Genomic DNA, 288358 nt, shown 5'->3' with positions numbered 1-288358 from the left:
GCGCGCAGATCCCCCCATGATCCTCCTGTGCACTGCAGCACATCTCCCGCGCTGACAGGCACTGTGCAGGGCTACGGCAAGATGGCTACCGAAGCCCTGTACTGGAGACACAAATAGTCTCCAGTACAGGGCTTCGGCGGCCATCTTGCCGTAGCCCTGCTCTGCCTGCCAGAGACTATGCAGGCTGCTGGAGCGGGGCTGCGGGGAATGAACTGGCGCAGCGTCTATTAGACGCTGCGGCCAGTTGAGCACCTTGCTGAGGGGTCCAGAGCAGCGCTCCCCCCGCGCACAGTGAGCGGGCCCCAGAGCAGCCCCGGGCCCCCCTGCGGCTGAGGGGGTCGCATCCCCGGTAGGTACGCCGGTGTTGCCTACATTACTGTCACTTACAGTAGGTAGTAGAAATTTGACAGAACTAAAAGGTTTTGGACCAGCCCATCTCCACATGGAGGGTTCTCAGGGTTTTCTTTATTTTCAGAAGCACTTAGTGAATGGAAATTGCTCTGTCCAACTGCTAAATAAAAGTGTCCCCCATGAATCCCCCATGAAGAGGTGGACTAGCCCAAAGGCTGTTGGTTCTGATTTCTACTACCTACAGTAAGTGACAGCAACGTAGGAGAAAAGTAAATTATGGCCCATTTTACACAGTAAGAAACGTACTTTTTATTTGTAAATGTTTGCATGTATTTTAAATGTTAATTTTTTTTGTGATAGTGGTCCTTTAACACGGGAGGACCAGCTTGACCTGCAGAATAGTACTGAACACCATTTTTCTACTCTGTGATTCCATAATCACTTCACAAAAAGTGCTGCTATCTTGCCTAGGGTCTCTTTCATCTTAATTAATTTCTAGATATAATGTAGGGGAGATTGATTAGTACCAATAAACAACAATTGTCTGCTGTGAACAGGGCAGTTTCCAAGTAACATTGCACCAAGGGTGAGAGTGTAAAAATTGAGCCACCTTTCCCCTCCACCCCAGTGGACTCGCGAACCCTTACTCTTTAGGGACACAGGTCACAAGAAGATCACACATCCACAGGTCACAAGTAGATCAACCTACTTACTAGTGACCAGGTGCTCATCCAGGAGAAAGCAGGGACCAGCAAAACACACTGGAGATGAGAGCCCGGAAAGCCGACTGCTCCATGGGCGCCGCTCACTGACAGCCTGCAGTACCGCTACAGGACATCAGGTGTCATCACGCGGTGGTGACGTGATGATGACTTGACATTGGATGCAGGCAGCCCAGGAGGAGTCAAGGAAGGTGATCGAACTGGTAATCTTTTTCTTCCATTTGTCTGCACCGTGCGTCACCAGCTCCCTAGCAGTTATGTACTTCTGCCAAGGCAGTTGCCCTCACCAAGAAACGGCCCTGTCTGTGAACACATACTATTATACGACTTGTGAGCATGGTTCACATCAGCATTGTTACCACAAATCCATCTCATCAGCGTTCAATTATCCTACCACATGTGTACAATTCCATGCACTGTAGAAGACATGTACAAATGTAATGTCTATGTTATGTAGAGCTAATAACAGCAAAGTGTGTGGCTTGGCAGACTGTGAGGTGCAACATTCTTTATGATATATTCAGTGCACTCAGACCACAGATGCGCTGCTCCGTGTTTAATTATTTTTCTAAACTAGTCAGTCTAAACAATTTTCATTCATTAGATGTCTAGCTTCAAAAATTAACAGAAACTTCATGTTGTTTGTGACACTTATTCTTAGAGTAAAACATTTTCATTAAAAATTGCTAAAAATATGTATCAGTGCTCCACATGGGCCCGTAATTTAATGTTATGAAAAACATCATCTTATTTTGCCAACAAGTATAAATATCCAAAAATGGGGGATGTTAAAATGACAAGCCTGGGATATGTAATCTCTGTGTGGAATGGGGAGTGCCTGGAGGCTTCACATCTTGCTACAGGAGTTACGGTGGCCACTAATGATCCAATCTGTTACACCCAATGTTACCATTTATATGTAATATAAGGGACTGCCTAAAGCAGTGATGGCTAACCTTGGCACTTTACACTTTAAGAAACACCACAGCTGTGAAACAGCCCTCATCCAAGTCTGCAACGATCTGCTCATGGCAAGGAACAGAGGGGAATACTCCATCCTAATCCTGTTGGATCTCTCAGCGGCTTTTGATACAGTTGACCATGAAATCCTGCTTAACAGACTGCAGGAGTACTGTGGCATCAGTGGATCAGTCCTCCAGTGGTTCAGATCATTCCTGACTGACAGAACACAGAGAGTATCCCTAGGACCTATCATGTCCAAACCTGCACCTCTACAATTCGGAGTGCCACAAGGATCAATCCTATCCCCTCTGCTGTTTGTCTGCTACATGTTGCCACTCGGTACACTTATCCAACGACATGGCCTGACGTACCACTGCTACGCCGATGACACACAGCTATACCTGTCCTTCAAACCTGGTGGAACAGACCCTACTCTAAAAATAAACTCTTGCTTAGCTGAGCTACAGGCATGGATGAATGATAACTGGTTGAAACTGAATGCTGACAAAACTGAGGTCCTTTTTGTCCAAAGCCAGGGCTCTCCATTAAAACAGCTCTATCCTAAAGCAACACCAATCAGGATTGGGAATTCAGACATACACAGCTCCAACCTTGTGCGCAGCCTTGGCGTACTAATCGATGGGGAATTGAGTTTCAGAAACCAAATTTCATCTGTAGTTAAATCTTCCTACTTTCATCTGAAGAACATTGCAAAGATTAAACATCTGATTCGCCCAGAGGATCTTCCAACCCTAGTTCACGCCTTCATCACATCACGGCTGGACTACTGCAATGCCCTTTATGCTGGCCTCCCCAAAAAGGACCTGCGTCGCCTGCAATTAGTGCAGAATGCTGCTGCCAGATTGCTAACAAACCGGCCTCGCCACTGTCACATTACACCGATCCTTCGCTCACTGCACTGGCTACCAGTAGAATGGAGAATACTCTTCAAGATTGGACTGCTGACATTCAAATCCCTGCAGAATCTGGGCCCTGGATACATGAAGGACTTGCTGAAGCTGCACCACACCTCTCACAACCTCAGATCAGCAAGTTCTATAAACTTGGTCACTCCCAGAGTGCACCTCAAAAAATCTGGAGATAGAGCCTTCTGTTATGCTGCCCCTACTCTTTGGAACTCCCTGCCACACCCAGTAAAGACAGCACCCTCCCTGTAGCTATTCAAATCCAGACTGAAAAGCCACCTGTTTAGCCTGGCATTTCCGGACTTATAAAATTCTTCCTCTGTACCACGATGGTCTGAGCCATGCTTATGCGCTTTGAGTCCTACGGGAGAAAAGCGCTTTACAAATGTTATTTGTTGTTGTTGGCACTACAGCTGTGACAAAACTACAAATCCCATCATGGCTCTGCCTCCCCGAGTTATGCTTAGAGCTGTCAGAGTATTGCAATGCCACTTGTAGTTCCAACACAGCTGGAGTGCCAAGGTTAGCCATTACTGACCTAAAGTATCCATTCAATATATTCACTCAATGTACCCTCCTTATACTACATAGCAGGGATAATCACCGACCTTAATCACAAGTAATCAAGAGTGATTACTCGTAATTTAAATGAGGTTTAATTACAGCAGGTGAGCGTCGGGGAATGAAAGGGTGATTTACCCATAAATCAGCCCATCCTCCCTGTGTTTCCAAATAGGTCCATGCTTCCTGTTATTCGTGTTCCAAGCCTCACTGCCATCAGTTCCTCCTTCAAGCCGGAAGGAGGAAGTGACGGCAGTGAGGCTTGGAACACGAATAACAGGGCGCATGGACCTATTTGGAGCACAGGGAGGACGTGCTGATTTATGGGTAAATCACCCTTTCATTCCCCAACACACACCTGCTGTAATTAAACTAGGGATGCTCATTCGGATTCCGCGGAAATGCAATTTCCGAAATTCCGATCGGAAATTGCATTACCGCATCGGAATGCGGAAATCGGTAATGCAAGTGCGTTAGGCGGATTTCCGCAGGAAATTCGTGGAAATTTCAGCCGGAAATCGTGGAAATTCCGCCCGACTTTAACATTGATTTTCTCAAAAACTATAACGTCTTTTTGAAAACTTTTTTTGCATCTTGTTAACAAGATTCAGTTTAATAACCCCTGAAAATTTGGTGTTTCTAGGACTTAAGGGGGCTTTGCTATTAACCGCTAAAGTCGGCGGATTTTTACTGTAATGTAAAATACAGAAAATCTGCTTCTGCCTATTTTCTGCATTTACATTACAGGAAAAATCTGCCGATTTTAACGGTTAATAGCAAAGCCCCCGTATGTCCTAGAAACACCAAATTTTCAGGGTTTATTAAACAGAATGTTCTGAACAAGATGCAAAAAAAGTTTTCAAAAAGACCTTATAGTTTTTGAGAAAATCAATGTTAAAGTCGGACGGAATTTCCACGATTTCCGGCGGAAATTCCGCATTGGAATGCCGAAATTGGTAGCGGAAAGCGGAATCGGTATTTGGCAATGGCGGAATGCGGAATTACCATGGAATCGGAAATTGCCATTTCCGAACATCCCTAAATTAAACCTCATTTGAATCACAAGTAATCACTCTTAAATACTTGTGATTAAGGTCAGTGATCATCCCTGCTACATAGATTTGGTAAAATTGGATGAAAAAGATTGGATCATTAGTGGCCACATTCAGGCCCCTTTCACACGGGCAGCTGACAGGCGGTTAATTCACAGACTGTCATCTGCTCTTCTGCAGCGGCTGAGCACTTAACAGGAGATAGAACTGCTCGGCATGTGCAGCTCAGCCCCGCATTTGTTAAGGTGGCCATACATCTACCAATTTTGTGGCCTAATTGACCATCTGATTTGATAATTTTATAGAATCGGGTGAAAATCGGTTGCACCAAAAATGTACGATCGACATCGAAATCAGTCAAATGTATCGATCAAGCACGCTGGCCTGAAATTGGTTGAATGCATCGATCGAGCAAGCTGGAAAATCTCAGTCCGAAGTGTTCGATTGTTTGCTTGGCGGAAGGAATCACCTGTCTATCACCCATCTATCACCTGTCTATCACCCCTTGTCACCACCACCCATCAGCGCAGACCCTAAACTGTCCCTTGGGGGCACCTGATCACCCACCCAGACCCTCAGATTGCCCTCAGACCCCCCCTCCTGATAACCTCCCCAGTGCATTGTTTACATCTATTCTCCCCTGTAATCCCTCACTGATCTCCTATCGTCACCCCCTGTGTCTGCCACCCACCAGATCAGGACCCAGTCTGCCCCGTGCGGGCACCTAATCAACCCCCCACACCCTTAGATCGCCTTCAGACCCCCCCCCAATCACCTTCCCAGTGCATTGTATTTGATTGTGCTGCAATTGTATTTGATTGTGCTGACATTCAATTTCATTGTGCTGACATTCAATTTGATTGTGCTGTAATTGTATTTGATTGTCCCGTGATTGGCTTTGATTGTCCCGTGATTGCCCTGTGATTGCCCTTTGATTGGCCTGTGATCGGCTTTGATTGTCCCGTGATCGGCTTTGATTGTCCCGTGATCGGCTTTGATTGTCCCGTGATCGGCTTTGATTGTCCCGTGATCGGCTTTGATTGTCCTGTGATCGGCTTTGATTGTGCCGTGATTGGTTTGATTGCCCTGTGATTGGCCTGTGATTGGCCTGTGATTTGCTTTGATTGGCCTGTGATCGGCTTTGATTGTGTCGTGATTGGTTTGATTGCCCTGTGATTGACTTTGATTGTCCCGGGAATTGAGTGCCCTGTGATTGGCCTGCGATTGCCCTGTGATTGCCTTTGATTGTCCTGTGATTGTTTCTGATTGCCTCCGATTCCCCACTCGCCACCACCCCCCTGTCACTATCCAAGTGATCTAAAAACAGTAAAAACTGTCACTTTTTTAGTATCACTAGTGTTAGCAGTTAGGCCAGTTAGCTAGGCCCCTTTGTAAGTGTCAGTTAATGCTCAGCCCACTGCACCACAGTCTCTAACTAGCGTCATCACTGTCGCTAATCAACATTAGTACTACATAGTATCTGTAAGTGATCATTACTGATCGCAGTCAGATCTATTAGGGTCACTAGGATCCACAAAAAAACGCAGTGTTTGCCCGATCAGGCCTGATCGTTCGCCTGCACTTGCGTTCAGCCCACCCCACCGCAGTGACAGAATTTTTTTTTCTGATCACTGCAAAAAACACTGTACAATAGCTGTGGCACTGTAAACATCAGTTTTGATTTTTTTATCAAAACTCAGTGACCACAGCTTTCTACCTCTCAAATACTCCCTTTTGCTAGGTAGGTGCTCTTTTTTTCTAGGTAGTCTCAGAGGAATACCCACTAAATTTAGCAGCCCACCATGGCAAGAAAGGGGTATTCCGATGATGAGGTTCTCAGGTACATGGCCCAGTCGGATGAGGACGATTGGGACGCCTCATTCGACGAATCTTCCGGGTCAGAGTTTGAACCTGAATTGAGCAGTGGCTCACTGACCGATAGTGATAACGAGGTTGAGGTCCCGGCTAAAGCCAGGCGTACCACACCCCATGTTGGACCGCAGGTGGCGCAGGATCGGCCTCAAGGGCAGCAGAGTGGTGTTCGTGCTGGTCTGAGATTTCATGGTGGGGCATACACCAGCAGCGCAACATCTCCTGGACCTAGCACCAGTACTTCCGTAGACCCTGGTGAAGTGGCGAGCACCAGCATGGAAGTTGAAACTGGTTCGGTGGCACGTGCAGTAAGATCCCAGTCGCAGCCACCAAGAAGACGGGCCCGTACTACCCCTAGTTTACCAGAGGTGCTGGCAAACCCAAATTGGCAATCCCCTGATTCCACCGCACCCGTACTTCCCCCTTTCACCGCCCAGTCTGGAGTCCAGATGGAGCCAATAATCTAGGATCGGCCCTAGACTTTTTCTATCTGTTCTTCACCCAGGATCTCTTAGACTTAATTGTGGCAGAGACCAACCGTAAGGCCACACAATATATATCACAGCCAATCCGGAAAAGTTCCTTGCCCAGCCTTTTCGGTGGAAACCAGTCCAAGTTTCCGAAATGAAAATTTTTTTGGGCCTTCTCCTTCACACGGGACTAGTAAAGCAGAATGTGTTGCGGTCTTATTGGTCTACGGACCGAGCATATGATGTTCCCCTGTACTCTGCTGCCATGTCCAGGACACGATTTGAGAACATCCTGCGCTTCCTGCACTTCAATAACAACGAAACCTGTCATCGAAGTGACCACCCTGCTTTTGACCGGCTCCACAAAATTCGACCCCTTATAGACCACCTGTCATCCAGATTTGCAGATGCTTATACCCCTGACCAGGACATCTGCGTAGACGAGTCCCTCATACGCTTTACCGGGCGCCTTCGCATCAAACAGTACATCCCAAGCAAGCGCGCCCGGTATGGGGTAAAACTGTATAAGCTCTGTGAAAGGGCCACAGGCTATACATCTTATTTTAGGGTCTATGAGGGAAAAGACTCAAAATTGGAGCCGGTCGGATGCCCTGACTACCTGGGGAGCAGTGGAAAGGTTGTGTGGGACTTGGTGTCACCCTTGTTCCAGAAAGGGTACCATCTTTTTGTGGACAATTATTACACAAGTGTGGCCCTCTTTCAGCACTTAAAAATAGAAAAAAATCCGATGCTGTGGCACCGTGTGGCCTAGTCGCCGGGGCTTCCCCCAACGGCTCATTACCACCAGACTTGAACGGGGGCAGAGGGCCGCCTTGTGTGCTGACGACCTGCTCGCAGTGAAATGAAAGTACAAGAGGGAGGTTTACTTCCTGTCCACCATTCACGCAGACACGACAGTTGAAATTCAACGGCGAACTGAGGTCATTGAAAAACCCCTTGTCGTCCATGAGTATAATACTAACATGGGAGGGGTGGACTTCAATGACCAGAGGTTAGCGCCCTATTTAGTTGCCCGAAAAACAAGACGCTGGTATAAAAAAGTGTCTTTTTACCTCATTCAATTGGCAATTTACAACAGCTTTGTTCTCTACAGTAAGGCTGGGAGAACTGGATCGTTTATTCAATTTAATAAACAGATCGTGATGGAACTCCTGTATCCAGGAGGTGCCGTGGCCCAACCCCAAGATGCAACTAGCCGGCTGCATGGAAGGCATTACGCCTATCCAATTCCGAGAACCCCAGGTCACCGAATCCGAAGAAAACGTTGTTGTGTCTGCAGCAGGGCTGGAATAAGGCGTGACACCACTGTTTATTGTCCCACCTGTCCTGACCAGCCTGGCCTATGCCTAGGGGAGTGTTTTGAGAGGTACCACGAGCAGGTACACTATTAGAGTGTAGGGAACTCCACACACAGTGGTAGGCACACAAGGGTCTCTCAGTGCTATTTCACACTGCTGCGATGCGTTAGGGCAAAATGCCTAGCAAAAGTCACACTTTGCGGTCCCCCCCCTACGCCGGAAGTGCTTGACTCAACGCTAGTGCATGCCTACGTTACTGCGTGGCTTCTGTGGCAATATCGATCGGCCTGGAAGTCATGTTAATCTATGGCGACGCAGTTCATTACTAGGCCGAATGCTACTCCGGATATGTCAATATGCAGTGTGAAACCAAACATCGGGTTTCCAGAGACCCTAATACACAGGGCTGCCAGAAACCTCTCCTTTCACTTGGGACAAATTGCGTAATGTACTTCGCCACAACTCTGTGCGATTTGCACTTCGCACATTGTTCCATGGGGGAGGAGAGGTTTGTCCTCGGGAGGTAAGTTAAAAAAAAACAAAAAAAAAAACAACTGGTAAGCAAAGTAGTTAATGTTTGGTTTGCAATGTTAAGGTTTTTATTAAAAAAGTTCAAAGTTTATTAATGTTAATGAAGCAATTGCTTTGCTGCTTGCTTGTTTTTCGTTTTTTTTTGTATTTTTTTTCTCTTTTTCCATCCAATAACCTTCCAGGTGGACCGAGCGAACGACTAACCAGCTGCAGCACTGATGGTGCATCCTGACAGAACATTGCGCGTCTGTCAGCTTACACACAAGTCGGTGCATGCAGCGCTGCAGGACGAGATTTCTCCTCCGCAGTCAAAAAGATACGTTTGCCGAGGCATATGGGCCGAGGAGTGGTGTTGGGGTTTCATATGCTTTGGCAAGCACTTTGTATCAAAAAAGAACTCTGGCAATGATTTGTTCATCCTCATCGATCGGTGTGAATTGATAAATCAGGTTTGCCAGGGCATACGAGCTGGTGGGTTTGGATTTTTGGGGCGGCAGCTCCTATGTCCTGGCAGACGCCTTCCCCTCTTTATTTTTTTCAAATTTTTTTGGCAGATATTTTTTCATCCACATTGATTGATTGATTGTTTGACGTTCATTTTTCCTTTCAGCCCAGAGTGCATTACCCTTATGCCCAATATAAGGAGTATAGCAGAAACTCCTAATACTGGCCATACATGTAATGATTGCAGAGACCCTAAAATGCCAGGACAGACCCCACGAATGATGCCATTTTGGAAAGAGGACACCCCAAAGTATTCCGTTAGGTGCATGGTGAGTTCATAGAATATTTTATTTTTTGTCACAAGTTAGCAGAAATTGTGGATTGTTTTTTTTTTCACAAAATGTCATTTTCCGCTAACTTGTGACAAAAAAATAAAAATTTTTTATGAACTCACCATGGCCCTCATGGAATGCCTTAGCGTGTATTCTTTCCAAAATTGGGTCATTTGTGGGCTTTGTTAACTGTCCTGGCAAGTGTGTGGGGGGGGGGTGCTAAATTGTAAGTACCTCTGTAAAGCCTGAAGGTGCTCATTGGACTTTGGGCCCCTTAGCGCAGTTAGGGTGCAAAAAAGTGCCACACATGTGGTATCGCCGCACTCGGGAGAAGTAGTTTAATGTGTTTTGGGGTGTATTTTTACACATACCCATGCTGGGTGGGAGAAATATCTCTGTAAATGACAATCTTTTGATTTTTTAACACACAATTGTCCATTTACAGAGATATTTCTCCCACCCAGCATGAGTATGTGTAAAAATACACCCCAAAACATATTAAACTACTTCTCCTGAGTACGGCGATACCACATGTGTGGCACTTTTTTGCACCCTAACTGCGCTAAGGGGCCCAAAGTCCAATGAGTACCTTTAGGATTTCACAGGTCATTTTGCGACATTTGGTTTCAAGACTACTCCTCACGGTTTAGGGCCCCTAAAATGCCCGACAGTATAGGAACCCCACAAATGACCCCATTTTAGAAAGAAGACACCCCAAGGTATTCCGTTAGTAGTATGGTGAGTTCATAGAAGATTTTATTTTTTGTCACAAGTTGGCGGAAATTGATTTTTATTGGTTTTTTTCACAAAGTGTCATTTTCCGCTAACTTGTGACAAAAAATAAAATCTTCTATGAACTCACCGTACTTCCAACGGAATACCTTGGGGTGTCTTCTTTCTAAAATGGGGTCATTTGTGGGGTTCCTATACTGTCCGGGCATTTTAGGGGCCCTAAACCGTGAGGAGTAGTCTTGAAACCAAATGTCGCAAAATGACCTGTGAAATCCTAAAGGTACTCATTGGACTTTGGGACCCTTAGCGCAGTTAGGGTGCAAAAAAGTGCCACACATGTGGTATCGCCGTACTCAGGAGAAGTAGTTTAATGTGTTTTGGGGTGTATTTTTACACATACCCATGCTGGGTGGGAGAAATATCTCTGTAAATGGACAATTGTGTGTAAAAAAAATCAAAAGATTGTCATTTACAGAGATATTTCTCCCACCCAGCATGGGTATGTGTAAAAATACACCCCAAAACACATTAAACTACTTCTCCCGAGTGCGGCGATACCACATGTGTGGCACTTTTTTGCACCCTAACTGCGCTAAGGGGCCCAAAGTCCAATGAATACCTTTAGGATTTCAAGGGTCATTTTGAGACATTTGTTTTCAAGACTACTCCTCACGGTTTAGGGCCCCTAAAATGCCCGGACAGTATAGGAACCCCACAAATGACCCCTGTGGAGATATATTGAGGTGCTGATGATATTAAGGATAACAGGAACATATTTCCTTCATTTTTTGACTGTAACATATGGGATTGTCTGTTAGCCAGTCTTCCTGGAATTCCGTATAAAGTGTAAATTACCTATCATTGTCTGCTTCTAATGAGGAAACCCTTAATTAGACAGTTGCTGTGAAGCCTATACAGGTGGTCAGACCATGTTGTCTGAATAATGCCTCAGATGTGTATTGGGCTTGGGAGTAATTGGTCACCTGGCCAGAGTAAACTGAAGTCTGTCTAATGTAATTCTGTATGTAGATGTCCATTACCTCTGCCCCATTGTCCAGCAGGGGAAACTGTGTCTACTGCTAATTACCTGCCAATTGAGGAAGAATAGGCTGGTCGGCATGGCTTTTGAGTCTGGTGTCAGCCATTGGGACAAGGCAAGCCTGCTAGAATCTTGGGGGCAGGGGGAAGCTGACACCTGAATGTTTGAAATGTATTTGACAGCCTACTGGAAATTATTGAAGAGGTGAAGTCCTTTTGATACCATTTCTACCTGTGGAAATTGAATTATTGGTGGAGTTGAAAAGCCTCATTTAACAATCTCTTGATGTAAAGACATTGTAACCTGGGGAAATTGGGCTAAGGAAGTCTTTTGTTGGGTGTGTGGACTATAGTGGATGTTGGATCTCTGGAAATCCAGTTATGACTGAGGATGTAATTAAATCCAGCTTCCCCCCCGTCCACACAGGCTTACAGCCTCGAGGCGAATATTTCATTATAAAAACCAGGGGACAGCTACCTCAAAGGAGTTCTCTTCTGACGGTAGTGGCAGCCGGTCTCCTGGCCCAAGCTAGTGAACTCCTGGTCTAGCCAGACTGTGTCCGTCCACACCAAAGTCCACGATTCTTCTATCGGGATCCCTTTATTTTGGTAAGCAAAATCGCTTTGTGTGTTATCTTTGTAACTTTATCTTGTAACTATTTTTACTTTGTTTTTTGTAATTTTTCTGTATATATTAAGTTTGCACTGTTCTATGTTTTTCTAGAATATTAAATTATTATTTAATAAGTTTGACTTCTGCCGTACTAAACTAACCCTCATAGCCTAGAAGAGACTAAAGTGTAACCGTGTATAAGTTCATGCCTAATTGTACGCTTGAGCAACACTACCGTAGGAAATTGTAATTGCATTGGGTGTGGGGGCGTTTGTCATACGTTGGCCTAAGCGCGCAGCTGACCCAACGTACGAACAACGCCAGTGCGAGTAGCTAACAGTATCGTTCGGAACGACTGTTAGTGGGTCTTTGCTTCACGACAGTGTAAGATTGCAACTGTGTGTGTGTGTGGGTGCGTGGCGTTCCCGTATTTGGCCTAAGCGCAAAGCTGACCCAGATACGAAAACGCGGAGTGCGCGCTGAGGACTCGACAGCAGAGTGGAAGTGTCTAGCGCACAGCTAGTGGTGGCAGTGAGAAGTGTTTGAGGGGTTCCAGCCTTGTTTGTAGCTTAAATAAGGCTGTTCCCCGCTTAATCTGGTCAAACCCGCAGTCGGGAACCGTATACGCAGGCGTGCCGCGGGCCGGTTCCTGACATAATTGGCTGGCAGCGGTGGGATCGTTTAGTACATTAGTACGCAGTTTAGCCCGCTATTCTGAGTACTAAAGGCTGGAAGCTTGCTAGAAGCAACTAGCCTACAGAAGTCTACTCAGTGCAGAATCTATATACGTTTTTTTTTTTTGTTCAAAGATACACACTTGGTGTTTTGCTTTCCCTTCCCCCCCCCCTTTTTTTTCTTTTCTTTTATTTTTTGCAACACGATGGCTCAGAAAGCATCCAGCTATGCAAGGCAAAACAAGGAGATACTACTCAACCTGTGTGAGCACAAAGGCATCGAGACGGTGAGCGGCCAGACTAAGGAGCAGTTAGTTCGTGCGCTCGAGGAGCATGATGCGGCAGAGCAAGCCCGTGCTTCAACGTCAGCGGATGCAGCTCACGACACGCCAGAGGAGGAATCGCTCCCGCCACAGAATGCGAGGGGAGACGATGTCCGGGATGATCCACCGAACACGGAGATGACATCTCTGGAAGCTGATCTACAGCTACTGAACTCGGCTGATCCTGAACTGCGCCTAAAGCTGATCCTACTGCACCGACAGGCAGAGAAGGAACAAGTGGCACAGCGACACCAGCTGGAGCTGGCTAAACTTCAGCAGCAGAACCGGTCTGCTGGACCCGCAGAACGCGAAGGTGAGCGAGTCCACAGAATCCCCCTGGATAAGTTCCCCGCTATGGACAAGGACTCTGACATAGACACTTTCCTACAGGGGTTTGAAAGGACTTGTCGGCAGTATGGGGTGCCCCGTGAGCAGTGGGCAAGATATCTCTGTAAATGACAATCTTTTGATTTTTTAACACACAATTGTCCATTTACAGAGATATTTCTCCCACCCAGCATGAGTATGTGTAAAAATACACCCCAAAACATATTAAACTACTTCTCCTGAGTACGGCGATACCACATGTGTGGCACTTTTTTGCACCCTAACTGCGCTAAGGGGCCCAAAGTCCAATGAGTACCTTTAGGATTTCACAGGTCATTTTGCGACATTTGGTTTCAAGACTACTCCTCACGGTTTAGGGCCCCTAAAATGCCCGACAGTATAGGAACCCCACAAATGACCCCATTTTAGAAAGAAGACACCCCAAGGTATTCCGTTAGTAGTATGGTGAGTTCATAGAAGATTTTATTTTTTGTCACAAGTTGGCGGAAATTGATTTTTATTGGTTTTTTTCACAAAGTGTCATTTTCCGCTAACTTGTGACAAAAAATAAAATCTTCTATGAACTCACCGTACTTCCAACGGAATACCTTGGGGTGTCTTCTTTCTAAAATGGGGTCATTTGTGGGGTTCCTATACTGTCCGGGCATTTTAGGGGCCCTAAACCGTGAGGAGTAGTCTTGAAACCAAATGTCGCAAAATGACCTGTGAAATCCTAAAGGTACTCATTGGACTTTGGGACCCTTAGCGCAGTTAGGGTGCAAAAAAGTGCCACACATGTGGTATCGCCGTACTCAGGAGAAGTAGTTTAATGTGTTTTGGGGTGTATTTTTACACATACCCATGCTGGGTGGGAGAAATATCTCTGTAAATGGACAATTGTGTGTAAAAAAAATCAAAAGATTGTCATTTACAGAGATATTTCTCCCACCCAGCATGGGTATGTGTAAAAATACACCCCAAAACACATTAAACTACTTCTCCCGAGTGCGGCGATACCACATGTGTGGCAATTTTTTGCACCCTAACTGCGCTAAGGGGCCCAAAGTCCAATGAATACCTTTAGGATTTCAAGGGTCATTTTGAGACATTTGTTTTCAGGACTACTCCTCACGGTTTAGGGCCCCTAAAATGCCCGGACAGTATAGGAACCCCACAAATGACCCCATTTTAGAAAGAAGACACCCCAAGGTATTCTGTTAGGAGTACAGTGAGTTCATAGAAGATTTTATTTTTTGTCACAAGTTGGCGAAAATTGATTTTTATTGGATTTTTCACAAAGTGTCATTTTCCGCTAACTTGTGACAAAAAATAAAATCTTCTATGAACTCACCGTACTCCTAACGGAATACCTTGGGGTGTCTTCTTTCTAAAATGGGGTCATTTGTGGGGTTCCTTTACTGTCCGGGCATTTTAGGGGCCCTAAACCGTGAGGAGGAGTCTTGAAACGAAATTTCTCAAAATGACCTGTGAAATCCTAAAGGTACTCATTGGACTTTGGGCCCCTTAGCGCCATTAGGGTGCAAAAAAGTGCCACACATGTGGTATCGCCGTACTCAGGAGAAGTAGTTTAATGTGTTTTGGGGTGTATTTTTACACATACCCATGCTGGGTGGGAGAAATATCTCTGTAAATGGACAATTGTGTGTAAAAAAATCAAAAGATTGTCATTTACAGAGATATTTCTCCCACCCAGCATGGGTATGTGTAAAAATACACCCCAAAACACATTAAACTACTTCTCCCGAGTGTGGCGATACCACATGTGTGGCACTTTTTTGCACCCTAACTGCGCTAAGGGGCCCAAAGTCCAATGAATACCTTTAGGATTTCAAGGGTCATTTTGAGACATTTGTTTTCAAGACTACTCCTCACGGTTTAGGGCCCCTAAAATGCCCGGACAGTATAGGAACCCCACAAATGACCCCATTTTAGAAAGAAGACACCCCAAGGTATTCCGTTAGGAGTACGGCGAGTTCATAGAAGATTTTATTTTTTGTTACAAGTTGGCGAAAATTGATTTTTATTGGATTTTTCACAAAGTGTCATTTTCCGCCAACTTGTGACAAAAAATAAAATCTTCTATGAACTCACCGTACTCCTAACGGAATACCTTGGGGTGTCTTCTTTTTTTTAAATGGGGTCATTTGTGGGGTTCCTATACTGTCCTGGCATTTTAGGGGCCCTAAACCGTGAGGAGTAGTCTTGAAAACAAATGTCTCAAAATGACCCTTGAAATCCTAAAGGTATTCATTGGACTTTGGGCCCCTTAGCGCAGTTAGGGTGCAAAAAAGTGCCACACATGTGGTATCGCCGTACTCAGGAGAAGTAGTATAATGTTTTTTGGGGTGTATTTGTACACATACCCATGCTGGGTTGGAGAAATCTCTCTGTAAATGGACAATTGTGTGTAAAAAAAATCAAAAGATTGTCATTTACAGAGATATTTCTCCCACCCAGCATGGGTATGTGTAAAAATACACCCCAAAACACATTATACTACTTCTCCTGAGTACGGCAATACCACATGTGTGACCCCTTTTTGCAGCCTAGGTGCGCTAAGGGGCCCAACGTCCAATGAGCACCTTTAGGCTTTACAGGGGTGCTTACAATTTTAAACCCCCCAAAATGCCAGGACAGTAAATACACCCCACAAATGACCCCATTTTGGAAAGTAGACACTTCAAGGTATTCAGAGAGGGCTATGGTGAGTCCGTGGCTGATTTCTTTTTTTTTTTTGTCACAAGTTAGCAGAAATGGATATTTTTTTTTTTTCACAAAGTGTCATTTTCCGCTAACTTGTGACAAAAAATAAAATCTTCTATGAACTCACCATGCCTCTCAGTGAATACTTTGGGATGTCTTCTTTCCAAAATGGGATCATTTGGGGGGTATTTATACTATCCTGGAATTTTAGCACCTCATGAAACATGACAGGTGCTCAGAGAAAGCAGAGATGCTTGAAAATGGGAAAATTCACTTTTGGCACCATAGTTTGTAAACGCTATAACTTTTACCCAATCCAATAAATATACACTGAATGTTTGTTTTTTTTATCAAAGACATGTAGCAGAATAACTTTCGCGCTCAAATGTATAGGAAATTTTACTTTATTTGAAAAATGTCAGCACAGAAAGTTAAAAAAGTCATTTTTTTGACAAAATTCATGTCTTTTTTGATGAATATAATAAAAAGTAAAACTTGCAGCAGCAATCAAATAGCACCAAAAGAAAGCTGTATTAGTGACAAGAAAAGGAGGTAAAATTCATTTAGGTGTTAGGTTGTATGAGCGAGCAATAAACCGTGAAAGATGCAGTGGACTGAATGGAGAAAAAGGCTCTGGTCCTTAAGGGGCGAAAAGACTGTGGTCCTTAAGTGGTTAACTTTATCTTAATAGTATTCTTTCTACACAATAAATTGCTTATTTTCAAAAAACAATTACCACTTAAAATACTATATTGCTTTATTCTTTTTTTCCATAGGAACTGACAAGACCTTCTGCATGCACATGCAGCATTTGGTCACCTCCTCCTGGCATCTGTGCCCTGCATGCTGACATCCTGTCATGTTATGAGGGGCTTCAGGGTGACAGCATAAAGCATGCGGCTCAAGGAGAGGAAGAGGAGACCAAATGCAGTGTGGACCTGCCACCTGGTATATATGTTAAGGCCAAAACCCAAAGTCTGGCCACTTCGGGTTCTGGACGGTCAAAACTAGTGGCTGTGCCCCTGTGGCCAATGTTAGAAATAAAAAGATTCCCGGCCATATAAATGCATTTGTTGGCTGTCTCGCTGCCGCGAAATGTCTCCAAGGGGGGTAATTTAGTTGATTAATTTAGTTAATTCCTCTGGCGGCAATGTGATAGATGAAGCCGCCTCTTCGGCTCTGGCTTCTCCCCCTGTCCCTCTCCTATACAACTTTGGCAGCCAGGGACACTTGTGTCCCCCAGACTCGTTCATAGTGGCAGGGAATCCTGCCATTTGTTCATCTGCAGAGCGGGTGCTATGAGAAGCGATGTCTGCTGCCTTCCCGCTCTGCTTCCCTGCCGCTATGAATGAGTCTGGGGGACACCTTATCTATTTACTGTATTTTTTCTTTCCCAAAACTGTGGTTGCGCCTTATATACAGACTATACGATAGATGCTGTGCAGAGCGAACACTGGCAATCCAGCGCAGGAGACTTGGGCGCAGCCGGCGCCACCATAGACCGTAATAGGAATTACGGCTATAGTGACATACAGTGAGTAACTTTGGTGCTGTCAGAAGACGGAGCTGAAGTTACTTTTAAAACGCTGTAATTCGTCCGCCAGCAATACCTGGAAGCTGAATTACATCATTCCCCACCATCCACGGCGACCTAGAGGGGGAATAGTAATTAATGTCGCCGGGAACTTGTGCAGCAGCAGGTTAAGCCATATACCGGCTGTATCCTGCGTCCCAAGTCTCCCGGAGGCGAATCCTCTTGTACACGTGCAGAGTGGCCAGGAAGCAGTTACAGCATCCAGCTCCTTTCCCATGTCGCTCTGGTCAGTCTTCTCTAAGGATTCCTCGTCTCCTCCGGCTACTTCTGATATAGCTGTACACAGCCGCCACCTGCCGCTGTACAGCTCCGGGTCCTCCGTTCCACCTGGCCTCGTACTTCCACATTGGTGCAGCTACTGTGACACCAGAGGCATACGTGCGCCAGGGTCACATCAAGTGTGTCCCCAGCTGTTAGCACAGTGTAGCTTAGTTGTGAGGGCAGCAGGGGGTTAGTGTATTGTAGTGCATAGTCTACTCTAGTGTAGTGTAATGCAGTGTAGTGTGTAGTCTAGTTTAATGCAGTGTAGTGCAGCATGGTGTAGTGCAGCGTAGCAGTAGGGGCAGCAGGGATTAGAATAGTGTAGCTGGTCTAGAGTGACCAGATTTTTCTGGGTTCAACCTGGGATGGGGGGGACGGGGGGCAAAAGAGGCTGGGGGGCGTTGGGGGCATATGCGGCGTGGCCATGACATTGTGTGGGCTGAGCTAACGTAATGATGTATCAGCGAAGCATAAGAAAGCAGTGTTTCCGCCATGATGTGGTGAAACGAGGATTCGCATCACGGGTGTGCAGAAACTGTGTGATGCTATTTATTAGTATACTGTAACCCCAAAGCAGCAAATATAGCCAACTATGACCGTTAAATAATAAATGCAGCAACAGTTTCCTCAGACACCAGAAACTAAACGCAATGTGGGCAACATTTCACCAGAAAATAAACGCAATGTGGGCAACATTTTAGCAGTAAATAAATGCAATGTGGGCACCATTTCACCAGAAAATAAACGCAATGTGGGCAATATTTTAGCAGTAAATAAACGCAATGTGGGCAACATTTCACCAGAAAATAAATGCAATGTAGGCAACATTTTAGCAGTAAATAAACGCAATGTGAGCAACATTTCACCAGAAAATAAATGCAATGTGGGCAACATTTTAGCAGTAAATAAACGCAATGTGGGCAGCATAACACCTGCAAAAAAATAATTTACTCACCTGACAGAAGTCCCTTCACGCAGCCGGCCTCTGGTGTGTGCAGCTCCCCCGAGATCTTCCTCCTGGATATCTCCCATGCTGATGGAAAAGCAGAGCCACGGGAAGATGGTGCCCAAAGCCCTGTACTGGAGACACAAATAGTCTCCAGTACAGGGCTTCGGACGCCATCTTCCCGTAGCCCTGCTCGCCTGCCAAACACTATGCAGGCTGGAGCGGGGCTGCGGGCTGCGTACTGGCGCGGCGTCTAACAGACGCCGCTGCCAGTTGCAATTACGGTGGCCAGAGACCCGAGGCCAGATTGGGGACTCTGGTCACCGGACTCTGATTTAAGCGGGGCGTTTCCTGGGACGCAATGCATCCTGAGAAGGCAGGAAGCATCCCGGGTAAAGCAAGACGTCTGGTCAACGTAAGCTGGTCAGTGTAGCTGAGACAGACTAGCTTAGAGACAGCCAAGGTCCATAAGACGCCTCCGAACTATAGATGCACCTAGGTTTAGCATTTATCTTTTTTTCCCTGATTTTTTTTTTACCTCTAAACATAGGTGCGTCTTATATTCCAGAACATCTTATATTCTTAAACATACGGTATATATATATACGAAACGTAATGTACCCCTTTCCCCCTGTCCTTTCTCTGGCTCACCCACACTTCACCCACCATATTCCTACCAACCCTTTGCCACCCCTCCACCACTACCACATGCTATTCCTCCTCCTGCTTCTCCAGCTGGTCCCAGTACTTTCTCCCTCCATCCTCAACCCACCCATCCCTAGACCACCACTGGTCCCCAAACTCCCAGCCACCCCCCTTCCAGCCCCTCCACACTCCTCTTGCATCCGCAGACCACACCATAATAATCTCATTCCCATCCATACAACCCCCAGGCACTCTCTCCCTCTGTTCTGTGGTCTATGGAATGCCAGATCTGTCCGCAACAAGCTCACATCCATCCATGAGCTCTTCCTCTCACCTTCCTCGCCCTCACAGAGACATGGCTCACCCCCTCTGACTGTACCGCAGCCGCTGCTCTCTCCTATGGGGGACTACATCTCAGTCACACCCCCAGACCTGACAACAGGTCTGGAGGAGGAGTGGGTCTGCTTCTCTCCGCACCCTGCACCTTCCGGGTCCTATCACCGCCCCCTTCCCTGCACTTCTCATCCTTTGAGGCCCATGTAATCCGCCTGTACCAACCTCTCCCAGCCATCATTGCGGTCCTATATCACCCCCCATCTGCTCCAACTTCACTCTTCCTGGACAACCTGGCCTCCTGGCTCCCCCACATCCTGTCATCTGACCTCCCCACCATCATACTCGGGGATTTCAACGTACCTATCAATGAGCCTATCTCCACTGCTGCCAAGCAGCTACTCTCCCTCACCAAATCCCTTGGTCTGTCTCAGCATACAAATTCCGCCACCCACCGCGCTGGTCATACTCTTGACCTCATATTCTCAAAGTCCACCTCCCTCAGCAACCTGGACATCGCACCTTTCCCTATCTCTGACCATCACCTCCTCACCTTCACCATCTCCCCACCAACAACTTTTCTCCCCACCCCTCAGCCTGGTCGATGGCAGAGAGACCTCCGTAATCTCAGCCCAAATGTCCTAGCAAGTCCCCTTCTCTCCCTCTCCTCCCACCTACTTACCCTAACATGCCCCAATAAAGCGGCTGCACAATATAACCTTGCCCTCTCATCTGCTTTAGATCAAGCTGCCCCCTCAATCTTCCGCCCTAACAAGCCCCCCAACCCTGGCACAACACCCACACACGTAACCTCAGGAAAGAAACTCGAGCAGCCGAACGGAAATGGAGGAAATCACATCTCAATTCTGACTTCCTAGATTAAAAGGCCAAACTGTTACACTTCCACACGGCCCTCTCTGAGGCTAAACAAAGGTACTTTGCTGCACTGATTGGAACCCAAGCTTCCAACCCTCGACAGCTTTTTGCTACCTTCAATTCCCTCCTCAACCCCACTCCTCCCCCTCCCAGCTCCTCCCTCTCAGCCAATGACTTTGCCAACCACTTCACCACTAAAATTGCAACAATACGCAATGAAATTTCCCTCCTCCATCCCTCCCTTCCCAATGCCTCTCAGGTCGTCCCCTTGCCTTCCCTCCCAGCTGCTCCCCTGTCTCATCCACCGCTCGCCTCTTTTGCTCCTGCCACCATTGATGAAGTCAGCCTGCTGCTAGTGGCTTCCCCCCCACATCCTCTCCCTGTGATCCGGTACCCGCGAATACTCTTCGTCCCCACTTCCCTGACCTGGCCCCAGTCCTCACCTCCTTGTTCAATCTCTCCCTTTCCACAGGCATCTTCCCCAAAGCATTCAAACAGGCCACTGTACTTCCCCTGCTGAAAAAACCCTCACTCGACCCATCCCTACCCTCAAACTACCGCCCAATCTCCCTCCTTCCCTATGCTTCTAAACTCCTCGAACGCCTAGTCCACCAGCGCATTACCCAATACATCAACACCAATACCCTACTTGACCCCCTACAGTCTGGATTCCGACCTGCACACTCAACTGAAACAGCCCTCGCCAAGGTGGTCAACGACCTTACCCTTGCCAGGGCCAAAGGCAGTTATTCCATCCTGCTCCTCCTTGACCTCTCTGCAGCATTTGACACTGTTGACCACTCCCTCCTCCTCCAATCCCTACAGTCCATGCGCATCCATGGCCTTGCCTTGGCCTGGATCTCCTCCTACCTATCCAATCGCTTCTTCACCACTTCCTTCAATGGTTCCTCCTCAACCCCTGCCCCCCTCTCAGTTGGGGTCCCCCAGGGCTCTGTTCTAGGCCCCGTTCTTTTCTCCATATACACTTCCTCAATTGGCAAGCTTATCTCCTCCCTGGGCTTCAATTACCACCTTTATGCAGATGACACTCAGATTTACCTCCATACCCCCGATCTCTCAGCCACCACCATAAACAAGGTCTCCTCGTGTCTCTCAGCAATTTCCTCCTGGATGTCAGCTAGGTTCCTAAAGCTTAACCTAGACAAAACTGAGCTCCTGATCTTTCCACCCCATGCTGCTGCACCCCTCCCAGATTTCCACCTCACAATCGACAACACAACCATTCTCCCTACCTCCCAGGCCCGCTGTCTGGGTGTCACCTTGGACTCTGACCTCTCCTTCATCCCACACATCCAAAACATCACCAGAGCCTGCAATTTCCACCTCCGTAATATCTCCAAGATCCGCCCCTTCTTAACCCCGGACACGACCAAACTGCTCATCCATGCCCTCATCATCTCCCGCCTTGATTACTGTAACTCCCTCCTTTCTGGCCTCCCCCTGAAACGCACTGCCCCCCTTCAATCAGTGATGAACGCGGCTGCAAGACTCATCCATTCTTCGCACCGCTCTGCATCCACATCTCCCCTTTGTGAATCCCTGCACTGGCTCCCTATCTGTTTCAGGATAAGTTTCAAGATTCTATGCCTGGCGTATAAATCTGTGCACAAAACCTGCCCTACCTACATCTCGGAGCTTGTTCACAAGTATACACCAGGTCGCCCCCTCCGTTCCTCCAACGACCTTCGCCTCACCACCCCACGCATTTCACACTCCCATGCCCGCCTGCAGGATTTCTCAAGAGCTGCCCCCACCCTCTGGAATGCCCTTCCACCACCCATCAGACTTGCTCCCTCTTTCAACATATTCAAGCAAGCCCTCAAAACCCACCTCTTTATGATGGCCTACCCACCTCCTACCACACAGTAACTCTCTAAGGAATATTTAACAGCCCCCCTTAGTGTTTCCACCCCTCCCTTTAGATTGTAAGCCTCTGGCAGGGTCCTCCACTCCCTAGTGTAATCTACAGGATCATGTGCTACTGTCCTATGACAGCCTGTACTTGTATTACTGGGCCTACCTAACCAGCCCATATTGCATGATCATGTATTTTGTACAATTTGTATGTATAACTTTGTTCTATGTGTATAACCCTATGTATGTCATCCATGTATCATTGTATATATTTATTGTCCAGCGCTGCGTAATATGTTGGCGCTTTATAAATACAATTAATAATATATATATATATATATATATATATATATATATATATATATATATATATATATATATATATATATATATATATATGTTGTGAAAAGAAGGACCACTGAAGAAGAAAGGGAGAGAAACAGAATTTGGCTGCAAAGCAAAGCAGGATCTGCTTTTCCAAAACTGGAGCAGTCAGAATCTATAGACTGAAAGGGGAAGACGGCTAGACTAATCTGGACCCAAAAGAGGAAGGGTTTCTTACTGAAATCCATCCGGCAGATTAGCTAAGCATTAATGTAACGGCAAGTTCCAGTTTCTCTCCAATGACACAGACTAGACAGTAAGCAAAAATCCAGATTCTAAGTTAGTATTTCATCCGGAGAACAAAACCCATAAAATTATTTTCAAATGGTTGGCACAGGTTGTAAGATTTAATGCTGCAGCTTTATGCCAGGAACTATGACATTCTAAGGTCCCTGTACAAGTGACAATCTTCCTTCTTGAATGCAGCGGAAAATTGGCACACCATATTTGCATTAGGGAGGAGAAGTTGGTTTGCATAAAATCAGTTTTACAGCAGAAAATTGCTATTTTGCTTAATTCAACTGCCTTCTCATTAATTTACTAAGAAAAATATGTACCTAGACTCCTTACCGAAAAGTAGGTGTAATGATCTGCTCAGCTGCCTGTGCAGGCAGGCAGCTTTTTGACCATTGTTTAGGTTTGCATGCTGCAGGACTCTGGAAAGGAGAGCTTCTGTCAGTTTTGCAGCTTGTGCTTGCTGAGGAATTTGCATACGTTGTCATGCAAATTACCTGGCCACATTCATTGGAGGCGTGTACTATAAGTACTATGTGTTTCCCACAATGCTTGGCTGGTCATAAGGATTCCTTCCTGTGAAACACTCCTGGAGGAGTGTCAGCCTTACTCTCTGAAGATCAGCTTAGAGTAATTCCTGAAAAACTGCACTAGGCAGGTTTCCTTAGTGCAGTTAGGATTGCTTATCTGTTTTGTTTGTTCTGTTGCGATTGTCCTGTCCCAGCGGTGGTCGACAGGAAATCGTTGTGATCTCTGTTCTTGGAGTATAGCTGGTGCAGCGGTTGCTACCAGCCATCTCTTCTGATCTGTCTCACTTGGATCGCACTAGCATCTTGCGCTAGTGCTGTGGATCCTTCTGTTCTGTCTCCTTGGATCGCGCTAGCCACTTTCCGCTAGTGCTGTGGATCCTTCTGTTCTGCCTTCCTGGATCGCACTAGCATCCTGCGCTAGTGCTGTGGATCCTTCTGTTCTGCTACTCTGTCTGCCTGGATCGCACTCGCCTAGCGCTAGTGCTGTGGATCCTTCTGTTCTGCTACTCTGTACCTGGATCACACTAGCGTCCTGCGCTAGTACTGTGGATTCTTCTGTTCTGTCTTCCTGGATCGCGCTAGCCACTTTCGCTAGTGCTGTGGATCCTATCTCTCGCTTGTCCCTGTTTTCGTGTGTCTGTCTTGTCTGCTACGAACGCTTGCTGGAGGCTTGGTGAGGTAACCGTTAAGCAAGCGCTCGCGTCCTCTGTTACATGTTTGTCTGTCGATGGTTAGTTAGGCGTGCTTGTCTCTATTGTGCTTATCACGTGGAGACCGCGCATGAACGCGTGCACTGTTGCGAATGAGTGCGGTGTTCGCGTTCAGTTAGCGTTTGTTATTTTCCGTATCTCCTCATTGTATGATTTGCTGTGCCTTTGCTATCCTCGTATTCTGTTCTGATCTGCCTTGTGTCACTTTTGGCAATCGCCTTTCTTGCGGTTGCGTTTCTGTTTCGTATCTGCTGTTGTGTGTGCGCTGTCGCGGGGTGGCGACTAGATTGGCGCACACACATACAACCTGTCCCTTTGCTCGTTCTCATTCGCAATCGCTTCTCTTGCGATTGCGTTCTGCGCTTCATACAATTCCTGTCTGGCATTTGTGGAGGTACAGAGGATTGGTTCCTCTGCACTCCTCAGTGCCATCTGCCGACAGGAATTTCCCTCTACGGGTGCGTAGCACCTTTTGCTGGGTTCCTGCAATTATACGCTTGTGGAGGATTTCCGCCGTATCAGCGCACGCGTTGTGCGCTGATCACGGAGAAAGTTCCACAATCGTTACAGTAGGTAAGAAAAATGTCATATCTAACTTGTTAACTTTGGACTACTTTTTGTGAGTATTTTTTGCTTGTTAGGGCGTGTAAAGGTAATTTATCCTATATAATAAAACCCCTGTGCCCCTCGTGTGCCTTCTGTCTCTGTGTAGCGTTGTCCGTGCTTTTTTCTACTGCGCATGTGCGCAGCACGGACCCAGCCTCACAGAGACAGGATGACGGGGACGGGGCCAAGGAGCCGAGCGGGTGGCTTGTGAGCGGGCGGCCGGGTGTGCGGCGTATGAGCAGGCGGCCGGGTGTGCGGCGCGCGCCTGCCGCACATCCGGCCACCCGCTCACCCGCCGCACATCTGGTCGCCTGCTCACATGCGCCTAAATATACTAGGTCTACTAGTATAGTATGAATACATCTCGCGTGAGAGGAGCAGTTGAAAAAGACACGGGCAAAAATGGGCGCAATTGTTATTTATCGCAATATAGAAAGCCATTATGCTAGTTAGAGGGCGGCTGCAATTGAATTGAAATTAATTGTATTATTGTTAGTGGGAATCGGGGGTCTTAGGGTTAGGCACCACCAGGAGTGGGTTATGTGTGAGAGTAGGGAAAGGTTAGGTTATAGGTTCAACATTATCTGTAAATTTACTGATAATGTAATACCGCGATCAAATCGTTATTTATAATTTTTGTTATTTAACGTTGCCCTTAAATTGTTATTTACCGATATTGCTAGTAATATCGTTATTTAACGTCGCGCCTAAATTAGCTTGCGACATTTTCAAATGTATGCCCTGTGAGAACTTACAGGAGACAAGTTTTAAGATTTAAGGCCTAATATATTTATTGGCCACAACAGAGGAAATCAAAGCCTGTGATTGGAGCTTAGAGAAGAAGAGTGGGCGCATTTGTGGAGTGTTAACAGGGGTTTAAACTGCGTTTCTAAAACCAGATACCCACTATTGTACACCCCATCATTTGGACACATCAGCTGGTCTTTGTGAAAAAAAACCGTTATTATACCCTTGGTGAATGATACCAATTAGCAGCCAAATGATTGCTGCTCCTGCCCCTTTATCTTCTCCATCCTTGCACTGAGGGAGGAGTAGCATGAGGTTGATGACAATGTAATAAAAGTACTGATTTACCTGATGTTGGTGGCCTCTCCTTTAGCTACCCACTAAGCTGATTAATCCCAGAAGTCTCTGTTGCAATTTATTTACATAAGGAAGAATGTGCTTAGCACATCTTGTTCTACCCTGTGCTTCCTGAATTAAACACTTTTGATTAGGCGATTCTTGCCTTTTTATAGAAAAAGTCTATAACTTCATACTATTTGTTCTAGCTTACAGCCCTCTTCAGGGGTTGTTAGATTTTTTAATGTTCTCACTTGCATATATAGAATATCAAGAGTTTTCTGAGAGCGACCACAATTGTACCTCCAAAGGCCAAGTTGGAAAGGTGGTTCTCCACTTTCACATATTGTGGTCACTCTGAACTGCGGGAGTTGCTGGACCTTGTCTGGCAGTTGTGGTCACATGACCACTATTTTAACCTGCTCTAAAAGAGTAGAGGTGTTTTTTACTGTACTGGACTGCATCTGGAAGGTTACATTTTTCCTGGAATTAGACTTTCATGGCCAACTTTGAGCTTTTCCCTCTCTAACATGCAGAATGTTACCAGTTATTAGTGCCCATATGTATACTACATACATTTTTTCCTCTGATGTACACTGCGTCCTGGACACAAAACACAGAGATGCCCAAACAGTCATGAAAACAGTACCAGGCTCCAAAGCAATCCTCCCCGCCTTCCTAGGTTCCCATGTTGTATTCATCTGACCTTGCTCAGAACAGACAGCACCTACGTATAGCTGGCATTGAGGAAATGTCACGGTTTTTCCATTGGCACCATGCCAACTTATAGTTTGTGTTCCCCTTTCCCAATGAATTATCATAGACATTGTTTTCTGTTAGCTGTGATGTGTGTTGGCCGGGAGACACAAAGCTTTATCTGGTGTGTTTTTGAGCTAGTTCTATTATGTCTTGCTGTTTTGCCAGCGTTCCTACCAAGGCTCTTAGCAAGGTTGCAGGACTGAGAAACAGCTTTGTGAATAGATGTCTCAGGAAGTGGAATGTCAGGAATGTCTGGGGTAAATGGAGGACTGGCACATGGCAGTAAAGTTTCAGTTACTGGGCCCCTTTCTCAGCTTTTGTGAAACTGAAACATCATCTCTCCTTCCTTGAAGTGCTGCAAGCATATATGTGAACTGATCTTTTAATGGTCACAGTTATTAACAATAGGGAAACCTAACTTGTCTAGGCGACATGCGTGATGACCTTGCGTGTCAGAATTTAACACAATATCCTTTGAGAGAGAGCTTGTTTAGCTTCTGCTCTAATGTGCGTAGCGTACTAGGGCAAATAAGCATGTGGGTATGTTAGTAACGTCCATTCAGCCTTCATTGTGTTACAGATGATAGCAATCACTGACAGAACAATCAGTGTTCACTCAATGCGTCCAACAGCTCACAGGCTCTACATGTTGGGCATACATGATGTTCCGCGAGTGCAGGAGTCAGGCAAATGTAGCAGGGTGTATGAAACTGACATGACTATAAAAGAAACATCTGGTCATGAGCAAGCCAAAATGCAAATGGCTGAAAAGAGAAAAAAAAACTAAATAGCAGCGAAGAAGCGAGAGGTAATTATCGGAGTTCAGGACAGAGAACAAACTTGTCTTTCAGTTTCCTGCATGCGTTTTCTGCACACTATGGGCCTGATTCACAAAGCGGTGCAAAGTGTTTGCACGCCTGTGAAAAGCCCTTTATCACACCTAAACTCTGTTTAGGCGTGATAAACTGAAACTCGCGCGCAATCGCGCGGCACACGGTGCAGTGCGCGCGATGCACCCATTAAACCCTATGGGCGCTGCGCGCGATAAAGAGCACAAAGCGGTGCTAACTCAGCGGTGCAAAGGTTATCACGCCTAAAGTCTTTTAGGCGTGATAACTGAGTTATCACCGCTTTGTGAATCAGGCCCTATGTGTGTTCATATGCAGAAAAACACACATTTTTTTCACAGTAGCTAAAAAAAGAGGAAGAATGTAACATGGGGTCAGATTGCGCTATACCCTACAAAATCATATATAAAGCATGTGTATGTGACAATACTTTGTATGGTTCTGATCCAGCTCTGAAACATGCCTGAAAAAGAAACTTAAAGTTTCGAAAGTTTGCAAAGAAAGCTTGTACAGTTAGTCATTAAAGGTATCGCCTAAACGACTTTTGTTGTTATGCCTTTGGTTTCACAGCAGCTAATGTAATTGATAGAGAAAACTGACAAAATGTTCAGAATTATGCTGCAGGGGATCAGGAAGAAAAAAAAGAAAAGAAAAAAAAAAAAGGATTAGCCACAGTACATTAACCTTTATGGTAAAAATTTACTTACTGAATTTTTAATTTGGTTTCACTTTAGCAGGGAGCACTGAAAAGGTTAATCCTCAGTGTTTACCGTATGGGGAGAGCTTCCTTGGCAGAGCTCTCCTGCAGTCTATTCACAGTTACTGCTAAGAACTAATTAGACACTTTGATTTGGCTAAACAAACACTAAACAAACACAGAGATGTGAATTCCTTCAGCAACCGTATGTGGAATATAGACTTTTCTTTTCTAATATGACCCTACTGTTGTACTAATGCTCGGCTTACAACTACCGGTACTTTCTAACAGGTGTGTAAATCAGATATTCTGAATCCAATGGCCGCATGATTGATCCATGCTGAGAAACTCTGAAGATCAGCATGAAAGCCAGCAGTGTTTAAAAAATAAAGAAGAATGTCCATATTCTTCTTACTTCTGGTTTTCATTATGAAACAAACACAGATCAGTTATCCTTCTACTGTCCGGTATTACAACCTTCTGCTCCACACATATTCTCTGCACTATTCAGAGCATTGGAGATCCATCTGCCATCTTTGAATTCTACTTCTGAAGCTTCTGAAACTTACTAATTGATGAATATAGCCTGGAGCACTCCTTAGCATCTGCCACCCACCATCTATTCCACATTCAGCTACAGCTCAACCACAGCATGCCCTGCAGCACATGCTACATATAAGGCTTATGTTATGAGGACCTGTCCATTTGGAATGCTCTTTTTACTTCTACTGTAGGAAGTTTAGATTATTTTTAAAGTTCACACAAACCCCAGTCCACAGATTTATTGAATAAGGTAGATAGCCACTTGCCGAGATTCAAAGCAATCAATCATAACATTTAATTGCAAGGAATGGAAGAGAGTTCAAATTACTGGTTTCTACTGGTTATTGCACTTTTTAAATAACCTGAAGTCACCTGTGCGCACATGATAGCCTCAAATTTAGCTGAACATGAATTACTGTATCCCCTCTTAGGCCCCTTTTCCACAAGGTGCTGAAGGCGATAAATTCACTGCCTGTCATCTGCTCTCCTGCACAGGCCAGGTGCATGGTAGGGCTTGTCATGGGCATTCAAAAGGGGGCCTCCCTATGGACATGCATCTGAGAGTGGGTTTGCTTAAATGCAACATGTTGAATTTTTTGCCACCAGATAACATCACCGCTTGTTACATGACAAGGCAAATAATATTTATTTTGCACTTTTCTCCTGGTATACTCAAAGCACTTGAGCTTTAGCCACTAGGGTGCACTCAGCAGTAGCATTGTTAGAAAGTCTAGCCCAAGGACTCCTTACTGAATAGGTGCTGGCTCCTGCAAAGCGCTGTCTGTCAATGTGAATATACACCTGATCCCTAAGAGTAAATACAAATATAAATGTTACAGCGCTTTTTAGTTAAAGCCAGTCATACATTATTTGTGATTTTCTTGTCCCCAGCCTGTAAGTGTCGCTATTAAATTATCTTCACTGTACCGAAGCTCTATTAGCCCTTGTGTTGTTGATATAATGAAAATAATGTACTCCTCTACCATGCCAGTGTGCAATGAATGTGTTATCCCTATAAGATATCAGGATCCGCACCGTCTAAAATAAGGTAATTTATTAAGACTCTTTAAAGAGTGTGTGCCTGTACCATCTGAAGAAAGAGCTATACTCAGAAACGCCGTGCGTCATGGTGACCCGGCTCACACTTTTTAACGCCTGTTGTGGATTTTAAAGAGTCTTAATAAATTACCTTATTTTAGACGGTGCGGATCCTGACATCTTATCTGATACAATACTCTGTGCACTCCAGGGTTGATCGCTGCACGTCAAGTTCCACTGGTGCTGTCACAATTGAAGTTTCTATGCGTTATCCCTATAGGCAAAATAATCAGGGCTAGTGTGCGTGAGGTGGCCCAGTGGGACCAGGTGGGGCACCTGTCCTGCAGGACCATCCTCTATAATAAACCCCTGTGTCCCTGCATAGCGCTGTCTCTGTGTAGCTGGGTCCGTGCTTTTTGCTACTGCGCATGTGCGCAGCATGGACCCAGCCTCACAGAGACAGGAGGACGGGGCCAGGGAACCAGGCGGGCATGTGAGCTGGCGGCCGGATATGTGCATGTGCGCGTGTGCACTAACATGCGGCGGCGAGAAACACAGACCCTACAGCCCGTTTTTAAACAGGCTTGAGTCTGCTAGTAATAATATAAAGGATAACCTGGACTGCTGTTCTCACTGTGAGGATACCCTCTATGGCCCTGTAGATTCTGTGCAGGCCACCCGTACAAGACAGAGGATGCCAGTACACACATCATATTGTTGTCCTAAATGATCCACGTCCCATTATCTACTGCCAGCAAGTGCCGTGTTTGATGCAATTGCAGCTAAGCAAAGGGGATGGCTGCCTGGTAGTGGCAGCAGATATCCAGACCTATAATTAAAGTGCTTATTACTTTCATTTCTACAAACATGGATGATTTAGCAATTTCACATTATCTTCTTCCTTTACACGCTTGTTCTATTGAGAAAAAAAAAAAAAAAAAAAACTAGCAGGTGCAACTTGTTCTGGTGTAAAAACGATTCTCTATCTGAGGTTTCCAACTGGGTCACCTCAAGCACACTAGCTCCACATATTCCATGCAGCCAGCAGAAAGGAGGGTTGTGTATGAATTGTGAGGCTTGAGCAGCTATAATTATTTTTATAGCACCAACATTTTTCATAGCATAGATACATGAGCAATTCAACATGCTATATACCCGTATATACTCGCATAGAAGCCGTGGTACCTACTTTTCCCCCAGAAACCAGGAAAAAGCGATTAACTCGTGTATAAGCCCCCTACCCAGTATAGCCCCCTCCACAGAAGCCAGATGTGCCCCCAGTACAAGTCAGTTCCCCTCCCCATAGCCAGATGTGCCCCCAAGGATGATACAGCTGTGTCTCAAGATGCCACTAGATGGTGTCATAGATATGAGATGCAGCGATTGCCACACAGGAAGACTTCCCAATCATTGCACCGCTGAAAGGTTGCTGGCATGCTCTGCTCCATATGCTGGTGGACACAGGCAGTCTTGAGCAGCGCACTGTGCACACCATGTTACAGGGGATGGGGGGGGGGGGGCATGGAGACAGCAGGGAGACAGATGGCAAGAGCAGGATTACTAGTGCATGATCTTTACGCTCCAATACCAGTAACAAAACCTGCTCCACTATCCGCTTTGTTCCACTGACTCGCATATAAGCCGAGGAGGTAACTTTTCAACACATTTTTTGTGCCGAAAAATTAGGCTTGTATGTGAGTAAATATAGTAATCAGGAAAACCAGTGATACAAGTACAAATTGATACAATTGATGTGTAGTATGAAAAACCTCACTAATACTGGTACATGTTCATGTGGTAAAGTGCAACAGAAACAGGGAACACAAGGGGCAGGTGCGAGCTTACAATCTAAAGGGTAGTGGGGTTGCAGGGTTGCTTGTGGTGCGGTATTAGTCATGGAGAGAATCCGAAGACATAACAACAAAAGTTGTTTAGTGGATACCTTATCTTGTACAGTTAAGGTGGCCACACACTATACAATTAAAAGATCCAATTTTTCACTAATTCAATAATTTTGATCGCTTGTCCCAAAAAAATTGATAGCTCTTCTTTGTTTTCAATGGATAAATTAGAACGAATTTTCTGTTTTTTTCTGATTGTTGGAGATTGGACATGTTGGAAATTTCAGACCAACTTTATCAAGAATTATGTGGTGTGTCTGATGGATTGTCAATTACTTAATGTACAGTTCCAATCAATTTTTTCTGAGCTTTCAATTATTTTATTCATGATTGATGAAAAATTGAACATAGGTGTTTGGTACATTGGTCAGATTTTTTAATTGTTACAATCAGTCAGAAAAATTGATTGCTATTCTTGAATTGAACAGATATTTAAAAATGTGTATATTGTGTGTCCATCTTTAGTCATTAAAGGTATCACCTAAACAACTTTTGTTGTTACGTCTTCAGACTGGGGGAGTAGACAAAGGGGTTAAATAAATATATAGAATGAAGAGCTTATTGAGGAGAAGTAAAGCAGAAAAAACGAGAGCCCAAAATAGTGCAATATGTACTGGATAATTAGATAAAGTGAAAGGTAAGTATTATACTTACAAACGTGGGTTACCGCAAAGGCAACCACTGTATAGGCAGGTGGGGAGATTAGACCTTTCCCCACTCAGGATTAAGACGTCGCTCTCTGTAGATAGAAGGAAAAGGGGTATTCACCCTTCCACCAAGGGTGGATGATTTGATCTGTAGAAATGTACAGAGGCGCCAATAGGGTAAAAGAGACTAAAATTGTTATAACGTTCAGTAGGCGGTGGTGGACCAGCTACTTGAAACATGCTTGTCAATTCTGGAAACAATAATTTATTCACAATACTCCTATAGATAACTGGCAACGCGTTTCACGGGCACAATCCCGCTTCATCAGGGAATACACAAATGGAGCAATAAACTGAAAATGACAGAGATAAAAAAGCACAACCAGACTGCTGTGTATGGTGATACTATCAAATAATGTGTATCAAAAGAGTTTGATAAAAATGGAGCAATTTTGGTACATGTAGAGGTATCAGATCTGCAGTACAGAGTCTATGATGGATATAACAAGTTGGTAAATAAAGCGCAGTGTGGGGTCTATACAGTAATTACTATGAATATGAGATTCAGAGTTCACTTAAAATATAGGGTGTATGGTAACAGTGTGGTCAGTGTCCATACAAGTGTTTTGAGGGGTGTGGGTAAATAGTGTACAGGAGAAACGTCCAGGAGGGACAAACAGATGCTTATTACTTATTGCTTATTTCCATGAAAGACCTGTTTTATAGTGTATAATAAATTATTATTATTATTATAAATTATTATTATTATACACTATAAAACAGGTCTTTCATGGAAATTGACGCACTAATAGATGAAACCTACTCATGCACTGTGCCTACCTGATTAGAATGACAACACAGTGCTTTAATCCCACTACAACCCTTATACCCCCGGATAGCGCCCTCAACCCCAATGGCCGCCACCATACATGTAAGGGCATGCCTACGCAGTGGGTGAGAGGCTCTATGCTTCCTACACCATGCGCGCATCACGCGTCCCGTGCACATGCGCACACAAACCCCCGGCACCACATCACTACATCCCCGCCCCTTGCCAGATCCCTATACCGCCCACCAGTCCAGCTCCTTCCCCGCCCACGGCACTTATACGATGTATAACACAGGAGAGCCTCACACGTGGGAGAATACTGACAGGGCGCACTCCCACCCTCCGATATTTTTCCTTTTTGGATTGCCATCTCACCGCCCCTACTCCCCTCCCCAGCCCCCAATCATTCAATTAATCAATTTACTATCCCCCAGCAACGTATTTAAACGCACCTAACCCATGAGCCAGCACAGAGGTGCCAAACTGAAATTGGACTCCTTGCTGGTAAGTGACATATCTATTTTCTAGTTATTCTGAATCTCTGGTCGATACTTTGGTCTCACTCCCTAAAAACCCCCTCTTACCATGTAATAAGCATCTGTTTGTCCCTCCTGGACGTTTCTCCTGTACACTATTTACCCACACCCCTCAAAACACTTGTATGGACACTGACCACACTGCTACCATACACCCTATATTTTAAGTGAACTCTGTATCCACCACCGCCTACTGAACGTTTTAACAATTTTAGTCTCTTTTACCCTATTGGCGCCTCTGTACATTTCTACAGATTATTGAGGAGAAGCTTTCTGCTATTGTGTCTCTCAGAAGATCCCACAGCCCTTCAGTATATTGTCCTGTGTTTAGTGTTATTTTTAATGGCAACATTTTTCCATGCTATACTTTGCCTGTTGATTTAGACATCTGCAAGACTTGTATGGCATCCAGTAGAAAACGGGTGTAATCTAATCTAGTACCATGGATGGCTCTTTGCCATGTACTCCATCACTTACGACAAAGCTGACATTATGTCACATGTAAAGGTCGATCTCTGTTACCAGTGCAGTGCTACGGAGAGCCTGGTAGGGCACTGATAAAGTCTCATCTGTCACAAGATCAAAAGGGGGAAGAAAATCACTTCATGCAAGCGTCTAAACTTCAAAAGAAAAATGCTCCTTTTGAAATCAAGTCATTATTTCCAACAGGTTTTTTTCTGTGAAGCATACATATCCGGTAACCATATTCTTTGCCTATCCAGCCATTTCAGTTTTATGTGCATTTGCGTGCGTTGTTGCTCCACCTCAAAAGTATTTTTGTTGCCTATATTGGTCTATAAGTCACGTAATAAAATTGTATATTTTATTATTTTTTTTTTATGGTCCAGGAACCATGCGCGCTCCCGCGGCCGATCGCGCGTGTGCATGCACGCTCCCGGCCCACGGTTCGTTAGCCAGGCAATCAGTGAATCAGGCTATGGTGCTCAAACACTGATTCCTCTCCCCCGCTGAAAAAGCGACAGCTTCTCTCGGAAGCTGTGCCTTTTCTGGCTGTTACCTCCCCCATGTGTCTCTCTAAATGTATGTTACGCTTAGAGTGACGTCATGTAAACAAACTCATGGCCGCCATCTTGTGGCCAAAAAGTAATACTACAACTAAAAGTAAAAAAAAAAAAATCAACACACATTTACATTATAAACCTATTGTTTACATCCCACCCTCCCAAAACTACCCAAACAAAATGTTTAATATATAAAAAAAAAACATTACAATAAAAAAAACATGTAAATATTTACCTAAGGGTCTAAACTTTTTAAATGTAAAGATGAAATATTTCTATATATTTTTTTATTTTAAACTTGTAAATAGTGATAGATGCAAAACGGAAAAAATGCACCTTTATTTCCAAATAAAATATTGTCGCCATACATTGTGATAGGGACATAATTTTAACGGTGTAATAACCGGGACACATGGGCAAATACAATACGTGAGTTTTAATTATGGAGGCATGTGATATTTTTAAAACTATAATGGCTGAAAATTGAGAAATAATGCATTTTTTCAGTTTTTTTCTTATTCTTCCTGTTAAAATGCATTTACAGTGAAGTGGCTCTTAGCAAAATGTACCCCCCAAAGAAAGCCTAATTGGTGGCGGAAAAAACAAGATATAGATCAGTTCATTGTGATAAGTAGTGAAAGTTATAGGCTAATGAATGGGAGGTGAACATTTCTCAAGTGAAAACGACGGAACGCGAATGGGTTAAGAACACCCCTTGCCTGTGAATACTTGTCACCTGCTGCCTGTCACTATTCATTACTGGCTTCCTGTCACTACTCATCACCTATTGCCTGTACCCTATTCATCACCTACTTCCCGTCACTACTCCCTACCTACTCCCGCTATCCATCATGTACTTCCTGTCACTACTCCCTACCTACCCTACCTATTCCCTGTCACTATTCATAGCCTATATCCTGTCACTACTCCCCACCTGTCACTATCCATCACGTACTTCCTGTCACTACTCCCTACCTACTCCCTCTCACTATTCATAGCCTATATCCTGTCACTACTCCCCATCTGTCACTATCCATCACGTACTTCCTGTCACTACTTCCCAGCTACCACTTGTTACCATTTGACAACTACTGCCTGTCACTCGAATCTAACTGTCAGTATCTTCCTACCACTAAAATCTAACTTTCACTATCTGCCTGTCACCAAAAATTACTTATCACTATTTACTTGTCACTAAAAATACCCATCATTAACTGCCTGTCACTGCAATATACTGTCACTACATGCAGTAGAATCTAAATACCACTATTTAAATCTTTACAAAAGTGACAGAGGCAGCAACCAGTGGTGCTCAGCAGAGCTCGAATATTCGAGTAGTTCGAATATTCGAGCTCTTTTTCAGCTATTCGAGCTCGGTATTCGAGCTCCGAATAGCTGGAGCTATTCGAATGGGCTATCCGAGTACACTCGAATAGCCCATTCACTATTCGAGCTATTCGAGCCACCCGGCGCTATTCGAGCTCGGTACCGAGCTCGAATAGCGTCATAGCCCAGATTGATGTCCTTAGAGCCAATCAGAGGGCTCCCAGGCCCTCTGACGGCAGCCAATCACAGAGGGGGACCCTGGCCAGCCCCTACCCTATAAATAGCGGCCGCCATGTTAGGTTTTTCCATGCTTGCCTGAGACTTGTACAGAGAGAGAGTTGCTCCTTTGTGCTTTGGCTTAGCAAGTGCTCTATTGTGGTCATTTACCTAGCGTTTTTGCTCACCTACACCTGCCATATACACCTATATTGTTGTTAGTTAGATAGACATTGTATTTTAGTTAGTAGCTTGTGTGTTACATTAGAGAACTGCAGGCAGCTGCTGCAAGCTTACAGGTTTAGGCCTCAGGGGGGCCTTGCCTCTGTGGGCAGCTGTCCTCTGTTTATTTCTCTCATATTCTATACCAGTATTTCTGCTGTCCTTTACTAATAGTATTGTAGTTATACTGTACTAGGAGTAGGACACTCACTGACTGTCACTGTTTATAGGCTACTAGCTAGCTCCTGCGTGTGTGCACTCACTCACTGTCTGTGTGTACACACACTCTATTTCCTTCTCATTACTGTTTGATTATTGTTAGTTGTACTTACTTACTACTTACTCTTACTGTACCCGTAGGGACACTCACTGTCACTGTTCATATAGGCTACTACTACCTCCTGCGTGTGCGCACTCACTGTCTGAGTGTACACACACAACACACACTCTATTTCCTTCTGATCGCTGATTGATTATTGTAATTAGTTAGTTCTACTTACTGTTACTACTTGTACTTACTCACTCTTACTGTACTAGGAGTCTAGGACACTGAGTCACTGTGTTCATAGGCTACTAGCTCCTGCCTGCGTGCACTCACTGTCTGAGTGTACACACACCCACACTCCATTTCCTTCTGATCGCTGATTGATTATTGTAATTAGTTAGTTCTACTTACTGGTGTTACTACTTACTCTTACTGTACTAGGAGTCTAGGACACTCAGTCACTGTGTTCATAGGCTACTAGCTCCTGCCTGCGTGCACTCACTGTCTGAGTGTTCACACACCCACACTCCATTTCCTTCTGATCGCTGATTGATTATTGTAATTAGTTAGTTCTTCTTACTGTTACTACTTACTCTTACTGTACTAGGAGTCTAGGACACTCAGTCACTGTGTTCATAGGCTACTAGCTCCTGCGTGCGTGCACTCACTGTCTGAGTGTACACACACCCACACTCCATTTCCTTCTGATCGCTGATTGATTATTGTAATTAGTTAGTTCTACTTACTGTTATTACTTACTCTTACTGTACTAGGAGTCTAGGACACTCAGTCACTGTGTTCATAGGCTACTAGCTGCTGCGTGCGTGCACTCACTGTCTGAGTGTACACACACCCACACTCCATTTCCTTCTGATCGCTAATTGATTATTGTAATTAGTTAGTTCTTCTTACTGTTATTACTTACTCTTACTGTACTAGGAGTCTAGGACACTCAGTCACTGTGTTCATAGGCTACTAGCTCCTGCGTGCGTGCACTCACTGTCTGAGTGTACACACACCCACACTCCATTTCCTTCTGATCGCTAATTGATTATTGTAATTAGTTAGTTCTTCTTACTGTTACTACTTACTCTTACTGTACTAGGAGTCTAGGACACTCAGTCACTGTGTTCATAGGCTACTAGCTCCTGCGTGCGTGCACTCACTGTCTGAGTGTACACACACCCACACTCCATTTCCTTCTGATCGCTGATTGATTATTGTAATTATTTAGTTCTACTTACTGTTATTACTTACTCTTACTGTACTAGGAGTCTAGGACACTCAGTCACTGTGTTCATAGGCTACTAGCTCCTGCGTGCGTGCACTCACTGTCTGAGTGTACACACACCCACACTCCATTTCCTTCTGATCGCTGATTGATTATTGTAATTAGTTAGTTCTACTTACTGTTATTACTTACTCTTACTGTACTAGGAGTCTAGGACACTCAGTCACTGTGTTCATAGGCTACTAGCTCCTGCGTGCGTGCACTCAGTGTCTGAGTGTACACACACCCACACTCCATTTCCTTCTGATCGCTGATTGATTATTGTAATTAGTTAGTTCTTCTTACTGTTACTACTTACTCTTACTGTACTAGGAGTCTAGGACACTCAGTCACTGTGTTCATAGGCTACTAGCTGCTGCGTGCGTGCACTCACTGTCTGAGTGTACACACACCCACACTCCATTTCCTTCTGATCGCTGATTGATTATTGTAATTAGTTAGTTCTACTTACTGTTATAACTTACTCTTACTGTACTAGGAGTCTAGGACACTCAGTCACTGTGTTCATAGGCTACTAGCTCCTGCGTGCGTGCACTCACTGTCTGAGTGTACACACACCCACACTCCATTTCCTTCTGATCGCTGATTGATTATTGTAATTAGTTAGTTCTACTTACTGTTATTACTTACTCTTACTGTACTAGGAGTCTAGGACACTCAGTCACTGTGTTCATAGGCTACTAGCTCCTGCGTGCGTGCACTCAGTGTCTGAGTGTACACACACCCACACTCCATTTCCTTCTGATCGCTGATTGATTATTGTAATTAGTTAGTTCTACTTACTGTTATTACTTACTCTTACTGTACTAGGAGTCTAGGACACTCAGTCACTGTGTTCATAGGCTACTAGCTCCTGCGTGCGTGCACTCAGTGTCTGAGTGTACACACACCCACACTCCATTTCCTTCTGATCGCTGATTGATTATTGTAATTATTTAGTTCTACTTACTGTTATTACTTACTCTTACTGTACTAGGAGTCTAGGACACTCAGTCACTGTGTTCATAGGCTACTAGCTCCTGCGTGCGTGCACTCACTGTCTGAGTGTACACACACCCACACTCCATTTCCTTCTGATCGCTGATTGATTATTGTAATTAGTTAGTTCTACTTACTGTTATTACTTACTCTTACTGTACTAGGAGTCTAGGACACTCAGTCACTGTGTTCATAGGCTACTAGCTCCTGCGTGCGTGCACTCAGTGTCTGAGTGTACACACACCCACACTCCATTTCCTTCTGATCGCTGATTGATTATTGTAATTAGTTAGTTCTTCTTACTGTTACTACTTACTCTTACTGTACTAGGAGTCTAGGACACTCAGTCACTGTGTTCATAGGCTACTAGCTGCTGCGTGCGTGCACTCACTGTCTGAGTGTACACACACCCACACTCCATTTCCTTCTGATCGCTGATTGATTATTGTAATTAGTTAGTTCTACTTACTGTTATTACTTACTCTTACTGTACTAGGAGTCTAGGACACTCAGTCACTGTGTTCATGGGCTACTAGCTCCTGCGTGCGTGCACTCACTGTCTGAGTGTACACACACCCACACTCCATTTCCTTCTGATCGCTGATTGATTATTGTAATTAGTTAGTTCTTCTTACTGCTACTACTTATTCTTACTGTACTAGGAGTCTAGGACACTCAGTCACTGTGTTCATAGGCTACTAGCTCCTGCCTGCGTGCACTCACTGTCTGAGTGTACACACACTAAATTTACTTGTGATTACTACTGATTATTGTAACTGCTAGTTGTACTTCCTGACTGTTACTACTTACTTACTGTACTAGGGGACACTCACTCAGTCACCTCACCAACCAACCCACTCCATTAAAGTACCCCACTTTTCACCCGCCCTTTTAAAAAACTTTTGTCTATACGCCCAAAACATTGAAGATGTCTGGAAGTGGCAGCCAGCGCGGTTTGGGCAAGGGGAAGGGCAGCAAGGGAATCAGGAGGAGAGGGAGCAGCATTGTGGCAAGCCGCGGCCGCGGGCGCGCCACCATGCACAGTTCCGCAGCAGCAGCAGCAGCGTCAGTGGCTAACATTCCTCCCATAGCCACTGGCCGTGGACGCCTTGGGCGCCGCCCAGCAGGAGCATCTGCAACTCACGCTGCAGAGACACAGCAGCAGCAGCGTGTAGCACCTGCTCCGATTTTCCTCCAGCCGGGTCGGAAACGTCCCATTGAGGAAAAGGATGCAGACACTGTGGTGCAACTCATGACGGAGGATGAGCAGCCCGCCATCAGCTCTGCATCCGAGGCCTCCACCCTCACCACCACCACCACCACCACCCCTGTTCGCAGCAGCCGCCCAGCAGGGTCTGGGGAGGAGGCCAGTTCACCGTCAGTCGCCGACCTCTCATTCAGCACTCTTTTGACCCCAGGCATGATGAGTCAATTGTCTGCTGTTGTTGGCGATTTTGAGGAGGAGATGCTGATGGGCACTTTGGGGGATGAGGGATTGGACAGCAAGACTGTGGCGACAGTCAAGCAGCCCATCCATGCATCAGGAGAGGAGTTTGGGGGGTCATCATCCCAGCAGGACATGTTTGAGGAGGGGGAGGATGATGTTGATGACCCGGTGACAGACAGAGACTGGGTGCCACCACCTCCAGGGGATGTCGTCCTCAGCAGCTCGGAGGAGGAGGAGGATGCGCTTGTGGGCCTTGCAAGGAGGCGCATCATTGCAAGCATTGGCAGCGACCCACAGCCTGCTGGTGTCTCAGGCTCAGCAGCAGCAGCAGCAGCATCAGCCAGTACCACCACCAGCCGCACCCAAGCCCCCCCCCCCAACCACCACAGGGAGACAGGCAGCAGCGCTTCCATGCCGTAGGGGGATGTTTCTGTCACCAATCTGGCGCTTTTTCACCATGCCCACTGTGTACAGCAAGTACGCCACTTGCAACCACTGTCAGCGGAAGTTGAGCAGAGGTGCAGACCCCTTAAAGTTCAGCACCAGCTCGCTGATCAACCACCTTGCGGCTAAACATTTCCACCAGCATGAGGAGTTCCAGAGGCTGAAGGCATCTGGTGCTGGCAGTGGCACCACACCCATCACTGCACAGCCTTCAGCAGCAGCAACAGCAGCCACCCGCCCTCCTGCTCCTCCAGCAGCACCAGCAGGAGTGCGGAAACGCACTGCTCCTCCCCCCTCTGCAACTCCTGCCGCCGACACTGAGGCCTGTTCTGGCAGCCAGTCCTCAGTGGCCTCCTCCGCTGTGTCTGGTGATTCCCGTGTCAGCAAAAGGCCACGCCAGAGCCTTTTGAGCGAGTCCTTCCAGGGGGTGGTTAGGGCTCTGCCTCCCAGCAGCCGTCGCGTGCGGCAGCTGAACGGCTTGCTGGCACGGGCCATGTGCTCCCAACTCCTGCCGTACACGCTCGTGCAGGAGGGGAGCGACATGCGGGCGCTGCTTGCTTGTGCAGCCCCAGACTGGCAGCTCCCCAGCAGACACTTTTTCTCCCGCAAGGCCATTCCAGCACTGCACCGCTTTGTGATGGCCAATGTGGAGCGAGGGCTGGAGCACGCGGTTGGTGAAAGGGTCCACGTCACCATGGACTCCTGGAGCAGCCGCTTCGGGACAGGCCGCTACCTGTCCTTCACTGTCCACTGGGTCAGCTTGGTGGAAGGGGGTGAGGATGGGAGAGCAGCAGCGGGCACAGCAGCAGCAGCAGCAGCAACACAGTGGGTGGTGCCACCCCGCAGGGTCAGGGGAACTGCAGCGGGTTCCTCCGATCCTCTGCCATCCTCCGCCACACCTGGCCAAACCCCCCGCCTCAGCAGCAGCGTGAAGGCCCGCCACTGCCAAGCGCTGCTGCACTTGGTCAGCCTTGGCAAGACCAAGCTGACGGCAGCCCACGTGTTGGCCAAACTCCAGGAGCAGGAGAGGATTTGGCTGACCCCCAGAGGCCTCAGAGTCGGAGAGGTGGTGTCCGACAATGGGGCCAATCTGGTTGCTGCCATAGACAGGGGAAACCTGACCCACATCCCCTGTCTTGCCCACGTGCTGAACCTGGTGGTGCAGAAGTTCCTGCGCACCTACCAGGGGATGGGCGAACTGCTGGAAACGGCAAGGAATGTTGTGCGTCACTTCCGGCGCTCGGCTGCAGCCTGTGCGAGCCTGGAAGACGTGCAAAAGGAGCTGGATCTGCCACGCCATCGGCTGATCATTGACGTTCCGACTCGCTGGAACTCCACCCTGGCGATGTTGGAGCGTCTGGTTGAACAGAGGCACGCTGTCAACCAGTACCTTGCCCTGGCCACTGTTTCCGCAGCTCGGAGAAGGGACAAGACCAGCAACATCCCGTCCATCGTCCCCGATGATGACTGGAGGCACATGCAGCAGGTGTGCTTTGTGCTGGCTCCCTTCCTGCAGGCCACAAACATGGTGAGCAGGGACCATGCTATGGTCTGCGAGTGGGTGCCCCTGGTTTCTCTGCTGAACAGGGCCCTCGATGGTTTGCTGGAACAGGGAGCGGCAGCCTTGGACCAGCAGGAGCGGCAACCAGCTGCGCAGTCCACCTCTGAGGGGGAGGAGGAGGAGGACTTGGTGGAGGTCCCTGACCTGGCTGCTGATGAGGGGGATCAGCACAGCGCAGCTGAGTTGGTGCGGGGGTGGAGAGAGGATGAGGCGGCAGAGGAGGAGGATGAGGACAGCACTGACGTCGATGTGCCAGCAGACGTGGCCCGCCTCTTCCCAATGGCAGCGCACATGCTGGCGTGCCTGCGCAGGGACCCCAGGGTGATCCAGATGAAGCAGAGGGAGGACATCTGGATCAGCATGATGTTGGACCCACGCCTCAAGGGGAAGTTGAGCCAGTTCCTGCCGCCTGCAGGAGGAGACCCAGCGCAACAAATAAGGAGCTTGCAGCAGGCCCTTGTTGAGCGCTTGGAGGAAGCCTTCCCCCAGCCTTCCACCCCCACTGTCCAGCAGCCAGCACAGAGGCAGCAGCAGGTGCCTGCATCCAGCAGCAGCAAGCGCCCCACAGACCTGCTGTCTCTCAGCCACGAGCTCTACAGGACTGTAGAGGCTCCGGCAGCAGTGACTAGAGAGGAGATGCATGCAGCAGCATCCTCCTCCGGTCACAGCCAGCGCCTGACCCGCATGGTGGCTGACTACATGGGGTCGTACAGCGGGCTTGACAGCGATGCCCCTGTTGATCCCATGGAGTATTGGGTCAAGCGCATGGAGATCTGGAGCGAGCTAGCGCAGTACGCCCTGGAAGTGCTGTCCTGCCCCCCTTCCAGCGTGCTGTCCGAGCGCTGCTTCAGTGCAGCTGGTGGCGTGGTCACCGAGAAACGCTCACGTCTGTCTCACAAGTCTGTGGACAGACTGACGTTTCTCAAGATGAACCAGGCGTGGGTGGAAGGCGAGTTCCTGGCCCCTGTTGTCGGCGAGAGGGGGACATGAACTGGCTGCCGGAACCATCGTTAATGTGCCTTACCACCCTTTACCACCTCCTGGCTCCTGCTCACTAAGCCAGCCTGGTTCACTTTGACTATTACGTCGCCTGCAGCCACACATTTTACACCTACAGTGGGCTGCTGTGTACTGCCCTTCTGCTGTCTGTCTGTGTTTCCCACTGCCAGGGTACACAGAATGACCTTCTTCTGCTGCCACTCTGCCACCAGCTATTACGTCAAACAATAGCTATATTGGTTGCAAAACCGAAACCAAACAAACCATTAAAAAAAAAAAAGGTTTAATTTTTCTGAGGTGCCCGGGTTGAAAACTGTGTTGTTCCAGTTGTGTATTGGACACAATGTGGGCTGCACGACCGCTGTCTGGGACCTCCTGTTGTGTTTATTTACGGCCCTGGTATCACCGCTAGGTACCAGGGCTATTATGTCACGCTGCCTACCTGCTGCCACACTCACACTGCTCCTCCATACCTCCTCCTGCTGCTGCTGCTGTCTGTCTGTGTTTCCCACTGCCAGGGTACACAGATGATTTACCTTCTGCTGCCACTCTGCCACCAGCTATTACGTCAAACAATAGCTGCTCGCCTACTCCTCCATTCCTCCTCCTGCTGCTGCTGTCTGTCTGTGTTTCCCACTGCCAGGGTACACAGAATTACCTTCTTCTGCTGCCACTCTGCCACCAGCTATTACGTCCAAAAATAGCTAAATTGGTTGTAAAACCAAAAACCAAAAAACCATAAAAAAAAAAAAAAGGTTTAATTTTTCTGAGGTGCCCGGGTTGAAAACTGTGTTGTCCCAGTTGTGTATTGGACACAATGTGGGCTGCACGACCGCTGTCTGGGACCTCCTGTTGTGTTTATTTACGGCCCTGGTATCACCGCTAGGTACCAGGGCTATTATGTCACGCTGCCTACCTGCTGCCACACTCACACTACTCCTCCATTCCTCCTGCTGCTGCTGTCTGTCTGTGTTTCCCACTGCCAGGGTACACAGAATTACCTTCTGCTGCCACACTGCCACCAGCTATTACGTCAAACAATAGCTGCTCACATAATTACTCTCCTCCATTCCTCCTCCTGCTGCTGCTGCTGTCTGTCTGTGTTTCCCACCGCCAGGGTACACAGATTTACCTTCTGCTGCCACTCTGCCACCAGCTATTACGTCAAAAAATAGCTATATATCTGTGTAATTGGTTGTAAAACCAAAACTACAAAACCATTACAAAAAAAGGTTTAATTTTTCTGAGGTGCCCGGGTTGAAAACTGTGTTGTCCCAGTTGTGTATTGGACACAATGTGGGCTGCACGACCGCTGTCTGGGACCTCCTGTTGTGTTTATTTACAGCCATGGTATCACCGCTAGGTACCAGGGCTATTATGTCACGCTGCCTGCCTCATTGACTGCATGCTGCCACACACTCATCCTCCTCCTCCTGCTGCTAAATTTACCTCCTGCTGTCTGTGTGTTTCCACTGCCAGGGAGCACATACAATGGCGCTTCCAACATGCGTGCGCCACCAGCTATTTGTTGTTACGCTCAAAAATAGCTGCATTTCTTTAAAAAAAAAAAAATGAAAAGAGAAATAAGTGAAGAAGAAGACGATATAGAAGAAGATGAAGATGAAGAAGATGAAGAAGATGAAGAAGAAGAAGATGAAGAAGATGAAGAAGAAGATGAAGAAGATGAAGAAGAAGATGAAGATGAAGATGAAGAAGATGAAGAAGATGAAGAAGAAGATGAAGAAGATGAAGAAGAAGAAGAAGAAGAAGAAGATGAAGAAGAAGATGAAGAAGATGAAGAAGAAGATGAAGAAGAAGATGAAGAAGAAGATGAAGAAGAAGATGAAGAAGAAGATGAAGAAGAAGAAGAAGAAGAAGAAGAAGAAGATGAAGAAGAAGATGAAGAAGAAGATGAAGAAGATGAAGAAGATGAAGAAGATGAAGAAGATGAAGAAGATGAAGAAGAAGATGATGAAGATGAAGAAGAAGAAGAAGAAGAAGAAGAAGAAGAAGAAGAAGAAGATGAAGATGAAGAAGATTAAGAAGATGAAGAAGAAGATGAAGAAGATGAAGATGAAGAAGATGAAGAAGAAGATGAAGAAGATGAAGATGAAGAAGATGAAGAAGAAGATGAAGAAGATGAAGATGAAGAAGATGAAGAAGAAGAAGAAGAAGATGAAGAAGAAGAAGAAGATATAGAAGAAGAAGAAGAAGATATAGAAGATAAAGAAGAAGAAGAAGAAGAAGTATATACAGTACTGAACAAAATTCTGGACACAACTTCTCTTTTCACCTTTTTTTTTTTTAAAGGAACATCCCCACATAATCACTTGCTGTTGTCACTTGGAAAAAAATATGTTTCTTGCATCATTAACCCTCAAAACAAGTGTTGGGAAGCTATTTAAGGCCAATTCGAATAGTCAGCTCGAATAATGAGCTCGAATACCGACTCGAATAGTGAGCTCGAAGTCCGAGGTCGAATCGAATAGTAAAATTTATTCGACTCGAATATTCGACTGACCTCGAATAATTTACTATTCGAATTCGACCAAACTCGAATTTTAAAAAGGGGTATTTGAGCACCACTGCCAGCAACAAATGCCTCTGGCCTATCAAGCGGCTTCCCACTACTAGGGCAAGTATCTAACGTTCTTTTATTGTAACTTGCTTCAAGATTTTATTTTAATTACTGTAAACACATTAAGGTGCACAATTTCTACCACTACCCCCCCCCCCCCATACCCCCACCTACCCAATTTCCAGGCAGTCTTTTCTAAGACCATTTATCAGCGTGGCTTCCTCTCTTCCTGTCCACTGGCATTCCTTCAGTCATCATGGGGACTTCAACATCCCTATCAACACTAACACGTCCTGTGCCTCCAAGTTCAGAGCCCTCTTGGCCAGGACTCTCTTCCTCTTGTCTCAGATGACCTGTGCTGTACAACAGAACCTGTATTCTGTTGCACAGCGGCCCAGATGCTGGCACCAGGGCCGGCTTTAAGTTTCACAGCGCCCTGAGCGAAACCTGATCTTGGTGCCCCCCCCCTTCATCCTCTTCGCGCTCGGGCACACACACGCTCGCCCGCCCATATACAATTCACCCTTTCTCCTGGGTCATCTCCTAGGAGATTCATCTATTTAAAATAGCTTTTCAGCATTTTACAAATTAAAAAGTACCTAAAATTTGGTGAAAAAGTGCTATCAAAATTATTGTGAGTATTTTCTTGCATGCTGGTGGTTTAAAAAAAAAAAAAAAGTAGGTAGCATAGAGAAAAGAGAATGATTCCCCACTGTTGCTTCCCAACTGAGTGATGGGCAGTCTCTCACTGCACCTCCAGCCTTTAGACCAGGCAATCACTGTCCTGCTCATCCTCCTGACCTAAACTCTTGATGTGTGGCTGCAACACCTTCTGCAGCCTAGCTGTCACTACTCTCACTAGAGTCTCTAGAGGGTGGAGTGTACACACACAGTGATGTCATGTCAGCAAGAGGCAGCAGCAGGTTCCTGGAGTCTTCCCTCCCCCCATCACCCCCAGCGGCCCCAGGGGGCAGAGCTACCACTCGTAGCAGCCATAGACTGACCTGAAGCACCGGTACAAATGCGGCCAGGGCGACAGGCCAGACTAGAAGTCAACATGCGCCCCTGGAAGCTGGCGCCCTAAGCGACCGCTCTGGTCAAAGGCCGACTATGGCTGGCACTACATAAATTATTATTCATAATAATAATAAAGTTATGAAGAATGAACATGTACTGCATGAATCCTCACAGAAATTCCAAGCAGTTTTACTGACTCCACTATCTAAGGACTTACCACAGCTCTGATCCTTTTTGGATTTCTAAATTACTACATTGCGCAAAAAGTGGATTAGCATGTCATCACCAAGCCGCCTCCGAATGGCCTCCAATCAGAGGTGTGCTGAGCCCCTCCAGAAACTGCAAACGCACCTTGAACCCAAACAGAAGCTCTGAATATACACAAAAAGCAAAGCTGTTAAGTGGGAGAAGCTGACCAAAAATGAATTAAATTAGTACATGGCAAGGAAATGAACAGCGCAACTTAAAAACAGATAAGTGCCTACCTGCAAGAGAGTGCAAGCCCCACTTGTGGGCTAAAATACACACCTAGCATACACATGACCTGTCTACCACTGAAGGAGGTTGGTTTCCTGTAACAACTTGCATGCAACTTGTTAAGTACTCGTCCCTCCCACTGCGGAGAAGTCATCCTTGTGGGAGGGGACCTAACACTAAGTAAATCCTAACCTATGCATAGCCTAGGTGCGGGCAATCAAGTAAAATTGAAAATTGCGCAAAAGGTGGATCAGCGCATCACCAGGCCACCTCCGAATGGCCTCCATTTAGAGGTGCACTGAGCCCCCCCAGAAACTGCAAACACACCTTGTGTGTATTTTATACCACAAATGGGGATTGCACTCTCTTGCAGGTAGGCACTTATCTGTTTTTAAGTAGTGCTGTTCATTTCCTTGCCATGTACTAATTTAATTCATTTTTGGTCAGCTGCTCCCACTTAACAGCCATGCTTTTGGTGTATATGCAGAGCTTCTGTTTGGGTTCAAGGTGCGTTTGCAGTCTCTGGGGGGGCTCAGTGCACCTCTGATTGGAGGCCATTCGGAGGCGGCCTGGTGATGCGCTGATCCACCTTTTGCGCAATTTTAAATTTTACTTGGTACCCAGGCTATGCATTTGCATAGTTTAGGATTTAGTTAGTGTTAGGTCCCCTGACATCAAGGATGACTTCTTCGCAGTGGGAGGGACGAGTACTTAACAAGTTGCATGCAAGCTGTTACAGGAAACCAACATCCTTCAGTGGTAGACACGTCATGTGTATGCTAGGTGTGTATTTTATCCCACAAGTGGGGCTTGCACTCTCTTGCAGGTAGGCGTAAAGTCCTGGGGCTCTGTTTTGGCTGCACGCGCATCTCCTGCTTGGGGGGCAGAGCTCTGCCCCGCCTTCAGTCTCAGAGCAGCTATTGACGCTCGTGAGACTGTCAGATGGCGTGATCGCCGTCTATTTACATACACAGTGCTGCGATCGGCAGCAGCGCCGTACTGGGGACAGCCATGTGACACGGCTGTCCCCCTGGGGGACAAGAGAGCGATCGGCTCTCACAGGCAGAAGCCTATGACAGCTGATCGCCATAATTGGCTGGCTGTGGGGAGGGAGGGGGGTGAGGGAGGGGAGATAGTTAAAGAAACAGGGTTTTTTAAAATAAAAACAACAATAATATTTATTAAAAAATAAACATGGGGGGAGCGATCAGACCCCACCAACAGAGAGCTCTGTTGATGGGGAGAAAAGGAGGGGGGAATCACTTGTGTGCGGTGTTGTGCGGCCCTGCAGCTTAGCCTTAAAGCTGCAGTGGCCTATTTTACTAAAAATGGCCTGGTCACTAGGGGGGTTTAGCCCTGCGGTCCTCAAGAGGTTAAGTAGCGCTGTTCATTTCCTTGCCATGTCTAAATTACTACAGTTGTTTTGTGCCATATTTTTCCATTATGCTACATCATTTGAACCACTTACTGCAAAAGGAATAACATGATAGTGGATTAAACAATGTGATGAGACATTTCAGAATGCAAAGAGACTGGTCACATCAGAGGACTTATTTATGCATTCTAATTCTTTAAAAATCCAATAAAATGGATCATTGTATAGCCTGGAAACAGTTACTCTACACAAATGTTTCTTTGAGGTCCATGGAAAAGAGCAATGGGTCCTTGCAACACAAACTGACCTATTATAACTCAGTTAATGATAAAATCAGATGTACACAAGCAATGGCCCCAGCCTTAGAACTCAAATGGACTTACTAGAACCAGATTTACAGGAAGTTGTCATACAACTAGTTGTCGAGAGGTTAAAATATGTGAAGGAGGGGAATTAACAGGATACTGCAGCAAATCAATGTTGGTCAGCCTTTGTTGACTAGGGACTATACTATAGAGACCATAACAAATGGATACCAGCAATCATGACTATTGAAAGAGACCTTTCTGGTGAAGGTTTCAGCACATTGACCAGCTGGAACAGTGCAGAGGTAGAGAAAAAGAACCTGTAACAAGGCCACTGTCAGACTTCCATCATCTACACTTGTGGGGCCATATGCAATTAACTTTTTCACCTGAGGTTTCTCCTAGGAGATAATTTTTCATCTTCGAATTAAAATACCTTTCCAGCACATTTCAACTAAAAAAGTATAAAAAAGTAAATGAAAAAGGACTATCAAATTATTTTGATCATTTTCTTGCTTTCCGATGGCTTAAAATGCATTTTATTGACAACTTTAAAAATATCACCCAGGAGAAAACTCAGGTGAAAAGGTGAATTGCATATGGCCCGAGGTGTCTCAACTTGCACTAGCCAAAACAGATGCACTTGAAAAGGTGACATTGAGGATGCAGCTAAAGAAAACAGGACATTCAGTCAAGAATTTTTGAAAAATGGTGTAAATGATTAACTGGCAAGTATTATTACACAAGATGAATTTAATGTAATGAGATGCTACACACAGTGAAAGCACAGAGACCCTTCCCCGATAGATTTTATTTGAAATTATGTAACCCTCCCCATAGGAGTGGCTTAGAAGTGGGGTTTAAGGTTCAGTTTGCCTTTAGCTCCGGTGACCACCTTTTCTGCTTAACCCGTTATTTACATTATGCTGTGTTTGTCAACTTGGGAAGCAGAAAGGGTGATCATCTGAACTAAAGCGAAACTGAACCAAATACCCCATTACTAAGCCACTCCCACAGGAGGGCTGCAATTACATTCTTGATATGCCTCTTTTTCTTTTCCCCAATGGAAAGTTATGCTAGCCACTATAATATATATTCTTAACTGTAATTTCTTGATAGGATGTCAGTTTTTCAGCTTCCATTGCCAAGAAAGTTTTGCTACATAGGATTGCATGATCACTGTCTTTTCATTGAGGAACCTTCAGAAAGCATGAACATTGTATTTCATTTCAGAAAGGTATTGTAACGTTTGCGGAATCGTTTTCGTGGTCAGCGCACTGACACAGCGAAAACCCTCCACAAGCGTATAATTAGGTGAACCCAGGCTAGGTGCAATGCACCAGCAGAGGGCAATTCCCACCGGCAGATGGCGCTGTGGAGTGCATACGAGCACAGCCTCTGCACGGCCACAAATGCCAGATGGGAATTGTACAGATCTAAAACAATGCGGGGCTGAACAGCCCTTAAAGAGAAGAGCACAGAGATAGACTTAATGTGTGTTCCCCAAACTAGTCGCTACCCGGCGACGGTGAACACACATTCGCAGAAACAAAGTATGAACGCGATCGTGAGAGAGGCGATCGCCAGAAGTGACACAAGACTGATCAGAACAGAACACACGAGTAGCAAAGGCACAGCAAACGACAATGAGAAAATAATGAAAATAACAAACGCTAGCTAAACGCGAACACCGCACTCATTTGCAACAGCGAACCCGTTTACTGCGCGGTCTCCGCACAAAAAGCGCAACAGAGACACGCACGCCAACCTGACTAGCCAATGACAGACAAACACGAAAAGAGAGAACGTGAACGCTTGCTAAACGGTTACCTCACCGAGCCTACAGCAAGCATTTGTAGCAGACAAGACAGACAAACGGAAAACAGGAATATGAGAGGAAAGATACACTGCTCTTTCCGCCAGAGCGAGTGTGATCCGGGTTCAGGACCAAGATAGGGAAGATCCACTGCTCTTCCCGCCAGAGCGAGTGCGATCCGGGTTCAGGAACAGGATAGGAAAGATCCACTGCTCTTTCCGCCAGAGCGAGTGCGATCCGGGTACAGGGACAAGAAAGCAGATCAGAAGCATGCACAGCCGCTACCGCTAGGGGCCAGTGTGATCTAAACACGACAGACAGATGAGGTGGCCGGTAGCAACCGCTGCTCCAGCGTACACTCCAAGAACATAGACCAGAAGGATCCACAGCCGCTACCGCTAGAGGCTAGTGCGAGCCAAATAAGACAGATGAACAGAAGGGGCTACTGGTAGCAACCGCTGCTCTGGTTAGCACCCCAGACAGACAGAACGATTTCCTGACAACCACCGTTGGCGACAGGACAATCGCAACAGAGACAGACAAAACAGATAGCAACCTAACTGCACTAGGGAAGCTGCCTAATGCAGTCCCAAGAATTACTCTAAGATAACTTTAACAAGCAATAGCACAGCTGACACTCTAGAAGTGTTTCAACAAACCATGAAGGATGACCAGCAAAGGACTCTGGGAAAACATGGCTTTTATACTGCCAGCCTTCAAAAGAGGCAGTTAGGTGATTTGCATAACAAATGTCTGCAAATTCCTCAGCAGCAGAGCAGGTCAGAAACTTGCAAAGGAAAGACAGGTCTCTCTTCCAGAGACCTGCAGCCCACAGACTAGAGGAATGGTCAAACAGCTGTCTGCCTGTGCAGCCAGCTGAGCGGATCATTACAGGTATCCTTCTGCAATACTGTGCTGAGTAGGGATTGGCTTACTGACATGTTTAACTTAATTGCTTACCTTCTGGTTGATTTGAGATCCAGACCATCTTGTACTACTGTACTACTGTGTATTATTTTGTATAGTAAGTATATATTAAGTCCTCCAGGCAGAATTCTGAAGTCAGACAAATATGTAAGATGAAAAGTCATTTTACCCATTGTCAGTTGCAGGTGCTTCACTCTGAGAAAGAAGATTCCGTAAGGCATGAAAGTGAAGTCCGTCTCAGATAATGGCCTTCAACCACTATATACAGTGCTCTATGATCCACTGCTGACTGACTCAGCTTACTATCCATTATAACAAAAAAGTATTCTTGTTTGATGTAAGCCAATGCGCAAAAATATTTGCTGGTACAGAAAAAACATGAACAAATCATAGAGCTATACTGATTTATGACTGTGGAGTTTTCCTTGAAGAAAATTATTTGGAATTCTACAAGGGAAAACTACCTTTAGCACACATAGCAATTGATTTACAACACTTACCCTAGAGCATTCATTATTTCATCTTCCTTTTCTCCAAATATAAGGAAAGGTAATTCATGAAATAGGGAGATGAGGGTTGATGGGATAAACTGAGAAAGAGAGAGATATTTCATGGGATATTTGCATGTCCTCCCTGTGTCTGCGCGGGTTTCCGCCTACATCCCAAAAACAGAGATACGTTAATTGTCTTCCCCCAAATTGGCCTTAGACTATGATACTTACTCTACACGATACATAGACATAGGACTATGGCAGGGATTAGATTGTGAGCCCCCTCTGAGGGACAGTTAAGTGACAAGGCTAAATACTCTGTACAGTGCTGCGGAAGATGTCGGCGCTATATAAATGCTAAATAATAATAATAATAAAAAAATGGGATAAAACAGATATAGCCCTTATTCAATTCACTTTTTCTCCAGGGTGATATATACTTATCCACTGAAGATTATGATGGGCAGGGGATGCTTTCCAGCACCCATTCAAGGCATACACTATTGCTGTAACAGAATTTCCACACTGAAATCAGCTATGTGACCGCAACCTTAGGGTATATCTGTAAGTATCCAATTTCCCACTGTGTTAAGCCTAATATGTGTGATCAGGATCTGATTCCTCAGGCAACACTGCAGGGCTGAGGCTGTACAGACGCGTTGCTAGCCTGGTTGCTAGCCTGCAGGATACCGATGTGTTTTGCTACTAAGCAGGGGGCGGAGGACTGACAGTGTGGTGTAGGAGTGAGGTCACGCAGTGGGTGGAGTAAGTGGGGAGGAAAATGCTTTCCACTGTTGCCGAGGGGGTCCATGGTTGCCGTACACACACTGGATTTTCAGCAGAGGTGGTTGTGATCACCCCCCTCAGCCAAGTTTAATCTGTTGTGTGTAAGGGGTTTTAGCACTTTATTGCCGTTATGCAGGTAGTATGTATGTGCTTTGAATAGCAGTAATCATTTGCACTTTGTTCCTCTGTCCTGCTTATACTTTTCTGTCACTGCTGTTGTCTTTGGTAGTCCATATCAATTGTTATGTATAATAAAACTACAACACACAGACGATTGTTGAACATCAATGAAGAAGCATTTATTAATGTGCATAACATTGTAGCAAAGTGAAAACAGTGAGATCAGAGAAAAGCAACACACATCACAGCACAGCAGTCATATGGCACTTGGCATCACTAACATAACATCAATATTAGCGCTACATCACAGGCAGATCGCCGATTTGTGACAGTCCGGCTTTTCATAAAGCTAACCTGTGTCCCATAACCCATAGAGACCAATCAGCAATCATTTCACTGGTATAACCACTGAGATCACATGCACTGCAATAAGTTTATGTATGATGTGATTACTGCTACAGATTCCTTATTAAAGTCCAACTACATGAAAAAAATAACCTCTTGTAAGCTTTTATCGTTGTCCTGAGTCCCCATCTGTCAAGGCCACCGCTAAAAAAAGATGTTTCTAATGGAAGTTGATGCTGAAGCACAATAATTGCCTTTTTACAGTATCAAAAATTAAAATAAAAACATAATTCCTGGAGTAGAATTGTAAATAAGCCTGTACATAGGCAACTATTGCTGCCAAATGCTTCCCGTTCCAATGAAAAACAGCAGAAGGGGGAAAGCGAAGACTTGGTATGAAATAGGATTTTGTATTAAATACCTTTAAAACTGAATTTATTCACACGGTTTTTGAAAGAAACCATAGCCCATTAATATACAATAGAATGAGTACAAATGGGGGCCCATAATTACCTCTAAATAAGCCAACCCTGAATCATAACAAAAAGCTGCAAAGTCAGAAGCCGACAAAACAGTTTATGGCTAAAGCAAAGCACAAAAGGAAGCTGATGCTGAAAAAGTTCAATAATTGCTGCCCTTAGACCTTCAGTAATAATATACAAGGCAGACGGAGTAAGGCAACAAAATAACTTTCCTTTCTGGTATAGTGTATACAGCAGCTCCTGTTGGCCGGCACATACAGAAATAATGACCGTACGCTGCACGCTGCCCAACCATGGACACTTACATACAGCTTCTACTACTTTGTCTATCATTACACAAAGTCTAAGGCAATTATTACTGAACCTCTTTGGCATTAGCTTGCATTTGTGTTTTGCTTCGTCCATAAACGGTTAGGTTGGATTTTGCTTTTGCCAAGCTTATGTGATTTATGCTACTTATATATGGCTGCAGTTATTTTATTATTATTTAGAGATGTCTTATTTGATAGCATTTATGGACCCTGCTTGTATTCACTTTATTGTACATGTTTGGCATGTGGTTCTTTCACAAACTGTGTAACCGAGTTCATTTTTAGAATTAGTCAATATAAATCCTTCTTGGTCTTTGGTTTCCCTTTCTGCGGTTTTCATTAGAATGGGAAACAGAGAGTTTTATAGGATTACCGAGTTGTGCTTACACAGGTATTCGTAATCAAGTCTAATTTTGGATATTGTAAAGCATCTATAATAGGCTGGTATTATGATGAGGATGAAAACATCTAAAACTTGTAGTTCATTTGAAAGGAAAAAATTAACTTAGGACCCTTGTTATTCATTTTTTACAGTGACTTCCAAGCACTTGTAAAAAAAAAAAAAAAATAGTGTAGAACTTCCTGAGCACCAAGCTTTATTCTGCATGTGTCCATAAGATTTTCCAAGTATTCAGAACCTTACATTGGCTTAAACCCACAAAGTCAAAGTTCTGCAGTGCTGCCCACTTTGACTGTAAAGGAAGTCTCTATTTTGGCAAAACATATATAGTGCATGGATATGGGTTTTTTTTTGTTTTTTTTAATGTTTTTGGTATATGTAGATCCTCTGCAGTGAAATTCCAGTGATGCTTTCTGGACAGTGGACCTTAGACCTCCTTCTCTACTCTCCTTATGCCACATCCATTCAGCTAATTGGACGTCTGGGAATTCTGAAGGAGTAGATTAGGTAGCCTATGTTACTGACCATATCTGCTTACTTCCACTAGAAGAGATGTCAATCACTGTGCAAAATGGTGGCATCCCACAGGGCTATGGTGTGCACAGCTCACTTCCATGCTTTTTTCTCTGTTTGGCGACACCTACTGAATCATTTAAGATGCCATGTTTTATAGGTGTCATCATGGAGTAGGCTTCAGGTCTCAAACAGCTGGGACCACAGAGGTAGAGAGCAGGAGTTACAGTAATGAGAAGATCATGAAAAACAGGTAAAAGTAGTCCACGCTACCATATGTTTATACTTCTGTGTATACCGGTATTCTCCTGCTTTTTACTTGGCTTTAACTAACAGGCCTCTATCAAGAAATATGACATAGTAAGCATTCTTCCTGCCTTACATTTTATAGATACATTTCTAAGCAAGATTAGGTTAGTTGCTGATCTCCGCATAGGGTCTCGCATACCATAGATAAAGTTCACGTTCTTGTTTTCTATGCTAAATGATCATCATGTTGGCAAAAGAAACATGTAACTGAAGTCTTCTATGTATTATATATTTGTATTTTTAGATCTATACACAACAGATAAAATCAGAAGATCATAATGCATGTTTTTTGTGTAATAAGGCAGAAGTACAAAGTGCATCCAATTGGAATTTATCTCTTACTCATCCGATTACAGAAAACTGCATTCTCGTTCTTGTGGTTTACCACGTTAAACACACAGTGCCTGGCTTATTAAGGTTCTCCTGAGCTTGCAATCACTGGAAAGCAAAACTGATCCTGCAAGACTGGCTTGTATTGATTGTAATCTTCTATTACGTGACAAAAGTTGGCAACCAACACCAAGAATAATGTAGTATATCAAACATGGATGGTGAGAATATAGTTGTGGCAATGATGGATGAGGCAGATGGGGAGAATGAACAGGATACAGATGAAAGAGTCCCCCTATCAAATTTGTGGAATTTCATGGACAAACAGCCATAAAAAAACTTGAGACCTTTGACTGGGTGAACCAGTAGAAACTTTTATGCTACTGGGGGTACCCAATCTGATAAAATCATGAAAACCAAAGAACATTAGGAGACTATAAAGTTGCCTTCAGGAATGACACATTTTGAGTGTCAAGGCAAATGCATACAGTATAAGTAGACACAGGTCAACATGCCTCATGGTCTAAATCCAGTTCTACAGTGAACTCTGTCAGCTGTGATGTGCACCAAAGACATCTTATTACTGCGTCATAGCTGGCATGGCACTGACCTGAGAAAGTGTTTTTTTTACACCATGAAACGTGTTGACACAACTCTGCTTCATTGAGTTTTCTTGTAGCCAATCGGCTGTGTTATTCCTGTGAGAAGGTTTGTACTTTCACTCCATTTTATGATTTTACTTATTTTATCATACTGGTCACCTAAAGTAGGATAAAAGTTTCTAATAACAAATGCAGATCATTTTTGATTTATTAATACAATTCCTATTGTGGGTTTAGGCGTGTCACCACAATCACTAACCTTCATGCCACATTTCCTGTGGTTTCCTATCCCCAAGCAATATGATGGCTGCAAACTCTTGCAAATTCATAGCAGACAATTTATAACAAATCCAAAGCAAGTCCTCAGGATCATTAATGTGAAGATTCCTTGTTTGGGGGTAACACCTACTCTCTCTCTTAGTTCTTTATTTATTTTCTTTTATAATCTTCTGCCCTGGAGAACAGCACTAAATCAGGCCCATGGTCATGTACATTCCACTGCCTCATTAATAATCCTATTTGTGTGCAAAGACTGTAAACTGTGTCCTATGTAAACGTCACCCTTTATGAAACCTCCCTTCAGTATTAGTTTGTCTCCCCCATTATTTTGTAAACTAGCTTTTCTCTATGTACTGTAAGTAAACTTTCTAACTCTCAATCACGCACCCAGTCACTTACCTCCACTGAGGTTCTCCATGGAGTGTCTCCTTTTACAGAATACTGACAATGAAAAATAAAAAAACAGCCCAGCCTAAGATGAGCTGATATATACAGTATATCTTGTACGAGTGACAGGGTAGCTTTAAAGTACTGGTGCTCATGGCAACCTTTAGTATTAAGACTAGTGGTGGTGTCTTTGAAATTCAGGATATTGAATTTGGAAACACTTATTCTCCCACCCACCACACTTCATCACCCAAACAAGTGGAAAGGCTCATGGGGACTTCACTGTGATGCTTCCTCCCAGGAGCATAACTACAGGGGAGCACAGAGCTGTAAGTGGGATCCAACTACTACTTCACTCCCTCCAATAAAGGGGTCCATCCTTCAGATCAGGCTACACTTGTTACGGGTGGAAAGATTATAATGTCCACACTCTTATGGCCCTTGCAAGATGGGCCCTCAGTCTGTGAGGGTCACCAAGGGTAGGCAAGAGAAAGGATGTGAACATTGGGGGGCCCCAAAGTTTTGCTAGGAGGCCCCTTTTTGGTAATTAAGCCCCTGCTTCCTCCTTCCGGTTTGGAACTCCCTGTGACCTGGTCCACTTGCTCGGGTGCTAAAATGGGTACGAGATGAATCGGCGCTGGGAGACTTGGGTGCAGGTGTATGGCTGATCCTGTTGCTGCACAAGTCCCGGCCGTGTTAATTACTATTCCCCCTCCAGGCCGCTATGGATGGTGGGGAATGATGTAATTCGGCTTCCAGCTATTGCTGGAGCCGAATTACAGTGTTTTAATGTAACTTCAGCTCCGTCTTCTGACGGCGTCAAAGTTGCACTTTATGCGCTGCTATAGCCGTAATACCTATCATGGCCTACGGTGGAGCCGGCTACGCTCAAGTCTCCTGCACTGGATTCTTAGTGTTTGGCTGAAGTGTGGTCTTTGGGATAATTCAGGTTTCTGGATTCAATATCTCAAATTCCAACTCCAACGCAAATTAAGACAAGTTTAGGATAATTATTTAGAAAAATAACTATTTTTAGCTATATGAAGATTTCCTATATGTTTATTCTGACTTCTTTTCCGCCAGTTTCAAAGCATTAAGTGATCAAAACAGACCGCAGGGGCACACACACTTCTAAATACAGATCAGCACCAGATATATTTAAAAGACTAAAACTTCAGTTTAAAGCTGATAGGTGACTGAAATCCGAGCGTTGAGGTGTCCAGGCTGTTTTTTATCCACTGATGAGCTGGAGGCAGCCTCCTCTGGATTCCATACTGTGTGCAGGTATCTTGGCGTGTATGGTGTGTGCATGTCTGTGAGAGTGTGAATGTGCCGCTGTGCAGGACAGCTAGCTACTCAGACATTGGAGAAGGCATGAGTCTTGCAGAGGGGCTTGTCCTTCTTGGAGTAAAAGGTCTTGCCTTCCAGATTACACTGGCAGATCTAAACAAGAGACACGAGAGTCAGTACCATCCAAAGCTGTAAAACTACAAGGGTTCACTTCATCCATGTTAATAGAAAATGGACCACAATGAGTTTTATCCATAGCAGAAATGTGAGATGGCTCAGTTTCAAGCATAATAACCACCATCTAGTTCACAAAGTTAATACAATTACCGTATATCCTCAACTACAAATCTAGAAATGTTGGTCTGACTTGTTAAAGTAAACCATAGGGGGTGACTTAAAGAGAATCTGTACTCTAAAATTCTTACAATAAAAAGCATAACATTCTATTCATTATGTTCTCTCGGGCCCCTCTGTACTTCTTCTGCCACTCCCTGCTGCAATCCTGGCTTGTAATTGCCAGTTTTAGGCAGTGTTTACAAACAAAAGACATAGCATGTGATAGGCTGAGAGGAGCTCACACAGAGTCTGCAGAAGGCCTGGAGCGGTGTGTATAGCTCCTATCCTATCACAAGCAGAGCTGCACATTCCAGCCTGAGTGCCTGAGCCCGACAAAGCCGTCAGAGGAAAGAGGATTAGATTATATAACAGAGATAATACAGACACTGTGCAACTAGGAAAGGCTGCAGTAAGACAGACCACATTAGAACAGGTATAGGAACTTACAGGATAGAAGAAATAAGGCTGAACATTTTGTTACAGAGTCTCTTTAAATGTCAGACTTTTGGTGCTGTAAAATGCAGGTTCTACTGTGACAATTTGTACTACTAAACCCTTTCCATTCCACAGTACCGTCTCCCATTATTGAGTCTTCCCGTCAGTGCTGCTAATGCACGAAGCATCTGACAGCGTCAGTGCAGAAAGAGCAGCCTAGCAGGAACCTCCATGTGCAGCTGTATAGCGGTCTGGTCAAACAGTATTGTTACAGTCCATACGGTAGTAGAAGAAAAGATGGAGCACCAGCTCTTGCAATTAGGATTTATTAGCGTTCACATAGGCATTACAGGTATACCAGTAGTGAGGGTAGGAGTACCGGCCTGACAGCCGTTTCGCGGCTACTGCCGCTTTCTCAAAGGCACAAGAAGGTATTCCTTCTTGTGCCTTTGAGAAAGCGGCAGTAGCCGCGAAACGGCTGTCAGGCCGGTACTCCTACCCTCACTACTGGTATACCTGTAATGCCTATGTGAACGCTAATAAATCCTAATTGCAAGAGCTGGTGCTCCATCTTTTCTTCTACTACCGTATGGACATTTATCTGAATTGTGAGCACGGCTACTAACTGGGAGCGACCACATTGTGTCTTCTGTCAGCCAGCAACTGGTGCCAACCGCATTTATCTCTCTTACTTGTAGTATTGTTACAGTAGTTTTAGTGTTCATAAAGTTTTGCTACATATTCAAAGTGCCACTACTAAAAGCGCCAAAACTGCAGGGTAAATGCAGAGGATGCTTTAATCTAGAGGTGCACCACTACATGCCAGAGCTGTGTTCAGAGTTCTGTGCACCTTGTTACTACCTGTGTGTCTCTGCATTTACCCTCCACGTTCAATAGCTTTTTTGAAAACTATGTATAATAAGGATAACGTTTTACTAATGCTGATGGAGCATATTTTGTCTGACTCGCACCTGTGCACTCCTTCCCCCTTTTTACACATGCAGAGTTATGAGGCACTGTTCTGCCTCTTACTGGCTGTGTTATTGGCTACACTTGGGGCAACATCATAAATGGCAGTGTTCATCTCAATGAGTTTACCATCGATTGCATGAACATCGCAGTCTATAGAAAGTCCAGCAGCGATTGCATTTGGCGGTTCCATACACCCTATAGGGCTCCAAATGCTACGACGGAATAGCATTGCGGACCGATGTAAACGTTTTTCTGCACGGTAGCAGAAAGCATTTAGCATCAGCTACATGCACCACCGGTAGTCACCCATCTGAACCGGGCCTTAGGGCAGTTGGATTGTGCCACTAGTGTTTACTGTGTGCTTCATAAAAGCATAAAGGAAATGTTGGGAATCCCAGATGGACTATTCCAAATCCTGAATGTAATAGGTTCAGAGTTGTCAGATTAATAATACCTACTGTGACAGTTACATATGAAAGAAGACATTTACCCATCCTTTTACAAATCTGCATCTTCCATGTATGTGTACATACGTATTTTACAATAGGTCATCATCACACCAGCCCTTAGCAGAGAAAAAGCACACCCCAAATCAGAGCACACAATCTCCCTTCCTCCTCACTTTGCTGTGACAAATTATTGATATTTTATGCTTAAATAGATAGCTGGGAGCCCCTTACGCTTCTTATTAATGTATCAAGAACCTTGCATTAAATGATTACATAATAAGGGTTTCCTGTATGCCTTCATGGAGCAATGTGGTGTGCAGGATCATGGCGAGGGAATCTGTAGAGAACATCCATTTGCCGTGGATCAGCATGATCGGTTCTGAATTCTGCTTTCGGTAAACTCATTTTGTCAACTTTTTTGACAACTCATTTTGTCAAATTACATTAGTTAGATCAACCTATGTCAAGTGCATTAGAATGTGAAAACTGATCAACAAGCGTGCATCATTATAATGAAGCAGCCAGATCTCTGACCAACTGGCTAACATGATCTGCCAGCAGCCATCATACAAATATGACCTGCCTGCAGCCATCATACAAGCTATGTAGAAGCCAGTGGATGAGAATCCTTTCTTCTGTACCTTTCTATGCTTTATTTTGACACATACAAAGAGAAATAACCACTCCTTCAAGCCTATGAGCATTTCAGTGCATGCTTTTAACCCTTCTCTTTTCATAACTAGGGTATTACAGGTGACAGCCATTACTTCTGAGCTTAGTAGGAGGTTTTAGATCATGGGTGTGTTTGTCATCAGCTACCCTCCCTCACAGGGGCATCATCTATGTGAAATCTCACACAAGCTGAGACCACCTCCCCTGTGACATCAGCAGCAGCAGCCTGTGTTTTGTTTTTTTTATCTCCTCCACCAGTCTGCCAGATTCTGTCCCGGCAATATGAAAGGAAAGGTTCCTCCAATAAATTAAAATATTTTATATTGGTCATCATGCAGCTGAAAAAAGGCTGCTATTTATTATTATAAGTTAGAAAATAGATTTTATTTCTGAAATCTTGTATTTTTAATTTGGGTCTGCTTTAAGTACCCATTGTTACACATTTATTTGTTAGGTGTACATTGTTTGAAAACATTCCTTTAATAAAGTAAAAATACATATTCAGGCTCATTTATGCATCATTTAACATATATTAAATCCAAAAACTCATAGTACTTAATTAACAAAGAAAAGTTCAAGTACTCCCTAAACCCAGCCCAAGTACCCCCAGTGGCACACGTACCACCTTTTGAGAACCTAGGTGCTAGAAGATGGGATTTGTGAACAGTCTCTAAATACAAATTAAAAAACCAAGAGCCCAAACACAGAGGTGCATGGCATTTACAAGATATGTTCTAGTTTCTCCCCCTATTTGCATGAAGAAGCAGGATTGCACTTGCGAAACGCGTTGCATCATGGAGTAGATGAATAAAGCTAATTGTTGATTAAAATCAACAAAATCTTCTTTGGTGGAGGCAAGTCCATCACTACATCCCTTTTTTTAAACTGTTTTTAGCAACCTTATCCTTTTGTTGGTGCCTCTTTACAAATATCTAGTGTTACAGTATGTAAACACAGTACTGTTACCATGGTTGCCAAAGTCGCATCCGGACTTACTAGCAACTTTAGAAATTCCAAGCTGGTTGCAAATAAGAATGGACAGATTTTTTTTTTTGAACATTAGATTACAAATTAATTTGTACAGCATGGACATATTTTAGTTTTTCTTAAAAACCATAGTGGAATTATGCTGTAGTAACATCTGCTTAAACCTTGATTAATTAGTAGTTCTGTGTTCTCAGTTTAAAATAAGTTTGACTGTCACACAGAGTTAGTAGCAGAAATACAGCTAAGCAGTGCTCACCGCACACACAAAGCAGGTGTCATGCCAGCTGAATCCAAGAGCTTCCAAGAAACGATCACCGGCGTCAATCTTGAAATCACAGCCGCGGCACTTAGTGCCAAACATCTTCTCATAATCTGTAGGAGAACACACCTGTTAGCACCTCTGAAACAATGCCAGGACAGATTTGTGTACGTTAGCTCTGCTCTACTCAAACATCAATTGCTGATACAAATTCCTCTAGTTTATACTCAGCAGTTTCTCAATGCCAAGTCATCTTGACATAGGATATTGGTTAAAATATAGATCAATAATATTTTCTCCTCTTCTCAGCCTGTCATGGTCATGTCAACCCAAACTATAAAAACACCTAACTTGAAGCACTTTCTTCTAAAAGTAGCCCCCTGCTTCATGGACCTTACCCCAACTTTCCACTCACTCTAAACATATTACCTTTAGAAGCTCATTAGCACTGACCATTGGCCTGTCTCTGACCTTAGAGGGTACCCGAAGTGACATGTGGCATGGTGAAATTGTCAACATAAAATTCCAATTCTACTTAGAACTTGCCTGTGTTAATTTTTTTTAAAGGTGCACTATGGCAAAACATTTAAAAAATTAAAATACTGTACGTGCAAACAAACAAATAAGTAGTATGTTTTTTCCAGAGTAAAATAAGCCACAAATTACATTTCTCCTTTGTTGCTGTCACTTACAGTAGGTAGTAGAAATCTGACAGAAGCGACAGGTTTTGGACTAGTCCATCTCTTCATGGGGGGGATTCTCAGGGTTTTATTTATTTTCAAAAGCACTTAGTGAATGGCAGCTGCTCTATCCAACTGCCAAAAAACTGTGTAGGGAGCAGGGAAGCTGGCCAGCATCATTGTTTAAATCCTTTTTAGGGAATATCTTTATAAAGAATAAAAGCCTTGCTGAGAATCCCCCCTATGAAGAGATGGACTAGTCCAAAAGCTGTCGCTTCTGTCAGATTTCTACTACCTACTGTAAGTGACAGCAATATAGGAGAAATGTAATTTATGGCTCATTTTACTCTGGAAAAAATGTACTTCTTATTTGTCTATGTTTGCAGATATTTAAAATTTTACATTTTTTTGCTATAGTGTCCCTTTAATTATCATTTCAGTGTTTTATGTGTGCAGTCAGAGCAGTCCAACTGTTACTACTTAAGTTCTAATGAAAACTGCTCAAGGCCATAAAATCTTTGTGTGGCTGTGCAACACTTTAAAAACAGCAGGACATGTATGATGTAAAGTTCAAAAGGTTGTTATTTCTCTGTGTGGGAGCTGATTGAACAGAAGAAATTTAAGTGCAATGTTAAATATGGTTTAAACGTCAAACATTTTCAGCTGTTTAATTCAAAATAAGAATATGGAACTCCAGGAAAGATCTATTTAGGATTGGTCCAAAAGATACAATTGGTTATCTCATAAGTTTATTTTCAGGTCATTTTTGCTTTAACCTTTAAACTGATCCAGAACACTTAACTATCATTCAGATGGACAATCAAAATAAAGGATTCCCCAGTGAGACACGGCCTTGTACCCAGCTGCTTTCCCCTTACCTTTTTCACAATATGGCTGTCCGTCCTCCATGTAAAAAGCCCGATTACGAATAGGGGTCTTGCAGAAGGCACACGTGAAACACTGAACATGCCATGTCATTTTCAAAGCATGCATGATCTCCTGAAAACAAAACAAGGATGTCAGTGCCTTGTATGGCAAATTGCTGAGAGTGACATGAACAGGAAGATTAAAGTAAGATGTATGCTTGGTGCGTCCTGTCACACATCAAACATGCAGTAAAATATGGGAACATTTCCAAGGAAAAAGAGTAATCAAAGTTTATACCTTCTACCATATCATTACATAAATCCTCAATGTTCAGAATAGAACAATGCAAATCACTGTCACTTCTCTGCCAGTCATAAAGAGCCGCACAGTAAACTGTAGGAATTAAGTGTTTGTCAAGCAGCGATAATGGAAAATCCTGGCAGCCAACATAATGGCTAAATTAAAGTACATAGCCATATATATTACATTCTTTTATTTAGCCATTTCTATGGCTTCTAAGATTGGTCATTATCTGTAATTCACAGCCAAGGCTTTCCTAGTGATATGTATATGTTGATCAGCCATAACCCTCAGCTTAATATTGTGTAGCTCCCTCACAGTGCTGTCATCAGCGCAGTAAATGTGAGGTGCGGCCTCCATGGATCAGGTTTGTAATTCATTAGACCAAGCCACCTTCTATTATTACTCCACTGTCCAGTTCTAATGATTATAAGGCATGTCCTTTGCAGGTGCTCTCAAAGACACTCAGACCACTCACACTGGTCTTTGGTTACACAGCTCTCGTACCCAGCAAGTTGGGAGTGCACTATGTGTTCTCTCACATCCAGCATTGCATCTTTAAGTTATTAGTGCTAGAGTAGCTCTTACGTGATTGGACCAGACAGGCTAGCCTTTACTTCCCACCCGCATCAGTGGGCCTTGGGCGCCCAACACCGAGTTCACTGGTTTCCCTTCCTTTGACCAGTTTTAGTAGGTACAAACCACTGCAAACCTGGACACCCCACAAGACCGACCATTTTTGACCTAAGGTCCATACACACGCTCAACAAAAATCGCCACAAACAACCAGCGTCACAGAAACAATTATACCGGCGACAAAGATAATTGACAAGTCTTTACAACTATGTTGTCTGCACATTGAAATTGCAAATTACCAAGTGACATTAAGTGACATTATGCGCAACATGCGCACATTCTGTAGAAATAGGTTGTTTAAATCTGGGTTCCCCAACCCTGTCCTTAACCACTTCAGCCTACAGCTTCGAAAATCTTATGCATCCGAGCAATGTTCACCTCCCATTCATTCGCTAATAACTTTATCGCTACTTATCAAAATTAATTGATCTATATCTCATTTTTTCCGCCACTAATTAGGCTTTCTTTGGGTAGTACATTTTGCTAAGAATTATTTTTTTTAAAATCCATCTTAACAGGAAAATTAAGATAGAAATGGAAAAAAATCATTATTTCTCAGTTTTTGGCCATTATAGTTTAAAATTAATACATGCTACAGTAATTAAAACCCATGTACTTTATGTGCCCATTTGTCCCGCTTATTACACCATTTAAATTACGTCCCTATCACAATTTATGGCACCGATATTTTATTTAGAAATAAAGGTGCATTTTTTCAATTTGCGTCCATCACTATTTACAAGCTTATAATTTTAAAAAAATTAATAAGATACTCTCTTGACATGTATATTTAAAAAGTTCAGACCCTTAACTATTTATGTAGTTTTTTTTTTTTTTAAATTGTAATTTTTTTAAAAAAAATGTTTTAATACAAAATGTATTTGGGTAATTTTAGTTTGTGAGGTAAATAGCTATTTTTAGATGTAATATAATGTATTTTTTTATTTAATAAAGGTATGTGGGTGCAGTTTACTATTTGGCCACAAGATGGCCACATTCAAAAAATTCCTGGATGCGAACGATCACGCATCCAGGAAGTATAAAGAGGCTGGGGAGACTCTGTATGGGCAGAAATACCGCGCTCTCTGATGAGAAAGCGTTGGTATTTCTGCCGGGGAGTTAGATCGGTGAATGGGAATTATATTCCCATTCACTGATCGGGAGGCAGCGGGAGCGCGCGCGGGTGCGCGCCCGATTGCGTGCACCACACGGCTGCAGCATCAGTGCCTATCTGGACGGATATATCCGTCCAGATATGGCGAAGTGGTTAAAGTGAACCTTAAGTGTCCCAAAAAAAATGAGTTTTACTCACCTGGGGCTTACCTCAGCCCCCTGCAGCTGATCGGTGCCCACGACGAGTCGCTCTGATGCTCCGGGTCCCGCTGGCGGCCACTTCCGGTTTCGCCGTCAGGACCCGTCAGGCTGGGGAACGCGGCTGATACTACGCGTTCCCAGCCAAAATAGCACCCCTATGCGGCCATATGTCCGCATACGGGTGCCTATGCGGACATATGGCCGCATAGGGGTGCTATTTTGGCTGGGAACGCGTAGTATCAGCCGCGTTCCCCAGCCTGACGGGTCCTGACGGCGAAACCGGAAGTGGCCGCCAGCGGGACCCGGAGCATCAGAGCGACTCGTCGTGGGCACCGATCAGCTGCAGGGGGCTGAGGTAAGCCCCAGGAGAGTAAAACTCATTTTTTTTGGGACACTTAAGGTTCACTTTAAGGCCCACCAACAGTGTATGTTTTGCAGGAAGACACAAGCATTCACAGGTGAGGTAATTAGTGCTTTAGCAGTGCTCACATTCTAAAATCAATTAATTGTCTCTCCATCTCCAAAATTGGCCTTAGACCATGATAGGGACACTAGACTAGGACTAATGGTAGGGATAAGATTGTGAGCTGAGAGATAGTTAGTGACATGACTGTGGTCTACATTTTAGAATAATAGCAACTTGCCTGCTGTGCAAGAGTTTGAATAACTGGTATTAAAGTGAACCCAAACTGGTTTTGGGTTCAGAAAGGACTGCCTTTCCTCCCCATGATATACAGTATAATTTTATTACCCTTAGCTTCCCTAGTGAATGTTTTGCCTGCCCCAGTTCAATTCAGCTTGAATGACAAGACGACATTGATGGGCAAACATCTTTTTTTCACCAAAAGTAATGATTAAACTTTTTACCAACTAATAAGATCTGAAACAGAACATATCCAAAGCAACAGGTTCTTCCATCGACAAGTGTATTGCTTTGCTTGTTCCCAAACTCTGTGATTAAACTTTGAAAATGTTCTCAATGTAAGCGGTAACACATTGTGACAGTGACATATCACAGACTTCAGAACCAATTAAGGATAATGTCACTTGGTTGCTAGCTGGGCCATGACTGACAGAGCAAGGCAATGCTGCTGAATGTGTGTGTGTTCTTGGTAGATCTTGGACTGCAAGATATAATGAGAGCAGTTTCACGCTGATTAACAATAGCGCAGTGTTTCTTCCTAGCAGAAAGAACGGTTTGCTAAGGCTTGGGAGAGGGACTCTGATGTTGGAAATAGTGGAATTTATTACAAGAATAACTTTTTCCCTCACCCCTGTAATCTTCTTTTTGCACTTGGCACAATTTGGGGCGAACCGAACATCATAGCAGCGTGGGCAAAATATGGACCCCTTCTCTTCAAAGAACCCGCCTTCCTCAACCACTTTGTGGCACTGCGAGCAGGTAAACTCCTCAGGATGGTAGTAGCGACCAAGTGCGAGTAAGTATCTCCCTCTGTAGAAACATGAAATAACAGGTACATAGTTAGAATACATGTATAACTTTATAAGGCCAGTTGAATCATCTTCAGTTGTGATGAGTCTATATTTTATTTTGCTGCTGCTATGCAATGTTATTTTAAGGGACACATCCATTATTCCTCCCCTGTCTACTCCCTCTAAGGTAAAAACTCTACCAAATGCATAACCTCAACTTAGCTACGCTCTGTAGGTCCACTTCGGCAGCAGGGGCTCCTTCTCTAGCACAGAGCAGATAAGCTAACCCTAGGATCCTCCTTCCACTGCCGGAAGAAATCACCTCTTCGTGGCCAACACTGCAGCTATATGTCCTCCCTGCTCAGTGGTTAATAAAACATTTAAAGGGGATTTGTAGTAAAAATAAACAATAAAATTGTTTACCATATTTTTTAAAATATTAATTCATAGATTATTTAGTCAGTGTTTCCCATTGCAAAATCTTTCCTTTCCCTGATTTACATTCTGAAATTTATCACTGGTGGTGACATCTTTATTTCTGCCAGGTGATCTGTACAGAATGTTTATTTACTGAGAGTTCTGTGCACAGAAGGAGATATTGCTTGCTTGGCAGTTGGTAAAAGCATCATTTCCCACAATGCAACGAGGTTCACAAACAGCAAACTGCCCAACTGACTGGTGCTGTAAGCTTTATGTCTATTCTGGTTACAGCGATTTTATCTTAGAGGCAAGAAAAGTGGGCTTGCATACTGTTGAGAATTGAACATATACTAACCTAATAACTTTGTTGCACTGCGAGCAGATAGGAGTTTTTTCCCCAGAGGGAGCAGGCTGTGCTGCCTGCAGAATTGAACTGCGGTTCTGGACTGGGGTAAGTGTTGCTGGTTGACTGTGCTTGGTCATTACTGTGGTGGTTTTATCCGGGGCATAGCGTTCAGCAAAGGAAGCATCTGTGGTCCAAGGAGGACGGACTGCAGGCCCAGTAGAAGGTGGTGGTGGTGGTGGGGGTGGAAAGTCCATAACATCTAAAACAGACAAAGATGATGCTGAGTATTAAAACAAATTTCCTAAAGATCATGCTCCTGTCTATCCCTATGAACTGAACTTTTCATCCCCTACATCTGTAAAGTCCTCACAGGTCAGCAGCTGTACCAAGCATACAGTTATTTGTCTGTGAGGTAGTCTGAATTCTTCCTGTTTCTATAGAGTAACTTTACAGGTTATGCAGATTTTCAGGCTTAGCTCTGCATTCCTAAAGCATGACTGACTGATTTCCTCAGTTATTACAGAAATAAAGCTACTTATACGCAATAATCAACCAGGAGATAATGCCGTCATGTTTGGTAGCCCCCTTCCCCTGTCTTTATGAAGACCCCATCTTCTCTGTTCCTGTGTCACATATTGTATTACCCACAGTAAGGCTTCGCACCTCAATCCATAAATGTGGATACATCTCCTAGCCAGGAGATCTGCAACTGTGCTTATGCACACATTAACACTTTTTTTATTAACTCTAGGCTGCTCTGGAGTTTCTAACTATCTATATATGAAAAAAGTTTTTTAAAAATAAAATAGAAGACCTGCTATGCACAGATCCTCAGCTACCATTAGCTGTAAGCTCCCCCCTCCACCACAGGCAGTCTCAAATCACGGATCACGCCTCCCTATTAGAGACTGAATCTTTGTACACATGCTGGATTAAAGACGGCCAAGATAATGACCAAATGTGCCAAAACCCTAGCATGTGTACAGCAGTCCCCAGTCCCCCTTAGCGTACCGGGGGACCATAGGGATGGTAAATGAGATACAAATAATTTTGAGTTGATGGACCAATTGAATTTTAACTCAGCAAGATTTGATTGGTTCATTTTCAAGATGCATACATTTGCATACAAATTTTTGTTAATGCTGCTGCATCAACTCAAAATGATTTGCATCTCTTTGACCATCACTTTTTGGCAACACTTCCATAAAGCCACGGCCCTGCACTGTCCCTTGAACCATCGAGTCTCAATCCCTCTCTGGCGACATTCCCCATCCATGTAGGAGGACTGTTATGCTAGGCTAGGCGATGTGGCCTCAGCTAACAGACCAATTGTGCTCCCTTTGCATGAACATGTGACTACAGTGGGAGTGGTTTGGACTGACTGGGAGCACAAAGGTAATCTGTGGGTACGAAGGAGGAGATGAGGAGCTCGATGAGGAGCTCTGCCTCTGAGTTGGTGAAGTGTTTACCTCTTTAATTCTGCAAAAACTACAGTTTTTATAAACCTTTTTCATGCAGACTTAATTTGGTTTTCAATATTTTTTATTGGAATTTCAAATTTTTAACAAATATGCCATTGACATATCATGTATAAAAAACAGAGATACACTTTATACATAATAAAATTTGCAGACTTAATTTGAATGTTCTAGTAAATGCATCTAAGAACAGTTTCTGAACCAGAGCTGTGAATGCCAAATATTTATTGCCACTGCGCTGTAGATCTATTTGAAGTAGAAGATCAGGAAGGAGACTTATTTGACTGGCAGTCTTGCTCAGCCGGCTACACAGTGTAGCTAATCAGATGGCTCCATTCACTCTGTATTCAAACACAATGGTAGCTAATATTAGTTGGTTCACGACAATAAAGCAGCAGAATGGAGTGAGACTGTGCTGGCATACTGAGAACCCTGATCATGCATTATATTCCTGCAGCAATTAAGAGTATGTTAATTGTGCGTCTAAGAACTTTGTTTGGGTGCTGCAGAAATTTCCCAGCATGCATTGTAAGTTCCCAGCTGGACGGTCTGGGCAAGTGTGGTTCCGTATCATAATTCCCTACCACTAATGTAGTGATACTACCACATGGCACAGATCACACCTGTCTTCTAATGCACTTTTCTGCTTTTAATCTGGGGTTAATGCAAGCTGTAACATTCAGAGAATATTTCAGTTACTTTTGTAAGGTCTGGTAACACAATTATAGAATTATTACCATGCTGTATTATAATAGCACATTGTTATCCACAAGCTGAGCAGTTTATACAGATGGAAATTGACACCTAATAGCATGATATCTATATGCATTTAAAAAAAAATGACTCAAATATGGGCCTGTACAGAAGCAACTGCAGCACAGGAGACGTCAACAGTGATGAGATAAACCTCACAGATTTATAACAGATGCCATGGAAATGCACAGTCGCCAGTATGAGGGGCCCCTAAAGAGATGTAAATGAGATCCCTTACCCTAAAATTGGACATGTCAGCACTGGCTAAAGGCTCATACACACATCAGACTATAGTCTTTGGGAAATGAAAGATCACAGACCAATCTTACCACCCTTCATGTAGTATGAGAGCCATACTCTACACAGTCTTTTCTATGTAACTGAACTCCACATCAGAAAAAAATCTTTGCAAGATGCTGCACACACAGATGCTGTACAGACACAAAAGATCAGTATCTGCAAAAGATCTGTTCCTGCCAAAAATCCATTCCTGCAAATTGCATTCATAGTCTATGAGATCTGCAGATCATCATACAGACATGATTTAACTGACATTCATCTGCAGATCAAGCAATCATCTGCAGATCTGAAAATCCATCCTGGTGGATCTGATCTGCAGATGAATGTCAGTTAAATCATGTGTGTATGATGATCTGCAGATCTCATAGACTATCATTGCAATTTGCAGGAATGGATTTTTGGCAGGAACAGATCTTTTGCAGATACTGATCTTTTGTGTCTGTACAGATCCGTGTGTGCAGCATCTTGTGTGCAGCATCTTGCAAAGATTTCTGTCTGATGGGGAGTTCAGCTCCATAGAATAGACTGTGTAGAGTGTGGCTCCCATACTACATGAAGGGTGGTAAGATTGGTCTGTGATCTTTCATTTTCAAAAGACTATAGTCTGATGTGTGTATGTGGCCTAAGTGAGGCCTCGCCGCCAGAGTTTGGGCCAGTGGAGTCTGAGGCAGCAGACTTAAATATAGATCTTGCTGTTAAAAGTGCTATACTAATAATTTCTCCTAACGTGGCAGCACTCACACAGTTACTGCCACATAGAACTGTTGTAATGAGAAGAAAGTAACAAAGCAAAAAAAATATAAAAACACTAACCAACTACCAATAGAAATTAAATTAAGGAAAAGGAAGTGGGATTGGATAGAGCGAGGAATCTATAGAATGAAGAGCCCTAGAATGGAATCCGCAGAGATCAAGAAGAAGGGGACAGCCTTGAAAAACATGGAGAAGATCAGTGGAATAAAAAAAATTAGAAAGATGGGAAAAACCTGGAATGAGCTCAAAAGAACAACCCATAGATCTGAATGGAGATACTTTACAGATGCCCTACGCTCCACTGGGAGTAAAAGGAATGGTGTGTGGGTGTGTGTGCGTGTATAATCTATGTATTTTTATTGATTGTTGAGGTTAGTGTTCCCCTTTACGTTCAGGCATGAAAGTGTTAAAGTTGTGAGGTACTCCGGCAAGGCTCTGGTGGTTGTCAAGCAGAGCTTAGATGGGGCCTCATCGGATTGGTTAATCTCTCACCTATGGTGTGTGAGCAGATCTTATAAATGTTTTGCTATTTGAAGCTATTTGACCAGGAGCAGTGAGCTGCCCAACCGCCTCCTTGTCATGGTCACCAATATTGTTTAGGGGTAATGCTACCCACTAATGTGGAAATGCTTAGCTCATCTTCATTTTAAAATTTGTTTGGTTATTTTAATTGTTTTGGTTGATTTTATTACTGCCGTGGGCTGGCTAGCCAGGCAGTTTAACATGCTATCTGTTTATTATTTATTCATTCATTCAATTACAATTATTGAAACCCTGAATAATAATGGCCCCATGGCCATTTTAATCAGCCAAAACCTGGTATGGTCTGGTGTATTCTAGTCAAGTTATTGCTAGTTGTCATAAGTAGCATATTATGTCACATGCAGTCCCATCAGCAGTGCAGCAAAATTTGGGAGAATTTTATGTATGTAGAGGGGAGTCTCCATGCAATCTGGTTGGTAGCTGAGGAACATTTTAATAATCTGTACAATGTATTAACCTCTTGACGACCAGCTAACGCCGATTGGCGTAAACTGGTTGTCTGTGGGTTTCCATGGAAACGGCCGTTCGAGCGGCCGTTCCATGTCAGTTCACAGAGGATGTCTCCATGAACTGCCTGCGAGCCTCCGATTGCGGCTCGCAGGCGAAATGTAAACACGCGGGTAAGAAATCCCCGGTGTTTACACTGCACGGCGCTGCAGTTGCAAAGGACTGAATGAACGCACTTAAAGGAGATCGGCGATCTGATAGGCCGGGGATCGCCGCCGTCTGATAGGCTGAAGCCCATCAGAGGCGGTACAGGATGTATCGCCGTCCTGTACCGCCTACAGAGCCAGGGAGAGGGAGGGAAGGAGAGGGAGGGGGGAATAGTGCTGCGGTGGGGGGCTTTGAGGAGCCCCCCCCCCCCGCAAGGCACAGCAGAGCGGCGGCGATCAGACCCCCCCCAGCAGGACATCCCCCTAGTGGGGGAAAAAAGAGGGGGAAGTCTGATCGCCCTGCCTGCAATACGATCTGTGCTGGGGGCTGAAGAGCCCACCCAGCACAGATCAATAGGAAACCACTTGGTCGGCAAGTGGTTAATAGCTGGACCTGTCTGGTGGTTGAACCACCTGCTAAAGGGAGCATGCAAGAACTGCCTGAAGTGTCTAATCTGTGTGAGCCACCAGCTGAAGTGAACTCTCTTCTGGCTAGTTTGTTGGGATTTATACTTTTTTGAACCTGCAGTGAAACAGCCAGGCAAGCAAGTTTGACAGATGGCTTGTGGCAAAAATGAGGTGCTTTGCTACGCTAAATATTTTATGGACTGTGGGATTCCCTAAAGGTGGCCACACACCATACATTTTTTTATATATTTATTTGCAATTCAAGAATTACAATCATTTTTTTCTGACGCACTGTGACATTTGAAAAGCCTACCGCATGTGGTAATTTTTCTCCAATTATGAAAAAAAAAAATGATTGAAAACTATGAGAAAATTGCTTGGGTCTATACATCAAGAAATCGACAATTAACCCTACACCAATTTTCATGAAAATTGATCAGAAAACTCCACTCCCCATTGACATATAAAGCTTTTGGTTTTTCTGTACTACCAATTGTTTTTATGGAATTGCCATAAAATCAGATCACTTTATTGTATAGTGTGTGGCCACCTTTAGGAGGAAACCCGTCGTTGTTGCATACACCAAAAAAAAAAAAAAAAGCTGGAACTATCAAGGCTATTTGTAGAGAACTACCATCATGTTGGAGGCCAACTACACAATGTTTCTGAGTAAAGACAGGGTTCCCATTTAAAGTGTACTCAGTGCGTTCATTCAGTCTGCAGACCTCAGTACATATATAGACATCTCATATTGTTAAACACATATGCAGCATAAACAGAGCTTTTGTATTTCATGATTATGCATGTTTTATATTATTCATCTATAATTTAGCCAATAAATGGTATCATCCTGATTCAAAACTCCTTGCTTTTACTGATGGCTGACACAGTGCAACACTCTACTGCTTCTTCATATATTCTGATGAGATACTAATGGGGAAACTCGGGGCAAAACTGATGACATTTTTTTTAATCTATCCTTCTATTCCTATAAATGCGCCCCCCCCCCCCCCTTTTGTTTTCTTTTTTTTTTTTAGAATCCTGCAGTTTTATTTTGTGTGCATTAGCTAAGAAAATAATGTTTAATATTGTATTGTCTCATATGCTGACACAGTCTTTCAGTCTACTATAAGCTAAAATATATAAACGACTGACCTTTTTTGATCATTTCCCTGCTCTCAGAAGCTGTTCTCAGCAAGGAAATGGTTTTAGCACTGTAATTCCTTATCAGTGACTGCTACTATATCCTGCCTGGAGATGTCACTTGTATACCTAAATATTAACTGTTTCAGGCAGAAAAGGGAACACTGCCTAGTTATCTGTATGATTAGCACTGTACATACACAGGTTTATCATGTTAAATAAGCATTTCTTCCATTTTGTGGTTTAAATATAACTTAGTAGTCAGGTGGTGATGCAGTCTTCTATCAGGTCCTCTGCCACTATATATATAGGGCAGGCCTGAACAAAATATGGTAGTGTGTACTGGAACCATTCTGAAGAAGGAGTATATCCGAAACGCCGTGTGTCAATGGTGACCCGGCACACAATTTTTTCAATTTTGTAATGTTTTAAAGAGCTTTAATAAATACCCATTTTAGACGGTGCGGATCCTGACTATTGATACGGACTATCCCTGTGACTCCAGGGTTGATCACGGCACGTCATTATTTCCATTGGTGCAGATGCTATCACAGTGTAGTCAGGTGGTATAAATACTGTATAAACCAGGCTTTCAGTATTGTGTGAGGACTTTTTTCAAACATCTTCTTTATACAATAACATGGAAGATACGGAGGGATTTTGGTTGAGATGTGAGTGGATAGCCTCCCAGTGCTGCAGCGAGAATGGGCAGATGCAGAATTTTCCATTGTTGCTTTACACAGCAAATGATGGCGTGAGGAGAAATGTCTATAAATGGTAAATAACATGTGTGGGTGGGTCTGCAGGGGATGAAACTTAATAAATGTGTTTAGAGGATGGAGACAAAATTAATGTGTATTTTAGAGGCAATGTAGCGATCTGTCATGAATAAAAGGCTATATAACTGGGATTAGAAGACTGTAAAATGAACCCATCCCAGCTGTAGAGCAAACCAAGGCCAGAGTTTATCATGCACAATAATAACTACAAACTGGCTGAAAGCTGCTTTACACCGAGTAGCTTCCCAGTAACACATACCAATTACAATAGAAATACCCACTATAATGTTCTCTGCTTATTTCCCTTAAAGAGGAACTCCAGTGAAAATAATGTAGTAAAAAAGTGCTTAATTTTTTACCATAATTATGTATAAATGATTTAGTCAGTGTTTGCCCATTGTTAAATCTTTCCTCTCCCAGATTCACATTCTGACATTTATTACATGGCGACATTGCTACTGTGGGCAGGTTATGTAGCTGCCCCTAGCGGTTTTGGCTGTTACAGACAGCTGTAAACAGCTAATTCCTGTCTGTGAACATTGTTACACTGTGGCAGTTTGCCCAGAGTACCGCGGTACTCAGAGCTTCTTGTGGGAGGGGTTTCAGCAAAAAATCAGTCATACAGCGCCCCCTGGTGGTCTGTTTGTGAAAATCATATTTCTCATGTAAAAGGGGGTATCAGCTACTGATTGGGATAAAGTTCAATTCTAGGTTGGAGTTTCTCTTTAACCTGACCTCTCTGCCTGATAAAGCAAACCTAAGTTGAGAGGAATATTGATGGTAACATTACTGAATCCGATTTAAAAATGCTGCTTACCTGGCTCTTGAAATTTTTAAGTCTCTCAACCAAACTGTGTATGTAAAATGAGAAGAAGCAACTCCACTGGTGACATGCTTGTGCCAGGTGCCTGACTGGAGCTACACTTACAGGCTAAAAGAAATAAAGAGGGCAACCTGCACAATCCTCATCAGGTGGCCCTTGCCATTGAGAGACCATCAGAACTGGGTGCTGCAATCTGGAACTTCTGCAGTATTTGCCAAGGTGTGTGGTACAGTAAACATGGCAATTGGCTAAAATCATTCTAATGTCTTATTTCATTTTTTTGTGTGAAAACAATGTTTTACACTTTTTGAAACTAAATGTATTACATTGTGCAGGAGAAGGAAGAAATAATTTTTAAGGCTCCTGTCCAAGCACTAAAGAGGAACTTGTGAAAATATTGCAATGAATACAATTTCTTTTTTTTTTGTAGAAAACATTTATAAATTATTTAGTCAGTGTTTACCCATTGTAAAATATTTCCTCTCCTGTCAGGTGCAGCTCTGCAGAATGTTTCTGAGAATTCTTAAGCCAGCAAAAATAAAGCCTGGGCTCGGGATTTATTATTATAGACTTAGGTCGGCTTATATCACAACAGAAAGTAAAAGAGTAGCAGTGCATTCACTCTGGGACAAACATGTGTAGGTGTACGTATTTATTTAGAACTTTACAGTTTTTTGCCATGTGCCCTTTTAAGTTCTAGCTGGAAGTAGTGAGGAGGAAAAGGTTGCTGCAATTGTTAAGATTGCAGTAGTTAGATACATTTGGAAGAGGCAAGTCAAGTTCTCTGTTCCGACTTATATTTCCGCTAAGAGAAAATAATTGTGGCAATGATCCTTTTCACAAAATTCTTATCAAAATAGCACCGCATGATGCAAAGTCGATTTTGACATTTTCACAAACTCATCCGCAGTACACAGTAAAAAGAAAAGGTTATTGCCAAATTACTGCTCATGGTCTTTTATGAGCTTAGATAAGAACATCCTTAAAGAGAATCTGTATTGTTAAAATCGCACAAAAGTAAACATACCAGTGCGTTAAGGGACATCTCCTATTACCCTCTGTCACAATTTCGCCGCTCCCCGCCGCATTAAAAGTGGTTAAAAACAGTTTTAAAAAGTTTGTTTATAAACAAACAAAATGGCCACCAAAACAGGAAGTAGGTTGATGTACAGTATGTCCACACATAGAAAATACATCCATACACAAGCAGGCTGTATACAGCATTCCTTTTGAATCTCAAGAGATCATTTGTGTGTTTCTTTCCCCCCTGAGGGGGGAGTGCATAGCAGAACCACAACACTGAAGAACTTGGCAGACACAGGCTGACAAGTCTGACAAGGGAAAGATACATTGATTTATTACCGAGATGGTGATAGTAAAACGTGCTGCAGTAAGCCAGAACACATTAGAATAGCTTTTGGAACTTGTAGGATGATAAAAACAGGATGCAATTTTTGTTACGGAGTCTCTTTAAGTAACATCGTGAAGACTAGAGACTTGCCTGGCTAGATTTACCTGCATCTACTATCTGCAAGCCAGTCCTGGGTTATATTGACAGCTCTATGGAAAGTTCATTATTCATGCACATTAGCAGGTAGCGGTCACATTACCAGAGAAGGTGCAACATAATGTTAGGCCTTTTTCACATTACAAATCGCTAGCGCAATCACAAGCACTGAGCGATTTGTTGAGCGACTCTAAAAGCTCTTTTCCCTGTGCTTTGCTTTGCTTTTGCTGACCGATTAATTTTGACACTTCCTGACGTCAGTCAGGAAGTGAACTCTTGTACCCAGAAATGAATGTACTTATTCATTAACGCGCTCAAGAAATCGCTATTCAAAGCGCTTTTTCAAGCACTTTGCAATTTCCTTATACTTTCTATTGAACACAAACGCTGAGAAAAAATGGTACAGGAGGCGCGTTTGCAATTCAAAAGAAAGGAGGAGCACTCATATATGAACACTCCCATAAGAAATCATTGCACAAGTGCTTTTAGAGCAATTTACAAAATCGCCAGCGCTTAAAAAAAACAAACGCAAACGCTCATAGTGTGAACAAGCCCTAAGAGAGAGTGGACCATATGCAATTCACTTTTTCACCAGAGCTTTCTCCTAGGAGATAATTTTTCAACGTCTTTTTAAAATAGATTTTCAGCATTTTTTAATTGAAAAAGTACTTAAAAGGTACGGTAAGTGAAAAAGTATTTTTAACCACTTCGTCCACAGGTCAGTAGATATACGTCCTCTGGGACTTCATCTAAGCCACAGGTCAGTAGATATACGTCTTGTAGCACCTAGGTTCTCAACATGCGGTACGCGTACCCCAGGGGGTACTTCTGATGGGTCCAGGGGGTACTCGGGCTTGATATACTTAACCAAAAATAACAAATTTAGAGATTTAGAAAATTATAATTCTTATTTAAATAACATTAAATTAGTATTTTAGCTAATTAAAAGCAGTAATAAATGCTTGCACATTGTTTAGAACCAATTATCATGTACTACGATTAAATATATATATGTCAAGGGGTACTTGTGATCATGTTTACTATGCTAGGGGGTACTCGATGAGTACAGGGTTTTAAAAGGGGTACACACTTATAAAATGTTGAGAAACACTGTTGTAGCAGAAGCAGTGCTGTGCAGGATTGGGCTTGCTCCTGTGCATATTTCTGGCACCATCTGATGCAGGACTAATTGGTGAATGGGAATATAAGTTTCCTGAGCTAATGAGATTGATTTTTACTATTAAAGGTACTTTATTTTCTCATTTCATAGTGAAAAACACACTTTGTAGCACTATTTCAGAATCAAATATCTTCACCATAAATTGTGACCGGAACATAATCGAAGTTTTGTGATAAGCAGTAAGAATAGCCAAACAAAATGTGTGTTTTTTATCGACAGTAGCACTTTTTATTTTTAAACTGGAATTGGTAAAACTGAGAAATACATGTTTTTTCTATTTTTTCTTTGTTTTCCCATTAAAATTCATAGAAAACAAAATTGTTTGAGGGAAAAAATGGCATACAATGAAAGCCTAGTTTGTCTTGAAAAAAACAATATATATTTCATTTCTGTGTCATAAGTAGGGATAAAGTTATTTCTGATTAAATAGGGACATAGCTAAACTGTCAAAACTGCTCTGGTCAATAAGTTGAAAACAAGGTCTGGATGCGAAGTGGTTAAAAAAAATTTTATAAAAAAAATTCTTTTGAGTATTTTTTTGCTTGCTAGTGGCTTAAAAGAAATGTTATTGACAAGTTTAAAAATATCACGTAGGAGAAAACTCAAGGAGAAAAAGATAATTGCATATGGGGCTGTATGTTATAGAGATGGTCATTTAACAGACTGAAGCCATCTTCCAAGATTGCTAGACTTCAGCTTACATGAGTCGTCTATCCCATCACAGGAGGCTGAGTGACAGATTATAACATACTTAACACATGGCTAGCTTCACCATGGCCAGTAAGTAGAATAATCCCAAACTGGCCTGCGGGGTACATTATAATAGATGATTGCAGAAGAAATTATGCAAGATACTAAGGTAAGAAGGTGAAGCTGAATGACAATATAAATATATATTTTAAAAAATAGATTTATAGACATTTTGCAAAAGTTTACAACCATCATAACATTTTGGCTACCAGCATGACTAGCTAGGATTATTAATGCTACACAGTGGACTTTCCAAAAGTGTTGACATTTGTAACATTTTCGGAATGACAGTATTTTAAAATACAGTTATGAATAAGTTCTGTGTGGCAGGCTCTCTCAACCAGGGGTTTCCTGGAATCTCAGGGTTCCTTGAGGACCCTGTAGGGGTTCCCAGGCATTTTTCCATCCACTGAGGGGGAGGCCTCAGGAGAGGTTGTTGGCTCAGCTGGTGGGGTGAACGAGGAATGGTCTGGTGTTATTAATGGAGCAGATATGCAGACATCAAACCAACAAACATTGATTCAGGTAATACCTTTAACCATTTATGCCTCCAGGACGTAGTACCTACGTCCAGGAGGCCACGTGCACGTCCGCGCGCTCCCGCGCGTGCACGCGCACTCCCAGCCGCGGATTCGGTAGCCCAGGAATCAATGTATCGGGCTATGGTGCCGATCACTGATTCCTCTCCCCCGCTGAAAAAGTGACAGCTTCTCTCGGAAGCTACGCTTTTTCTGAAGCTCTGTCCCTCTAAGCGTACATTGTACGCTTAGAGTGACGTCATGTAAACAAACTCAAGATTGCCATCTTGTGGCCAAAAAGTAAAACTACAAGTAAAAGTAAACAAACATTACAATACACAAATATTTCCCCCAATAAAACACTATTTATATCCCACCCTCCCAAAAATGCTTACATAAAATGTTTAATAAAAAAAAAAACATTACTATAAAAAAAAAACAAAAAAAACACATAAATATTTACCTAAGGGTCTAAACTTTTTAAATATCTATGTAAAGATGAAATATTTCTCTCTCTTTTTTTTTTTATAAGCTTGTAAACAGTGATGGATGCAAAACGGAAAAAATGCTCTTTTATTTCCAAATAAAATATTGTTGCGATACATTGTGACAGGGACATCATTTAAACGGTGAAATAACCGTGACATATGGGCAAATACAATACGTGGGTTTTAATTATGGAGGCATGTTTTATTTTAAAACTATAATGGCCGAAAACTGACAAATAATAAATTTTTTCATTTTTTTTCTTATTCTTCCTGTTAAAATGCATTTGCAGTAAAGTGGCTCTTAGCAAAATGTACCCCCCCAAAGAAAGCCTAATTGGTGGCGGAAAAAACAAGATATAGATCAGTTCATTGTGATAAGTAGTGATAAAGTTATAGGCTAATGAATGGGAGGTGAACATTGCTCGGATGCATAAAGTGAAAACGACTGAAGGCTGAACTGGTTAATGACTAACTGTACGTGGTTTATTGCAAGCTTAATGTTTTAAAAGTTTGCAATAAACCATGTACAGTTAGTCATTAACCACTTGAGGACTGCAGGGCTAAACCCCCCTAGTGACCAGGCAATTTTTAGCTAAAATGGCCACTGCAGCTTTAAGGCCAAGCTGCAGGGCCGCATAACTCAGCACACAAGTGATCCCCCCCCCCTTTTCTCCCCACCAACAGAGCTCTCTGTTGGTGGGGTCTGATCGCTCCCCCCATGTTTGTTTTTTTAAAATAAATATTGTTGTTTTGTTTTTTTTAAAAAAAACCCGTTTCTGTAAGTTTATTCCCACCCTCCCTCCCTCCCTCCCTCCCTCCCCACAGCCAGCCAATTATGGCGATCAGCTGTCATAGGCTTCTGCCTATGAGAGCCGATCGCTCTCTTGTCCCCCATGGGGACAGCCGTGTCACACGGCTGTCCCCAGTGCAGCGCTGCTGCTCATCGCAGTGCTGCACCTAGTAAATAGACGGCGCGATTGCCGTCTAACAGTCTCCCGAGCAGCAATAGCCGCTCGGAGACTGAAGGCGGGGCGGAGCTCCGCCCTCCGAGCATGAGATGCGCGCGCACCATGCGCGCGATCTCATGCAAAACAGAGCCCCAGGACTTTACGCCAATTGGCGTTAGGCGGTCCTGGGGCTGCCGCCGCGGCCACGCCTGCTGGCGTGACGCGGGCGGCAGAAGGTTAAAGGTATTACCCGAATCAACGTTTGGTTGGTTTGATGTCAGGATATCTGGTAGGGTGAGAAAGTTTTAAATGTACCTCCTGAGCTTCACTGTGTCCTTCTCACTCAATATTTTTCCATGCAGAGTTCCAGCTGCACTCATAATAAAGCATACTAGAATTGGGGCCACAGTTAAATGAAGCTTTATAAATGGGAGTCATTACATTAAGAAGCCTAGTAATAAGCATTATGATAGGAAAGGTAGTATAATAAAAGGCGCTATAAAAAAAAAGAGGTACAATATTAAAGATTGCCTTTACAGGGTGCAAGCTGTAAAGCTGGAACGTGGAATGGTGGCCAATCAAGGAGGCTGTTACACTACAAAAATAATGTAAAAGCACAAATGTAAAGACCACACCTGCAAAATAAATTCCCTCTTCCCCGCAAACTTCACCTGCTAACTATTATCTATCAAGCAGAGTTTTAATGATATCAAAATATCATTAAAAGGGTTCCTCCAGGGTAAAATAAGTTGAAAAAGGCAGCTGTATGGTAGCTTATATAATTTTATCAGTTTCATGAATTACAATGTAATAGAGATCAAACTGTAAACTGCTCGTCTTTGCTGAATAATGTGTTTTACTAGATATTTGTAGAAAAAAAGATTGAAAATAAATGTTCCCCAGTACGTGTTTGGGACTTGAATTACTGTAACTATGTTGCACAATTCAGAACCTGTGACACTTACCTTGGCCATACTTTGTAGATGCATTCCTTGAGTCTTGCCTGCAAAAGAAAAGTTCATGGGTTGCTATGGTTACTGAGGAAATAACTGATGTTTTGGTGCACAGGTAGTCTATCACATTTCAAAAACAACAAAGTGTGAGGTTTTTGGACCATTAAACCTAATAGACCATATACATATCCAATTTTGATTGGCCAATGACTGTTCAATTTTACCACTTAGCATGCGTGCCAACAGATTTTGAATACTATGAACAAATTGTGTAGGCAAGTTCTCATACTGCATGGAAGTGGTAAAACGCACCCTAAATCATCATCAGCAAGACCTGCCAGATAATTCAGGATTGACGGTCAACTCTGCTAAAGCTTGGTGCATACATCTAATCTTCATTGGCCAATTTTACTACTTCCATGTAGTATGAGGGCCGAAAGATTTTGAAAACTTTAAACAGATTGTGTACATAAGCTCTAATTAATTTCTCCTACTATATGGAGGTGGTAGAATTGGCTAATCAAGATTGCATACACACCTTTATTCACAGCAGTGTGGTCTCCTTCTTGGAACCTGCTACACAAAGGACACCCCTATAGGACTGCAATTCCATATAGTGTATCGTGTGTGGCCAGCTGCAACTTAAAGGTGGCCACACACAATACAATTTTTAATATTTCTTTTCAATCCGAGATGTACAATGAATTTTTCGGATTAATTGTAACATTTAAAAATTCTGACCAATTTATCACAAACATGTACTCAACTTTTCCCCAATTATGAAAAGAAAAAAAATATTATGAAAAAGGGGCTTGGGTTTAAAAACAAACTTACCGACAATCTAGTCTACACCTTTCTATCTTCTGAAAAATTTGTACACAAATTTCCACCATTCCTGATCAAGTTTTTTTGAGAAAAAGACCCTAGAATTTTTTTTTTTTAAAAAGCGTTTGTTTTTCCTATACAACAGATAGTTTGTATCAAATTGCCGTATCGTTATATTGTATTGTGTGTAGGCTACCTTAACAGATCCAAAACTGGAACATATAAACTAGGTAGGGGGAAGAACATATGAATCAGGGGTGCCTCTAGTCATTTTGTCACTCCAGGCGAGAAAACCTGTGCCCCCCCCCCCAACCCCTCTCCCCCAGGAAAATAATCGTAATGCGGAAGCGTTTCACCAGAAAATACACGTAATCCGAGCAGAGGGAAAGAGTAGAGAGGGAGAGGCAGCATAAGATGTAAGAGGGGGGTAGAGGAACAGAGAGGGGGAGGGATAGACAGCATAAGATGGAAGAGAGTGCAGAGGAACAGAGAGGGGTAGAGACAGCATAAGATGGAAGAGGGGGCAGAGGAACAGAGAGGGGTAGAGACTGCATAAGATGGAAGAGGGGGCAGAGGAACAGAGAGGGGAGAGGGAGAGACAGCACAGCACTAAAGCACAGGTTTACAGCTTTACCAGCCTACAGCCTAACCAGCTTTCAAAGAAAACTCTAGTATCAAAAAAACAGGGCACATTCTAGCAGTTATAACCGTACTGGGAGTCTGCACACAGGACAGGAAGTGTTCTTAGCAGCCTGCCTGCATACCTTCTCTTCTGCCTGTGCATGCAGCTTATCATCTCTGGACTGGAGCAGAAACTTCCCTTCTCCCGGGCTGTGTTGCTGTCTTGTGCGGGGGCGGGGCTCCAACACGGACACATCAGATTCTTCTCTCTGTGACTGCATTTGTCCCCTGGCTGTCTCGCTCCAGTGTCTGTGTGCAGCCAGTGACACAGGTGGGGGGTCAGACTGTCGGGGGCATAAGCTGGCTGGCCGCTGGCTCCTGGTTTGACTGGCGTGGGGCGGAGTTAAAGGCTGGGCCACACGAGGTAAACACTTTACCTGTGTGGCTACTGAGAAGAAGGGGCACGGCTTTAAAGAAGGAGCCTGGCAGAGAAGAGCAGTATTGATTGCTCTATTGGCTGGGGAGAAGTGGAGGTGGAGGCACTGCTGAGCACATGGTAGTGTGCCGAGTCGGGAGGTAATATAATATAAAAAAACAAAACAAAAAAAAAACATGGTCACGGTAGCAGAGGCGGGGGAATGCGCCTCACTACCTCGTGGCGCCTCACCACCTCGTGGCGCCTCACCACCTCATGGCGCCCCAGGCAACCGCCTATACTTGCCTGGTGGGTGAGACGCCCCTGATATGAATGTACTGTATATGTAGGAAATTATTTGCGTGCTTGGAACCAGGATGTTTATCAGCCAGGTTTGATCGTGAACTATGAGTCCTAGCTCAGTTTTTCCCAAATCCTTTATTTGTTGTCATTGTATTTCTTTATTACCTATGGGGGAAAGAAGACCTCTGTCTGTGTGAATTGTAATAATGTGTCTTTTCCCACCCCTTAGCTCATCACTGCTTCCTTCTAGTTAGCTCATCTAGTAAACCACCTCATTTGAGTACGAAGAGTTACCACCTACTGTGCTAAGTACAGTGGGATCCCGATCCCTTAAAACAGAGTTCCCCAACTCTGTCCTCAAGGCCCACCAACAGTACGTTTTGCAGGAAACCACAAACATCCACAGGTGAGGTAATTGCAGTGGTTTGCAAAAGTATTCGGCCCCCTTGAAGTTTTTCACATTTTGTCATATTGCTGCCACAAACATGAATCAATTTTATTGGAATTCCACGTGAAAGACCAATACAAAGTGGTGTACATGTGAGAAGTGGAATGAAAATCATACAGGATTCCAAACCTTTAAAAAAAACAAAACTGCAAAGTGGGGTGTGCGTAATTATTCAGCCCCCTGAGTCAATACTTTGTAGAACCACCTTTTGCTGCAATTACAGCTGCCAGTCTTTTAGGGTATGTCTCTACCAGCTTTGCACATCTAGAGACTGAAATAAAATTGTTGCCCATTCTTCTTTGCAAAACAGCTCCAGCTCAGTCAGATGAGATGGACAGCGTTTGTGAACAGCAGTTTTCAGATCTTGTCACAGATTCTCGATTGGATTTAGATCTGGACTTTGACTGGGCCATTCTAACACATGGATACGTTTTGTTTTAAACCATTCCATTGTTGCCCTGGCTTTATGTTTAGGGTCGTTGTCCTGCTGGAAGGTGAACCTCCGCCCCAGTCTCAAGTCTTTTGCAGACTCCAAGAGATTTTCTTCCAAGATTGCCCTGTATTTGGCTCCATCCATCCCCCCATCAACTCTGACCAGCTTCCCTGTCCCTACTGAAGAGAAGCACCCCCAGAGCATGATGCTGCCACCACCATATTTGACAGTGGGCATGGTGTGCTCAGAGTGATGTGCAGTGTTAGTTTTCCGCCACACATAGCGTTTTGCATTTTGGCCAAAAAGTTCCATTTTGGTCTCATCTGACCAGAGCATCTTCTTCCACATGTTTGCTGTGTCCCCCACATGGCTTGTGGCAAACTGCAAACGGGACTTCTTATGCTTTTCTGTTAACAATGGCTTTCTTCTTGCCACTTTGTCCATAGGACAACTATTAGTCGTGTACTGCACAAAGTTGGCCTTTATGGAAGATTCCCCCACCTGAGCTGTAGTTCTCTGCAGCTCGGCCAGAGTCACCATGGGCCTCTTGACTGCATTTCCGATCAGCGCTCTCCTTGTTCGGCCTGTGAGTTTAGGTGGACGGCCTTGTCTTGGTAGGTTTACAGTTGTGCCATACTCCTTCCATTTCTGAATGATCGCTTGAACAGTGCTCCATGGGGTGTTCAAGGCTTTGGAAATCTTTTTGTAGCCTAAGCCTGCTTTAAATTTCTCAATAACTTTATCCCTAACCTGTCTGGTGTGTTCTTTGGACTTCATGGTGTTGTTGCTTCCAATATTCTCTTAGACAACCTCTGAGGCCGTCACAGAGCAGCTGTATTTGTACTGACATTAGATTACACACAGGCGCACTCTATTTAGTCATTCATTAGCATTCATCAGGCAATGTCTATGGGCAACTGACTGCACTCAGACCAAAGGGGGCCGAATAATTACGCACATCCCACTTTGCAGTTATTTATGTGTAAAAAATGTTTGGAATCATGTATGATTTTCATTCCACTTCTCACATGTACACCACTTTGTATTGGTCTTTCACATGGAATTCCAATAAAATTGATTCATGTTTGTGGCAGTAATGTGACAAAATGTGGAAAACTTCAATAGGGCCGAATACTTTTGCAAACCACTGTAGTGTCTAAGCAGAGCTGATTAACCTCCTGAGCGGTCTGGACGAGCTCAGCTCGTCCATCACCGCCGGAGGCTGCCGCTCAGGCCCTGCTGGGCCGATTTTTATCAAATAAAGTGCAGCACACGCAGCCGGCACTTTGCCAGCCGCGTGTGCTGCCTGATCGCCGCCGCTCTGCGGCGATTCGCCGCGAGCAGCGGCGAAAGAGGGCCCCCCTAGCCGCCTGAGCCCTGCGCAGCCGGAACAAAAAGTTCCGGCCAGCGCTAAGGGCTGGATCGGAGGCGGCTGACGTCAGGACGTCGGCTGACGTCGATGACGTCACTCCGCTCGTCGCTATGGCGACGATATAAGCAAAACAAGGAAGGCCGCTCATTGCGGCCTTCCTTGTTTATTCTGGGCGCCGGAGGCGATCGGAAGATCGCCTCCGGAGCGCCCTCTAGTGGGCTTTCATGCAGCCAACTTTCAGTTGGCTGCATGAAATAGTTTTTTTTTTATTTAAAAAAAACCCTCCCGCAGCCACCCTGGCGATTTAATCAGAACGCCAGGGTGGTTAACAACTACCTCTGTGGATTTCCACAAAACGTGCACTGTTGGTGGGCCTTGAGGACAGGGTTGGGGAACACTACCTTTAGGTCGCATTCACAGTGGGACGTTATGGTCGCACGTTATGAAGTCTTATAACGCAGCTTCCTGCACTGCAATGCTAATCCTATGGGCTGTTCACAGTGCGACATTAAAGTTGCATGAAAAAATGTTGCGTTGTGGTAACTCACTGCTTGCAGTGCGTTACCTCTTAAAGGGAAGGTTCAGGGAGGGGATTCAAAAAATAAAAATAAATTTCCACTTACCTGGGGCTTCCTCCAGCCCGTGGCAGGCAGGAGGTGCCCTCGCCGCCGCTCCGCAGGCTCCCGGTGGTCTCCGGTGCCCGACCCGACCTGGCCGGCTGCCAGGTCGGGCTCCTCTGCGCTCCATTTCCTGGGACTTCTGCGTCCCACGACGGCGCGCTGACGTCATCGGACGTCCGCCGGGCTGTACTGCGCATGCGCAGTAGTTCTGCGCATGCGCAGTACAGCCCGGCGGACGTCCGATGACGTCATCGCGCCGTCGTGGGACGCAGAAGTCCCAGGAAATGGAGCGCAGAGGAGCCCGACCTGGCAGCCGGCCTGGCCAGGTCGGGTCGGGCACCGGAGACCACCGGGAGCCTGCGGAGCGGCGGCGAGGGCACCTCCTGCCTGCCACGGGCTGGAGGAAGCCCCAGGTAAGTGGAAATTTATTTTTATTTTTTGAATCCCCTCCCTGAACCTTCCCTTTAACACAGACACGTTGCGACTTTAACGTTGCATTAAACCGCAAAGTCCCACTGTAAATGCGACCTAAAAGACAATAGAAGCTAGAGGGTTATGGAGGCTGCCATATATATTTCCTTTTTAAGCAATACCAGTTACCGGTCAGCCCTGCTGATCCCCTGTCTCTAATACTTTTAGCCATAGTCCCTGAACAAGCATGCATCAGATCAGGGGTTTCTGACAGTATTGCCGGATCTGACAAGATTAGCTGCTTGCTTGTTTTTGGTGCAATTCAGACACTACTGCAGCCAAATAGTTTAGCAGGGCTAACATGCAATTGCTTTTTTAAAAAGGAAATAAATATAGTAGCCTCCATATTCTTCTCACTTCAGTTGTCCTTTAAGCCCACATAAAGTAGTAATAACCCAAAGACAAAATCCTGATTGCGGCATTTAAGAAACAAAAAGGCAGCAAGTGAGCCCACAGTGACACTTCAGAGGTGTACAAAGTGATCCCCAGCCATCGCTGAGTTTTTATTTTTCTTACTTTTTAACCATGGACTTTCTCAGGAAAATGTTCGAAGCAACTTACTGCAACCTCAAATACATGTAGCAATACTTACTAATTGTGTTTAGGAAGATTACTGAAATGGAGGTTGGTAAAGTATCAGTACAGTATATGCACTTACGGTTGTTTACTCTTCTAATACATAGATTGGGTAAGATTGTATTATTGATGGGCACCTGAACCACTCTGCGACCACCTAATGCAGGATGGCGGCTGCAGAGTGGCTTCCTCGTTCCTCCAGGACGCACCAGTGCATCCTCTAGCGATGCGGGACATTTGACGGAAGCTCGCGCTCACTCTAGCATGAGCTTCCATAAATAAACAGCATCAGATACTGCTAGCTCACTCCAATGCATGCTAATGAAGCTACAAAGAGTTGTGCCAGTGAACAATTTCATCTGGGAACTTTTTGCTGCTACAAATTATTATTTATTATTTATATAGCGCCAACATCTTCCATAACACTATACAGAGTATATAGTCTTGTCACCTTACTGTCCCTCTATGGAACTCACAATCTAATCCCTACCATAGTCATATGTCTATGTATGTATCGTGTAGTGTATGTATCATAGTCTAGGGCTAATTTAGGGGGAAGACAATTAACCTATCTGTATGTTGTTGGGATGTAGGTGGAAACCAGAGTGCCCAGAGGAAACTCACACAGAGACGGGGAGAATATATAAACTCCATGCAGATAGTGCTCTGGCTTGGATTTGAACCGGGGACCCATCGCTGCAAGGCGAGAGAGCTAACCACTACGCCAATGTCTCTGTGTAAGTGAAACATACTGAGAAATCAGACTGATTTCGTTATTCCATGTGACAATGCCGCTGATCAAGTACAGAGAAAAAAATCAATGCATTTTTATAGACCTGTATTTTTTCACAGACATTACAGCCATCCTTAATTAGCCTTTGTTTATTTATGGCCTGTCTGAAAATTCACTAGCAAATGGCATTTCAGCACTGACCTTATAAGACAGAGAGAAAATGAAAACCATGGGACTATAGATTTTATGACTGCTGAGCAAATTCTGGTCCCTAGCAACACTAAACTGTACATCCAAAATAGTATGCCAGTACTTGAGAACTCAATTGGCGTTGATAGATACAAAATACTGCAATGTATTTGTCTGCAGGACTCAATGCAGACCGCTTTTCTTGAGTGCTGTCACACGATATACATTATAAACTGGAATCAGTGTGCAATATTGATGGGGCCACCCCTACAGTAATCCCCACCCACACCGTGTGACCTCAATAGCCTGAACACCCATATGCTGGGGGAAAATAAGTGTAACCATCAAGTCCCCCCCCCCTTCATAAATGTACAGCCAGTAGAACTTCCCCAATCATAACAAGCTCTTTGCTCACCCTATAGCTATGATCAATTTGCCCCAGAATACCCATGTCCTCCAAATATAGTCATGTCCCCCTCAGCAGTGCCAATTTATCTTGTGTAGCGATGCTCCCCCCATCCAAAGTGGCATAATGATAAAGATATCTATCTTGGCATTGCACTGCAGTCCATATTCTCCCAACTGCCTCAAAGTCTTGGTGGGTCTCTTCTTATTAACATCTCCCACAGTCAGCACTCATGTGATATCAGAGGAGCACATACAGAAGAATGTTAGGGGGAGATGGCTATCTTTGGTAAACCCAAGGCAGGCAGGAGAAGAGAAACTGCAGCACACGCAGACAGGCAAGTATAACACCAGTATCCCTGCACCTTGCTGCAATAGCCTCAGCAGAGACTACCAGGGAAAAAAAGTTGGGGCTCCCTGGAGATGCAGGGGATTTTTCCCCAGCAAGGGCATATTTACAAATCATGCCCAGCAAAACGTTGATGTCCCACCACCCAGCATTCCTTTATTTTCTTCCTCTGTAATATTCTTGCTGGACTGTAAAACCACTGACAGCTGTCTGTACGCTCCACAATCACATACTGGCTGGGAACCCTGCAATACTTTATTTTCCCACTGGTCTATTTATCCAGACTAATGGAAGTCCTTGGCAGCAAATTTATATACACCCTGTGGTAAAGTAACGTTCTATCTTCAGAATGAAATCATACAGGACTTACAGAAATGTTATTCTGTACTCCTGTGTATTCAATCCACTATCTTATTTGAAAAGATATATTCTAAAGCAATTTTATCTTTTATGCAGTCACTTCTGTACTATATATTCTCAGGAGATTCACCCTTACAAACTGCTGATGTTTGTCCCAACTTAAAGGGACACTGTAGGGGTGTCAGGGGAAAATGAGTTGAAGTTACCCGGGGCTTCTAATGGTCCCCCGCAGACATCCTGTGCCCGCGCAGCCACTCCCCAATGCTCCAGCCCCGCCTCTGGTTCACTTCTGGAATTTCAGACTTTAAAGTCTGAAAACCACTGTGCCTGCGTTGCCGTGTCCTCACTCCCGCTGATGGCACCAGGAGCGTACTGCACAGGCCCAGTATGGTCTGTGCCTCCGCGGTGCGCTCCTGGTGACATCAGGGGAAGCGAGGACACGGCAACGCAGGCGCAGTGGTTTTCAGACTTTAAAGTCTGAAATTCCAGAAGTGAACCGGAGGCGGGGCCGGAGCATCGGTGAGCGGCTGCACGGGCACAGGATGCCTGCGGGGGATCATTAGAAGCCCCGGGTAACTTCAACTCATTTCACCCGACCCTCTTACAGTATCCCTTTAAGATTTCAGGGAAATGTGTCCAGAATTCTTCTGTATCATGTCTTAGTGCGCAATGTACATTCTATGCAAAGGGTCCTTCCAGGCAAGGGCTGTCATGAGTTGCATTCCAGTTGCCTGTGCTCTACATCTGCATTTAATGGTCAAGTATGTTATCTTTATTGCTTCCACGTCTGCATATAAACTGATTCTCCATTCTGCATTACTGCCCATATAAATCAATTTTGTCATTATACCACTACAGCAGTTTACATTACAGCAGAGGGGAAAGAAGCCATCAACATACACAAGTGATAAACCTTTCAGAGCAATTTATTCTAGCTGCTACAGAAACACTTACAGCACCAACTCACATCATTTACAAAAATACGAAGGTCCAGCAATTCATCATCAATGTCAAATACTTTGTTATTGGCTGTAGGCCTGTAACAGAAATGTGACTTGTAGAACAATATTTTCTATTTCTGCTATGTTGTTGTCTGGATTTAAATGTTTACTGACTTCACAATATCCCAGTTATTTTATATCAAATTATGTGCAAGTGCTAGTAAGCATTGTGAGTTGGTATAGACAGTCTAAAGTGACCCTAATAGCTTTTCACCTCTAAAGCCTGTATGTGCAAGTGGCGTTATTTGTTTTGCATTGTGAACCATACATGAATAAAAAAAAAAGCGCCCGGGAAAAAAGGGTGCAGGGGATTGCCGTTAGTAGAATATATCTACAATTAGCAATATTTTACTGCTGAATTCCGATAGTAAATCATCGGTAATCATTACCGATATATTACTTTGGCTAAGCCTGACCCTACTCTCACACAGGATCCTCCCCTGATGGAGCCTAACCCTAAGACCCATCTGGTGGTGCCCAACACTAAGACACCCCCCCCCCCGTGCCTAAACCTAAGGACCCCCTGGTGGTGCCCAACCCTAAAGCTACAGTGTACGTTTCGTGACCTCGTGCTTTAACCCGCTAACAGGAAGAAGTGTCGCGTCAAGGGGACGTCGCTGGACCCGTCGAGTAATGAGTACGCAGCTTAGGAACCCCCCTGGTGGGGACTGGGAGGCCCTGATTAGTGGCAGACATAGTAAAGGAGCTTGCAGAAATGCAATTGCTGCATACATAGCAGGTGTGGAAATTCTAAAAGATGCGATTTGCGGCAAAGAAGGTAAATTTTGGTGCCGGAAGGCACATGTCAGAGCTCCCCCCGGCCATTCGCTAATAAATGTATCACTACTTATCACACCAAAACACCTTGTTTTTTTAACCACCATTTGAGCTTTTGTGGAGGTGATATTTGATTTCAGTAATTACTTTACTTTCTATTCATTTTAAAGGGTAAACAATGAAAAAAATACACCATTAGTTCAATTCCATCCCCTACAGTTTTAAAATAAACAATGCTACTGTGAATAAAACCCACACATTTTATTTGCTTATTTGTCATGGTTATCACAACATTTTAATTATGTCCCTAGTACCATGTATGGCAAAATATATTATTTTGAAATAAAGGAGTATTTTCTGTTTTGTGTTTTTTTTTTTTGTTTTTTTTTGTACCTGATCAATAATTACAAAACCTTATTTGCAAACAAAACAAAAACAAAAAACAGTAATATTCCCTCATGACATACATAGGAAAAAAAAGTGGGTCCCTTAGATTCTCTAACGTAACTATTTATGCATCCATTTTAAATTGCTGTCACTTTTTTGGTATCTATAGTGGGCAGAGGAAGAGGGAAGAAGCGTTTATTTTGTCTAGAATATAGTGTAAAATGTGTTTTTTTTTATTTTTTATTTTACCACTAGATGTCCCCACACACACTATTCTGTGTGCTCTGAACTGAGTTCAAAGCACACAGGGAGTGTAGTTACAGGAAACATCATTGGCTTGTCCTTGGAGCCATGACCATTCCCTTACATGCACTTTGATTGGCGCAGGGAACACATGATCCCATTCACCAATCACAGCTGTGTCAGTCTCAGTAGTTGCACACGCATGCATGCACAGTGGTGGCAGCAGCGGCAACCAACATATTTAACTGTCTATTTGCCGTTAACAGAGGCAAACAGGACATTTTAATATGGTTAGTGGTCCTTAAGAGGTTAAAGTGCCCCTATTAACTTTTCACCTCTAAAGCCTAGTACACACTTTCAGTTTTGATTGGCTAATTTTACTGTCTCCATGTAGTAGGAGGACCAACCGGTTTTCAATGCTATGAACAGATTGTGCAGGCATATCTCATACTACATGGAGGTGGTAAAATGTATTGGTCAGTGATTGGCCAATAAAAATTGAAGGAGTGTAACAGGATGTGTCTAGCATGTTGAAAAAATTGGCTATAAGCCTCTTTAAGATTCATGGCTTAGCTGCACGCTTGTCAGGTCACCAAGCACCTTTTTGCTGTATTTTAATGCATCTGAATGGTAGTGTTTGTGACCTGACTGTGTTACCCAGTGGCAAAAATGTGTCAGGCCACAGCTGTGCTCCAATGGGGACTTAGGCCTCTTTAGGCTTCCTGCACATGATAAGGTATAAAGGCTTGGCTCACATTAGACATTAGGGATATCCTGCATTCACATGCTAAACAAAACCTGGCTGAGAGACTAGTTCTCTGAGGTCTGGAATAAATAAACACCACAAGAGTGCAGAGCCTTTCTATTAGATTTTAACACAACACTGATATCTAATGCTGGGAATACACCATACAATTTTCTATTAGATTCTTCTGTTAGATTTTTCCGTTAGATTTTCTGTTAGAATGCATAATTAGATTATTTTCTGTAGAGACTGGTCATCATCTCTGGTGAATTGTCTTCTGGTTATCTCCTGCTGAGTAGAACAATGCCTAATTGCTAGGCAGATAGATGGTTAGATAAATAATTTCCAACATCTTGGAATGTATCTATCTGGCAGGTAAATCTTATGCTGGGAATACACCATACAATTTTCTGTTAGGTTTACCTGCCAGATAGATAAAGTTCAAAAATTTATCTATCTTACCATCCATCTGCCGAGTAATTAGGCATTGTTCTACTCAGCAGGAGATTAACAGAAGACAATGCACCAGAGATAATGACCATTCTCTACAGAAAATAATCTAATTATGCATTCTAACAGAAAATCTAACAGAAGAATCTAACAGAAAATGGTATGGTGCATTCCCAGCATTAAACCCAATCTACACAATACGATTCTTTGTGCAATTCGATTACGATTCTATTTACGATCAGAATCTTACAGAAAATTGTATGGTGTATTCCCAGCATAACATGGGGAAGGGATGAGTGGGATCGTGTTAGCCCAGGGTTATGCTACATGTTTCACAGGAAAGCAGCAACACAATGCAAGTACACTGCAAAGCATGGAATATACAGTAGTGTGCACTGCAGACTGCCTGTAACAGAATGTCACTAATTCAGAGAGTTCAGGATTGCATGAAAGGTACCCAATGCCTTTACCTGGCTAGTCTATGCCAAGAAATGGATCTGTCTTGTTTTACTACTCTAAAGTGGGCTCCTTTGAGATACATTTAGTGACATAACTGTCTGATGCATTGTGGAAAATGTCAAGGCTCCATGCATGCATAATAATGTAAGAATTTGTAACAGAAATACAGATTATCAAGCATGGTCCTACAGCAAAGAGTGTGGAGGCGGGAACATTAAGTACTGAGGGGCTGCAGGTGCTCACCAGAGTGTTACATACTTCTGCTGCTTTATTACTTGCTCTTTGGAGTGATTTGTTTAGCATAGCAATATGTGGTTTCAGTGAAGATTTCTATAAAGCTTATTAGTGTTACACAAGCCTTTGTATAACTTAATGCTATTTAAAAAGTTTGTCGCTATTTGAAAATGACATCAATACTGACTGAAGATGAAGTTGCTGTTCATTGAGCCTGGAAGCTGGGCTCTTTGTGGAGTGTGGGCTGCTTAGACTCTTCCTTCCTTTCTACATGAGTAATTATGTGCACAGAGCATTCATTTATTATTTCCAAGATCTGGACTAGTCCACTGACTCAAAGCATCTAAAAAAGTGCAACAAAAATGGGCGCCCGTTCTGCCTGGAGTATACTCTATTTGTAGCTGCAGCTTGCATAGCAGGCGGCACGGGCGCCCATTTTTGTTGCTGGAGTGTTTAAGGTTAGGTGCCCCTGGGGGGGGGGGGGGGGGGGGGGAGGGGTTATTAGTTACCAAGGGGGGTTATTAGCCGCCCTTCTGGGGAGGGTTCTGTGTGAGAGTAGGGCGAGTTACAGTGAAATGTCGGCAAATATTACCAATATTTCATCATATCACCATATTTTTAGTGTGCAATGTTTTCAAATGTATGCCATTAACTGGCTGCAAACTTGAACACACCATACTATAGTCTTAGTTAGGAATCCTGTGAAATAACTGTTTTACATACAGGTTGTAAATGCTAGTAGAAAGGATATGCTGCCACCATCTGCATAATTGCCCTTTTAATTTACTGAATTATAGTTAGTCTTTATGCAATATTACAAAGTTAAGTGTATTGCTTCAAAAACCTTTGCCTTACCTTGCCTGGTCACCCATTACAGCAGAAGTCCACAATCACCATATTTCTAAGAGGTTATTTGGACTTAATAGCTCACCAGATAGTATTTATCAATCATGTAGAACATGCCAAATGCCATAGGGAGGAGTGGAGAACAGTGGTGTTTAGTCAAACTGTTCAGCAGGTTTGAGGCCGCTTGCCACATTTAGCTGTTGTATACTACATCAGTTTATGTTGGATATTGCCTGCTATGCTGGAGTTGACCTGCAGGGACCACTGTTAAATATTGTGCAGATGTAATAGTAGCAGTACATAGCCACTAATGGAAGCCAGTGGGCCACTTACCTCTACCATTTCTATTGAAAAGTATTGTTCATGGTTGGAAATCCATTATTCCATTGAAATGAATCAATCTATGAATGGACAAGTTAAAGGACAACTGAAGTGAGAGGATATGGAGGTTGCCATATTTATTTCCTTTGAAGTAATACCAGTTGCCTGGCTATCCCACTGATGCTCTGCCTCTAATACTTTTAGCCATAGACCCAGAACAAGAATGCAGCAGATCAGGTTTTTCCGACACTGGCCTCAATTCCCTAAGCAGTTTAGACTAGTCTACAGATGGTTTTTAGTCTACTGATGGTTTTGGTATAACGTTTTAGACCTGGTCTAATGCTGGGCATACACGGCACCGAATCGACTCCCGCCGCGTCCCCACGGCCGCCCGGATCGATTCCCGCTCATCCCCGCGGGCGCTTCCTTATCTTCCGCTTGATTTCCGCTATTGTCCGCCCGCGGGTATCGAGCGGGGAATCGATCCGCGCGGTGATCGGACATGTCAGAAATTATCAATCAAGCCATCAGCGGCTCGATTGAAAAGGGAAAATCTAACCATGTATGCCCAGCATAACATTCAGTAATTACTCAATTCACAAAGGCAAACACGGAGTAACCACGCCCACTTTTTCTGACAGAGATTAGACCAGCTGATTTCTGTCAGTAAAGTAATTATGTGAGGTATTTTAGATGGGAGGATGGAACCTTTTGACTTAATTATGCAGGAGTTTAAATTGTATGCAGAGGAGAGCTCATCATAGGAGAAGGATGTCAGTCATAGCTACTAGTTTGTTAATTATCAAATGATTAAGACCAGGTGTAAAACCTTTGGTAATAGTGAATTCCCCTTTGATGCAACTGACCAAACCATCAGTAGACTAAAAACCATCTGTAGCCTAGTCTAAACTGCTTAGTGAATTGAGGCCATTGTCAGATCATTGTCATGTCAGATCAGATAGCCACATGTTTATTTCTGGTGTGTCTCAAACACTACTGCAGCCAAATAGATCAGCAGGGCTGCCAGGCAACTGGTATTGTTTAAAAGGAAATAAACATGGCAGCCTCCATAGATTTATCACTTAAGTTGTCCTTTAATCAGAGTAGTGGTCTTCAGAAACAAAAATGTGGCAGTGTTTGAAAAAGTGGACAGCAAAAAAAAAAAAAAAAAAAGTTTTTTTTTTTTTTTTAGCTCATCACCTTCTTATAAGTAAGTCCTAGCATATGAAAAGAAACAAGCAAAAAGAGAAGTGGTTTCTCATATAACAGTTTCATTATAATATTGTGTTCCCTGAAGATGTATTTTAATCTCCCCCAAAAATGTATCCATTTCAGTAAAGTCACAACCTGTTGCCTTTCCTAGAAATTAAAAGCAAACAGCAGATCCTGAGACAGTAGGAAAGCATGACCCCCCCTCCCTGCACCAGCAGACATCTGTCATGATTGTGGCATTAGGACGTGCTATGTCCTGGAGCCCAGACAGTGGCAGGCATGCTACAATGATACAGCGCTTGTTATTACTCTACTACTTGTTACAATGTAACTGAATTGGGTATTCCCCTCTACGATCTATAGCAACAAGATAACAATATTTTGTATGTGTGATGCTCAGATATGCACGCTTCCCATCCAGTTCTGCATATTGTGCTCCTGGTTTTATAGAGGCTGTGGCCTGTAGTGCCGGTGCTGAAATCAGCATATTGTCGCAGATTTCAGTGCCCTACCATGGTTTATAATACTGAACACTCCATGGCGGATAATACTGAACACTTGTGCTGTGATAATTATTCACAAGCAGCTTACTACAGAGAGGTTTCTATTATGCCCAGGGGTATAATATCTGTGCTGCTCTGTGCTATTACTATCCATTTTCTCTTTACAGCTTCATCTGCTGGAGGGTGCCTATAAATGATGACAAAGTCTGTAGAGTTCATTTAGGTTTTACATTCATATAACCTGACGCAGTAGCAACAAATCTAAAAATACAACCTATTGCAGGACAGCAGGGCCAGGATAGGATGCGGAAATGGAGGAAATGTAATACTATCCCATGAGCACTTCTGGACACTTTATCATCAGTATTTTCATTTTTTCATATAAAATACCACTCTTATTTCTAGGGCCAGAATTGTCATTATTACTTGCACAAATGTTCTTCTCTCAGTACATTTATAGGAGCCATGGTGGTTCTGGTTAAACACCTAACTCACAGGAATGATTTCTGTGGATACAACCAGTATGTGAAGCAGTGCATTACAGGTGGTGTACGTGTAAAAGAGGTGCCAGGCAAAGCAGCTAGTAGGATATCAGTAATATCACCAATATTCTACTGCTGGGCAATGGGATAGTAGAATACTGGTAACTTTTACAGATGTTATACTATCTTTAAACCTAAACCTATTCTCACTTGAACCCTCCCTCTAATCATGTCGAACCCCAACCGACCCAGAGCGCCCAAGAATATCAGCCAACATCTGTGCCTCCTTCACTGCTAACCCCCCCCCCCCCCCCCCCCCCATGTCTAAAAGCAAAATTTAACAACTGGCACCTAAAATACCCTCTGGGCACTACGGTGGGCAAATTAGCCTCTGGTCATTGGAGTGTTGCGGTGCACACTTTACCAACGTGCTTCAGGCTCCCAAATTACCTGCTTCATTCAGGGGTTCCTGCCTGGAAATGATCCTTTCAAATTGGTTCTGCTTTAAAAAAGGTAAAACTGTACTTGGCGGTGTATTCTTGTTCTTGGCAATACAATTCTTAAAATGCCCTGTGCTTCCAAATGCTGCAAACTGAGGGCAGCTTTGTGCAAATTTACCTCCACATTTGCATGCTCCGGCGCCTCCCTGTCCATGCGAGCCCGCATTGGAGGATGCGGGGAGGAGGGTGCCAGTACTTTATCCTGGCTGAATAAAGTTGAGTGCACCGGAGTTTGGAGGCTTCATTTTCTTTCTTGTTTCCTCTGTGTTTTTTCTAGGCTACTGCTTTTGTATGATGGTATGATGGGAGTATAAAAGTCAATCTTAGAGTGTTGGTAGACAATACTTCTGAGACACATGGTTCAGCTGATAATGTATGCTTCAGAGACAAATACTGTCAGCGCCAGCATTGGTTTTGGCTGTGTCACTGTAATGGTGCCCAAGCATGGTACAATGAAAATGGTTGATTTTCCCGTTTATTCAACCAAAATGATTGAATCAAATAAAAGTCAAAAAGAATCCTTTTTTTTCTATCAAGAAAAACAAACAATTATCTTGTTTTTTTCAATAAAAATCCGATCAGACATGTTGGAAAAATCTTTATATTCGATCCAACTGAATAATCAATCAAAATTATCTAATCAAATTAAATTAAAAAATTGTACCATGTATGGGCACCATAAGAAAACTGATAGCTAGACAGAGGTCAGCTACAATGAGCTGAAAAGTTATTTAAACATAGGATGAAAGATTATCTCCTAGGACAGCAATGGCGAACCTATGGTACGCGTGCCAGACCCAGCACGCGTAGCCGAATCTGCTGGCACGCCATAGCTGCTGTGCTATGTCCTGCATGAACTGGCCGCGGTGTCTACTAGACGCCGAGCCAGTTCATAGGCCGCAGCCCCGCTCCAGCCTCTGTAGTCTTCCGGCAGGCAGAGCAGGGCTACGGGAAGATGGCGTCTGAAGCCCTGTACTGGAGACTATTTGTGTCTCCAGTACAGGGCTTCGGGCGCCATCTTCCCGTAGCCCTGCTCTCTGCCTGTCAGCGCGGGAGACTGCAGGAGGATCGTCCGGGGAGCTGCGCGCCAGAGGCCGGCGGGGAGAGGAGACTTCTGTCAGGTGAGTAAATTCCTTTTTTTGCAGGTGAAATGTGGCCCACATTGCGTTATTTTCTGGTGAAATGTGGCCCACTGCATTTATTTTCTGGTGAAATGTGGCCCACATTGCGTTATTTTCTGGTGAAATGTGGCCCACTGCGTTTATTTTCTGGTGAAATGTGGCCCACATTGCGTTATTTTCTGGTGAAATGTGGCCCACTGCGTTTATTTTCTGGTGAAATGTGGCCCACTGCGTTTATTTTCTGCTGAAATGTGGCCCACTGCGTTTATTTTCTGCTGAAATGTGGCCCACTGCATTTATTTTCTGCTGAAATGTTGCCCACTGTGTTTATTTTCTGTCCTACTGTCCTAGGAGAAAAGATAGAAGAGAAGGTGAATTGAATAAAGGCCTGGGGCTCATATGCAACTCACTTATTCTTCTAGGAGATACATTTTCATCTTCTATTTGAAATAATTTTTCATCATTTTGCAATTGAAAAAGTACCAAAAAGTGGTTGAAAAAGTACTATTAAAATAATTTTGCGTTTGAATTTGCTTGCTGATGGTTTTAAAGGCATTTCATGGACAATTTTGAAAGTATCACTAGGAAGTTTTGTCCAGTATAGGGTCCATACATTTCTGAAGGTGGCCCAGTAGAAGCTACAGGCTAAAGTTGAATGCTAATACCGTACTTATTGCTTTCAGTTACAAAGGGACCTGATGATATATGCTATGTGGGTTTTTTGTACTAAAATGGAGTCAACCCTTTAAAGAGAACCCGAGGTGGTATCTAATAATCCTAATAACACACAGTGGCTGGGTCTGCATATAATGCCCAGCCTCTGTTGCTATACTGCTCCCGCCTATGCCCCCCCGTGCTCTGCTGTGACCCCATAAATCACACAGCCGCGCTAGCGTCACGCAGCGTGTCGCAGCCGGCTGTTTACCTTTGCCAGTGTCACTCTCTGCCCCGCCTCCTCCATAACGCCGCTCCCCGCCCGTGTCCCTTCCCTCCAACCAGCAGTGGCACTATAGAGGAGACGGGGGAGTGGTGAGAGTATCACTTCAGAGGTAAACAGCCGGCTGGCGGCTGTGTGATTTATGGGGTCACAGAAGAGCACGCCGGGGGGGGGGGCAGTATAGCAACTGGGCATTATATGCAGACCCAGCCTCTGCGTGCTATTAGGATTATTAGAAATCACCTTGGGTTCTCTTTAAGTTAATGGTTACCTGTAGTGCTGGTGGTTTTATTCCAAGGATGGTCCAAAGTAAACCAAATTCATCAGCAATTAAATAAAAATCTTTTAATGATAGACACAGGTGAAAGAAGTATTAAAAGTGTGCTGCTCTTCACTCACTTATAGGGTTAGTCCTCTTATAGCTTTTTATATACCTCAACAACGCATTGCGCAAGAGCTCTATATTGGAGTTCACAGATTTGCCCATTAACTTCAAACTCATTTTTTTTAATCTTAAATTGCACATTACACAGAAGGTATAGGAAACCATAGTTATAGGCTAGTCTAGGGTTTTAATTGTACAGAAGCTAAATTAAGAACAGAGCAGGCCACAAGTATTTACAGTTAAGGCAGTTTTCGTTGTCGCTGTGTGCGAATGCAAATCATGTAGCAAAGTTAAATATATATATGGCAATGGCTTTCCACACCAGGGATTAAAATAACCACTGTGTGAAGGGAGGCAGACAGGGGACTGCTCATACACCTTTACACTCATTATTAATGGCAGAAACAGTAATGTAATACGTACGCCTGAGGCTATATGTAGGCTGGTGGGGGCGACTCTTAGTTAAGAGCTGTGTGACCTAAATTCTCTTGCTGTATCCATCACTCATTATTTTACAATACAAATAAAAAAGACATAATAGGTAATTGACAGATGGGTGGGTGACATTTGGTGACCTCCTGCTCCATGCTACGTAGGATAACTGGGATGTTGGAAATACAGGATCTACAATTGTGTAATTCCACCAACCTGTGTGATCTATGTGTCTGAGCATAGCTTACAAACAAAGTGTAACCTTTCTTTTCAGAATAAATCCCATTCCAAGACTGCATTTATCCATAAGAACATTCAAGTAGTGGTTACTGGAAGAAGTAGCACCGTGGTACCTGCACTCAAGGCATATGAGACAAAAGGGCTCTTTCATAATGGGCTAGGTTCATCTTCAGACTACTAAAATCAGGACTTAGTTGTATATCCTGCTTGGCTGAAGAGGATAAATCTTTTTTTGAACTAGAACAGGGTTTTGGCCTCCTCTCCAGTTTGTGCATAGTTTATTCTCTGATTTGGTTGCCTACTGTAGGTCTGTATGAACATTTTGAGATATTTGAGAGGCCCTTGGTTTTAAATTGCCTATTGTGTATATATTTATATGTAAAAGGTGTATGTTTATTATCTGAATTACATTTATATTTGGTGTATTTTCCATGCACCCAAGAGCCAATCCTCTTTGTTGCTATAAAATTCATATTTTTGGCATGGTACATGGGAATATTTGATGTTGAACTTAGTTAATGTTTGCTATATATTTTCCTACTTGCCTGCCACTCCTTTTTTACTGAGTTATTTCAATGTATTGTTTGAGAATTCTTGCCACACAATACAAATTTCCCTGTCAAAATTTCCCTATCGATATCAAAGGTGTATTTATCAAGTAAACAGTGCACAGAATCTATATTTAGGCCTTTTTCATTGTGGGAGCAAGAGTTAGCAGCCCAGGAATTTTGATCCGACAAATCATCTTGATCCAGTGGATGGGCAAACGATCAGCAGAGGAAATGGTAATGTATTCACACAATACTGCTGCGGTTTCATTGTTTCGACCTAGATTCTTACACCTTTGTCCTCACACAGTACAATAGTATCCGTTTTCCTGCTGCAGCAGTACATTTAACACACGTAAAAAAATCCAACAGACAGTGACCAGGTGATAGTGGCAATTGAAGATGCAATGGCAATGCAGCTGACATATCAGAGCTGTGGGGGCACTTTGATCAACTGCTGGAACCTGGGCCCTCTTACAGCTACATGCCCCCCCCCCCCCCCCTTCCTACACCTTTGCTCCCAAGTGACTTCTATGTAATAGAGAGGCGACCGCAATCTTGGGATGTTCCACAAAAAGATGATCTAAGCATGAAAAAAACGAAAGGGGTGTTCCTTTGACATGCTTATTTGAGATCTATAGTAATGGGTGGCGAAGGAAAAATTGGCTTAACATATAATTCTATGTAACTAGGACAAGGAAGCAGCAACTAGAAAATGATCCACTTTGATATTGAGAATTAGAGATACTGTAACAGGGAAGTTGTGTACAACATTTCTAATACACCAATTGTGGGATCTAATGAAATAATGGTTATTGTGTTATTTATATAGTGCGTACATCTTCCGCAGCACTTTACTGAGTACACAGCCATGTCACCCGGAGCAGTGCTTTTCAGCGCAGGAAGATTTGGGTGCAGCTGGCACCATTATAGATTATAATAGGAATTACATCTATAGTGGCACTCAGTGAGTAACGTCGGCGCCGTCAGAAGACAGAGCTGAAGTAGCTTTTAAAACACAATAATTCGGCTTCCAGCAATAGCTGGAAGCTGAATATTTTTATTCCCCACCATCCATGGCAGCCTGGAGGGGGAATAGTATTTAACACTGCCAGGACTTGTGCAGCAGCAGGATCAGTCGTATACCGGCTGTATCCTGCGCCGATTTCAAATGTATGCATGTCAGCAACTGTCACACAGTGGACCTCACAGCGTAATCCCTACCACAGTCACAGTCTTATGTCTCCCATCATAGACTAATGGTTGCCATACACTGTATATATTACGATCAATAAATCAATCAAAAGGTTGATCCGCAATATTGGTTTTCAGTCGATCATAAAATAATTTATCGTTGTATTGTTTGAAAACAAAACACAGTGAAAATTGAATAATGTATGGTGAATTGAATAGTGTATAAATCCCTGTAATGCTAAGATTACACAATACTTTTTTGTAAGAATCGTTCCGATAGATGCCTTCAAAGATTAAATTCCGACATGTCCGATGTTCCGCTCGATTTCTTATGGAAGTCAATGGGAAAAAGATAAGAAAAACAAGTGGAAGATAAGAGAATCAAGCAAAAAAAATCGAATGGTTAATAGATTGCGCGCCGAAACGAATGGAAAAAAACGTATCGTGTAATCCCAGCATAATACTAAATTACTGAATCTTAGCCTAGCCTAGCCAAACCAAAAGCTACTTAGCTGCAGACCTTCTAGACCCCACCCCTGCTTGTTTACCTTGGCGAGCTCGCCCACCTAGACTCTGCTCTGTTATGCTGGGAATACACGTTTCGTTTTTGCCTTCGTTTTAGCCTTCGATTCGTTCGGTAAACGAATCGAGTGTTGAGAACGTATGTGAAAATAGTCATAATCTCATTATAGTTTCGATTAATAGACCCCAAAAACAAACGACTAGTGATCGAACATGTTTGATATTATCTCTCTTTATCCATCTAATCGAGCCATTGGTAGGCTTGATGGCTGTTCAGATCGATTATATATTCGTTTATGCCGTCCGTCCCTGTACTACGTTTCGTTTCTTTGCAGCCTTCGATCATTGGAAAAACGAAACCATCAGAATCGGAAAAAAAAACGTAACCGTGGGTGGTGATATTAACCTTACGATTGATTATTTCGGGATCGAAAAGGACAAAAGGCACAATCGAAACGAAGGTTTAAACGAAGGCAAAAACGAAACGTGTATTCCCAGCATAAAACAGCTCGTTGCCCTGCACATAATAGGGATTATCTCCGGCTGCTTTCACATTATAGCACTGGAATCTCTCCACATTTTGCCTAACATTCTCACCCCCTTGACTACTAGCCCTCGCTCCACCTTTGGGCACCTCACTTATGCTGAGCTCCCACCAAAGTCCCACTCTTCCTTTTGTACTAGCCATATTAGTGTGGGTTTGTGTTTTTGTGTAGATACATTTATACTGTATGTGCTTTTGTACATTTGATGATGAAGAATATTTTACTGATATTTTCTATATATTTTTTATGTATGTGTACCACTCTGTGTATATGGTCCTGTGCATTACTGTTTGTTTTAAAGGCACAGTTATTGACCTAAGGAAGCGACTCTAGTCATGAAACGTGTTGTCAAAAGTGCAAAAATTAACATTTTTTTTACTTTTTATCCAGACTTGTACATTCTTTGTGATCTAAGCATCAGAAAGGCAGGATATTTTTTACTATTATAGAATATAGCATTCTCTACCTTTCCATTGCATAAATACCATATACCTTTATATTGGGTGCCTCCAGCTACCTCAAAAGAAAATCTAGATACTTTCCTAGGAAGAGGGAAGCCTCTGGATCCTACAGAGACTTCCCATGTTTTCCTAGAGACCACTGCCGAAGCCCGGGGCCCTCTGAAAGATTGTGCCACTTTTCATGCACAAGCCCAGGCCATACTGCAACTGTGCAAATATAGCCATGCCTGTTCAGTAGCACAGAACGGCTTGTGTACTTACTGTGCAGGCATGACTGGACTCGCACAAAGGCAGTATGGCTGCGCATGGAGAGGAGTGCAACCACAAAAACATATCCAGCAAGTTCTATTCACATAGGTTTCAGGGGTCAATGCATGGCAACGGACAGGCCAGGAGGATCCAGAGACTTCCCTCTTCTTAATTAAAGCGGACAAGAACTCAGAACTTCCTCTCTGCTCTAGAAGATAAACAACAGCATAATAACCTTTACAGAAAAACATTTGTTACAGCCGATACAAATCCTGCAATAAATGTGCAATGTGTCTACTTCCTGCTTTCATGGAAGCAAACAAAGTTAACATCCTGTTACTAATGAGCTCTCTGCCGTGGCAGAGGAGATTCCTGATCTGACACAGCTGAGGGGTCCAATTACAACTTGTGCTTAGTCACAGATGAGGGGGAATTCGACTAAACCAGCCTTCCTCAACCTTTTTACTCTGGAGGAACCCTGCAAATAACTTTTGGATCTCAAGGAACCCCTGTAAACAATTTTTTAATCTCGAGGAACCCCTGCATTTATTTTTCCAGAGGCATGGTCTTTAAAAGTAGGTGAGGCTGTTAATTTCACCAACTTCTATTACACTGCCATCATTATACCGTGCCTTGGTGTCCTGAGGAGGCGTGGGGTCACGCGAACCAGCTGTCGACACTGGCACGTTTGTAATCTGCTGTAAATCTAACCGTGCTTGAATAAAATATTTATGCAACTGGAGTTCCGGATTCCGTCTTCTTCCTACCAGAATACACTCATTATACTGTGCGCATTATTATTCTGACCCCAAATTTAGTGCTTCTTTTTACAGTACCCCCTATTACAGTGATGGCTAACCTTGGCACTCCAGCTGTGGTGGAACTACAAGTACCATGAGGCATTGCAATAACCTGACAGCTCTAAGCATAACTCGGGGAGGCAGAGGCATGATGGGATTTGTAGTTTTGTCACAGCTGGAGTGCCAAGGTTAGCCATCACTGCCCTATTATAATGTGCTCTATTATACTTCCCCCACAATAGGGGAAAATTCCAAGGAACCCTGAAAAAGCCTGGTCTAAACTCTCTAAATACATTCAGGGTGCATGTCTATAGGTTTTCTTTCTATTCTATGTTTTATTTGCTTCAGGAATACTTTAATGCACCTGTAGAGCATAACAGGGTTCACAGAAACTAATTCTAAGTGTTCTGTCACAGTACTGTGCAAAGGGGTTCATTATCAGATTATATTGTAGGATAACAGAGCAGCTGCTTGGCTCACTAGATCCTGAACGATCAAACTGGTCAGTAAATATGGCAGATTGTTTTCCCATCCGTATGATTACAACTGGTTTCAATATCAGGAATAGTTTGGATGCTTTAATGCTGCGGATTCATTAAAAACAATTTGTTCTGAATGAACTGATGGTACAAAATGACTTTTCCCTTTCTAAATACAGCCATCTTATGTTGAATGTATGTTAATGCATGGCAAAGGAATCCTATTGGTTTGCGATGCAGAAGTAGCAAATTGCTACAGATGCCAGGTCATTTTGTCCGGGAGGGTGTGGGTTAATTGACCACCAGCCTGCATCGTAATCAGCCAACATCTGTGCAACATCTGTTGGTTTCTTGGTCAGGCGGAGTGTGGGGGCAGACACAGGATTACTTCCTAGCAGGAGGATCTGAGCACAAAGGCTGCTGCTCTCCGCTTGCTCTTTGTACCAGCTGCCCTGGGTTGTACAGAAAAAGGAGAATTCTTTGTCACTGCTGGAACCAAACCAAATATTAACCCCTCCCAACATGAAAATACACAATCTATGTGGCAGGCATGGTTCAAAAAGGTGGCTGGATTCATGTTAGTGCAGATGCTGAAACCTCATTGATCTCTGCTTCACAGCAGCGAGTGGGTTAAAGGCTTTGTAGCTTAGACTACTTAATGCATTTGCAATTATATAGTTATAAATGTCACTGTAGTGTCAGTACAGAGTACAATGTGTACAATGAGAGCACAGAATGTACAATCAGCAAGCCAATGCCAGAAGTCTTTGCTACTGAGCTGCAGTGTACATTTACAGAATATCACTTTACATCCTTCAGCTTAACATGCTGGAAAGAGCAATGGTATCTCAAAAGCAATGGTGGCCAATAAAAAGTCTTTTGGCAGGAGTTTAGAATGAACACACCAAATCTGATCAACAGTATGTTGGTTGCCATGAGTAACCACATATTGTTGCTGCCTGCACTGTGTACAATACACAAGTAACAGAGGATCCATATTTTAGTTCCAATGGCACTCTCTGAAAAAAGAACAAGAAATAAGCCCCCAAAGCTTTTATGGAAGTCATCCATGTTTAGCCCACTCTTCACCCAGGATGACTATTACAGATCCCATCTACCAGGTAGAAAAATCACACATGCAGCCACTATCAGCCCCATCCCCCATCAAACTGGTGCCGCCATGATTCTTGCCTCCCCTCTTCCCAAATAAAAAAGGGTGGTAAACTTGACCTCCATAGCAACATGGTCACCATGAATGACCCCTCAAGAAGTGCATCCACTATAAAAACCTTCAACACCACCAACCCCCATAAAAAAAAAAAAGTGGCAACCATGGAACTCCCCACCCTAAAACAGGTTTGCTCTTGACATGAACTCCCCTTCCTGTCTTTCCCACAGCAGGTCCCGTTCCTCCAAGAGCCAGCTTCTGCCCTGAGCCAGCACAGCACCAGTAGAGACTTCCTATAGACGGGGGTGCGCCACTTCACACTCCTCTTATGTGCTCAGATGCCACCATTAGTGGCCAGTATTGGGTACTGCAGCAGCCAGTAGTTTGCATTGTTACTGAGACCAACCAATGGCTGCTGGGTTCATTAATTCCATGGATAACCAGATCATTTATAAAAGTCTGCCTCAGTCAGTGTTTCCTTGCCCGTGAAGGTGAATAGTTGCCTTGTGCTATGTTGCTGGGTGTTATTTTCTGTGGATTATTTATGTACAACCTTTTACCTGATCTCTGGACTGTGTTTTGGATTGCCAACTGGACCAACCTTGTACCTGTATCTGACCTGCTCTTGTCTCTTCTCAGGTACCGTGATTATCTGACCTCCTGTGTACGACCACTGGCCTATTACTGGATTGCTACTGAATTACATGTGTTGATCTGATCTCTCGTTGCTGACCAAGACTGTCCACTACCCTGCCCACTTGTAGCTGCCGAGAGTGGTTCTGGTGGTACTTCAGCCTTCTAGGTCTCTATCTTGAGACTTTGCGCACTTAAGGCCTGGGTGTAACTGAATGCTGAGGTGACGTAAACAGTGTTTTCTCCGTTGAGTGGGAAGTACCACATAAGGTGAAATTGGAGGAAAATGGGGTATTGAGAATTAAGAAAAGCCAGAGAGCCACTTGACCTCACAGCTCTTCAGCAGATTTATTGACTTTAAATTTCACACCAAACAAGGGGCTGTATCATATCTATCATTCCTTGACAACGTGCACCAAAAATAACAGCACAACAGAACAAATGAATCAGATAATTCAATAATATAAAGTGGGCGACAGAAATGTGACAGGCAGATTGCTTTTCTCTGTTGCATGCCCTCCCCTTGGTGTAGGTAGAGTGGTATAGGCAGTGGCAAACTAGCATACTTACTTTTATTGATTAATGGTCTAATGTAGGCATGGGTAAACTTGGCCCTCCAGCTGTTACAGAACTACAAGTCCCACAATGCATTTGCCTTTATGAGTCATGACTGTGGCTGTCAGACTCCTGCAATGCATCGTGGGTCTTGTAGTTCTGTAACAGCTGGAGGGCCAAGTTTGCCCATACCTGGTCTAGTGAGTCTCCTCTCACCTAAGTCGTGATGTTCTGCTTGTGCCCACCCTTCACACCATCTGTATGGCTGTCTCCCCTCTTATGACATTATGGCTTATAGCTCCACATCTCCTTCCCATCTTACCTCTAGGATTGTTCACCCTCCACATCATATCATTGTGCCATCTCTGCTGCCACAATATTACCATTAAACCACTCAGACATGTTCCCTCTAGGTCCTAACCCTCTGCAAATATGGATAGTCTAACAATAGCATCTTCAACTGTCACTCATCCTCCTCCATCCCGCCTCCATGTTCTGGCAAGCTATTTGCAGACTGTACTAGCAATTGATCCCCAAGGAATGGTCTACTTCATTTAACAAGATGCTAGTGAGCTCTACGAGTTATATAATACGAATCTCAGATATTACATAATTTATACGATTGCACTTGTATCTACTCTAAAACACATTATAGCGAATATATATGCAATACAAATTTATGAACTAAAAAAATGCATGTGTTCTTAATAAAAGCTAAGATACTGTATATGTAGCCATATAAAAAAAATATGATTCAAAGGGAACCTTTGGCTTTTTAAAAGCCCATATAAACCCAAAATCATAAGCACTGATATCTGTAAGTGCTTCATGTATCATGTCTTATTTTTCACAGCAGATACTGTGTTAAGTTTCCCATGATGAGGGATACTCATCACTATATCAGTGGCTTTCCATACAGAATGCAAGACTGCAGCAGCTCTTCAGATTCCAGAACCTCTTCTGGTGTTCCATTACGATACCTTAACAGCCTAACTAGGTCAGGAGATCCAGGCAGGACCACCAGTACAGGCACCTGAAACTGAAGAGATGCTGTGGATCTGTACTGTACAAAATGCAGCTAGTGCAGTGAAGAGGAGGCCTCACTGTGCTGAAAGCAGCCATGGTGGAGGATAGTAGACTTACTATGATGCTGCAAGACAGCAGTGATTATGACTTTTAGGTTTGAATGGGTTTTAACCACTTGAGGACCTAGGGCTTTCTACCCCTTAAAGGGAAGGTTCAAGCAAAATAAAAAAAACTGAGTTTCACTTACCTGGGGCTTCTACCAGCCCCATGCAGCCATCCTGTGCCCTCATAGTCACTCACTGCTGCTCCAGTCCCCCGCTGGCAGCTTGCCGACCTCGCAGGTGGGCGGGACGCATTGCGTACATTTTTACGCATTCCCGCTAGTCAGGAACATTAACGCATACATTTTTACGCGTTACTGGTTCAATGCGTAAAAATGTACGCATTGAACCAGTAATGCGTAAAAATGTATGTGTTAATGTTCCTGCACTAGCGGGAATGCGTAAAAATGTACGCAATGCGTCCCGCCGACCTCCGAGGTCGGCAAGCTGCCAGCGGGGGACTGGAGCAGCAGTGAGTGACTACGAAGGCACAGGATGGCTGCAATGGGCTGGTAGAAGCCCCAGGTAAGTGAAACTCATTTTTTTATTTTGCTTGGACATTCCCTTTAAGGACCGGCCACTTTTTTTCCATTCAGACCACTGCAGCTTTCACGGTTTATTGCTCGCTCATACAACCTACTACCTAAATGAATTTTGGCTCCTTTTCTTGTCACTAATAAAGCTTTCTTTTGGTGCTATTTGATTGCTCCTGCGATTTTTACTTTTTATTATATTCATCAAAAAAGACATGAATTTTGGCAAAAAAATGATTTTTTTAACTTTCTGTGCTGACATTTTTCAAATAAAGTAAAATTTCTGTATACATGCAGCGCGAAAAATGTGGACAAACATGTTTTTGATTAAAAAAAACCCATTCAGTGTATATTTATTGGTTTGGGTAAAAGTTATAGCGTTTACAAACTATGGTGCAAAAAGTGAATTTTCTCATTTTCAAGCATCTATGACTTTTCTGACCCCCTGTCATGTTTCATGAGGGGCTAGAATTCCAGGATAGTATAAATACCCCCCAAATTACCCCATTTTGGAAAGAAGACATCCCAAAGTATTCACTGAGAGGCATAGTGAGTTCATAGAAGATATTTTTTGTCACAAGTAAGCGGAAAATGACACTTTGTGAGGAAGAAAAAAAAAAATTTCCATTTCTTCTAACTTGCGACAAAAAAAAAAAATTGAAATCTGCCACGGATTCACCATGCCCCTCTCTGAATACCTTGAAGGGTCTACTTTCCAAAATGGGGTCATTTGTGGGGTGTGTTTACTGTCCTGACATTTTGGGGGGTGCTAAATTGTAAGCACCCCTGTAAAGCCTAAAGGTGCTCATTGGACTTTGGACCCCTTAGCGCAGTTAGGCTGAAAAAAAGTGCCACACATGTGGTATTGCCGTACTCAGGAGAAGTAGTATAATGTGTTTTGGGGTGTATTTTTACACATACCCTGTGCTGGGTGGGAGAAATATCTCTGTAAATGACAATTTGTTAATTTTTTTTACACACAATTGTCCATTTACAGAGATCTTTCTCCCACTCAGCATGGGTATGTGTAAAAATACACCACAAAACACATTATACTACTTCTCCTGAGTACGGCGATACCACATGTGTGGCACTTTTTTGCACCCTAACTGCGCTAAAGGGCCCAAAGTCCAATGAGTACCTTTAGGATTTCACAGGTCACTTTGAGAAATTTCGTTTCAAGACTACTCCTCACGGTTTAGGGCCCCTAAAATGCCAGGGCAGTATAGGAATCCCACAAATGACCCCATTTTAGAAAGAAGACACCCCAAGGTATTCCGTTAGGAGTATGGTGAGTTCATAGAAGATTTTATTTTTTGTCAAAAGTTAGCGGAAAATGACACTTTGTGAAAAAACACAATTAAAATCAATTTCCGCTAACTTGTGACAAAAAATAAAATCTTCTATGAACTCGCCATACTACTAACCGAATACCTTGGGGTGTCTTCTTTCTAAAATGGGGTCATTTGTGGGGTTCCTATACTGCCCTGGCATTTTAGGGGCCCTAAACCGTGAGGAGTAGTCTTGAAACGAAATTTCTCAAAATGACCTGTGAAATCCTAAAGGTACTCATTGGACTTTGGGCCCTTTAGCGCAGTTAGGGTGCAAAAAAGTGCCACACATGTGGTATCGCCATACTCGGGAGAAGTAGTACAATGTGTTTTGGGGTGTATTTTTACACATACCCATGCTGGGGGGGAGAAATACCTCTGTAAATGGACAATTGTGTGTAAAAAAATCAAAAGATTGTCATTTACAGAAGTATTTCTCCCACCCAGCATGGGTATGTGTAAAAATACACCCTAAAACACATTATACTACTTCTCCCGAGTACGGTGATACCACATGTGTGGCACTTTTTTGAACCTTAACTGCACTAAGGGGCCCAAAGTCCAATAAGTACCTTTAGGATTTCACAGGTCATTTTTGTTTCAAGACTACTCCTCACGGTTTAGGGCCCCTAAAATGCCAGGGCAGTATAGGAACCCCACTAATGACCCCATTTTAGAAAGAAGACACCCCAAGGTATTCCGTTAGGAGTATGGTGAGTTCATAGAAGTTTTTATTTTTTTGTCACAAGTTAGCGGAAATTGATTTTAATTGTTTTTTTTCACAAAGTGTCATTTTCCGCTAACTTGTGACAAAAAATAAAATCTTCTATGAGCTCACCATACTCCGTACGGAATACCTTTGGGTGTCTTCTTTCTAGAATGGGGTCATTTGTGGGGTTCCTATACTGCCCTGGCATTTTAGGGGCCCTAAACTGTGAGGAGTAGTCTTGAAACAAAAATGACCTGTGAAATCCTAAAGGTACTCATTGGACTTTGGGCCCCTGAGGGTACTTGGGGTGTAAAAAAAGTGCCACACATGTGGTACTGCCGTACTCAGGAGAAGTAGTATAATGCCTTTTGGGGTGTATTTTTACACATACCCATGCTAAGTGGGAGAAATATCTCTGTAAATGACAATTGTTTGATTTTTTTTACACACAATTGTCCATTTACATAGAAATTTCTCCCACCCAGCATGGGTATGTGTAAAAATACACCCCAAAACACATTATACTACTTTTCCTGAGTACGGCGGTACCATATGTGTGACACTTTTTTGCAGCCTAGGTGCGCTAAGGGGCCCAACGTCCTATTCACAGGTCATTTTGAGGCATTTGTTTTCTAGACTACTCCTCGCGGTTTAGGGCCCCTAAAATGCAAGGACAGTATAGGAACCCCACAAGTGACCCCATTTTAGAAAGAAGACACCCCAAGGTATTCCGTTAGGTGTATGGCGAGTTCATAGAAGATTTTATTTTTTGTCACAAGTTAGTGAAAAATGACACTTTGTGAAAAAAAAAACAATAAAAATCAATTTCCGCTAACTTTTGACAAAAAATAAAATCTTCTATGAACTCGTCATACACCTAACAGAATACCTTGGGGTGTCTTTTTTTCTAAAATGGGGTCACTTGTGGGGTTCCTATACCGCCCTGGAATTTTACAGGCCCAAAACCGTGAGTAGTCTGGAAACCAAATGTCTCAAAATGACTGTTCAGGGGTATAAGCATCTGCAAATTTTGATGACAGGTGGTCTATGAGGGGGCGAATTTTGTGGAACCGGTCATAAGCAGGGTGGCCTTTTAGATGACAGGTTGTATTGGGCCTGATCTGATGGATAGGAGTGCTAGGGGGGTGACAGGAGGTGATTGATGGGTGTCTCAGGGGGTGGTTAGAGGGGAAAATAGATGCAATCAATGCACTGGGGAGGTGATCGGAAGGGGGTCTGAGGGGGATCTGAGGGTTTGGCCGAGTGATCAGGAGCCCACACGGGGCAAATTGGGGCCTGATCTGATGGGTAGGTGTGCTAGGGGGTGACAGGAGGTGATTGATGGGTGTCTCAAGGTGTGATTAGAGGGGGGAATAGATGCAAGCAATGCACTGGCGAGGTGATCAGGGCTGGGGTCTGAGGGCATTCTGAGGGTGTGGGCGGGTGATTGAGTGCCCTAGGGGCAGATAGGGGTCTAATCTGATAGGTAGCAGTGACAGGGGGTGATTGATGGGTAATTAGTGGATGTTTAGGGTAGAGAACAGATGCAAACACTGCACTTGGGAGGTGATCGGACGTCGGATCTGCGGGCGATCTATTGGTGTGGGTGGGTGATCAGATTGCCCGCAAGGGGCAGGTTAGGGGCTGATTGATGGGTGGCAGTGACAGCGGGTGATTGATGGGCGTCAGTGACAGGGGGTGATTGATGGGTGGCAGTGACAGGGGGTGATTGATAGGTGATTGACAGGTAATCAGTGGGTTATTACAGGGGAGAACAGATGTAAATATTGCACTGGCGAATTGATAAGGGGGGGTCTGAGGGCAATCTGAGCGTGTAGGCGGGCGATTGGGTGCCCGCAAGGGGCAGATTAGGGTCTGATCTGATGGGTAACAGTGACAGGTGGTGATAGGGGGTGATTCATGGGTGATTGATGGGTAATTAGTGGGTGTTTAGAGGAGAGAATAGATGGAAACACTGCGCTTGGGTGGTGATCTGATGTCGGATCTGCGGGCGATCTATTGGTGTGGGTGGGTGATCAGTTTGCCCGCAAGGGGCAGGTTAGGGGCTGATTGTTGGGTGGCAGTGACAGGGGGTGATTGATGGGTGATAGATGATTGGCAGGTGATTGACAGGTGATCAGTGGGTTATTACAGGGAAGGCCAGATGTAATTAATGCACTGGCGAATTGATAAGGGGGGGGGGGTCTGAGGGCAATCTGAGCGTGTGGGCGGGTGATTGGGTGCCCGCAAGGGGCAGATTAGGGTCTGATCTGATAGGTAACAGTGACGGTTGGTGATAGGGGGTGATTGATGGGTAATTAGTGGGTGTTTAGAGAAGATAACAGATGTAAACAATACATTTGGGAGGTAATCTGACGGCGGGTTTGCGGGCGATCTAATGGTGTGGGTGGGTGATCAGATTGCCTGCAAGGGGCAGGTTAGGGGCTGATTGATGGGTGGCAGTGACAGGGGGTGACAGGGGGTGATTGATGGGTGATAGGTGATTGGCAGGTGATTGACAGGTGATCAGTGGGTTATTACAGGGAAGGCCAGATGTAATTAATGCACTGGTGAATTGATAAGGGGGGGTCAGAGGGCAATCTGAGCATGTGGGCGGGTGATTGGGTGCCCGCAAGGGGCAGATTAGGGTCTGATCTGATAGGTAAAAGTGACAGGTGGTGATAGGGGGTGATTGATAGGTGATTGATGGGTAATTAGTGGGTGTTTAGAGGATGTAAACAATGGATTTGGGAGGTGATCTGATGTCGGATCTGCAGGCGATCTATTGGTGTGGGGGGGTGATCAGATTGCCCGCAAGGGGCAGGTTAGGGGCTGATTGATGGGTGGCAGTGACAGGGGGTGATTGACGGGTGATTGACAGGTGATCAGGGGGGATAGATGCATACAGTACATGGGGGGGGGGGGGGGGTCTGGGGAGAATCTGAGGGGTGGGGGGGTGATCAGGAGGGAGTGGGGGCAGGGGGGGGGATAAAAAAAAAATAGCGTTGACAGATAGTGACAGGGAGTGATTGATGGGTGATTAGGGGGGTGATTGGGTGCAAACAGGGGTCTGGGGGGTGGGCAGGGGGGGTCTGATGGGTGCTGTGGGCGATCTGGGGCAGGGGGGGGGGGAGAAATAAGTGTGCTTGGGTGCAGACTAGGGTGGCTGCAGCCTGCCCTGGTGGTCCCTCGGACATTGGGACCACCAGGGCAGGAGGCAGCCTGTATAATACACATTGTAAAAACAGTGTATTATACACTTTGTATGCGGCGATCGTCGGGTTAACATCCCGCCGGCGCTTCCGTATGGCCGGCGGGATGTTGCGGCGGGTGAGCGGCGCCAGGCGGAGGATCGCGTCACGGATGACGCGATCGCTCCGCCCATGCCCATACAAGGACCGCCGCATTTTGTCAATACGGCGGTCCTTGCGGCGTCCACTTCCCGGCCGCCAATTGTATATACGGCGGTCGGGAAGTTGTTAATGGTTTCATTTAATCAGTACTAAATAGTCTTAAAATTATCATTGACAGTTAACACGTTAAGATAAAGTACTAGATGACAAAAGATTAAAAAACTGATCTTTAGTTTATCGCCTATGTGACAGCATTAATAACTAACAGGCAGACCAAATCATTAGCTTTACTGTACAGAAGTCTGCACGAGGCAAACAAACCCCATGCATAAGCACTTCCTTCTGCTGGGCATGTGCAGATGGCTCTCGGACATGCCCATTGTGGATGCGGTCAATCACTGCTGCTGGTGAGAAAATAAAGAGGCCCAGTGCTTGTCTAGAAAAGGATCCAGGAAGCTTCTGGGCTATCTAGACTATTATACTCACTAACGCTTATTACAATTCAGGATTTCTTTCATTCTGATAGAAATACAGAAAAAGCCAAAGATCTTACCCAGCCAGTCTAGTTTCTCTGGTCAGGACTGGCCAGGGATCAAAGGTTCACCTTACACAGAATGCACAATTCCACTGCGCTCAATCAGTCACTGTCTCCACTCGTCACCAATGAGTGCTGCTCCAATAGATACTCAGGGATCAAAGTACAAAAGCTGGTAAAACACAGGAACAAAAAGAAGAGAGGAGCGCTCTCTGGTGTATTAACTTTTTAATTGTACTGCTAACCGCAAGGCAATAAAATCACACTTACAATGTGCATATAAAATCAGAGCTTGTCACATAGCTATAGTACGTCACCGCGTTCTGATGTAACCTCAACCGCTTGGCTTGCCTCCGCACTATGGCCAGTACTGCGGGGAATCCTGGGATTAAGAAGCGCCGGCGGGATCTGGAACACGGTAGACTCGGCAGCTGCCCTGCGTCTATTGCGTCATGACGCGTTTCGGCGTTCCACGCCTTCGTCAGATCAGCTGCCGAGTCTACCGTGTTCCAGATCCCGCCGGCGCTTCTTAATCCCAGGATTAAGTGTGATTTTATTGCCTTGCGGTTAGCAGTACAATTAAAAAGTTAATACACCAGAGAGCGCTCCTCTCACCTTACACAGAGCAGTTCACAAAGAAAAGTGGGCCACGTAAGGGGGCAAACCGGTCAACCATTCTCTGGCCGATATGGAATAGTAACGTAGCGGTCACTTCTCTAAAGGCCCATACACACGGGCTACAACTGTTGCTGGAAACACATGGCGCGTGCATGTTGCGGCAACATGTCCTTCATGTGTATGAGGCGCGCGCAAGGAACTGTTGCTAATCAGAGCTGTCTCCAGGCGATTGACTTGTTCAATCCCCGGCAACAGCTGTTGCAGCAACCGTCCCTAGTCTCAAGTCGGTGCGGTCGTGTGTATGCTAGTCTCTCTAGCAACTCTTGTGAGTCCGACAGTTCATTGAACCTGCGACAGAAGTTGCTGAGCAACAGTTTCCGCTATGTTGCAGACAGGTTGTTGCTGCGTGTATACAATCGTTGCTTGTATACAACTGTCGTTGCTGGAGACTTTCATCTGTTGCTTGTCTCCATGCAACTGCAGACATCCGTGCCTCATGTGTATGTAGCTTAAGGCTGCTTTCACAGTGGGACGTTACAGGTGCACGTTAGTGCAGCCTGTAACGCTCCCCCAACGCTCAGCAATGTAACAAAAGTGGGCTATTCACAGTGCCCACGTTGCGTTACATGTAACGCTGCACATTGTAGTGAAAGTGCAGCATGCTGTGCGTTCTACGTTAGACTATTTGCACATGCTCAGTGGGGGGCGGAGAGGAGGCGGGGAGATGCTACTACAGTAGCCACGCACATGGATACTTAATATGCACTGCACTGGCGGCCGCTGATCACGTGGTCCCGCCGGCCAATCAGCGCCACTCTGGGAGACCTTATGCGGATAGAGCCGCCTAACGCGGCTCACTCTAACGTCCTCTCCCGCACCACCATGCATTGCGTTAGGGGCACGTTATGCGACCATAACGTCCCCTAAAACGCAACGTCTTAGTGTGTAAGTAGCCTTAATTACAAGATGTGTTCACATGTTATTCTTTACAGTATAAAAAGCAATGGACTTGCCTTAATAGATTTTGTTGTCTGTCTCGCCAAATGGTGTTTGCTACACTGAAAATGGAGACCACCATAGCCTTCACAGGACAGCAGGGGTGTTTGTTTCAAACACCTGTTTGTCACTTTGCAGCTATTAACCACTATATCTGTAGCTGGAATCTCCCTTTTTTGGCAAACCATTTGTGCTCTACTCGAGACCTAAAGCTCTCAAAGTGGAATCAAACTCTAAAAAAATGAAAATCTAGAAAAAACAGTTTTAATTAATGTTTATAATATCCTGCCTTACAATCATTTCTTTTCTAATTGTTCAAGTGTAAAGACGTTTTACACTGTACATTTTACACTGGTTATTTCTTGCCTTTGCAAAAGAGAAGGTTATCTTAACTGTGATGCTGATAACAGAGATTTACATTCACTGCATGGAGGAGGAAGGAGTGTATTGGTGATGTTTTTAAAGCAGAGCCATTCCTGCTGACTCCTAGAAAGACTTTACCAGGGCCCGTTCACACTAGGGCGATTAGCGGGTGATATTAACCCTATGGCTGGGATCTCACTGCCGCGATTGCCGCCGATCGCGGGCGTTTTGCGATTAACGGCAATCGCAAAATGTGTTGCCTGCAGCATTTTCTCACGATTCAGTAGCAATCGCGATACAACGCTTATAAAAGCGCTGATCGCGATCATCAGGAATCACAAGAGTGTACAGTGATTTTATTGTGGTAAAATCACTCATGCAAACTGGTAGCGCTAAGCGCTACTGTTTTGCTGTTTTAATTGTGAATGGGCCCTAATAGTGGCACTGCTTGACGCTCCTTTCTCCCTGCATTGTAGGTAATTAACCAGTGTAAAATGATTAAAATAAATAAAAAAATGCCACTATAAAGTGTAAGGGGCTATGGATTGTCACTTTAAGGTAATTATGGACTTCTTTATCAGCAGGCTGCTGTGTGTTCAGGTTTTTTTCCTGTATTATATAGGTCTGTGCACATACTAAGGCTATGTGTTCATAAGAAAGAAAGCCCACTATTTCTACAACAAATTTACATAGGATTACCCAGTAACAGCGTTATATATAAACTAACAATACTGTTGTGATGTAGTGAGCTGTAAAGTAACATCTACTTGCGTCTCTGCTTTACTGACTCAGAGTTTTGTGCTCCAGCAGACAGGAAAGCTTAGTCATAGGGGTACTGCAAATTGGTCACACGTCATATTCTTTTTCACTGTGAACAATATGTCTGAATAGAGCACATAGGAGCATACAGAAATGTATTTCCTAGCAGCATTACTAACACTTTGATTTATTCCCAAATTTCCCTTCAGGCACCAAATCTAACTTTTTTTTTCTTCAGCTTCAGTAGAGAGATATCCTGTAACGTTTATTCTCCACATGTAAAGTAACTCAAAGCACTTACCCTAAAGAGGTATCACCATGTTCTCTACCCTTTTTTTTTATTTCTTTTTATGCATTAGGTCTACCTTTTTGCAATTCGATAAAAACGATCGGATCTCCCGAAAAAATTGAAAGCTTTTTTTTCATTCGACTGAAAAATCCGATTGGATTTCCTGTTCCCTTCGATTTTTATCTATCCGGAATTCCAGATATTTTTCTTCAATCTTTCTAAAGATTGTATGGTGTGCGGTAGATTGCCAATTTATTAATATACACACCCTAGCAATCTCAGAGTTTCCAATCATTTTTATCATAATTGGGGAAAAAATTGAACATAGGTGTGTGGCACATTGGTCATATTTTTGAAATGTTACAATCAGTCAGAAAAATTGATTGCAATTCTTAAATTGAACAGATATTAACCACTTTGTCCTCCTTGACGTATAAAAACGTCAAGGAGGACAGGCGCGCTCCCGTGCGCTCCCGCGGCCAATCACGCGCGTGCACGCGCACTCCCGGCCGCGGAGTCGGTAGCCACGGAATCAATGTATCGGGCTGGGGAGCCCGATCATTGATTCCTCTCCCCCGCTGAAAAAGCGACAGCTTCTCTCGGAAGCTTCGCTCTTTCTGAAGCTGTGTCCCTCTAAGCGTACATTGTACGCTTAGAGTGACGTCATGTAAAAAAAATCGAGATTGCCATCTTGTGGCCAAAATGTAAAACTACATGTAAATGCCCAAAAACATTACAATACACCAATATTTCCCCAAATAAAACACTTTTAAAACCCACCCTCCCAAAAATGCCCACATAAAATGTTTAATAAAAAAAAACAAAAAAAACATTACTATAAAAAAACAAAAACACATAAATATTTACCTAAGGGTCTAAACTTTTTAAATATCTATGTAAAGATGAAATATTTCTCTCTATTTTTTTTTTATAAGCTTGTAAATAGTGATGTATGCAAAACGGAAAAAATGCTCTTTTGTTTCCAAATAAAATATTGTCGCGATACATTGTGATAGGGACATAATTTAAATGGTGAAATAACCGTGACAAATGGGCAATAACAATACGTGGGTTTTAATTATGGAGGCATGTATTATTTTAAAACTATAATGGCCGAAAACTGACAAATAATGATTTTTTTCATTTTTTTTCTTATTCTTCCTGTTAAAATGCATTTACAGTAAAGTGGCTCTTAGCAAAATGTACCCCCCAAAGAAAGCCTAATTGGTGGCGGAAAAAACCAGATATAAATCAGTTCATTGTGATAAGTAGTGATAAAGTTATAGGCTAATGAATGGGAGGTGAACATTGCTCGGATGCATAAGCTGAAAACGACTGAGATGTTAAGTGGTTAAAAAAATTGTATGGTGTGTGGCCACCTTAAGAGTTAATGTTTGTACACACACTCCAACTCAGCCGAGCCGACTGCTAAAGACCATCTTTGCCAAGAATCGTGTGTGTACTGCAGCCCTTGACCCTTCCTGATTTGCCCGTGAAAGATCCGGCCTGCTAAATCACCTCAGCCATACGCTGCCTGAAAACATTGTTCTCCCTTCTTACCTCTTCCACACCATCGTGCTCGGCTGCTCATCAGCTGTCTGCACCCCTCCATAGTAACAGGACGCATTGCTGCAGGCTAGCGACACATCTGTACAGCACCAGGCACAATCAGGTCTCTACATCATTGGGAACTACATGTGGAGGACAGGAGAATTTACCCCCTATTTGGAAAGGGGTTCTTCAAAGGAAAAGTGGAGATGCGGAATAGTTCACCACAGGAAGCAATTATGAAAGGGGAACATGTCTAATTAACTTTTTCTCCTGAGTTGAATCCTAGGAAAAAAGTTTTATCTCGATTTAAAAAAAAAAAAAAAAAAAAAAGCACCTTACAATTGAAAAGGTACTAAAAAGTAATAAGGTGCTACCAGAATTATTTTGATTATTTTCTTGCAGGTCATCTAGGAGAAAAGTCAGGTGATGTGAATTGCATATGGGCCCAGGCCTCCTTACTTTGAGGGTATTCACAGCTATGATCGTTAGGTGAGATGTGGAAGGAGAATACTTTGGTCCAGTCAGAGAGATAGTTTCAGCCTTTGTGATTTTCTTTCCTTTAGATTGGGGTGCAGTGAGGTTCAAGAGGTTGACTTGATAGCGCACATTTTCAAGCTAGATAACCTTGTAAATATGTGACCATTTGAGTCTCCCTTATGACATTTTTGTGGAAATTCCTCATTGGGTAGCTGCCCCCTTATGTCATTTACCAGCCTACACAAGGTTGTGTATTTCCTGAAACGCTGGTTGAATTGTACAATAAGCTATCAAGGCAATTCAGACTAACAACATAATGAAAGGAAACTGAGCATTTCCAACTGCCTTTTGTCCACCCGATATTCCGGCAGCCAAGTACACTGCCTCACACTTCCTGTCTTGTGCTCAGTGAATATCTCATTATGTATGGCCCACATTCATCGCACTGTCAAATAGATTGGTTGAAAAGGGGCATCAGCCCATCAAATTCAACCAGTTTAAAAAGAAATAAACATAAAAACTACGCTGCATCTTCATAACATTTAGTCTAGATGGAAGAAACCAAAAACTCTGTAGAAGTGTGGATCAATTTTCTTTATGAAATTCTGCAAATGACTCCAAAATGGGAATCATAGTTACATAGTTATTTGGGTTGAAAAAAGACATACGTCCATCGAGTTCAACCAGAGAACAAAGTAAAACACCAGCCTGCTCCCTCACATATCCCTGTTGATCCAGAGGAAGGCGAATAACCCTTACAAGGCATGGTCCAATTAGCCCCAAAAGGGAAAAAAAGTCCTTCCTGACTCTAGATGGCAATCAGATAAAATCCCTGGATCAACATCATTGGGCATTACCTAGTAATTGTAGCCATGGATGTCTTTCAACGCAAGGAAAGCATCTAAGCCCCCTTTAAATGCCAGTATAGAATTTGCCATAACTACTTCCTGTGGCAATGCATTCCACATCTTAATCACTCTTACTGTAAAGAACCCTTTCCTAAATAAATGGCTAAAACGTTTTTCCTCCATGCGCAGATCATGTCCTCTAGTCCTTTGAGAAGGCCTAGGGACAAAAAGCTCATCCGCCAAGCTTTTGTATTGCCCTCTGATGTATTTATACAGGTTAATAAGATCCCCTCTAAGGTGTCTTTTCTCTAGACTAAATAAACCCAGTTTATCTAATCTTTCTTGGTAAGTGAGATCTTCCATCCCATGTATCAATTTTGTTGCTCAATAATTTAAAAGAAAGAAGCAGTTCAGTGTGGCACTCCCTGAATGATGTGACCAGTATGCAGGAGAAAACAATGAAGCTACTGACCTCTTTGCTACCAATACCCCTTTAAAAGGATCCGAGGGATACTAAGACATGTGCTCCGCCAATATCCATAGAAGGAAGGGTATAACAACAATACACATACAGAAGCAGAAGCGTGCACTAATGTCCTCAAGTGAATCTCGCCTTTTAATCCTCCAGGACAAATCCATACAAACGGGGTAACATCAGTGTACACATTAGTATAGTTGCATATACATACTGGTGCTGGTAGCAGTGGTCTGGTGGGTGCCTATGGTGTGAAGGGATCGGCGACGGCCGTTTCGCGTCCAACAGGACGCTTGGTCACGCTGCGTTCCACAATGTGAGCGCTCGACGAGCCTCCGGGATAACGCGGGGAGTAGCCCCGCCCCTTCCGAGGGAATCGTCGGCATCATGAGGAGTTCAATTGAGGCATGGGGGAAGCACTTCCGGTGTCGGCCTGCAGGGTGGTGCACATGCGCACACGTGATGCATACAAATAGACGCATCCAACGGATATGAAAAACCACCACTAGGTGGGGACATCATTATGCCCATATCCACTTATGCGCACATGCGTCCAAAGGGACGCAATGGGCATGCTAAATTATACATGCCCATCCATTCCCCACATGTAGAACACCAGCGCCCCCCCATGTCCCCAAAAATGTATTAAATGTGCAATGTGATAATTAAAACAAAACACCTTTAAAAACAAATAGCCAGGACGGCTGGTCAAAAAACAGCTGACTAGATATCCACCATATTATTTAAACGTTTCTTAAGATGGATTGTGGCCAGGGCTTAAAAACTCTCTTAACTCATCAATGTCCAAATCGGGGCCTCCACTGACCTCCGCTCCCAAATTTTTTAAAATGTAAAAAATGTACAGGTGGGTAAGGAGATCTTTCAGATCAAATCTTTCCTATCGTGTCAGACCGGTTTTGTCGTCTATGTTTTATTTTGCCCTTGCGGACGTTTCTATATTGGCCAAACAACCCGCCCCCTTAAAGTTAGAATCGGTGAACATTTGAGTGTAATGAAGTCTGGGAAAGGCTGTACCAGGCTATACACCCATATGAATGAGATTCATAGGGGCAATTGTAATGATGTGAGGTTTATAGCTTTGGAAAAAGTCGAAATGCCCAGAAGAGGGGGAAATAGGGAGCTGATGCTTTTAAGAAGAGAAACCTGGATTATATTACAAACTGAAGCGATGGGCCCCCTGGGTCTTAATGACAGGATTGAACTTTCATGTATGCTGGATCCATGAATTTTGTATTGGTAATTGATTAGGATTTTTGAATGTCTGTACCAATGTTTGTGACCGGTGCATGTTCTGGTCTTTTCTGAGGCTGGTTCCAGTGGTTGCCCTTTATATGGTCGCATCGGGTTCTCCACTGATATATTGTCCCTTTTTCGTCCCACACCATGGGACACCCATAAATATAGGGAGTCTATGGCTTTTACACGCTGGGTTTAACTTTCCTGGGTTATGGGGTGGTCTATTTTGTTTAAGGGCCGGACCCCCTTGTCTAGGACAATAGAGATAGTCATTTGGCTCTCTATGCTACCTATTTTAAAAATTTGGGAGCGGAGGTCAGTGGAGGCCCCGATTTGGACATTGATGAGTTAAGAGAGTTTTTAAGCCCTGGCCACAATCCATCTTAAGAAACGCTTAAATAATATGGTGGATATCTAGTCAGCTGTTTCTTGACCAGCCGTCCTGGCTATTTGTTTTTAAAGGTGTTTTGTTTTAATTATCACATTGCACATTTAATACATTTTTGGGGACATGGGGGGGCGCTGGTGTTCTACATGTGGGGAATGGATGGGCATGTATAATTTAGCATGCCCATTGCGTCCCTTTGGACGCATGTGCGCATAAGTGGATATGGGCATAATGATGTCCGCACCTAGTGGTGGTTTTTCATATCCGTTGGATGCGTCTATTTGTATGCATCACGTGTGCGCATGTGCACCACCCTGCAGGCCGACACCGGAAGTGCTTCCCCCATGCCTCAATTGAACTCCTCATGACGCCGACGATTCCCCCGGAAGGGGCGGGGCTACTCCCCGCGTTATCCCGGAGGCTCGTCGAGCGCTCACATTGTGGAACGCAGCGTGACCAAGCGTCCTGTTGGACGCGAAACGGCCGTCGCCGATCCCTTCACACCCTAGGCACCCACCAGACCACTGCTACCAGCACCAGTATGTATATGCAACTATACTAATGTGTACACTGATGTTACCCCGTTTGTATGGATTTGTCCTGGAGGATTAAAAGGCGAGATTCACTTGAGGACATTAGTGCACGCTTCTGCTTCTTTATGTGTATCAATTTTGTTGCTCGCCTCTGCACCTGCTCTAAAACTGCAATATCTTTCCTGTAATGTGGTGCCCAGAACTGAATTCCATATTCCAGATGTGGCCTTACTAGAGAGTTAAACAGGGGCAATATTATGCTAGCATCTCGAGTTTTTATCTCCCTTTTAATGCATCCCAAAATGTTGTTAGCTTTAGCTGCAGCGGCTTGGCATTGAGTACGATTATTTAACTTGTTGTCGATGAGTACTCCTAAGTCCTTCTCCAAGTTTGATGTCCCCAACTGTATCCCATTTATTTTGTATGGTGCTAGACCATTGGTACGACCAAAATGCATGACTTTACATTTTTCAACATTGAATTTCATCTGCCATGTATGTGCCCATATAGCCATCCTATCCAGATCCTGTTGCAATATGACACTATCTTCCTGAGAATTGATGATTCTGCACAGTTTTGTATCATCTGCAAAAATAGCAACATTGCTCACTACTGAATCTACTAGGTCATTAATAAATAAATTGAAGAGCACTGGACCCAGTACAGACCCCTGTGGGACCCCACTGCAAACAGTCACCCATTTTGAGTATGATCCATTGACCACAACTCTTTGTTTTCTGTCCATTAGCCAGTTCCCCATCTATGCACACAGACTTTTGCGTGGAACGGTGTCAAAAGCCTTTGGAAGTTCAAGTATATCACATCTACAGCATTCCCAATATCCACATTAGCGTTCACTACCTCATAAAAGCTGAGCATGTTAGTCAAACAGGACCTGTCTTTAGTAAACCCATGTTGATGCTGAGAAATAAGATTATTTTCTAGTATGAAGTCATGTATAGTATCTCTTAGTAACCCCTCAAATAGTTTGCATACAACTGATGTTAAACTTACAGGTCTATAATTTCCTGGATCTGATTTTTTGCCCTTCTTAAATAATAGGAAAACATGGGCTGTACGCCAATCCACTGGGACTCTGCCAGTTGAAAGAAAGTCACAAAAGATAAGATAAAGGGGTTTATCTATAACTGAACTGAACAATCAGATAAGATCTCTTGATCGACATCAGACAATTAAAGTATGGGCTTTCATTAGTACAGGAAAATACACATGGAACGCACACATTATAATTGAAAGCCCATTTAAAATCATTGGGTTGCTTCCATCTAAATACGTTTTTCATGTGCGTTTGCGTGGAAACAAATCTGTTCATCCATTGACGAATACTACGTGGCTATGGAGAATACATGTTACAATTGTGAACAGACATGAAGGGTATACTGAAAACCACACACTAAAAGGTGCACCCAAACAGTGCAGGCCTTGGCTGAAATGTAATCCCAATGTAAGTAGATCAATAGATTTTGCTTTTTTCAGAAAACATCCAGTCCTCCTTAAAGGACTTACGAGCCCAAACTGTCTAAAAAAGCAAAGTACCTGTAAGCTGTTTAAATGCACGGAGGACGCCGTCCGCGCCCTCCGTGCAGTTCCGCCGGGTCCCCTTCCTGAGATCGCCCCCCGCGCCGACCCCGACCCCCCAGGCCGGGTCGGGCTCTCGTGCCGCTCTCAATATGGCCGCTTCCATTGGCCGCGGCTGCGCAGTCCGCCTGGCCGCGAGTGCGGCTGCGCAGCTCTACGGCCAACCCCCCGAACCACGCACTGTAGCGTGGATCAGAGGGGTTGGCCGTAGAGCTGCGCAGCCGCACTCGCGGCCAGGCGGACTGCGCAGCCGCGGCCAATGGAAGCGGCCATATTGAGAGCGGCACGAGAGCCCGACCCGGCCTGGGGGGTCGGGGTCGGCGCGGGGGGCGATCTCAGGAAGGGGACCCGGCGGAACTGCACGGAGGGCGCGGACGGCGTCCTCCGTGCATTTAAACAGCTTACAGGTACTTTGCTTTTTTAGACATTTTGGGCTCGTAAGTCCTTTAAAATGAAACAATCATCCCACTCTGATCCATTCAGCAGCTGCCCTCTGCATGCAACAGCAGCCCCCTCTGAAAGCTGCATGTGTGGCCCTGGGCCACATGCTTCCCTAATGGCACTACGTTGGCTGGAAACATTCTGCACTTCTGCAGTTCTTAAAAAATTGCAACTGCGACTGGCTCAGTCAGTCAGCTTTTGGAGGGGCACAGCTGCTGAACGGAGCCGAACAACAGCGAGGAACCTGAAAGACTACAGAGGGTGGGAAGAAAGTTAAACTAGGCAGATTTGTTTCATGTTAGGTACCCTTTAAAACTATCTAGAGTATCCACTAGCAATGTACCTGAGAGAAGAGCATTCCCGATTGCCACAACCTTCACAGTGAAGAGCCCTTTCTGCAGCTACAAGTCAAGGTCCTCTAACCATAAAGGGTACAACACAAATATTTTGTGGTGTCCTTGAAAATGAACACCTTTTTGTTAATTTTCTGTATAGGCCTTTTATAAAATTTACCAAAGATGATAATATCCCCCCCCCCCCCCCCCATTACTATTTTTAAGGGTAAATTAATTTGGTTCAGCCAACTTTTACTTATAACAGATTTCCAATGCCCATTATAAAAGCTCAATTCCACCCACAAATGTTTTCCTACAACCATGTAGGTACTGAAGTGGAAGAGCACTTTTAAAGTTTCTGGTCAGTAGCCCTGACTGACCACTTTCTGCAGCACACAATACCATAATGACATATTCTTCCACATTCTTCTCAGGGAGATTCAGTCTGGACCTCCACGCTTGCACTGTAAACAGTAAAATGATGGAATCCAGACAGTAGCAGCGACACCCACAGAGCCTGAAAGCCCCTTCAGTACCTCTGGTCATGTGACGAAAGACAGGGTTTTAAGCTTCAGGTGCCCGGTTTCACACAAAAATGTGACATTTGAACAATTTAATTCCAAAGCCATTAGATTATTTTAACCTGAAGATGATCTTCACCTTGCAGGCTCTTCACTGTAATGTTTCCCAGCCCCAGAATATCATTTTACATACATGCCCCAAACTGGACTGTGCATTAAAGATACTGTCTTAATGTTTTGTGTCATGGCAAAATAATACCCATTTCCTTTGCATTTACAGTTGAAGACAGATGTTGAAGTAAAAAATGTTAAACTTCCTTTAAAACAAGCTATACATTTGGGATATGCTTTAGGATATCTACTTTGTGACATGTGCAAAAAGTCATTTTCCAGTAATGTTCACAGACTATAGACTATGACACATTTAATTAACTATATCATAGTTCCACTGGGTCACACTGTCAATATTTGGTAGCATGGTCTTGTAATTGTTTAACTTGAGCCAAATGTATTGAATGGCATTCCACAAGCATCTCATTTACTGTAAAGCATCTCATTTACTGTAAGTGCAGAAATTTTGCCCCATTCCTGCAGATAGAACTAGGGTAACCGGGACAGATCGATAGACTTTCACACACTTTTTCAGTTCTGCATGCAAATTCTAAGTCAGAACTTTTTTTATGTCCACTCTAAACCCCTTTACCTTGTTGTCCTCAAGCCATGTTACCACAACTTTGGAAGTATGCTTAGGGTGATTGTCCATTTGCAAAGCCTCTTCATGATTACGCATCAACATCCTTACTGAGCTCAAGATGATGCTGCAGTATACCTATATCATTTTCTTTCCTCATGATGCCCATTTTCAGTTGCGCACCAGCCCCTCATGTGGGAAAGCACACCATAGCATGATGCTCCCATGCTGGGTGGCAAAGATGCTGCTCTTTGGCTTACAGGACCCACCTTTTTTACCATTGAAACTAATATTCCACCTCCACCTCATGAGAGGAAGGTCAGCAGAGGACTGGTGGTGTATTGGTCATGGCCAATGCATGTAACACTGGATGAGTAATGAGATCCTAGTAAAGAGCAACCAGTCAGAATCAAAGGTTCCTTTAACAGTTGACATATTTATATGCACCAGTCTTGATAAATTTGCCCCATAAACAGAGCATGGGTAAGATGAGATGGGGGCTGTATGTTGCAGTGGCCAAATAAATACTGAACATATTTTTTAACCTAATTATGTTCAGGTTTAAAGTTTTTTTTTCAATAAAAAGCCTTCACTACCACTACGGTTTAATTATCTTTAGAAAAACCAGCAAGAAGATGCTACAGCAAAAATAAATACATCAAATATGTTTATTGTATGCATTCCCATTTTCCTTCAAAGTAACAGCACACGACTAATAGATACACCCTCTAGAAATGTTGCAGGGGTATCTACGAATATATTTTTTTTACATTGTGTTTGCTAAATACAGTATTATGTTCCCCACGACTGCACGCAAAGGAGCCAGGACCCAGACAAGTGCGTGACACAGTGTTGCAAAATGAGGGGGGCCAGTGCAGTACAGAGGATGCAGTTTTTCAAATGTACAGCTAACATATCTCAGAAAAATAAATAGGACAATGGTGAAATTGTAATGACAAGAAGCATAAATAGCAGCAACCATAAAATGTTGCAGGTCATGTACATAGTTTTTACATATACTGAGGTGTATTATCTCCTTCTGCTGATCTACATAATAGCAAAAGTGCAGGTTTTAATGAAAGGTGTGGATTAGAATTCCTGGAAAAGTATTACACCTTTAAGACATTCTTCACGCGCACAGAATTGAAGCACTGAATAAGCAGTGTAGAGAAAGGGAGAACAATAAGCAGGTAGGGAGGTGTATGATGTATTTACAGCTGCTGGTAACACTGAAAGCTGTGGACTACACACCATTGGTAAAGAAATGAATGGCCCTGGGATGTGGCCCTTCAGGAGTGGTTAACGTGACAAAGAACATTCATGGGATAATAGAAGCAGGTCAGCTTCTCTGTCCTCTTCCGAAACATTCTTCCCCACCTGGTCCCGCCCCTCGTTTCTCTGCTCATGGTTTCACATTTAGGGAGGTGGCCGATCTTTCGTGGTGCCAATCACGCAAGCGTGTGTATCGGGGGCTCTGAAGCTCTGTAATGAACTTTTCCCTGTGCCATGCAGGGGGAAGGGATGGGAATGGAAGAAGAGAAAAAAGGGAGAGAAAAAGATGAAGAAGAGTATAAGCATAAAGGAAAGTTCAAACTTAAAGAAGAAAACAAGAATAGTAAGCATAACCACAAAGGCAAACCCTGTTCCGTATGATAAAGGCAAACACTCCTGTGATCAAAACCAAGAAATAAGGGGATTATGAATGAGTGTCTGACAGATATGTGATTGGAGTATTGCTATCAGTGGATAACGTATAAATCAATTGTATGTAAATGTCTATGAGGGTCATTCAGAAATGAACAGCCGATTGCTTTTATCTGCCACGCAAGGTTTTCTCTTCTCTTTCAGTGTAGTTTGACATCAGCAATACTCACAAATTATTCTGAGTATTTTCTCGCTTGCTGGTGGCTTAAAAAGCATTTTATTGATAAGATGTGAAAACATCAAAAAATTAATTCCATATGTGGCAGTCAGTCTAAAATAAAATAATATTTTTTTTCCTTTATTGATTAATTGAAAACAGTGGTTACTTTGTTACTTTCCAGACTAGCCTCAGGAATTTTTTCAGAAAAACACAGACAAAGCATGTTGGTAAGCAAATAAAAAAAAGTAACTATGCACACAATTAGCAAAAAAAAAAAAACATTGACATGTTTAGTGAACACAGTAACAATAAACACAATTTGAGTGTTGTGACATAACTTCAGTTGCTTGTGTAAATAGAGAAACGGTTGAAATGATGCAATATCTAGTTATACCACGACTGAGATACAGAATGATGATATACTGCCAACATAAAATAGAGGTCGGAAACCTGCAGACTACCTGTTCACTGCAGCCCTATGATGGACAGATTGTGTTGATGTACCAGCTCTCCATCCTCTTCATCTGCAGAGCTGTGCAGGGAGGTGTATAAGAAGTACAATTATCTGCCTGCCGAGGTCTCCTCCTAGCTCCTTTCACATCACTCTGAACCTGCAGAACGGTCCTGGACAGTCAGCCAGGAGAGGAGGATTCCAGTAAGCAGGTAACTATACCTCTCAGACACTTTCCTACACACACTGCAAATGAGGAGAGAATGCAACCGGGAGCACTATAATGGGGGCAGCATTGCATTGAGGCAATATAGGGTAGCATAATATAAGGCCACAATGGGGCAGTATAACACAGGGGCTTATCATGGGGCAGCCTAACACAAGGTCACCATAAGGGGACATATACATGTAATGCCCCATCAGGGGCAATATACCTGCATGGCACTATTAGGGAGCAGTACAAATGGAGGGCATTTTTTAAAGATGACATAAAACTGGAGGCACCATCAGAGTACAATATAACACTATAAAACTCCCCAGATCACACCCACCTCCTGACCACACCCATACTTATTCTGAACAGAACAGCTAAGCTCTACTCTACTGGTTTGTTCAGCTTTCAGAGTTTTTTTTTTTTTTATAAAGCAGATTCTTGACTAAGAACCTCATCAGGATGTTTGCATTACCACCTGATTGCTGCATTCCAACCCCACCCTCGATGTTGCCGCTTTTTATTTTATAACCTAACTGTTGTATATCTTGATAGAGTCTCATGCCAGCAGTTGCACTGTTTACACAACCAAGGTTCTTCACACTTTTACAAGTGTGAAATTGTATTATTCACTACTGTGACATCTCAATGTCATTTTCAAGCACTTTATTGTCATTGTGTAACACAACAAAATTACTTTTCACGACAACTCCACGGTGCATTTTATAGCTTTTGTTGCGATTCACATTTTTTGTTGTTTACCCACACACAGCTTTAACCAGTTCACCCCCAAGGGTTTTTATCCTAACGGACCAGAGCAATTTTCAGTTGTCAGCGCTCCTCCCTTTTATTCCCTAATAACTTTATTACTACTTATCACAAGAAAATGATCTATACCTCGTTTTTTTCGCCACCAATTAGGCTTTCTGTGGATAGTACATTTTGCTAAGAATTTTTTTATTCTAAATGCATTTTAATGAGAAAAACAGAAAAAAAATCATTATTTCTCAGTGTTCAGCCTTTATAGTTTTAAAATTTAACATTCTCCTGTGGATAAAACAAACACGTTTTATTTTCCCAGTGGTCCCGATAATTAAACCGTTTAGATTATGTCCCTACCACAATGTATGGCGACAGTATATTATTTTGAAATATAAGTGGTTATTTTTCTGTTTGTTCTGGCCATAATTACAAGCCCCTATGTAATTAAAATTAAAATTAATTTTCCCCCATAAAATATAGAATAAAAAAAGCTGAGTCCCTAAGGCAACTATTTATTTATTTTTTTTAAGCTGATTTTTTTTTTACAAGTGTTTTTTTTTTGGGGGGGGGGGGGAGGGTTGGAAGTGTAATTTTATTAATGATGTGTATATACTTGAAAATGTATGAATTTTGTAGGTGTAATATACTTTTTGGCCACAAGATGGCGCTAGTGAACACTCATAGGCCGTGTTCATTTTTTTTTTTTTACACTTTATTAAACTGTTACATTTCCTGTTTATGTGAATGGACGTAGCCGCTGTTCGCGGTCACGTCCATTCACTCCAGGCACTGCGATTGGGTAGAGGACTGTTCAGTCCTCTTCCCCAATCACCCAGCACGGGATCCCGACGGTAATGGCGGCGGTAGCGGCGGACACACGGCGGTAGCAGCGGCGGGAATGCGCGACGTATTAAAACGTCATGTTGCTGTTAATAGCGGTAAGCATGACGTTTTAATACGTTAGGATGGCGGTAAATGGTTAATAAATGTTTCTGTATTTTATATGCGCTTGAATTTAGCAATTGTTTCTATCAATTATCCACTGACAGCAGTTTAGTCAATTTACATATGTACTTGGCACAGAAATCAACTAATAGCCACACCCTTTCTTGGTTTCAATTATTTAGGATAGCTCCACTAAAGATCATCAGATCTCTTAGAAAGATTATTAAAGGGAAGGTTCAGGGAGGGTGGAGGAAAAATAAAAATCAATTTCCACTTACCTGGGGCTTCCTCCAGCCCGTGGCAGGCAGGAGGTGCCCTCGCCGCCGCTCCGCAGGCTCCCGGTGGTCTCCGGTGGCCGACCCGACCTGGCCAGGCCGGCTGCCAGGTCGGGCTCTTCTGCGCTCCAAGTCCTGGTACTTCTGCGTCAGACGCCGGCGCTCTGACGTCATCGGACGTCCGCCGGGCTGTACTGCGCATGCGCAGTAGTTCTGCGCCTGCGCAGTAGAGCCCGGAGGACGTCCGATGACGTCAGAGCGCCGGCGTGGGACGCAGAAGTACCAGGACTTGGAGCGCAGAAGAGCCCGACCTGGCAGCCGGCCTGGCCAGGTCGGGTCGGCCACCGGAGACCACCGGGAGCCTGCGGAGCGGCGGCGAGGGCACCTCCTGCCTGCCACGGGCTGGAGGAAGCCCCAGGTAAGTGGAAATTGATTTTTATTTTTCCTCCACCCTCCCTGAACCTTTCCTTTAAACTTTTTCAAATTGTAATACACCACAGTGAAACTTTGAAATGTTTGAGACACATGGCATTGGCATCATACTTTAAAAGCAGAAACCAGGACATTATCCCAGTACTAACCAGTAAGCATGTAAACAACCATGTGTTTGAACTCATAGGTAAGAAGCCGTAACCCTAGCAAATCAAGGCTATACATAAAGAAAGGGCCATTTGTGAAACAGTGAAGAACACACATTTTTGCCTCTTATAGCTGTCTAACGTTTTAACATCCACTGCTTTGCACCGAGTCTTGCCACACTGAAGGAAGTGGAATCCATGTTGTAATATTCTCGGCCCAACTTATTTCCCAATCTAAGCATGTTTTCAATGTAGCTGGAAAGAGCATTATTTTATATTTTAAGGATGTAGAGCATTTTTTTCATTGACAGAACCATGCCAACAAAAATGTGAAATGTTCTAGTGTTTGAACTCCAAGGCCCATATGCAGTTATCTTTTTCTCCCGAGTTATCTCCTAGTAGATAATTTTTATATTCCCTTTCAAATATTAAGCAATTTACAACTGAAAAAGTGCCTAAAATTTGGTTAAAAAGTACTATTAAAATTTTTCTTAGTATTATCTTGCCGCCGATACTGCTGCCGATCGTTAGCCGGGAGATCATTGAATGGGAACACAGTCTAAGAGACGGCGCCGTCATTCACAAAACTTGATAGTTACACATCCACGCATTGCTTCCTCTTTGCATAGTAATACTACGCATTAGGAAGTTTTGCACAAGGACATCTCATCGCCAAAAGCTAAAATTACATCTAAAAACATTTTTAAGATAAAAAAGACCTATTTTTACATTTTAAATGAACCCCTCACCTCCCACACTGCCCAATAGTTACCCCCAAAAAAATGTTGGTAAAAAAATAAAATAAAATAAAAATCTACAATAAAAAAATACATAAAAAGTTACCTTAGGGACTGAACTTTATTATGTATGTCAAGAGGGTATATTACTGTTACTTTATAAATGATGGGCTTGTAATTAGAGATGGAAGCAAAACTGAAAAATTGCACCTTTATTTCCAACTGAAATAACTTTAGAATAAAAATTCTTAGCAAAATGTACCCCCCCCCCCCCCCCCCAAAAAAAAAGCCTAATTGGTGGTGAAAAAAACAAGGTATAGATCATTTTGTTGTGATAAGTAGAAATACAGTTATAGATGAATGAATGGAAGGAGCGCTGACAGGTGAAAATTGCTTTGGCTTTTTAAGGGGAAAAACCCTTGGAGGTGAAGTGGTTAAAAAGCATTTAATTGAGAAGGTGTGAAAATATCAGGAAGGAGAAAAAGTAATTGAAAAGGGCATGGATGCCAAAGTTTCTGTTCCTGCAGAAGAAATCTCCAAAAGGAAATTCCTGAGTATACGATGCAAACTTTGGATGACATGTTCCTGTCTTGCTCATCGTGAAGGTGTGCCATTTAAAGCCAGGAAACATTAAAACTCTAGGCCCCTTCTTCAATTCACGTTTTATCCTAAGTTTACCCCTAGCTGATATTCTTACACCTTATCAACAAAATTCCTTTTAGCCATCAGCAAACAAGAAAACATATAGTAATAATTATTATTTTTACAGTACTTTTTCACCCACTTTTTTGGTACTCTCTCAGTTGCAAAGGGCTGAAATGTTATTTTAAACAGAAGATTAAAAAATATCTACTAGGAGAAAACTTGGGGAGAAAAAGCGAAATTAATAAGGCCCTAGATGTAACAAGATCTGTGAGGCCTTCAACCGTGTCAACTACTGAAATCGTTGAGCATGTTCATGACTTGGATTTGGTAGAACAGCAAATCTTGGCTAAGTAATTTCAGAGACACTAAAGAGATCCAGGAAGTGCATTGGGTTTATCATTCATAAATGGCTGGGTGTGGGATTAATACTGGGGAGAAACAAAAGTGAGCAGACACTTCCAAGTTGATTTTGCAGCATTATGAGCAAGCTAGTGATAATCAATTGAAACAACTCATCAGAGCTGATGAAACATGGTTAATCCATTATAATCTGGAGATCAAACAACAGTTCATGCAGAAGTGGTACTTGGGTTCTCTGTCGGTGAAGAAATACAAAACCCAAAAAGATATCAGGAAAAGTGATAGGGTGGTATTTTGAAGACTTAACGTCTTCTGGAAGGCCAAACAATTCGGAAAATGAATCTAGCTACGTTTTATAATTAAAGAGGGTGTTGAAAGCAAAACAGTGAAGCTAGCTATGGAGATATTTCTTTCTGTAGGACAATGTACCTCCTCACAAGAATGGCAAAATGGAGGTTTTGAAGAATTTAAGGTTTAAAAGCATAGAGCATCAACCCTACTCACATCGTATTTGCTGCTTCCAAACCTTAAAGTGGATCCGAGATTAACTTTTACTCATTGCAAAATTGTGCTCCTTACATATAGTTTATAGGGCATTCCTCAAGCCAAATACTTTTTTTTGTTTGTTTTAATACCCTAATTCCCTATAAACGAAACAAGGCTCTCCCACAGCTCCTCCAGCTCCTAGGCATTCTGATTCCCATGTAGCAAGTGCTCATGGGAGTTCAGTCTGGGGAGGAGGAGGCTTTTCCCAAAAGAGGAGGCATTACCAACCAGAGATTTCAGAGGCAAGGAGCGAAGAGGGGAGGAGAGAGAGAGAGGAGTGGAGTTTTCACAGGCTGAGGGGTGGAGATGCAGAGCAGCCTGCCTGTGTGATGACAAGCAGAATATGCCTACTCTCATTGTATCACAGGAAGAAATAATCAAACTGTTGAAGCTGTTTGAAGCTCGATTTGCTGTGTAAATGTAAACTTTAGATAAGATACTGTATATAGACAAGTAACTTGTTATAGTTAGTTTTTAATCTCGGATCCACTTTAAAGAGGAACTCCAGTTAAAATAATGTAATAAAAAAGTGCTTCATTTTTACAATAATTATGTATAAATTATTTAGTCAGTGTTTGCCCATTGTAAAATCTTTTAAATACCTGATTTACATTCTGACATTTATTACATTGTGACATTTTTTACTGTTGGCAGGTGATGTAGCTGCTGCATGCTTTTTTGGCAGTTGGAAACAGCTGTAAACAGCTAATTCCCACAATGCAACAAGGTTCACAAACAGGAAACTGCCAGGAGTACCACAGTCCTCAGAGTTTCTTGTGGGAGGGGTTTCACCACAATATCAGTCATACAGCGCCCCTGATGGTCTGTTTGTGAAAAGGAATAGATTTCTCATGTAAAAGGAGGTATCAGCTACTGATTGGGATAAAGTTCAATTCTTGGTTGGAGTTTCTCTTTAAAAGAGTTTGAAAGTAAGGAAAATTTTGAACTATTTCCAACATGAAAGCAGAAGTATTTCAGTGACCAGATGTCAGAATTTTATTGGAAGGGTTAGAGAAACTTGAGAAACAATGTGCCAAGTGGGTTAAATAGGTGTTGCTGCGTTAATATGTGTGTGTCCTGCCAATTGGAGATTATCACATGATGCTCTTTTATTAACCTAAGGAAGAGGGAATTTAGCCCATGAACAGTATTGTCACTGATTAAGTGCTCTCTTGAGCCTGCTGGTGGTTTGTGGTTTCTTGGAGGCAAGCTCACCATGTATCCCCCCCTCCCCCCGCCCCCCTTTAATTGTAACTACTACTGCTATCCGTATGTGGAATAGCACATACATTTTCTGGCTCTAGGTCATTCCCTTGCTGATTGACCTTAGGTCTTTTTAGCACCGCCTCATAATGATCATTTAGGAGACAGCCGAGTGTTTAGCTCAGCTAATGCTTATTTGATCAGCAGCTAATAGTTTTCGTTTGCTAATGCAAGTTCCACTTTTTGGGTTAGTGTGGATGTGATTATTATCAGAGCTTCCTGCTTATCCCTACTGGGCACAGGTTATTTGGTGGTACCAATATTTTATGAGTATGGCTTACTTCAGTATAAGGAGTAGAAGTGAAATGTGTAAGAAATCATGGCGTCACACAAGTCTTAATGTGGTATGAAACTCAAATCTCCTCTATGGTCTAAGGCATTGAACACAACATAAAACTAATAGTAAAAAAAATATATATATATATATATAAATGGTTTCCAAGTTACTGGAAGTATTATTATTGAAAGGTCTAAAACTAATTGTCAGATTGACTTTAGCTATAATAAGTTGTGTACACAGTACAGAACAGCTTCTGCTGAATCCAGGGAGGAAGCAGGGAACTCTTTGTACTTTGTTTGCACAGCAATTGTTTCCACTACAGCAGAAATCGGACAGAATCCGCAGGCATTGGGGATAATGCTGCCGCTGTCTGAATCGCTTGCCTTAGCGATTCAGCCGACATGGCAGCATTTTTCTGTGCAAAAGGCAGTGAATTCCATAGCCATGCATTGCATAGCTTCCGGGATTCGTCTGCGTATTCACAAATCAGGGAAGTGCCATTGTGCGTCTCTCAGGACGCGTGGCGGCTAGTGGAAACGGGTCGTAATTACAGGACAGTCTGATAATTTGTCCTGTAACCAGCAATGTTACCAATTAGCTTCAAGGAAGTGCAAATATGTCTTCAGACTTAATATCAGTCTTTTACGGTTTTCTGTTGAGTTTAATGTTTTAGAGCAAAAAATGTATTTTTGAGTTTCATACTTTAACAAAAAGTTATCAAGAGTTATTTCCAGTTCACTGCAAGAAAGGATTGGCATAGTAGCCCCCCTCCTACCCCTAACGACACATACACCTCAACGTTCCTAGCTTCCCCATGTATCCTGCATTTTGAAGACATCAGCTTAAAAATGCTCCCATTTAAATCAGTTTAGGTTAAATAGGATTACTATTGTTTGGGGGAGAACAAAAAGCAAACAACAAGCAAGAACTAGCATTAACATAGTTTATCTGCATAGTTTGTTTTGAACAAGCTGATGTTTAAAGTGGAATGATGGCAGAACATAGAAGCCAGCACATGCGTAATATTTTAGTGTTTATTGGTAAGGCAGTTCTAAGTAAAGAGCTATTAAAACCTTTATGTGCATGGGGAGGCCAGTGGCTGCAGCTTAAGGCAAGTCTGCTCTGCAGAATGTATTTATAGATTCCACAGGCTTGTCCACTTAAAAAGGAAACACTCCTAGTTTGTAATTAATACACTAAAGCAGAACTATAACTTAAAAATAAATTAGAAACATATGGTTTTACAAGACTAGTTGTCTTTTGATCTCTATCAATACAGAATGTTAAACATGCTTTCTGTGTTATTATATTGTGTGATTAGGAGTTTCTTTACTCTTGCCAGCAGTCCCATATTTGCTGCATGATAAAATCCCTTTAAAAAATGTTGTCCATATTAGATAAAGCTGGGAATGGGGAAGACACATCCCTACATCAAACAGATTATCTTTGTGAAGTCCCACTTCACTCCAAACACCAGATGCTACAACAATATTTACACCTGGACTCTTTTCTCTGCAATTTGCCAATCACATTCAAGAGAATGTAAACAAATTTATATACAGGTAGTCCCCAGTTAACGAACAAGATAGGGATTGTAGGTCAGTTCTCAACCTGAATCCATTCTTAAAGTTGGAACAGGTTTGATCCCTGGATGATGAGCGGGAGGCACGTGGAAGAGGTGAGCAAAGCGCTGCTTATAAACTGGGCTGGTGGAGCACAGGAAGTGGGATGTGTGTTGGGATGATGTCATCACGATGGGATAGGCAGGATATTCACATCGGTGGGTCGTTTGTATATCGGGTGTTTATAAGCCATAATTTCTCATGAACTTGTTGTGAAAAGTAGCAAAGTGAACATTTCTCTTTCTATATATCATCGGCCCTTTAATGTCTTATATGGGCTCTGCCAAGAAGAGGACACCATAAGCTGAATGATAAATAGAACATGAAAATGCAATAAAGTGAAGGAAAGTCAGTGTGGTTCCTATAGACTGCCTTCATTTAGCAACACAAATGGACTCATTTCAGACTGCAGGCAGCTACCATATTATGTGTGATTAGGGTGTATACACCAGTGTAAGTAGAGAACTATCACCAGTGCTGTATATTATTTGATATAATGAATAAAGAGTATGGGGTCCATTATTTTAATTTTTGAGAATATTTAACACTGAGGTTTTTCACATGGAGGGGAAGCCTTCGCCTGGGTTACTGCCGGATGCTGACTGCTACTGCTTACCTCACTTTTTTCATGTGCTCATCATCAGGATCTTGCACTGCAGACAGCAAGGAAAAGAGAATTGAAAGGGAAAAAAAGAGCATAAGAATGAGAAAGTGAAAGAGATGAAGGCCCACTCTCCCGTAGTCCTTGTGGTCTCCATGGTTACCTTGTGCCAACCCTAATGTTCTTATAGTGGTTATACTGAACAGAGTTCAGTTGGTACAGGAGGTAAGGATAAAATCCCTAGCTGCACTAGGAATATACCTTTAATGTCATTACAAAAATACCCAGCAAATGTTTCAGATGAAGCTCTTCCACAAGTTCCTGACAAGCTGTGACAACACATCTTACCATGCACTAGAAAAAAAAACACCACCCAAGGGGCAGGGCAAAACTTAAAGTGACAGTATAGTGCGCATCAGCCGACTAATCAATAGTCCAATTGTCAGGGAAGTCAGTGATAGCATCACTTAGGACAGATGGCTGTAGTGTGTTCATAGTCTAGGATACTTTTTAAAAGTTATTTGCAAAATGTTATCATTTGGGGAGTCAGATCCACTGAGGTGTTGGAATCTGTTAATTTACAAGAGGGGTGGGATTTTGCCCTCTTCCTGCTGCTGAGGAAACATATCCATCTTGTAAATGGAAACACTCAAGCCACATGGTCTATGTGAGCACTTTGGTTTATAGGGAGGCACCAGTCATCTCACAGGTGGTAAGTACCTTCATAACCGCACGCACGCACGCACGCACGCACGCACACACACACACACACACCTCTGAAGCAACCTAAGATTTCCTCTTTTGTGGTCACTACAGGATTCCTTTACAATGTACTTTGCGATTGATTTCAAAAGAGGAATTGCCCTGAAAATAACATTTTTTTTTACATTACTTTATAAATGATTTAGTTAGTGTTGGCCTATTGTAAAATCTTTCCTCTTCTTGATTTACATCCTGAAATTTAACACAGGCGGCAACATCTTTAGTGCTGTCAGGTGCAGCTCTGCAAAACGTTTGTATACTCCGTGTTACGAAACCAGTAGGAAAAAATACCTGGTCTCCCAGAATGCTCTGGGAGGAGAATTCTAATAGCCAAGCAGCCTAAGCTGTGACATAACCAGGAGGGTGTGGCTACACATGAATATACAGATATAGTCACTATGGTGCCTCTTTAACCTTGTGTCTGCTCCTTGGTATGTGTTGTTCTATTTTATAGTGAGATGTGTTACAGTAGTTTAGTCTGTTGGGCACTTCCCCAAAATGTTTCACAGGCTGTTTGATTTTGGTAAGGTCAAAATAAAAAAAGGTATATTCCTGCTGAACTTCTGGTATTACCATGATCATAAAATGTTCTTGCCTCTAGTATATAGATTGCTTATTGATCCCTTATTCTATTCTACTATGTATGAAAGCTCTAGTTCATTTTCATAACTGCTTTTCACAGCAATACAATTACAATAAATAGCAGCAGGCAGGGTCTCATGTCCCTGACATTGACAACTACAATCCTCACTGCAGCCATTCCTCCCTAGTGGCTGATACTTAATGGATTAGGGAGGCTTAACTGCTACGGTATCTGGAGTCAGCAGAGCCAGGACAAGGTCCTCCAGCACCCAAGGCTAAGACACCAAAGTGCGCCACTGCATCCCTCCCACGCCAACCATCACTCACTGATTGCTATTAGACTAATAGGTGCCCCAACACCCTAATCTCTAGTTATCTGGCTTGCAGTCACTGCCATGTATACCCTTTTCTTATTTCTCTCTGCTTCAAACACAATAGGGGAATGATAGCCGAGTTAATTGTGCGCCCCCTCCTACACTGCGCCCTGAGGCTGGAGAATCTATCGCCTCGGCCAGGCCCTGGGAGTCAGTACACCACAGGCTCATGACATGGACCTTATAAATGGTGATTATTATGTGGCTCTTTGGAACGGGTTGGCACAAAATGTATTGGGAATCATGCTAAAGGTGCATTGCATATCACTGCATTTCCATGCAAGGTAATTATAAACAAAATAACCAGAACTAGGGCTTTACCTCTTCATTCACAAAATGCAGCAGTGTAAAAGATACATATATTAAAAAACATAATACAAAAAAAGAAAACTGTGTTCCTGGATTTTATCTCTTCCCACAACGTGTTTGCTTCAAAACGAAACTATTTTTTTTAGTGAAATCAGAAGCGTAGCGGGTAAAACAAAAAAATCAAGCTGATATTACAAGAAAACCTCATGCTCAGTGCCTCAAAACACAAAGGAAATCTTCCAAAGCCACCCATAGTGCATCTCCATGGCTGCTTTTCCAGAAGATTCTGGGGCAGCCCGATATGGTGACATCACACTTAGCGCCAGAAGTCTAAAAGTGTCAGTATGAGAAAAGTAGAAGCCCTTCAAAACATTGAAGTGTCTGTGGGGACAGCACTGCATTCAGGTTTATAGAACCATAGTGATCCATCTGAAAGGTTACATTGTTGTGTGAGAGTCTGCATTAGGGCTGGTTCAGACGGACGCTTGCAGAGCGTTTACTGCCAGCATTCGGGGCTTGGCGTTAAACGCTCCCATTCAAGTGAATGGGAGCGTTTGTACCAAGCTTTTACGCGCGTTTGCACGAACGCGGCGTTCGGGTCCCGATTTTCACTGGCGTTCAAGGAGCCCCTGGAAGCTACATGTTGCTTCCAGGGGCGGTTAAGCGCGACGGGTAATGTCCCCCTAGGGGAAGAAAAAACGCGACCGCATCCAAACGCAATGCGAACGCTGCTGAAAGCCCGAACGCATTGCCGCCGCGACGCCAACAAACGCGACGCCTCCAAACGTCCGTCTGAACCAGCCCTTACACTGACAAGTTACTACACTTTCATATATGTAGGCTATTAGTATTCCACTATGTGTGTCACACAACCAAGATACATGTTGTGCATATAACAGAAGTTAGCTTGCGTTACATAGTTTGTGTATCACCAGCTAAAATTTGTGTGCACCTATTGCATGGGTCCATTTACTATTTTTTTTATTTAATTTTCTGCAATTAGGTGGTAAAAGCTAGTAACCCTCACTTGAGTCATGTCAAAACGTAGTGGAGGGGCTGAAAGTTAAGTCAAATGGAAGTTGTATAACTGCAATCATGTACACACATCGCCAGCAAGAGCTTTTAAAGAGGCACTGTAGTGACAAATAGTAGCATGTAGTTATAGAATGTAGCAAATGATTCAGGATATCTAATTTTATGTTAATTATCCTTCCTGGTTTTAGCATCAGAAACACTGCCTATATTGAATATACATATTGGTACGTAGCCCCATCCTCTCAGTGATGTCATGGCCAAGGCTGTTCAGCTATCTGGTCACCCAAGCATTCTCTGAGACCAGGTATTACCATATTTTTCGGCATACAAGATGCACCTTTTCTGCCCCAAAATTGGGGGAGGAATAGTCAGTGTGTCTTATATGCTGAAGGTCTAGCCAGGTGCCCCCCCCCCCCCCCCCCCCTCCAAGCTCTTACCCATCCAGCGACGTTTGCCCTCTCTGATGCTGTATACAGCCAATTCCACCCTGTAAACACACTCATCATGCGTGGCCTTCATCCTTCCTGGTTCACTGGTGCCCTCTAGCTGTGTACGGCATCAGGTGATGCAGGATTTGTGCAGCAAGAGGGAACCAGTGAAAATGGAAATGCGAAGGCCACGAGTATACAGCGGCAGAGATGGACAAAGGACTCTGAGCATGTCGCTGGTTTGGTAAGAGCCTGCAGTTAGATGGGATTGTAGTAAGTGTAGATGGCAGTGCAGTCCATGCAGGTGTAGTGACTGTAGATGTGCGTGTAGTGAGAGTAGCATGGAGAGTAGTCAGTGTCGCTGGGATAAAAGGTCCATAAGACTCCCCTGCACTATAGATACACTAAGTTTAGCATATTTCTTTTTTTCCTGATTTTTGCCCTCTAAACCTAGGTGCATCCTATATGCCGGAGTGTCTTATCTGCTGAAAAATACTGTATTTGCACTGACTCTGCAACACTTCATTTACAAACATTCTGCCTTGATGCATCTGACAGGACTAAAGAGGTTACCATCTGGGGTAAATTGCAGAATGTAAATCAGGGTGAGGAAAGATTTTACAATGGGCAAAAACTGACTAAATAATTTATAAATGATTATTTAAAAAAAGCTATTTTATGAAGTTATTTTCACTACAGTTCCTCCAATCCTTGCTGTGTGTGCATACATACACCTGCAGCAGAACAACATCCAATTCCTGAACTGTTCAGCAGCCCTCAGTAAGCTCCGGGTTTCCCTACGGTTAAACACAGTTGCCACCTAATCTCAGCAAACAATCCAGTCCAGGCTTGGCAGCTCTGTTATTTTCTCCAGTGTTCTCCATTCTTCTCCATCCTCTGTAAATCAGCCCCAATGAATATTTAATGGCTTCCCATTACACAAACGATGACTAAGTAACTTGTGGGAGCTGAGAAGTATTTTACAGCTGAAACGAGTTTTATCTTCATATTGTTTTAGGCAGGTTTCGGAACTTGTCAATTATTTCACCACCAAACATTCAATAATGAAACTGCTCACGCTGAAATATTTCTGCAACAGGCAATACAGATTTCCCAAAGCCGTCATTTGCAAGTGCTTGCTGCCAACACACTACGGTCTTTGCAGCGGAAAGGATTATACGGAATGGCCATTTTTAGGGCATACATAGGCAGCAATCCCTCAACCATGCAATAAGTAACAGTAAGTAAGTGTGCAATGGCCACCATGCTGACTCACAGTACAACCAGCACTTGTAAGACTAATATTGGCTTATGGGGCACATCCATGCAGATACACTTACTAAAGTCTGTGCCAGTGAGCTGTGCCAGGATGCGGAAAGAGCGGGACTGTGTAGTCCCTGTACGAGGCTTCCAGTCCTCAGTGTCCTCTATCAGCCTCTTTTTACTGGAGTCATTGGATTGGAAGGCTGGCTGAGTATCCATCCTTAGAGAGTGCCTGCCACAGGGAATAATGATGGGATATGGAGGAGGGGAGGGAGTGGGTGGAGAGTATGGGTGGGGATGAAAAGTGGTTATAAGTGTTACACCCAAGGCAACACAACTACCTTAATAAGTGTTACTACAGAGTTCAGCAGCCTCCTCAGTGCGCACTTACTGATCGTCAAAAAGAAAGGCGTCAAAAGAGGGATGATTCAGTCCGTTCAGAGCCTTGGAACCGTCCTGCGCTTTGGGTTTTATGTCAACCCTATGACAGCAAAGAATGTTAGACATAAAGAACCCCTAATACTTAAAGGAACACTATCAATACCCTAATATTTTTAAATTACAATGTACAAACAATGTCTACGTAGCTGTGTAAACATTTTCCTACTGTTCATGTTAAATATTAGAGGCAAAAGTTGTAATTCATTGTGTGTAGGATTTAGCTCTATTAAAACAAATCATTCGCTTCAATGCACAGCCAGTGTTTTTTGTTTTTTTTGCATATCAGACTACAGAGCATTTTTCTCTGAAAACAAACAAACAAACAAACAAACAAACAAACAAACAAAAAGTATGAAAAGCTGTGGTGTCAAGTTTCACAGACAATTACAAATGTTTATAACAAGTTAAATTTCCTCTGCTTTCTACAAACAGTTCAGTCAGAGACAGGCAGCTGCTGAGAGCTTTCTCCCACACAGGTTTAACAGATGTACTGTGAGGGAATTCATCCTCCCCTCATGGCAGTCAGATTTGAGCAGACTTATGCTGGGAATACACGTTTCGTTTTTGCCTTCGTTTTAGCCTTCGTTTCGATTGTGCCTTTTGTGTTTTTCGTTCCCGAAATAATCGAACGTACGGTTAATATCACCACCCACGGTTTCTTTTTTTTTTTCGATTCTGATGGTTTCGTTTTTCCAATAATCGAAGGCTGCAAAGAAACGAAACGAAAATCCCTTTTTACAGGGACGGACTAACATAAACGAACATATAATCGATCTGAACAGCCATCAAGCCTACCAATGGCTCGATTAGATGGATAAAGAGAGATAATATCAAACATGTTCGATCACTAGTCGTTCGTTTTTGGGGTCTATTAATCGAAACTATAATGAGATTATGACTATTTTCACATACGTTTTCAACACTCGATTCATTTACTGAACGAATCGAAGGCTAAAACGAAGGCAAAAACGAAACGTGTATTCACAGCATAAGTCAGAAAAAAGTCCGTACGCACGTCTGATTTTTCCAAACGACCGGTCGTTTGGACGTCAAATCGGCCGTGTGTGCAAACGGTCATTCAGCTGATAAGACTGGATTTGACCGATCCGCCAAGCTGAACGACCGTTTGTACACACGCCCGGATTTGATGTCCAAACGACCGGTCGTTTGGAAAAATCTGACGTGTGTATGTACCTTAAGAGTGAAAGTAATTTGATACAGTAAACAAAAAAGATAATCAAGTGAAATGTATACATCATTATTTACCAGCACTTCAGCAACTCTCTCAATCCCAGGTTAAAAACAAACATGTTAATCGATAGTGTTCCTTTAAGTGTACTTAACCATACCTAAAGTCTCTTAAAGTAGACCTGAAGTCTTGCACAGGACAGAAGGAAAACTAAGAGAAATGCACCCTATATGTATTTAGAGAGTTTAGCCTGTCTAATCCCCCCTCATCTGTGACTAATCACCAGTGTAATTTGATCTCTCAGCTGTGCCAGCTGGCTGCCTCGGCAGAGCAGCTAATTTGTAAACACAGGGTGTTAACACTATGTCTGCTTCCATGAAAGCAGGAAGTAGACGCTGCGGATTTATTGAAGGATCTGTATCAGTTGTAACTACAAAATGTTTTTCTTTAAAGGTTATTATGCTGCAGCGTATCTTTTAGAGTAGAGAAGAAGTTCTGAGTTCAGGTCCGCTTTAAAATGAAACCCTGATCCCCTGTTACAAGATCCTTAGACGAGTGTTTCCAACAGATTTCCTTGACCCTGGGATTTCCAGTACCAGTAAGATATTAGCACCGCATTGTTTTGTAAAAGTTGCTTGGGCCTTCATAATCCTCACAATAAGCTTGTGCCCCTACGCTATGCAGCTAACAGATGCCTGATTGCAAAGCACTGGAAAGGCTCCATGCCTCCATCTTCCAGGCTGTTACATAGAATATGGTGGATTTACCACATAGAGCAAATCAGTCACACTCTGAAGTCCACTATACGCATATTTGACCAAGTGTGGGCCCCCTGGATAGCTTGTGTTCCATTGGGCCAGCCTGCTTCCGTTTAACTATTTGCCTTCATATTGTTTCTAAGGTATGATGTCATTTGGAAGCACAACCTGAAAATACTTTGTACATATGTATGCTGACTTTCATTTCTTGTTGCGGTTAATTGACAAAATTTGGCATATGTGACATGCAGTTGTTTTATTTGGTGGCACATTGCTGTATTGCTGTTGAACTTTTTTCATATATTTAAAACTAATAAAAATCAGTAGAGAGAGGAAAAAAAAAAAAAGAAACCTTGATCAATATTAAAGTATTACATTACTGATTATAGTCCTGTGTTATTTTATCTCCATATCTTGTTGCTATGTGCCTAGAATGGTTGTAAGCTAGTTATGCAGTAGGCCTGAACGATTTTAGGAAAAAATTGAATTGAGCGATTTCTGTCTGAAATTGCGATTTCGATTCAATTCACGATTTCCTTCAAATCAAGCTTTGTTCCCCCTCTTTGCCTGTTTGTACCCCCTCTGTCCTTCTGTCTCTTTGTGCCCCCTTTGCCTCTTTATGCCTCCTCTGGGTCTCTCTTGCCCCCTTTGTGTCTCTGTGCCCGCTGTTTCTCTCTGTGCCCCCTTTGTGTCTCCTGTGTCTCTCTCTGTGTCCGCTCTGTCTCTGTGCCCACTCTGTTTTGTCTCTGTGCCCCCTCTGTCTCTTTGTGCCCCCTCTGTGTCTCCTGTGTCTCTCTCTCTGTGCCCATGCTGTCTCTCTCTGTGCCTCCTCTGTCCCCCAAGCTGCATTAGTTCTGGACATAGCTTCAAGCACGAGTCCAGCGATGCCCGTCTATCCACTTCCCCTCCTGCAGACTCTAATGCACGGAATACTTCCTGTATGTCATGTGACATACAGAAACCCAGAGTTTTGCCAAGCACAAGAGCCGGCGATAGAGGACGGTATGTCCAACGCTGCGAGCCGCACACGCCGGCCTTTGGGGAAGTTTGAAGCCACTTCTTCAAACTTCCCCCACGTGGAAATGACATGATTGCGATATTTGCAGCTTTGACGATTCCGAAATTGTGATCTTGATGATCGCGATTTCGGTTTAAATTCGATTTATCTTTCAGGCCTATTTTGCAGTGTGCTGAATTCTCCGTTATAATGAAAAAAACAAACAAAAAAAAACGACAACCTTACAGCTTCTAATATCTTCAATTGTTTGCACTGCTTATAATTTTATATGCAACTTTGATCAGCATATCAGTATACACCGCATGGAAGTCCCGTGCCATCCTTTTAAAAATTAGATATAATGCAAATGCAAAGATAATGTACTACTGACCAGAACATTTTAAAACCTCTTAAAAGGAACCTTAAAGAGAACCCGAGGTGGGTTTAAAGAATGGTATCTGCATACAGAGGCTGGATCTGCCTATACAGCCCAGCCTCTGTTGCTATCCCAAACTCCACTAAGGTCCCACTGCACTCTGCAATCCCTCATAAATCACAGCCGTGCTGTGAGGCTGTGTTTACATCGGTAGTGTCAGTCTCAGCTGCTCCCCCGCCTCCTGCATAGCTCCGGTCCCTGCCCCCGTCCCTTCCCTCCAATCAGCAGGGAGGGAAGGGAGGCAGGCGGGGACAGGAGTTCTGCAGGAGGCAGGGAGAGCAGCAGACTGACACTATAGAGATAAACACAGCCAGCTCTGACAAGCTGTTTGTCAGCAGCACGGCTGTGATTTATAAGGGATTGCAGAGTGCAGGGGGACCTTAGGGGGGTTTGGGATAGCAACAGAGGCTGGGCTGTATAGGCAGATCCAGCCTCTGTATGCAGATAATATTCTTCAAACCCACCTCGGGTTCTCTTTTTTTTTTGAGTTAAAAAGAGTTTCACTTACCTGGGGCATCTACCAGCCCCCTGCAGCCATCCTGTGCCCTCGCAGTCACTCATGGCTCCTCTGGTCCCCCGCTGCCAGCTAGTTTCCTTTTTTGCCGACTAGGAGTCGGCCGGCCGCCATACATACGTTTTTACGCATTCCCGCTGGTGCAGGAAGCTATTGCAGACATCATCAAGTACATTTTTACACGTTACGGTTGTAATGCGTAACATTTTCTGCATTACACCCGTAACGCATAGAAATGTACTTGTTGATGTCTGCAATAACTTCCTGCACCAGCGAGAATGCGTAAAAACGTACGTATGGCGGCCGGCCGACTCCTAGTCGGCAAAAAAGGAAACTAGCTGGCAGCTGGGGACCAGAGGAGCCATGAGTGACTGCGAGGGCACAGGATTTTTTTTTCTACAGTTAAGGTTCCCTTTAAGTACAATTTAAAGGGCAACTGTACTCATGCATGCAGGTATATGCATTTTTCACCAAAACCCCCACCCCGACACAATGAATTGTAAGTCCTGCCTCCCGCCCCTTGTTGTACATCACTTCATCTGATTTTTTGAATCCAATACAAGTGACCCAATTGGGGGGGGGGGGGGCAGAGGGGGGGCTGAGCAGTGAGAGCTCTGGATTGGCATCCCCAACGTAGGAGATATAATTTACTTTTTTCCTGTTCTCTTAGGTTGGATGGAGTGGGGGAACAGACATGCATAAGATACCTATACATATGGGTCTGTATGTACCCCAGAAAATATCTTCCAAATCAACAAGTTGGCAACATGCAGACATACGCATTAGGTGCAAATGTCCTTAAGAAGTGAAACACACACAGATTAGTACAGACAATGTGAAGCAATGCTTACTGACTTTTCTATGTTCTCCACCTGCAAGAAAAAAAGAGGGAAAGGAAATGGAAGGGAGGAAAACAGAAAATAAACACATTAAAAGGAAGGCAGTGCAGCTTTCGCTTCTTTTCACAGCCACATAGATATCTGTCCCCTGACTCACATGGACAGATAGACAGACAGATAGAATGCATAGATTAGATAGATAGACATGATGCATAGATGGTTATCTAGATATAATGCATAGATTATATAGCTAGATGGTTATCTAGATATAATGCATAGATTATATAGATAGATGGATAGATAGATAGATCGATAGATAGATAGAATGCATAGAGTGCATAGATCGATATATAGATAGATAGAATGCACAGGATAGATAGATAGATAGATAGATAGATAGATAGATAGATAGATAGATAGATAGATAGATAGATAGATTTACAGGCATTTCACATTTTTTTTTAATGAAGAAACAGTTTTATCCTATATAGCCCAAGGCAATGATAAAGCTACATGTATTTCCATAGTATAGTTTAAAGAACTGACACAAATGTTCCACTGGTTCCAGTAAACACTATTCATAATAATCCTCAATTTAAAATAACAGCACACATTTTACACCACATATAGAACATAAAGCATGGATAAAAGTCCAGATTCACAGGTGCTGATCTAGAAGGAGTGGCAATCACACAATGCAGTGCACAAAGGAAAGTGGTGTCATTCAGTGTAGCATTGAGAACACTGTATGGCCCATATGCAAGTAACATTTTCTCCTGAGTTTTCGCCTAAGTAATATTTTAAAACTTTACAATAAAATGCCTTCTAAATTACCGCTAAGCAAGAAAATACTTAACGGTTTTGACAGTACTTTTTCGCAAACTTTTTGAGCACTTTTTAAAATTTCAAAGTGCTAAAAAATTATTCTAAGTAAAAAAAGATAAAAAATAATCTCCTAGGAAAAAACTAAAGAGAAAAAGCTAATTTCATACGGGTCCATATGTGCTTACTCCTGGTTGCAGTCATTTGTACAGAAAAAGTGTCCGTTTCTTAGGTCCAGAGTGAAAGTAAGTGGGGTCTACTGGTGACTGCTTGGTTTAAAAAAAAAAAAAAAGTCTCCATCCTTCACCACAAGTACTGGCACACACATCCGATTAGCATGGATTCTTTCCAAGAGCTGAATGGCTATGTGAAGAGTCTGCTATGTATGTAGTATAGCTCTGTACTTTGCCTTTACCTACAAGGGTGTCATCACTCAGCACATAGAGAACACAGAGGCAAGGCAGAGCAATGGCCCAGTAATCAGTTCCCCAGGAGGATTAGTCTGTTACCACCCCATACTTTACAGATGCAACACACATCATCTGCTGCACTTATCACTACAGAACACAACTCAGCGATGGGAAGTAGTATCTATTGAGAAAAGCATGAGCATTTGTAGTTTTTCTAAATATTATATATCACATAAAGACCAATCATTATTATAAAAATCCTGAAATACCTGTCAGAACTTGAGGCGGATGTGAAGAGCTCCAATAAGTGCAGAGCTTCTGTCACAGATCCTTTATCCAGGCAGCCCCAATATAGCTACAGGTCAGGTTACTCCAGCCCTAGTAAGGCTCTGGCAGGAGGTTGCAGTGCGGTATCCCACCCCTAGTACTCTAGAATGAACATACTGAGGAGGGGGGTACAGGAGCCTCTGCTTCCAATTTCAGTGCAACTCCCACAGTAAACAAGAAAGCTTCCAAAATGTTATTAGACACCTGTTGACTACAATCTGGATACCCACTCACCTTACATTCCCAACGGTGCACTTTGCACATTCAGGAACAAGACATTATGTCACCAGTACACATACAACAAGTCTGATGGCAGGACATAGAACACATCAACAAGTAAACAGACTTCCAAGACCTGTGGCAGAGCAGGGACCAAGGCAATCCTAACAGTGCCATCTTGTGGTATATGTCTGCGACACACTTTTTGGTCTTGCAACCTTCCAAAGAAATACTCTCTTTTTGATTTGAGAAAACGGAATTGAACATTTTAATCAGCTTTTAACATGTCAAAATCTGTAGCCTTCAAAAATTGGCCACTGATTATATACATTAAAGTGTTACTATACAGTTGGTGTGGCAAGATGGCTGACTAGAGCAGACATGTCTCCGCACAAACCTCTACTCTGAACACATCCTGAATAGCCTTATTTTTTTATAGCACCAACCTGGCAGATCGAGTGATCAAGCATGGGATGCCGCCAAAGCAAGAAAGGGTTGAGATTAAGTGCCAGACTGGCTCAGACGTTTCCGCGCTGCAGACACTTAGCTCCGCCCCATTACAGCCCACATTATGCACCACAAGAGGGGAGTACAAACTATGGAGGACAGTGAACAGCAGCTCTCCCCACCACTATTACTGGATGCCAAGCGTCGCTGAATCTACTTACCATCAAGAGCTACAAAGCCCAGTCTGATGTTAGGCTTATCAGACATGACATGGAAAAGACCCTGGGACGGCTCACTGAGGCAGAGCAATGGAATGAACATGGGGAAAGCACCACTGGTCATACTGCTTCACTGGAACCAAACTGATGTGCCTACTAAAACTGAATAGATGAATGTGGTGAACAAACTCCTCCCTTCGTACAAAATGACATACAAAAGCAGAAACTGCCCCAATAATTTTGTAAGAATTTGGTCAAGGTGGTGTGACCTGCTGCTGAGATAGACTAAGGCCTGTTTTACACCAGAAAACAGCATTTTTGCTGTGGTACAATCACATTGCACCGCCAAAAACAGCATTCGGAGATGAATGCGGCAATGCGTGGTAACCTCACTACTGGCTGCAAGCCAAGGAAGAAGTGAGGCTCTCTTACACTCACTTCCTGTGGCCGAAGAAAGAATTGCACACAAGTGTGTATTGAAAAAATATGCTTCCGCGCATGCGCACTGCAATGCGAAGAATTTTAAAATATCTGCGTCGCCATAGACTTGCATGACTTCCGGTCGCCACGAATGTCAGCGAGTAACGAACTGTTGCTGTAAGTGTACTGGGCCCCATACACTTTGATTGCTGTTGCATTACCCTGCGTCCAGAAATGTTAATGCAATACAAAAAGTGTATAAGGGGCCTCAATCACCACAGAGACAAAAAAGAAAATCTACAAAAAAAGGTAAATGTGCAACAAAATCACATTGTAAAAATTGCAAATCCTTTTGCAGAACATTACTGTATGCCTCTTCATGCAACTAATTATATTATGTACGCCGTAAAGTGTTGTACAACTCATTAGCGCTATGTAACTTCGCAAGATATAATATTATGACTAGTCTTACATCTTTTGGTCTAATGCACGAGTAAAATGAAAATGATTTACCAGGACTAAGACACTGGTAATAGTTTCAGTAAATTAAACATCACTATGGTTGTTTTATTAGTTTTGATCTTCAATGAGGGAACAGTGTCACCTTGTGGCCATTACTAAGATTGATTTTATTACGCTTGAAATACTGCTGCTGTTATTGCATACAAAAATGCCTCGTGTCTTCATAATTAGCTCCAGGTGGTATTCGTATACTCAGAAGCAGAGGAGAGAAGGCTCTCATCCTGCTGCTTATTTTACAGCATTTCTGCTGGCTGGATTCCTTCTGATCTTACTTGGGACCCGTTGTAGCCAGTAATATTCCATTATGAGTAAAACATCAGTATCTATGTAAGCAAGATGAATATACAATAATAAAAACGGGTGAATAATAATCATCCACCACTGTCACATTAGCTAGCGGTTTTATATTTTCATAGTAAGTATTCATTAATCATTTATATAGTTCTATTGCTTCCAGTAGTGCAAGCAACAGTAAATAATACAGGCAGAGAGCATTAAGAGATTTTAGAAAAGAACGAATTATTTCAGAAAAACCAGTACATCAACAAGATAAAGATAGAGAACCCTGCTTGTGCTGGCTTATATAATGTGCACCTACAATTCATTCCTGTATAGCATTACACTGTGAAAATTACCATACTCAGATGCAGCATCAATTAAGACCTTGTTTACACAGAGCTGTAATGGAGCACTTGGCACTATTCCCCTGTGGTGATGCTGTAGCACCCCAACACTGGCTCACAGCCCAATACTCACCTCCCACTTCCATTAATCAAAATCCTGGCTATGCTGTACTAAAGATGAGAAATAGCATGGCATATGCAAACAGATCTTGCCATTTGTATACAACTTTCCTTACAAACCGCATCTATTTCAAATAAATTACGGCTTATTGATTTATTAGAGGCAGAGGATCAGCACACAGGACAACCAGGTTATCTGGATTGTTTAGAAGGGAAATAAAATCCCTCTCACTTCAGGAGTATTATAACACTTGCAACAGATCACCTCAGAAAACGATTTAGGGCCTTTTTGTAACGATCGGTGTCAGCACGCAGAGAGAATCTGATTATTGGCGATCTGCAGTATCACCAAGAATGCAGATATATACCTGATTATTGATGATCTGCAGTATCACCGATAATCAGATATATTGCTAACCTCTGGACACCTGAGATATGAGTGTTTGGTGTAACAGTACCACTTTGAGTAAGGACCACCAGAGGAGCTGGAGGTAGAAGAAGAAGGGAATTCACCGCAGACTGTGGGTGAATCCCTATAGCGTAAAGGCTCCCTAGGAGAGGGGCCTAGGCTTGGTTGCAGGATGCCCTGCTGCTAAGATGAACAGACTTGCCCTAACTGGATGAGAGATACTAGCTCTCTACACCCTGGAGGCGGGCTAAAGTAATAAATACACAATGCTAGTCTTGGGTGTGAGGTCCGTAGTCACAACACCCTGGAACTAGTCTATAGCATAACACAGTAATGACACAGTATCCTAGGCTTGGGTGTGAGGTCCGTAGTCACAACACCCTGGAACTAGTCTATAGCATAACATAGCATTGACACAGTTTTCTAGGCTTGGGTGTGAGGTCCGTAGTCACAACACCCTGGAACTAGTCTATAGCATAACATAGCATTGACACAATTTCCTAGGCTTGGGTGTGAGGTCCGTAGTCACAACACCCTGGAACAAGTCTATAGCATAACATAGCATTGACACAGTTTCCTAGGCTTGGGTGTGAGGTCCGTAGTCACAACACCCTGGAACTAGTCTATAGCATAACATAACAATGCGAGAATAATCTAGCTCAGTGTGAATTCCCAGGTCCTCCTGGTTACAACACACTGTGGGATCTGACTGAGGTCTGTGTGCCAACACATAGCATTCGCAACGGCAGACAACGTGAGACTGAGGGACGAGTGGTTACATAGTACAGCGCTGATCAGTGCCGCCCCGTCCCCTCCAGCCAATCCGCATACATCCTGAGGTCAGCTGACCAAGGGAGTCAGCTGATCCCTCTCTGCTTCCCATAAAGCTTCTGTCTCTTCGCGCGCGCGCGTGCGTGCGTGCGTGTATTCCTCAGCCTATGTGCACAAGAAGGCTGTACTACATCAGACACATGTCGCCGGACTGGACGTGGAAGTAGCCGCCACGCCGTCAGAGCACGCGGCGGCTATTCCGCAATACTTCACACTTTTCAGTTAGATTTAGTGGGGGATAGTATCCACAGGCCCCTAGACTCTCTCCAGGCCCTAAGCAACTGCCTAGAATTGCCTTGTGGATGATTCAGCCCTGGTTCACCTGTAAAGTGAGAATGTTATGTCCCTTGCTTATAAAAAAAAAAAAAAAACTAGTGGAAAATATGAGTTATCTGTAGCCGAGTCAAACTAGTAGATTTTTTTTTCCCATTTTCTAATCTGCTAGTGTTCTTTTACCACATTTTCTACAGGAAGCCTATGAGTCATCAGTTAAGCCCAAAGACAGCATTTGTTCCATACCTTAATACCTGAGGCAAATGCAATGTTCTATGCACAGCGTTGGTACAAAGGATGCTTTGTTTGCAGCCAATACATTTACTGTATGCTTCAGTTTCCCCCAAACAGAGAAATCAGGCAAAATGTACTGCTTACTTTTGTAGGAAAGGAAACTAGAAAATGAACTCCCTCATGATCCCACTCTCTCTGCATCAGTTTGCACTGCAAAGTGGCATAATTAGCTTCCATAATAAAAAGGAGGCATGAGCGCAGGTATATCAATGTGTCCAATCACAGAGAGAAGACAGCTCTCTGCTGCCATATTGACAATGAACCATTCTGCAGCATCAAGAAATAGGGTTTATGTATATTAATATTATTAGCTTTTAGTTATAAATGGCAACCTATAATAAATGTAAAACTGGAGAAAACAATTCCCTGAAATCTACTTCCTGGCTGGTGACTGTGTCTCAGGATTAAGTATGAGCATGAGATTCACGATGAGGCAATCAGAACTGTACGAAACAGAACATGACAGCCAGACACTGATCTCACTGCTGAGTCAGCATTACAGTCTATGTACTGTCTCTGTATAGCCTGGGAATCCTGGGGAGACGTCGGGTGTCTTCTTTAGACATGTGAGTCTCCTACTGTGTCATGTGCTGGCCTGTGCACTAGTAGAAGAAACACCAGAGAACAGGCAGGCTGGGTGGAGTGTGGCGCTTATCAGATTCCTGCCCTTCTAAGGGACCAGGTGTTGGGTGCATGAGGGGAAAACACTGGAGCAGTGTGATTACCATTGAATCCACTATTGGCTCTGCAACTGAGCTTTTGGCAGTTTTTCTTTTAGGCAGTACCCACCACCCATTGCTCAGCTATCCCTTGCTAATCCTCTTCTTCCTAAATGCGCCTGACATCTAATCTGCTCCTTAAATGTGCCCATACACTGCCAGATGATCAGCAGATTTGACCATCAGATAGATTCCTCTCTGACTAGATTCAATCTGGTTAAAAGCCGCCTGTGAAGTGCCAAAGGATTTGCCAGGCCCACAGGTCTCCCCCATGTATAGTGTACCCCGTGTCTGTGGTGAGTGTTGCAGGCTGACTTGTCCAAACATCTTTATCTATTGCCACTGGGGGTACCTGTATACCGTGACCCCGGCGCATGTACATGTCAGTACATGTGGTGATGTCACATGATACAGGCGCCCCCAGTGGCCATGAAGAAAGAAGTGAGGAGGCGGTGCGCCAGTGGACAAGTCAGCCTGCAATACTCACCACAGGCACAGGGGGGTATGCATCTTTCATGGGGGGGGGGGGGGGGGGGGGGGACCGTCCGGGACAGAAATCATATTGCAGAAAGTTTGTAGTGCACACAATACAAAGTTATGAGGCCGGCGATCTTCATCAACTCTTCCTTCAAGACCGCACAGTGAATGATTAATTAAATAGGCATTTCGGTGCAAGTCTAGTTTGGGGGACTCAGCAGGTAACATCGTAGGAAACAAAGAGTGATGACTGGCTGAATAGTGTGGGCGTAGTTTACTACAACCTACTGTATCGGAAACCTAGCAGTTCGAGAGGATGCTGTCTAGCCAATCACCTAGGTGGAATTGCTCTATGTGGTTTAATGCTGGGTCCACTAAACTAGACTAGAGTAGGCATTTCTAATCAATTTATATTTCAGCTGAAGTTAAAGCTTGGTACACAAAGATGACTGGTCACTTCTACCAGTACCCTGTAGTATGAGAGCTTCCCTACACAATCTGTTCATAGCATTAAAAAGCTGCTCATTCTCATATTACATGGAGGTGATGAGATTTGCCACTCAAAATTGGATGTGTGTACCAGTTAAGTCAAGACTGCTCTTGTTTTTCAATAGAGTTTCAATAGATTCTATGTTGAAACAAAGTCAGAAACTGAGATGAGAAAGATTTAGCCATGATTAGCTTTCAATGATTACGAAATATGAATTTCCTTAGCTGGACATTGCATTAAAATACATTAGCATTTGTAAGCTTAATTCAACACTCTACATAATATATAAGCCTGATATTCTTGTGTCAGAACATCAAGTGTGTAACTGTGCCAGCTTGTAGCCACCCGTTCAAGACATTTGCCAGGTTCTTGTGCAAAGAGGCTCTCATGAATTTCCAACTACATTGGTAAATATGCTCAAAACCTTGTAATATGAATGTTGTGCATGTTGACATATTAAACACGATAGATATGCATTGTGAAGTACGGTCCAGTGTTAGTCATGGAGCAGACATATGCATTAATAACCTGAATACAGTTTCTGAAGTTTATTTATAAACTGTTGAACTGTATCACATCTGCAGAAAACTAGAAAGTGAGACAATGAAATCATCTGATTGTAGTTAATAATATCACTGTGTGGCAATGTAGTCAATTTGCTGCTGTGTTTCCTTCATGTTAGCGGAGATCTGCTTTAGTTTAAATCAACATGCTGCACAGATGACTTTGATGAGTTATGAGATGTTGTAGCAAGCTTGGCCTGCAGATTAGCATGTGTATTACATTTATGTTGCATCTATTCTGTCATCACTAATTAAAATCTCACCGAATGAATGAGATCTTAGAAAACCCCTCTGTCCCTATTTCTACATCTGTTGTCCCTCTTTAAAAACTGATGTACAGACCTGTGTAATATATAGATATATCCTTAAAAATATTTTTCATTGACTCTAAACTTTATCTATTCTCATCCGTTAAATTGATTTATGTCTTACTTTCAAATGTTATTGTGAAATAAAACTACCAGTAATGCTGATAGAAAGGACCAGTGTGGTTTGAATGATAACACCACATCTTTTGCTTATGAATTCTTTGTGATATACGGACTAGGAGTGTGGATGGGTGTGGCTAGAGGTATGGCAGGGGTGTGTCTTAAAGTGTCCTTTATTAACTCAAAGAGATGGGAGGTATGTTTAAAGCCATAATAAACCTATTTCAACCTCTAATGACTTTGATTTTGACCTAAAATAATTGAAACCATCGATCAGACAGGACGAAAAATCTCAGTCTATCAGGAGCAGAACGGTGTTCGATCAATGAGACATAGCGTTACAATGTATTGAACAGTGCAACACTGTGGTGCTATCGTTTTGCAATAGATTTTCTGCTATAGTTTATTAAAAAATCAATGTGCTGTTAAGTGGTAAGAATTAATCCCTCTCTGATCAGATTCCGATCGGAGAAGGATCGTTACTACATTGGGTGGCAATTTATAAGTGGATGGCTATTTTTACTCACTTGATTTGCACTTTTTAACTCGTTAATTACAACATCCATGTATACAAGTTTTAGTTTATACCCAGTGATACATTTTCCAGTATACTTTTTTTTTTACTGCCAATTCTTACAGGGACACAAAATGACAGGGATGCCAAACCTCCAATTGGTTTGGTACAACTGACCACAAATTTACAGACCGATTGAAATATTCTCATGCACAATTGCATTACATTGCTCAACCTTTCTAATATTTTAAAAATGAAACTATGTATTAACAAAGAATCACGTAAATGACAGAAGCAAGGCTGGTATCACCCTGGAAATAGTTTTGTGACACACCTAGATCTCTTAGCTGTTTGGATTACACCACTAAATAAATACCATGAATAAGATTAACATGACATCAACACATGGTTATTTGTCAATGCAAAGTCTGGAGAAAGCGTAGCAATATGCCTTTTACACACGGTAGAAGAAACTTAGATGAGTGGGGCAATAACGACAGCTTTGGTCTAGAATCTAGCGTGTGTACGGCGGCCTCCGATGGCCCCAGACGCCTCGGCCAGCAATAAGCCTGGCAGATCGCGTCGTTTTCCCCACTTGTCACGTGACCTTACTCCTGTGCCCTTCCTCCCACAAGATACCAATGTAACGATGCATCGCTACAGTGTAAGCCCTGCAATGTCACCGACGGATCGAGTGCCAGTCCATGCTGGGCAACATGCCTCATATGTGTGCACAAGGCTTTAGAATTCTTCTTCCTGTATATGCTGCATTTGGCGATCCTGTGCAGCAAAGCATCTTTATATAATTACTATGAACATAGCTGTGGGTGAGCTATAAATTTGCTACCAAGTTCAATTTGCCAGTATTCTATTCGCTGGCATCTTTATGACTGATTGATTTCTAACTGACTTTGCAGAGTTCAGCAATCAGAAGCCGTACAGACAGTTGGTTGTACATTTGCGCCTGGCTGAAAGCCGGTTGCTCTGCCACTACACAGCAGGGCAGGTGTGCAGTTAATTTAATCCAATCAAATGCTGCAGTGTGATGAAACAATGCGTGTGGATGCAAGTACCGTAACTGCAGCTGAACAACCTCTAATTTACTATCCTCTCAGCAATCCCACTATGTTCTGACATAAACCAAGAGAGGTTTGCTAGAGCTAATAACATATACTTTATAAAATAAATCCAGTCCACATCTTTTGAATTACTTACGCTCTCTACCACTTTACAGCCTCCGTAAATCAATCCTATGTGATTTGAAACATAAGGATGCTTAGAGGCAGAGCATTACATGCTAATGCATTCCGTAATGTTGCAAAATAGCTGAGGCTGAGCCTTTCACTTTGTGTCAAGCTGCCATATGCAACAATGTCTTTCTCATTAGTTCAACTATGCATGCAATGCAAGTTATTCTAGTATCAAATGTGTAGTCTGCGGCCAGTGTAAAGATGCCTGGCAATATGTAGAGTCACAACTAAGGGACATCTTTGTGAATTTCATCTCAGCAATAAAATATCAATTGCTGATGTATGCATTAAAAGAAACTACAAAGTAAAAGTTATCAGTCCACAGAGCTCCACTTATACACTGGTAACTCTGGCTTCAGTAAGGCCTGGAACCCATAGCTCTTTTCTAAGCACTTGTGATTTAAAAAGCTCTAGCTAATGTAATACTATGAATGTGATCCCACTTGAGGGATGTGAATTTTAAAAAAAATCCACAAAAAATTGCATTAGCAAGGGCTTTTCAAATCACAAGCACTTATAAAGAGCGCTGCTAGTGGGTCCCAGGCCTAAGGCTTGCTAGACGCAGCCCTAGTTTCATATCAATGCAATGTTACTAACGCCATTTTTTACAGAAGAGGAGTATCACGAAGATACATGACAATATTATACATCATCAGGCTTCAAACTTGGCAAGAACTGTGGCAAGAACAACTTAAATATAAATTATATGATCATTTAGCAAAAAATGCGCAAAGGGCTAGTACACACTGAAAATCGCAGTCATGATTTCAACCACAGTGCTATCGCAATTTTCAGTGATTTGCAAGCGCACGTACTGCCAAGATTAGTGCAATTGGTGGGTTTTGAAAGTGCAATTGCTGCACCATTGCAAAACAAAAAAATCGGATAGGACTGCATTTGCTATGCAGTTTTCGTACGTTTCTATTGATTTAACCCAATCACAAATGCAGTAAAAATGATTGGGTGAACAGCAAATTGCACTACTGTGAACAGGGCATTGTGATTACTATGTTAATCACAGTACCCTAGCGATCGGCAAAGCACATGCAGTGTGTACAGGCCCTAACCCTCCAAAAAAAAGACAGTCTACTGTTTAAAAACACAGAAGAGGCTACCACTATATGAAGTGTACTAATGTTCATCCTAACAGTTCGCTAGTTCCCAGTGACATACTGGTTAAACTAGTGATCTTTAGGATAGACACTATAATACTTATCCAGATCACAAAATTACCACCACTGCTGTGCTGCTCTAGTATTTCTTTCTATGGAACCCTACAGACTCAATATCCGATCTTCCAGAACTGCCTGTGCTTGTTTAGCATAACCCCTTTAAACAGACCAAACAAACAAAACATGTATTTGTATTATAAAAATCAAGACATAATTTATGTAGATCACAGAGAATGCAGGATGACCTGCTAATTAAAAGCACTGCCAAAGGCATTCACATACCCGTTCAGATGCTGGGCTCGGGAGGTTTGGTTGTTGCTATAGGACGGTGGAGGGGGGTTGTAAGTGACTGTCTTGGTGACCTGGGCTGGCCAAGAGTTGCCTGGGGGTGGTGTCCCGGCACCAAACGGCCGGGCGGTTTTGTTGAGTGCTGTGCTCGGTGAAAAGTTATACTTCACGCCTTGGGTATCAGGAGTAAGCACACCCTTTGGAAGAAGACAAGGGGACAAACCAGGCATCATGCAGCCATACTGTGCATTCTGTGCCCCAACCCTTCCCCATCACACACACTGATATCTACAGAAATGGTGAAAAGGTTATCAGAGGAGAGAAGGCTCACAGAAGGTGTTAGTGCATGCAGAGTTGCAGTTAGAAACACAGCTAAGCACATTCCATTGGCAAAACAGAGAAAGTGCACATAAACATACAACAAGTCAGGATAAACGGTTCAAGCTCAGCTCAGGAAAGAAACTTTATCAAAAGTTTTGAAAAAGTTTGTGATTAAAATATTGGTATGCTTTATTCAGCAACAATTTACTTCCCCTATTCGGACTTTGATCCAACATGGCACTACTATATTACAGAGCTCAAAACATACTAGGTATAGTCTAATAGTCTCTTCCTAACACACCTCTCTCACCGGGTGGAAAAAGGCCAGGGAACCCCTGCAGGCTCCTTAAGGAACCCTGGTTGATAAAGCCTGTCCTAGAGGTTCATATATATATTCTATCAATCAATGGCACATCTGCTTTAACCATTTGTTCAGTAAAACGACAACCTATACTTGTTGCTCATGAAACAAGCTGGTCTTTCACTAGGTATTGATGTAGATCATGTCATATCTTCGAATACATTCATGCAGAAATCCAAAAAAATCCTGTGAGTTCATAAACTCTATGTCACAGCTGTAAGCAATAACTCCTTTGTCCTTACTGAAGTCATAAGCATAGTAAAATACTTTAAAACAAATATAATATACTGTTTATAGTAATGATATAACAATAGCTACATTGCAAAATGTGAGAAGAAAAATGGTTTTTGAAACATCGATCAGTATTTAACTAGAACTAATTTTGTTCCGGAAGTGGAGCTGAACTAACAAAAAATGAAAATGTGGCATAAGCCATTTTACCATTATTTTATTGTGGCCAAAACGATCATTCTTAATAATTGTCGATCAGATCACTTGACTCAGCTGAGCTAATGGGGGGGCGACCACTGTGGGCAATTACAAGTTGCTAGAGGTTTTATAGTCACAGAAATGCCTGTACAGGCATTGTTTAGACAACCAAAAGTGACTACAAGTATTCATTTCACTTGTCTTACGTATGTGGAACATAAGCTTCCTTCTAGGCAGCATTAGTTTTCCAAGATGGAGAACTGCATTCTTATATTCCTATCTAGCTCTGATAATTTCTCCACGCTGCCTGAACTTCTCTATGCTGGAAGTGCAAACTCTGCCCTCTGCTAATACCATGCTCCAGCCTCTCCACCAATGGTCACATTGGGAAGGACAGCTGTAAAAACTCTTGACTATCCTTACTGTAGACTTGCCAGGGATCATGAAGATGGGTTTAAAAAGAAGCACCTGGCCTTGAAGGTAGCATAAGGCCCCTTTTACACTTAATCAGTTGCTCTCAGTTATAACTGAAAGAAAACTGATTTTCAAAGTAATGCCCATGGTTTCCTATGGCACCTTTCACACTTTAACTGACATCTTTTTCACAATGCACTGTTATGGAAAAAACGTGTACTAACGCACACTAACGCCCACCAACTGATTAAGCGTGAATGGGCCCTTACCCTTATTTTTATTTTTTCGGAGTTCAAGTATGCTTTAGGATGGTCAAAACTTGGGCTAATACAAGTACATTTTTAGGGTCCTGATAAGCTGGACCTGCAATAACAATTGATTTGTTACCATATTTCGTTGACAACAATGACTATAAAGAGATTGGTGAGGACTTTGTATAGGATAGCTCGCTAAAAAGAAATAATATGGCTGCTCAATTTTTATCTGAATGAACAGATCACGTACGGTAATGTCAGAGGGTCTTAGTAGGAGGGATGATCCAAAAGTCCATAGCCTCACACAGAAACAAAATACTCAGGATTATCAAGCATTTTTATTTTTCAGTACACAATACAAACTGCAGGTATTAGACAATGAACACTACATAGTATCATATGTACAACATTCTATCAAAATCATTTTCCTCCCGTGTTGCTGCTGATTTTTCAATCACTGCTTGAGGTGTGTTTGTGTACTTTTTTTTTTATGTATGGTGTGTAGCAGACCATGCTAAAATCTGAAAAAATGCCATTCCTCAACTCAGGTACAACCAAAGACCACAGACCTATTCCAATATTTCCACAAAGCCACATCCACATTATCTAAGAACTAGTGACCTTAGCCCGTTTAAAAACGGGCTAGGTCCGTTACCGCCCATCCGCCGCACGCTCACGCCCGCCCGCCACACGCATGCGTGCAGACACGCCCGCCCCTCATGCCGCGCACACACGCCCGCCCCTCCTGGCCCGCGTTATTCCCTCAGCTCTCCTCAGTTTCTCTGCGTCCCTCCCTGCACATGCGTGCAACAAAAACTCACACACACACAGGGACATGGGATGCAGAGACACTTGCATTTTATTAGGTAGGATGATATATCTGGATTACTGTTCTACCATTTGGATGCATCCAATGTGCAAGAGTCCGGCCTAACTGGTCCCAGATTTGAGCTTTTAGCCTGTCATCACAGCCCACAAACCACTGTAGAGCATTACCAGTGACTGTTTTAAGGTGAAAAGACTTTGGCTGATGGTGTGCTGATGCAATGGGGGAAGGTATTTGTTCATGCATTACCAGGTAGGTAGCCAAAGTTATAGAATGTTCGCCTAATGTTTGGCTGAAAGCAATCCCTACACCAAGAAAAGAATTTGGCCAGTAAAATGTTTCACCCTAATAATGAAATAACAGAAGATTGGCTGAAACAGCTGAAATCCAGTTCAGCTGACCAGAGTACCAAATTGGATACCTGAAATCTTCATCCCATCCTAGCAGTCCTTTCTAAATGCTCATTGCTACATTTTCTGCCAATGACACATTCGTCTAAAAAAAAATGACCCTTCTAAACAAGTATGACTTCTGTCTTACCGCGAGTAGATTATGGGAATGTTGGGATTATATTTTATCACTTATTATGGATGTACTTTGCACTACACTGAGGAAAGTCCAGAGATACACACTACATTCCTTGAACAACTTCACACTGACAAAATGGAAAAAGTAAAGAAGAATGGAAAAAGGGCAGCTACATATCTGCTCTATCTGCTTCGACTCATATAAGGAATTCTTAAATGTAAACATGACACATCTCCGTTGTAAGAAAGAACAAAATAATTGCTGGAAGAGTCAGATTGGTGATAATAACTGAAAAGGTTTCCTTATTTCTGCCTTCAGATGCCTTTGGGGTCTTTGGGGAATCTTGAGCAGGACACTTTCAATAGGTGTACTTCAAAAGTTTATATATTCTCTAAGAAAACGTGTCCTGGAAAAATCTGTAAATTAACATCATAATTTTCTGCAATCCTCTGCCTGTAATACTTACTGAGGGTGGTTCACTGAAGCATCATAAGCAAAAGTGAGACACATGCATACATGGAGAGTCCTACCACATCTCAGCTGCTCCATAGCAGGCGAAGTGAGTGTGGGCTAGTATAATTATCACCTTCACTGGCATCTTCTTTAGAGTCCCCACTAACCCCCTCTGCCCCATGAAGGTTGGTAAAACCCAGTCTCTGCAGAACACACTAATGTGGAGCACCGCCCCCGAGCAATATTAACCCACGTGGTCTATTGTTCTATAACTTTACTATTAAAATTGATGCGACAAAGTCTCTCCCCACCCCCTTTGCCCAAGGCTGAGGGCTTATTCTCACCTTGGGGGTAGGCCCTGGGGGAACGTATGATGAAATCTGGGCTCACCCTCCCAGGCATACAGGTAAAGGGTTTTTTTTTACCCCCTACTAATTCATTTAAGAAAATAAATATTTGTAGTAAAACAGAAATAAAATATCTGATAATATTTTTTTTCATTCTTTTTTTAAACTATGCCACTTTTTTTGTTTTGTTTTTTTCTCTGCATGGGTTTGTTTTTTTCTGACGTATTCTGTGTGTCTTATTCTATACTTGTACCCTGCATGTGCCAAGCACAATTCGTGCTTTGTGAAATAGAGATTCTGAACGCACGTACATTTAGATGGGTGTAGGACAAATGACATAACACGCGTTTGGGTAACCTGTGTTATACACACAATACATAAGTTGTTTGCATAATGTGCATTACGCTATTTGCATAGAATGCATTACAAAAGCAACATACCTGTAGTGGGTTATTCAACCCACGGAACACATGTTATCTAGCTCATGTAAGCACAGCAAAAATTTATTTGAGCACGTCGATTTTACTGATTAGGATTTACTGAATACACCCCCTCCGTTCACCTACAGTATACTTCGGTATCATGACATTGTTCTCCTCTGTAGGTTTCTGTTTTCTGTGATTTTCATCTGTATACTTCTTACATGTTTGCAGTCTTCACTTTCTTCTATTCTTCTGTCTTCTTCTGTTCTTCCAGTCTTCTTTTGTGTTGCTTATAGCCTGGTGCATGCTGTCCATCCCTGCTGTAGCTGGACGTTGTTAACATTATAGTGATCAGAAGCCTAAAGGCTAATGATACACTATTCTGTTGCTATGGAGAAGAGGGAGGGAGAGGGGCGACAGTGTGGTACACGATGGAGCAGCTTCCAGTGGGCAGGGTAAAGAGGGAAACATTGTGCTCAGCCAAGATGATCCAGCAATCTGGATCTTTCAGCTACGCATTGGGGGTCCGGCTGTAGACATGCTAGAATCTCGGCAGAAGCCGCTGGTTGAAGCTGTCTCTGCTGAGTTTATACTAGCATGTGTATTGACCTTAAAGGAATCTGAGCACCTCATTGCTCCTATACTAGACAATGTTATAAAACTAACATCCCCATGGAAGGCGCCAGGTGGGTGCTTTGGGTGCTGAAGCACCCCCTAAAATCCTCCAAGCACCCTATTAGCACCCCCTAAAAAAAAACAGGTGCTGTTTTGAAATTTATAAAACAAAAATTTTCATACAGCACCGCTCTGTTGCTTTAATTTTTCCCAGCCCCGTCTAGCACGCCACTCACGCTGCTGTGCTCTGCTCAGGCTACCCCTTGCTGTGTGCGCCGCGGCGATTGACGTCAGACGTTCCGTGCGCAGCGCACGCCGACGTGATGTCACTCGGCCAGGCAGCATAAAACTGTGCACGCCGCGTGGTGTCGGCGTGGTGAGGGCGGAGCCGTGGGCGTGAGGAGAGAAGGAGCGCGGAGACGAGAGACGAGCTGCGAGAGAGAGACCGTCAGTCAGAGCCTGGACTGGAGACAGAGAGTGGGGAGGTCTGGAGTCGGAGAGAGGAGAGTCAGTCCCATTGTGTGAGAGGGAGGCCCAGTTCAGCGCGGGCATCGGGCGGGGGGGGTTGGGGCCCCTTTTGCTGCGTCATCATCATTTCCTGCCGGCGCTACCTGGGCCAGGGCTCACACTCTAATCCTGTCAGTGTAATGCCCATACTATATTTATATAGCAGTAACATCTTATCAAGCACTTTACAGAGAGCTCACAATCTAATCCGACCATACTCTTATATCCTACCATATCATTATGTATTTATATAGCACTGGAATATACTCCAGCACTTTACCACGCCCCTCTTTTGATGGTCACGCCCCTCTTTTGTTGGACATGCCCCTCTTTTGTTGGACACGCCCCCCAAAATTTTTCACCGCAATACCTAGCCCCCCTTCAAAATTATCCAGCACCTGCATAGCACCTCCCCCCCAAAAAAAAATTCCTGGAGCCGCCACATCCCCCTATTAAGACCTCCCCCAAATGAGGTGTGCTTGTGTGGGGGGCAGCATGCTCCGGAGCCCCAGTCTTTATAAGGGCATTCATCTTGCTGATTCCTGTGCCGCAGAACCACAAGCCTGAAGTACCTGTGGTGATGTTGAGCACATCCCCAGCAGCCACACTGCATGATGGGAGATGTAGTCTACCATTGTAATTACATGTTTGGCCACAGGAAGCAGCAAGATGGATGCTCTCATATAAACAGAGGGCTACGAGACAGCACCCTGTAGGTAAGTAAATGCATGTTAACCTCTGCAAAAGCACACATAATTTATGCACCTACCTTAGAGAAATGTTTGTATTATATCATGGTCTAACATAGGTGCTCAAATACCTTTATCAAACAAGTCATTTTGGCGCTATGTGCCGAAGCTGGGAGCCAGTATAGCACTAATACTATAGTGCCTGATTCCTGCGATCAGACCCTGAATTACATCTCCCTCCGAGTTGCTACAACTTGGAGAGGGAATAGTAGTTAATGCCGCCGGGAATTAGAGCAGCAGCAGGGTGAGCAGTCATTCGGATCACCCTGTGCCCAGCTCACCTGCTGCGTTACAATACATTCGCACCTTTATGGCCACTTTTGGGGAAATCAATGAGGGATGTAACACAAGCAAACAAGGGGATAACATACAAATGCCATGTAGAGAGTGTCCTCTGGAACTGCAAGGCAAGAGTGCTATCCACTTCACCACTGTGCTGCCCAGATACTGGAGAGCAAAGTGCAATGATAGTAGTGCAGTAAGCGCATGCCCAATAATCCAGAGCAACCATTCTGGAATAGAGAGGAACATGCCTCAGTAGAGCTAGAAGAAAATGCCTTATTGCAGCTTTTACCGTAGGTCAGATTTATCAAAACCAGATCAAGAAAACTGGAGCAAAACAGGTGCACAAATGGCACAGGTCTCTAGATCAAGGATTCTGATTGGTTGCATCTAAAACAAGGTGAGCTCCAATCCGCCTTGCACTGGTTTGATAAATCTGTTCCACTATTCTGAAAATGATCAACCCACTCTCTAGAGTCCTTTATATGGTTAATAAGTGCCATTTTAGCTCTCATGATGTAATGGTATCTGTTTAGTTCTCAATGTCATATCTATTCACAGCTATGCAAAGACTCATCACAGGAAGTGTCATTCAGCGATCAAACAGGCGACATATTTGTTTTGCTGTAATACTTCAGCAGGTGCTTCATGCATTGTGTGCATCTGTTTCTTCGTGTTGTAAATGTTCTTAATTATTTGCTTCATAGTTGTCTTCATTATAAAAAGCTTATAGAGCCTGACAGCTTTTAAGTGAGTTAATTGTCTACCACAGATGAAGCCCATAAGTTGCTTTCATATTGCACTTGCACTTTATAAATTGCCTTTATAGCAGTACAGATCCTTTTTCCTAATCATCTGTCTCTCAACACTAAATGAAACAACAAACCACAAAGCAGGCCTACACATGCACTGTTTGTAAGCATCATAGATCCTCAGTTAGGTCTCCGACAGTGGGGTATGTAATGAGTAATTTGCTAAGCTAGTAGCCTGCGTTCATGTTGGGCTTCGTGGGGTTCGTGAACTCGCGAGTCTCTTTGCGTTAGATCACAGGTTTGCCATTTGTCCACTGAACCATACTGCATGACATTTACTCAATCCAGCTCTTGCCGACACCTCTCTTCCACTTCCCCTGCCTGTCGTACCCATTCACTCATCTCATATGGGAGCTAAGCTGATGTGACAGCCAGTGCAGAGGGAGCATAGAGAGCTTGATGGTTTGCTGAGTTCTGGCCAAAAAGAGGGCTGCTGTCCTACACACTGGCCATTTAACCTGTCCATCCAGTCCTCTATGTTCCCTAAACAGCAACCTGGCTCTCTGGAAGGTGAGTGAGTAACGGATACGTTCTGTAGAGTAATGCTAGGCTCCTACTTGAGCTGGACTTCAATGGACAGTGTAAGGACCACTCCGATAGTCCTTTTGTAGTCTGGTTCAAGCCCAGGGCAGATGTATTGCCGCCATAGGATATATGGGAATGGCATCTGCTCGCTGGGAGAATTCATGGACAGCACGGGAGTGCGTTCTGCTTAATGCAACAGATCCATTGCAGACTCACTAGTGTGAACACATCCAATTTATAAAATAGGATCCGTTCACTGTCAGTTTTTCATTGTGGTTAAAATGAACCCGAGGGGAGGATAATATGAAGGCTGACATATTTATTATCTGTTAAACAATACCAGCTGCCTGGCAGTCTTGCTGATCTTCTGGCATCAGTAGTTTCTGAGTCACAACCCTGAGACAAGCATGCAGCTAATCCAGTCAACTTCAGTTAGAGCACCTGATCTGTGTGTTTGTTCATGGTCTATGGCTAAAAGTAGTATTAGAGGCAGATGATCATCAGGGGACAGCCAGGCAACTTGCATTATTTTAAAAGGAAATAAATATGGCAGCCTCCATATAATACTCACCTCGGATTCCCTTTAAAATGGGCATACAAATATCAGTTTTCCACTGTTGTGAGAAACCAAGCCGAAGGGTTAGAGAGGTAACACTATACACAGCACGGGAGGTTGCACAGTGAAGGTTGCACTTGCGGGAGATTGTGGTGAGTAATCCAAAATTTGTGTTGGGATGAAACTGCACACGCTAGCTTAGGGACACCAGGCTTTGTAGTTATGTCCCTGCCTAATAATGAGTATAGGAAGTCTGATATTTTCTGGTAAATTCTCTTTGCATGAAATAACTGAAGTGACTAAAGGCGGTCCCCTACTTACAAACAGGTTCCGTTCTGGGATATGGTTTGTAAGTTGAATTTGTGTGTAAGTTGAGTCAGGTTATTCATAGAGAAACGTGGATAAATGATTTACTTTCGGACAACATTGAATTCAGTATAAACAATGTTTTTTGGTTGTTTTCAATGTGCTTTTAATTTGCTTTAAAGTACTTACAACAATTTATAACATGCAACAAAAAAATGTCATTTATGTGTCAATATGTCAACAGCAATGTATATTGTGTACATGGAGACAATTTGAACCGAGGCGCCAACACAAGAATAGGTGAGGTGATTGGCTTGTTCCTGGACATATTATAGTTGCTCTGATATCTGCCTGATGAAGCAGGATTGTACCTGCGAAACGTGTTGCATTGTGGAGCATTGAAATAAAGTGCATTGTTGACCAAAAGCAACAAAATCTTGTCTACTTTTGGGAAGGTAAGTCCACCACTACCTCCCTCGTAGCAAATTTTATTCTTGTGTTGGCACCTCTATTCGAATTTACATTGTATGTCCTAGTCTACCCTTGGGGGAGAGGTGTCATCCCCTATTTTTCCTGTCTACAGAGAGCGACATCTTAACCCGAGTAGGGTCAGGTTTAATCTCCCGACCTGCCTATACAGCGGTTGCCTGACCCTTGTTTGCGAGTATAATTTATCCTCAAACATTTACTCATTACGTCAAACATACTACACTATTGTGGGCTTTCGGTTTCTTCTTTTTCTTTTGTGCATGGAGGCAATTTTGTTTGTATGTATGGAAAATTGTAACTCGAGTTGTTTGTAAGTAGGGGACTGACTGTATTCCTTATGCAAAGCCTTTCATGAACTAGGCTAGCTCCAAGTGAAAGTACAGTTAATACATTAGTGATAATCTGTCTTCCTCAAGTGCTATGTTCCCATTAGATCCTCAGCAGAGACCTCCCAGCAGCTTAGAATAAACTAGCCTGTGTTTATCCTGTGGGGCACATGCAGCTTCAGGAAGAGTGCAGAATGGAAAGTAGATCATGCAGAGGGTGAGGGGGGCCCAGGAGCTTGGTGCCAGGCTAGCCAGTCACAGGCAAAAGACCACAGTGTAAAGGAAAGGCAACAGGCCAAAGACTCATTGTACATTTGTATACGATTAGGAAGAAGGGAAAGACAGATAAGATGAAATGACACCCACATGAAGGAAGCAAAGATAGATAAAAATACACAGATACAAATGGATAAAAATAACCACATCCAAGACAACCACAGACTCTACTCCTCCTCTTTTATCTCCCTCTCTCCTTCAGTAAAGCATACAACGCCCACACACCATTCGCATACTTCTGTAACCATGAAAGAAACTTACCTTTGGCTGGTTACTCAGTCCCAGTGAGAATCTGCAAGGGAAAGAAAATTCTTTTATTCATCTCTACCAGCAGTTATTGATGAAAAAGGCTGCTATAGTTAACAAATGGTAATCACAGTCAGCCAAATCAAATGGAGCTAGCAAATTCTTGCAACAAGACAGACTTCAATATATATAATAAAGCTGGCAGCAATAGTACAGAAACTGGGTTCTATGATTAGCAGCTGGCCTGTCTGTACTCCAGTTATTACCTGCTCAGGGCTAAACTCAGCTTGTTGCCAGCAGCACGGATCTTGTTCTGGGCCTCAATGTGAGTCATGTTGGTGGTGCTTTCTCCATCGATCTGTAGTAACCAGTCCCCCACATTCACTCCAGTCAGCTCAGCCTTTCCTGCAGGGGTCAGCTGTAACAGACAAGACAAGTTACCATTAACCAAAAGGTACTACCAATGCAAGAACAGATTGTTTACACATAGTAGCAAGGAATATGATAAGTGCTGGGACTGCTTGTCTCATTTAAGTGGCACAAGTTTTAAGTGCTTTACAAATTTAGTTTGTTGAAGGCTGAGGATGGCGGTGTGGGAGCGTCCGTGCTGATGGGGCTGGAGGAAGCCCCAGGTATGTATAACGAAAAAAACAAACACTTTGACTCCTATTCGTCTCTGGTACACACTGAGATTTTCTGGCAGATTTAGTGTCGGATCGATTATTTCCAACATATCCGATCTGATTTCCGATTGTTTTCCAATTGTTTTCCAATGGAAGTAAATGGAAAACAGTCGGAAATCAATTGGAAAATGATCGGAAGTCGATGGGAAATCAGATCAGACATGTAGGAAATAAATCGATCTGACACTAAATCTGCAATCTGCGCCTGCCCTATGTTTTTAGTAAACAAGGTTGTAAAAATGCAGCTTTCAAGAAGCATGAATTCTGGAAAAGAATGGTTTGATCTGCATTTGGGATGTGTTTGACTTGCATTTGACACTCATATGCTATGCATTTACCATTTACACAGCATTCTGGTTGACATCAAAACTATGGCAAAAGCACTTCAAATGCAGCATAACAGGACATACACACAAAACACAGCTCAATTTGACAAAGGCAACTAGAAATACAAGATCACAATGCTTCATAAAATCTCATTCAAAGCATAAAGACTGTGCTAATGATCCATCTAATATTTGTCAGAATTGCCAGAATCAAAATACAAATGTCCATGTTCATCTCACACTTGTGTCATGGAATATGTTATACATTTTATTAATCATGTTATTTTTGTCACTGTAATTACCAATTCTGTATTTTGTATATTGGTGTATACCATTTTCTATATTATTATGTATCCCATGTTTGTTTCTTTGTACAGCACCATAGAATATGTTGCCGCTTTATAAATCAATAATAATAATAAAATAATAATAATAATGATGATGATGATGATGATGATGATATGTACTAAACGGCTTTAGGAGGGTGCTCTTCTCTTTCTGTGACATGTTTTTTAGATTGTGACTCTAAAGTTTTTAATTCATTTAGTGTACAGCACTGTTACCGATTAATAAAGGGAAGGAACTATTTTGCTTCTTTGTAACCATGACAACAGTCCAATGTTTGCACACAGGAATAACCAAAATTCTGATGCCCCTTCTTGTGAAGGGGCGGATTTACAACGTAGAGGCTTAAAGGCACAGTTGTTCTGGTGCCCTAAACTCCACCCCTGAACACAGGCCACACCCCCAAGTAAAAATATTCTGAACTCACATCCCTGCCTTATGTCACAAACTGTCCTTATGCTGGGCATACACGGTAAGTTTCATGAGCCGGATAGAGCCGCTGGCATGATCCCGGCGCATCCCCGCCGGCGCCTGGATCGATCCCCACTCGCTCCTTATCTTCCACTCGATTCCCCGCTATTGTCCGCCCGCGGGGATCGAGCGGGAGGTCGATCCGGCGGGTCATCGGACCCGTTGGAAATGATCAATCGAGCCATCAGCGGCTCGATTGATAAGGAACAAACTTACCGTGTATGCCCAGCATTAGAATCTTACACTCTAATCACAGTCTCATATCATCCTTAGTGACATGAGACAAGGATCGGGGTGTAAGTGCCTAAGGTCAGGGATATGAGGAGGAGGGGCTGCCTCTCCCACATAAGGCGCTTGTAGGCAAGTGCCTACAGTGCCTTATGGAAAATTTGGCCCTGTTCATTAGCTATAGCAGACTGCGTATAGGTAAGGGGTGCGATTTTCACAGGCAGAGCAGTGGTTCACTATACACAAATTGGCTAAGAACTAGCTCTTGCTTGAGCCACTTCAGCCTATTACAATGATCATTTGCAAGTGGTTCTATTAATTCCACTACAGGCAAACATTAAATAGTGCATAACACCCTGTTCTCTGCAGTCAGGTAAGCAAATCTAAACTGCCTCTACACTGGCCCCGGAGTAATAGAGAAACATGAAGCTGTTCCAACAAACTTGTGCATGAGTTGGGAAGAGGGTACAGTATTTATAACTCAGAATTACACAAGCTCAGCACTTCTGTGGAGGCCACATGACAGCTCTCCCCACCTGTCTCTTTTATTCACACCGGCCTTCCTCCTCTGTCACTCATAATACTGAACCACTGTGAAGCCTCAGAGGTATGAGGGCCAAAGAAAGAATGCAGCAGCAGATGTAGCTGAAACTCATAGACAGGGTGTTTATTGAATTCTAACACAAAAATTACATCCTGCACATCTATTATAGTTAAATGGTCAAAAGTGCCCAGGTGCTGATCAGAAAAGACCACCAACTTCATTTGGCAATCCGTCCTGCAGAATAGGTAAGTGACGAGCAAGGAATAAGCCCATTGTGTTCACACTTATGCATCCAATGGAAAACACATGCTTTCCCTGTTGACTCAGCTACCCTGGTCATTGACTGCACTTACTGATCAGCTGTAGCCAAACAGCGTGTCTGTACAGTGCGCATTACCTATATTGTCACCTTAAAGATTTTGTAATGATCATTAAGGGAGACATTAATCCAGTGTATATGGGACCTAACACAGGGAATAGGCTTCACTCTGTCTGCATACCTCCCAACTTTGAGATAAGATAGAGGGACACAAGCCACACCCCTAGTCACGCATACCATAAAGATTTCATAAGAAAAATATGTTTTATAATTCAAATCACACTGGTCCTTTCTATCCTGGTTCATTATCCTTCATATAAACATTTGCAAATAAGAACTATATCAAAATAAAGGATGTAAATAAAGTATAGAAGTTTCAAGTCTATTTAACACATTTTTCAATAGAAAAATACATTTACACAGATCTGTACATCAGTTCTGAAAGAGGGACAAAAGAGGGAGAAAGAGGGACAGAGTTCCCAAAGAGGGACTGTCCCTCCAAAAGAGTTTGGGAGCTATGTGTCTGTGACTCTGAAAAGTCAAAGAAACACTTTGCTAAATAGGGCAGTGAGTGCACAGTACTACTAAAAACAGCAGACAACACCAGTGTTGCCAACCTCGGAAATACATTTTTACTGACAAAGCCTAAACAATTTACTGACAGAACACTTTTTTTTTTTACTGACATCTAATATTACTGAAATTAAATGAAAGATATCACACGTGCCCCACGTGCAATACACCGGCAACCACGTGGGCTGTAAATGAGGAAGAAGTGGCGGACACCGGACAGATAAAGTATTAATGCACTGCATCTAAAGGGGGGAGGGGGAGCGGGGGACACTTGGATACATTTACATTTAGGGGATGCGACCGGGGGTTTCCGTCATGTTTGTTCTCCATTATCGCAGCCCTTGCCGCTGCATGCACCCGATCGAGCATGCCAACCTGAGATTTTCCAGCATGTCCAATTGATACATGCGATCGATACATGCAACCAATTTTGGGCCAAAATTGGTTTGATTGTATAGGCATGCTCTAGGTGGCACCAATTTTTATAATAATAATAATTGTCTTATCTGACGGTTGATTAACCACCAAGTCTACAGATGTATGGCCACCTTTAGCTAGAGCAGTGTACATTCCAGAGTGATACGTGAACTGATAAGCAGTAAGTGCTGTGATCTTTTGGGAGAGAGAGGTTTTTTTTTACTGACACCACAAAGTTTTTCATGGACTTTACTGAAAGCCCAGATTTGTTGAAATTTTTACTGACTGTCAGTAAATTTACTGACGGTTGGCAACACTGAACAATACCAGTATTATCGGTTTTACTTTTGGGAGAGATACTGTAAGCATTTAACTGAACAGGGCATAGCGGACAGAGAACAATAGACTTCAAACCATCCAGTGGGAGGAAAGGAGACAAGGACTGTTTGCTTTTGAGGGTTTTTTTTTTAGGTTTGTTTGCAGCTATGCAGGGGTTGTAATATCACCGTATGCTAGAGCAGACATTGTAGGATCTGTTCCGGTTCTCCACTGTGGTCCATTTGGAGTCCGGAGCAGACATTTTTCATACACAGGCTTATATGGGAAGCACATCTGCCTATCTGGAATTATCGTGCATGTTAGGGATTTGTGCTCAGTGGACCACAACTGATCCAGATCTGTTGCAAACTGATGCGTGAATGGAATTTATTGATAACACTAGTAGACCCAAGCCCGTTTAAAAATGGGCACTAGGTCTGTTTTTTTGTTTTGTTTTTCTTACTGTGCACACACACCCGCCCGGCTCACTGGCCCCGTCCTCCAGTCCCAACTGCTGTCTGGGTCCGTGCTGCGCACATGCGCAGTAGCAAAAAGCACGGACCCAGCTACACAGAGACAGCAGTACGCAGGGTCATGGGGTTTTAATATAGAGATAGCGTCCGTTGTCATATCTATTTTGTGTTTCTTAAAACAGACATAAAGGGTTTGTTTATCAGTTCTAGTGTGCACTGAGACTTAGGGCTGGTTCACACTAGGTAGGTCCTAAGCAAAACTGCTTTCTGGATTGGATGGTAGCACATCAGTGGACATGTAGAACAGTCCCATAGGTTACTAATGTGTGGTTCACAAAATGTGTTTTCACAAAACATGTGTTTGCTCATTATGACAACGCAACAGACATTCCCAGCCTGCACTATAATTAGCAGATGCTTTGCAAGGCCTGCTTCTGCTCCACGTGCACCTTCAATGGCCTACTGGAACATGTATAGTAAACTCCCCCCCAAAAAAGAACAGAAAAATTGTAAAAACATAAAACAATGCAGTAAAGTACAAAGAGCATAGAATACCATAGGGGAAAAAATGGATAATAGGAAGCATTTTTTTTTTCTTTTTTTGCAGGACAATGGACCTGCGACACGGCCAACATTGTGGCTGCCAAATTGAATGGACTTGAAGAAACACCTGAAGGGGCAATGTTTTGAGGACATTCCTGACACCACGCATGCTGCTAAGACCTGGTTTAAGACCCAACCAAAGGAATGTTTATTTAAAAGGTTAGAAAACCTGCAACTATGCTGTACCAAGTGCATCAGCCTCAAACCTTAGACTCACTAGCAGCGCTTTTCTAAGCACTTGTGATTTGAAAAGCTCTTAATATAATGCTAAGGGTGATTTTTTAAAAAATCTCATCCCTCAAGAGGGATCACACTACACTAGCAAGAGCTTTTCAAAATTACAAAAATCAGAAAGAAAGTTTAAAATTAAAAAAAAAAAAAAAAAAAAAAAGCACTGCTAGTGGGTTCCATGACTCAGGGTGGGATGGGAAAAGAACTTTCTAAGGGCTAACATCTGTCTTTCATTCTTCATTAATTCCCATTATTTCAGAATCTCGTAAATACTCAAATGTAAGCAGTTAGGATTTGCAAGATGTAAATTATGAGAAATGACTGTAGCAAACAATAATGCAAAATAACTGCTGCCTGGAGACAACAGGATTAGCAAAGCTGAACTTTTTGAATGTTCCCCTTGAAATACCACAAGCATATGCTAATGGAGCATGAGAACAAATAAAGCAAACTGAAGCAGGGATGGAGGGGCCCAAGCCACAGCAGACATTGTAAAGTCGTGGAAAACTGATTCCGCATGAAAAATGAGATTGTAGCGAACATATAACATTCTCTACTGCACAGATAATATTATTGTAAGGAGAAACATGGCAAAGTTCCATGTGAAGCCGAAACTTAAAAGCAAGATAGAATAGCAGTGAAAGGCATCCTCACCAGCTGAAAGGTGTAAGAGTGGCCATACATGGGAAAAGAATGTAGCATGATGATTTTTATTAAATTACATGTTTCATCAACAATTAACTGGGCGCAGGATTTCCTGGTAATCAGTGTAAAACTGATATTTTGCACTATTGAGTTTTGTAGTGGCAGGAAGATATGGATGGTTTACTTTATCTATCAAAAATAACCAGTGTATGGTCAGCTCAGCTTAATGCTGGGAATACATGATTCCTTTTTCCGCTCGACTTCCCGCTCAATTCTCTTATCTTTTCTTAGCAATTTCCATTCACTTATGTCAGAAATCGAGCGGTAAAACGATCAAAAGCGAGATTGGACATATCTATTGAACCATTATCTGTGTAAAAAACGCATTGGTGTATTCCCAGCATTAGGCTCATACACACGTAAAACCTAATGCACAACCAACCGTACAACACGACCAACCTCACAAGTTGTTTACCTGACAAGTACGTACACACACGCCAACCAACTAAACAACCATCTCACTTAAATACTGTGTGTGCAAGTTACATGACAAGCTGCACAACATGTCCACATTCAAAGACAACAAAGTTGTTCAAAAGACTCGTACACACGTTCCAACCTGCATGATAGTTGGTCCACCGCTTGGATCTGGCAAAACAACCTGTTTTCAGTTGGTCACCTGGTTGTTTGCCAGCCATACACACGCCCAACTATCTTCCAAAAGACAAGTTTGAAATCTAGTTGGACAGATTGTTGGTACGAGTTTTTGAGCCTTTAAAGCAGACCTGAACTCTGAAGTCCTCTCTGCTCTAAAAGATATGCAACAGCATAATAACCTTTAACCAGTTCGCGTCCCTGGGGTTTTCCCCCTAAAAAACCAGAACAATTTTCTACATTTCACACTCTTCCCATTCATTAGCCAATAACTTTATCACTACTTATCACACATAAATGATCTATACCTTGTTTTTTTCGCCACCAATTAGGCTTTTTTTTGGGTGGTACATTTAGCTTAGAATTATTTAATTTTGTACAGATTTTAATGGTAATAAGGGGAAAAAATGAAAAAAGGAATTATTTCTCAGTTTTCAGCAATTATAATTTGAAAATAGTAAGTGGTACTGTAGATTAAACCTACACATTTGATTTGCCTGTTTGTCCTGGTTATTACAGGGTTTAAAGTATGATCCTAGTACAATGTATGGCGACAATATATTATTTGGAAATAAAGGTGCATTTTTTTCCATTTTGCGGCTTTGGATTTTTCTTTAATTGTTGTGGCACTTTTTAATCCTCCCCGCTCCCTAGTTATCAAGATGTGCTCCTTTATACCCCCCTCCCCCATACTTGGCCAGATGTGCCCCGTCACCCTTCCCCAGCCCCTGATGTGCCTCTGTAAACCCCCCCCCACTTCAGTGAACCAGACGTGCCTGTTTATCTCCCCCCCCCCCATAGTTAGCCAGATGTGTTTTTTATTACCCCCCCCTCCCCCCATTCATAGCCAGGTGTATGCCCTTTATGCCTCCCCCTCCCCCATTTGTGGCCGGCTGTGTGCCCCTTTTAATTTTTATCTCCCCCCCCCCCCCCCCCCATGGATAGCCAGGAGTTGGCCATTTAAGATATTTTTTCTCCCCAAATGCCAGGTGTCCCCTCCACCCCCTCTGCAGAGCTAGGCGCAGGGAAGCAAGAATCTCTCACCTGACCTTGTTCCACCGGCGATCACGATCTCCTCCTTGCAGTACCGCTGGCAGCCTCAGTATGCTGACCGGATCGGGTCCCGGCTTGATGACGTCATCAAGCCGGGACCCGATTCACTCAGCATAGTGAGGCTGACAGCGGGACTACAGGGAGAGGATCGCGATCGGCGCTGGAACAAGGTAAGGTAAATATTGTTACATTGTAATCCTCCATGCTGCCCGATCGCAGCATGGAGGGGGAGGGGGGTATTACAGAGGATCGGGCGGGGGGTGGGGGAATCGGAGACACGGGAAGGGATGCCAGAGTAGTGTAGTTAGGGGGAGGGGGGTTAATGAGCCCAGGAGCGTGCTAGCACGCCCGCTGTGCTCATTAAATGACAGCAACTTATAATCACGTCATGTGGCTTTCAGGAGCCACTTGCAATGACGTGATTATACTGTATGCGGGATGCAAACTGGTTAAAGTGGACCCGAGGTGAAAATAAACCGATGAGATTAACAATTGTATTTATCCTCCTACTCCTAAAAATGACCATCATATCCTATGGTTTTATTTTATATTTAAACATTTATAAAGTAGTTTGAATGTTTTATTGTATCTGCTCTGTGGCAGCCTATTAGGTGTCCCTAAACGAAAATACATGAACTATTGACTTTTTTCTATCTCCCCTTGCTCTCAGAAGTTATATGCTGCCAGGAAAAATTGTAATTTGCTTGTCAGTGATGTTTACTATATTCCCAATAAGGTACCGGACAAGACAGAAGTTGCCACTTCCATTCCTAAAATTAACTATTTCAGGTAGCAAAATAAAACAAGTAAAACAGCCTGGTTATTAATGTTTTGCACTGACCCTCATAGTGTATTATGGGGCGAATCGAACTTCCGCAAAAGTTCGCTTGGTCCAGGCGAACGCGAACCCCCAAAGTTCGCCTGGAACCGTTCGCTATATCTCTACTTATCTAGTTATGTCACATGTCCCCCCGGGAACTCTTTAAAGAAAAACATTTCTTTGTTACAGCGGATACAAATCCTGAAATAAATCTGCAGTGTGCCTACTTCCTGCTCTCATGAAGGCAGACATAGGGTTAACATCCCGTGTTTACAAATGAGCTGTTCTGCTGAGGCAGTCGGCTAACACAGCAGAAAGATGAAATTACACTTGTGATTAGTCACAGATGAGGCGGTATTTGACAAGCTAAACTCTCTAAATACATACAGGGTGCATTTCTCTAGGTTTTCCTCCTGCCCTGTGCAAGAGTTCAGGTCCACTTTAAAGGATACCACAACTGACATGTGGCATAATGAGATAGACATGGGTATGTACAGTGCCTAGCACACAAATACCTATGCTGTGTTCCTTTTTTTTCTTTCTGTGCCTGAAAGAGTTAAATATCAGGTATGTAAGTGGCTGACTCAGTCCTGACTCAGACAGGAAGTGACTACAGTGTGACCCTCCCTGATAAGAAATTCCACCTATAAAATACTTTCCTAGCAGAAAATGGCTTCTGAGAGCAAGAAAGAGATAAAAAGAGGAATTTCTTATCAGTGAGGGTCACACTGTAGTCACTTCCTGTCTGAGTCAGGACTGAGGCAGCCACGTACAAACCTGATATTTAACTCTTTCAGAGAGAGAAAAAGAAAAAAAAAAAAAAAAAGGAACACAGCATAGTTATTTGTGTGCTAGGCACTGTACATACACATGTCTATCTCATTATGTCACATTTCAGTTGTGGTATCCTTTAAAGTATACCTGACCTAAGGCAAAGCTGTCTAAGTTAAGCTCGAGGTATACTTATGCTGAATCCACATGGTTTTGCAGCGATGTGGCCTTCTACCACCCTCCCATTCCCTCCTCTTCTCTGCCCCTTGAGGCATCATGGTTAGCCCGATTCCTCCTATCTGAAAATTTGACTTTAGATAAAAGCCACATTTTTCAAGGCGTGATAACAGAGAGAACAACGGACAACACACAGAGGTACATATATCCAGCATGAAGAGACCTCTGTGCTTACTTTAGGCAGCACTGCCTCGGGTCAGGAAGCCTTTATTGCAATGCATATCCTGCTTTAACAAACCAGAGAAGATAGCATGGGACCAACAGGAGGTGTGACCATGTTTCTATAAAACGTATTAATTTGTAGATTATATCTGTATAAATGAGATATATATATATATGTTTTTTTAGATAGCGACAAATACAGTTGCAGGCCTGATGGGAGTGACTTAGAATTCCTCCTTATTTTCTATGTGGTGGTGATACTAACAATGTTCTCAGGGCATCTACCCCACTACATGCCATGAGCATGCTCTGAAGACTGCTGCTTGTTTCTTAAAGAGAATCTGTATTGTTAAAATCGCACAAAAGTAAACATAGCAGTGCGTTAGGGGACATCTATTACCCTCTGTCACAATTTCGCCGCTCCTCGCCGCATTAAAAGTGGTTAAAAACTGTTTTAAAAAGTTTGTTTATAAACAAACAAAATGGCCACCAAAACAGGAAGTAGGTTGATGTACACACATAGAAAATACATCCATACACAAGCAGGCTGTATACACCCTTCCTTTTGAATCTCAAGAGATCATTTGTGTGTTTCTTTCCCCCTGCAGTTCTCATGCACTGAAGTTTCAGGCTGCTCGTTTCTTCCTGCAAACAGCTTTGCCTTTGTCTGTAATTCCTCAGTATGTGAAAGCCCAGCCAGCTCAGAGGACGATTTATCCAGCTTGTAAAAGATAAGAGAGAAGAGAGAAGCTGCCCTAATCTAAATAATACACAGGCAGTGTGCATAGAGGGGCCTGGAAGGGGGAGTTCATAGCAGAACCACAACACTGAAGAACTTGGCAGCCTTCCAGACACAGGCTGACAAGTCTGACAGGCGAAAGATACATTGATTTATTACAGAGACTGTGATAGTAGAAAGTGCTGCAGTAAGCCAGAACACATTAGAATAGCTTTTGGAACTTGTAGGATGATAAAAAACAGGATGCAATTTTTGTTACGGAGTCTCTTTAACAATGTTACCCTTACACAGGGCTAGGCAAATTCCAAAAGCAAGGAAGCCAAGGATCCCTGAATACAACAGCTGGTGCCTAACTTGACTTTTCTCCTCCCCCATATTCACCTTTGAAAGTGTAGATCTTCTGTGTCATATGACCCCCACTTGGCTGGACAGTCCATGGAGCCAAAGCAGCTCTGAGTTGTTTCAGCTGCCATCACCACCATCCTGGCTCTTCCTCCCCTCCCCCTTACTTCCCGCAGTATCCCACAGAATCCCCAAGTCGCTCACACATTTTTGTGTCCCACCATTGAAGCCTTGGTGCCCCTCCAATCAGTAGCAGAGGGGGGTGGGTGGGTGGCATAAGTGGCATAAGATCCAAGCCCACTCCTAATTTTCACCATGGAAGGCTGAACCATTGCTATGATGTTGCAGTTCCCTCCAGATGCTGACAGGTGACCGGACAGAAGGCCCAACTTGAAATGACTGCTAAACTTTTATGGGTCCCAGTGGGTGTAAAGAGTTTTGGGGGACAAAGGGTTCATTTTTAAGTAAGTTAGAGAGGGTTACTTCTAGAGATGGGCTAGCAAGATTTAGGTGAAAGTATTGGGCGAGTTGCTAGTGTTAATAATGGCTTACATTAGGGTTAGCTGAAAGTCAGGATAGTCTTGAGCATTTGGAAGACTCCAGGGTCAAGGTTAAATTCATAGTTACAATGACATTATTGGGAGGAGACACATGAGGTAAGGGACCAAAACGTGTTAGGAACAGGAGAGGGTGTTAAGGTTTAGGCATTAGGGGAAGAGGTGATGGTAAGATTTGCAAGGTTTTAACAAAAATATCCTAGACCCAGTTCCAGTACTGAAACCCCCTAACACTAACAATAAGCCAATGAAGTGATACTAGGGCACAGCTAATAAATACAGCTCAGAAGAATGAAGTCCTTTTGTATGGTCTGAATAGTGTAATGGTTAAGGGCTCTGCCTCTGACACAGGAGACCTGGCTTGGCTCTGCCTGTTCAGTATGCCAGCACCTATTCAGTAGGAGACCATGGACAAGTCTCCCTAACACTGCTACTGCCTATCCTATGTGTATCCTAGTGGCTGCAGCTCTGGCGCTTTTAGTACACCAGGAGAAAAGCACAATATAAATGTTGTGTGTCTTGGTCTTGGGTATTATCACAAGAGACCACTGAACTGCAGGGAAGCTGGAAACACCAGCCAAATGATCTGATAGTAGGCGGTACGCGATGATTGAAAAGCTATGAGCAACTGAGCCTGTCCATCTCCAGCAACAGGGTGAAAATTAAAGACACAGAAGATATTTGGAGCACAGATGTAGTGTGACTTTAATGTGTGATTTTTAAAGCATGTCAGGAGTGGGTGGTGTGGAAAGGAACAAACTGTACACACTGCTGCTTCCAGAGAAAGATATATTATTAGGAATCATATTGCTGTGGTTGAACTGTAAACCATGTTCATCGAACATCAAGATTTGCATTTTTCATCAGTGCTGCCAGAACCGCACAAGCCTTAATTACTGGCACAGTCAGATGTAGTGGAATGCGTGCCCTAATTAATTGCTAGGTCACACAATCCTGTGAAATTTCTGGCAGTTTACAGGGCTGATGCACAACAGGAACTACTAAAGTGCTCACCACAGGCTAATTATCAGGCTGTCCACAACAATACGGTCAGCCAGCAATGTCCGTGTATGGCTGCTGCTGATTTATAGAGACACACACAGCTCATCACAGCTCGGTAAGATTATTCCAGCTATTGTAATCTTATGGTAAAAAGGGATTTCTCATAATCCAGGCTCTCTCAACCAGGGTTCCCTGCAACCCCAGAGATCCTAGATTACTCTGCAGGGGTTTATTGCATTGTCCCCCATTAGTGGAGGATGCATGATAAAGCACACTATAATAGGGGGTACTGTAAAAAAAGAAAGCACTAAATTGGGGGTAAGAATAATAATGAGCACATAAAAAAGTACTAGAATAAGGTGGCACTGTAATAGGGGGTAGTAAAATAAACAGCCACACCTACCTTTAAAGACCATGCCTCCTGCAAAATAAATGCAGGAGTTCCTTGAGATGCATTGAGATCCAAAAATTATTTGCAGGGTTCCTCCAGGGTAAAAAGGTCGACAAAGGCTGGCTTAGATAGTGTGTATATACAGTATGTAGCTGTCGTTAATGTGCGGTTTGAGCAAGACCTGGGCCAATATGAAGTTAACTTTTTCTCCTGAGTTTTCTCCTAGGTAATTTCACACCTGGTGATAAAGTTATTGGAGAATGAATGGGAGGAGCGCTGACTTCTGTGTGAAAATAACCCGTGAGCTGAAGTGGTTTAAAAAGAAATTGAAAAATGATCCCCTAGGAGAGCACACAGGAGAACAAGTTAATTGTATATAGTCCGTCACTTCTGACAATAAAGCACATATTGGTTTGTACATACGGTACTTACAGTATAATGGGTATCAAAAGTACCCCAATAATAGACCAGATCTATCCAGCGCCCTAAAATTTGTATCTCAGGTTCTCAATAAATCCATTATAATATGTAGGCAATATGTATATACAGGAAGTTATAATAATAGCAGACAACAAGCAAACCCAACAGAAAAGCCCAGTGATAAGGGATTTCTTTCAAGGCGAGTGGTTAATGCTGGGACTTGTAGTTCACTTCCTTCATTCACATCCACGGAACATCATGTTGCCCACTACAGTTGGTTTATTAAAACCATTCATCCTATAATTAAATGGGTAATAGTGGTCCCAGATAAGTAACATTTATATAAAACTACTAGTTGATTATGCACAACTTTTCTCCTGGGATGTTTCAGTCCAATACTGTATGAGTTGTCCAGTGATATAATTATTGTAGAAGCTACAAAACGTTTCACTAAACATTTCTTTCATTTCTAAAATACGCCTCTCTAGCAAGTCTTATTGCAGAGGGGAATTTGTACAGTAAAAACAGTAAGCAATTATCCCACTAAAGCCTTTTGTATGATGGTAAGCTCATGTAAATATAAACCTGTGCTTCTGGTGGTCTGATTACGTATTTGCCATCATCTGGTCACTAAAAAGGTTTGTCATTAAAGTCCACCTGAGGGGTGTGAGGCGTGCATTGGCAGCTGAGGGCAATCACGTGCCGCGCTATAGTTTAGCCATCCAAGCTTTTTTTAGATGCTTGATGCCCTTAGTCAGCCAGTAACTGTGTCACTGACCCCCATGATACGCTCTACTGCACATTTATAATCAACTACACAACACTAATCTCAACCATCTAATTTGTTCTACTGGTGACGCAAGTCCCATCAGCAAACGATGATGTGTTACAAGGACCTCCTACTACTCAGGCCAGCGTTTTAAATCATGAGCGGAGGTGGAGGGATCCAGCCTTATGAGCAGGTTCCTGGCAACAATTACCTATTTCATTTGAGCTGTGCTCTTGTCTCCTGGCTTCTAGCATGGCTTGACTTGAAATAGCTCTACTCAAAACAGCTACCTGTTGTGGCTCTGTGCTACCAAATCTATTTTAAAGAACAGCCTGCAGGGCTGCAAAAGGAATCGGAGAGAGGCTGTAATTATACAAAAGCACAGCGCCTTGATTCGGCTTTGCTGTAACAAATGACACATGCATATCTGCGCAGTACATTATCAAAGGGTTTCCTAGTTCAATGCCAACAGCCTTTTTAACCATTTGATCAATAAAAACAAGTGTACTCCCTTATCCTCATAATGGGTAGACAACATTATACCTCAAGAGACATAAGCATAAATTATGGGAGTTAGAGGAGCCCAGAGGTGTATAAAACTAAGTTAAAAAACAACTAAAATGAAAAAAAGAGGGAGGTGGCTTACCTCAAAAATGACAATTTTATATACATAATAAATTACATAAAGTTGTCATTTTTGAGGTAAGCCACTGCGCCTCTTTTTCATTTTAGTTGTTTAACTTAGTTTTATACTCTGAGCGCCTCTTACCCCCCTTTGTGTTTCTCACCTTCCTTTTGGAGGGGTGTGATTTGTCTTTTGTGGCTTTGCCACACTTAGTACCAGTGTGTTTTCCTAGGAGAGCGACAGCATCCAGTATCTTCTGTACACCCAATTGTTTGTACATCTCCACCTGCTTAAAGTGGTTGGTAGCCCCCTGGTGCAACCTACCTTTGTGGGTATCTTTTTTCATCCCAGGTCTCTCAATTTGGTAACATATTGTGCTATCTGGGCTCCCATTGTCTCTGTGTTTTTTTGTTTAGTTTTTTTAAAGGCATCCAGCCATCCCCTCTTCACATCATAACCATGACAGAGGTTTATAAAGGATTCAAGTGTGGCTCCCCTCTGAGGCAAGGAGTTGGGCCTGACCTCTGAAGAATAAAAGTGAAACAAGTAGCAAGTAGAAAGGTCATGTATATGAAGATCTCAGTATGACCAGGGATTGTGCTGACTTCTCTAGACAAAACAAACAAATCGGAGAAATAACATAATGCACTGTGGACAAAAATCTGAATAAAACACAGACACAAGCGATCAATCGGATATAGGCCTTGATCACATAAAAAAAAAAATCACAAGTGTAATTGCAAGCGTTGATCACTTTAGTGAGCGCTTTTTAAAGCAAATTTTCCCAGCGCTATGTGAGTGATTTGTGATTTTTTTTGATTTGAGCTTTTCTTCCTGCAGACAAAATCGGTTTACAAGAGCTTTTTCAAGCGCTTAGTGATTTTCATATGTACCTTGCATTAAAGCACAAACGCTCAGGAAATGTGCGGGACCAGTGTTTGCGATTGGAAAGAATGCTCAACGCTCATGTGAGAATACTCACATAGAAAATCATTGCACAAGCACTTTTAAAAATCACCAGCACTTTAAAAAAAAAAATAAAAACTGAAAAAACAAAAAGCACACAGGGTGAATAAGCCCGTAGAGTTGAAAATGATAAGAAACTCTCATGCTGAGACACAATAATTAGCTTAGCCTTCTATAGTATGTGGGCTCTCCATCCATACTGTCCAGACTTTGAGGAATTTGGACAAACATCCCCTATTTTTATAAGTCATTTATTCCAATGACAAATTATAGTTGACAAGGCTCTTCCATTTTTTTCAGGGTAGGTACCTTTGGGTTCATCCAGTTTAGGACCGTTGTTTTACTAGCGAAATAGCAAGCTTTCTGTCAAGTACTTCTTGATCATTGTGTCCCATGTCAGGAAGAAAGTAATGAAAGGTTTATGTATACAGTAGCAAGAAAAAGTATGTGAACTCTCTGGAATTATATAAATTTCTGCATACATTGGTCATAAAATGTGATCTGATCATCTAAGTCACAACAAGACACAATCACAGTCTGCTTAAACTAATACCACACACAAATAAACGTTTCCATGCAGGAAAAAGTAAGTGAACCCCTAGACTAATGACATCTCCAAGAGCTAATTGGAGTGAGGTGTTATCCAGCTGAAGTCCAATGAATGAGTTGAGATTGGAAGTGTTGGTTACAGCTGCCCTTTAAAAAACACACGCTAGTTTTGGGTTTGCTTTTCCCAAGAAGCATTGCCTGATGTGAATGATGCCTCGCACAAAAGAGCTCTTAGAAGACCTATGATTAAGAATTGTTGACTTGCATAGGAGGCACACCACACCAACATCATAACCTCATCCCAACTGTAAAGTAGGGTGATGGGGGCATCATGGTTTGGGGCTGCTTTGCTGCGTCAGGGCCTGGATGGATTTCTATCATCGAAGGAAAAATGAATTCCAAAGTTTATCAAGACATTTTGCAGGAGAACTCAAGGCCATCTATCCACCAGCTGAAGCTTAGCTCAGCAGAAGATGGGTGTTTCAACAGGAAGACCCAATGCATAGGAGTAAATCAACAACAGAATGGCTTAAAAAGAAGAAAATACGCCTTCTAGAGTGGCCCAGTCAGAGTCCTGACCTCAACCCAATTGAGATGCTGTGGCATGACTTCAAGAAAGCAATTTACACCAGACACCCCAAGAATATTGCTGAACTGAAAAAGTTCTGTAAAGCGGAATGGTCAAGAATTACTCCTGACCTTGTGCACATCTGATCTGCAACTACAGGAAACATTTGGTTGAAGTTATTGCAGCCAAAGGAGGTTCAACCAGTTATTAAATCCAAGGGTTCACATACTTTTTCCACCTGCACTGTGAATGTTTACATGGTGTGTTCAATAAAAATGAAAACTGATGAACTTGCAGGCTTTTGAAGATACTTTTATAACCCTTTCCAGCTTTATGCAAGTCAACAATTCTTAATCGAGCTCTTTTGTGTGAAGCATCATTTACATCAGGCAATGCTTCTTGGGAAAAGCAAACCCAAAACTGGTGTATGTTTTTTATAGGGCAGGGCAGCTGTAACCAACACTTCCAATCTCATCTCATTCATTAGACTCCAGCTGGCTGACACCTCACTCCAATTAGCTCTTGAAGATGTTATTAGTCTCGGGGTTCACTTACTTTTTCCACCGGCACTGTGAATGTTTACACGGTGTGTTCAATAAAAACATGGAAACTTAATTATTTGTGTGTGGTATTAGTTTAAGCAGACAGTGATTGTCTATTGTAGAAACTTAGATGAAGATCAGATCGTGTTTTATGACCAATTTGTGCACAAATCCATATAATTCCAAAGGATTCTCATACTTCTTGCTACTGTATATAGTTCCTATACCTGTTCTAATGTGGTCTGGATTACTGCAGCCTTTTCTAGTTGCACTGTCTATGTAATATATCTAATCTTCTTTTCTTTGTCAAGCATTGTCGACCCAGGGAGGAATGGGCTGCCTCTGTAGTAATTAATACAAGTTATGCACGCCCATTGCAGGCTCTGTGTGCTTTGTTTACTGCTCACTCTCTGCTCTCAGTTTCAGCTTGTCTGTGATGCAGTTTGTGAGGCTGATAAGGGAGGGAGCTGCCTGTCACATGCTGAGAAACTGTGAGAATCCCAGACTGGAGTGCAGATAATTCACTATGTAACAAAAACTTGTAGTATACTGTAACACAATATATATATATATATATATATATATATATATATATATATATATATATATATATATATATATATATATATATATATATATATATATATATATATATATATATATATATATATATATATATATATCCTTAAAAAGGCAGTTCATGCTAGAGAACCCTCAAATAAAGCTGAATTACAACAATTCTGCAAAGATGAGTAGGCCAAAATTCCTCCAGAGCGCTGTAAAAGACTTGTTGCAAGTTATCGCAAATGCTTGATTGCAGTTATTGCTGCGAAGGGTGGCCCAACCAGTTATTAGGTTCAGGGGGCAATTTCTTTTTCACACAGGGCCATGTAGATTTGGAGTTTTTTTTTCTCACTAAATAATAAAAACCATCATTTAAAACTGCATTTTGTGTTCAATTAGGTTATCTTTGACTAATAGTTAACGGTTTTTGATGAGCAGAAACATTTAAGTGTGACAAACATGCAAAAGAATAAGAAATCAGGAAGGGGGCAAATAGTTTTTCACACACATATACACACATATCATACATACACACACACACATAAATATATACACAAACATCACTTTCTGGTTAGCGGCCATGTTTTTTGTTTGTACACACTGCCTAAAACTGGCAATTAAAAGCCAGGATCATGGCGAGAAGCGGCAAAGAGGGATCCAGGAGATCACAGTGACCCAATTGGTATGTTTTTTTATTGTACAAATCGGACAGTACAGATTCTCTTTAATGCAGTTTTATATTTATTTTTATAGGGCATTTCTTTTAACCAGTTCCAAATTCCTGCTACGTATATATACGCCCGTGTTTATCACTAGCTGATCAGGGGCGTAATATATATATATATATATATATATATATATATATATATATATATATATATATATATATATATATATATATATATATATATATATATATATATATATATATATATATATATATATATATATATATATATATATATATATATATATATATATATATATATATATATATATATATATATATATATATATACATATATACGCACTGTATACTTACCACTGCCAATTGCGATTCCAGCGCTGTTTCCGCCGCACACCCGTTCTTCTGTGATCAGGGCATGAGAATCAACTCATTCTCGGCCCGATCACAGTGACTGTTATGAATGGGAGAGAGAGAATCTCTCATTCATAACCCCAAGGAAACGGTTACAAACAGTTTTGTTCCTATCTGCTGTAAACAGCAGACAATGAACTAAGTGTAGTGCCATCTTGTGGCCAAAAAGTAAAATACAACCAAATACATACCAGTGTAACTTAAGACACTTTTACATTCAAGCATTTATTAAATATTTACTATTGTTTAAAGTCCTTATTACTTTTTTAATTAAAAGGAGGTTTTACACTATTTTGTGCTGTGTGCTCTGAGTTTGTGCAGAAAGAAGGTTAAAGCAGATCCGAGATGAAAAACTAACTATAACAAGTAACTTGTCTATATATCTTATCTAAAGTTTAGATAGTTTACACAGCAAATCTAGCTGCAAACAGCTTTAATAGAGTATGATTATTTCTTCCTGTGATACAATGACAGCAGCCATGTTGTTTGTAAACATTACACTGAGGCAGGCTTATCTGTATCTTGATCACTAAGCCTGTGAAAAAAAACCCTAATCACCCCTCCTCCCTCTTCCCCTCTGCCTCTGAAATCAATGGCTAGTAACACCTCCTCCTCCTGCCCAGACTGAGCTCCCATGAGCCATTGCTACTGCCAAGGCTCTCTGAAAACCTGTGAGCGTGGTTTATTTAGTTTATAGGGAATTTGAGTATTAAAACAAAAAAGTATTTGACTTGAGGAATGCCCTATAAACAATAGGAAAGGAACATAATTATGCAATGCGTAAAAGTTCACCTCAGATCCACTTTAATAGCTGCTGACGGTTTAAGCACAAATATATATTGCAGTGAGCAGGGGATCTATCTGGGGAGTCTGCGGTGTTGATTGCCCCCTCATCTCCCTCACTGGATGTTATCAAGTTTGCAGTGGCACATATGCCGTTATGCTTAGTGTAAGCCATCTGCACTATATTGTTGTTGTTGTTCTGAGGTGTTTTTACAATGAAGCACGCTGACTGCAGATACAGAAAATGACTTGAGATTGTGGACTGCTATTGCAGGGAGGTTAATGATTAAGCCTAGAAATCGTGTGTACACACTAATTTACTATTGCTTTTTTTACGCAACACCAAGTTTACTTAAGGACCAAGGTATTTTGCAATGATCGGTGCTGCGTGGGCTCTGCAACACCGATCAGGATTGTGGCATGGCGATCAGACTTCCCCCCCCCTTTTTTCCCCACTAGGGGGATGTCCTGCTGGGGGGGGGGGTCTGATCGCCGCCGGCCATTACTGATTAGCTCCGCAGCGATTTCCTCCCTCTACCTCTCCCAATGAGCGGCGCAGGACGGATATCCGTCCTGCGCCTGATAGGATAGGTTTCAGCCTATCAAATGACGGCGATCCCCGGGCAATTAGAGGCCGGGGATCGCCGATCTTCCTTACGGCGCGCCGTTTCATGTAAACAGCGGGGATTTCTTCCCCGTGTGTTTACATTACGCGTGCGAACCGCGATCGGCGGCTCGCACACGGTTCACGGAGACACCCTCCGTGAACTGGCATGGATTTCCATGCAATACCACTAACGACCCGCCGACGCCTATCGGCGTTGGGCGGTCGTTAAGTGGAACTCCATGCAGTTCTCCTTTAAGGGGCTCAGGAAGTGTTAATACAGCAGTGACTGTTGGTCACAAATCACACACGCCTCCCCTTCATTAACCCATTCGCTCTGAATGAAGGTTCCCTGTTAGAAATCATCTACTAGATATATACTCTTATTGTGATCTATAGTCTTATTATGAATTAGTTTGTGAAATTCTCAGCACTATACGAATCTTAACATCTAATGGATTCTTAATGAATAATTATGTGTTAGACTATAAATAAAGCAGCTTTTAAACATGCTACATCACAGTGTGGTTATCCGCACCGAGAAAAGATGGAAAAACAGGAAGTGCATTACCATAATGAATCATTTCAGCTAATCTTGTGTTACAGATGGCAATACTGACACACAGTGACAGAAGTGAAATATATAGTGAACATTTCGACATACACAGAAAGCTAAAGGACCAGGAACAAACCCTGAGAGAAAAATTAGTCACAAAAGAGTTCAGAGTATTCTGAGGCATTCCAGTGTTAGCATATTTAGGCCTTGTGTCATCTTTATGACCTGTAACGTAATGCAATTTTTGGGCTAGTTCAGAAAAGCAGTTGTTTAGCACCATTCATCTAACACCTGTCAGTGAACCAGAAACACCTGATCTGCAGCATCTGATCTGCATTGTTCAGAGTCTATGGCTAAAGTATTGGAGTCAGAGGAGCAGCAGGACAGGCAGGCAACTGGTATAGATAAAAAGGAAATAAATATGGCAGCCTCCCTATTCCTCGTGTCCCTTAAAGTGTAACTGTCGGGCATAAAATCAATTCTTTATTTTTATCTGGTAAACAAGTAATAAGGATGCTAACCAGGCAATCCAAAAAAGTTAAAATCACTGTTACTGTATATTCCTGCGTATAAGACTACTTTTTAACCCTTGAAAAGCTTCTGAAAAGTTGGGGGTCGTCTTATACGCCGTGTGTCATTGATGCGGGGTGATACGCCCTATCCTGTTACCACCTCTCAGATCGCGCTGCTGAGAGAGCACAATCTATTCTTCCATACCGCTCTGATAAACAGGTAGACCAGGAGAGCTGACCAGTCTACTTAAAGTGACACTGAAGCGAAAAAAAATTATGATATTATGGTTTGTATGTGTAGTACAGCTAATAAATAAAACATTAAGATCAGATACATCAGTCTAATTGTTTCCAGTACAGGAAGAGTTAAGAAACTCCAGTTGTTATCTCTATGCAAACAAGCCATTAACTCTCCTAAGTTTAGTCCTGGAGAGGGCTGTTATCTGACTTTTATTATCTCAACTGTTTTCTTTTCCTCTGCTAGAGGAGAGGTCATTAGTGCACAGACTGCTCTGAAAGACTCATTTTGAATGCTGAATGTTGTGTAATCTGCACATATTATAGCATGATGCAATGTTAGAAAAAAACACTATATACATGAAAATAAAAATATGAGAATATTTTCTTTGCTGCTAATCTTCTAGTAATTATTCATAGTACACAACCAATTCACTATATCATATTTTTTTTTCCGCTTCAGTGTCTCTTTAAGGAGAGTTGACCAATGCAACAAGTCAATTAACTATACACTGTTATATACTGGGTGACACATACAGTACAGCACCAGTACATTATTTTTTTATTTTTATTTTAATTTGGTGTGCGTTGGAAGAGGGGTAGTCTTATATGGCGAGTATATCCCAAACTCTATATTTTAACTGGAAAAGTTGGGGGGTCGTCTTATACGCCCAGTCGTCTTATACGCCGGAATATACGGTACTTTTCTTGCTGATAAATGATCATTCCCCAGATTACCTGACTCTTATTTGGTACGTTGCCACACAAAGGAAGTTGCAGGGCATGCTGGGTTGTCCTTTTTTGCTTCTGTACATTAGTTTAGTCTGAGGGGAAATAAAGAAGCAAAAAAAAAAAAAAGACAACCCAGAATGCCCTGCAACTTCCTTTTTGCGGCAACGTACCAAATAAGAGTCAGGTAAACTGGGGAATGGTCATTTATAAACAAGAAAAGTAAGAGAGATTTTAACTTTTGGATTGCCTGGTTAGCATGCTTATTACTTGTTTGCCAGACAAAAATAAAGAATTGATTTTTGATTTTATGCCCAACAGTTACACTTTAATCAGGTACTACTGAGAAATGGCCCAACCTTTGAATGCTTGCGATTTCCTGCAAAACAGGAATCATAAATAATAACAATAACATATTGGAAGTTCCTCATCATTTATAAATATGTATACCTTGAGAGGTGTTTTCAAATCTACACATATCCTAAAACAGTGGTGACTACTGTATATTAGGCTCTTTTTATGTGTAGATTTATTTACATTCAGTTATAAAAATAAAGTTTATGGCAATTCTAAAACAAATGTAGAATATCTGTATTTTAGGAGTTAGGGCACAAAAAATACTGTAGAATCATGGCCACCACAGAATGAGAAGCGTCCCTGCCAGGCTGCCACTAAAGAGCAGTCAGCAATCATGCTTGTTACGCTTGTTACTCTTAAAAGACCTCAGTATCTATTTCAAGACCTTACAATTTCCAGCTCTGCACTGCATATGAGAGAAGACAGCTATTCTGGGACTCTGCAGCAAGGATGTCTATGGGAGCAAAAGGTCACAAGATGGCGCTCTCTCCTTGTTCATGTGTGCAGAGCTCAGGGCACCAGGAATTAACTCCTGAGCAGCCAGCACAGGAAATCCAAATGCAAGTAGTGGTGGAGGGTGTCAAATTATACGAATAGAGTATTATTTTCTGATTAAAGCAATAGTAAAGATAGCAGTTCTGGATATTCAGATGGCCGGGCAACCAAAACTGTTATTGGAATGTCAGTGAAATGAATCCCTACTATTTTTCAAGCAGTGTTAAGACTCTGTTCCTACAGCTGTTGAACTCACTACCTGTCACTGTCCGCTGTTTTCGTGCACCGGCCAGACGCTGGTCAGTGCTCGAAACTGGCGGTGGCCAGGCGGACCCATAGAGTCACATTTGAGCCCAGCTGCAGCCATGCTCAGACGCGACGTTACAGTTCTCTGCCACAGGGTAATGCCGGCCACCATGTGTCAACCGCTGACATGCATGGTGTTACTAACGATACCATTCCGCTGCATTTTAATTGCACTCGAATGGCACTCGTTGGCAGCAGACAGGATGCCGAACTGCCCAACAAGCTGAACTCCCTTCTGAGGGCCCTTTTTCACCGCACAGCTGAATTGCAAAATCGCTAGTGATTTTTAAATCGCTAGGGTTGCGACTATCATATAAATCATGAAACGTATTCTCCACTATAGTGATTCGATTTGCAAATCGCAATAGCTTTCTGGAGCGATTTTAAGAGTGATGATGCAATGCAAATGAAAAAACGCAATCGCATGGCCAAATTAATGAAAAATCGCTAGTACAAAAAGGCTGAAAGCGGTTCTGTGGAGGGTGAAACAAAAACAAAACTGACACTTACCTGGGGCTTCTATCGCCCCCCTGTAGCTGCCATATCCCGCACCGTCCTTCTCCGTTCCCTGCCGCTGGTCTCATCCGATTATTAGTCTTACTAGACGAATAGTGTGCGCTCCCGCTTGCATCTCCGGGAGCTTACTGCACAGGCGCAGTACGAGGTTCTCTCATACTGCTAAGCTCCCGGAGACGCGAGCAGAAGAGAGCACGCAAGCGGCCACGGGTGTACAGCCGTAGTCAACATAGAGGAATAAATTAGACTGGGACTGGAGGCAAGGAACGGATGATTGCAGGGGAATGGAGCGGGACATGGCAGTTATAGGGGGCTGACAGAAGCCCCGGGTAAGGGCGACTGCTAGTGGAAAAGGGCCCTAAGTGTCATTTTGAGGTTTTTTTCCCCCTTCGCAGAACCCCTTTAAAGATGATGAAAAAAATGGTTATAAAAAAATAATTGGATCACTTTTTGCACAGAAATCCAGCAGAAATTGAACGCAAAGGATGTTAAGGGGAACTAAGCACCCTTTTCCCCTGCAGTTTTTCCTGGTTTCTAATAGCTATAGGAGCTGCCATGTCCCCCCCCCCCCCTTCTAGCTGCCCTTATTTATCCAGGAGCAGGTGTGAAGATAGCATGTGTGACTTCTCTAAGCTCTTTGAAGCACAATATCCTATCTCTCCACCCCTCCCCCTGCTGATGAAAGTTTTTGTTTGCTTTTAGCTGTGTGCAATAAAATAAATTACAGCAGTCCTCATCTGCCCGAAATGTGTCATCCTGTTTCCAGAAGTAGGGCAATAAATCCCTCTGCTAAACTTTTAAATGTAAAAAGAAGAGGTAAAATTGAAGGTTTTTTTTATAATGAACCACATTGTTAGCATGCATTTTAATGTGCTATTGAGATACCCTGGGTGGTAAAAAAAAATGGTGCTTTGTTCACTTCAGTCTTCATTTCAATCAAAGTATTTCACTTTAAACTGGGGAGAGACTCTTTGAAGTGTGTCACCATGGGTGTAGATAGGAAAGACACTTAACTCAGCCTTACAGCTTCCTTTTTATGTTTACATATCAAACATATAAATCCTGTTTTAAGTGACTAGACCGCCTTGAATTCTGAGAAAACTCACAGTAACGTGCACCATGTGTGCATCTAAACTTATGCCATGAGGGCTGTGGAATTGGAGTCGGAGTCGAGGCCGGGGCCATTTGGGTACCTGGAGTCAGAGTCGTTGATTTCATAAACTGAGGAGTTGGAGTCGGGAGTCGGATGATTTTTGTACAAAATCCACAGCCCTGTTAAGTATTAGACTAAGGAGTCAGAGTCGAGGAGTCGGAGTCAGGGCCATTTTGGGTACCCGGAGCAGGAGTCGGAAGATTTTTGTAACGACTCCACAACCCTGTGAATCTAGGACAGTACTGAGAGATCCTCCAGGGTCAAGTTACCAATTGAATGAGTTTCTACACTCTCAAATCCATTGGCACAGTATAAATGAATAATGGCAGTCTGCAGTTGTTCAAAAACAAGCCCAGGCAAACATACATACCACTCTTTAAATCACCAATACACCTTTGAAAAGTTTAGGAAATCATCCAGTGGTGTGCTCCATATCACCTGATAGCAGAATATCAATCTTACAATGAGGCTGTATTAGGTGGCCATATAGAGAAAGAGAAGCTCACACAGGGTGCTGTGGTAGTGGCGATCACAATGGGCAGAGATTCCCTGGGACAGGACAGTCATTTATGATAAGTTCATGTACTTATAGAAAATTGTAGCTGTGTAGTAGTAAATAATAATGTAACCCTGGTTGGTACTAAACAATAAAATACAAAATAAATAAATCACACCAATGGTAAGTGTAGAAGGGGTTTTTGAATAGGGCCCTCCGCACCTTCTTAAGGTGGCCATACACAAGCAGACATGCTCAAAAGAGATCCCTTTCTGATCAGATTGGGTTATACTCCTGCCACACACTGCAAATCGATTACTAGATTTCAGCATGAAATCTGCACTGTACAAAATGGCATTAGGCAGCTCCTTTGTTCCCCAGATAGTATTGTCCCCCCAGGCCCAAGAGTTGGCTGATGGGCCCTCCAGTTCTCTACCCAAGTGCTCCCCTGTGGACCCATTGGCTGAAGAGTACTGGCAGCAGTGGAGCAAACTCACCTGTACCACCCACACGCTCCCTCCTGTGTCCTATCTCCTTCCCTGTGGGAGCCTGTTCACTGTGTAACATGGAGTCACGCAGAACAAGAGCCAGCAGGGAAGGAGGACATGGATTAAAGAAGGGAGCACCCCAGCCAGTTCACTCTGCTGCCGCAAGTACTCTGCAGCAAATGGGGCCACAGGGGTGAACTATTAACTTAGGGGGGGGAGGGAGGAGCTAGGGGCCATCACCTGGCTTTGGGGCCCTGACGCCATAGGCCATCAATCTAATGTTGCAACTGCCATTGATCTTCCCTTCATCACGATTAATATTTTGACTAATTTCAGATGGTCCCCCTGGTCCCTTGTCCACTGCTCACCACACATCCTAACCCCAGGCCCACTCCGGTCTCCCAACCCCCCCGTTCCCCTCCTCATACTTCCCACCTCACCCACCACAACCAAATTTACCCACCTAGCCCCTCTCCCCGCCGCACCTCCCACCCTCCCCATACCCACGAACATTCTCGCCCCAATCTCATTCCCATCCGCCCCATACTCAGACAATCTCTCCCTCTATCTGGCGCTCTCTGGAATGCCAGATCTATCCGCAACAAGCTTACAACTATCCATGACCTCTTTATCTCAAAAACCCTCACCTTTCTTGCCCTTACTGAGACCTGGCTCACCCCCTCTGACCTGCCTGCAGCTGCAGCCCTATCCTACGGGGGTCTACACCTCAGCCATACCCCAAGACCAGATAACAGGCCTGGGGGAGGGGTGGGCCTTCTCCTCTCCCCATTCTGCACCTTCTGTGTCCTTACCCCTCCCCCTTCTCTTTACTTTACCTCCTTTGAGGCCCATGTTATCCGCCTCTACCATCCCCTCCCAGCCATTATTGCAGTCCTATACCGCCCCCCCTCCAGTACTATATCGCACTTCCTAGAAAACCTTGCCTCCTGGCTCCCACACATCCTGTCCTCCGACCTCCCAACAATCATCCTCGGAGACTTTAACATTCCAATTGATGAGCCTACCACCTCTGCTGCCACTCAGCTTCTCTCACTCACCAACTCCCTTGGTCTCACTCAGCATACTAACGCCACAACCCACAGTGCTGGTAATACCTTGGACCTAATTTTCTCCAAAGCCATCGCACTTACCACCCTGGACATTACACCATTCCCCATCTCCGACCACCACCTCATCACCTTCACCCTCACTCCATCCAGCACCCCCTGTCCCCCTCCCCAAACTGGACGTTGGCAGAGAGATCTGCGCAACCTTGACCCCAATGTACTAGCCACACCTCTCCACTCTCTCTCCTCCTCCCTCCCCAGCCTAACCTGCCCCAACGAAGCGGCAGCTCAATACAACAGTAACCTCTCTGCAGCCTTAGACCATGCGGCTCCCCTGACCTTTCGTACCAACAGTCGCCCCAACCCCCAACCTTGGCACACTGCCCTCACAAGAAAACTACAAAATGAGACACGAGCTGCAGAACGCAAATGGAGGAAATCCCGCAACAACAATGATTTCCTGGGATACAAGACCAAGTTGCAGATGTACCATGCTGCCCTCGCTGATAGTAAACAGATATACTTCACTCACTTGATCGCTACCCAAGCCTCCAACCCACGTCGTCTTTTTGCCACCTTCAATGCCCTACTTAACCCCACACCTCCCCCCCCAACCTCCACCCTCTCAGCCACTGACCTATCAAATTACTTTATCAACAAAATTACAACCATCCGGAAGGATATTTCTCTCCTCCACTCTATCGCCCCCGCCTCCCCACCACATCCGACTCCTTCCTCTTTCTCCTCCCTTACCTCCTTCAATCCTGTCACGGGGGAGGAAGTCAACCAGCTGCTGGCAACTTCACCTGCCACTTCCTGCCCCCTAGATCCGGTCCCATCTGATTCTCTGCGCCCACATTTTTCTGATCTGGCCCCTGTCCTCACCCATCTGTTCAACCTCTCCTTCTCCACCGGCATCTTCCCCTCCGTATTCAAACAGGCCACTGTGCTTCCCCTACTAAAGAAATCTTCACTTGACCCTGCTCTGCCATCCAACTACCGCCCAATCTCTCTCCTCCCTTTTGCCTCAAAAATTCTTGAACGCCTGGCCCACCAACGCCTGACCAACTTCCTTAACTCCAACTCCCTTCTCGATCCCCTGCAATCTGGTTTTCGCACAGCCCATTCTACAGAAACCGCCCTCACCAAAGTGGTAAATGACCTCGCCCTTGCCAAAGCCGAAGGTAAATACTCCATCCTGCTCCTCCTGGACCTCTCCTCGGCATTTGACACTGTCGACCACTCCCTCCTCCTCCACTCCCTGCAGCTAATGGGCATTCAGGACCTAGCCTTAGCCTGGATCTCCTCCTACCTCTCCAACCGCTCCTTTACAACATTTTTCAATGGCTCCTCATCCACTCCTACACCCCTCTCAGTTGGTGTTCCTCAAGGTTCCGTCCTAGGACCCCTACTGTTCTCACTCTATACTGCCTCAATTGGCAAAATCATCTCCTCCATGGGCTTCAATTACCACCTGTATGCCGACGACACCCAGATATATCTCCACACCCCAGACCTCTCCTCCTCTACCATGGACAAAGTCTCTGCCTGCCTCACATCCATTTCCTCCTGGATGGCTGCCAGGTACCTGAAGCTTAATTTGGACAAGACTGAGCTTCTAATATTCCCACCCCGCACAGCTGCACCCCTCCCAGATCTGCACGTCACTATTGAAAATACTATAATCCACCCTACCTCCCAAGCCCGCTGTCTAGGTGTTACTCTGGACTCTGAACTTTCCTTTACCGCCCACATCCAAGGTATTGCCAGATCCTGCAACTTCCACCTCCGCAACATCTCCAAGATCCGCTCCTACCTGTCCCCTGACACCACTAAACTCCTTATCCACGCCCTTGTCATCTCCCGCCTAGACTACTGCAATTCTCTTTTTTCTGGCCTCCCCACCAACCGTACTGACCCACTTAAATTGGTAATGAATGCGGCAGCCAGACTGATACATTCTTCTCACCGCAGCGCCTCTACAACTCCGCTCTGTAAAGCACTACACTGGCTCCCCATCAGCTTTAGGATCAATTTCAAAATCCTGTGCTTTGCCTACAAATCAGTGCACAAGACCTGCCCAACCTACATCTCTGATCTGGTCCACAGGCACATACCAGCCCGCCCCCTCCGATCCTCCAATGACCTGCGCCTAGTCGCACCACGCATAACTCAGTCACACGCACGATTGCAGGACTTCACCAGGGCCGCCCCTACTCTCTGGAACTCTCTCCCACCAGCCATCAGACTCGCCCCCACCTTTAATTCCTTCAAACAAGCTCTCAAGACTCACCTCTTCACGCTCGCATACCCCCCTACACCAGCACCATAATATGTTCTGTTAGACCCCCTCTCAAAAGACGCACCTATTGTCTCCACCCCACCCTTTAGATTGTAAGCCTCCGGCAGGGCCCTCCTCCCTAACGTATCCAGCTTGATTATGCAATCTTACTCGCAACCACCCCTCTTGTAGACTCGAACAGTCTCTATTTTGACCTATGATACTGTATTATCAAATCATTTGCATGATCTTGTTTTGTTGTGAGTTTCCGTATGTTCTACCTGTATGTTAACCCATTTATCTATTGTGCAGCGCTGCGTAAAATGTTGGCGCTTTATAAATACAATAAATAATAATAATAATAATTAATCCAAATCATGAGTGGTTGGCCATGTTGGATCATCGTTCTCTGCCAGATTTGAAAACCGTGATCGAATCTGCCAAGGAAAAATCGATTAGTGTATGAGCACCTATAGAGCTACAGTGTTTGCTGCAGCCTGAACTGGGTATAAACTGCAGCTATTAATGGCGTTACTCATATACAGTGGAGGAAATAATTATTTGACCCCTCACTGATTTTGTAAGTTTGTCCAATGACAAAGAAATGAAAAGTCTCAGAACAGTATCATTTCAAATGGTAGGTTTATTTTAACAGTGGCAGATAGCACATCAAAAGGAAAATCGAAAAAATAACCTTAAATAAAAGATAGCAACTGATTTGCATTTCATTGAGTGAAATAAGTTTTTGAACCCTCTAACAATAGAATTAATACTTAGTGGAAAAACCCTTGTTTGCAAGCACAGAGGTCAAACGTTTCTTGTAATTGATGACCAAGTTTGCACACATTTTAGGAGGAATGTTGGTCCACTCCTCTTTGCAGATCATCTCTAAATCCCTAAGGTTTCGAGGCTGTCTCTGTGCAACTCTGAGCTTGAGCTCCCTCCATAGGTTTTCTATTGGATTAAGGTCCGGAGACTGACTAGGCCACTCCATGACCTTAATGTGCTTCTTCTTGAGCCACTCCTTTGTTGCCTTTGCTGTATGTTTTGGGTCATTGTCGTGCTGGAACACCCATACACGACCCATTTTCAGTTTCCTGGCAGAAGGGAAGGAGGTTGTCGTTCAGGATTTCACGATACATGGCTCCGTCCATTTTCCCGTGAATGCGATTAAGTTGTCCTGTGCCCTTAGCAGAAAAACACCCCCAAAGCAAAATGTTTCCACCCCCATGCTTGACGGTGGGGACGGTGTTTTGGGGGTCATAGGCAGCATTTTTCTTCCTCCAAACACAGCGAGTTGAGTTAATGCCAAAGAGCTCTATTTTGGTCTCATCAGACCACAGCACCTTCTCCCAGTCACTCACAGAATCATTCAGGTGTTCATTGGCAAACTTCAGACGGGCCTGCACATGTGCCTTCTTGAGCAGGGGGACCTTGTTAGCCCTGCAGGATTTTAATCCATTGCAGTGTAATGTGTTTCCAATGGTTTTCTTGGTGACTGTGGTCCCTGCTAATTTGAGGTCATTCACTAACTCCTCCCGTGTAGTTCTAGGATGCTTTTTCACCTTTCTCAGAACCATTGACACCCCACGAGGTGAGATCTTGCGTGGAGCCCCAGAGCGAGGTCGATTGATAGTCATTTTGTGCTCCATCCATTTTCGAACAATCGCCTCAACAGTTGTCACCTTCTCTCCCAGCTTCTTGCTAATGGTTTTGTAGCCCATTCCAGCCTTGTGCAGGTCTACAATTTTGTCTCTGACATCCTTGGACAGCTCTTTGGTCTTTCCCATGTTGGAGAGTTTGGAGTCTGCTTGATTGATTGATTCTGTAGACAGGTGTCTTTTATACAGGTGACTAGTTACTTACTGAGCGCGCCCAGACTGGTGCTGCTGCTCTCTAAGGCTGCTCCAGACATTACATCTCATTTCTGCTACTTTAAACCTCTTAATGGAAAGACTGGACCGAAATTTCAGTGGATTCTAATGTATCACTTCTCCAGCAACACCTATAACCTTTCAGAACACCTGGATTACTTGGGATGGCAAATATTTAAGCTGGATTGAATCTTCCTTGGTATCACACACTGCTGGACACTGCACACCTTCCTTGGAATTGACCTGAGACCTTAAAGACTTTCTGCCTCTTTGTGCCCGCCGTCTCCCATCCTGTGAGTAACTTTCATCGATTATCTACAGCATCTATGCTCAATAGACTATATTTTTCTACATATATTATATATTATATCTTCAAACTCCTAAACAAAGGACTGTGTTTTCAAATCCATGCTGTCCATCCATACATCTCTGTGTAAGGACAATTCAGTCTATACAGGCCCTTTGATCTCTGCAGGATACCAGCCACAGCTGTGAAAGTTCACACCTTGACTTTAAATAGGGCCTTTCTTAGCAGGAGCCCTGAGCTGTCTCTTGTCCATCCTAATGTGTAAACATCAATATTCAGCACAGACACTTCTAGCTGTATACCAACCAAGAAATATATATCCAATTGACAAATCAACAATAATTCTACTTAAGTCTGTTGGAATCTACAGAAAGACAAAGAGAGGATCCTGGGGACGTGGGAAAAGACGTTATTCACTGCAGAACCAAAATAACTCTGTGACAAAATCTACAGAGTACACCCAGCCAACAACCCTAATAGCTCCAGCACAATCCAGCAGAGATGACAGCCACACATCTAGAGACTGTTCCCTCCTGGAGTCCTCAATCTCAGACCTCAGCTCCCAGGGTATCAAGGCTGTCCTCTGCAACGTCAGATCAATAAACAACAAAACAGCAATCATACATGATCTAATAGAGTCTTCTGATCTGGCCTGCCTGACTGAAACCTGGCTTTCTGAACCTGTTGGCCCCACCCTGGAGGCAGCTGTGCCAACAAACTATTCCGTGATATACTGCAACAGGAAAGAACGCAGGGGAGGAGGGGTTGCACTTTGCTTTAGATCAGCTTTGAAAATCAGACCACTTACTGTAGGTCCTACCAACTCGTTTGAATGCTTGGGGGTGCAACTTTCAGCTGAGGAAAACATTAACATATTGCTGATCTACCGCCCACCAGAAAAATACTCAGACTTCTTTGAGGAACTTGTAGACCTCCTATGCAACCTAACACTGGAACACCCCAGATGGATTGTTCTTGGAGATTTCAATACATGGGTGGACGACTCCTCTTCATAATTTGGAAAAGAGCTACCTCGTGCCTTACATGAACTGGGCTTCCTCCAATCAATCAGCTCTGCTACTCACAGGAAAGGTCACACTCTGGACCTTATATTCCATACTGGGCTGTCAATAGCCAATGTGGAAATTAATCCTGTTGCCTGGTCAGACCATCACACTATCCACTTCTCCCTCTCAATACCAGCTGTCAAACACCAGGTCAAGAATCAAATAAAATATCGCCGCTTAAAAGGGCTAACACCTCAACATATCCAAGATAACCTTAGCTTTGATGAATTGACTGACTCCAGCTTGGACCCTGATACTCTGGTGTTTAAATACAACAAATGTGTGTCCTCCACCTTTGAGACCATTGCTCCTCTGCGCACCAAATATCTTACTCCACACCATCATGCACAGTGGTTTGATAATGCTATAAAAGAGCTGAAAAGACAAGGCCGAAAACTTGAGAGGCTGTGGCGCAAATCTCAGTCCCCAGAAGACAAACATGCCTTAATCTTCCACTTGAAGAGCTACCAAAAGGTAATCACGGGAAAAAAATCATCCTTTCTATCACAAGAGATTGCAAATGCAGTTAACAAACCAGCCCAACTGATCCGCACAGTGGAAAAACTCTGCAATCCAGCATGTCAAAAACTGAATATCGAGTCTTCAAAGGACCTCTGTGACCAATTTGCCCATTTCTTCACAGACAAAGTCTCCGCTATCAGGTCCGCCATCCAACTTACAGCATCTGAGCCTAATATAGCGCCGAAGACCATTAGCAGAGACAATGTAACACCTTGGTCAAACTTCAAAGAAATTGATGAAGAAGTCACATCAAGCATCCTCCTTCACGTCCGCCTAACTACCTGTGACCTGGATCCTGGCCCAACACAGTTCATGTTGAACTGCCCCGACCTGTTCGTACCGGTATTCCTCAAAATTGTTAACTGTTCCTTACAATCAGGGATATTTCCTGCTTTACTGAAGGAAGCAATCATCAGGCCTCTCCTCAAAAAACCCTCCCTGGACCCAGATGCAATGACCAGCTACAGACCTGTCTCTAACCTCCCCTTTCTGGGCAAGCTAATTGAAAAAGCTGTATACCTCCAGCTAGAAGCCAGAATCCTACAAAATAACAGTTATGACCCATTCCAGTCTGGCTTCAGGAAACACCACAGCACTGAAACTGCCCTCATCCAAATATGCAACCACCTGCTCATGGCAAGAGACAGAGGAGAGTGCTCGATCCTCATACTGCTAGACCTTTCTGCAGCCTTTGACACAGTTGACCATGACATCTTGATAAACAGGCTACAGGAATACTGAGGCATTGATGGCATAGTACTTCAGTGGTTCCAATCCTTCTTGAGTGGCAGAACCCACAAAGTGTCTATGGGGCCCTTCCTGTCCACCCCTGTAACACTTAAGGGTGCCCCAGGGCTCAATCCTCTCTCCCCTGCTTTTCACGATTTACATGCTACCGTTGGGAAAACTAATCCAAAAGCATGGCCTGACATACCACTGCTATGCAGACGACACCCAACTATATCTTTCCTTCAAGCCTGGTGTGACAGACCCAACTCTAACTATAAACGCCTGCTTACGTGAACTACAGCAATAGATGAATGACAACTGGCTGAAACTAAATGCAGACAAAACTGAAGTCCTTCTGATTGGAGGGCAGAGCATGATAACAAAACAACTTAACTTGCAGTCTTCACCACTGGGAATAGGAGGCTCGGATCTACGCAGCTCTGATCATGTGCGTAGCCTGGGAGTTCTAATTGATGGGGATTTAAACTTCAGAACTCAAATCTCTGCTGTGGTGAAATCATCCTATTTTCACCTGAAGAACATTGCAAAAATCAAGCACCTCATACCCCCAGAAGATCTGCCAACCTTAGTCCACGCCTTTATCACATCCCGACTGGACTACTGCAATGCTCTCTACACTGGCCTTCCAAAAAAGGTCTTGTACCGCCTACAGCTGATACAGAATACTGCTGCCAGACTGCTAACCAACCAACCCCGTCACTGCCACATAACGCCAGTCCTGCATTCCCTTCACTGGCCACCTATAGAATGGAGGGTCCTATTCAAGATCGGCCTACTGACATTTAAATCCCTGAATAATCTAGGCCCTGGATACATGAAAGATATGTTACAGCTGCGTAGCAATCCCCGCATTCTCAGATCCACAGGTTCTAATAATCTAGTCATACCCAGAGTCCACTTGGAAACTTTTGGTCCCAGAGCCTTCTGTCATGCTGCCCCTACGTTTTGGAACGCCTTACCTCAACAGATCAGGACAGCCCCATCCCTGGACGTGTTTAAATCCAGACTGAAAACCCACCTGTTCAGTCTGGCATTTGCAGAAATATAACTTTTGTTGTGTGAATACTTCATCCTACTAATTACTGAATCTGAGAGAGCCTAAGCGCTTTGAGTCCTATGGGAGAAAAGCACTATAGAAATGTTATTGTATTATTGTATTGTATTGTATATAGTTAAGACAGGTGTCCTTAATGAGGGTGACTAATTGAGTAGAAGTGTCTAACCACTCTGTGGGAGCCAGAACTCTTAATGGTTGGTAGGGGTTCAAAAACTTATTTCACTCAATGAAATGCAAATCAGTTGCTATCTTTTATTTAACCTCCTGAGCGGTATGGACGAGCTCAGCTCGTCCATCACCGCCGGAGGCTGCCGCTCAGGCCCTGCTGGGCCGATTTTCCTCAAATAAAAAGCAGCACACGCAGCCGGCACTTTGCCAGCCGCGTGTGCTGCCTGATCGCCGCCGCTCTGCGGCGATCCGCCGCGAGCAGCGGCGAAAGAGGGTCCCCCCAGCCGCCCGAGCCCTGCGCAGCCGGACCAATCAGTTCCGGCCAGCGCTAAGGGCTGGATCGGAGGCGGCTGACGTCAGGACGTCGGCTGACGTCCATGACGTCACTCCGCTCGTCGCCATAGCGACGAGGAAAGCCAAACAAGGAAGGCTGCTCATTGCAGCCTTCCTTGTTACTTATGCTTGCCGGAGGCGATCAGAAGAACGCCTCCGGAGCGCCCTCTAGTGGGCTTTCATGCAGCCAACTTTCAGTTGGCTGCATGAAATAGATTTTTTTTTATAAAAAAAAACCCTCCCGCAGCCTCCCTGGCGATCTCAATTGAACGCCGGGGAGGTTAAGGTTATTTTTTCGATTTTCCTTTTGATGTGCTATCTGCCACTGTTAAAATAAACATACCATTGAAATGATACTGTTCTGAGACTTTTTATTTCTTTGTCATTGGACAAACTTACAAAATCAGTGAGGGGTCAAATAATTATTTCCTCCACTGTAGATACTCGTGTGGATGTAGGGTTATTAAATAATTATCCATACTTTATTTGTTATTTGTGGCCATCTTATAAATTACAACACAACATCAGTGTAGCATAACTTCCAAAGGGGAAATATTAGCCCCTTTTTTAGGGATATATTTCTCAGGATTTTTAGCTTAACTAATGATTTGAGTGCATGGTAGGCAAACAATTACATGAAATCTGTGTCTATCCATCTATTGCTAATCGTCGATAGTTATACAACTATAGATAGACAGCACATACAATACACATTTTGTACCAAACACAAACCCCCATTTGTAAAACAATGACCATATCCACCTGAAAATTATTGTTGCAGTAAAAAGCGAAAGAGATGGACCTTCTGTTTTGTTAGAAGGAGCTCATTTTTATATTGGCACAGGAGCAGCAGGACCTGTGCAACATGGTATGAATGCACAAACATTATATGTTATCCACTCTATTGGTAATGCATTCAAAGTTTTCCAAATGTAGAAGAATAAAACACAGTGAATTAAAAAAAAAAAAAAAAAAAAAAAAACACCCTACCACAAAGGAACCATGGATCAATCACAGCTGAACAACCCCATAGTATGCAGCCTTACCCAGGGGTGTAGCAATAGAAAATACAGAGGTTGTGACACCACCAGGGCCCATGGACCAGAGGGGCACCACCAGATCCTTAGCTACACCACTAAGCTTACCACTAGCTACCCATTTGCTATCAAAGTCAGGGATACAATACACCTCTCTCCTGCTTATAACCTACATTGAAATGTTGCTGGAAAAAAAGCATTTCTACAATTAAATACACTATATAGCAGCAAGCTAGTTTAAATGAGTTTAGGACCTTTGCACAATGCTAAAATCCACTCAGCATTGTGCATCAGTGTGCAACATGCAGGGACATCAGCCAGTGTTCTTCTGTCAACATACAGTTGCATGCATTTTGTGCACAACCTAGTACAGCTGAATGGGGCCAATAAGAACAATTCCCTTGGCTGGCGTACATCCTAAGTGATTTGTCAGGCTGATCGCTGGCCAGAGAGGAGTCAGGAACTGATGTACACACACTGGATTCTAGGCAGAGGTTACCACCCAATGTGATAAAAGGCTCCATCCCCCTCTGATCTACCAAAGATCGATCTATTCCCACTACACACAGCACATCGGTTTTCAAGAGATTTCAGCATGATATCTATTGAAAAATCTAACCACTGTGTTGCAAATCTACTGCAGTTCTACCCCTACCCCTTATCAAGATTTTCCAGTCTGATAGATAATTCTGATTGATTTTCAGGTAAAAATTGATCGAAATTATAATTGATGTGACGTTGTGCAGTAGATTCCCAATTGAGAAAATTGATGAGTGTATGGCCAGCTTAAAGGATACCTGAAGTGACATGTGACATGTGACATGATGAGACAGACATGTGTATGTACAGTGCCCAGCACACAAATAACTATGCCGTGTTCCTTTTTTTCTCTGCTTGATCAGGTATGTAAGTAGCAGCTCCTGTCTGTGTCAGACTAAAGTGTGATCCTAACAGACTAAAGTGTGATCCTAACTGATAAGAAATTACAACTATGAAACACTTTCCAAGCAGAAAATGGCGTCTGAGAGCAAGAAAGAGATGAAAAGGGTCAATAGTTCATCGATTTTAGCTCTGACATACTTCAATGAAATTTCATTGATCAAAAACAATAAAAACTGTAAAAACCTAAAAAGTAGATTTAAATATAAAATAAAACTGTGGAATACCTTAAAAGGGCACTCTTAGGAGAAGGGGGATAGATTGACAATTGTTTATTTCATTAGCTTATTTCCACCTCGGCTATCCTTTAAATGATTTCCAGATCATTGCATTCGGTTTTTATCTAAATGTAATAATAGCAGCTGCTTACCCCCATTCAGGCTGTGGCAAGTGCTGCCCCAGTATAAGGGTACACAAGCATGATACAGACATCTGTGTACAACTGCCCTAGCTGCGTCTGCAAACTCTGAGAATCATTGTCACCCTGTCATACATTTAATTCTGAGCGCGCAGAGGGACAATGAGAACTATAAATTGTTAGGACTGTAAAAAAGCTGTCAGAGCTCCATAATGAGTAATAAAGAAACCATAATTATACTCTGCAACTGTACTGCACAGCAAGGGTGGGTGGATCACAAGAGTATATGCATCATTTTACAAATCTTTTGGCAGGTTAAACAATTACTACATGTGTTTAACTGTGTCTTTATCTGTCTGGCTAGAGTTGCCACTGGCATCAAGCCCACATTCCTTGCCAGAAGATTCCAATTATGTCATGGAAAGCTTGTGTTAGAACTTGTGTTTTCTGCTGACATAACAAACGCACTGTAAATAAAACAATCTCTAGCGATCAACATAAAACAGCAGCACCAACAAGTGTGATGGTGTTGGAGCAAGGAAGTCATGAAGCTAACTTGTACTGCATGTATCACCAAGGGAGCTGAATCTAATCTCTGTGGAATCTCTGTGGAATCCTTTTCACACTGCTCAATTAAATGATGAGCGAGCTGGGAGATGAACGACTGAAATGTCCTGGATGCGCCACAGATTTTCCTACTTGTCAATGCTTTTAGGCTTTGCTCTAAAAATCGCTGACATAAGCGATTTTCAATTTTGTGAGGTTTTTTTTCCCCCTCCCGGCGCACTTTGTTTTTTTGTAAAGCGCTTTAGCAGAGCGATTTGTTTGTTCACTTCCTGACGCAAGTCGGGAAGTGAACTGTTTGACCCAGAAAAGAATACAATGCATTTATTCTCAAAAGCGTGTACGCAATCGCCGCACAAAGCGATTCTGTGAGCGTTTTGCGTTTTTCCTATACCTTCCATTGTAGCAAAATCGCCCTAAAATGGTACATGCAGCGCTTTGCTGAGCGGAAAGCTGACAAATCGCGCTGATATGAACTGTCCCATAGGGATTCATTGCATAAGTGTTTTTAGTGCGCAAAAAGCCCTAGGTGTGAATGAGCCCTTAGTATTTATTTATTTTTTTATCATGCACTAGTTGTGGACCATGAGTAGCTTATATGAAACCTGTAAACAGAGAAACATCAGATAGTGAGGAAAGCCTCTGGATCCTCCAGAGGCTTCCGATGTCTCCCTCCAGACCACCACCTCTCCGTGAGACCCTCTGAAAGTTCACAGCCGCACTCCCATACATGTATTATCGCAGCCACTTTGCACAGGCGCGGGGTGACATGGGCCTGCACGGTAGCTCGGAGCTGCACTGCTTTCTCTGCTACTGCAAGGCATGTACTGCGCCTCTGCAATGCAGCTGCGCTTGTTCATAAACGAGAGTACAGCCATGCTTACCTCTTTGACAAGCTCTTGTCACAGAGGTTCGGGGGGTTGCCAGGGCTGGAATAATGAGATGGAAGGGGACGGGACAAACCTCTGGATTATCCACAGGCTCCCCTTAACTGAGCTTTCCTCTACCCATTTAGGGCACCCTTTTCCAGTAATGTAGCTTAGAAGCTCTGGGTCCCCAATGAGAGGTTTTACATAGGGTCCCCCTAAAGCGCTGTATACTTAACAATTGATATGCACACAGGAGGGAAAGAAGGAGAAAGGATTGGCACTGCAGATTGCTTTTAAAAAAATTGCTCTTAATCTGCAGTGCCGATCCTTTCTCCTTATTTCCCTCCTGTGTGCAACTCCTCTGCCTGGGTCAGAGCATGCAAGCTGCATCCCAGTGAGAGAAGCATGTGAACCCTGCCTGCCTAACTCGCCCCCCCCCCCCCCCCCAATCACCAGCTATCTTATGCTGTAGCAACTACCTTTCCTCTCCAATTGCAAAACAATTGATATATATAGCACCAAACCAGCCAAGGACAGCTGCAGTGTCAGAGAGGTGTAGGCTGGGGTAGAGAACTGTCTATTAGTGGTTACAACTACAATCAAAGCACATATAGAGGTGATAGTTACCAGCTTAGCACCAATAAAGAGCTAATAAAGCTGTTGAAGGAGGGCCCCTCTGGTCCAGGGGCCATGTGCGGTCACCATCTCTGCATCCCCTATTGCTAGGTCACTGCTCTTTTCAGTACAGGTACACTTTAGTTATGAATAGTTAGGCCTCTCACAGATGAATCCACTGCCTATCAGCTGTTTCTGTGCACTGGTCCTTCACTTGCTAGTGTCTGGTATGGGTATTGCAGAGGTGTCCACAGCACTGAGTGACATCTGAGCAATGCTGCTCTCAGACATGATGCTCTTCGTTGCTGCCTTGTTTCCGCACTGCGTTTGAAGTGCTAACATGAGTGGTGGTACAAACACTTTTTAAATTGAGTGCTACAAACCCTGCCATTTGGCGGCATTAAACTGTTGTAGTGCCACGCACTTTGCAGTATTACAGATGCTATTGAGGAGGACTCCTGCAGTGAAAATCAGCTGCAGTTGTTTACCACCTTGCACTATTCCATCAATCAAATTTGAGCAGAAATATGAAAAATCAAACTGCTAGCTTTTGTACCAACTAATGCAGTCCAAAGCTATGTAGCCATTTACTATCTTCCCAGTCAAAAATGTTTTGCCTCACGGATTATAATTTCAAACGATAATAAACTGTCTGAAATAAATTGGAAGATAATCAAATAGTGCATGACTGAGACTCAAGCTTAAGACTCTGATTCTTCAATCAAAAAGTACTGGTGGTTATGAGTTTTTCCCCCTCCATGTTATATATTAATTAACCACTAGGACAGTGCAAGATGCTGAGAGAGCACTGCAACCTCACTGACTGGTCACTGCAATATCACAGGCGGACAAAAGAAACCTGCCTTGGATGATCACAGCTCAGCGTGGAACACTTTCTGTTGTGTCTCAGTACAAAAATATGCATAATTATAAATACTAAGCAGGATAGTGACAATTTACAACAGGGTCTCAACGGCATGGCTATATGGGCAGGCAGATGACAGATGAAATTTAATTTGATAAATGTAAAGTCATGCGTCTTGGACATGCCAATGGTAGAGCAACATAAGATAAATGGCATACAGCTGGAAACATCAGACTTGGAAATACTGGATAACAAGTTAAACAACCATATTCAATGTCAAGCTGCAGCAGCTAAAGCAAATGAAATTTTGGCATGCATAAAATCAAAGCGTTTAGAGAAGTTACAGATGCCATCTTCACCCCTGCCCCTGGATAAATAAGGGAAGCTAGAAGGGGAGGGGAACACGGTAGCTCCTATAGCTATTAGAAACCAGGAGAAAAGAAAAGAAAAAAAAGAAACAAGAAAAAAAAGTGCTTAGTTCCCTTTAATAGCACGCTTTATTGAGTCAACAAAACATTTTGGCCTAAGAGGGCCAAATATTTGGGTCGACTTATACACAAAGTCGGCTTATAGCCACATATATAAAGTGCTTAAAGTGAGAAGTTTAGCATTATAATAGTGGAAGGTAGAAAGGGGCAGAAAAATGAGAGTAACAGATACAGTCAATTATAAGAGGTTATAAAAAACATGAACTGGATTACTGGCTTGGTTGGCACCAGTCCTCCATTGCTTTTCTGATACCAAGTCATTATAGATGCCGTGCCTATTACTTATCAACATGACAAGCTAAGACAGAAGATATTCGCAACGCCGCAATGACTGTCTGCGGCACAGAGAAATCAAAAATGTCTGCATAATAGGTCAGAATAGATGTCCCAGACATTTTCTTTTGTATAGAGTATTGGAAAATCATGGCACACAGGGGTACTGTAAATGAATAGACTCGCTGTATTTGGAATACTGGTATGACCCATAGAAGGCTGAGCACCTTTTGAGAAATTGCTTGCCCAAAAGGTTATTTGGCACATGCATTCTCCTCTGATTTATACGACCCAGTGCAAGGTCATATTTTGATACTGTTAAGAACATAAATCCTACTTTTGATATGTATACTGAATGTAGGATAACAGCATGTTCTGGAGGACCGTACAGAAGGTACTTAGTCAAGTGCTGCTCATGTAGGATTGTGATCCACTTAAAACAGTATCAATGTCTGCATGGAGTTTGTATGTTCTCCCTGTATTTGAATGGGTTTCCTCCCATGTTCCAAAAACATACAGTTCATTTATTCCCCCCCTCCCCCCCCCCCAAAAAAAAATGGCCCGGGGCCAATAGGGACATAAAACAATGACTGGCTATGGTAGGGCCGCCTCTAAGGGAGTCTCATGTCACTAGTCAGTGACATGACTATAAACAGTATGTAAAGCACTGTGGAAGAGGTCAATGCTGTACAAATACACAATAATTTATACATATGTGTATAACCCTGCAGTATTTGCGTACTGAATATGCATGCTGTATGTCTTTGTCCAGACTGCCTACTTATACACATACTATAGTATCCATAAACACATGACAAAGTAAGTAAACACCAAGTGAATAATCACATCAGGATGACGTCTTTTCAGTTACACTTTGCAGACTTCCTTCCTTTTTAGTCAGCTTGTATGACAGAGGTATTTGCATATCAGATCATTTTAAAAGGCCCGTTAACACACTACAGTGGAAAAATGCTACTTTTAATTGAAAGCAGTTAAACACAAAATTGCACGACGCACCCGCTGAACTGCAAAACTAAAAATTCCAACCTGCTGCATTTTTCCACAGCTACAACGCAAAACACTTACCGCAAGCTTGAATCAAACAATGCAAGCCACTAGGCATCCCGCTGCACAAAAAAAAACAAAAAAAAAACCCTACCTTTCCTGTTAATGTGGACCAATGAGAAGCTTCCCTGTTGCTGGGTAGACTTTACATGAGGTTTTTTTTTTTTGTTTTGTTTTCAAACCAACAGGAAGCCCCATGCTTCCTGTTTTCCAAGTAAGCCATGAACGAGCAGTGACGAGTGGGGGTGGTGTGGGCAACAAGAAAGGTGGCGGAAGTACCAGCAGAGGGGTGAGCATAGGGGTGCTAATGCAACCCTCACAGCCAGTGTAAACGGCGGAAGCACAACCGATCACATCCTGAGTGGATGCGCTTATCGCAATGTTTCCGCATGCGCTGCATTTACACTATAGTGTGAACCAGGCCTAAAAATGAGAAAGTGACTAGACAAATGCCTACCAGAACAACTGAAGCAGTAAAGCCGATTACTGAAATAGGGCTGGTGCACACCGAGCGGCTTTCTCAGCGTTTCTGCAGCCGCTTGCGGCTGCGGATACGCTTGGTCAATGTATCTCAATGGGGTGGGTCACACCAGAGCGGGAGGCGTTTTGCAGAAACGCATACTCCCGGGGTGAGGCATTTTTTGGATTGTGAATGCGTTTCTGCCTCAATGTTAAGTATAGGAAAAACGCAAACCGCTCTGAAAAACGGCACTTCAGAGCGGTTTTGCAGGCGTTTTTGTTACAGAAGCTGTTCAGTAACAGCTTTACTGTAACAATATCTGAAATCTACTACACCAAAAACGCTTCACAAAACCGCAAAATGCTAGGTGAAACGCTACAGAAAAATAACAAAAAAAAGTTTCAAAACCTGCTAGCATTTTGCGGATCTGCTAGCGGGTTTTGGTGTGCACCGGGCCATTGAACTGCACCTGTTACCACCTAAGGAGACATATTGCCCTGACGTTTCAGAAATCACTAGTATTGATTGGCACAGAGGCCAATGTTCCAAGATATTTACTCTATGGTCTAGGTCAGCCTGGTAAAAGCATGCTTTCCCTCTCTAGCAAATTGCTGCATCAGAGCACTTCAGTCATTACTTCCCTGCTACAGATAAAGAAGGCTAGGCTTTATGGCTCAATATATACAAAGACTAGAAGCAGAACGCACACCTATAGAAAGAAGAATGATAAAAAGCCAGCTGTACAACAAGTAGCTTGTCTGGGTTTATTTATCTTTAAACAGGCACTGTAGTGACATACAGTAGTCGAATGCAGTAAATTATTCAGGATACTAACTTATATGGTAATTTTCCTGGTTTTAGCATTAATAAACACTTCCTACATTTATATATTGCTGTATATTGGTGGTGCTTAGCTATGCAGAATTCTCCTCCCAGAGCATTCTGGGATACTAAGCATTATATTCACTCATCTGGTTCATCTGCTGCCAGTTCCATCACCACTGCTGGCACCTCTGCTCGGTCCTCTACAGGGGAGAAGCGCTGGTAAACAAAACAGAGCCCCAGCAGAAGCATATGGTGTTCCCCATTGGATTGCAACAGACCAATGGGAATCCTCCCTCCACCACTCAGCGATCCAATGAAAATCCTTCCTGAGGATAGAGGCTCCTCATTGGTCTGTTCCAATGGGCAGCCTGATGCTTCTGCCGGGGCTCATCTGTATAATGGCACTTCTCCCCTGCAGTGGACCCAAGTGGTGGACCCGAGGTGACAGAAGACAGGTGAGTAAACTTGGTGAAACGTATGGGGTGACCAGCCTAGTAAGGACAGTGTCTGTTCTTATAGATGTCCATTAATTCCATCAACATTCACCGTATCTGGATCCACAAATATTGCGAACCCCACAACCATGCATTCCACTCATCAGAACATAAAGAAAAAGATCCAATATGTGAATGGATCTTATTGCTTTGCAAAGGATCTGTTTGCATGTCTTCCAATCCATTCTGTTCCACTTTAGGAAGCAGTAGGTTTTGTCTGCCAGCATGAACCCAGCCTTAATTAGTTCCTCTAAATCAGGCATTGGGACTTGGCATTGTGAGGCTGTAGCCATGTAACGCATACTGTTATTATGATAGGTGGCAGAGAGGGGGGGGGGGGGGGGCAGTATGGCCTACAACAGAGTGTCTACCAGCAGGAGGGGTAAGGAGGGAAACAATGTGCTTGGCAGAGATGACGGGGCACCCTGGAGCTCTTGGTGACTGGGGCAGCTTTACATCTGGTAGATTCTAGCCAGAGACAGTTAGTCAGGACCATTTCTGTTATGTTTAGGAGTAGCATGAGGCTGAGAAAAAATCATCTGAGCCTGGGAACAGATAACATGTTGAAAAGTTTAAATCTACATACATACAAGAACTGTCCCCCGTCAGGTACCGAGACTCGATCCCTCAGGCGACAGTGTGGGCAGAGTCTGTACTATCACATTGCTAGCCCTATGCAAGCAACACATTCTGTGGCTATGGAGGACCGTTTTTCGAGTGGTCCACAATGGAGGGTAATGGAGTAGGCGGTAAGTCAAAAGAACAATGCCCACAGCAAGCTCTCGCTCAAGGCTATATCTGCCAGGCTACTCGCCGGTGAGGCACTGAGGATGGTAAGGGACTGCCGGGAACGGTTTAACCTAAATAGCATTACATTTTTGGCTGTCTCTGGAACATTATATATTTTTCTTTATGAGCACAAACTGCTAAATAATTTAAGATTCAAAAAATTTTTTTAAAAAAAAATGGTATTAGAATATTCCATACTGCATTGAAGATAGTGAAATGAATAACACTTGCAATTGTACTACAAAACAATAAAAAAATAAAAAAAGTTTTGAAAAAAAAAAAATTGTTTCAACCTTGCAATACAAAAAATATGACAAATAAAATCTTAGGGACAGTGCCCAGCAAAAAGCGATAGCATAATCACGAATGCTCATCGCTTTTTGAAGTGATCTTTCTAGGCGATTATAGGCATGTGCGTAGCGATTTTCTAATCATGTCTTGGAGCGTTTTGGTGTAGCGTTTTTTATTTTTTGCTGCACTAGAGCTGTAACTGAACAGCTTCTGTAACAAAAATGCTTGGGAAATTTCTCTGATCTAGCGCTTCTCAGCGCCATTTTCCACAAGGCTGAATCGCCTCAGAAATCAGCAGAAATGCTGCAGGACCTGCATTTGTGTTTGAAAAAACCACATCGCTCTGGTGTGCACCATCCCATTCTAATACATTGGCCAAGCACTTTTTAAAGCGATGGCATTTTTAAAAGCACTCAGAAGCGCTCTTTGTGTGCACCAGCCCTGATTTAGGACTAAAATTATAGATACATTTATCTATCTCATCAGTTTATTTTCACTTCAGGTTTGCCTAAAATATAGAACAAAATATAAAAGCAAAGGGTCTAAAACCGCTGTATCACCCCAGTGGGGTCCTTCCGTACCCCCACTGGAACCATTAGGTATACTGTACAGATTCCCAGATTCTCTGCATCCCTGCCTCTCCCCATACAAGTAAGGACCACCGTGTCTCTTCCCCTCAGCTATAATGGTATGACTACAACAGATATAGCATGAACTTTGCTATGGTTAGAGACTATTCCAGTTCCAGAGGTCTCAGAAGCTGTGGTATTGGGTTCTCAAAGCCAACACCGCAGGGAGAGAAGCAGGAGGGAGTGAAAGAGCTGCACTGCCCTGCAGTAAGAAATAGTTGCACAGAAGGCTCCAAGACTTTGCAACATTGCTTCAGCTGTAAAAGTTTTATATTGCTTTTAACACTCATTTAGCTTTCAGAACCAAATAGAAAAAACATACTTGGTGAGCAGCACAAAGCATTTGTGTTTTGCAGTCTTGTACAGAGTGTTTCTGCAGACTGCCTGCTCTGCTTATGCAACAAAGACATCTGAAGAATTAGCCTGTCCCATGGAAGTCTGACAACATTCTTATATTGTAAAAGAGACATAACGTCCAGGAGGAGAAATAGCACTGAGCCATTCATGTAACAGCAAGGGTGGTTTACTACAAGAGTTATGCAGCAAGGAACAGGGAGATTAGCCTGTGTTTACTACCAGCATTCATTCATCTTTAGAGAAGTCCCTGATTGGTTTTAAATGTAACTGAATAGCAAATCAAGATCTTTAAAAAAAATCTGTCCGCTTGTGTTTATGTTTCCACTAGGATGCCAAATCCATTTCAGAAACGGGGGCAGCACCCGTGCTGATGTGAAATTGCATCCGAAACCAATAACTATGGCAATTTTGTTGATTTTTCCCCAAAAAGCTTACAGACTTCCATTCTCAATGTCTTAACTCGAATTAGATATACATGACAAAGACTAGTCATATAAGACAATAAGTAATTAACACTTATATACACACACCTCAGCCTTTTCAATAATGTACCATATATACACCCACCCTCCAACCAAAGCAGGTCACTTCGGTGCCAGGACAGCATTGTGCCTGATATAGCTGCAATGCCATAGTCCCCAAATACATTATACACCATCAATTCTTTCTTGGGATAAGGTCATTTTTAACTCTATTTTCTACTTTCATAAATAATATGTCATCCCAATTTCTGGTTCGGCTAAGCAAAATGTATCCAGTTTAGAAATTAAATGTTTATTGTCATTGCCTTTCAAAAAATACTGCTCTACAATAGTAATGTCATCCTTAGACCTGATCCTATCCTTGTTAATTTGCCAGAGATGTTGGGCCTGACTATATTGCCAAAAGTAAAGGGGGAGTACAAAACTCTTTCCTATCAACCTAGAGGGATTCAATTTGTTTACTTTCTAACAACTGTTCAATATTCAAAATATCAGGACCACTCCATGATCTAAAGTATCCCAGTTCCTCTCCCAGAGCAAAGAAGGGGAAGCCTTTTAACAGAGTTAGTGGTGAAATTCCTGTTGACCATACCATTTTAGGATTAGGTTGATCCTACATGGTCAGAATACTTTAAGGTGGCTATACATTAGGTGACTTGGCGGCCAATCCACCATCCAATTCAATGAAAATCGGTGCCGCCAAGTGCATGCCTGATCGACGATGCAAACAATTTCGGGCTGAAATTGATCACATTAATCGGTTGGACATGCTGCAAGATGTCAGGCCAACTTGCTCAATTGGGTGCCTGGCGGTAACAGCGAGCGATATTCCAGCGCTGTTCCCGCAAAGTGAATGTATGTATGTATGTATGTATGTATGTATGTATGTATGCATGCATATGTGCATTTATATATTACCTGTTCTGTGTCACAGTGCCCGTCTTTCTCCTCTTCTATTAGCCGCATAGACGCTGCCAGTGCATAGGATGCCTGCGCATGACATCATATACGCACCACACCGGCAGCATGTGTGCAGCTAATTGAAGAGAGGTGGAAAACAGATAAGCACCATGACATAGGACAGGCAATGCTTAAATGCACACTACAGCACATATACATTACATATGTAAACACGCACACAGTGGTGAGGTGGTGGGTTTGGTTGATTTCCAAGAGATTTCACGCTGAAATTGGCCTGCGGTATATCGAAAGCCAACAGATCTTTCTCTAATCAGATTCGATTAGAGAGAGATTTGTATCTTGGTCAAATCTGCCCGTCATTACTAGATGTATGGCTACCTTCAGTACCCAGTCCGGCATGATTTTAAACAATCCTCTTTTCTCATATTGTCCCCATGGTGCAGATCCCAAGGCTCTTCTTGATAATGCATTTTTCCAACCTCACCCAAAGCTTTGAACCCAAGTTGGTCACCCAGTCTATCATTCTAGTTCAGACTTTCGCAGCCTTTTCACCCTGGAGAAACCCTGTAAATACTTTTTGGATCTCAAGGAACCCCTAAATATATTTTGCAGGTGGCATGGTCTTTAAAAGCCATTTTGGCTGTTCATGTCACTACCCCCTATTACAGTGCCATGCATTATAATGTCTCCTTTTTCTAGTGCTGTTTATTAATGTGCTCGATATTATTCTGAATTTAATGCTTCTTTTTAAAGTACCCCCTATTATAGTGTGCTTTCTATCATACTCCCCCCCCCCCCCCCCCAACCCCCATGATTTGGAAACATGCCAAGGAACCCCTGCAGTGTACTCATGTACTCAAGGAACCTTAGGGTTCCAGGGAACCCTGGTTGAGAAAGCCTGTTCTAGTTACTATGATTGCCGTATAATATTATGCATTTTCAACAGATTTCAGACTGTATACCAAAATGAAGTCAATTTTACAAGGCAGGACTGAATATGGTTACTGCAGTGACTTGGCTATATGATGGTCTGCTTTCTTTATTTGACTATAGTTCTGTATTCATTATCAGATAAAAGTCACCAGGTAGAAGAATGCCAGGTTTGGATGGTTACTCCAACCAACAATGACATTTGTCTCTAGATGAAATAACAGGTTTGTTTGAGAGATGATAATTAGGCAGCATGCCAAAGACAACCATTACAGAAAAATCAAGTACATTATGGGTTCCTTTACACTTCTAAAGCCACAATTGTGGATACGTTGACAGTGAAGTAATTGCAAGGAAAAAGTGTCAGGGTGATTATGCTGGGGGTTTAAAGAAATCCCCCCACTCTTTACAGTCCTTCCCCCTCCCTGCTGTGCCTTAACTACAATGAAGGAAACAAATGTTCAGCCCACCCTCCTCAACCCACACAGGGTGTGTCAGAATGACTTCATCCTGCTCATTCCAGGTAAGCAGGCCTGGGAATTTAGGGATGCTGGTTATACAGGCTGCAGGCAAACAAACAACTTATTGCACTGCTTGGTAAAGGGTTGGAAAAAAAACAACCGAGATGCGAGTGTGGCCGCAAACAATCTGACATTCATGTCCCATTAAAAAAAAAAGTGCGTAGGAAGATTGGGGAAGCCTCTGGACTATCCAGGAGCTTCCCCCTACAGAGGTAAGCATTTAACTTTTTTATCACTTCAGTTAGTGTTGGCGCAATTTGGCACATTCAAATTTGTAACCTTGTGGCGAATTCTGCCAATGAGAACCTGAATCTTCATGCATGCACACCGTGGAGAGGGTCACCGCCTCTGTGCACTCCAAATCACGTTCCAGCTCTTATAAAAGGGATGTGGAAGGCAGTGCACAGAGGCTGCAACGAGGGCGAGTTAACACCTGCCACGCTGCGCATGTACGAAGATTCCGCTTCTGACCAGCAGAATTTGGAACGGAATGTATTGAATGCCATAAATTATTTTTAAAAAGGTTGTGATTTTTTAATGCAAACACACACATGCATATAACAAAGACACAGTTTACGCTTCTATGGAGGAGATACAGAAAACTACATGAGGATCACGTTTCTGCACGTTTTCCTCCCAGAGATCTTGTTGTTGCCGTTAATCTCCTGTAGGAAGGTGGTTTCAGTAGGAATTGCAATTGTGCCCTGCTCAGTGCTACATGGATCATGTCACTACAGTCCCCATATGATAGAAGAGCGCATGGTCTCAGTAGCATGCACGATTGCAGGACTTCACCAGGGCTGCCCCTACTCTTTGGAACTCGCTCCCACCAGCCATAAGACTTGCCCCCACCTTTAATACCTTCAAACAAGCTCTCAAGACTCATCTTTTCATGCTCGCATACCCCCTACACCAGCACCATAATATGTTTTGTTAGACACCCTCTCAAAAGATGCACCTATTGTCTCCACCTCCACCCTTTAGATTGTAAGCCTCTGGCAGGGCACTCCTCCCTAGTGTTTCCAGCTTGATTATGTAATCTGACAATCACCCCTCTTGTGGGCTAGAACAGTCTCTCTTTTGACCTATGACACTGTATTGTTATCAAATCATTTGCATGATCTTGTTTTGTTGTGAGTTTCCTGTATGTCCTACCTTGTATGTTAACCCATTTATCTATTGTGCAGCGCTGCGTAATATGTTGGCGCTTTATAAATACAATAAATAATAATAATAATAATAATAATAATAATAATCATAATTCCAACTTTAACTTGAGAAAAAGCTGAAATTTCACTAAAGGAAAAAAAAATTATAAAGATAGAAGAATCAATGTATTTACCTATAGTAAAATCTTAGAGGATACAGCAGTCCCCGTTATCCGCAACTCAACCAACCAGCACAAATCAATGGCAGTATTCACAGTGATGAAGGGCAAATTCTTAGGCTGTCTGTGGGCTCTGCTGTGCACTGGGTTCCACGGCTCACCCAAGGTTAATATACTTTCAATTACCGTATCTTAACATTTAATACAGAGATTACGATATGTACAGTATAGAGTGTGGTATAGTACTGTATTAGCTAAGCTTATTTTTGACATTGAGTCTCAAGCACTCAGAAAAGACACTTAAGGTGGCCATACACTGGTCGATTTGCCATCAGATTCGACCAACAGATAGATCCCTCTCTGATCGAATCTGATCAGAGAGGGATCGTATGGCTGCCTTTACTGCAAACAGATTGCGAACCGATTTCAGCCTGAAACCGTTCACAATCTGTTGTGGTGGTGCTGCTGCTGCTGCCCCCGCCCGCCCGCATACATTACCTGCTCCGCCGGCGCGACTCCAGTCCCCCGGTCACCGCTGCTCTGTCTGCGCTTTGGTCTCCAGGTCCGGCATGCCTCACTTCTTCTAGCCCGGCAGGAAGATTAAACAGTAGAGGGCGCTCTACTGTTTAAACTTCCTGCCGGGCTAGAAGAAGTGAGGCATGCCGGACCTGGAGACCAGAGCGCAGACAGAGCAGCGGTGACCGGGAGACTGGAGTCGCGCCGGCGGAGCAGGTAATGTATGCGGGCTCTATTGCGTCGGTCGTCGGGCACTCGAACGCCGCTAGCGATGCGCTCTTTACCCGCGGGCGATCGACGGTTATTTTCCGCACGGCACGATCGACGGGATCGGATGAAATGGATCGAAATTCGGCGTGTAGCGTGAACGATTGGCAGCAGATTCGATCCCAGTGATCGAATCTGCTGTCGAAACGGGCGCAAATCGGGCCAGTGTATGGCCAGCTTTATCCGGCATCTGCTAATCCCTGTCGGTGCTGGAATAACCAAGACTCTACCGATTCACCATTTACTTTTACCTATATTCTGGTATCCATTTGATATTCCTCCTCTCAGCATTACATTCCTCAGCTCCTATTCCTGCTTCAGCAGTCTGACAGACTTACTGCACAGTGACTGATGTGAGAGGGCCTCTGAACTCTAAACAAGATGTCTCACATAAAGATGGTATTAATAACGAAAGGGGAGCATATACACATGCATAAATAGGTACACTAATGTTTTTGTAATTTTTTAATACACATTTTCATAACAGCATTACTGTGGAATGCAATTATAAGAACAGATGGTGAACTAAACTAAAACTGTCCATACATCAAATCCAAGGAGATTGCACACCTTTATGTAGGATTGTCGTTGGTGCTGGACCCAGTATCCATCCAATACAGTATTCTGAATAAAAGTCTGCACTGTTTGCAGGAGCTCACAGGTTTATTGTTCCATTACACACAGAACAGGTTATCTGAGGGTCATTTGGGGGGCACTAGGGGTCCCCTTTGTCAAGGCACAGGACAGACTCAGAACTGACAGAGTCTGTACTGTGCCTTGACAAAGGCCCTAGTGACCCCGAAACTATCATCGTATAACACTGTCAGATTGCATGTTGCGTGTGTAATGGAACAATAAACCAGTAAGTTCCTGCAAACTATGTCAGTACAGGCTCTTCTTTGGAATACTACAATTAGAACTGGAGAACTGCTTCAAATCTATCCAGAGTCAGAGGCCACCCCAAGCTCCTCTGATAAGATTAGAAGTAGCAATGGTAGTCATTTCCTTCTGCTTCTATTTACAGCTGTGGGAGATGCTAAACATATGCAAGAAAGATGTTTGCTCTGTCCACCAAGGATCTACTTATAGTTTCCTGCAAATGTTGTGTACATGGGCACGCCCTGCTGTAATGTAACTAGCGTTGTCACCTGAATAGGGAAGCTGGGAATGTAGTGAGGGACATTAACTGTATATAAATGTACATGACTGCTATCAGAATTTTCCTTCCTAAAGGATTTAGCTGAGCTTTTGGCCTACATTGATAAGTGCCCAATGCTACACAATGGGATTTTGAATGGGATGAAGTTAATTTCTTATAATATTACACGATTGATTTGAGAATTTGCCGTATTCCGTTTAGGGTATTGTTGGGCTTTAGTGCTTCTTGTTGCTAGAGAAATGGTGAAATAGAGCCAACGACCATCCCAAGTGTAGACTATCAGATACCAGAGAGCAGCCAAATATGGAACACAACCCAAGGTGCAATCATTACTCACTCAGTACTACTGTTCTCTCTATAGTGGAGAGATGACTGGATGGCATGCATCATAAACACTGCGCTCTCCTATCATTGTATCCTACCTGACAGATTATTCTGAAAGTGTGGGAAGCAGTTATCAACAGTTGGTTATGCATCGATTAGGGTTAAGTAACAGTTACAGTTTGGCATTAGGCGGGGGAGTTACAATTAGGACCTAGGTGGAGGGGTATGTTAAAGAGAAACAATAACCAAAAATTGAACTTCATCCCAATCAGTAGCTGATACCCCCTTTCCCATGAGAAATCTTTACCTTTTCTCAAATGGATCAGCAGGGGGCTCTGTATGGCTGCTTTGGCGTTGAAAACCCTCCCACAGTGTGATGTCAGCGCCTCACAGCACTGAGGTACTGACATCACACTGTGGGAGCCTTGTTGCATTGTTGGAAATAACAGCTGTTTCAAACTGCCAAAAAAAGCAAGCAGCATCTCCTTCCAGTGACATCACCTGCCAGCAGTAAAAAATTTCATCATGTGATTAATGTCTGAAGTAAATCAGGGAGAGGAAATATTTTACAATGAGCAAACACTGACTAAATTATTTATACACAATTATAGTAAAAAATTAAGCACTTTCTTTACTACATTATTTATACTGGACTTCCTATTTAAAGAGACTCCGTAACAAAAATTGCATTCTGTTTTTTATCATCCTACAAGTTCCAAAAGCTATTCTAATGTGTTCTGGCTTACTGCAGCACGTTCTACTATCACCATCTCTGTAATAAATCAACTTATCTCTCTCTTGTCAGACTGTGTCTGGAAGGCTGCCAAGTTCTTCAGTGTTGTGGTTCTGTGATGCATCTCCCCCCTCCAGGCCCCTCTCTGCACACTGCCTGTGTATTATTTAGATTATGGCAGCTTCTCTCTTCTCTCTTATCTTTTACAAGCTGGATAAATCGTCCTCTGAGCTGGCTGGGCTTTCACATACTGAAGAATTACATACAGGCACAGCTGTCTTCACTCTGCAGGAAGAAACAGCCTGACACTTCAGTGGAAGATAGCTGCATGGGGAAAGAAGCACACAAATGATCTCTTGAGATTAAAAAGGAAGGGTGTATACAGCCTGCTTGTGTATGGATGTATTTTCTATGTGTGGACATGCTGTACATCAACCTACTTCCTGTTTTGGTGGCCATTTTGTTTGTTTATAAACAAACTTTTTAAAACTGTTTTTAACCACCGGCGAAATTGTGACAGAGGGTAATAGGAGATGTCCCCTAACGCACTGGTATGTTTACTTTTGTGCGATTTTAACAATACAGATTCTCTTTAAGCAGCATCTGGAGCAGCTATGGAATGAAAACCTGACAAAAATCAAAAAACAGCAGCTTATAAGAGGAGAAACAACTGTAATCAGACATTATCTAACTCACCCAGGGACATCAGATGACCATTTTAATGTCTTAATCCAACTGCCTTCAGAGATGACTAGCGTAAGTGCATTTAATAAACCAGAACTCTTGGCTCCGCTCAGGTTTTATATTAATGTAACTATCTCAGCAGCTGGTGCTGCTGCAGGGACGTGAGACTCACGGGAGCCCGTGATGGTCTCGGCAACCAGGGGGGAAGGGGGGGGGGGGGGGAATTGGTGGCAGGGGACAGAAGTCCCCTGAGCCAATCCGTGCTTGTCCGGCGAGAATGATCATTGTTTTTGTTCCAAAACAGTGATCATTCTCAAATGGTGCTGCCGTGCTCCCTCACGCTCACTCATTTCCACTGTTGATCATTGGATTAATGAATGGGAACTTATTATTCCCATTAAAATGCATTTTTAATAAAATAATATTTAGCATAATGTACCACCCAAAGAAAGCCTAATTGGTAGCGAAAAACACAAGGTATAGATTTTGTTGTGATAAGATGATGATAAAATTATTGTGGAATGAAAGGGAGAAATGCTGAAATGTGAAAATCTCTTGTCCATAAGGTGAAAACAACCCGTGGGCTCAAGTGGTTAACTATCCCAGGGTTTTCTTTTATATATAAATGTTTACAATGCAGGTTGAATGTTTTACTATCTCTAATCAGTGGCAGCCTACCAAGTGTCTCAGAGATAAGGCCCATACACACGTCCGTTTTTTTGCGGACGGGTCGTTTGAACGTCCCGTCGTTCAGTCGTTCGCCCGCTAAATCGGGCGTGTGTACAGACTGTCGTTCACGTGATAAGAGTGAGTTTGAGCGATCGGACGTGTGTATGGGCCTTTAGAAAAGGGTCAATAGTTAATGTATTTTTTCTCTCCCTGCTCTCAGAAGTTGCATTCTACTAGGAAAACTTTTATGACTGTAATTTGCTTGGTGAAATTAGTAGGCGGGCTTTTTGGTCTCTTTTATGCCCCTATACATGCCTAGTGGTTTGGGTCACCCTGAGCTGCTTGGTTACTCTGTTGTAATTTGCTTATAAGTGACGTTTACTCCATACCTACAAATAGACTCTTTCAGGCAGAAAAGTAAAACGACCTAGTTATTAATAGGTTTTATACTGTACATACACATGTTTAGCACACCTTAAAATTTATAATTTTGATTTAACTCTACCAATCCAATCCAATTTTTTAGTTGATTGGAATTGTTAGATTTAACACAAAACACGTGTGTTCGATATTGCCACTATTCCGGGGAAAAAAAATGTTTGGGCCCTGGGGAGTTTATATCTACATTGTGATGCGGCCAGGGTGGCGTCACTAGGCTGATTCTCAAAAGATTTCATGCCAAAATCAAGAATCGGCCTGCGGTTTATGGCGGATCTCTTTCTCTGATCAGAGAAAGATTCATCTCTTGGTCGATCAGTTGCCAAAATCATGTGATGTATAGTGACCTTTAGCTCCTGCCAAGTACATTATGTGCAGAGTTTGTATCTCCTTCTCATGCCAGTTCATGTTTCCTCCCTCACACAAATCCATCTATGTAGATATACTGGCATGCCCCAAAATGTATTCAGTACCATAGTAGGAACAGCTTGAGGGAAGGGGGGGGGGGGGCGGGGGGGGTGTCAAAAAAAAAAAAAAAAAAAAAAAAACCAAGTACCATAAACAAATGATTGATTTTTCTGAACAGCTGGGAAAAATTATGGAATAAATCAAGAAAAGTTGGTGCTAGTTTGGGAGTTCCGCATATATCTATATAGTGAGAGTGTAAAAGGCCCTTTTTTTTTTTTTTTTTAATTATATTATATACATAATTCTCACAATCTAATACCTACCATGGTCAAACCATGGTCAAAATGTCCATTGTTATCTAGGATCAATAATTGGTACGGGGAAGAAAAGGAATGTATTTTTTTATAAGAAAAAAAAAATTGAAAAATTAATTTGATTGTACCATGTATGACCACCTTAAAGGACAACTGAAGTGAGAGGGATGCCACATTTATTTCCTTTTAAGCAATACCAGTTGCCTGGCTATCCTGCCAATCGTTGCCTCTGATTCTTTTAAGGCAGCCATACACGGTCGATTGCCACCAGATCGACCAACAGATATATCCCTCTCCGATGTAATCTGATTACAGAGGGATCTATTGGCTGCCCATACACTGCAAACAGATTTTGAATTGATTTCAGCATGAAATTGATTCACAATGTGTGGAGCTGCCGCTGCCCGCCGCTCCCAGCAATACATTACCTCTCCACCGGCGCACGTCCCCGCTGTTCCTTCTGTCCGTGCTGGGCAACTTCTCTTTGAACTTCCGCTGGTCACAGGAAGTAAACAGTAGAGGGTGCTCTACTGTTTGAACTTCCCCTAACAGGACATGACAGGAAGTAAAGAGAAGATGGCCAGCCGGAGAGGGGACAACGGGGACTTGGTCGTCAGCCAATCGAACGCCGATAGCGACACGCTCTCGACCCGCCGGTGATCGAGAGAAATTTAGGATGGAATTCGGTCGATCGATCAGAGTTATCGATTTAATAGCAGATTCGATCACACTGATAGAATCTGCTGTATATCGGCGGGAATTGGACGCAGTGTATGGGCACCTTTAGCCATAGACCCTGAACAAGCATGCAGCAGATCGGGTATGTCTGGCATAATTGTCAGATCTGACAAGATTAGCTGCATTCTTGTATCTGGTGTGATTCAGACACTACTGCTAGATCAGCAGGGCTGCTCCGTGTTCTCTCACTTCGGTTTTCCTTTAATTCTGACCAACTTACATTTAGCTAGATTTTCATTTGTAATGAGATTTGTACACCTCATAAAACACAGAATGACTTTCCAGAGAAAGGATTTCCTAAGCAGAATTCCTGTTACGGTAAAAGTGGCAAGTTCTCATGCCTACCGCCAAGACGTCTATAAATACACTGACTCATGCATGACATCAGCCTGTGCATGTATTTGCGAGTGTCTATGGACACACCTGTCACTACCTCCAGCACTCTATGCTACATGAGGCTGCACAACTTTGCCACTGGCATTCTGAGCTGAAGCCTAGTACGTAAGATTCTCTGCATTCCTTGTAGCAGCAGGTAGCCGTCTCTTGCTAAGTGTTACTACTCCATGTATCCATGGAATGCTATGTGGGGATTAGAAAGTAGAAATGGAATGGGTTTAGAAATAGTCATTTAGCCTGCAGCAAGACTGCAAGTCCATATATCCATGAAATAAAAAGTAAAACTTAAAAATACACTTTTGTAGTGTAATATATTCTTAGAATTTGCTACAATCAGGACGATAGATACCTCCTCACCTCCTATACAACTCATGTGCAGCATACCCCTTTTCAGTGTACAGCTTCCCCCTTGGGCAACCCTAGGGGCTCAGACACGCTATAAGTGCCTTTCTGAGCACTTGCAATTGATTAGCACTTTCTGAACACTTAAAAAAAAAAAAAAAAAAAAAAAGAAATTCTCCCATTCGCTTTCATTCAAAATCGCTGTAAAAATTGCTGCGATTTTTACCACAATTTTAATGAAATTGAATGGGAGCGATTTTTAAAAAGCGCTAATCAATTGCAAGCGCTCATAAAAGCTTATAGTGTGTCTGAGCCTCCAGTGAAAAAAAACATAACAAAAGTGCTTAATTTATACAATAATTATGTATCAATGATTTAGTCAGTGTTTGCCCATCGTAAAATCTTTCCTCTCCCTGATTTACATTCTAAAAATGTATCACGACAACATTTTTACTGCTGAAATCACAGGAAGGAGGACCGGCACCGCTCTTTAGTGTATCAATAGCTCTTTATTGAAGTAAAAGGCAGCAGGACAGACCGCTGTTTCGGGATAGACCCTTCTTCAACTGCTCAATGCCATGATGGCATTGAGCAGTTGAAGAAGGGTCTATCCCGAAACAGCGGTCTGTCCTGCTGCCTTTTACTTCAATAAAGAGCTATTGATACACTAAAGAGCGGTGCCGGTCCTCCTTCCTGTGATTTCTACTTGGCACTCCCCAGGAGGCACTGGGGTGTTTTGGACCAGGGCACACTCTGACTGTTGGCATATCGGTGCTGCCTTCCTTCTACAAAGTTTGACATTTTTACTGCTGGCAGGTGATGTCAGTGGAAGGAGATGCTGCTTGCTTTTTTTGGCAGTTGGAATCAGCTGTTATTTCCCACAATGCAACAAGGCTCCCACAGTGTGATGTCAGAACCATGGTGGAAGGCGTTTTAACACAATACCGGCCATACAGAGCCCCCTGATGATCCGTTTGAGAAAAGGAAAAGATTTCTCATGGGAAAGGGGGTATCAGCTACTGATAGGGATGAAGTTTACTCCATGGTCACGGTTTCTCTTTAAGTTGTGGACTATGTGGCTTTTGCAGAAATGTGGCCGGGACACAGCACTATGTACACTGCTCTTTACAGGTCTATTGTATCCACATAGAGACATGTGACTGACCAGCCTAAACAGTGTACTGGTAATTTCTAATCATTCTGGCTATGGAGAGGAGCAGTAGGAAGGAGGCTCCCTATAAGGGACAAACCAATCAACAGTTCAGCCAACTGCTTGTCACTTACATTGAACCTACCTATAAACAATAGATTTTCTTTGAAGTTGGTTGTTGATGATCTAGTGTGATTACAGTGTCCCACAACATCAAAAGCTGGATCCCACCTGCTTGGCCATTATTGTTGGTCTATTGCTTGGGCTTGGCACAGGCAGTAGAGATGTCTGTCTCACTGATGCTGGGAATACACGGGTAGATTATGCACCCCTGCCCGGATCGATTCCTGCTCGTCCCCGCGGGCACTTCCTTATCAGTGCTTCGTTTTTCTTTTGTCCTGCCCGCCGGTATCGAGCGGGAAATCGATCTGGCGGGCAATCGGACCTGTCGGAAGTTATCAATTGAGCCATCAGCGGCTCGATTGATAACAAGTATCGACCCGTGTATGCCCAGCATGAGTCACATCTGGCGGCATTCAGACACATCATGATGCAGTTTCTTGCTGATGGGTTACTGCACTGTGTCACTGCCGAATGTATGCAAATTAACCATTCTTGCAATTAGAAGCTAAACACACCTCCAGATCCACTGGAATGCAATGATGTGTCAGCTTGTTAATTTGTACAGAGCCATAATAATCCAACATTACTACAGACTGTTTCCGATTCGTTGATCCTCATCAGTGCATGGCATGGCTTAATTTGGCTCTATGGACTAGGGCTTGAAACACCCAGAGGTAGAGACTAACCAGCAAGCTCGTGGTGAACCAGAACTCATTGGAGTGTGTAATCCATGCCATGCACCGATGAGGCTCAACCAATCTGAAACAGTCTGTATGCATGTTGGATTATTATGGCTCTACAAATTACCAAGCTGACACATCATTGCATTCTAGTGGATCTTGAGGTGTGTTTAGCTTCTAAGGGCAACAATGGTTAATTTGCATACATTCGGCAGTGATGCACTGGGAGACATCTCAAGCTCACTCCAACCTGTTTTAAGAAAGCAAACTTTTGTTTTCCATAGCATTTTAGTAAGGGGTTTTTTAGGACCATTGTAGCCCCTCACACACTCCAATGAGTTCTGGTTCACCATGAGCTTGCTGGTTAGTCTGTGCACTGTGTGTCAAATGCTACCATGTAAGGTTACATTCAGCCTCCTCTATGAAAAAGGTTGGAGAATGGGGGCTCACATCTAGCCACATGTGTGCAGAAAAAGGTTAACGCATGTTTGCATGTCATTAGTATTGTGTGTTCATACTGGAACATATAGTTGCTAAGAGGCACCCAGAGTCCCACCAAGAGGCAGTATATTATGTGACATGTCCTATAATAATACAAGTGTTTGAGAGAATTTTCCCCACTTCAGTCCAGTGGCTAAATCAATCCAATAAGGGCAGAGACAACAATGAGAAGTAAAAAAATGTTCCTGTTATAAACCAGGGAAGTGGGAGAATTTCTACTATAATTAACTGATGTTTTTGTGACACCATCTGCACTCCACATGATTTACAAAAAAAATGATTTTATTTCCTGGGAGCTGCTTACATCTACACAAGATATTCCAATACCCTAGGGATGTCAAACTCCAGTGCTCAAGGGCCAAGGTCCTCAAGGATTTTTGGCACAGCTCAAATTAATTGATGGAACTGAATCAGGAAAAGCATGCTCCATCAAGTAGAACACATTTCTCTATTTTTCAGTCCCGCCTAAACACTGGCAAGGATCTGGCCCCTGAGGACTAGAATTTGACACCTGTGCCGGATCCAGGCAAGTACTTAAGTACATGGTGTAGGAGAGTCCATTAGTTTTAGCACTCTGAACATTTTTCTTACAGACAGACCACACCAAGTGAGAGAGGTTACCCTAAGACGACATTAGCAGTTGCCAACTATTTCCCTGGCAACCAAAACCTTGTGAGTATATTAATACAACCTCATGCTATTCAGTCTTTCACTTGATATACTACATCACGTTGGGGCAGGGACGGATCTAGACCAAGATGTGCCTGGGGCAAGGTCAGGTTTTGGCGCCTAAATGTCAGGTTTTGGCGCCTAAACTGCCATTCCCCATCCAAATGTTGCCGCCTTTTTAAGAATTCAACAAACTGCGGCCGGGGCAAGAGACCCGCCTGCCCCCCCCCCACTCAGATCCGTCCCTGTGTTGGGCCGTGTCTGGATTGTCCCACTGCTATTGGGTTTGTACAGATATTATAAGCCTCTTCAGAATCCACAACCATGCCAATGACTTCTGATGATATAGTCGAATCTGTCTCAACTCCACTCTTTGGAGTAAAGCTTGGATCTATGGTACTTTCAGGTTTGGTGGAAACTCTGCTAGCCCTGAACCCAAGCAAGAAAGAAACTGGTTTGTGCTGGATGGTCTACACTTGAGCAACAAATACACTTTAAATTCCTGTCACTTGACTATTTTTTAACATTTTGGGAGACAGTATAGCAAAGATGGCGACACAGATACAGTGCTGAGCAGCTTGTTCTGCTCTATGCAGAAGGGGAGGAAGAGGATGAGTGGGTTGTCACTCTGTATAAACTTCAATAGAAGTTCCCTCAAGAACAACAGGTGTCTGTTAGTGACCTTACAACACAATGGATCACTACCTCTCTCCTTGCTGACAAATGGCAAGCACAATCACCCCCAGTGTGAAACCTAATGCTGGATACACACCATGCGTTTTCGCGTTCGATGCGGCCATCGATACGCGTCGATTCGATTATTTCCGACATGTCCTATTCAAGCTTCGATGGATCATTAGGTCGATTTGCCATACTTTACATGGCATTCGACCTAAAAATCATCGAAATTCGTTCGGAAATAATCGAATCGACGCGAATCGACGGCCGCATCGAACGCGAAAACGCATGGTGTGTATCCAGCATAAGGCATCTTTCACATGGGAGGCTGAAGGAGGTGAATTCACTGCCTGTCAGATGGTCCTATGCCCCGTCCAGGGTACTTGGTAGCGCTTATGACTGGTAGTAAAGAGGTGGCTATTGTATTGCGTTACATCTGAGCGTGGTTGTGCTCAGACATAACATGACACACAAATGCTACTATTCAGCTGCATTAAGTCAGTTCTCTGGCTGTAATCTTTATCATGTGGCTGCAACACTTCTCAGTCATTCACTTGACACAAGTCTGCAGATAGGGTGTACAGACTCTTATTTTTATACTTGCTACATATAATTGGAAAGGATTACAGACAGAATATCCGCATTACAATCAGCTAATTAGCATTTTCAAAAGTAAGTCAGCCAAGGATGTCCCTGTAGGTCTGGTCTCTTAGGAGAGGAACTCAGAACATCCCTTTCATCTAACAGCTGTAGGCCAAACTGTCTATAAGGTTTAATACTTAGAACGGACTTATTACTGCTCTGTCTAAATAAAGGAATAGAACAAGCCAAAAATTTGCAACACAATCAGCCAAGGTCCTGAAACTCTTCAATAATCAGCAATGACCATTTTCAGTCCATGTACGGTCAGACTGTCACATCATTTCAGAACAATTTGTACCATGAACCACTTAACTCTTCGTATTAGGCTGTATCCTAATAAAATGTAATAGGCCAGATTTCATTGGTCAGCGCTGTATTTTTTTTCCCCTGAGGCCTGCAATACAAGGAATCAGTGGCAAACCCATAAGACGTGTTCTCCTTTGGGCTTGGTTACCTCTATGAATATGAGCACTGCAGCACAACAGAAACACTGGATTTAGCCCTCACATGACAGGAAAAATCATGAAGGAATCAAATTCCAAACCAGCTTAAATCAGAGTCTTCCACCATTCCTCACGCCTACCCCCCATAAACAACCCCAAGCATAGAGCTCTTGTCTGGGCAGGACCTCCCCCGAAACAAACACTAGGGCACAGCAAAATGCTTAGTGTGAAGGGAAGTGATTGTCTGAACGTGGCACAGGCGCAAAATCAACACAGTTAGGAACAAAAGCCACCCCACCCAGGGAGGAGGGTGTGAAGTGAATGTCAGACACTTCACATTTCAGCCCCTCTCCAGGTTACTATGTACAAAAAAAAACCTTAGTGACCTGTGAACATAGCATCAGCCCTCCACCCATCTTTCTATAGTTTTCACTGACACCCACCCAGCTGCCTAGGAGTCACTGTCTGTCTGTCACCTCAGTCACAGGCCTCAAGCTGTTCAACCCTTTCAGTGCCAAGAGGCAATCCATTCCCTAGCCTAGGAGGACAGAAAGTACCTGAAATGCAACTGTACTCCTGTGAATATCCATATACAGGTTAGCAGTTGCAAACAACAAGGTACTGTGGAACTACAGATCCCAGCATGTCCTGACAACATTTCCTCTCCAGATTTTCTGAGCAATGACAATATTTTCTCCTACCATGGTAACCAACATTTTATAATCATTTCCAGGGACTTTCCTCTCATGGCAGCAAACTTCGACCATGTCACACTTTCTCAGAGAAACACTGGGGGAGACTTATAATACCCAGTGCAGGGACATTTGGAGCAAATATGGTGCAAAACATGCAAAAGTGAAGCACTTGCTCGGAGCAACCAGATTCCTTGCTCTGAACATCTCTGGTGTTCTGTGCACTGATTTTCATAAATCTGTCTCATAGACCATTGTGGCCTGTCTGCGGACTTCTTTATAGGTAACATTTACAATGCTCAAAGATAATTCAGTTGCAACAACTAAATCCAGCCTGCAGTGAAGGAGAGATTATTACTATGCACTTTGCTAATCAAAAATGATACAACTAGCCACAAAGATAACTAACACAATCTGCAGTAGTAAGCAGAAATGGAACTACAAGTCCCAGCAAGCTTTGCACAAACAATTATTCATTCAAGTAGTCATCCCTAGCATCAGCTGCAGCACAATTGTAAAGTAAAACCTTTCTTTGATTTAAAGTGAGCAAGGCCCTCTGATGTGTCATGGAAATAGGAATCTCTTCTTCAAGGAATTCCTCTCATGAAACAGGATACACACATTCTATTTTCCTTGCAACATTCCTATTAGTGGAACTTTTACAACTTTTAACCCTGTGCTTTCTGAAGCATTTGGGCATGCAGAGCTTTGTAGTGATCAGACAAGGAGATTAATGGCTAAACACCGCCATCTCCATTACTGTCAAGAGGCAAAAGCTATCTGCTCCAGGGAAATCTTCAAGGTCATTCTCAGGTATTGTTAGGTTTACCTACAAGCCCAATCTACACGATACGATTCTTTGTGCGATTCGATCACGATTCTATTTACGATTCGATTAAATCCGACATGTCCGATCGGGATTCGATTCAATTTGCTATTGCAAAACAATGGCAACTTGAATTTAATCGAATCCCGATCGGCCATGTCGGATTTAATCAGATCGTAAATAGAATCGTAATCGAATCGCACAAAGAATCGTATCGTGTAGATGGTGCTTTAGGCTGGGTCCTCTCACATGGTGTCCATTCCATAGCAACAGACAATATCATCACATCACACAATTATATTTCTATGGGGCTTATGGGATGCCCTATGAGACATAAATGCAGGGGGTTCCCACAGAGTAAAGCTGAGTTCACACTGCCAGGCAAAGTGTCCCGTTTTAACAGATTGCGGAAACGCACAGTAAACAGATCTGTAAAACTATGTTATTCTATGTGATTCATAGGATCTATTCACACTGTCACAATCGGACCGCAACACAAACGCACCTAAAGTCCCGAACTGCATGATCTTTTTGTATAGCGGATGCATTTACCCTAGAAACCTATGGCGTAAACGCATCTGCTCCAGATGGGGACCGAACCCCAAAATCAATCAGAGCGGTCTCTGAACTATCCACTCAGAATGGGCCACTTTGTTTGTGGATTGATGTGACCCAAGCCTAAGGTTGTGTACACGCATCCAATTTTGATTGGCCAAATTTTACCACCTCCATGTAATATGAGGGTCAACATACTATACACAGATTGTGTAGGGAAGTCCTCATACTACATGGAGATGATAACATTGGTCAATCATAATTGGAAGTGTGAATGAGGATTTACACACAATATGCTTTGCATTTAAAGCTTCATCTACACGGAGCGATCCGGCGGCTCGATTAGCCGCCGGATCGCCTCTTCCGCATCCCTGCGCGTCCCCGCTCGCCCGCGCGTCGGATTCGATATACCCTTGTCCCCACTTATCTTCCGCTCGATTCCCTGCCATTGTCCCCCGGTGGGGAACGAGCATGGAATCGGCGGTGGAGAGATCCGTCCTGTCGGATCTTATCAACCGAGCCGCATCAGCGGCTCGATTGATAAGCCAAATCGCCGCCGGATCGCTACGTGTAGACGTAGCTTAAGGGCAGTGTGTGTGTTTAGTCACAGTAAAGCATACTTTCATAGTACTATATGCTTCACCGCACAATCTCACCACACGTCTAATGCACGATGCAACTTTTATCACACACACCTTTTGATTGGACTTACACAGTGATAAACACCCTCATTAGAGAAGAGCCAGATACATAAAAAAGTAACAAGGGACACTCACCCTGGAGATGGACAGAGGCATGTTAAAATCCTTGCCCCCCTGTAGTCTGAAGCCCCAAGGGGCTGGACCGTCCAAAACCACTTTGTAATCCTCCATGGCACGAATCTGCAGGCAAGAAGCAAATGTTGTGTAAAAAAGTGACCAACAACATGAACTGCACAATAAACTTTACTTATGAATACTCCTGTCACTGTTAGTATGACTCTACGGCAATGAAGGGGTTAATCACTTGCAACTAAGTTCCCAATCATCCCAAAGCTTCTACAAGATGGACTAGACTAGAGAGAGAAGTTGGTATATTATTCTGATAACCCCGCTCCTCCTCCCTCCCCCCTCGTTTCCTATAAAGCAGCACAGCAGAGGGGGCACAAGGTCACCCACTAGCAGCGCCTATGGGAGCTCCATGCACCTCAGCGTCTCCCCCACAGTCTCACCCAAGGCAGCAGGCGGAAGGACAGGCTACGAGTCCTGCCAGCACTCCCCGGCTCTCAGGCTATATAAGGAGTGTAAGATGACACCGGGGCCGGGGGATACAGGGAAATGAATCATGCTTTGCTCTGGGAGGGACCAGGGCTAAAGCGCAGACATTCCCAGCTCCTAACAAGGGGGGTTATGGAGAGGGACATTCCTGACGCAGGCTGATGCCCCCGCCGTATAGCAGGCGTGAGCCTGGCAGGGCATGGGGGGTACTGCCTGCTTTCCCCCCCCCCCGCACACACGGCCGCTCGCTGCCAGCCTCGCTCATCTGTATGGAAGTTTGCAGACACACCTTCATGCAAATCAGAAGACGTTGTCTGTGGCAACCTGTGGTCTTTCATCAATCACATGACTACTGCTGTCAATCACTTGAATGAACGTTCTGATAGTAGTTGTTGGCTCGGACACTATTTACATGGAGTTTGTATGTTCTTCCTATAGGTGTCATGTCACATCCTAACACTCAGTCCTAGTGGAAATGGGCCTTAAAGGGATAAAAAAAAAAAAAGTAGTTTTATTCACCTGGGGCTTCTACCAGTTTCCTGCAGCTAACCCGTGCCCTCGCAGTCACTCGCAGATCCTCCTGTCCCACGCTGCCAGCTAGCTTAGTTTTTGGCCGACAGGCTCACTGTGCCTGCGCAGGCCTGGCCACGCGTCTCCTTCTTTGCGTTCCCATCTGAAATAGCGTTCTGCGCAGGGCACTATTGCGGATGGGAACGCGAAGAAAACTACGTGGCGCCAGGCCTGTGGGCGAAACAAAACTAGCCGGCATGGGACAGGAGGAAAGCTGATTTTTTTTAATTTATTTTTTTTTGTCCTTTTAAGGGTGCCTTCTATTCATCCCTGCAATTTTTGGCACAATTTTTGTATTTGCAATTCTGCAGTTTATTGTTTTGGGGATTTTATTTTTTGTATACAAATATTTGTTTTGTTTTTTAATGCAAATTTTCACATCATGGTTTTTCCATGCCTATCAGTGCAGTTACTTTAGGGCTGGTGTAGTAATGATACAATTTGCCGAATGATCATTTACAAATGATTCTTTGTATGCATGATCATTTGGGACTTTTCTCCGCATGTTTTACAGCTAAGAAGAAATAAAACATTAAGATCAGATACATCAGTCTAATTGTTTCCAGTACAGGAAGAGTTAAGAAACTCCAGTTGTTATCTCTATGCAAAAAAGCCATTAAGCTCTACTACTTTCAAAGTCATGGAGAGGGCTGTTATCTGACTTTTATTATCTCAAGTGTTAGTGAACAAATGTCTTTTTCTCTGCCAGAGGAGAGGTCATTCGTTCACAGACTGCTCTGAAATAATCATTTTGAATGCTGAGTGTTGTGTAATCTGCACATATAGAATGATGCAATGTTAGAAAAAACACTATATACCTGAAAATAAAAATATGAATATTTTCTTTGCTGCTAATCTTCTAGTAATTATTCACTGATAAAATTGACAAAATCAGAAGTGAATTCTCCACAACCCTCAAATCCCACCTCCACACCTCTCATTGACTGCTCTCTAACTGCCTTCTCTCCACTCTCTGAACATTCTCTCTCCTCTATAATATCCAAAGCTAATCTAACCACTTGTTCTTTGGATCCTATTTCCTCCCATTTCATTCCGCAGCTATCCTCATCTCTCATGCCTGCACTAACATCGCTATTTAACCTGTCCCTCTCCACTGGCATCTTTCCGTCGCCACTCAAAAAGGCTGTTGTGACACCACTACCCTCCCCAGGTTGCTTAATCGGAACCACCTAATTTCTTATATGGACCCATTGGGGCCCCGAGATAATATATATTGCGGCTACCCAGATACATGAACATGAACTAAATACAATTGTTATACTGTATGATTTGATGTACATCTAGGCAATTTTAGGGGTCCAGCCTAATCATGCATGTGCGGGCACGTGGATGCGTCCATATGTTCACATATTACTGTGGGGACACATGCCATGTTTTTTAATCTTAATTCACGCATTTTCCCTATGAGGTATTATGCTCTGATTTTATATACAATTTTCGTATTTATGATGTCTGTATTATGATGTTTTTTACTGGATTATTACTATATGATGTTTTAGCTGTATGTTTGTCCTGACTGTGGCCATATTATATCCAAAGGCACACCTATAGACCTGAGGAAGCGGCTAGGCCGCGAAACGCGTTGTCACTTGTGCCCCAATAAAGCTTGAAAAACTTCAACTACTACTGTGCGTATGAGTCTTACTGTGTTAAGGTAGGAAATTTAATACCTTATTTTAATTACTACCAAATTTAGCTATAAGTCCACGGGCGCCTCCTACTCTTCTCTCCTCTATAATATCCAAAGCTAATCTAACCACTTGTTCTTTGGATCCTATTTCCTCCCATTTCATTCCGCAGCTATCCTCATCTCTCATGCCTGCACTAACATCGCTATTTAACCTGTCCCTCTCCACTGGCATCTTTCCGTCGCCACTCAAAAAGGCTGTTGTGACACCACTACTTAAAAAACCATCTCTAGATCCTACCACACTCGCCAACTACTGCCCAGTCTTACTTCTCCCATTTGCATCCAAACTAATGTTCAATACATGCAGAATTAAGCCATTATTTATCGGCTAACTCCCTACTTGATCAGTTCCAGTCTGGCTTTCGCTCCAACCACTCCACGGAAACGGCCCTTACCAAAGTGGCCAATGACCTGCTTACAGCCAAATCCAAAGGTCAATTCTCCATACTCATCCTTCTTGACCTGTCATCAGCATTTGATACGGTTGACCACACCTTACTCTTACGAATACTTTCAAATGTAGGAATAAAGGGCCTTGCTCTCACATGGTTATCTTCCTACCTCTCTGGAAGGTCCTTTACAGTCTCCTACTCAGATCAGATCTCTTCTCCTCATGCTTTGTCTGTCGGGGTTCCTCAAGGCTCTGTCCTTGGTCCCCTCCTCTTTTCCATCTACATGCACGGTCTTGGTGACTTAATCAACTCATTCGGTTTTCAATACCACCTGTATGCAGACAATATGCAACTGTACCTCTCGGACCCAGACCTTAACTCCCTCCTCAAACGTGTTCCTGACTGCTTGTCTGCTATATCCTCCTTCATGTCCTCTCGCTTCCTAAAACTTAATATGAGTAAAACGGAACTAATAATTTTTCCACCTTCTCTGGCCACCTCTCTGCCTGAAGTAACTATAAATGTTAATAACACTCCCATCACTTCAGTTCCCAAAGCACGGTGCTTGGGGGTAATATTCGACTCTTCTCTCTTTTATTCCTCATCTTAACTCCATAACCAGCTCCTGCCATCTCCAACTCAAAAATATATCTCGCATCCGTCCCTTTCTCACTCAAGACACAACCAAAATGTTAATACATGCTCTTATAATTTCTCGTCTGGACTACTGCAATGTACTACTTTGCGGACTACCTTCTAACAAACTGGCCCCGCTCCAGTCGGTACTGAACTCAGCTGCTCGTCTCATTCATCTTTCTTCTTGATCTTCCTCAGCTGACCCTCTCTGTCTAGCTCTTCACTGGCTGCCAATTAACCAGAGGATCCAGTTCAAACTCCTAACCCTAACCTACAAAGCTCTCCACAATCTCTCTCCCCGGCACATATCACCACTCATTTCCAGATACAAACCCAATCGCAATCTCAGATCTGCACACGATCTTCTCTTGTCCTCCTCTAGAATCACCTCCTCACATTCACGCTTACAAGATTTTGCACGCGCTTCACCCCTTCTCTGGAATCCCCTCCCACAACACATCCGTCACTCGCCAACCTTTGTTACTTTTAAACGCTCTCTAAAAACTCATTTGTTCCGACAAGCATATGCGCTACCCTAGGCCACTTCCCTCTGTCCTAAGACCAAATTGCACTCCTACTAGGTATCCTAAAACACACTGCCTTTATATATTTTATCGTATACTACCCCTCCTCTTGTTTCCACCCCCCCCCCCCCATTCCCTTTAGATTGTAAGCTTGCAAGGGCAGGGCTCTCTCCCCCTTTTGTGTCTTGGAGATCATTATACATTTTATTCATCATGTTACTTTTATCACTGTCATTACCACTTCTGTATTTTGTATTCTGTATGCTGTAGCATTTTTTTGTCTTTTGTCACTAATTATGTATGTTGTATATTAGTGTACACCATTGTCTGTATTATGTACCCCATGCTTGTTTCTTACTTTGTACAGCGCCACGGAATATGTTGGCGCTTTATAAATCAATTACAATAATAATAGTACACAACCAATTCATTATATCATATATTTTTTTTTCCGCTTCAGTGTCTCTTTAAGCCTGTTTAAAAACGGGCTCTAGGTCCATCACCACCGCATGTCAGCGAGTAGAGCAGGCATGGGCAAACTCGGCCCTCCAGCTGTTACGGAACTACAAGTACCACAATGCATTTGCCTTTATGAGTCATGACTGTGGCCGTCAGACTCCTGCAATGCATTGCGGGACTTGTAGTTCCTTAACAGCTGGAGGGCCAAGTTTGCCCATGCCTGGAGTAGAGGGTAAGATAAAGGCCCGCATATTGGGGGGCTAGGAAGCAGACCCCTATAGATAAGTAAATGCTCACTGTCCCCCAAAAATACACCATTTAAAGTAAACCCGAGGTGAAAATAAACTGAGATAAACTATTTATCTCCTATTTTTTTTTTTTTTTAGATATACCATTATTTTATATTTAAACATTTTGTTGTCTCTGCTCACTAGTGGCTTATTAAGTGTCCCTAAATGAGAATACATGAACTATAGACCTCTCAGAAGTTGTATTTTGCCAGGAAAACTTTTATGGCTGTAACTAGCTTATCAGTGATGTTTACTATACTCCCCACAAGTAAAAATGTCACTTCCATGCCTAAAAACGTACTCTTCCGGGCAGCAAAATGTAACCAGTACAACAGCCTGGTTATTAATGTTTTGCACTGTACACACACCATCATCATCATCATGTCACATATTGCCTCAGGTACACTTTAAGAACCTTGTTTGATCCATTTTTCAATTATGGTGCTAAGGTCCATTTAAGACTATGGTGGGGACGTTAGACTCATTATTACAGGCAGTACCCTACTTCCATTCCAGGAGGTTGTAAGTTAAACTTGTTTGTAAGTTAGTCGAGTCACGTGTTATACATAGTGAAAAGTGGATGAATGCTTAAAGCTGGCCATACACTGGGCCAATTCCCTGCCGATCGACAGCAGATTCGATCGAATCTGCTGTCAAATCGTTAACGTTACCGCTAAATTTCGGTCTATTTCGTCCCGAAATAGATCGGTCCCGTCGATCGCTCCGTGCGTAAAATTACCATCGATCGCCCGCGGGTAGGGAGCGCGTCGCTAGCGGCGTTCGAGTGCCCGATGACCGACGCAATACAGCTTGATACATTACCTGATCCGGCCGGCACGTATTCCCCCCCCCCCCCCCCCCCCCCCCGGTCACCACTGCTCCGTCTCCACGCTGGGCTCCAGATCCAGCAGGCTTCGCTTCTTCCTGTCCCGGCAGGAAGTTTAAACAGTAGAGGGCGCTCTACTATTAAAGAGACACTGAAGCGAAAAAAAAATATGATATAGTGAATTGGTTGTGTACTATGAATAATTACTAGAAGATTAGCAGCAAAGAAAATATTCTCATATTTTTATTTTCAGGTATATAGTGTTTTTTTCTAACATTGCATCATTCTATAATATGTGCAGATTACACAACACTCAGCATTCAAAATGATTCTTTCAGAGCAGTCTGTGAACTAATGACCTCTCCTCTGGCAGAGAAAAAGTAAATAGTTCAGGAACAGTTGAGATAATAAAAGTCAGAAAACAGCCCTCTCCATGACTTTGAAAGTGGTAGAGCTTAATGGCTTATTTGCATAGAGATAACTGGAGTTTCTTAACTCTTCCTGTACTGGCAACAATTAGACTGATGTATCGGATCTTAATGTTTTATTTCTTAGCTGTACTACACATACAAATCATAATATCATATTTTTTTTCGCTTCAGTGTCTCTTTAAGTCTACTAGTACATTATAATTTGCAATGCACAAAGCTTTGTGCAAAGTACAAACTATTTTTGCATCATTTTAATTTATTTATTTCGTTATCACTTGGCTCCGCTTCAGTGTCTCTTTAAACTTCCCCCCAGACAGTGAAGAAGTGAAGCATGCCAGACCCGGAGACCAGAGCGGAGAAGACAGCGGAGACCTGGGGAGCCGCGCCGGCGGAGCAGGTAGTGTATGCGGGGGGGGGGGGGGGGGGAGTGGCATCACCACCTCCGCCACCACAGATTGCGAACGGTTTCAGGCTGAAATCGATTCACAATCTGTTTGCAGTAAAGGCAGCCAAACGATCCCTCTCTGATCAGATTCGATCAGAGAGGGATCTATCTGTTGGTCAAATCTGATGGCTATTTGACCAGTGTATGGCTACCTTTACTTTTAGACAACTCTGAATTTGAACATATAGTATAAACAATGTTTTGTTTGTTTTTTTATTTTGTTTTTAATGTGCTTTTAATTATTTGTTTTTAACTACTTGCAACAGTTTATACAATACTGTAACAAATAACAAACTATGTAATAACAAAAACAGCTCCGCACATGAAGATAACTTTGTATGTATGAAACATTGTAGCCTGAGTTGTTTGTAAGTAGGGACTTTCTGTATTGTAGTATTTACAGGTAGTCCCCTGTAAACGAATGATAGTGACTATAGGTTCTTTCTTAATCTGAATCTGGCCATAAATCGGAAACAACCATTTTTTTTTCTTTGAATTTTTTTAACCACTTGATGACTGAGGGTTTTTTTTTCCCCTTGTGGGCCGAAGCCAATTTTACCTGTCAGCGCGCCTCCCTTTCTTTCGCCAATAACTTAATTACTACTAATCACAGCGTAATGATCTATATCTTGTTTTTCTCGCTACCAATTAGGCTTTCTTTGGGAAGTACAGTATGCCAAGAATTATTTTATCCTAAATGCATTTTAACATGAACAATAAGAAAAAAACTGAAAAAATGCATTTTTCAGTTTTGGGCCATTATAGTGTTGAAATAAAACATTCTACTGTGGAGAAAAGCCACACATTTTATTTGCCCATTTGTCCCTGTTATTGCAATGTTTAAAAAATTTTCCCTAGTACAATGTATGGCGCCAATATTTTATTTGGAAATATAAAGGTGCATTTTTTTTTTTTCAGTTTTGCGTCCATCACCAATTACAAGCCCATAAATTTAAAATTAATAGTAATATACCGCCTTGACATAAGTTTCAGTCCCTAAGGTAACTACTTTTAATATATATAGTGGCTGGATAGTGTAATGGTTAAGGGCTCTGCCTCTGACACAGGAGACCTGGGTTCAAATCTCGGCTCTGCCTGTTCAGTAAGCCAGCACCTATTTCAGTAAGGAGTTTCTTGGGCAAGTCTCAACACTGCTACTGTCTACTGAGTGCACTCTAGTGGCTGCCTCGCAAGCGCTTTGAGTCCGACAGGTGAAAGGCTCTATACAAATACTGTTGTTATTATTATTATTATTATTATTATTATTAAAAAAAAAAAAATATATATATATATATATATATATATATATATTGTAAATTCCTCCCCCGCCCCATATAAAAAAAACAGTTTGGGTACTATGGGAGGGTGTGGGAGGGAAGTGGTTAATTATAGAAGTCAGTGTGGGGATTTTTATTAAATAAAAATGATTTTTGGTGTAATATACTATTTGACCACAAGATGTCCTCAGTCATTATTTCCGATTCACATACGTAAGCACGTGAATCGGAAGTAATGTGTAACAGGAAGATACAATGAATGCTGGCGTCTCGTAGACGCCGGTATTGAATCTGGGACTTGGATTCATGAATGGGAATTGCGGTCCCATTCATTAACCTTCCCTCTAAGTGGCGGTAACGGCGGTGTGCACACGGGCGAACAGGAGCAAGCGTCGGATGCACGCCGTTGCAGACTTGCATTTATGGCCCTGGTGCATCCTGTGAATTTTGCAGGGCCATGAATGTACTGCACGGCGTGCATCAAGCAGTTAAAGTTAATTTTCTTAAAAGCTACAAGGTCTTTGACTTTTTTTTTTTTTTAATCCTTGTTTCCACAGAATCTAATTTCACATTTTCTGGCCGTTTGTATCAGCGGGTTGTTTATAAGTATAGTGTTCATAAGTCGGGACTACCTGTATATAGGGCTGACATTAAAGGACCACTATCCTAAAAAATTTAAAATACATGTAAACGCATACAAATAAGTACATTTCTTCCAGAATAAAATGAGCAATAAATTACTTTTCTCCTATGTTGCTGTCACTTACAGTAGGTAGTAGAAATCTGACAGAACTGACAGGTTTTGGGCTAGTCCATCTCTTCATGGGGGATTCTCAGCATGGCCTTTTTTCTTTATAAAAAAAACACCACACCCTGACAAAGATTTATACAGTGATGCTGGCAAGCCTCCCTGCTGGCTTCACACTATTTTGGCAGTTAGACGTAGCATCCGCCATTTGCTAAGTGCTTTTGAAAATAAAGAAAAACCTTAGAATCCACTATGAAAAGATGGGCTACTCCAAAACCTGCCAGTTCTGTCAGATTTCTACTCATTCCTGTAAGTAGCAGCAACATAGAAGAAAAGTAATTTATGGCTCATTTCACTCTTGAAGAAATGTACTTCTTATTTGAATGTGTTTACATGTATTTAAATTTATTAAGTTTTCCGCGATGGTGGCCCTTTTTTAAAGGGACTCAGAGCTGAAAACCATAAAAAGTTTTATACATACCTGGGGCTCCCTCCAGCCCAACCGCTCGGTTCACTCCCACACGGCCGTACTCCGCTGCCCGCAGTTTCGATACTGGGTCCTGCCACTTCCGTCAGTCGGAGCCAGTCTGACGTGAGAGAAGTGCACTGTTTGCGTATCTCTCCAGCAGCTGCTGGAGAGATATGTAGAGGGCACAGTTCTCCGGCGTAGACTGGCTCTGACTGACGGGATCCGGTTCTCGCAGCTGAGGACGGCGGTGTTGGAGCGATCCGAGCGGATGGGGCTGGAGGAAGCCCCAGGTATGTATAAAGCTTTTTTTATGGTTTTCAGCTCTGGTACACTTTAAAGCACAACTGAAATAATACAAAAAAACCAGTTTCACTTACCTGGGACTTCTGCCAGCCCCTCGCAGCCTTCCTGTCTCACACCGGTCCGCCACAATTTTTTGTTCTCCCGCCGCCAGCTACTTTCATTTCGGTGGACTCGGCAAATGCGCCTGCGTGCCCCGGGCCACACGTATCTTTCTCCTCAATAGCGTCCTGTGCTATTAGTGCAGGACACTAGAAAGATACGCGGGGCGCACATGCACAGCTGCCGTCAACTTTTTTTACTTGTTAGTCCATCTATTATAGTGGGTTGTAGGGTGCCTCTTCAAAGTGTAAACAATATAATTAGTAGCAGTAGGGTATTGTACCATGTTAGCCATCAGTAAAAGCAAGTTGTAAATCAGGATGATACCATTTATTGGCTAACTAAAAGATTTTTTTAGTTAGCCAATAAATGGTATCATCCTGACTTAAAACTTCTTACAATATAATTAGAGATTGATTAGAATCATTTATAACAAAAAAACCCCCACAAAATTCAGGCTCCTCACCTTGATCTAGGACATTTAAACACTTGTAGATGTAATAGGGAGGTGTTGGAAGGGGTGTTGCAAACAAAAAAGCAAAGTCAAAATGAATACTCATGCACATCCTCATGCGAATCCATTCACAAAAATCATGCAGCAATCAATGCTGTCCCCACAGCTAGGTTAAAAGCTGTGATCTTTGTTACAAGAATTAATCTCTTGCGTAGTCACATACACCGCATAGAGGTAGCCCAGTGTTGTATGTGTCCTAACTCTGGCCCTGTAACATGCATAACACAAACATGCACGCATTCAGTGCATCAAGATCTAAGGCATAGGATTTTTGTGACTGGATTTGCATGAGTGTGCAGAAGTTCATTTTGACTTTGCTAATCATAACAAAGACTGAAGAAAGTAGATGAGAAGCCCCTTAATCCCAAATAAATTTAAATATATAGGAAAACCAATGACACATGAAGATGGGGGCTAAGAGGCAACTCATATATCTAGAGTACAGTGATAAACTATGAAGCACAAAATGTATTAAATCAAACTTAATGAAGAACAGAATGTTTTGTTCACTACAATAGTTTTAAAACAAATGTATAGCAAATAAATGTCCAGCATGAAGGCTGTGCATGTTACAAATTAAAATAGTGTTTTCACCAATCTTTCAAAGCAATCTATGGGTAAGAGAAAACGTGTTTTAGCAATAAGGGCTGTATTTACTGACATAACTATTATTATCATTTAGTATTTATATGGTGCTGGCGTATTCTGCAGTGCATTACAGTGTATATATACAGTGGCTTGCAAAAGTATTCGGCCCTCTTGAAGTTTTCCACATTTTGTCATATTACTGCCACAAACATGAATCAATTGTATTGGAATTCCACATGAAAGACCACTACAAAGCGGTGTACACATGAGAAGTGGAACGAAAATCATACATGATTCCAAACATTTTTTTACAAATAAATAACTGCAAAGTGGTGTGTGCATAATTATTCGGCCCCCTTTGATATGAGTGCAGTCAGTTGCCTATAGACATTGCCTGATGAGTGCTAATGACTAAATAGAGTGCACCTGTGTGTAATCTGATGTCAGTACAAATACAGCTGCTCTGTGAGGGCCTCAGAAGTTGTCTAAGAGAATATTGGGAGCAACACCGTGAAGTCCAAAGAACACACAAGACAGGTCCGAGATCAAGTTATTGAGAAATTTAAAAAGATTTCCAAAGCCTTGAACGTCTAACGGAGCACCGTTCAAGCGATCATTCAGAAATGGAAGGAGTATGGCACAACTGTAAGCCTACCAAGACAAGGCCATCCACCTAAACTCACAGGCCGAACAAGGAGAGCGCTGATCAGAAATGCAGTTAAGAGGCCCATGGTGACTCTGGACGAGCTGCGGAGATCTACAGCTCAGGTGGGAGACTCTGTCCATAGGACAACTATTAGTCATGCACTGTACAAAGTTGGCCTTTATGGAAGAGTGGCAAGAAGAAAGGCATTGTTAACAGAAAGCATAAGAAGTCCCGTTTGCAGTTTGCCACAAGCCATGTGGAAGAAGGTGCTCTGGTCAGATGAGACCAAAATGGAACTTTTTGGCCAAAATGCAAAACGCTATGTGTGGCGGAAAACTAACACTGCACATCACTCTGAACACACCATCCCTACTGTCAAATATGGTGGTGGCAGCATCATGCTCAGGGGGTGCATCTCTTCAGCAGGGACAGGGAAGCTAGTCAGAGTTGATGGGAGGATGGATGGAGCCAAATACAGGGCAAACTTGGAAGAAAACCTCTTGGAGACTGCAAAAGACTTGAGACTGGGGTGGAGGTTCACCTTCCAGCAGGACAATGACCCTAAACATAAAGCCAGGGCAACAATGGAATGGTTTAAAATAAAACATATCTATGTGTTAGAATGGCCCAGCCAAAGTCCAGATCTAAATCCAATCGAGAATCTGTGGCAAGATCTGAAAATTGCTGTTCACAAATGCTGTCCATCTAATCTGACTGAGCTGGAGCTGTTTTGCAAAGAAGAATGGGCAAGGATTTCAGTCTCTAGATGTGCAAAGCTGGTAGAGACATACCCTAAAAGACTGGCAGCTGTAATTGCAGCAAAAGGTGGTTCTACAAAGTATTGATTCGGGGGCGAATAATTACGCACACCCCACTTTGCAGTTATTTATGTGTAAAAAAAAAAAAAAAAAAAAAAAAAAAAAAAATGTTTGGTATGATTTTCGATCCACTTCTCACATGTACACCACTTTGTATTGGTCTTTCACGTGGAATTCCAATAAAATTGATTCATGTTTGTGGCAGTAATGTGACAAAATGTGGAAAACTTCAAGGGGGCCGAATACTTTTGCAACCCACTGTAGTCTTGTCACTAACTTCCCCTCACAGGGGCTCACAATCTAATCCCTACCCTTGGCATATGACTATCAAAGTATAGGGCTAATTTAAGTGGAAGCCAAATATCTTATCTGTATGTTTTGGGGATGTGGAAGAACAGAGTAACCAAGCAGCTCGGGGTGACCCAAACCACTTGGAATGTTTAGGGGGATAAGAGACCGAAAATCCCTCCTACTAATAAGCAATGCTTGGTGAAATTTGCCTTCTTAAAACAGAAGGAAATTTACAATAATTCAGCTATAAGTGAACATTTGTGGTTACCCACAATGCACCACTACTGAATATGCAACTTATCCCTTTTCACCCTGTAAGCCAGGCTAGCATGCAGAACCGCTGGTGTATAGCAAGCCTATAGCTTTAAATATTACACAGCCACACCAAACCCACATGTAGACGGGCTGTTTTGAACTTTTGGCCCTCATCAGTAGATGTGGGAGGAAACTGGAGTGCCCAGAGGAAACTCACACAGATACAGGCCCATATGCAATTCATTTTTTCGTATTCTCTCCTAGGAGATCATTTTCATATCTTCCTTTTAAAATAATTTGTAAGCATTTTACAATCGAAAAGTTACCAGTACCTAAATGTAGGTGCAAATTTACTATCAAGATTATTCTGAGTATTTTTTTGCTTGCTGTTGGTTTAAAAGTCATTTTATGACAATGTGTGAAAATATCACCTTGGAGAAAATTTAGGAGAAAAGTGAATTGCATGTGTGCCACAGGGAGAACATACAAACTCAGTGCAGATAGGTCTTTGGTTAAGATTTGAACCAGGGACCCAGCGCTAGTGCAAGGTGAGAGCGCTAACCACTGCGCCACCATATTACAAATATAACTAATTCTTTACCACATGCCAGGGCCAAACAAATACAGGGATTGCTGGCTCTCAATGCTACTTGGACCTGAATTCTCCCAGATAGGTGATTAGGCCTGTGCTCCTCCCTAATCAAAGTATCCAAATCCTTACAGAATGAAGAAAAAGACTGAGCACCAGATCATGGAGTTTTTTTCTTTCAGAGGTACTAACTGACATTTAGTAGAACTGCTCATCTAATATCTGGGTATGCTCCTTTACCGTTGGTGGTTCCCTCTGAATAGGTTATGAGAGCCAATATTCACAGTTCCCAGGTAACAAAACAATTCAGGTTTATAGATTCTGTGAAGCTGGCTGGAGTTGCCTATAAAACATTTTGTATTGTCAGTTACTTCAAGTGCAGAAGGTAGTGAGTTGTTCATTACATCTATCATAGCATTTGGTATGTTTATGGGTGCGTGGTCTACAAAAACTTCATACTTTCTCTAATCAAGTAAATTTCTAATGCAATTTTCTTGATTGTCCAAACATTAAACTTAAGTGGCTTTCACCAGTAACTGCTGTATTGGCATACGAATTTTACACTGGTCTGCCACAAGAATCAAACCTTCCTCCTAATACTGTTTAGGACCCCTTGTGCCACCAAAACTCATCAAATCATGTAGTCCACTAGACCACTGATATATGTTGTGGCATATGGCTCCAGGATATTAGCAGCAGGTCCTTTAAGTCCTATAAGTTGCATGGTGGGGCTTCCATGGAACACCTTTTTTCTGGTACATCCTGCAGAAACTTTGATTGGACTGAGGTATTTGAAACCAAAGTAAATTAGATTCATGAGAACAGGACACCTGCCACAGATGAACTGTGAGGAAATGCAATCGATTCATGAGGAAACACAATCGGTTTTCTGATTGTTTCCAATTTTAATTGCATATCTCGGGACAGGAGGAGGCAATCCGCTAGGGTCTAGCAGGTAACAGACCCTATTCATGTGATTACATTTGTTCTCCAGGGAGTCCAATGTTTGTGTTTAATTAATGGGTACAAAAGAAGTCTTCCTTCTCAGTTAGGTGTGACTACCATCTGAAAAGTAGCATTTGGCTTGTACTGCTATAGAGGTCTCCTTGACTCAGCAGAGGAGAGCCAGCCCGGCTCGGCTGGGAGCAGATATAAAATAAATGTATTGTATGATTTTTGCCTCTTTAAGAGATACCGTACCTAAATTAGTTATGGAAGTTAAATCATTGATTCGTGGTGTCTCAGGGAACATTTTGGTACCCCTTTTTAACCACTTGCCGACCGCCCACTACCTATGGGCGTCGGCAAAGTGGCATGCCCAGGACCACGTAACGCCGATGGACGTCAGGTCCTGGGATTGTATCTGGCCGGGGATCGCACGCAGTGATGCGCACGCATCCGCCGGCAATAGGCTCCGCCCACCCGCGACGTCAACCGGCCGTTCGGAAGCGCCGGCGAGTTGTTGCTCCTCGATCGCTGCTTTAGAAGTATATAATATGCTTTGTAATGTATACAAAGCATATTATACAGGCTGCCTCCTGCCCTGGTGGTCCCAGTGATCGAGGGACCACCAGGGCAGGCTGTAGCCCTCCCTGTCTGCACCCAAACACACTGATCTGCCCACCCCCCAGACCCCTGTTTGCACCCAATCACCCCCCTAATCACCCATCAATCACTCCCTGTCACTATCTGTCAATGCAATTTATTAGATTAGGTCCTAAACTGCCCCCTGGGGGCTCCTGATCACCCCCAGACCCCCCCACCCCCCTGTGTACTGTATACCTCTATTCTCCCCTGTAAACACCTGTCAATCACAAATCAATCACCCCCTGTCACTGCCACCCATCAGCTCAGACCCTAACCTTCCCCTTGTGGGCACCTGATCACCCGCCCACACCCTCAGATTGCCCGCAGACCCACCCTCAGATCACCTCTGAAAGTGCATTGTTTACATCTGCTCTCCCCTCTAATCACCCAGTGATCACCCATCATACACCCAGTCACCACCTGTCACTGCTACCCATCAGATTAGACCATAATCTGCCCCTTGCGGGCACCCATTTACCCGCCCACACCCTCAGATAGCCCCCCAGACCCTCTCTGATCCACTCGCCAGTGCATTGCTTGCATATATTCTCCCCTGTATTCCCCTACTGATCACCTATCAATCACCTTGTCACTGCTACCCATCAGATTAGACCCTAATCTGCCCCTTGCGGGCACCCAATCACCCGCCCACAACCTCAGATAGCCCCCAGACCCCTCTGATCACCTCCCCAGTGCATTATTTACATCTGTTCTCCCCTCTAATCACCCATCAATCACCCCCTGTCACTGCTACCCATCATACCCAACAGATCAGACCCTCCTCTCCCCCTTTGGGGCACTCAATGACCAGCCCACACCCTCAGATCCCCCTCAGACCCCCTTCCGATCACCTCCTCAGTGCATTGATTGCATCTATTCTCCCCTCTAATCACCCACTGAGACACCCATCAACCACCTCCTGTCACCCCCCCCCCCCCCCAGCACTCCTATCCATCAGATCAGGCCCTAATCTGCCCCCCCCTGCGGTCTTCTGATCAGCCGGCCAAACCCTCACCCGCCCCACCGCAGTGACAATTTTTTTTTCCTGATCACTGCTGGTACGGCTTAATTGTGGCGAGACCAACCGTTATGCCACACAATACGCAACCGCCAATCCAAGAAGCTACTATGCCCAGCCTTTTTCGGTGGAAGCCACTCCAATATTCCGAACGTAACATTTTTTGGGGCCTTCTCCTTAACATGGGTATAGTCAAAAAGAATGTATTGCGGTCTTATTGGTCGGCGCACCCAATACATCACATGCCCATGTTCTCTGCTGCCATGTCCAGGTCACAATTTGAGAACATCCTGCGCTTCCTGCACTTCAGTGCCAATACAACCTGTCATCTAAGAGGCCACCCTGCTTATGACCGGTTCCACAAAATTCGGCCCCTCATAGACCACCTGTCATCAAAATTTGCAGATGCTTATACCCCTGAACAGTCATTTTGAGGCATTTGGTTTCTAGACTACTCCTCACGGTTTTGGGCCCCTAAAATGCCAGGGCCATATAGGAACCCCACAAGTGACCCCATTTTAGAAAGCAGACTCCCCAAGGTATTCTGTGTATGATGAGTTCATAGAAGATTTTATTGTTTGTCAAAAGTTAGCGGAAATTAATTTTCATTTTTTTTTGTCACAAAGTGTCATTTTCCACTAACTTGTGACAAAAAATAAAATCTTCTATGAACTCACCATACACCTCACCATACACCTAACAGAATACCTTGGGGTGTCTTCTTTCTAAAATGGGGTCACTTGTGAGGTTCCTATACTGCCCTGGCATTTTAGGGGCCCTAAACCGTGAGGAGTAGTGTAGAAACCAAATGCCTCAAAATGACCTGTGAATCAGAATCATTTTATTTCGCCAAGCATGACTCGGTCAAGCCCGGAATTGGGTTTGGCACAATGGAGCGGTACATAGAAAGAAAGGCAGGAAAAACGTTAGAATGACAGTAATACCTCATACTCAATGTATACATACACAAATATACAATCAACATTAGATATACATATAGCTCAGTATACATCTTTCAAAAACACACTGCTGAAGTCTACCGCTCCTATGCAGGTGGTAGGGCGCTGATAGAGGGTGGTAGAATGTTAAGGGAGTTCAGGAGGCTGACGGCCATCGGGAAGAAAGCGTTCTTGTGTCTGGTGGTCTTGGTGGGAATGGCCCGGAGTCTCTGACCCAGTGGAAGTGGGGTGAAAAAACAGTGGCCTGGGTGAGCGAGGTCACTTGCAATCCTAAGTGCCCTGGCTCGCAGTCTTGTGTTGTACAGGTGGTCAAGTGGGGGCAGAGGTCTCTCAATGATCCTCTCCGCCGACTTAATGATCCTCCTGTAATTTGTGCCTGTCACAGGCGGTGGCTCCCGCATACCAGACTAAGATGGAGGAGCAGAGGATCGATTCAATGGTGGCAGTGTAAAAGCATGTTAGAATCTCCTGCGCCATGCCGAACTTCGGCAGTTGTCGGAGGAAGAAGAGTCTCTGCTGGGCTTTCCGTTGGGTTGACGGGTTGTTGACCCTCCAGCTGAGATCGCTGGAGATGGTGGTGCCCTGCAGGCGAGCGCAGGGCACTCTGGCCACCTCAGTGCCATTGATGTAGATGGCAGGTGGGGTAGGTGCCGACTCCATAAAGTCAATTATAAGTTCGCCGGTTTTGGCCGTGTTGAGCACCAGGCTGTTCTCCTTGCACCAGTGGCATAGTCTTTCCACCTGCTGCTGGTAATCCTGGATGTTGTCCTTGGTGACGAGGCCGACAATGGTGGTGTCGTCCGCAAATTTTATGACTTTGACAGAGTCTACCGTGGATCTGCAATCATTTGTGTAAAGGGAGAAGAACAGCGGGGACAGGACGCAGCCCTGGGTTGCCCCTGTGTTGGTTATCACTTCTCGTGAGTAGATGTCCCCCAGCCTGACAACTTGGGATCTGTTAGAAAGTCAGTGATCCATAGACGTAGGGTGAAGTGGACCCCAAGTGTGGCCAGAACATTCTGGAGGGTGCATGGGCATATAGTGTTAAATGCCGAGCTGAAGTCTAGTAGCAGTACTCTGGCATACGCATCCTTCCTGTCTAGATGGTTGTAAATGTATTTCAGACAGATGTTTAGAGCATCATCAGTGGACCTATTTGCCCTGTAGGATAACTTGAGTGGGTCTAGCAGGGGCAAGGTGGATAGCTTGAGGGTGGATAAGACCACTCTCTCTAGGGACTTCATGATAACGGATGTCAGGGCCACAGGCCTGTAGTTGTTGAGGTCGGAGATGCCTTGTTTCTTAGGAACATGGAAATACATATATCCAGGCACATCGCCTCTAGTTAGGACATTAAATAAATTATTAGGGAAAGGGAGGTGCTGAAGGGGGTGTGGCTAGAAAACAGCAAAAATCTATTAACCCTTCGCACACTCACATGCAAATGTTCAAACAAATGCATTCACAGATTCACTCATCCAGGCACAACTGTTATCCCTACAGCTAAATTAAAAGCCAGGGTTTTAGTTCACAGAAGAATGCATTCTTATGCTTAGTCACCTATACTGCGCAGAAGTACCCAGGTAAACATAGGTGTCCTAACTCTGGCCCTGTAACATGCATAGTGCAGACATGCAAACACATTCATTGCATCAAACCTATCAATGGATTAGGAGCACACATCCTAACTTCCTCTCCTGGGAAAGACGGTGCATCTTACCAATCGCAAAAACCCTGGCTTTTAATTTAGCTGTAGGGATAACAGTTGTGCCTGGATGAGTGAATCTGTGAACAAGGCAATGATCGGAGGAGCCAATCGCCGCTCCAGAGATAGCCTTGTAGGCGTCCTTCAGTGGTGTGTAGCAATGATCGAGGGTGTTGAGGCCTCTGGTAGGGCAAGCAACATGCTGATGGTAGTGTGGCAGCTCTTGTCGAAAGGTTTGCCTTGTTGAAGTCCCCCATGACGATGAACAGTGAGTCTGGGAGGGATATTTCCCACTGTGAGATAGTGTCGCGGAGGGTACCCAGGGCAGATGATGAGCAGTGTAATACAGTTTCATCACATGGGCAACGCAATACAGTCCATCACATGAGTGCACCTAGGCTGCAAAAAAGTGTCACACATGTGGTATTGCCGTACTCAGGAGAAGTAGTATAATGTATTTTGGGGTGTATTTTTACACATACCCATGCTGGGTGGGAGAAATATCTCTGTAAATGAGTTGTTGTGTTTTATTTATTTTTTATTTTTTTTATTTTTTTACACATCCATTTACAGAGATTTTTCCCATCCAGCATGGGTATGTGTAAAAATACACCCCAAAACACATTATACGATTTCTCCTGAGTACGGTAATACCACATGTGTGACACTTTTTTGCAGCCTAGGTGCGCTAAGGGGCCCAAAGTCCTATGGGTACCTTTAGGCTTTACAGGGGTGCTTACAATTTAGCGCCCCCCAAAATGCCAGGACAGTAAACACACCCCACAAATGATCCTATTTTGGAAAGTAGACATCCCAAAGTATTCAGAGAGGGGCATGGTGAGTCTGTAGCAGATTTCTTTTTTGTTTGTCACAAGTTAGCAGAAATGGAAACTTTTTTTTTTTTTTTTTTTTTTTTTTTTGGTCACAAAGTGTCATTTTCCGCTAACTTGTGACAAAAAAATAAAATCTTCTATGAACTTACCATGCCTTTTAGTAAATACTTTGGGATGTCTTCTTCCCAAAATGGGGTCATTTGGGGGGTATTTATACTATCGTGGAATTCTAGCACCTCATGAAACCTGACAGGTGCTCAGAAAAGAGATGCTTCAAAATGGGAAAATTCACTTTTTGCACCATAGTTTGTAAACGCTATAACTTTTACCCAAACCAATAAATATACACTTATTGGATTTTTTTTTTATCAAAGACATGTAGCACAATAAATTTGGACAAAAATGTGTATATAGAAATTTTACTTATTTGAAAAAAAAGAAAGCTAAAAAAATATTTTTTTGGGATGAATATAATAACAACTAAAAATCGCAGCAGCAATCAAATAGCACCAAAAGAAAGCTGTATTAGGGACAAGAAAAGGAGGTAAAATTCATTTACGTGGTAGGTTGTATGACCGAGCAATAAACCGTTAAAGCTGCAGTGGTCTGAATGGAAAAAAAGTGCCTGGTCCTTAAGGGGTTTTATGACTGCAGTCCTTAAGTGGTTAAGGAGCTGTGGCAAGCCACGACCATGTTATTAAACTTCTCAGTGGCAGAAAGTCATACAATATCCATGCCTAGTGTCAATAAGATTGATATTTTGTGAGGATTATGACTGTTCTTATTATTTGTGTGCGAGAAACATGGGCTGAAATATGGAAAATGTCATATTTTTGGGGGGACTTAAAGAGACACTGAAGCGAAAAAAAAATGATGATATTATGATTTGTATATGTAGTACAGCTTAGAAAAAAAAACATTAAGATCAGATACATCAGTCTAATTGTTTCCAGTACAGGAAGAGTTGAGAAACTCCAGTTGTTATCTCTATGCAAAAAAGCTATTAAGCTCTCCGACTAACTTGGTCGTGGAGAGGGCTGTTATCTGACTTTTATTATCTCAACTGTAATTGAACTGTTTACTTTTCCTCTGCTAGAGGAGAGTTAATTACTTCACAGACTGCTCTGAAAGACTCATTTTGAATGCACAGTGTTGTGTAATCTGCACATATTATGGAGTGATGCAATGTTAGAAAAAACACTATATACCTGAAAATAAAAATATGAGAATATTTTCTTTGCTGCTAATCTTCTAGTAATTATTCATAGTACACAATTCATTATATCATATATTTTTTTTCGCTTCAGTGTCTCTTTAAGCTTCCTGCCCAAAATATAATCATGCCATGTCCAGCCCAGGGGCTGACTGAGATCCCACCCTAAAAGCTGGATCATTCAAAAGCTAAGGACTGAAATCTGAGTACAATCCTCCATTTTACCATAGTATAAGGATTGCAAGCAGCTAGCGTGAGGACTTAAAGCGGATCCGAGATGTAAAACTAACTATAACAAGTAACTTGTCTATATATCTTATCTAAAGTTTAGATTGTTTACACAGCAAATCTAGCTGAAAACTGCTTTAATAGAATATGATTATTTCTTCATGTGATACAATGACAGCAGCCATGTTGTTTGTAAACATTACACAGAGGCAGGCTTATCTGCATCTTGAGCAAAAAAACCTAATTCCTCCTTCCTCCCCTCTGCCTCTGAAATATCCTGGCTAGTAATGCCGGGAACAGTAAATTCGGGCGCCTGAGGCTAGTGGACAAATCGGGCGCCGCCATTCACTCCTATAATAAATATCGTTTAATGGGCGCCCGATAGGAAAAAAGGGCGCCGGAGAAAAATAACGTTTTAAAAGCGGCGCCCGGAGACTTAATGTTTTATTACTGCTTCTCATGATTACACATTATTTAATGATTTATACATTTTTAAATATTATTTTTAAACGAAAAACAGTACAATATTTTTTTTCAAACATTATTTTTAAACGAAAAACAGTACATTTTTTTTTTTTTACATTATTTTTAAACGAAAAAACCAACAGGGGGGTCTTAGGTTTAGGCACCAACAGGGGGGTCTTAGGTTTAGGCACCAACAGGGGGGTCTTAGGTTTAGGCACCAACAGGGGGGTCTTAGGTTTAGGCACCAACAGGGGGGTCTTAGGTTTAGGCACCACCAGGGGGGTCTTAGGTTTAGGCACCACCAGGGGGGTCTTAGGTTTAGGCACCAACAGGGGGGTCTTAGGTTTAGGCACCAACAGGGGGGTCTTAGGTTTAGGCACCAACAGGGGGGTCTTAGGTTTAGGCACTAACAGGGGGGTCTAGGGGTTAGGGGTAGGTACAGGGAGGGTTACTTAGGCACCAACAGGGGGGGTCTTAGGTTTAGGCATCAACAGGGGGGTCTAGGGGTTAGGGGTAGGTACAGGGAGGGATACTTAGTAATTTATTTATTTTTTTAACGTTATTATACGTTTCACTATTTAAACGAAAGATTAACGTTTTTACAATTGCCGATTTAATGCACATTATTTAATGATTTATAACTTTATAAAACATTACTTTTAAACGAAATACAGTACAATACATTTTTAAACGTTATCCATGCTTATCGTTAAAAACCCGGCGCCCTTTTTTCCCAGCGCCCCTTTTTAACGTACGCAGTAATGCCTCCCCCTCCTTCTGCCCAGACTGAGCTCCCATGAGCTGAAAGTGCCTTGGCTCTCTGAAACCTGTGGGCGTGTCTTGTTTAGTTTATAGGGAATTGGAGTATTAAAACAAAAACAAAAAAGTATTTGGCTTGAGGAATGCCCTATAAACAATAGGAAAGGAACACAATTATGCAATGTGTAAAAGTTCATCTCGGATCCACTTTAAGCTCGCTGCCATCTTGTCTGAACTTTGATTCTTAAACAAAGGACTTTTCCATGTGCTTGGACATCCACTCAAAAGGACATTTCTTATGAACTTTAAGTATCCATTTCGTTTTGTTTTTTTTTTCCCCTTTTTATTTTACACTGGGCTATTCTTCTGTATAATTGTTACTTTTAATAATTTTCTGTATATATTATTTATATTGCATTTATAATAAAAAGACTTTGTCATTTTGTCTCAGCTGCAACCCTGCCTTCAGCCAGGCAGAAAGAATCCTAGACTTTCTGTAGATTCGCTACCCTGAAGTATTGTATTGATCACTAGAGCAGTGTGTTCTAACCATTTTGTTCACAGGTTTTAGAATAGGAGTAGGTCCTCTGTCCTTTACAGAGGTGGTGGCAGATACCTGAAATAGTGTGTAGTTTGTGTTTCTGGAGCTCGTAAGCTCCCTTCTAGCCTGTCTGCTGCCAAATTACAGCGGTTTCAGCGCACAGATTGCATCCACGAGGTTGGATAGTCTGTGGGTTGAATTAGATTGGAAGGCATTGAGCAGTCTCCACTGGGAGGGGTGTGTGACAACACCTTCTTCTATTGCTTTTTGGTCTACATTTGAAGCTCACATGCCCATCAAAGGGTTTTTCGGCTGTGGACAGGGGTTGGCATGACCACTCTAACTGGTCAACGGTTGCATAGCGCTATACACCGCTGCACTGTGTTCTCATACCTTGCTTTCATGGCCAGCATTCCGTTTTTCATCCATGTGTGCTAGAGTAGTTCATTTGTGGGACTGCACCAGACAGGTTGGCCTTTACTCCCAATGCATGTCATTGAGACTGTAAGCCTGTTGTCGGTTCAGCGACTGTCCTGCTTTGGGCTACTTTTTAGTAAGTAATAACCACTATTTACCATAAACTGGTCATCTACCATCACAATTTGGCCTTTCTTAAAGTTGATCTAATCTTTACGCTCACTACTTTTTTCCTGCTCCCAACACATCACTTTCAAGAGCTGACTGTTCAGTGGCTGCATAATAATTCACAGCCCTTTAAAGCAGCCATACATCTAACAATGAAGGGCAGATTCATCCAAGAGACAAATCTCTCTGATTGAATCTGATTAGAGAGAGCTCTGTCAGCTGCCCATACAGCACATGCCAATTCCCTATCCATTTCATGCTGAAATTGATCTGGAATCGGTCTTGTGCGCCGCATCCGCCGCCTTTCCAAGGCTCTCTCTTCTCTTCCATCCCCGCCAAGTGCTCTATCCATTACCTGTCCGCTGCTGGCTCCGGGCACGCTCCATACATGCACTCCACATGGCTGCCAGCATACGTGCAGGCATGTGTGTAACGTCACATATGCGCCCCCGTTACTCTGGCAACTACGTGGGGCACGTGTATGGAGCAAGAAGTGCGCCCGGCCCGGAGCCAGCGGAGGAAATCGGCAGCCACGGACAGGTAATGTATAGAGCACTGGGCATCAGGGGGCTCATTACCCATTAGGGGGCACAGCGTTGGGTGTTTCTTCACGTTCTTCGCTCATCCCAATATCGCTCGCTGTAACCGCCGTGCACACGATCGAGCAAGCTGGCCCTACATCTTGCAGCATGTGCAACCAATAAATGCAGCCAATTTGGGCGCATTGTCGATCAGGCATGCACTTGGCGGAAACGATTTTCATCAGATTCTGATCCTAATCAAATCGGATGGTCGATTGTCCACCGAGTGGCCTGATGTATGGCCACCTTTACAATTGCCATTGTAATGGGATTATCAATATTTTAATGTAGAAATTCCAATTTACAGTCTCCAGTAATTTAAAAAAGAAAACTTGCACATGAAGTTCCCTTTCATAAATCTACATAGGTCAATGAAATATGAAACATTTGATGGAAACCTTAACTTTAATTTACAAAATTTCTTAAGCAAATACATGCTTCCCGAAGAAATAAAAATGACTGTTGCACTTCAGTTCATGTCTGCAGGCAGCTATGTTTTCAGACATGTCAAATGATTCAAATTAGGCTATTTGCAATCTAAATAACTGTCTACCGCTTGGCATCCAGAAAGCTCTGCTGTTGTGATTAGAGGAAATCTGTAGTGAGCATTTTATTATATGGTTAGGGATTTTGCATGTGTAATTAAATCTTTGGTTATGAAATTTGTGTTTTACAAGCCTGTGATAATTGTTTGTAATGACTGCATTTTGTTTCCTCCACTCCCCAGTTGAGTCAATTGCCCAAGCAAAGTTTCATATACACAGAAAGTAACAGAGGCAGAGCCGGATCATCCAGAAGGCAATCCTAGGCAGCTGCCTAGGGTCTGGAGAGTGTTGAGGGGCCTGGTGGATGCTAGCTCCCACCAAATCTAACTTAAAAAAACAGGTGACCTTTACCATTGGGCAAAAACTGCTATCTTGCCTAGGGCCCCATTTCATGTTAATCCTTTTCTGGATAGAGGTAAGCTTGCTGCAATTATATTACCATATTTAGTATTTATATAGTGCCGGCATCTTCCACAGCACTATACAGAGTATATATTGTCTTGTCACTTAAAGAAAACCCGAGGTGGCTTTCTGCAATCAATATAGGATCTATCACCAGCCTCTGTGTCCTTATACTGTGCACCCAGCCGCCCCAGTGCTCTGCTGTCCCGCCTTATAAAAACTGCCACGCTAGCGACACAGATTATAGCTAGCTAGCTGGCTGTTTACATTGATGCTGCTACTCACCACCGCTCCTCTATAGCGCTGCTCCCTGTCTGTATCCCTTCCCTCCCTGCCTCCGTAAGCCGATTGTAGGAAGCTTACGGAGGCGGGGAGAGAAGGGACGCAGGTGGGAAGCAGCATTATAGAGGAGGCGGGGAGCGGCAGTGAGTGGCAGCATCAATGTAAACAGCCAGCTAGCGATAATCTGTGTCGCTAGCATGGCGGTTTCTATAAGGGGGGGACAGCAGAGGACGGGGGGCAGCTGGGGGCACAGTATAAAGACACAGAGGCTGGTGATAGTACGCAGAATGTGCCTCTGTGTCCTAATGATTGCAGAAAGCCACCTCGGGTTCGCTTTGACTTTCCCTCAGAGGGGCTCACAATCTAATCCCTACCATAGTCATGTCTATGTATGTATTGTGTAATGTATGTATCGTAGTCTAGGGCCAATTTAGGGGGAAGCCAATTAACTTATCTGTATGTTTTTAGGATGTGGGAGGACACCACAGTACCCAGAGGAAACCCACTCCGACACAGGGAAAACATACAAACTCCTTGCAGATAGTGCCCTGGCTGTGATTCGAACCGGGGAAAAGCCCTGTTCAAGTACACTGATGTATTTTAATTCACCAAAAAAGTTGGGATACAAAAAGTTGGCAAAACCACCTGCAAAGTGTTATGAATAGGCACATTACTGTACTGTGAGTCATTGCTTAAAGGCAAGGATATTTCCAGGGCCACTACTTTGAGCTGTAAGAGCCACAGCAAACAAGCCACTTTATTGATGGCATGTATTGATTGTAATGAGTCATCTGCAGTTCAAATCACACTTTGCCTCAAATCAAATGTGGCCATACTTGTTATGGGTAGGGAAGAAATGGTGCAGCCACTATTGTAATGATTCTTGGATGTCCAGGTCACCATGGTTAAGTAGGTGGTGGGGGTCCCCTCAGAGATTTGCTGGGGGCCTTATAATTTGTATTTACACCTCTGCATCCACCACCTAAATTAACAGAGGGCAGTAAGTGAGCTGCATCGCAGATCCGCATTACTTTCTCCCATGAGAGCACTTTGTTTCTGCACACTGTATTTACTTATCATCCTGACTACTTTTACAATTTGCCTTGTTCAATTCTAGCTTTTGTTGAGCTTTAAGCAATTAAGAGTTGTTGTTTTTTTAGTTGAGCTTTAAAGAGAACCTGAGGTGGGTTTGAAAAATCCTATTAGGACACAGAGGCAAGTGCTGTATACAATGAACATCCTCTGTGTCCTTACACACTGTCTCCAGGCTTCCCCTGGGCTCTGCTGTCCCCCATAAATAAACCTCCAGGCTAGCGACACACAGATTGTCGCTAGCTGGCTGTTTATCTGAAGGCTGTCCAGTCACCGCCGCTCCCCCTGCTGCTCTATAGCGCGGCTCCCCGCCTGTGTCCCTTCCCTCTGCGCCTCTGTAAGCCGATTGGAGGAAGTTTACAGAGGCAGGGCGGGAAGGGACACAGGTGAGGAGCTGCACTATGAGGGAGTGGAGGTGACTGACAGCCTTCAGGTAAACAGCCAGCTAGCGACAATCTGCGTGTAGCTAGCCTGGAGGTGTTTTTTTTTTTTTTTTTTTTTTTTTTTTTTTTATGGGGGACAGCAGAGCCAGGAGACAGTGTGTAATGACCCATACTCACGGGCTACTTTTCTTGCCTGTCGTTAGCACACGGGAGCTTGTGCGCGACAGTTCGACGACAGCTCGTCGCCAGGTCCCTCCGCATACACACGCGGAAGTGGGACTAGGGATGCGACGGAAGCTGTCGCCAACGTTCCTCCCCCCTGCCGGAAACTCAATGCTCCAGCTATTAGGTTTCTGTCGCTAGTCCGCATACACACGCGGACTAGCGACAGTTGCGGCGGCAACTGTCGCCATGGGATTGACCGGCGCCAATCACCTGGCGACAGCCGCGACGGTTCGGGGTGCACGCCTCATACTCCCGGGCGACCTGTCGCCGCAACACGCGCCACGTGGTTGCGGCGACAATTGTAGCCCGTGAGTATGGGCCATAAGGACACAGAAGCTGCTCATTGTATACAGCACTTTCCTCTGTGTCCTCATAGGATTTTTCAAACCCACCTCAGGTTCTCTTTAAGCAATGGTTGCAGTGTTACCCAACCCTGTCCTCAAGGCCTACCAACAGTGCATGTTTTGTGGAAATCCACACCGATAGTTAATCAGGTCTTCTGAGACTAATTACCTCACCTGTGCACGTTTGTGGTTTCCTTCAAAACATGCACTGTTGGTGGGCCTTGAGGACAGGGTTGGGGAACTAGGGTTTATAGCAGCCTTTCTCAACCTTTTCACCCTGGAGAAACCCTGCAAATACTTTTTGGATCTCAAGGAACCCCTGCAAGTAATTTTTGGATCTTGAGGAACCCCTGGCATGTTCCTAAAAAAGGTGGTGTGGCTGTTTGTTACTACCCCCTATTACAGTGCCCTTCATTACAAGGTCTCCTTATTCTAGTGTTTTTTATTTATGTGCTCGTTATTATTCTGACCCCAAATTTAGTGCTTCTTTTTACAGTACCCCCTTTTATAGCGTGCTCTATTATGCTTCCCCCACGATGGGGGGAAAATGCCACGGAACCCCTGCACAGTACTCAAGGAACCCTGGGGTTCCAGGGAACACTGGTTGAGAGAGCCTGGTTTATAGAATACATAGAACAATCCACAGCACACACTAGAATTCCTACACTATCTTGCCAACTACTGCATGTTACACATTTCCCCTGAAATAGGACATATCCATAAACTTGCCTGATAACATAACACAGGAGAAAATTCATACACAGAAAGCCTTAGTACTGAGAATTTCCTGGCTTAGAATAACCTTTTATATATTATACTTCAAGTAAACCAGAGATGATGAGGGAAAAAAAGTTAAATACTTACCATGGTAGAGTTAAAAGGACACCGTAGGGGGGTCGGGGGAAAATGATTTGAACTTACCCAGGGCTTCTAATGGTCTCCCGCAGACATCCTGTGCCCGCGCAGCCACTCACCGATGCTCCGGCTCCGCCTCTGTTTCACTTCTGGAATTTCAGACTTTAAAGTCTGAAAACCACTGCGCCTGTGTTGCCGTGTCCAAGATCCCGCTGATGTCACCAGGAGCGTACTGCGCAGGCCAAGTATGGTCTGTCTGCTAGCCGCAACAGGCGGCATCCATCACAAATGGGATCTGTGAGCTACGCAGGCCGAATGGACATGTGCTTCAGCAATAGCATTTGGTGTGCTTTGTGGACATTGTACACTTGCGGTGGCTCCATGGCACTATTTGTAAGCTAAGATGCTTCCATCTACGCAGATCTATGTATGTTTGATGGGCATTCGCCACACTATAAGTACCAGATCACCATTCTGACTTTGAGAGCTAAGTTGCTCACTGAAACATCTTCTGGCTACTTTGCTCCATATATATATTTTTTTGGCAACACAATAATGAAAAGTACTTATGTGCTGGACTGAATCTATGGCTGGGCGACTGAAACAAACATTTCCCAGTCTAATTGCTGTAATAAGTTTGTGTTACCAAGTGAGGCACCAACAAAGCATATTTTCTCAGATGAACTTTGCTTCAATGCAGTTATGGTGGTTGGCGTTTTAATCTCTGGATATATCCTATGAGTTGGAGTTGTGCATATTTCATCCTTATAGCAACTGGGTGGCAGTACTTTATTTTTCACAATCAGCGTACAGCTGTGATCAGGCTGTGAACATTATGGTTGATCTATGCACAGATCATTGTGCAATGACTGAACATGTGTAAATTATGCTGACTTAATGACGTATATTTTTGTCAGCCCTATATGTTTCTTATGGCGAGGGACTTAATGGCTCAATCCAATTTCCTACAGTGGCTCCCAGCAATATTGAATGTATTGCTTGCTGGCATATGTGTATTCCATGAATAGATGGTTTATTAGATCACATTGATTGTACCGATTATCCTCTGTGAGGGGTGCCCTTTAAAATAATATATGATGGCTACCTATCAGGTCCCTCACAGTATTTAGGATATGGTGCTTAATATGTCCTTATTGCAGTTGTATTTTCATGTTGGCCTTTGGTCTTAGGCCTGTTATTCTGTATGATCAGGCTGGTCTTGCCCATTTGCTACCTCCGAGAGTGGTTACGACCTCTTTGTATGATACACTTATTTAAAGCTAAGGTCGCCTCACGGAGGCGGAGATGGGTATCATCAGGTTGGACCTGATCAGATAGGTTTATGGGGCTTATCCTTATCTTAGCATAGTTGTCCCTGGTACTCCATTCTTTATTAAGGCTTCATATCCCTTGATACCATTGGATTATATTGGTCATGTCTATCTATGCCCTCCGTGAGTGGTTATGACCCCTTTTTTTGTTTGTTTATATCCAACTGTGGTCTCCTCGCGGAGGTAGATAAGGACATTGCCAAGGTCTATTTGTTATTTGGTGGCTGTATTAATATCATTTAGGCCCCTTCCTCCTCTTTCATTTCTTAGAGGTGGTATGTCCTTATACATATATTTAGATTCACTCCTATCTGATTATATCGTCCTACCTAGTTACAGGTGCTATCAAGGGCCAGGATATTAGTATTGCTGGATAAGATTTATCTATTATGGAGGTTCCCCTCGGGTGATCGGTGTCAGCAGCAGCACTTTGTATTGCATTAGCATCAATTCTGTGTCAGTATCTCCTGACATATTTAAATATAGTGTATGTGTATATGTAATAATTGAATTATCTATCATATAATTAAATTCTTAATAAAGTGCAGTATTTTTTGAGCAGCATATACTGGTTTGTGCTTTTTGTTCTATTTTTGGAGTTATTGGTTACCAGTGCTGGGACCTGCACATCACATTTTTGTGTAAATTTATCCTATTATTTTACCAAGTATGGTCTGTGTCTGCGCAGTACGCTCCTGGTGACATCAGCGGGATTGAGGACATGGCAACGCAGGCGCAGAATGAAGATGGCAGCCTCCTTTTTTTTTTTTTTTTTTTTTTTTTTTTTTTTTTGATTGGGCTTACCCCTTGGAAAATTTGTGAAAGCAGCTCTGTGACAAAACGTGGGAGAAAGGTTAAGAATCTGGACAAAGGAGTGATCATTAAGAGTTGGCTGTTCTCTTTTTTTTTTGTGGCCTGTAGATTTTCTTTTTTATAACTCGTGGTTTAATTATCTGATAAGAACAGGAAGTCTGCACCTTGCTTTTCCTTCCTCGGTGTAAGAGAATGCTAGAACGCCTTTGTAAAGTGCTAATCTGCAAGTGAAGCTGGTTTCATAAATACATCCATACAAATACATTAACCTCCCTAGCAGTATTGACAGATATACACGTCAATACAAAACATGCTGTGATCAGTATTGACGTGCATACATGTCAATACTCTCCTGCACTGTATACTAGACCCCTGCTTGACATATTTTGGCAACTTACAGGGAAAAAAAAAGTTATGAAAATTAGTTGTATTACTTTTTGCACAGAAATCCTGGGGAAATTGAACTCCAGGGAGGTTAAGGTTTATTTCTATAACTAAAAGAGCTATGCTAGGCTTATTGAAGACTGCTGCCTACTAATCCTGTTCCAAGTTTCACATGACTAGAGAATGGTGGTGCTCACATAAAGATGAATACAAATACTTTCTGTTTTTAACCTGCTGAGCGGTATGTCACTCCGCTCGTCGCCATGGCGACGAGGTAAGCGAAACAAGGAAGGCTGCTCATTGCAGCCTTCCTTGTTACTTTTGATCACCTCCGGCGATCAGAAGAACGCATCCGCAGCGCCTTCTAGTGGGCTTTCATGCAGCCAACTTTCAGTTGGCTGCATGTAATAGTTTTTTTTTTTTTTTTAATTAAAAAAAACCCTCCCGCAGCCGCCCTGGCGATCTTAATAGAATGCCAGGGTGGTTAAAGCAAAACTGTCACAAAAAAAGAAAAAACTTAGATGCCTCTACAGAGGGAAGCCACTGGATGATCCAGAGGCTTTTCCTCTCCTGGTCCACGCCATCACTGCTCCCTGGGATCCTCTTCTTCACATTTTTTTTTTGCTGCAGGCGCCCTTTAAAAAAGGCAAATTCAATCATGTTTAGGAATAATTCGTAATTCTCAATGAACGCTTACTAATCATTTCTTTATACTTTTAATTGACTAAAGATACTTATTTGGGTTTGTTAACTAACCTATGATGGGTTCTCCCTGAGATAAGTGCCCTCAAGGAAATGTGTACCTGTAGAGCTTTGAGTCTAGACTCCAGAAGATCCTTCATCACTGTTTCTGAGCATTTTCTTTAATGAGGTGAAGGAAATAAGTCGCTTAGTAACATTGAGAAACGTTTTTCAAGGTTGACGCTGCTTTATATTAGCTGCAGTTCAGATTTACAAACTTTACTGAAATATACTATATTGACCAATATATTAGAACATCTGCCTCTACACGTACATAAACTTTAATGCCATCCCATTTGTTATCCATAGGCTATAGTATGGAGTTGGCCTGACCTTTGTAGTTTTAACTCTTCTGGAAAGGTGTTCCATAAGGTTTGAGTGTGTTTATGGGAATCTTTAAACCTTCTTCCAGAAGAGCATTTGTGAGATAACTGATGTTGGTCAAGAAGGGTTTGCTTGCAGTCTCTAATTTATCCTAAAGGTGTTCTATCCAGTTGAGGTCAAGGCTTTGTGCAGGCCAGTCAAGATCCACCACACCAAACTCGCCCATCCGCGTATTTATGGTCCTTGCTTTGTATACTGGTGCGTCGTCGTTGAGAGAATGAAATTGTCTGAAATGTCTTGTTATCCTGAAACACTTAGTTTCTTTCACAGGAACTAAGTGACCAAGCACAACCCCTGAAAAATCACCCCACATCATAATCCAGCTCCACCAAACTTTACACTTGGCAAAATACAGTGAGGAAAGTACCTTTCCTCTGGCATCTGCCAAACCCAGACTTGTCCATTGAATTACCAAAGATAAACAAGACTTGTCACTCCAAAGAACACGTCTCCACTGACTTTGAGTCCAGTGGCAGTATGCTTTATACCACGGCATCTGATGCTTTGCATTGCACTTAGTGATGTAGGCTTGCATGCAGCTGCATGGCAATGGAAACCCATTTCATGCAGCTCTCTATGCACTGTTCTTGAGCTGCTCTAAAGACCATACAAAATTTGGAGGTCTGTACCTATTCACTATGCAGAAAGTTGGTGACTTCAGCGCAATATATGACTTGGTGTACACTGACCTTACTCTGGGATTCCTGTGGCCCAGTAGCTTCCACTTTGTTATATTACCACTAACTGTGCTATATTAAATAGCACATTTTCTCAAAAGGTCTGAGCTCCTGAGAGTGAGCCATTCTTTCTGAAATGTTTATAGATGTAGCCTGCATGTCTTGATTTTATATCTTTTGATCATGGAAGTGATTTTAACCCCTGAATTCAATGGTTCGGAGGGGTGTCCTAATACTTTTGGCAATACGGTGTAGTTGTTGGGGTGAATATAATTTGAATGGCAGTAAAATAATCATAGACTTCTTTGTTAGAGGAACATTTTTCTATCCGACAAATGCTAACGCTGGTGACTAATGACATCACGATTGCCATTTTCTAATTTATTGAGTAAAATGAAGTCTAGTTTATCAGACTAACAACTAAAGTATCACCAACAAAACAAACTAAGTACAACAAACTCACATCCAAAATAGCTGGTCTACTAACATCTTCTGTGTGTTTTTCTGACCACCCAGTCTCCCACACCCTCTATTATAATAATCACTTGGCAATAGATTATGATGGCCCACTTAATGCTTTCTAAACCCAAAACTAACCTCCTCTGTGGGAAGATCGTGTACGCCCTTTCCATTACTTTGGTTGTTAGATTATCTTATCTTCATAAATGCCAAAGAACCCCATGAAAAGCCATTCTATTAAGAGCGTTCATCCCCACTCACCCCACCCACTGCGTGACATCACTTCATAGTGCTCCGTTGGCCCTGCACCCCCCACGCATAGCAACAAAACATATCGCTAGCCTGCAAGCTTGCAACTCATCTGTACAATCTTGGCCCTGCAATGTCTGCAACCTAAGGGATCGGGTCCTTATGACCACCAGGTGACGCTCCTCATACACGTGTACAAGGCGTAATATCCCTATCATTGTATAAAGACCCATTCACATGCACGATTAAAGTCGGCCTATAAAAACCGCCTTAGCCCGTGATCACCACCCTGCAAGCGATGCACCAGGTGGCTGGATGATGTAATGGTTAAGGGCTCTGCCTCTGACACAGGAGACCAGGGTTCGAATCTCGGCTCTTCCTGTTCAGTAAGCCAGCACCTATTCAGTAGGAGACCTTAGGCAAGTCTCCTAACACTGCTACTGCCTATAGAGCGCTTCCGAGTGGCTGCAGCTCTGGCGCTTTGAGTCCGCCAGGAGAAAAGCGCAATATAAGTGTTAGTTGTTTGTTTATTTGTTTGTTTAATTAGCTTGGCCGAGCGACAGCTGATTCCATTGTGCAAGCCGCTCCCCCATCCGATGCGTGACATCATGCAGACGCTGCACCAACAGCCCTCCACCCATTGCATAGCAACGAATTGTGTCTCTACAGCATCAGCTAAGTGATGTTGTGTCCTAATCCCTAGCGGGCGACATTAGTCATAGGTGTGTATGGGCCGTAAGTCCAATTCAGGGGAAGCCAATTAACTTATCTGTGTGATTTGTGGAATGTAGAAGGAAACCGGAGTGCCCAGAAGAATCCACCCTTTCACTGGATTGGAATTCGTCCTTAAAGAGACTCCGTAACAAAAATTTCATCCAGTTTTCTTCCATCCTACAAGTTCCAAAATCTATTCTAATGTATTTTGGCTTACTGCAGCACGTTCTACTATCACCATCTCTGTAAGAAATCAACTTATCTCTCTCCTGTCAGACTTGTCGGCCTGTGTCTGGAAGGCTGCCAAGTTCTTCAGTGTTGTGGTTCTGTGATGCATCTCCCCCCTCCAGGCCCCTCTCTGCACACTGCCTGCGTGTTATTTAGATTAGTGCAGCTTCTCTCTGCTCTATTATCTTTTACAAGCTGGATAAATCCTCCTCTGAGCTGGCTGGGCTTTCACATACTGAGGAATTACATACAGGTAGAACTGTCTGCACTCTGCAGGAAGAAACAGCCTGACACTTCAGTGGAAGATAGCTGCAGGGGGAAAGAAACACACAAATGATCTCTTGAGATTCAAAAGGAAGGCTGTATACAGCCTGCTTGTGTATGGATGTATTTTCTATGTGTGGACATACTGTACATCAACCTACTTCCTGTTTTGGTGGCCATTTTGTTTGTTTATAAACAAACTTTTTAAAACTGTTTTTAACCACTTTTAATGCGGCAGGGAGCGGCAAAATTGTGACAGAGGGGAATAGGAGATGTCCCCCAACGCACTGGTATGTTTACTTTTGTGCGATTTTAACAATACAGATTCTCTTTAAAGAGACTCTGTAACAAAAATGTCATCCTGTTTTCTAAGTTCCTAAACCTATTCTAATGTGCTCTGGCTTACTGCAGCACTTTCTGCTATCACTGTCTCTGTAATAAATCAATGTATCTTTGCCCTGTCGGACTTGTCGCCCAGTGTCTGGAAGGCTGCCAACTCTTCCGTGCTGATGTGTTATGCACAGCCCTCTCCAGGCCCCTCTATGCACACTCCAGTGTATGTGTTATTTACATAAGCCAGCATCTCTGCTCTTATCAGTGAGATAAGAGAGCTGGATAAAAATCCTCCTCTGTTAGGCAGTGAAAGGAGCTGGGCTGACACATACTCAGGAATTACAGACACAGGGCAGAGCTGTCTGCAAGAAGAAATGATCAGCCTGGCTGTCACTATTCAGTGGATGAGAGCTGCAGGGGACAAAAGGTAAACACACAAATGATCTTTTGAGATTCAAAAGGAAGGCTGTATACAGTCTTCTTGTGTATAGTTGTATTTTCTATGTGTGGACATACTGTACATCAACCTACTTCCTGTTTTGGTGGCCATTTTGTTTGTTTATAAACAAACTTTTTAAAACTGTTTTTGACTACTTTTAATGTGGCGGGGAGCGGCAAAATTGTGACAGAGGGGAATAGGAGATGTCCCCTAACGCACTGGTATGTTTACTTTTGTGCGATTTTTAACAATACAGATTCTCTTTAAGTCGCATTAAAAATGTATTTGGATGGATCAAATTCCACCTCTAAACCCACCCTATTTTTACATATCCCAAAATGTTTTTTTTCCCAAAAAGACTGTATTGAGATACAGATGAGAAAACATTTAGAAGGGAAGCATCTCTCATCCCATATCTCCAGCACTGTGCCTCAGAGCTAGGAGATATCTGACTAATCCTCTTTGGATACTGATACCATCTCTGTTCAGAAGACCGGCACACACTCTTCCTGCATTAAGGTGCATACACCAACACAATTTCCCATCAACTTGTGACACCACCGAGCCCAATGCTGTACAGATGCAACTCTAGACAAATACAGAGTGATATGCGTTCTCTCTCTATGCAAGGTGGGAGGAGGGACCAATAAAGTGGCTTCCGTGGGCAAATAAGGAGGGAAACTAAGGAATTGGCTGCTGGTTGTTGCTAGAGGTGGCCATTAATGATACAATTACCCATTGCCAAGGACCCTGAATACCAGGACAAAATCCACAACCTCGTGTTCCAATATGACACTATATTTTGCAATACCTCCCCTGTAAAGCACCAACCAACCCTATCAAATGGCTTTTTTGGCATTGGCTGATTGAAAGAATACAGGAATCATTTGATTACTGAGAAATGCATACATCTAACTGATCTGATTACAGAATTCCAAACCTCCTTTCATGATACAAAACCAGTTTAACCACTATAAATGAAATCCTGGAGGCAGGCTACTTACTAAAATACTTGCTATTAACTTAAGGTGAACATTTACCAATGAGCTGGGATGATAGATACTTGCCCTTAGTTGATCTTCATCCATTTTTCTTAGCTAGATGTAGGTATAAAGGTTCATCTTTAATGCTGGGTACACATGATATGTTTTTCCGCTCGATTTTCCATCCGATCATTTTTTTCTGCTTGACTCTTATCTTCCGATCGTTTTTCTTATCTTTTTCCATTCAGTTCTATGAGAAATTGACCCAAAAAAATGATTGTCAAGAATATCGGACATGTTGGAAATTATCTATCGAACCCATCAATCGAACGGAAATCCTATAGGGTGTCCCCAGCATTAAATAGGAACTGAAGTAAGAGGTATACGGAGGCTGCCATATTTATTTCCTTTTATTCAATACCAGTTGCCTGGCAGCTCTGCTGGTCTATTTCTCTGCAGTAGTATCTGAATAACACCAGAAACAAGCATGCAGCTAGTCTTGTCAGATCTGACTTTAAAGTCTGAAACACCTGATCTGCTGCATGCTTGTTCAGGGGCTATGACTAATAGTATTAGAGGCAGAGGATCAGCAGGGCTGCCAGGCAACTGGTATTGCTTAAAAGGAAATAAACATGGCAGCCTCCATATACCTCTCTTCAGTTAGCCTTTAACCTGCCTGGCGTTCTATTAAGATCGCCAGGCAGGCTGCGGGAGGTTTTTTTTTTAATAAAAAAAAAACTATTTCATGCAGCCAACTGAAAGTTGGCTGCATGAAAGCCCACTAGAGGGCGCTCCGGAGGCGATCTTCCGATCGCCTCCGGCGCCCAGAATAAACAAGGAAGGCCGCAATGAGCGGCCTTCCTTGTTTTGCTTACATCGTCGCCATAGCGACGAGCGGAGTGACGTCATCGACGTCAGCCGACGTCCTGACGTCAGCCGCCTCCGATCCAGCCCTTAGCGCTGGCCGGAACTTTTTGTTCCGGCTACGCTGGGCTCAGGCGGCTAGGGGGGCCCTCTTTCGCCGCTGCTCGCGGCGGATCGCCGCAGAGCGGCGGCGATCAGGCAGCACACGCGGCTGGCAAAGTGCTGGCTGCGTGTGCTGCTTTTTATTTGAGCCAAATCGGCCCAGCAGGGCCTGAGCGGCAGGCTCCGGCGGTACTGGACGAGCTGAGCTCGTCCAGACCGCCCAGCAGGTTAAAGGAACTGAAAGCCTTAAAGGGAACCTAAACTGAGAGCGATATGGATGTTTCCTTTTAAAAAATACCTTTTGCCTGGCAGTCCGGCTGCTGTAGTGGCTGAATTACAGACCTGACACAAGCATGCAGTTAATCCAGTCTGACTTCAGTCATGTCTATGTCTATGTCTGCCTGGAAGTTTACCATTTGGGGTGTAATTAACCACCTTCTTTAAAAGTAGAGGGGGGGGGGGGGGGGTCAGAAGGAGCTCAAATACATCCTCTTCTCCACTTCCTACCACGTTTCCAACCTGGATTTTCTAAGCAACACAAGGGCCTCGATTCATAAAGCATTTCCGCATGCGGAAATGCTGAAAACGGCTAACTTTACCGACCACGCAGCAAAATCTGTATTCATAAAGGCTTTTTCCGCATGAAAAGCCGACATTCGCGAGCAGAGTGATAAATCACCGCCTTGTGCGGTGATTATCTTAACAAAAGTAACAAATGTCAATTGATAAAGGTTATAGGAAGCGGTATGCAGACGGGCATTACCGCTACCTCTGATGTGGCGAGAAGCATGCGGAATACATTGCAGTGAATGGGACAGACCTCCCAAGCAGCTGCAGAGAGAACACCGCACGGAGGGACTCCGCCTGCTTCTCCTGTTTCCGCATGTCTCCCGACAGCCTAACGCTAGCCTACAGCGGAATATCTCCGCACGCCTATCACAACTAGAAACATTTTTATGAATTACCACCCTGAAGGCTGAAATACCGACGGCGGTGTTTCCCTGCTCGAGTTTACCTTACTGACAGCACTTTTATGAATCGAGGCCAAGGACTTTCACTGAAGCCAGCTTTTCCTCAGTTAGCCAATTTTCAAGCAAATATTATCGGTCCAAAAAATACTCCTGGAAAACATGGAGAACGTTGACCCATGAAGAATGGAGTTGGACAGTCCTTTCATAAGAGAAGTAGTTCATTTGTGTGTAGTGTTTTTACTGCAGTGTGATTAGATAATCGCACCGTAAAAAAAACAACTTCGCAGATGCCTGCGTTAATGAGTGTTGTGTAATTCTTGGCTCCAAAACACACCATAAATGAGGCTCTCTACAGCTCACTTCCTGTGGTGCAAATACGCATTGCAAGCATCCTGAAAAAAAAAAGTGCAATGCTAACGCCAAACACTGTAAAATATTTGCTTTACCACTGACTTTCACTAAATATCCATTTATAGGTATTGGCGAAAGTGGTTTCTGGTGGCAAATGTGGCGCTGATATCAGTGAACATTGTGCTGGAGGAGTCAGGTTACGGTTAGGCACCAATAGATGGAAGGTTCAAGAGAGAATAGGGTTAGGTTTAGCGATAGTAGAATATACTATCATATTACCCATTGACCAGTAGTAGTCGTTTTACCAATATTCTACTTGCAGCTATCCCCAGCGCCCAAGTTACCACAGTGCCCATTTACATATACTGTATGCCTCAAAACACCTGCTGGTCATTTAGTGCCCTTGTGTAAGGATTCAAGCACAATTATTTTACCTAGGCATCAGGCGCGTATGACATAACACATGCACCTAGCGCCACGTGGTACCATCAATCATGGTCATGGCGGACACCAAAGGAGGCCAGCAGTAGCGCAGGTGGAAAGGTGAGACCTTACACTGCACACAGGCATGAGGGGGACAATTTTACACTTGGGGAGACATTGTCCAGGGTCCGTGGGGTATGTCAGTCATTGCAAAACTGAGCGCCATTAACGCCATGCCCCAGATTAAGGACTTGTGAGCAAGAACTTTCAGTATGTCTGATCAATCCTTTTGACTGATTTAGGGTGGAAATCAATCAAACGATCATTCAAGCGGTCATGTTGTGGCACCAATTCTCTACTGATTCAATACCATTATTAAACTGGAAGGTCGATTAGCGCTGCAATATCGGGTGGTTTATGGTCACCTTAAGAATTGGTTGTGCCGGACTGATATTTCTCTACAAAATCTAATCCATTTATTTATTTGCAAGCTGAATATCACAACATTAGCAGATGCATCTACTGTATAATGAAAAATGCTTTGAGACCTCTTATCTTTCAACAGAGAATCGTTTAATTTCTAATTTCACTTTTGTCTGCCCTGCAAAGCATCTGAGATAGGAGGAAGTAGGTTATACTTTACAGAAATTAAATATTTCTCTCTCGTGGTACTCTGTTAAACAAAAATTTCCAAAAGGCATATTTATAGAAAAGCTAATTTTGTACATGGCATTTCATATTAAAAATAAGTCTACCATGATTTTCTTTCCAGTCAAGAGTTCCACTCAGTGGTACAAGATGATTTTTTTTTTTTTTTTTTTTAATCTATTTTTTTAAATGAAACCTGGGGAGTCAGTTTTGTCAGGGAAATTCCAGGAACTCTAATGGTGCAAGATTACCTGCTGAAGGGACAGAACAGAGTACTTTTATTGTTCAGCCTATTGCTGTGTGTGCTTGGTCTGTGGTTTTCAGTGTTTAGGTTTAGGTGCAGCTAAACACAGAATGCTTTTAAGGTACCTATGAGGTAATTGTCACCTAACCACCTGATCTGACCATATTTGAGTGTCATGCATGTATAGCGCATTAAACATTCTGGCACTTACTTCTTGTGGGAATTAAGTGTCAAACTAAAATTAAATAACTAATTTGTCATGATCAAGTAACAGTGGGATGACTCAACAGGTGTCCCCTAGATCCTCGGCTCTCAACACGTGGTACGTGCAAATACATTATGCACACATGCATGCAAGGAGACCCATGGTATTTGGGTTGAGTCCAAGGGGTACTTCTGATGAACATTACGGAAAGTCGTGAGTAATCGCCAACGACTTGCGTAATGGTCCAGCCCCATTACTGTCAGTCCTGTGTAGATTAAACAAATGTCTTTCCTTTCGCTCTCTTCTGAAGGGAAGCAAACCCCTTACCCACTTCCCCCAGTGTCCTGATAGTACGGAGAGGAATTTCAAACGTGGCTCGACCTCCTGCGGAGAACCATTTGCTGCCACAGCCCCTCTCCCAAAAGCCAGAACTGGCAGACAGGGGTGTTTCTAGCCACTTTGTCACTCCAGGCAAGAAAACCTGTGGCGCCCCCCCCCCCCCCCCACATAGCGCCAACCCTTATTCCACCCCCACCCCCGTGCCCCCACCACAAGCAAGCACACACACAAAAAAATGAGCGCATGGGCGTGATGTCACTCATGACGTCACGCACATGCGCAGAGAGTGCCCAGCAACAGGAGCGCGATACTAGGACGCGCACCACCGGACTACGCAGGCGTACTACTCCGGGTCATAGCGACCCGGAAGTAGTACAGGGCCCGGATGTTCGCCAATCGCCAGCATCTCTGCTCAGCCGCCCCCCCCCCCCCCCCCCCACACACACACACACACACGCACTCAAATCTCAGGGCCAGCCAGGGGACAGTGGGGCATATAATATCAAGAGGGGGCACGCCACTCACTATGAGGGTCTCCCCTCTGCTGCCCTGCACACTGTGCAGCATGTGTGTCTCCCTCCGAGTCCTGCCCACTGTGCCCAGACCCACACAGCAGCAGGCATGATGCTATATGCTAATGCCCCTGTATTATTTAATATCCATTGCCAGAAGCAACATGGGCGAGCCGGGGAAGGGGGGTCGAGGGGGGGGCGGAATCAGGGCCAGCCAGGATGCATATAGAAAAATTATCATGAGCAGCAGTCAGATCTGCAGAGATGGCACTCACTGTATGTGAGGTGTGTGTGTCGTCGTCTCTGCTAGTTTGTGGACACTGCGCACACTGCTCAGTCAGGTCGGCTAGGTGTCAGCCGGCGCCGCGGTAGCACTGGTCCCTCCATCCTGCCTGCGTCACACACAGTGCCTCAAGCACGTGTGACAGGCGAGGGCGGAGTTAGGGGCGGCGCCGGCGCGGCGTGTAAACAAGCTAGCGTGCGGTGGCCGTACGCTGTACACAGCGAGAGTGAAAGAGGGGGCGGGGAGAGGGGGCGGACCAGTAGGCGGCGGCATCGCACTCGCACATAAACTAATGTGCGTGCTGCTGCTGCTCGCTCGGAGAGGATGGGGGCGGACCAGTAGGCGGCGCCGGGCACAGGCTGAGCTGCCTGTCACAGCCGGCGCCGACCTGGCTGGAAAAAAATAAAATAAAATAAACACGCACAGAGTGGCAACTTGGCGAGAGGGCGCCCACTTCCACCCACGGCGCCATAGGCAAAAATTTAGAGTTGCCTAATGACTCAGACGCCCCTGCTGGCAGAGATAAGAGCTTCCCTCCAAAATCGTACAATCCAACAAAGAGAACTTTAATCTATTTGTAATTCAAAATAGGCTTGTCACAGAAAGACAAAAAATACATTTTCTGATACCCATAAATCAGTTCTATCATTCACCCGAATTACAGTTTTCTAACTGTCAGGGGTCAGTCGGGAAACTGCTTTATTCAGCCTGTGCAGACTGAACGCGATAGAATATGCATGTGTAGCCTCATTTGATACAGGGTCGCAGGCCACTTATGAATATAGTCTCGGATTTGCGATGCGCCAATCTGGGGCGGAGTCACACAGATGATTGATAAATGTTAAATTTTTTGCTCTGAGTTCTGGGGGCGGCAACCTTGCTGCCAGGAGATAACCCCGCCTTCCCTCCACCTAGTTTGGAGGTAATCCAGCCCCAATTCTAAGATTGTATAAATCTGGGGCCAGCAGAGCCCGCCTTGTCCTTCATCATTTCATCTGCTAAAGAAGAGCTTCGAGCATGCGTTCCACAGAAGGACCGAACGCATGCATTTTTTCAAGGACTCTTAATGCTCATTTAAACTGGACTCTTTTTCTTCATTCTCCAAATGGACTGCTCAGCCGTAACTAAAGTAAGAACTTTCTGATTTTATCCCTTTTTTATTTTTAAGCTTTGTGTGTATATGTTAATTAGTGCATATAAATGTATGTAATGCATTTTTGTTATTAAACGTTTAAAAAATCATTTAGCGGTTATGACCTGTTGCTGAACATACACAATCGTACCTATTCTCCTGAAACTGCTACCCTGTGTTTAACCTCCTTAGCGGTAACCCCGTGCTGGACACGGGGTAAGCCGCCGGAGGGTGCCGCTCAGGCCCTGCTGGGCCGATTTTCATAATTTTTTTTTTGCTGGACGCAGCTAGCACTTTGCTAGCTGCGCCAGCACTCTGATCGCCGCCGGCCCCCGCCCGATTGCCGCTATCTGTTGCGGCGCGCGCCCCCCTCCCCCCCAGACCCCGTGCGCTGCCTGGCCAATCAGTGCCAGGCAGCGCCGAGGGGTGGATCGGGACTCCCAATGACGTGCTGACGTCGGTGACGTCATCCCGCCCCGTCGCCATGGCGATGGGGGAAGCCCTCCAGGAAATCCCGTTCTTTGAACGGGATTTCCTGATCGAAGCGGGCGGGCGGATGCCGCTGAGCAGCGGCTATCATGTAGCGAGCCCTGGGCCCGCTACATGACTTAAAAAAAAATATATAAGAAAAATATAAGAAAAACTGCTGCGCTGCCCCCTGGCGGAATTTTTCATTCCGCCAGGAGGGTTAATAGAAGTGCACATTTATAACCCGTTTGCGTGGATCCGGCTCAGATATTCAGATCTGTCCCAGATTCCTGCATACTGCAAAGGGTTAACAGAATGTTCTCGAAGTATTAGCATAATTACAGTAGCAGGCTGTGTAACCTGCTTGGTGGCAGATCTTTGAATTGTATGTTTGTGGTGAATCCTTTGGCGTCCAAACGCCCCTCCGCTAGTCAGTCATCAAATTGCAAAGTCAGGTTACGCTTCGTGATTAGCAAAATGACAGTGTGAGAGGATTTCTGACTCTGATCGATTGACCCCGTCCGCAGCCTTGCGGTCTGTGACAGTACTTACTTGTTATACTCTATCTATTACAGCAGAGTTCCCCAACCCTGTCCTCAAGGCCCACCAACAGTGCATGTTTTGCAGAAAACCACAAACATGCACAGGTGAGGTAATTAGTGTCTCAGCAGAGCTGATTAAAGGGACTCCGAGCAGTGCAGAAACTATGGAAAGATGCATATCATTTTAAAGCTCTCTTTCTCCTCTTTCCAATGATATATAAACCGCCACCCTACGCCTTTTAGTTTTCGCTAGTTTCGCGATTGAAATAGCAGCGGCCGTGATTTCAATCGCGAAAATAGAGAAAACTAAAAGGCGTAGGGCAACGATTTAGGTGTCGCCAGAAAGAGGAGAAAGAGAGCTTTAAAATGATCTTTCCATAGTTACATTGTATTACACAGGGTGACTTTTTCTCAAAGTCAGCAGCTGCATTCTGCTGAATGGAGCTGCTGACACTGGGGAAAGTGTCGTCCTGTGTAATACAATGTAACTATGGAAAGATGCATATCATTTTAAAGCTCTCTTTCTGGCGACACCTAAATCGTTGCCCTACGCCTTTTAGTTTTCTCTATTTTCGCGATTGAAATCGCAGCCGCTGCAATTTCAATCGCGAAAATAGTGAAAAATAAAAGGCGTAGGGCGGCGGTTTATATATCATTGGAAAGAGGAGAAAGAGAGCTTTAAAATGATATGCATCTTTCCATAGTTTCTGCACTGCTCGGAGTCCCTTTAACTATCTCTGTGGATTTCCACAAAACATGCACTGTTGGTGGGCCTTGAGGACAGGGTTGGGAACACGGTTTACAGCACATTTGGAGATTAAAGTAGTGATAACTAATGATTTAGTAGTATTTTAGTCAATTCAAGAGTAACTGAAACGGGGGAAAAAAAGCTTCTATACTTGCCTCAGTAGAGAGAAGCCACTGGATAGTCCAGAGGCTTCCATGATCTTCCTACACCCCTTCGTTTCTGCGTTGGGACGCTTTATAAAATATTCTGCATGAATGTTGAATATTGCGTGTGATCATGCTCCCCTCTGTGTAAGCATGGCTACACAGCACAGGTGCAAAGAACGGCCTATGCAGTAGCACAGAGCCACTCCTGTATGGCTACGAGGCCACGCTTGAACATGGAGGGGAGCAGAAGAAGAGGGTCCAACCCGGCAGCGGAGAGGTTGTGAAGGATCAGGAAAAGTCTCTGGAGCATCCAGAGACTTCCCTCTACTCTGGTAAGCATCTACCCTTTTTTTGTTTTGTTTTTGGAGATTATGCAAAATTGTCCAGTGGACCCATGATGTTAGTTTGAGTTTCAACTCTGTTGTTTTATGAGATGGTTTTTAATAAAATGTGATGAATTAAGCCAGATTCCAGTTTACATCTTTATGGTGGCAAACACTTGTGCCCATTTCGAGCACTGGGTATCTGCAGGCTGCACAGCAGTTGGGATCTAGACTGACAGTCATTAGGAATTTCTACTGCTAGATTTTCTCCACTATGGATTGGAATCCTCTGGCTGCTGCTTTTTGTTTCCCACAAGCACTTGTATCTCCCCAATTCTCTACACCCTTAGGTGGTAGTCAAAGTGCACACAAGACCAGGTCAGGCATATGTCTCATTAGAAACCTTTAGTAACATGGATATGTGACCCTATAGCCCAACTGGAGCCACAGCGGAGCTAAGCAAATTTTGAAAGCAATCATTGAATAATGAAAATAAGAAGTATTACCTGAGCTATTCAAATCCAAAAATCTTTTGTGACACTTTGCTTGCCTTCAGCTATGCACCTACCTATATAGGCTATATATATCTGCTCTCTCTATTCTTCTGTTTCCTGTTAGAAGCTCAAGGTCTGAAAATTGCTTACCACCTACCGTACTTCCTGTGATTTACAAACTCCTGTCTTGTGATATAGACACATGGTTTATACCATATTACAAGAATGCTGGGAAATGTAGTCTGACAACTACCATTCTTCCTTTTCTGGGTGTCATATGGTCACACCTGACTGACCCACCCAGCAGCTGAGAGGAAATGAGCTGTACTTGTTAAAGTGATACTTAGCAGATTTTAAAATCACAATTTGTACTTACCTGGGGCTTCCTCCAGCCCACTGTAGGCCTTGAGGTCCCCCGGCGTACTCCTGGCTCCTCTCCAGGTCCCGTTGGCGGCTTCATTAATTGGCGACTTCGGCCTAAAGTCATCAGTATGAGTCCCCGCCGTGCACATTACGCATCATCACGCTGGCCTGAGAGTCCTGCGCATGTGTGTTTCAGAGTTAGAGAACAGCACATGCGTAGGACTCTCACACCGACTGACATGATGACGCATAGCAGGCAGCCTGGTGAAGAGCACGGCGGTGAGGTGTACTGGTGACTTCAGGCCAAAATCGTCAATTAACGGAGCTGCCACAGGGACCGGGAGAGGAGCCTGAAGTACCAATTGTGATTTTAAAATCTGCTCAGTATCCCTTTAAAAGTTTTTGACTCAGAATCCACTCACCTGAGAGGATCAGCATGACAGCTGTCCAACTGGCATTACTTAAAGGAAATAGAGAAGAAACTGGGTCATTCAGGTTTCCATTAACCACTTAAAGACAAGTAGGCATATTAAAACGTTCTGCTGGAGCCTCTTAACGGCTCCAGGACATTTTTATAAGTTAAGCAGCGTTGCTGCCGCTGTGCACGTGCGGATGCTCATGCATGTTCCCGCGCGCGTGCACGTGAGAACATTAAAACAAAAAACATAGACAAAATACACCTTTATTTCCAAATAATATATTGTCACCATACTTTTGTACTAGGGACATAATTCAAGTCTTGTAATCACCAGGACAAATAGGTAGATAAAATGTGTGGGTTTTATGTACAATATTAGCAGTGTTTATATTTAAACTATAGGGGATGAAATTGGAGAAATACTGTCTTTTTTCATTCTTTTTTCCTTGTTTTTTTTCCTTTAAAATGCATAGAAAATAAAGTAATTACTGAAAACAAATATCAATCCCCAAAAACCTAATTGGTGGTGAAAAAAAAAATAGATCATTTCATTGTGATTAGTAGTGATTAAGCTATTGGCAAATGAAAGGGATGAGCACTGAAAGGTGAAAATCGATCTTGTCCGTTAGGGTAAAAACCCCTTTGGGGTGAAGTGGTTAAACACTTTTAGAGCTCTTTCACTCAAATAAATAAACATTTATGCACAAAGACACCAGATCAGTCAGTGCACAGGGAACATCTCATGCAGTCAGGAGCTTTGTTATGCTAGTTTCAAGTAAATCAGTTTCATGGTGAAACATAAACTGTTAACCTGAAATCCGCACAAAGGCCTAAATATGCTTCATACAGCTTTAGTTACCTCCTGGAGTGTCAGGCCTTCTGACATCATGCCTGCATTGCCACATGAACATACATGCCTAACAAATACAACTACTGGAAAGGTTGACAATACTCGCTTATAAGTTATATGTGTAAGGATCGCCCCTGATATTATTATTCCGTTGTTATGCATGTGACCATCATTTGGGTGCAGAGCATACTGTAATAAATGCATACACATGAATGTTCAGAGTTGTGTTGATTTTCTTTTCCTTTTTCTTGAACAATGCAGATCGTTTTGGGGAGTTATTGAAATGACAGAGTGTTTAAATATTGCTTCATGTAAACTACAGTCTCTATTTAATCGGCATCTTTTACTAGTGCAAAACTTTTCCTTTAAACCATAAGACTGAATACTGGGATATTCTAGTTACTGGTAGCTACACAGCTCCCATGCAGAAATGACTAGCTGATCGGGAGGTACAGCCACTTCCTGTTTGGATGTTGGACTCATTTTTTCCTTGAAGTGGACCCTAACTCTTGCACAACACGCACTTAAATGCATTTACTTTACATACAGTATAATTGCTAAAGAAATTCATTGCACTGTGCTCTGTGTTTAAGCTAGATCAACATGTCCAATTTTGCTTATCAGCAGCTGGAAATCACAATGCCATAACCCTCTGCCTGTACAGAAAACACTGAGGCTTAACTCTTTCAGTCCCACAGGAAAGTAATATCAAGTTCAGTTTTTAGGGTTTTTTTCTTTTTTTTTCAGATTAAATTGAAGCACACTCTAGAAGAGACAAAAAAAGAAAGGGCTAAGAAAAAAAGAAAAGAAGAGAAAAGGGAAAAAGAAAAAAAAGAAAAGAAATATACTATTTCGTTACGATACAAATGTCATCAATATCATAATATTAACAGCAGAGCCAGATAGTTACAAAGGTTTCCTATACTCCACAACTCTCCATCACCAATACCGAAAAAGACCTATGGGCACGTGCGCCCGCCGGGTCCCCGCGAGAGACCCCCCGCCAGGACACACGCAGCAGACCGAAAACCATCGGACAACTCCGCCCGGACTCCCAGACGACGGGCAGCCCGCGGAGGCCCGGCGGGGGCCCGGCCACCACATCCTTCACGTACCAAATTGCCCACCAAAAGTCCATATACTCCGCCTATACCCAAGAGAAGAGGGACTACCCTCATTGCATCAGTAGTCGCAACCCACTAACAATATAACTATGTTTCCATAGCAGAGCTCCATATCCCATGTAGTCTCAACGAGTGTTCCAAAGGATCAAAAACCGTATCCTCTACCACATTATCTTCAATTCTCAAATAAAACAATACCTTTTCTTTCCATTCTTGTATACTTAATGTCAGTGGGCTTTTCTATCTTTCTGCTATCAGTTTACGTGCAATTAAGAGGACAAAGTTAACTATTTTACTCTTGGGCGATGTATCTCCCTCGGTATTTGACTCCAAAGTATCTCCAAAAAGATTAATTAATATATCATTACTATTCCTAGCCATATCAAAATGGCTATGAAGAAATTCAAGTACCTTCAACCAAAATAATCTAATTGTGGGGCAATAGGCCCACATATGCAAGTAACTAGGTGACTCCTCCTTACATCTCCAACACACTTTTCCTTTTTGTTTACCTCTTTTCGTCTTTCCGGGAAACCAATACCACCACATTACCATTTTATATTGAATTAATTGACAAGCGGGTATCTTTGAAATCCATATACTGTTCAGTATTTTTTTCCACATCACATTATCAATGATTATACCCAATTCTTTAGACCACTTATCACATACTGTATTTGATACTCTCAGATCATGCTTGTTAAGGAATTTATAAATCCAAGAGATTGTCCGTGATGGTATTTTTTTTTCCAAAAACAGTTCTTCCAACTTATTAGGGACTGATCTTAATGATCCAAATTCCTTTTTATTTTTAGTCATTATTATAAGCTTGTGTAAAAAAAAAAGGATTTTAAGGGGTCATTTCGTTTAACAATATTCTCCTTATCTTCAAATAGTAATGACATCAAATCTCCCACTGTGGCCTGCTCCATCAGTCCTATCCTCGATAACCACATCTTATCCTTAAATTGGTCTATTCCCAGACTTAGAAGAGACATAATTGGTGACATATCCTTGAAGCCTTTTCTCGGCTTTAGGTAATTAAATAGTATACTCAAGGTAGGTTTTATCAAAGGATGAGAAATCTTCAAAGAAACCTGTCGATATATTTTAAAATTCCATGTGGCCAAAAGTTTATCATTAAGTCCATCTCTAAACCAATCCAAATCTTAGTCTGGTCACAATTCCTCCAACATAACACCCGGCCCAAATGGACCGCTTGATAGTATTTGAAAAAATCAGGGGCTGCCAATCCTCCATCTCCTTTATTTTTAGTCAATGTTCTGTAGCAGATTCATGCCTTTTTTTGTGCCAAATAAATTCTTGTAAAAGCTTATGAAGCTCTTTAAACCACGCATTTGGTATATTAACAGGTAGAGTTTGAAAAAGAAATAAAAGCTTTGAAATAATCATTATCTGTATAATAGAAACTCTTCCCATACTATTAAAACAAGTTCGATCCCATCTATCCAATAATCTTCTAGATTCAGTAATAACATTTCTATAGTTGAGATCAAAGAGATCACCTAATTTTTTACCAATCTTTATACCTAAATATTTAATATATTTTTCAGACCATATCATATTTATACTATTAGAAATGTTTTCTCTTGTAGTTTTTGTACATCCCAAATCCAGAATCAAAGATTCATTAACTCTGAATCCAGATAAAAGCCCAAATTCAGCAACAAGGTCCAAAGCTCTTGGTATAGATCTACCTGGACTAGTAAGCATTAACATAATATCGTCTGCATAAGCCAAAATCTTCGCCTCCCCATGAGTGAAAGGCAAACCGCTCACAGCCTCATCCTGTTGATTTTTTTGAATGAGTATCTCAATAACTAAATTAAACAAATATGGAGATAGGGGACATCCCTGACGAACCCCTCTGTTCACAGCCAAGAGATCAGAATTAAAACCATTAAATTTGACATACGCTGTCTGATTCATATATAATTTCTTAATACGTTCAATTATATTTTCCCCAAAACCCATTTCATACATACTCTCATAGAGAAAATCTCTAGAGATCATATCAAAAGCCTTCTCAGCATCTAGGCTTACCAAAACCGCCTCTAATTGTTGAACTTGACATTTGTGCATAAAACTACAGATGGTATATATGTTATCCCGGGCCTGTTTGCCCTTTCTAAAGCCCGCTTGTTGTCCTCCTAATATTTTTTCCATGACAGAATCCATCCTAGTTGCCAAAATCTTAGAATATATTTTCACATCAATATTTATAATGGAAATCGGTCTATAATTTTCACAGGCGGTCTGTGGCCTACCTTCTTTATGAATCAAAGAGATTGCAGCTGTATTTGTTATCTGAGAAAAGGTTGTTGAGGTCTGATCATTATTTAACATTGTACAATATGGGTCTGCCAGAACAGATACAAATGTTTTATAAAACTCTGCTGAATATCCGTCCGGTCCTGGGCTTTTATTTGTGGCCAATCTAGACACTGTATTAACAAATTCTCCTTCTTGAATTGGTGCATTCAGCAGCCGTCTTTCTTCCTCCTCAATTTTTGGTAAATTTATTGTTTTTATATATCTAGACATATCCGATGAAAGACCCTTTTCTTCTGTGTAACGCTTACCATAAAATTCCACAAATGCATCAGCTATATCCATAGTACTATTAGCCCAGTTACCATCTTTTTTGATAATTTTCTCAATAAATTTCTCCGCTTTTTCTCTATGGAGCTGATTGGCAAGGAACTTTCCTGGTTTATTGATCCCTATCATGTAAGAATTTAGTGCCTTTGTATTTATCCAGTTACATTTCTTATCCAGTAGTGAATTTAATTCTTCCCTATACTGTACTAAGCGCCGGTAGATTGTATCAGATCCGTCTTTTTTATGCTCAATTTCCAATATTTTTATTGAATCTAATAGATTCTGTATTCTTACCTTTTTTTCTTTACTTTTTCTGCAACTATACTTAATAAGAATACCTCTAAGAACACATTTTAGAGTATCCCATAATGTTATCTCGCTCATATCGGGAGATCTATTTTCTTTATAAAAGTTTTTAATAGTAAGTTCAATCTCTTTCCATATCTCCGGATCTTTAATTAATTCATTATTAAATTTCCAATGTCTTGTCTTGGAAATGTCCAGTTTAGGGTTAAAGATAACAGTCACAGGTGCGTGGTCAGAAAAAGAAAAACTGCCAATTTCTGATTTCACATAATCGGCTATCGGTTTCTGAGGTATAAAGAACATGTCAATCCTGGTATACGTATTATAGACTTTTGAGTAAAATGTATAATCTTTATTACTTAAA

At 43.2% G+C, this 288358-nt stretch overlaps 1 protein-coding gene and 1 long non-coding RNA gene across 7 annotated transcripts; one reads left to right on the top strand and one right to left on the bottom strand.

The window, feature by feature from the left end:
• Positions 1 to 53666: 53666 nt before the first annotated feature.
• PDLIM7 (PDZ and LIM domain 7) lies at positions 53667 to 238240 on the bottom strand. Of its 6 annotated transcripts, none has more exons than XM_068277082.1 (11): positions 237936 to 238240; positions 237555 to 237659; positions 172335 to 172486; positions 172084 to 172114; positions 162019 to 162221; positions 82856 to 82893; positions 68877 to 69126; positions 67940 to 68120; positions 64429 to 64549; positions 62868 to 62983; positions 53667 to 58913 (listed from the first exon to the last, which is right to left on the bottom strand). In XM_068277082.1, the coding sequence occupies exons 2-11, from the start codon at positions 237648 to 237650 to the stop codon at positions 58827 to 58829; spliced, it is 1275 nt and encodes a 424-aa protein (XP_068133183.1). In that variant the 5' UTR covers positions 237651 to 237659; positions 237936 to 238240; the 3' UTR covers positions 53667 to 58826. The 6 variants fall into 6 exon arrangements, with proteins under 6 accessions (XP_068133183.1, XP_068133185.1, XP_068133187.1 ...); XM_068277084.1 differs by having other exon boundaries at positions 237989 to 238240; XM_068277086.1 differs by lacking the exon at positions 162019 to 162221 and adding an exon at positions 150205 to 150221 and having other exon boundaries at positions 237936 to 238237.
• On the top strand, positions 184608 to 285274 carry LOC137563955 (uncharacterized). Its single transcript, XR_011030479.1, has 3 exons — positions 184608 to 184696; positions 244187 to 244270; positions 284690 to 285274. It is a non-coding gene; the product is annotated as an uncharacterized lncRNA (long non-coding RNA).
• Positions 285275 to 288358: the final 3084 nt, after the last annotated feature.

Source organism: Hyperolius riggenbachi, chromosome 3, assembly GCF_040937935.1.
Source record: "Hyperolius riggenbachi isolate aHypRig1 chromosome 3, aHypRig1.pri, whole genome shotgun sequence".
Taxonomy (NCBI): domain Eukaryota; kingdom Metazoa; phylum Chordata; class Amphibia; order Anura; family Hyperoliidae; genus Hyperolius; species Hyperolius riggenbachi.
The sequence above is the reverse complement of the archived record's forward strand: the minus strand, read 5'-3'. Positions and strand labels throughout refer to the sequence as shown.

Bases quoted from the DNA above. Each gene is read 5' to 3' on its own strand.
- PDLIM7 (XM_068277082.1), bottom strand. From the start codon at position 237,650: ATGGAGGATTACAAAGTGGTTTTGGACGGTCCAGCCCCTTGGGGCTTC. The intron at 69,127-82,855 runs GTAAGTGTCACA...TGTCTGTTTTAG, and splicing joins ATCTACAAAGTATGGCCAAG to ATGTTATGGACTTTCCACCC. The intron at 62,984-64,428 runs GTAAGGGGAAAG...GTTCTCCTACAG, and splicing joins ACAGCCATATTGTGAAAAAG to ATTATGAGAAGATGTTTGGC.